Raw genomic sequence first — 288,358 nt, 5'->3', positions numbered from 1 at the left:
TTCATTCTGCTGTCTTCCAGCAGATACTCAGATACTGCACTGTATCCCTTCCACCTATGCATTTCTTATTGTTAAACATGAGCAAGCAAAGGGGAAAAAAAACCACAACAAACAAACCCCCAAACCACCACGCCCTTTGATGGTAAAGGCATTGTTTATATCTGAAAATTTTGAGGAGAATACCCCCTTGCAACTTTAATTCCACCCCCGTGTCCTTGTGCTTGACAGTAACCTTCATGTGAATGAGCCCATGTACCATTTTCCTTCTGGTGGGGATCTCCCATCCCATCCCATTCCCAGGCATGCTGTCCTGCCTGCATGGGAGCCATCCCTGCCGCCGTGCTGGCCTGCAGCTGGCCCCTGCAGCTGGTGGCTGAGAGCAGGCAGCGACCGGCTGTGCCCAGGAGGCACTGAAAGAAAGTGAACAGCAGGAAAAAGCTGCATTTTAGACAGTGGGAAAGCTTTGAGGCTTTTTGATTTGGGGGCTTTGGGGATTTTTTTCTTTTTTTTGTTTTGGGTTTTTTTTTTAATTTTTTTTGGTCCTTAACTCTGCCAAGAAAAACTGAAATAATCATAATTTGGGGGAGAATGCAGTCCTTTCCTCTCACACCCTTCCCTCCCCCCCATTACTGACTGGGAGTGACGCAGAGAAACACGCTTAGTCAGAGGGAATTTCTAGAGATCTTACTAAAGACTCTCTCAAGCTTTGCTGAGCTTAATATGGTCAACAGATGGTGATTTACTACTGCTCCTAATGTGATCCTTTCTGAATGAATGTTCCTAGTGACAGCAAGCAACTGTGGACCTAACAGGAGCTCCTGGCTAGATTCAGATATCTCACAAACCATGATGAAGCTTTTTCTCTTAAAAGAAGTTTCACTTTCTTAAAATAATGAAAAACACAAGGCAAGCTCAAGATTCAACATTTTAGTTTGAGTGAGATCTCAGATGCTCATTAACATTAAACAAGAGTATTAGATTAATCTCAGCCTACAGAATTTCTCATGACCACAGTATACTCTCTAAGGTCTTATATTTAATAATATCCTGCTCATGAAATGCAAATACAAAAAAAAGGAGTGATTTATTCTGTTCACTCTTTTTTCCAATAGCAAATATTTCCTTATTCTGTCACCTTATTTATGGAACTACTTGTTCTTAAGCATTTTTCCAACCTCCGATATAGTTTAAAAAAACCTTATTGTTAATCTTAATACACCTAGCTATTTGTGCTTCATTATTCCTTTATGCGCTTCAAGTACCATCCCTTACATTCCTTTGATTTTTCTTTTTAGATGTAACAATACTGTAGTTTTATGCTCCCTGTAATTTTTAGAGCTCCATTTTTACTTGCAATTAACTTAAGCAACTTGTCACTCAGACTTATTAGTTTTGAAATTCTGTGCTTAATTTTGCATAATGGTACACGCTCCCCCTGAGCCACCTTCATCACGTCTTTAAAATTTAGCCAAATTTTAACAACTTATCAGCATATCACTAATAAGCGTTGCCAGTTTATTTGACTCATAATTCTCAGATTACACAGTTTATTTTATTCATATTTCTAGCTGAATTCCCTCCAAGAACTGTATTAGATGGCAAATTCTGATCCTCAATCACTCCCTAACTCAGTTCATCTCTGCTGTGTGAAACAGTTTTAAAACTCTCTTTTGCTTTCTGTTGTCTGCAGCTCAGACTGCTGTGAAAGCAGAGCTTCTGCAGGACTTGAAGAAGTGCTCCTCATGCGATGTTTGAATACTCTGTTCTTCTGAGGTAAATTTAAATTATCTAGGTGCATTATTTCTAACCTCACAACAGTCACTCGTGCAGCACTTGCCGCTGAGACTACTTCCTTCGTACAGCAGTTTCTGCAGAAATGGGGGGTGAACCGCAACGGCGTAAGAATCTGCTCTGAAGGTGGTTACAACAGCCAAAACCAGCTGCAGATATGCCCAAGGGTTTGTCTAGAGTTCAGCTCACTGGCCTGAAATGGGGCTGGTGCTCCCCCACTCTCTTGTGGTGATTTCCAAAATAAGTTTAGTTTATGTTAAACGTGATAGATTAGGGGGTTTTCTTTGCCAGCTAGGGACTAAGCAGAATCAGCTCGGACTTTGTTTCGCATGTCCTCTTCTTTAGTTTGAAGACTATTCCTCCTCCTCCAAATTGCTGCCTAAAAAGATATATTCAGGGACTAATCATATTCCCTCTCAGTTTCTTTTCTGCAGAGCTAACTAAGCCAAACTCTCTTTAGCCTCCTCTTGCAAGGTAAGCGTTCCAGTTCCTCTGCTTTCTGTAGCATCATTCTCCTGTTTATTTCCTTCTCATATGTGAGTAACCATATGTTACACGCAGCATTGCAGATGAGATGTATGTATGTCAGATGTCTCGTTCAACACACTGTTAAATCACATTTGCCTCTTTCAGGCTGCTTGATCCATGATGGCTCACTGTCATCTCTGAATCAATCTTGGTATTACACCCCACTCTTCTCTTGTGTTGGTTCCAAACAATAAACTTCTACTTTTGGGTTCTGAAGTTTATCGCCTTACATTCATGTTCCTGCATTTCAGCCTGTTCCTGAACACTCTAGTTTTTCCTGAATGATACTTCAATCACATCAGTATTGGTGAGAATCAAGGCTCGGTCTTTTCAGCAGATTTCATCCTCCTGTGCCTATTTTTTGTGCCAAAATTATTATAAAAAATGTTGGCGTCAAGATTAAGTCTGAAGGAATTCTATTAGACCTTCTGCAGCTTGCAGTAAGGCTTTCATAGTACCCACTTTAACTGTCTTTCCCCACATCATAATTCTGTATCAATCTGCATGTTGTGGTTTTACCACACAGCCACTCGCTCACTCCCCGCTGGTGGGATGGGGGAGAGAATAGGAAGAGTCAAAGAGAGAAAACTCGTGGGTTGAGGTAAAGGCAGTTTATAAGTCAAGCAAAAGCCTCATGCACAAACAAAGCACAATAAGGAATTCAGTCACTACTCCCCGTTGGCAGGCAGATGTTCAGTCATCTCCAGGAAAGCAGGGCTCCGTCATGTGTAACAGTTACTTGGGAAGACAACCTCCATAAAACCAAATGCCCTCCCACTTCCTCCTTCTTCCCCCAGCTTTATATGCTGAGCATGACGTCACATGGCATGGAATATCCCTTTGGTCAGTTGGGGTCAGCTGTCCCGGCTGTGTCCCCTCATAACTTCTTGTGCACCCCCAGCCTACTCACTGGTGGGGTGAGGAGCAGAAAAGGCCTTGACTGTGTGTAAGCACTGCTCAGCAGTAAGGAAAACATCCCTGTATTATCAACACTGTTCCCAGCAGAAATCCAAAACATAGACCTATATTAGCTACTATGAAGACAATTAACTCTATCCCACACACTCCATTTTAACAACTTCCTCTTGTCTCGCATCACCAAATGCTTTATTAAAATCTAAATAAATAAGATCTACTCTGTTTTATTTTTTCAGAAAATTATCTACCCTCTGAAAGAATATGATATTCTGACACTACCTGCCTTTGATAAATGATAATGTTATCAAATTCCCTTTTTGTCTATGTCTTTAATTGTATTTCATCATGGAATCATAGAACGGTTTGGGTTGGAAGGGACCTTTAAAGATCACCAAGTTCCAACCCCCCTGCCATGGGCAGGGACACCTCCCACTAGACCAGGTTGCTCAAAGCCCCATCCAGCCTGGCCTTAAACAGTTCCAGGGAGGGGACCTCCACAACTTCCCTGGGCAACCTGTTCCAGTGCCTCACCACCCTCATAGTGAAAAATTTCTTCCTGATAACTAATCTGAATCTCCCCTCTTTCAGTTTAAAACCATTACCCCTCGTCCTATCACTACAGTCCCTGATTTTATGTTGGTTTTAATGATTTTTATACTACTGGGAACAAACTAATATAATCTTAGGCCTTAAATTTAGTTTGTAGCTACCTCACTCACATCTTTTTTAAATGCAGATGCTATGTTTGTTGTTCCCCAGTGATGTAGTATCATCTCTTTGTATAGAGGGAATTCTAGAGGGAATCCCTATAGAAAGAATTCATTGTATTAAAAATTTATTCTACTGGATTTGCAATTTCTTATGCCAGTTGTTTTAGTGTTCTGGGATGGAGATTCCCCAGTTGCTACTTAGCAAATTGCAGCACGCACACTTAGGTTTCTTTTAATCTTAAATGTGGTGTTTTCTGTTCTTTTCATTTCTATACACAATAGTGATTTTCAGTTCAGACCTGCATTGAATTTAAGCTTGTAGCATTTCTTTGAAATCATGCAGATTATCTGCCTTACCTATTTTAAACAGCTGCAGGCATTATCTCCTAATGGCAAAAGTTAATGCTATAGGTAATGGTCATCAGCCTGACTGATAATGACAGCAAAACTATCTCTATTAGTCCTCATGTAATATTTCCCATGAAGTGTGACAGTAATTGTGAACTATTCTTTTTGTTGGATTGATACTGGTGAGGAACTGATGGACTCTTCATAGTGTTACTTTTGCCTATGAGCATATTCAGGTGTTGGCACTAATTCACTGTTGTACATATAAGCATTAACGTGTGATTACTTTGATGTATTTATAGGTGAGGAAATGAAAACCTTGCAGGAAGAAATTGGACTCCCATGTATTTGGGAAGTAGCAAGTATTGTTCCTTATTCATTTGCCATCTGAGAACAATTGTGTTTAGGCCTTTTTCTGGTGAATCCTTTGTCTTTTCATTATTGGTCAAGAATTATGCATTTCCAGTAATATATAGCTGACACACATGGGTCTGGATCAAACAGTGATTCCTTTGGCCAGATTCTGTGAAGGTCTTTGAATGTCACCACTCTGACTTTGATGGGATTAAGTATTCAATGACAGCATAAAGATGAAGTGTTCAGTGTTATCTGTATTGCTGAACAGGCTGTCACCTCTTATGCCAGATGGAGGGTTTTTCAGGATGTGTGTTTTCACTTCCAGATATGAATTACAGTAATCAACTTAGCTGTGCTCTGCAAAGCTTTCCCTTTTGTTGCATAATTTTAACTTTCACCACAGCTGTTAAGACCCTCTGTGATAATAAATATATATAGCTCTATTATAATGGAGGAATTACTACTTTCAGTGAGCTGCCTTTTGCAAATTAGTTGCTTCTTCTAATTTAATGTGCTTCTTTTGCTGTGATAGTTCAGGACTCTGAGACCCAGCAAGTTCCGTGTTAAGTGTGGCTATTGGTGAGTGCCATTCTCACTTGCAACATCAGTGTTAGAGCCAAGAATGCACGTAAGTTATATTTGGATATAACTGTTCTTGCTGACTTCTCAACTTCTCAACTCAACATGGGACCCCCTGGAATTTCTATAAAGGCCTCTCTTTAATACTAATTACCATCATGTAAATGAGATTTATGACTCAGTTTCTGTGGTATTTTTTCAAAAATACATAAATACCTCTGTAATGCACTGAAGACTGCAGATCAAACCAGCTTTATTTAACATTTAGGGACTGAAATGTGTTTTACTGTCACTTTCTTTTTGCCTAATGCAGTTATTGTTCAATGAAGTAATTTTTAAAATATGCAATGACCACATTTGAGTCAAATACCAATCTTGCTGGACTTCAAATCCCTAACGAAGGGAAGAAACATCTGCTCTGTGGATGGGAAGCTAGTACCTAAAGTAGTTCTTTCGGGAGTTCAAGGAAGTAGGCAAGATGAATACGCTTAATTTTCAAAGCGTTCTGATACGGGAATTTCTCAGGAGGATTACTTCTGCGAGGAGACTACTGTTTGACTTGCTACAAGTACAAAGTCCTTTATTTCCTTATTTTTTCCTGCACCTTTCTATAAACAGCTTGAGAAATGATAGGATTTACTTCTGTGCTGTCTGTCTAGTGATAAGTATTTCTCTCCTGTACAGAAATTTCATTCATGTGTTGAAAATAATCTCCTGTTGTTTGGGAGATCCACTTGGGAAGTAGGCTCAAAGCCACGTGACTGTTTGCCATTGTCCAAGAGCTTGTAACTAAGGAGAGGGGTGTTCAAAATCATCTAAGAGTTACACAGTGTGTGTGTGTGAACATAATTTTGAGTCATTGGGGCATAACTGAACCAGACTTTCAGATTTATTTTTTTTTCTCTACAACTACTAGAAAAAGAAATTACTGTTTTCTTAAATGACTGTTCAGATCCTTATACAATCACCTGACTCACCTGACTCTGAGAGCTGGGGCTTGAAGATAAATATAAAGTGGTTATAACAGCTGTGATAAAAATGCAGCAGTGTGTGCCAGTAGATTGAGAGAAGGATATTAAAGAAGGTTATTTAAAACTTACTTCTAATACAAAATTAAAGGCAGACATACAGATTACTGTCCCCAGCAAGGGAAAAGTGTATTCCAATTGTAGTTCTTTTTGATCTTTATCTCATTTTAATCTGTTTTGGCTTTTAACTTTATTTTCAGTGGCCAGCAGTGAAAGCTACACCTTCTGTTGTAAATCCGACTACTTTCATCAAAATGAAGGATGCTGTACATATTTATGTAAAATAAAGAAGTGGTTCTAGATAGTATATTTTGTAGTTAGGTAATAGGAAATGAACCTGAATCCACAAGGCAACAACATGCAGGATTTATCATGGCAGTAAGCATTTTTGAAAACTTTTAAATGAGATTTTAAAATTTTCCATTCCTTCTGAGGTTTGGAGAAAGCAAACAGGTATTTTTCTATTTTTTTCTACTATTGCAAATTTAGCAACATTCATAATACTGATGTCACTTCACAGAGGTGCATCATTTCATTATTTAAACTTCTTGAAACAATTTAGAAACAAGTCTTTAAACAAAAGAACATGGCATTTTTGTGGATGTCCTATTACAAAATCTTGAACTATTTAAAAGAAATATTTGTAATATGCTGCACAACTGTTGTGGATCATTACCACTCTGTTTTAAATTCTTCAACTTTTCAAAGACAGATGTTTACCTAACTAGTCCACGTTTTGAGTTATATATGATGTAGGGATAGATTCCATTGTCCAGAAATTGTGATAAATTCAAGAAGGCTTTCTATTCTCTTGCATTTGTTCTCTGCAATGCTTTTTACTGTGAAAGTAAAGGGAGAGAATTTCAGGTAACAGTACTCCTTAAAATGTGGGTTACATAAATTATTATACTTTCCAAGCATGGTTGCATCTCTGACCACAGATACTGGTAGCCAAACTTCCTTTGGCTTTTGAAGCATGTGTAGATTGTTGGTGGATGCAATTACTTTGACTTTGTAATGTCCTAAAAGGTCTAGCCTGATATTTCTGTGCAACAGAAAAATATTGATGAAGACAAGTGACTTTCCTGTCATGTTGCAGTACAGTTTATAAACCTTTCATGAGGTCTGTTTTATCCTCTTCCTGAATCTTGACTTTGCCAAAAGTCTAACATAAGAATATAAACTTCAGCTTAAAGGGTTTTTTTTTTTTGTTGTTTTTGTTTTGTGGTTGGGGTTTTTTTTTGTGTGCTTTTTCTCAATCCATCCTTCAGTCTGTAGAATGAAACTGTAAAGCTGACTATTTACGTAAAAGGCTTGTTAGGAAGCTTTACTTCCACTTCTGCTTCAGTACAGCTAAGCCAGAATCCAAAGAATTTAATCCCTCCATTTAGACAAATGGGTTTGAAAAACCATACCCCAAATTAAGTGTGAGTTTTAAGTGTTACTGAAATGGGGAGGTTGGATAAGGATGTCCAAGCTGCATCTGGAGAACAAAATGAGGAAGATGGCTGATATCAAGAGGAAAAACAAAACCTTGTGGGTTCTACTTGTGTATGTACTTTAAAATGTCAAAATTGTCAGCGATTCTGTGTTAAAGCAGGAAAAGATACCTATTTCTTAAATTGGGGATGGGAGGTTTTCCTTCAGCCTTTCATACATTGATTTCATTCTCTTTCCTTCAAAGATTCACTTTTGTGAAATGAGCCTACTTTCTTCAAAGTTCTTGTCCTGAGACAACTTGAAAACAGGGGTCAAATGCTGAACTCAGCTTTCACTGGAAGGGAGGAGGGGAAGGAGATTGGGTAAAATGATCAGGACTAACAAAGAATTTCCTTTTTATTTCTAATTCTAAAGACAGACTTAAATGCTCTGCTCTGAAGGTTTGAAAGTTCGTATTTTCTATTTGCTAAGAGTACTGTGAGCAAATTACTGGAGGATGTTCTGGGGGAGGGATGATGTACTGTCCCCTGTAGAAGTTGTCTTAGTTTGAGAGAGGAGGTTTGAAATGCATAGATCCCAGCTCCCAGGTGTGAGTGCTGTAATATGGCCATTTTCTCAGATGCATTTAATTTTTTTAGAATAGCTCTAGCAGGAAACATTGTAGAAATTTTCATGGATGGTCAATGGCTGAAGACTTGGACGTTTTTCTTAAAGAGAAAATAAATGTATTCAAATCACTTTGGACAGTAAAGAGAATTTAAATGGGGTACTGAGATTGGAATGTGATGTGTATGTGTGAGTGCTCTGACTAGTCTTGGACCAGTTTTATATTGGATAAAGAGACAGGTGATGACTTCTCAGAAATTGTGAGTCTAGCCCTTGCTTGTCCACCTTCACTCTTCTAATTGTCCAAAACAAATTACACTCTGTGTGTGAGCAGCATATTCTTTGTTTCAATAAAAGGAGGAAAGACTGGAAATGTCAAGGAGGGTTTATTTTACTGAAAACTTCCTTGTCTTCCTTCACCTCTCTCTCTTACAAAAAAAAATCAATAAATTTCAAAATTGGTTTAATCCAAGCACAACACATTTTTTTTTCTATTATTCAACAGCTGAACTGAGGAAAAAACCCCAAACCTCACACAGCTTTACTCATCATTTGTTTAATATAATGAGCACAGGATTTTTTTCCCCAATATTAAGTTTTAATTGTAATAACATAAAAAAAGCCCAACCAGCCAAGTGAAATGACTGGAGGTGACTGTTGACCTAAACTACAGGAAGAAACCAGAGATTGCCCTTTTCAGCACATAAGAACTACCTTGCTTGTCCACGAAAAGGCTCCTCTTTTAAAAACTTTAGATGCTCTCTTAGAATGGCAATGTGATACATTTATTTGCAATGCCAATGGTAGAAGATAGGTTTGCTGAGCCTTTAGAATTTAGATATGTCAGGTTTTTCATAGCAGGCTTAAAATTGTATAAAGTCACTACAAAAACAGGGGTATGTCAATATCTGTGTAGCTTTTAATATGTGAAGTCATTTAAAGTTTTTTGAACTTTTTAATAGTGTTATATGTAAATATAGATCATTAATTTTAAGTGAAATTGTAGAATCAGGAAAACTAATTTTCCTCAGAGTTAACTCAGACCATATTTCTTTTCCAGCTTCTTAAAAGTTAGCTTAGAGAAAACCATAACAGATTAGCCATGTTCTTTCATGAATTTTGTGGAAATTATGTTTTTTACATGTTACATTTTTATGCATGTAGTGTTTTACAGAGAAGTATAAAGGCATTTCTCTTTTCACGAGTAACTTGCAGTCCAAGGTCCTGACCCTGCGGAGATACTTGTGTGTCATTCACAGAATCATCCAGGACGTAAGGCCAGAAGGGACATTAGATTGCCTTTGCGGGATTTGTTTTGTAATACAGGCGGTTTCACGTTACCCATCTCAACTGTCTTGTACCGAGAAACATTTGTTTGGCTAAGCAGGTCTTCCAAAGAAGCGTTCAGACATGATTCAAGGGTCTCAAGGGGTGGAGAGTCTGCCGCTTCTCTTGGTAGTTCATTTCAGTGATTAATCATCTCTTCTGTTTAGAGTTTGCACCCTATTTTCAACTTGCATCTGGCTTCGGCTTTCAGGCTCAGAGCTTGTTCTCTGCTGCCCGAGCTGTCCCGCTTTAACTCAGAGCATTATGAAACATCTCAGTGATTCTGGTATAACGTCTCCTGCTCCTGAATACGTGCAAAACTCTTGGTGGGGTGTGTTCATGCCTGTGCGTGCTTTGGGACAGAGCAATTGTTGCTGTCCTTTAAAGCAGGGACTAAAATTGCATGTTCCTTGCAGTAGGTTAGGAGAAGGGACTGCATTTTTTTTCTGTTTCCTACCTGCTGTATATCTGTGCAAAGACCAGCTGTGACCTAGCTTTGAATGGTTTTATTATGGAAAGATACTTTAATAGGCTTTTCTTTAATCTGTGATAATTAAAAGCAACATTTGCCTTTTATTTCTAGAAAGATAGTTAAGGGGAAATGATTTTTCTGCTTTTACTGTGAAGTGTTTCTTACATACTTGGTGTAATAAGAATCTGACCCAAATGTGTCTTAATGGTATTGCTTGTGTATCTTACAAAACCTTTAAGGCATGGCCTTAGCTGGCCTGTACTGCATGTATAATTTTTTGTACTTGATGTCTGCACTGACTCATCTGAAGATTCATTCTTTGTTTGCTTTCCTGATGCACGTGAAGACTTAACAGATAGCATGATGCAAATATAAAATGTAATTGATTGTAGTCCTGTATTTCTTAAATATGTTAGGTGTCAGGAAGGCATTTCCAGCATCAGTTGGTTTGCTTCCACACATCCTGCAGCATAATATTGTTTAAAATGAAAATGTGAGGGGCTTTTGACTCTTGAATTACAATTTAGGTTTTTTTAAAAAAGTTCTCTTGTAGCCTAGTAATTTATTTTCAGGTGGAGGATATTAATCTGCCACGGACAGAGCCACCTCTGATCTATGTCGAAGGGAGGCAGGGCTGCACCTACATCAGACAACGTGAGGTATGCACTCTACATACACTTCTGCTGCACAAATCGGCTTAAACCTCCTGGGAAATCTGCACTTGTCTATACTTTCTTTGTAAGAGAGGGTAAAACTGTTTTCTTGCTAACACCTAATGGCACATGTGGTTCATAATGTACAGCCCAAGTAAAATAGACACTTTGAACGCTGGATAAGTCATCAGTGACACTTCTCTATTGTATTAAGGTATTACTGAATTTATATTCTTGTGCATATAATTAGTTTCTTTTAAGAAAACCTGATCATGAGATATATTGCTTAACATCATTTGTGCTATTTATGCATGGATCTGAAGTTTTTAATGGTTGTGAGTTTTATATGAGACATGACACTACAACTGATTAGCAGAGGTGTAGATAGTCATGAAGCAGAGCTTTGTGGGGCAGCTGCTTGCACCCACAGTTTTTGGTGGCCTTGCAGTAGTTGTTCCTCATGAGGCCTATGCTGCCTATATAAAAAAATAGCCTTGGTGTGCCTCCCAAGCCAAGGTATGCCTGAGCCTGGTCTGAGACAGCATCAAGTGAGAGAGGTCAGAAGAATGCCATTCAGCAGGAGAAGTTGCCCACAAGAGTCTTTGGGGATAGAAGTCCCTAGAAGTACCGTGGTTGTCTCCTATGACAACTTGTTTCCTCTCCATCTTCTGGCCTCATTATTAGAAGGAGCCAGAAGAGGCATGTGGTGAAGTGGAGCTTCTGGCTGCCCTAAGTATAGATGCCATCCCAGGAGCAGATGTTTTAGTAGTCCCTTGCTGGTTTAATTTCTCCTGCAGCTAAGCTGCCAAAGATGGGGAATGACAGTGGGTTCCTTTTAACTCCGTCATGCATCCCACTACAGTTTGCATGTACTAGGAATTAAGGATTAGCTGTTGTTATGTGCTTTAAATACTGATTATGAACGATGTGTAGAAAATAGGATTGCTGTACAAGAGAAAGGATCTGGTCTTAAATCTTGATGTTCATAATTTGCATGAAGCTGTAACGCTGCACATGATGTACACCGTTCTGGTGTGGGAGCATAAAGCATTGTCAAATTCCTGATCAGTCTGTGGCCTGACAGGATCAGACAGGAACAGGGAGTCCAGAATTCCTTCTGTCAATGTCTAACTGGCATGTCATTTTCCAAGTCACCCAAGTTTATGTTTACTGAAGTGTTTGCACTGATTTTGCATACCTGATGTTTAAGACTGTGATGCTCAGGCAAGCTGGAGTTTTCAGGTAGGTGGGCAGATTTTGTTCTGAGATGAGGATCATAAACTGAGACCCCAAATCCAAGGTACGCAGAACAATTATTATTAAAATACTACATTCATATGATGTTCTGGTATCTGAACTCCAGTTCAAGGTTCAATCCTTTTGTGCTATGAATTGCACAGAACATAATCCAAATGTCAGTTTGGATTTCAAAGAGTGTACACTGAGGCACTTAATAACAGTTTGCTCTTAACTCCGTTGTGATGATGGCCTGCATGTAAAGAGAGCTGTTATTAATCAATAATTTGTAACAAAATCATGGATGTAGGCCGTGCCACATTAAATATTCTCCAGCAAGGGTAGGCATGTTTAAGATAACTCACTAAGTGCAGAAAGTCTTAAAGAAAGTTCTTAGCAAAAGACAAAGAGCTTCATGTAAAATGAAAGGAGAGAGCTTGTCGATGTGTTTAACATACTGCTTACAGGTGGCATTTCAGATTAGTTGAAACACTGAGAAGTATGGTACACATCAAGGCAGTTTGTGTGTAAAATGAATATTTTAATAAATATTTGGTTTTGTTCTTTCTGAAAGACAGTCTTATAGGTTTGCTTGTTTTGTTGTTGTTTTTTTTTAAAAAAACTTCTCCACCTTCTCCCCTAGTCATTAGCTGCTGAAAGCAAGTAATGATCAAATGTCCTCTGTTTTCGGTATTATGTGATTAGTATCCAAACAAACACATCACAGCAATGTAATTCTCTCTGTAATAGTCTCCTGGCTTGCATTTTAGAAGCATTTACTTTTGTGTTATAAAGAAAACTTGTCTACCCTGCCTGTATGTCCCTGTTCGGGCTTGGCAGTGAATAAGGAGGGTGGAGTTGACCTTTCAACGCAGTTGCCTACAGTGTGGCAAAACGGAGTCCTGAAGTTGGAACTCGAAGGTTGTTGCTTCTCTTTGCTTCTGTGCATTTTAACTAGAGGAATGTTACTGCTCTCTGATGGTGTTTCTCCTCCTAAGAGTAATTCAGGATTTTAACATGGTTAGTGCATGAGAGGATACATAGTCAGTGGCACGGGTACTCCCTTAAAATCAAATCTATTGTCTTTCAATGGCTCTTCTGTTTTAATCTGCAAGCTTCAGGCAAAAGCCTTGTATACCTTTCCTCGAGTTTTACTTTCAGTATCACACCCTTGCCTGTTATTAGCTGAAACATCATTTAAGTTCCCCTAACTATGAGGCGCCTTGAGAGTTCAGGTCCACCATAAACCAGCATGTAACAGTAACGGCAGGACCCAGTGCAAAGCAAAGGCAAGTGACAGCCACCTAGTTTCTTGCTGGAGAGATAATCATGGCTGGGTCTGTAGCTGAGATGTGGGGTAGCAGGAGGAGCAGGAGAACTGCAGAAACTGGATGTGGATTCTAAACCTGTCTCCTAATTATGCACCTGGGTGAAATGTCTATGGAATGGCAGTGTGGATCCCTCCCAGTGCAGCAAATAAATTGTCTCCTGTTGGCTTCTTGCTCCTCAGTTCCATGGAAAGCTGAACTTGGGTATTATTGGAATAGCGTTGGGACTTCATCCTAGTGGCCTGCTTCCTATCGGTTCTGCCCTTGAAGAATCTAAGCTGCAGCACTCAGGGAGGCTAAAGGGACTGTGTGCACAGCCTACTAATGATCTGACTGATTAGTGACTACTAAAGGGATGACCAGTCCTTGTCAGGGCCACATCCTGCTGTCATTTTGAACATTAATAGGTATGAGATGACACCTCTGCAGATCAGGATACCTATGATACTTGAAAGACAGTGAAGCTGTTTTTAAAAAGAGTTCTCTCTGATGAAGAACAGGATGGGTGGAGAAATTACTATGGGTTACAGAAATTACTATTTTCTGCCCATGGAGAAATTTCTCATCCAGCCTTGCTGGATAGCACTCTTGTCTGTTAGGGAAATAGTTTCTGAAAGCAGGAAGCTTAAACTGGAGGTGAAGTAAGAGGGAGATCGATGCCAAAGAAAACAACCGAAGAAGGCGTTCCTGTTTGAGGTACAGGCCAGAAGGTCATATGGATTATCTGAGACATGCCAGTACACTGTCTTGGGAGTGATTACGTATTTCAGAGAACACGTTCCTGCTCTTCCGTTCACAGAGGCACACAAGAATGATTATACGGCCCATTTGTTTTGCCTTACTGGAACTGAGATGACAAGAATCTAGTAGAATTGTTTTTTTCTTCAGAGGCAACTGAACCACAGTTTGGACACATGACAATAAGTAAGTTTTGCCTGAATTTGAGAAGATTAGCAATCGTATTGAACCAGTTCAGCTCATCTTTGATGCTGCTATTGTTATTCCAGTTATTATCTTTAAGATAGAAGGAGAAAGCGGACCTGCTGTGTCAGTTTGTTTTACAATAACTTCACTGTAAAGACAATTGCAGTTTTCCTGTTGTTGTTCACTTACCAGACCTGTATCTCATGCAGTGTCAGTTCATGTCACTCATGTTCTCCTGTTCTGTAGGCTTCATTGTGGGAGCTGTCTTGTCACTTGCCGCTAGCCATTTGATCCAGATTTTGAATGGTTCATATAGCACTGTAAGTTAAATGAATGCTTTGAAACCCACCTATCCAGGTCAATCCCGCTTACCTGAGAAATTGAGGGCTGAACCTCACTTTCCAATGTACAAAGACATTTTATTTATTTGGAGGGGGGAAAAAAAAAAAGTGTTTGGAAAGAAAATTAAGTCTCCCACTCCTGCTGTTAATTGACAATTGCCTAGGCAAAGAACATTCTTCTGTGGTAAAAAATGACTCACCACAGGTAAAGAGTCCTGCCATTCTATGGTCAAGCACAGACTTTTCACATAAGGCTATGTTAGCTGCTCCTTTCATTGTCCAGAGCTCCCTTTTCATCTAAGTGGGTTTTGCATGCAAGTGTTGAAGGAAGAACATGTTCCACCTTGAGATACGGGTATTTCGGTTTGTGGCAATCACATGTTCTCAAATCTGGAGATGTTTCCCTTTTCTTTCTCTTGAAAGGGTGGTAGACATTTTGGATGATGTAAATCTCAGAGCACCTCTGCTTTTCTGAGTACACAATGGAGTAGCAGTCAATAGTGTCGACGGGGTATGGAAGTGTGGGCTTAGGTTTGCTTTGTGCTGCTGAGCAGCACAGCCTGACCAAATTCACTGCACTAAACTTTGTCAGATTTCTGGGTTTTAAACTGTCAGTAGTAAAGTATGGATTCTAGGAGCTATTATTAGTTAAGAAGGATAAGAAAAAAATCTCAGGTAAGATTGTTTAATTTCCATTTATTCTTAAGATGATTCTGGTTACTGGATCCACATGCTCCCTTGTTGGGATCTGTCTCTTGTGTGTACTTATGTGAGGGTTTAATTATGGTATTCACAATCTTCCTCCAGTCAGTAAGCAGAGTTCACACTTACAAAAATAATACACTGGCCTTCTTTCAAATTATGATGAGAGCACAGAGATGGCTTCATTTGACAGTGATGAGGACAGAGTCTTTGAAGCAGATGTTGTTTCTAATCTGTTTTCCTATATTTGCAGGTTGATAAGAAGGAGGAGAATATGAATTTGTACCACTGCAATAGAAACTAAACCATGAGAATGGTTTTGTCAGAACTGGGAATAAGTGATGTTTGAAAATAATGAAACAGTTTTAAGGTTTGAATTTGTAAAGGAATGTGCATTGTGAGCAGACTAAACAAGGAAGAGCCTTCTGAAAACCAGATGCATTCAAGGCAGGCTTTCCATCCCATTGGTAACTTAAATTAGAGGTACTTTACAAGAAAGGAGTTGGTATTACCACTTGAAAGAGGTTTGACTGTGCCTCCACTGGATGTCAGTAAAAGTCAAGGAACAGAAAACAAAATGAGGTATTGCAAATATGTTGATCTCATTAACAGAAATGTCAATCACATGTTATCCACAAATCTGCAGGCAGCTGAATGACATTGGACCAGGTACTTAAATTATGGGGTACTGAACACTTTGCCCTTGTCCTTTCAATGATAGACAGATGCTTTTCTTAGAAAAAGTCTCAAGGTTTTTTCAGACTGTAGCCAAAATTGAACCATAAAAGTCGTGCAACCGTGGTGTTCTTCACCTTAAAGGGTCAGAGTTTGTTTAAAGCTGAAATACAAGAATTCTTCCAAAGAAACCAGAGGAAATAGCTAACCTGCTATTTTTTGTTGCACTGGTTTGTACTTCAGCAAGATTCTTTGCCCAGAGATGCTAAGAAATCTCAACACTGGCTTTTCTGCAAAGACATCATCAGATATATCATAATTTACATAACTAATAAAGTAAGTTAAAAACAGGACATCTACACTGTCGATGCTATTATTTCAGTCTGAAGAAGGATCAGGAAATGCACTGCTCACACTTTGGGGGATCTGAGATGTTAATGTTTTAGGGTTTGAAGATCTGTCATCCCAAGAACTTTGAACTGTGGGCTTTGTGTCATTGATGTCAGGAATCATTTAATTTGCCAAAAGAGCAGATTGTGACCTACAGAGCTTTAGTTTTAAAAAGATGCTCCTGTTATGTGCCCCACGCATTCATGCTAAGTAATTTTATTTTAAAAAATAACTCTTGGTCTAAACATGTTAACAGTGCTTTCCAGCAGAGCTCTAGGGTAGATAAAATAAATCCGGCACAGGATTTTGCACCTGCCTCTTGCTTTGTATGAGGTCTACCACTGCTGTTCACATAAAGGCTTTCAAAAACGTCTGTCAAGATTGCTGCATTTGGGCAAAAGGAGCTCTCACCTGATGATGCTCCATTTTAGAGTATTAATGATTTCCTAAAGCTCTCCCATCTGAAGAAAATGTGCTACTGCTTCTTCTGGAGACCTAGGGGTTACATTGGTAGGAGCTCATTTAGCCTCTAATATGAATATTAGCTTTCTGGATTCTTGGCTGAATCTCTGGTAGTCTAAAGTGTGGTGTGGGTGGCAGAATCAGTAGGTGCAGCAGTTCATAAATGGAGTGAGAGAACTTTTTGAAGGTCTTAAATTCAACTCTTGATGAGGATGACAAACTCCCAGAAGCTGATTAAATTATCAGTGATTCATAGGATGACTTATGGCTCTTTGTGTTTTACTGAAACTTTGCTAAGGAAATTCAGTGTCATAAAATTTCCTTTTTTTTTTTTTTTTTTTTTTTTAATATTTTTAGTTTGAAAAAGATTCTAAACTCTTAACAAACTCACCCCATTGGAGATTAATACAAAGTCCATTTTTAACAAGGCTAATGTTATCACACTTTATATCTGTCTTTCAGTTTCTCCACTTATCTTCAGATATCTTATCTTTTCTGTTTGTTTTAACCCGTTTTCGACAGATACTGTTGGATGGCTAGCAGGAACAGAGATGATAATTTCCTGAAAAAGAAAGAAAGAAAAAAAGAAGGCTCGATGTAGAAAGGAGAGTCAAGATAATGCCTCCATTGCAAAAGAGGTTATAAACCTGCACTTTTTGTCTTCCCAGCAGTAATAGTGATCTGGTCAGCAGAGGTGCACACAGGTAGCTCCAGAATGGTTGAAGCATGCAATGTCACTTGGCTGGCCCAGCATGGAGTGGTGGGGCAAACACGTGGAGAAGGAAAGCCACTTGGCACACAGATCGTTGATTGAGCAGGAAAGTGTTAGGAGTTGTAGGACAGAAATCTGTGGGAAATATGCTGCATTAATTCTATTTGTAAAGCTGTTTCTTGGCGTCATAGGTTCGTAGAAGGATTGGGTAGGAGGTGCTGGAGTCCATCAGGTCCATCTCTTTGAAGGCAGGAGATCACCAAGAACAATTAATCCTGATGGAGGTTTGCTTTCAATGCCTCCTGTGACAAATACCTGACGACTGCCACAGGCAATCTGCTCTAGAGTTTCACTGCCCTCAGCTTTGGAGTTTTTCCTAATATGAAGACCAAATCTTGCTAAAGTTTAAGCTTATTACTGCTTAGCCTGCCCATTGGGAATATGATGAAGTCTTTTCAAGTGTGTAGAAAGCTGTCTTGTCTTCAGAAATAATCTGTGTTTACTTAAGCAGGAACTGGATCAAGTTCTGACTTAATTTCTGAAGAGTTTCTAGTAAAATTACAATATAGTAGTTGTAGTAGGCAATAGCACCCATTGTACCACATAAAAAGCATTCACGATACCATATGAAAAGTTTTAAAACAATTTATATCATAGCACATGGGCTGTATTCTTTCTAACTTTCTTATAGAAAGGTGGCTTTTCTGTTGGAATTTTTGAGTAAAATCCTTTAATAAATTATAATTTGGCAAGAATGAAAATGTGACTTGTATAGAGAAGTTAAATCTTAGTGGCTGATACAGTAGCACATTCACTGGAAATGTGAATTAAAGAACAGATTAAAATATAAAAGTACAGCTAATATATTAAATGATGTGTTGAACTATGATAGGGAGGAAGGCTGCATTAACTTAGAATTTTTCTTCTAGTCCAGAAGATGTCTGAAGTTTTAATACTTGAAACATATAGGATATACCATATGGCCAAAAAGTTGCTTCTGAGTTCACCTGAAAGATGGAATTTCAGAAGGAGATTTTAGACACTTCATGCTGCTTTGACATTTTTTCCATGTAATGACAATAACACAGTCTATAAACAAGTAAGTGTATTTTTGCTAGTGCATTTTTGAACAATGCACCCACCCTCAATATGAGCTGTGTGTGCCCCTCTGCTAGGGAGGGAAATTTAAAGTCCTGTCTGGAAAACTCTCCATAATCCTTTCCTCAAGGCTTGCTTTTTATCCAAAGCACAGACTGAAAAACAGAATAAATTAATGCTTAACTACTGGGTGCTAACCACAAGGACTTCCTAACACAGATCAGCTTCATGAGCCATGTGTCAGCTGGTTCAGCGCTGGAGTTTTCACTTGACTTCTGTGTTCCCAAACATATTAGCTGTGTGAACTAGCAAATGATTCATGATGTGGTCTTTGCAGCATCTCTGTGATGCCATTTTGGCTGCCTACAGAGATACTGACAGTGTCACGGAAGACTGTGGTTAATGGGTGTTGGACTCGGAGGTCTGATAAACATGCTTATAATCAACACTTTCTATAATTTGTTTTTGTGTTGTTGATGTTGATATGATGTCAAAGGGCTTTATTAGAAGTAGAAATGCAAAACAAGTAAAGGGAGAATCCTGACTGTGAAGGGCTTTAACTTAAGATGCAGACAGTAGGAAGAGGAAAGAAGCGAAATGAAGTTTGATACGGGAGAATGAATCATGAAGCATGCTGTGGTTTTTGGAGGCTGCATATATTTCTTTATGGTTTTAATGTACCCAGTCCTAGTTGACATGCATGACTGTACAGTCTGGAATGTGTTAAACATTTTTGAAGGTATTTAGGAAAGGGCAAGTTGAGTTTAGTTGTCAGTGCAGTGTTACCTGTATGGGTGAGTTATTGCATAATCTTGCTCATGTTCAGCATGTTATAGAAGGGGATTGGTTATTTTAAATTCATACAAAAATGTTTTCATGCTCACACTTGACCACTTCAAACATTTATTGCGTATATCAAATTTTTAATTGTAATCAAAGTATTGCAAGATACTAGTGGAGATTTTTGGCACAAACAGTTATTAGACTTTTTAATTGAATATTCTAGTTAGTTTGCTATAACTCAACTATCCATCCCTTAATTAAAAAAACTCTGAATCTTAAAATTGCTAATTATGATAACTAATCCTTGATTGCTGATAGTTTGTTGGACCTGCTGCTTTTCTTAAGAGGCAAGTGTTCTCTGTGGTCTCCATTTGTTTTGGAGTAATGTGATTCAGAGAGGGCTAAATGCAGGTGCAGTTCTTATTTTCTGCAATGGAAATGTCATCCTCCTAACACTGAATTTGATTTTGTCTGATGATGACTGCATTCTGGCAGCACCTTGCGGGTGTGTCAGGCGCTTCTGTGTTATGTACAGTGTACGCATGTAACAAAAAAGATGCTCCTTATTCTTCTTGCTTAGGATTTAAGTTTCAAGGAACTTGAAAAACACGATTCTCTTGATTAGCTATGAGTGGTGTTTTTTCTCTTCCCACCACCACCGCCATAAACCCTGAAAGCATGTCAGCAGTGTAATCTTTGAATTCAATAGGAAGAGAACATAATAGAGATATTATTGTAAAGGATGAATACCCTGGTAATTGATTTGAGATGGCATTCATATCTGGAGAGTCTTTTGTTTGGATGCTGTTTTGGAATGCTGAGATTTTGAACTTATAATGGAAATAAGATGGATAAAGTATGAGCTATGATGGACAGAGAATGAAGAGCATCATTATGAAAAGAGCGGGAAGAAAGGAGACTTTTGAGGCTTTTGTTTGTTGTGGGAACCTTAATGAGAGAACATGGTTAACAGATGCAAGGCCTCAAAGTCTACAGTTGCAGGCACCAGTACAAAACCCTGCAATAAATAATTCTTGCTGAGTAGAGCAGAGAAGTAGGAACTTGGAAAGCTTAGAAGATGGGCAGTACTGGTTGGCAGCAGGCATTTGCCGCGTGCATCAGCAGCAATAGGGGAGGTGGAAAAGAAGCTGTGGCATAAAGGGAGCAGGCTCATTGCAGAAGGAAACTGTGATTTTTTTTTTCTCTCTTTCTTTTGCTTTGGGGTGTGGGAATTTCACAACACAGAGTTTTCAGGAACTAAGAGCAACTGCTTTCAGTCCGCACCCAAAATAAGTGAAGAATAGCAATGAAATGGGTGACTCAGAGAGATGACTGACTCTAAATCCAGCAACTGATTGGATGGAATGCTTTCTTGAGTCCTAGACATCTGTATCAGACTCCTGAGCCTGTTTTGGTGCTTGCTCTTCCAAATATCTGGTAGCTGAATATTTTCCAATCCATATTTGGAAATAGTTGATTCATTCATAAGGATAATATTCGTGCTGTTCAGGAAATGCAGTAGTTTGCTCACACAGATGTAATTCAAATGGTGGTGTAAAACTAGCCATTATTTTAATTTCTAAAATAGTATCAAATAATTTTCTGAGGACTCTATGTGAAAGCACAAGTGATATGGGCTACGTATGAGTAACTCAGGTGAAGCAGAGGAAATGGTGTTCTTTTATTTTAAAACATTGATATTTAGTTAGCTATTCCTTGTCTTGAAATTTAAAATATTGTGAAGTGATATTTCCTTTTAACGATAAGATGGGGTCTCACACATCACATGAGTTGGAATTCTTCCCAGACAAACCTCTGAACAAGAAATTGGCCACCATGTAGTCTGCTCTTTGATTACTTTACAAACTTGCTGTTGTGTTTCCTGTGGGGTTAGGAAGGACGCTGTGTGTGCAGGTGGAATCAGGCTGTAGTTCGGCAGTGCTGTCAAAGGAGTATCAGCTTTGAGCAATTGGAATGGGAATCTTATATGTGGTCTTGTAGTTCTCATATAATTTGTGTTGGGCTGCAGGTCAGAGCTATGGAATAGGCTTGAAGAAAGCCGGATCATTGCTTTTCAGGGTACTGCAGACTGGATGTGCACTCTTGACTCGGGTATCTTCATGGCTACACAGCTGGGGGAGAATTTTCTCTGCCAGGTGATGATGAAATACTGCAACAACCTGCCTGCGAACCCTGTACTTTTTAAAAGCGTTAAACTCACTTTTGTTTCTTAACTCTTTTTTAAGAAGTTATCCATGACCTCTTCCTGGGATTAAAAAAAAAAAAAAAACCAAACCAGCAACAAAACAGCCTCTAAAAAAAAATTTTAAGGTAAGGTCCACAGAGCTGGAGAGGGATAGACTTTCTGAAGCACAAATGATAGGGGGAGACTTGGTTCCCATCCAAGGTCACCGAGGAAGCTTATGGCGGAGCTGAGGAGAGACTACAGATACATCTGCCACAGCCAAGGCACATTCTCCCGGTGTTAGTTTGGGATTTGGGGGGGTTGTCTTCCTTTCCTGTTGCATTTTTGTTATTTTTCTCCTAATAGCTTCATGGGTTCTGCAAGCCACAAAAATAGTCAAGAAAAACAGCTTTTATTTCTGTTTTCTTGATGACCTTTTAAAAAGTTTATAAACAGTAAAAATTGAGCTTGTTGCCATAATAATCAACTATCGAATCAATAAAGTTAAGCTGGTTGCTAAGGGAAGGCCATGTATAGTTGTGATGTAACCCTGACTGCAGCAGCCCGTCTTGTAACGAGAGGCATTGGGGGGAGGATGATTCTTCTGCAGGGAGGGCTGCTTAAATCTGAATTCAGCTTTGCGGTGTTGATTTGAAGTACCTTTCTTTGTTATGGCAACAGAAAGGAACTATCCCGTGTCTTTTGAAATATCTAATCTTGCTTCCATCATTGACCTTGCTCTTGATGAACAGGATTAAATATCCTTGTAGGAAATTTGCTTTAGCGAGCGTGCTAGAAGTATGTGAAGATGTGTATAGCTGCAGAAGTGAAGAGTAGCAAATTACTTGTAATACAGACTGAAGTAGCCCCTCGCATTTTTCCCCTCAAAGTTCACCATTTCAAAGTAATCACCCCATGTCGCGAGAGGTGAGTCCTCCAGCTGTTTTGGAGGCTTACCTCAACATATTAAAATTCTTCATGGTTGTAAAGCTTTAAATCAGCAGCAGCTGCTGTACTGTGGCTGAAGTCACGATGACTTCCCCTCAGCCCTGCCATCGCCAGTTGATGTTTTGACCTTTTGGAGCTGTTGGCATCTGGTCTGTCTGAGAAGGACTAGATAACTGGCCTTGCTAGCTGGGCGGTGGCATGACGATGGCCAGAGAATAAGTTTTGGGTGCCTGCACTTTTCGTCGGCTTTGCGGTGTGCTTCTTGGCTGCAGCTGGGACATCAGACCATTGTGTGGTGAACAATTGCTGAACAAAATGGGATTTAAAAAAAACACAATATGGGTTGTCAGCTCAAGGTTACTGCACAATCAGAGTGAATAGCTAACTCATAATGTAAATATTTTTACTTGAGGTGTTTATAAAAGTAATATAGAGAACAGGATATCTCAGAGGTGTTTAAGAGAGAATGTGAAATGGTTCCCTTGAAGGCCTCCAGATTGGTTCTCTCTTCAGGTAGCAGCTCCAGCAAACTATGAATATTGAGCAGAGGAAAGAAATTATTTAGTTGATTTCTGGCTCTCATCACAAAATAAAAATCACAGAAAAGTGCTAGCTACCATTCTTCCTAGAGACACCAACAGTTACATTGCCATAGAGATTTATCCTCCTTACCTGCTGTTTTCCTGAGTCAGGGTTAACACTCTAGGGCTGGGCTGCCTGAACTGCCAGTGCTTGTATCTACCTTCCCTTTGCAAAGAGCTTTGACTCCGGAAAGGTTGATCTGCCAATCTGGAGGTCAAACAAAGCCTGGAGAACAAATATCACTTGCAGTTTGTTCCATTAATGGTAACAGATGGGTATTAGTGCTACAGTCTTCATCATGCTTAGTCCCAACCTGAGAAACATAAATGTAGGCAAGGAGAAACACAGTGTATTTCATGGACAGATGACCTCAGAAAACAAATTTGTGTAAAACAGGGTTATGAAATTGCTTGCATAAGCAAGACCTGATTAGTTGTCGGGTTTTGTTGGTTTGCTTTTTTTTTTACTGTTGGGATTTTAATTTTTTTCATTAGATTGCTGTGAGTCACTGCTGGTGAGATTGCAGGAAAGGGTGTGTTTTGAAGAAGGGAATGTAAAGGACGAGAGATAAGCTGCATGCTTTTCAGGTTCAGGGAGTATATTTTGGAAGGTTTTGGCTCTATAAATGACAAACAGAAAATAGAATTATAATATTTTGATATTACAAACCAATGGAGTTTTACTCTTTTGTGTCTACTATCAACCAGAAGTCCTCAAAGAAATTACTTTTAAAGGTTTCATGCAGACTTACTATTTTGCTTTTTTTACAGTTCTGGTTTTTGTTTTCAGATTTTCTTCAGGGGACTTTGTCAGTACATTGTCCATAAAAGATCTTGCTGTGGGCTGACTGGCAGCATGGGGCACAGCTGGAAAAGGCATGCCTTGCAAGCTATTTCATTGCCTTAAATATTCTCTGCAGGTAGAAAGCAGATAGCTTCCTGCACCTTTTGGATGACTCCTCCATCCTCCACACAGGTGCCCAGCCGGCAGCCATGCTGACGTGCTGGGGCAAAAGGGAGGCTCCTCCTTCTCCTCTCCCTACTTTTCCTTCTTAAAGATCCCTGGGGAGGAGTCGTGGCTTCTAGTGCATGTGCTACACCCATGACCTCGCATCTGAGTAGCTCTGCTTCATCCGTACGCGTGTACGTAAGGCTTGTTTCTCCCGCCTGCTCGTTGCCCTATTGATGATAACAATCTAGCCTTTAGAGTGTTTTCCACTTGGCAAAATCGCCCACAACCAACCATTGTTTAGATTAATGCTGACCTTGTAGCTTGTGATGAACCCAAGACCTACGCAAACAGAAAGTGAATAGCCACAGTTGAAAAGTATCTTATCAGATATTTGAAAGAATAATAAACAAGAGGAAGTGGATAGAAGAATGCCTTTCAGTGAGACCGTATTAAAATAGAGCTTCATGGCCCAGCTTCTGTGATGATAGATAGGTCCAGGCAGAGCTTACAGTGAAGCAATGCTGTTGTATCTTCTTTGAGGTAGTCACAGTAATCCCCTCTGTTGCCTGGGCTATATAGATACAAGGATGTCCACATCATTGTCCTAGAGTTATTGCCTAGCATCACTTCAGGGCCTATATTGGGCAATCTGTATGCTGCAGTTGCACTTTTATTCCTACATGTTTGTCAAATACGTTAACATAATTGTACCTCAACGTACAGCGTATTAGCTGAGAATTTCTGGGCTTTGCAGTGCTTGGGTTCTCCCTGTAATTTCAAGGAGGATGCCTAAGGGAAAAAGGCTTTCAGAGTCAGATTGTCTCTCATTGTATAAGTCCCTTACTGCTTTTCAGTCCAGGAGCCGTGTTCAAGCAATTTGGCAGTAAGATCTTCCTGAAGGTTCTGCAGGACTCAGCAGCAGGTAGCGAACCTGTAATATCCAGCTGTGGGGGATGCAGGGAGGGCTCAGCCCTCACTTCTGCTGGGGCTTCCTTGCCAGCCAGCCAGAGCTGGCCAAAAGTGTGTTTGGGAACCTGGAGATTGTTATGCATTTGGCTCTGAACCTGTCATGACCTGTACTGGTCAGTGTACCTCATGTCTGGTCAGTGGGCCCCAGGCAGGTTAGAGACATGGCAGGGAGTGTTGTGAGAGGATGTGTAGGGGATGGGAAAGGACATAAGGAGCCAGTGTAAGAGCTCAGAGAGCCAGAGATGACTGTGAACATAGCTTGGGGGTATAGAGGAGCACTGCAGTAGAAAGGCTTGTTGAGGTGAATGGTGGGAACATAGTCTGTGTGTTCCCAAATATGGTATTTGTGCTCAGTGCAGAGTGATCTAGGGTTGTGGTGTGGGGTTTTGTTTACTTTTAAAAAATACATATATTCCTTGCAGATGGACATACGTCATATACATATCAGTAACTCTTCTGTTCTGCTTTACCATTTTGTGCTGAAGTATCAGGCGACAGCCAAGGTGGGTAGTGACTAGTGAATCTCTGTGTGCTACAGGTGCTGTAGCTGAACACGGAGGCAGAGAGATGGACAGAGGAAGAACCCTGGGGCAAAACAGCCTTTCTACTGACAAGCACACTCTCTTCTTTTAGGGTCCTGGACTCTTTTGGGAAGGACCTGCAAGGACGAGGTCAGGTTCTCTGTGAAAAATTGTATAAAATATTGCCCCTTTTTTTGCCTCTCTACTCCACTCTGGTGAGACCCCACCTGGAGTACTGCATCCAGCTCTGGAGCCCTCAGCTCAGGAAAGACATGGACCCATTGGAGTGGGTCCAGAGGAGGGCTACAAAAATGACAAGAGGGATGGAGCACCTCTCCTATGAGGACAGGCTGAGAGAGTTGGGGTTGTTCAGCCTGAAGAAAAGAAGACTCTGGGGAGACCTTAATAGCCTTCCAGCGCTTAAAGGGGGCCTACAGGACAGATAGGGAGGGATTCTTTATCAGGGAGTGTAGTGATAGAACAAGGGATAATGTTTTTAAACTAAAAGAGGGGAGATTTAGGCTAGATATAAAGAAGAAATTTTTTACAATGGGTGTGGTGAAACACTGGAACAGGTTACCCAGAGAGGTGGGAGATGCCCTATCCCTGGAGACATTCAAGGTCAGATTGGACAAGGCTCTGAGAAACTTGATCTAGTTGAAGATGTCCCTGCTCATTGCAGGGGGGGTTGGACTAAATGACCTTTAAATGTCCCTTCCAACCCAAACTATTCTATGATTCATATGATTCTATGACAACCCATTGGCAGTGAGCTAGTTGTTTAAAGGATTACAGTAGTTGTCCTGAGGATTGTGAGCGACAAGCAAGAATAAATGTCAGTGAGAGCTCAATACAAATGAAGGGAGGATGGCAAAACCTGCTTTTCAAAACAGATCTGTTCAAAACAAACCCTCCACTGCTAAATCTCAAGGAGCAAATGTTCCCTTTTATGTAGTGTAAGTTAGGAGTTGAACGTCACCTAACAGTTTCTCCTGGATTTGATCGATTGCTTAAGTATATTGATGCCAGTGGGACTGCTGAAATTGAACACCCGATTTGTGCAGGACTGTGATTCACATGCTGGATATATTACGGCATCTTTACCCCAAAGATTAGGTCACCGGTCATCAGGGGCAGGGATGTCTTTTTGGTTGTTGTTTATTTATTTATATGTTTTTTAAAAATCTCTTGGGTTTCCTTGGGGGAAGATGGCTGGTTTCTACAGAAGCTGTTGTACCAGTGGGAAGTTACTGCATTGGCAGCAGCGAGGGCCTCCCCTGCCTTGCAGTCCTGCACAACTTCTTACTGCCCTGGGGCTTCTCCCAGCAGCCTGTGTAGAGCTGGAACCTCTGAGACTGTTCCAAGTTGTGCTCGGTCACCAAACGCTTTCAGTTTGCTTTGAAATTAATGGTTAGGGGTGTTTGCAGAACGTGGACTGAAGATGCGGGGTAGGGATTGTTTTGTCTGATTTTTGCCTTGGGGGAAGGGCTTTTGGGGGGATGTACAGAAAGCCTTAGCTGTTGTTGGTGCTCCTGAACTGCCACAAACAGCATTGCATGGTGAATAAAGTGGTGGCAGCTCTGCTGTCCTCCCCTGTGCTCACTCTGTGGCCTCCTCTGGGCTGCTTCTTGTTTTAAATGGCTGAAACTGCAAAAGCAATCCGAGGCCTACAATTGATCTAAATGGTTTAAACGCATCTAAAGCCTTAAGGCCAAATCAAGCTGTAACTATTCATGTGAGTAGTTCTGTTGACGTCAGTGGGTTTTCTCGCTTAAGCATATGAGATTTGACAGCTAGGTTAGAGGTTATCAAGATTTTAAACCATTTTAGAGGGGGGGAAAAAAAGCAACCAAACAGAAGTTCTTAATGTCCCTTAAACTGAAGCAGTGCTTTTGGAGGGGACAGCAAAAAGCATCTGGAAATACTTGTTTTTGCTCTCTCAACTTTTATTTAAGTGGAATAACTCAAGAAGTGCACAGGGACACCAAAGTGTGGAAGTACACACGTGCCCTGGAGCCACCCAGGCTTGTGGCTGCTTTTTCTCAACTAGGATTTGTCAGGGTTTCAGATGCTCGGGTTGCCACTTGCAACTTGGGAAATGATCAAGCAAACAAAAGGTCTAGTAAATGCAATGAAGGGGAAAAAATTACCCGAGATTACACTAATATACAAACTGAAGCTAAAAAAAAAATCTGTTTTAACTTTCAAATTCCCCTGGTGCAGCCTTTGACTTCCTAAAAATCCGAAAGAGGCCTCAGGTGCCCAGATGCTTTTCTCCTTTTTCCAGCTTTGTCAGTTGACCTGGAAAAGTCTTGCTTCTTCCTCCAACCTTTGCCCTGCTACACTGTTACGCCGTTAGGCTATAATACTGTTTCTGCTTTAAACTCGCAGTCACTTGTCACAGGGAAATGGATGTATGGAGGACAGCGGACAGAGAGACTTGTGTTGTACAGTCACACCTGGGAGGTGCTGTCAGGACTGGGCACAAGGGAGAGAGAAGAGGCTGGATGTCCAGCCTTGCCTTCCCCCCTGCCTGCCATTTTGGTGCTTCACTGGGCAAACCTCTTGGAGGAGGGATGGCTTTTTCATTGAAGAAACACTGGTTGTGATATACTGTGCACTTTGAAGGGAACATTTTGAAGTTAATCTCTCTGGCAGTTCTCTGCTGTGTGAGGTTGAGTTTTATAAAGCCAGGATTGCGGCGCTGCGAAGCAGAGCAACCTTGGGTTGGTGCAGTACCTAAGTAATCCCAAGAGCACTTTGCAAAGTGGCAAAGTACATGTGAATACAGCATGTGCGTAGGCAGGAGATAACGAGGCGCTGAGGAGAAGAATGGTTTAGCTGGGGAGGAGATGGAATAAAGTGGGAGTGGGGCTCCCGGCCCCAACACCGAGCCTGTGCAGCATCCTCAGCTGCTGTGTGTCCGGCTGGGAGAGCGGGACAGGGTGCCGAGGTGGCAGCCCCTGCAGGATGGACAGAGGCAGGGGGAGGGGGGTGCTGCGAGCAGGACAGGCTTGTGTTTGACAGTGCAAGCCTGGTTTTGTGCTGGGCTCTGGGTATTTTCTTTCCCGTCGTGTCTCTGCCGTACCAGTTCGCAAGACATGACTGGCAGCTTTGCCTTGTAATTTATTTGATCATAGTAATTTTTTTGACAGGCTTCCGTGTGATTTTTTAATATATCAAATAGAGTTTAATAATAGCCTGCTATTAAGTCCTTTTATTTCTCTCTTGGGATTTACTTATGACTGTTGCCTCTCTTACCCTTTTGAAGCTCTGAATCTATTTTCCAACTATGAAGAACTTAGCAGCGTGAGTGCATGCATAATATGTAAAAACATGCAACAGAATTGTTGTTATGCTTGGGAATTAATAAAAGTCAGCATTGAGGGTAATGGAAGGATAAGCCAGGCTTGCTTAATTGCCAGGGGTATTCCTATCAAATTCAATGGGACAGGCTGTCAGCAGGATGCTCTCCAGAAGATTTTTTTTTTTTTTTTAAATTCTGATTTTACTTCCACTCCTCTTTTGAATACGAATTTTGTCGTTGGCTTCAGGATCAAGTGACCTCTGAAGAGAATAACCTCAGTGAGAGCAAAATTGAACAAAATAAAGTAAATTCTGCAGTATAGCTAATAGCTTTGAAATATCAAAGACAATAAAAGGAAGAGGCTATGTGCATTTAATCAAAGTAGGGTAAGTGCATCTAAATGGCATCTAATGGTAGACAATTATGTTCTGTAATGGGGGGAGCCAAAATTCTCGTTTTCCTTATTCCCTTGAGACTGTTGGTGCTATATCTTTCACTGCCTGTTTTCTATCTCCACACATGCTAGGCCCACCTATTTTTTTCTGCTCCTTGCTTTCACTGGTATTTTCCAAGAAATTCAAAAGAGGACTTGTCTTCCACTCATTCCCTTCATATGTGATGTTGAAATGAGGTTTGCATAAAGCCTGATCTAACCAGTGCACTAAGGGTGACTCACACCTTCCCTTATCTCTTCTCATCTGCTTGCTACCACTCCAGTTGTTTAGCCCCAGTGTGATCATTCAGATTTCTCCTCCTTCTCCTCTCCAACTCCGATTTTTCTGTGTGTCCTTGCCAGAAAAGAAACCCGCCAGATATGGGACAAGCTACATTTTTCTGAATTCAGAGTTCACAGGCAAATAGTGGCTTGTGCTAAGCCCTGATAGTGTTTGCAGCAGTGTGAGGATAATGCAGCAGTCTGTTAAACTGTGCCTGCCGGCAGCAGACCCAGGCTTGCAGTTGTGGTACAATTCTGGGAGAAGGGTGTTCCTACAGTAATAGGATGGTAGGAGCTGTACCAATTCAACCCTCTGCCTGTGTGTCAGGTGGATAAGGGAGAAGACACTTAAGTGCACCCACCCACATCAACAATGAAGGTCATATAATGTTTAATTGCTTTGCTAAAGAAGAGCTGGCAGCGATTTGCACAGCGATTGCTCCTCCCTTTGTAGAAAGCTGAGATGTGTGGAAGTCTTCAGGTTCCAGTAACTGCCCCCAGAGCCAGTTGATTCAGAAGGAGATGGTGTCGTGGGTTTGATCTTACTTATTTTTATTAAATGGGGAATATTTTCCAGGATATTAGGCAGCCAAGGATAATTCCTTTGTCTGCAATGAGAAGTTCCTTTAGTCTTTTTACATTTTTATCTTTCCTCTCTCCTTTTCCTCCTTCTTTGCAATGGCATTTGTTGTGACCATTGGGAGGAAACGTTCTGCTTACTAATATTTTCGTTCCTCTTGGGTAGTTAGAGGACTTCAGGGGAAGACTGTGTTGAGGTCACACATTGCAGCTGCATGGTGGTGAAGGCTAGACTAGAGTTTCCATGGCCACAGAATAGCATGGCTCAGGAGATCGACTCTCAGTGAAGGAGACAACTTCTTATGTTTCATAAAGACAGGCAAAAAATCTTTCAAGAAAGAGGGTTACATCAAGAACTAGTATTTCTGCTATATTAAACAAACTTAAAAAAACATAATTTTAATGTTATGTGTAAATCTAATTCTGAACACCTGTATAGGGACAGTGTCATAACTGAGGTTCAAAATGTGGCAGTATTTGACAAATCATGTAGAAATGATTTTAGTGTGTGCTAAGAAAGCACTCATTTGGAGGATCCCAGCAGTCCACCGCTTTCTTCAAGTTCCAAAAATATTGGTGCACTTTGATCTTATCCCTTTTCCCAAGAAACAGTTATTCAGGTAAAATGTAAATAATATTCTAAGCCAGAAAGCATCTTAGACTTCCCTGAATTTCCTCAAAGGCCTTCTGAAATAAATAAAACCTGCAGAAAGCTCCAAAGATACTCAAATCCAAGTTAATTTTGAACTAGAAAGCTATGAACTTTTCAGAGCCCTCAGGCCATTTCAGGGAATGCTGCCCTAGCTGTAGCTATACAGCATTTTCCCGGAGCATTGATGAAGTGATTGATGATGTAAAAGCAGGGAAGTTAATAGAGACGGACACGTGTATTTTGTAACTAATAGAAATACGAAGTAAAGCAAGAAAGCGGAGCTGCTTTAGTGAAAGGATACTGTCAGAAACTTCAGTCCCCTCCTACACATTGTGTCCCATTCTGTTCCACGATGCAATGAAGACGAGGAGGAGAGGGATCAGAATTTATTTATAATTTTGGCTCCAAGGCTAAAAATAAATGGTTGGAAGTCTGTGGAAGATCTTTGCAAGTTTCTGTATTTCTGAATATGAGTAAATGGAGAAGCTGTTATGCACTCTTTCTTTCCACTAGTTTATCATTGCCTCTGGATTTTTGTGTCTGAAGTGCCTGCTTGTTGCAGGAACCAGGGGACTGAATCATTACAGGCAGCCCACAGGTCTGGTGACTTCATTTCCTGGGTTATATAAAATCCAAACTTCCTAAGAAATTGTCTGCAGGAAGTGTTTACCACATTGCTATAGAACAATTAGAGTGCACAGAAACCTGACCAGGTTGAGAAAACAATTACGTGAAGCATTGACGTTAATTTATAAAGACCTTTAAACACGACAGTGGGGTTGCCAGCCAACGAGCAACCAACCTACTACCTACCTAAGTTCCTGGGCAGAAATATTCAGTTAGATGTCAAGGCTAGATTTGTTGTGAAGGGTGGAAACCTGTGTGGAAAAAAATGCAATTAAGGCATTATGTCTGGTTTGTTATGTTTGTTATGTTCTCTCTAATAAATTGTTTACCCGTGTAAAGCAAGAGATCCCTTATTCACATTTGTTACCCTAAATCTTTAGTAAGTCTGCTGAGGTGCAGAGTTAGTCTTGATTTAAATAGTCCAATTACAACTGAATTTGTTGTTTTGTCTGGGGAAATGGCCCCACTACTGCAGAAACTTCGTCCTGTTCTGAGCCACGTGGAGCTCATGAAGATGGAGGGCTCCCTGCACTGGTATGGTGATGCTGCAGGAAATAAGTTTAGCAGAAACAAGAACAACCCGTTAATCTCTCACTGCATAGAGTTACAAGTAAAACAGTATTTCCCCATGCTATGTAGTCCACAGTCACTTGTCATCTTCTTTTGCCCCAAAAGGGCAGCTTTTCCCTGGCTAATCATTCTTTATAATACAAAACAGCAACAGAAGAAAAAGGAGCAGAAAACTTTTGACAACTACATAAAAGATGCCGCTTTCAAATTAACCATTTTATTTTCTACAGACCCCAACCAAAACAAATAACTTCTTATGGAGCTGATATTGAAGCCATGTTTGTGAGTCTTGACTTTCTGACCAAGTTCTGTTAGTTACTTTTATGGTTTGTAAATTTTCATCAGGATGGCAGGATGCTATTCATTTAATATTGCAATTTATACTTGTCAAAAGCATTTTTATCAACATCCATAAACAGAACCTTGGCTTAGAGTTCGAAAAGAAGAAAGATACAGCTTCTGTGGTGTGATGCCCAGCCCTGCCTTTATGCAGAAGATGAAACAGGAGGGAAACTGGGAAAAGTACATCTTCACATTCAACTGGAAGTGTAGAAAGGAGAAAGCAAATCAGGAATCTACTTAAATGTACTGGTATTTAGCTGTTTCAGTGTAGCTTTAACTGAGATCTGAAACAGATATTGCTTTGACTGCTGTTTTATATGCAGCAATGGAAAATTGTTCTCCGAATCATGACTACCTTGGGGGTTCTTGTTTGAAGGTGGAGGATGCCCACTTCTAGGGAAATCCCAGTGCCATAGTTTATCCTTAGATTCTTCAGTCAGAGTCCTTGGTGGTGCACAGGACTTACTAACATTCAGCCGCTTAGGGGATTGGTGGTAGACACCAGTACTGTCAAATGATTAAAATTCCCAAATGATCTGTGTAAGTGGTGCACCGCCTCTTGGTCTACAAGTTTCCTGTTGGGGTAATTCCCCGTTAAGACTGTTTGTCAGAAGGTTAATTGTTTAATGTTTGCTATTTCACTTTTAGATGATAATGATCAGATCTTTTGCTATGAAATTGTAGCTTGTTTTAGTCTTCTAAGCAAGCCTTGCTTTTAAGTATTTGTCTGGTTTCTTGCTGAACTTCAGTGACATGTTTGTCTATTGAAGGGTCTCCAATGTGTTGCCTTTGTAGAAGCTTGTAATACTGCAATCTTTGCACGTTTCCCAAACCATCTTCACTGAATAAGATGTCTTTCTCAGTTAATTTTTCCCATCTATGAAAGGATTGTTGTACTTCATTACTGTTGCAAAGTATTGAGACCTCTGGCCAGTAGCACTTGTTATGACTGTTAAATATCATGCTACACTTAATTCTGTGCTTGGACTCCCAAATAAAAATAGTATGATTTTCATAGGTGGTGAGCAAGTGCAACTGAAAGAGAAGCCTAAAAAGAGAATACCTAAAAAATCAAGCTGCTTATATTTAAGTGACTAACTATGTTGACTATAGAAATCTGGATCTTGGGAAAGAGTATGAATTATTATTGTGTGCTGGAACTGTCAGTATTTAAACTTGAATGTGCCCAAATATAGAACTAGGTGCCTAAGCTATTACATCTGAATTTGGAGAGAGCTTGACATTTAGAAAATGCTGAACTCTTATCTTCTGCAACTTTGGCATATCCAAAGCATCTCAGAGGGGGCATCTAAAATTACTAAATACTTGGAAGCTTTTGGCCTTAGAATTTAGACTATACATTTTCTCTTTATTGGGATGCAGCCATTTAGAGCGCCGGCTGAAAGATACAAATAGAGATATCTTCTTCAAGGAATTTCTTGTCAGAATTCATGTTGATATCTAAATCAACGTACTCAGAATTTTTGCTGAAATTTGTAAAGAGAGCATGCTCTTAACATATGTTTCATGTTAGAGAATGAAACAGCCTTTTTGCAGTCTGACTCAGCCTTATTTGCATTGCAGGCTTTGACTACGCATGAGGACATACATGTAGACCAAGCTCTTGATGTAACAGTAAAAATTATATGCATTTGATGCACCATTTCTTACGTGAAACAACATTTAGTGCTATTAAACTGCTTCTGTGGAATTTTTTAAAGAGCTTGAGCCCTATGACATTTCATTCTCTCTGTTCCCCAAGCCAGCCTGTTTTCATTTTAAAACAAACAAATAACTTCCCTACCCCTCTCACCCCCCATCAATCCTGAAGAACAAACTGTCAGCTTTAGAAATGCTGTAAACATGAGGACAGTAAATGGCATTTTTGTTATAATCTTGTCTTTTGGATGGAAGATCTGAATGAAGAGGTGATAATCAGAAGCATCTGAAAAATACATCTGTAAAGAAATTAATGGAAAATAGAGCACTTATACTTCTATTAAAATAACAAAACAAAAAAAATATCTCAGAGTGTCTGTGTAGGAATATAATGGAAGCAAAGCTGATTGTTTACAATATGGTAATAATCCCAGGAAGAGTGTTTCAGCGCTGCTTGCTCTGCTCCATGGCTGTTGAGCCATGTTGTCGGAGCATATGTGAGAAATTACTGTCATTATAGTGAATCTGGAAAAGGTGGATGTGGTTCTTTGAGCTCGCTGCGCTTCACATGATCAGGGAGCTGGGTAGTCCTTAGGTCTCTGTAAATCTGTAGCCAGAGTCAGAGCTGTTTTGGCTTTCAGTTCATAGGAGATCTGTCACTGAGCTGCTCTGACTGGTCCCTTGCAGTGATTTCTCCAATGTGTTATTCTGGCCTTGCTTTTCCTGTCCTGGAAAGGCTTGAGGCACTGATGCAGAGCAAGCTCATCTTGTTCTCACCTCATCTTGCCCAGGCATCCCCCATAAGCTGAGAGAGGATTTCCACACACAGATCAAGTAGTTCTGTGTTGCTTCATATGGACTGTGTAGGGTCCATTGGGTTTGAAGTGAATCACCATCTATCTGTTTGCATGTGCATGCGTTTTTATTTTGCAGGTAGCTGCTGGAAGGGCTCCTTGCTGTGAGGTTCCTGGTTACTCGACAGCTTTCTTACAAGTGGCTGCTCCTAGGATCAGATGGAAAGACCTGGCTATTTGGAACTGAGAAGTTCTAGCTAAAATGCAGTGATGTAGGGTGGATAAGAAATAATGGTGTGTGGGGCAAAATGAATGCCATCAGTATTCTGTAAGTACAGAGTCCATCTTCGTTGTCTCTACTCAACTGCAGAAGGCACAGCAACCAGCATCAGTGAAAAAGTCCTGCAGAGTAAAGGCCATCATCTTTTGGCAGCTCTGTAGTACAGTGGTGCTTTCGTTAGCTGTGTCTCAGGGAGCAGTGGAAAGGTCCCGTCTGGCTCTGAACATCTACTGAATCAGCAGGGCATTGCATCTCAGTGCTGCTGGGAGGGAAATCTGGCCTCCAGGTAGTACTCTGTAAAATGTAAGCAGGTTCTCCTTCTAGTCCCTTTTAGTGGCCCAGATTGAATACTATTTTGATCCAATCACACCCAATTAATCTGTTTCTACTTGTACCTGCTAAACCCATCTTAATTGCAAAATAATTTGCTTATTAAATTACTGGTAAATATATATAAGTCTTCCTCATGCTATGAGGTAGCAATTTTGCCTGTCCTTTGAAGAACCCATATAGATTAGGGCTTCAGGAAGAGTAAAATTCCCCTTCACATCAGTGGCTCAAGAAGGTTTTGGCGGAGGAATGCCAGACAGCATGGATTACCTTGTTTCTTGTTCTATAGCTTTCTCGTTCTATAGCTACTAACTTAAATGCTGTATGCTTCAGCTTGTGCCTCTTTGGGCATGTTTTACCAAAATTAAGCTGGTATGAAGAAATAAAAAATGTGGGAAAAGATGTAGTAGAGCAGAATAATTTTCCCTGTACACCTAAAGTATTTAATCCAAAAATCATAAAACCTCTTATTCCTGAGTCTGAAAACAAGGGCACTAACTGAGTCATGGTACAAAATCTCCTGTTAAAAATCTCTCAAAAATGGCAAATATCAGTTTGTATTCTGAGAGACACATCTCTCTTTAGCAGACGTGTACAAGCTGGCAAGTGGGATGTGGTTCCTGTAGGCTTGTTTGCATTTACCCATGTACATGACCCGTTCACCTCTTTGGTGTCATGTATAGGTTCTGAAGGAGTTAGGACTTCTCTGTTCTGTTAATTTTTTTGTGTGACATAAGGGAAGTCACTTAACTTCTGCTTTATATTTCTGCCCAGTTAGTATAAAACACAGAGACAGATGTGCCTGGATGCTACAGGGACCAGCCCCAGGTAAATTCTCCAGCGGGTTCTGTGGACTACCCAACTAGCTCCTCAGTGCTTTTGGAAAGAAGCAGACCTGCTTTTGACAGGATATTTTTGTGTGTGATGATGATGATTTAGATAAGTAAAAGACAAACACTTTTGGTTTGCCAATGCTGCTCAACTTTGCAAAAATAATATAACTAAATTTGGGTTTGGATGAAAGTAAACTATTTAAAATGAAGATAACCTTTTTTTGATAGTCTAATTTTGTAAGTGAAAATAACTGTGGGCAGATGCTGGGAAGTGCAGAGAAGCAGGCAGTGAAGGGCACACTGTGGGAAAAGGTGTCTCTGCTTACCAAAGACTCATCCTCTGGAAATACGGGCTGTCTTCCCAAGGTCTGCAGCTCTCTGGCATTTGCAGAGCAGTGACTGCCTGTGAGAGGAACATCCCAGGACTACCCTCCACGGCGCAGTGAAGCTGTCATTTTTTTATCAGTTTCACTGCTGCTTCCTGTTTATGGGAAATTCATGGTGGGAATGGGATTGTTTGGGGTTACAGTTCAAATAAAGTTGAAGGAAAAGTCCTGAGAGCCAGGACCTTGGCTGTTTTGGCCACTTCAACAATCCAGTCCTGTTGCTGTAACTCAGCTTTTCTGCCTTTCCTCTTGTGCCTTCTCCTGCCAGGAGCTGGATTTCTGTCCTGTCAAACAGTGGGAGGCTTGGTAGGGGCAAATTGTGAATGTCACGCTACTGACCTTGTTGAATTTTTCTGGTCAGTGAGTCACAGCCGATGTCGGTATTTTTACTTTGGTTGTGTAAAATCAGCCTGAGTGGTTTCTCTCAGCCAAGGAGGCTGAGCAGCCTGGTTAGTCCACGCAGGAGGACTCACTTGGCCTGGGGTCTTTCCTCGGTGCTTTCCTGCACGCCTCTTGTCCTTACCTGGAGGGCGTGCACAGTCTTCCTGTCTCCATCTGTTAGTGCTGGCGTTCATTTTGCTCAAAGAAAGCTTCGTCTTCCTTTGACCCTTATTGCTTTTGGTCCTGTTGAGCTGTTTCATGTCAGCAGTGGTATAAATGAGTTCCTGCTCCTGGTGGTCTGTCCCCTTAGTATTGGGTGACAGAGGTCTCTCTCCTCTTTCCAGTTACTAGTTTAAAGGGTGAGGAGTCACTGACCAAAATGCTCATTGTGGAGAGAAAAATAGGTCATCTGCTAAAGGGTTGCATCTGCCGTTGAAGAATGGCACATGGCTAGCAAAGATCTTCTCTTCATCACCTAAAATGTCCACGTCTCTTCTCTCTTTGCATTTTAGGCACAGGAACCAGGAGTGGTATTAAGGGATAAAATATCCCCCTCATTATCATTAAGTGCATTGCTTCATGGCCTCTTTTATAAATTGGTAACAGAGGGTAATGGAGCAGAAGGTTCTCTCTGAGATCTTAATTAATCCAAGCAGAGATATGTGTCTGTGATGTGAGTTAGGATTAAAAATCAGCTCTAAAACCAAAACAGCCTATGCAAAATTGATGCATGCTGGCCTATAAAACAATTCAGTGAATGAGTTCCCGTTTGTAATGTGGCATTCCTTGAAATCATTGGCCAACACAGTCTTCGTCAGAGGAGGTAGTAAAGACTGAATGAAGAATTTTATCACTCAAAGTAATTTTATGATGGTGTGAAGAGGCTGACCAGCCTGCTTGTTCCCTGAGCCAGAGCCTAGCACATTACTGTGGCCTTATAAAAGGTGCTCTTTTTACTTTTTGAGTACACCTTGAGTGTAGAGGCCTGTGATCGAGATGGGAGGCTCAGTCAAGCTCTGAAGGAGGGAAGGCATCCAGGAAAAAGTATAAGAGTGTCTATGTGGGCATCAGAGAAGAGAGAGAGGTTGGAGGAATGACAGGCTTCCATGTCAGAAAGTGAACTTCTTCCCTACGCATGCCTGTGGGAGTGGGCGTACAGGGGAGGCTGACTGCCTGACTTGCTTCTGGAAATCTTCCATGTTTTCAGCGGAGTGAAAAGAACATTATTTTTATTACTATTCAAAAGTGCTTCTGCACTTAGAGTGTCTGCAAGTGAGTATTAGAGTGCTGCTCAGTGGAAGGTTAGCTGAAAGTCAGAGGATATGTTTAGTCTGATGCCTTGGGAGGCCTCAATCTGCATTTCACCTGTGTGATCTCAAAACTGAGTACAAGGGATTAGGAGGTTCCCGCGGTCGGTAATGGGATACAGGAAGCCTTCATGCAGGGCAGGGGGGCTCTTTGGTGAGCTGTGGAAGGGGAAAGTGAAGGCTGTGAGGATTACAAGCAAGGAAGGAATCAAGAAAAAGCATGTAAAAGGACAAAGAATGGTCCTGGGGAAAGCAAGGCAATTAATGAGCATTTCCAAAGACTCCAAGTATATGGAGTGTCCTTCCTTGGGGCAAGGCATTAGCCTGTTCTGAAAGGGTGTGTGTGTGTGAATGGCACAGAGACTGAAGGATAATGGTGGTGACAGAAAGAGGGTGGCTCCTGCGTATGCCCAAGTCCCTCAGCAGACTTCCTAAGCGACATAAAATTTTGCAAGGGATGAATGCTGCCAAAAGAATGGTTTCATAAAGTGGGTTTGGTTTTTTTTTTTTTTGTTTTGTTTTTCATTTTTTCACCTACTGCTTGGGACATAACATGAGGCTACCACATCCCCTGATGTTATGTGGGCAAGATATCTCATTTCATAGAATCATAGAATGGTTAGAGTTGGAAGGGACCTTAAAGATCATCTAGTTCCAACCCCGCTGCCATGGGCAGGGACACCTCCACTAGAGCAGGTTGCTTAAAGCCCCATCCAGCCTGGCCTTCAACACTTCCAGGGATGGGGCATCCACAACTTCTCTGGGCAACTTGTTCCAGTGCCTCACCACCCTTACAGTAAAGAATTTCCTCCTAATATCTAATCTAAATCTCCCCTCTTCCAATTTACCCCTTGTCCTGTCACTACATCTCCTGACAAAGAGTCCCTCTCCGGCTCTCCTGTAGGCTCCCTTCAGATATTGGAAGGCTGCTATGAGGTCTCCCCGGAGCCTTCTCTTCTCCAGGCTGAACAACCCCAGCTCTCTCAGCCTGTCTTCATAGGAGAGGTGCTCCATCCCTCTGATCATCTTCGTGGCCCTCCGCTGGACCCGTTCCAACGGGTCCATGTCCTTCCTGTGTTGAGGACTCCAAAGCTGGACACAGTATTCCAGGTGGGGTCTCACGAGCGCAGAGTAGAGGGGTAGAATCACCTACCGCGACCTGCTGGCCACACCTCTTGATGCAGCCCAGGATGCGGTTGGCTTTCTGGGCTGCCAGCACGTACTGCCGACTCATGTTGAACTTCTCATCCATGAGCACTCCCAAGTCCTTCTCCTCAGGGCTGCTCTCTAGCCATTCTCCACCCAACCTGTATTTGTGCCTGGGATTGCCACATCCCAGGTGCAGGACCCTGCACTTGGCCTGGTTGAACTTCATCCAAAAGGATGCAGGAAGATGAGAATGATAAGGTCTTCAGTGGTCAGCTGCCCTTGTGAGCACCAAAAACAAGGATGTTTGTCAGGAAGCTGCCAGGAAGATGCCTTGGATGGGCACAGGTGCTGTGATACACTTGCTCTGTCCGTCCTGGATGTCCCCCTGCTAGCAGGGGAAGGCAGCCTGGATCTCCTTACTCTTCCTGATGGCAGAAGCAGGTTTGATGAGCCTGCTATGGTCTGAGGAACAGGTCTGGTGTGTTGTCCTGCCCCAACTGCAGAAACCGAGGGCAAGGCTGCCCAACACATACCCCTGGGCAGCCCTGACCACCTGATCTGCATACCTAGTTATACCTTCTCCCTTCTCTTCACTCTCCTTCCTCCACTCCTGTACCTCCCTCTTAGCAACTGGTTCATGAAAAGTGGGACTAAGCAGTTTGCTTAGATGCCTTCCTGAGCTGTCTGCTTCATAGGGCTGGAGTGTCTGGAAGTCACTATTCTGGCCATGGCTTTGTTTTTTTTATAGTTATATTAGGGAGAGGTAGCTTTCTGACAGGCTTTCTGTGTACCCCTCTCATCAGTGTTACCATCCCTGGTGGCATCAGCCAAAGCAGTGTGTGCAAAGCATGTCACAGAAAAATGATCATTGCTGACCAATGTTTTCCTTGCCAGCAACACGGAGGCAGAAGGGTATTCCCAGCATCCCTGTATGCTGCAAATAGTCTTTGTCATCAGCAATATAGGATTGGATATGATTTTAAAGAAATACATTAGCATCTGTTACAGAAGAACTTAACCCTTCCAAATCAAGTCTGTATTTGGCACAAAACGTGCTTGAAGTCCTGCAGCTAATAAAATGCAGAGATCAAGAAAGCAAGTATAAGAAACGTCTTCTTCTGCATCAAAGGAGAAAATTAAGGAGAGGTGTGACCATGCCTCTAGTAGCACTGTGTTACTGGGAGGGGACAGGGAGAAATCACAAATGCCCGGCAGGGAGATTTTTGACTTCCCATGGGGACTTCCTTATCTAGCAGGTCAGGTGCATGCTCATTCACTTTTCTTCACATTCTCACCCCTTATGTCTGTTTTAGGGGTCAGAAACCCAACTCTGCTAGGAAATAGAGTGGTTTCCTCTGAAGCGTGGGATGGTGCTCCCCACTTCATCCTCAGTCTTCTCTCTTTTTAGCTCATTTGGGAACCTTTGCCAATTATGTCTCCCAAGAACCAGCTAGACAGGAGTAAGTCTGTAGTGAAAGTATCAGTTTGATTGCATGTGTCATTTATACTGCTTGCGAGTAAATGATTGCGGGTTTTGGGTAGTTCATAAATTTGTCTAATTCTTCACGTAATCCTCACCAAAAAAAAAGAAATACACAAGAGACCAGTCAAGGGCACCATTCCTCAGCAGGAATAAAAAGAATGTGAAATTTTTAGACCAAGTTATTTTGGAGAGCTGACAAATCCAACAAGTATTTAATAACACTTTTGAAAATGGAATCCAGTCCTCTCTTCTTTTTTTTTTTTTATTCCTTTCAACCTTTTCCTGTTTTTTGTGGGTTTTTTGTTTTGTTTTTTTTTTAACCCAGTCTGATAATTGCACGATCAAGACTCAGGGGGATGAGTTAAACTGTGGGAAGGATTAGCTTCAGCTTTATTGAGAAATTACTCTTCCTCAGTGATGTCAATGTCCAAAAAGAGGAAAAATGAGAGGACCGTTTGGAGACCTGTACCCATTGCCAGCCTGGTTAATTACTATTAGGTAATTTTGACACTTTGATACTGGCTATAACTGAATGTTATGAGCACAACAGAGCATAAGGCTGAAAGAAGCAGCAAAGTTTACTAGAATGGAGTAGGGTGGTAGAGTCCTGCGCCTCCTGTGCACATGTGGTCCAGGTGCAGGGTGTAGGGCAGAGCTGGTGTCCCTGACATCCTTCCATCAGAGAAATGTGTCGCCTAGACCAGGTGCATGAAGGACAGCTGGTTTGATGCCAAGGAAAATGTATCTACCCTTCTGTAAGGTTTGGAAGTGAACAGATGTCCTGGCCTGCCTCTGCCAGTGATGTGGCAAGTGACATGAAGGAAGGGTTGTGGAGATGTCCCTTGTGATCCCTGTGCTCTTACCCCATTAGCTGCTTTGGAGGAATGGGGAGAGGATGGAGAAGCTATATGATATTCGTGTTATTACATCAAAGGGTAGGCATCCTGCTCCCCCTGCCCTTCCATCTTCCTCCTCCAAGGTCTTGCAGCATATTTCTGGTGTAGCGCACATCATTCCTGCGTCATAGCTGTCCTCTTCCCTTATTATTTTTCTACCCTAATTCATCTTGTTCCACAGTGTCAGGCAGGCCTAGCAGTAAAATAAAGTAATGGTTTATTAATCAAAGCCCATAAAATACAGCAATGGTTTATTAATCAAAGCCCAAGACAAAGATACTAGTGTTTAGAGGAGTGATGACTATAAGCAGAGAAAACTGGATGTTGGTTATAGCCTTCGTTTAAAGCAAGGTGCTTCCCAAGCTGTCTCAGTACATCTCACTCAAAGGCCATGTAGCACACACTGACTTGAGGTGGATGACCTGGTCTCTTCTCACATCACATAAATACTTCAAGTTCTTGAGGAATTCAATTTCCCTCTTTTTTTTTTTTTTTCTGGTCTTATTTTTAATAAGAATAACAGGTCAGTAGTAAAGCACTTTGCCAAGACCTGCTGATCATAGAATCATAGAATGGTTATGGTTGGAAGGGACCTTAAAGATCATCTAGTTCCAACCCCCCTGCCATGGGCAGGGACGCCTCCCACTAGAGCAGGTTGCTCAAAGCCCCATCCAGCCTGGCCTTCAACACTTCCAGGGATGGGGCATCCACAACTTCCCTGGGCAACTTGTTCCAGTGCCTCACCACCCTTACAGTAAAGAATTTCCTCCTAATATCTAATCTAAATCTCCCCTCTTCCAATTTAAAACCATTACCCCTTGTCCTGTCACTACATCTCTTGACAAAGAGTCCCTCTCCGGCTCTCCTGTAGGCTCCCTTCAGATATTGGAAGGCTGCTATGAGGTCTCCCCGGAGCCTTCTCTTCTCCAGGCTGAACAACCCCAGCTCTCTCAGCCTGTCTTCATAGGAGAGGTGCTCCATCCCTCTGATCATCTTCGTGGCCCTCCGCTGGACCCGTTCCAACAGGTCCATGTCCTTCCTGTGTTGAGGACTCCAAAGCTGGACACAGTATTCCAGGTGGGGTCTCACGAGTGCAGAGTAGAGGGGTAGAATCACCTACCACGACCTGCTGGCCACACTTCTCTTGATGCAGCCCAGGATGCGGTTGGCTTTCTGGGCTGCCAGCACGTACTGCCAGCTCATGTCGAGCTTCTCATCCACGAGCACTCCCAAATCCTTCTCCTCAGGGCTGCTCTCTAGCCATTCTCCACCCAACCTGTATTTGTGCCTGGGATTGCCACATCCCAGGTGCAGGACCCTGCACTTGGCCTGGTTGAACTTCCTGTGATTTGCACGAGCCCATCTCTCAAGCCTGTCCAGGTCCCTCTGGATGGCATCCCTTCCCTCCAGCATGTCGACCGCGCCACTGAGCTTGGTGTCGGCGGCAAACTTGCTGAGGGTGCGCTTTATCCCACTGTCCATGTCTCTGACAAAGATGTTGAACAGCACTGGTCCCAGTACCAACCCCTGAGGAACACCACTTATCACTGGCCGCCACTTGGACATTGAGCCATTGACCACAACCCTTTGAGTGCGGCCACCCAGCCAGTTCCTTATCCACCGAGTGGTCCATCCATCGAACACATGACTTTCCAATTTTGAGACCAGGATGTCGTGCGGGACAGTGTCAAACAGTTTGTGTAAGTCCAGGTAGATAACGTCTGTTGTTCTGCCCTTGTCCACCAAGTGTGTGGCAGTATTGTAAAAGGCCACCAAATTTGTCAGGCACGATTTGCCCTTGGTGAAGCCATGCTGGCTATCTCAAATCACCTTCTTATTTTCCATGTGCCTTAGCAAAGATTCCAGGAGGATCTGCTCCATGATCTTGCCAGGCACAGAGGTGAGGCTGACTGGCCTATAGTTCCCTGAGTCTTCTTTTTTTCCTTTTTTGAATATTGGGATTATGTTCCCCTTTTTCCAGTCAGCGGGAACTTCACCAGATTGCCATGATTTCTCAAATATGATGGAAAGCGGCTTAGCAACTTCATCCGCCAGCTCCCTCAGGACCCATGGATGGATTTCGTCAAGTCCCATGGACTTATGCATCTGGTCTTCTCCTACAGTCAGTCTCTGGGTCACCCTCTCCCCAGCATGAGGGAAGGTTTTGGGAGAGAGCATTGTTAGCTCCATGTTGTACTCCTGCATGCACCTGTGCATGTGTTGACTCCAGTGCACTTCTGGGGGCAAACAACATAATTTCCACATGGTCTGTGTGGGGTGAGAGGCAGGATGGGCAGGGAGGGTCTCCTGAGAGTTATGATTGTAGCAGTGGTGGTGGCTGCACACTGATGGTGGGTAACTCCTTTGAGAAAGGAGCAGTCCTTGTCTTCCTTGCATCTGACTCACCCCACAGCCATGGCAAACTTACCTTCCCTACTCCGTGCTAGTGAGGGGGTACCCACATTCCCTTCCCTCCCACTTGGAAGGGCTGAACAACAGGGTGAGACAAAGGCTGATCATTTCTCTGTCTCAGGTGGCCACCATGAGCAGGGTTGGGACCCATCCACCCACTGTACCCTGTCAAAGCTTGTGTTTCCTCCTGCTGCCAGCCGCATTACTATTGCCATAGTCTGTAGAACTGTAGGCTGCCGTGCAGAACCTGTGTGTGATGTGTGCAATATGAGTGGAAGAGTAAAGTTTTCTGGATGTGGTGGGAGAAGAGCATGCAACAGGTGCTTGTTTCAGAAGTGGATGAGTATTCTAGTTCCATGTGTTGACAAAGGAGGTGAGAAATGTTAAGATCAGTAGTATGGCCTCCCATGACCGTCAGTAGTGACATGCTCGAATCTGGCTAGAAACTGTTTTCAGAAGAGCATGATCGAAGCCTTGGGTTGCTCAACAAAAGCCAGAGCTCCAAGTATATATCAGTAGCTGCTTGGTACAGGGAGAGGAAAGCTGACTTCTATAAATATGATTTTAACTTATCTGTGTCTCTTCAACAGAGACAGTAGTATCTAAGGAGGAAGATGTAAAAGGCTCTTGAAAACCTGAAGTTCAATATATTGCCAGGACTAAAAGGTATCAGTATACATCTAAGGCTTTTGCAATAAATAGTGTGGAATCACAAAAATAATGAATTGTGGGCTTCACCCCAGTCCTGGTGAAGTCCAGAGGAGCCTCAGCATGCTGGACAACATGTATTATTACAAGTGTGTAATAAATAGAGTTGTTGGTTCTTTAAAGGACCAGACAGCTTTATGAATAAGTTTTGTATTTTAGCAAGTTATGACTAGCTGTTCGTGGTGAGAGAAGTTGTTGTTGTAGTGCCTGTTATTGACTGCTTGCTCAGGCACTTCAAAGTGTAATTAGGGAGAGGAAAGGCCAGTGTAGGGTCCTGGAGAACCAGTTCCTGGCCAAGTGCCTCAATTTTTTAAGATCTTTTTGCTGTAGTCCTTTGTAATACACTTTAAAAGCAAATACAAAGGTATTGGGCAAAGAGCATTTGTCCTGAATTGATGAGGTAAGATTTGGAAGTGTAGGAATCTGCTATGCCAAACAAGGGGCATGCTCTGAAGCTACAGAATGAACAAATGATGTCTGGTGGCAACTCGGAGCAGAGCAAAGTTACGAGGGGACTTGTACTTAGGAAAAGTTGGTACTTGAATGAAGACCATTGTAGGGGTTGGAAGGATTTAGAGGAGGGAGTGGGAACTGGCCTGAGGCCCTGTGAAATCAGTGGGAAGACTGCCCTTGGGCTTCAGGTCAAAACATGAGTGTAGAGGATGAAAAGCACCTGAAGGTTTGTGAACACCAGTGCAGATGGGAAGAGAAGGAGGAGGAGGGTGAAGGGCACTGAAAGTACAGAGGGAAGTAGGAAAGATTTCATAATAGCTGAAAACCCCACAGAGGTCCAGAGGTTCCATGAATTCTCATGGGCTTCCTCCTTCCAAACGCCCGCGGCTTCTGGCGGCTAACCTGGTGGGGAAACCACAATAACCACTGAAGTTGCTTGGATACTTGGTTGTATTAAAGAGGGGATTAAAATTCAACTAGAAGGTATAAATCTATATGGCATAGAATTGAGGGTGGGCTGGAATATCATGTGAAAGGTTGCCATCTCCTTCAGTGGCAGCAGTTGAGAAAGATGTGATAAAAGTGGTCACAGGAGGAGGCAGGATCAGTAAAGAAGAGATTATAAAGAGGAAAGGTTACAGGAGACAGGCCTGAGGCTTTCTGAACTGTGAAGGAGATCGCTATCTAAAAATATTTAAAAAAAAAACTGCAAAGGGAATAGTGAAACATGTTCATTTCCTCCTGTTTTTCCTGTTGAATGAAGCCAAAAAAAAAAAAAAAAAAAAAAAGACACTCCATACTGTAAAGTTGGTATAGTGTATGTAGACCTAATCAAAGGATATACTTCCTTTCCCAACACCTCATCAGCTGCTGCAGCCTGCAGTCACAAGAGGTGGAGGTGCATGAAATAAACGCTGTGGATTTATTGTTGACAGACTGGCAATTTTGCAGCAGAATGCAACATTTGTATTGTAGCACCTGAAGAAATAAGCGGTGGTATTGCTCACAAGCAGGTAGGGGGAGGTAGCTCCTGTACAACCCATGTACAGCCCTACGCAATTAGCTGGCTACTTGCCTCTTCCCTTTTGTCACTCTCAGTCACACGCATCGTTTCTCTCGCACTTTTAGAGATAGCCATGGTAGTGCTGGCACGGCAGCCCCAGTGGGCCACTCATCTAATCTGCTGTGGCAGTTCCTCTTCTATGTAGGCCACTGCAGAGCAAATTAAATTTTTGGTGTCTTCAGCCTCTTCTGCAAATGGCTTCTTTCTTTGGCCCTGCTTGAATTTATATTAGCATCCACTTTTTTTAACCACTTGGGTCTGCCCCTCATCTTGGGCCTTGCAGTGAGTCCAGTGTCTGTTTTCCTGCAAATGGCAAGTGTATTTTCAAGGCCTAGGTTTTAAATTGCTGTTCTGAATAAAAATAAAATAAAATAAAATAAAAAAAAGTATAATATTCCTCTCACGCCCTTGACATGAAAATAACAATGAGAACAATGGGAGCTGGCCGGAGCCAGCCTGACGCTGGAGCGCACCGTGTGGAAGGAGGTTGAAGAGAAAAAAAAAAAAGGAAAAAAAACCCCACACGCCGTCGAGGGAGGATGTTCGGCAGACTATTTGCATCAGAGTTAGAGAACCCACACAATAAAAATGAAAGTGCAGAGCGCGGGCCAGCTGCCTGCGATAAGATCACATTGTTGGAAAGGGGAGAAACATACTGTCTCCATGCTAGCTGGGCAGGCAGCAAAAGTACGAAACAAATGGTGAGATCGCACATGCGGCCCTTCTTCCTTGGGCACTGATGTATTGAGCAATTTTGATTGATTTTTGTATGTCACGGTATGCCAAAGCCAACCTGAGAGAATTACAGCAGATGGCATAGCGTGCAGGGGAATTGCGTGGAGCGTGGATATGGAGGGGAGCTAAAATCAATCATTTTTAACAAGTAAATGCAACTTTGTGCAGTTCCCCAGCAGTGGTAGGGCCGTAACTGATGTGATGGCTTTATTGCAGCTGTTTGTGGGTGCGTTTGGCCTCGAACAGGGAGGAAAGAAGGCTCCCCTGTGGCTCGAACAGAGCTCTTGTTTGTTCTCTGCACAGCTCCAGGATTCGGTTCCTCGCATCTGTGGCAAATCATCTTATTTACCACCTCCAGTGACCAATTCAGATGTCTGCAGAAATGGCAGTTAAAAAAATTCAGATATGCTATTAGAGATAATGGGCTAGCTGGATTTTTTTTATCATATATTTAACATATGCTCTGATAAGACCGCAGTGTTGAATTCAAACTCTCTCACCTAATTTTTTTCTCGTTTCTTTTAATGAAATTTGCTGAAAATAAAATTTGAAAAACCCTCTACATTACCTTAAAAGTTCCTGCGTGCCTTCCTCGAGCATTACATAAAGTTGCGGGGCTGAACTCTGTTTGCATTTATTCTGGTCTGAGCTCCTAGGTGGTTGCGACACCAAAATAAATGAGTGCATGTCATCATTTTAAGATGATCTTCATTTTAGCCAAGTACACCAACAACATCCCTTTGCCAGAAAATTGGGCCTGGTTCCTTAGTCTGTGTCATTCTTAATCTCAGACCGAGTGACTCGCATTTATTAAAGAAGCTTGTCCATAGGAATCAATACTAAATTTTAATGCTATTTTCTCAGATTTGTTGTGTATCAAGAGGGCTAGTAGATGCAGGTGTTCCAAATTTCTTTTCTTCAGTCAGTGATACATCTCCTAAGAAATGCAGGTGATCTTAAAAAGGTACATCCTTTACCTCTGCCTTTGTTCTGTATGTTCATACTGAAATAACTTTATTCTCTTGGTTCAGTACAAAATACCTACTAAACCAAGGCCTCCTTTGCTCATGTTGATGAGAAATGAGGCCAGCATCTTGTGCTGCTGGCTAGTGTTGTTGGTTTAATGCTCTACAGATGACTTTCTGGGCTTTCTACACTACTTTTACACTCAGTGATAAAAAACGATGCCTGTGTTATTGCCAAGGAGATGTGGAGGGTTTATTGCAGTGCCTGCTGGCCGTTTCTCTCCACCCTTGTGCGTGCAGGTGCTAGCAGGTAACAGTGCCTTCACCTCCGGTGCTCACACCTGCTTTGTCCTCCAGGGCTCCTTCTCTCTTCTCTCACAGCTTCTTAAAACCTTTAGGAAGAGATTTTAGGATGAAGTGCCCAAATACCATGACACCAGCTTTATGTCTCCTCTGATGTAAAGCGTAAACAACAGCTTCTCTTTATTGCTTTCTCCGCCCTTGCCCTTGGCATGAAGAATACCTGATGTAGCCTAAACTGAGGAACTTTATCACGGAGTGTGGCACCATGTTATTGCTTCCTCCCACCAAAAGGTTGTTAAGCTAGCCCACAAGCGAGGGATTCTCCTGCATCCTTTGCAACCGCTGTGATGGATGTGCTAGGAGAGAATACCTTGCCCTGTAACAGGACACAAGGCTGTGACCTGTGTCTGTTGTGGACCGTGGCCTGCCAGACTAAAAGTGCCTGTCTAGAGATAAATGCCATACACTCCAGCATGGCTTCATCAAGCAAACTGGCTCATACCTTTTGCACCAAAGTGTGAAGACATTATTCCAGTGTTCTTTCTTGTGTTGCTACCCTATGAAATATAAAGGTCCCATTTTCACAGCTTTTTTTTTCCTGCTGTCAAAGGCATTGACAGGACTGCCAACAGCATCCTGGCCTGTATCAGGAATAGTGTGGCCAGCAGGAGTAGGGAAGTGATCATGCCTCTGTACTCGGCACTGGTGAGGCCTCACCTCGAGTACTGTGTTCAGTTTTGGGCCCCTCACTACAGGAAGGACATTGAGCTGCTGGAGCGTGTCCAGAGGAGAGCCACCAAGCTGGTGAGGGGTGTAGAGAACAAGTCATATGAGGAAAGGCTGAGGGAACTGGGCATGTTTAGTTTGGAGAAGAGGAGGCTGAGGGGGGACCTCATTGCCCTCTACAACTACCTGAAAGGAGGTTGTAGAGAGGTGGGTGTTGGCCTCTTCTCCCAAGGGAATAATGACAGGACCAGAGGAAATGGTCTGAAGTCGGGGCAGGGGAGGTTTAGATTAGATCTTAGGAAGAATTACTTTACTGAGAGAGTGGTCAGGCACTGGAACAGCCTGCCCAGGGAGGTGATGGAGTCGCCACCCCTGGAGGTATTTAAGAAACGTGTAGACATGGTGGCACTTCAGGGCATGCTCTAGTGCCCGAGATTGTTGGTTTGTGTCTGTTTGTGGGTGGGTGTGATGTGTGGTTGTGGGTGTTTGTTTTGGTTTGATTTTGGTGTTTGGTGTTGGGTTTTTTTGTTTGGTTGATTGTGTTTTGGTGGCTTTTTTGTTTTTTTTTTTGTTGGTTGGACTCGATGATCTCAAAGGTCCCTTCCAACCAAGAAGATTCTGTGATTCTGTGACTGGCCTTACGGTTTAGCACCACAGGTGGTGGTGGTGTCTGCATGGAGTTGTAAAGGTTTGTGAATGCATTGGGTCAGGATTATTACAGGAACCTTTCGTGTAGATTAGGCCTCTTTAGCAGAACTGTTTAAAAATTACTTTCCTGTGCTCGGCATTAAATGCAAGCTGCGTTTCTCTGAGTGGAGATGTGGAGAGGCTGGTCCTGTGCTCATGTTTGGTTTGATTTATTTAATTTTTTTTTTATGAGCTGTTGAGTGTGTGCTTATTGATGCACACACACAAGTGAATATATATCTGTGAGAGCCCACCTGGCTTACTGAATAAACCCACAAGTCTGGTGGGTAGAAGAGACACCAGCAAGTCAAGCTTCAGATTGCTTCTCATTCAGTGTAAAAATGTGAGGAAATTATTTAACTTTTCAGTGTCTTTATAATTCTTCCTCTTTAAAACAGGCATTACAGAATTTGGTTCTGGAAGGATCTTTTTCTTGTTGGATAAAGGTGTTATAGAAGGAAAGAGCACCTCTTCAGATTCTTGTGAACCCAGCTCTGCCAGGTCAGCCTTTGCTCAGTCAGATGAATGCTCTTTGTCAATTATATCAATATTAAGGAGAAACAGAGCCCTAACTAACTAGTCTGTGGGTAACTGGTGGGGATTGTGGCCTGCGGATTAATTAGGATGTTTGTTCCCTCTGTTTACTGACACTTGCATTTAAATAGGTACATCCTGTAGAAAAGCATTACTGAAACTGTTTCCTGGTGTTTTAGGAAACATAACCTTCCACACTCAGCTACATCTCTAGAAAGCTGACTAGGTTTGGTTTTTAAATCTAGCTGTGTTTTTTAAAAAGTGGGCTTTCATTGAAGGTGAACTTTTACACAAAAATATACCTCTATAGATTTTTCAAAGCTATGCGCAGTAGTAGGGAACAGAGTCCCCACTTTTCTGTCGGATAATCTTAAAGAAAAATAGTAGAAACAGGCATCCCAAACTATAAAATGTTGTAAGTTCTCAGTAAAGTCTGTTCAACTCTTTTTCTCCCTCCTAAAGAGATACTTTTCTATAATCCTTTTCCATATATACATGGATTTATTTTTCATTATTATTTTTATTAAAAGTATTGTGTTTTAAGAACTGCTCAATCCACAGGGCTTAAACAAAGAATTAATGTCTGAATTGTCATCATAATGTAATTTTTAGGCTGAAAATCCTTCTGGTATGGGATGCTTGTAGCCTAAAAGCTTTCTGCTATATAAGGAAATGGATTTTATTTAACTTTCTCAACCACAGTCTATGTGCACAAGAGAGGAGCATCCAAATTCAGACTAAGAATAGAAACTTTCTAACTACATTAATGAGTTTCTGCCACAGCTCTCTAACTAGTAGTCAATAGTACAGTCTTTGTGATTACTCATTTCTGCTTTCACAAAAGCTAGAGGTCACAGGTGTGTTTCCTTAGTCATTTTAGTATATTAGAGTCTTTTTGTTTCAAAATCCATGGTTGCAACTATTTGGATGTGGGCTTTGCTCTGTCTTCCCCTTGGTTGTTCCTCCCACTGTGTTGACTCACTGAACTTGTGCGGTGAAGGCAACGGTGAAGCCTTAGGGTGCTATCAGTCCCAGGACTCCTGAAATCCCAGTCCTTGCCTGTGTATCCCATGTTTTCCAAAGTGGACGGCAGGTCTAGTTACTGAAGACCAAGCTGCCAGGTAACACACGCAGCTCAAATTCCCAATCTTTCGTGCGTTCCCTTTCATCACAGTGGGCTGTGCTGGGGTCTGTGCCCGGTTGTACCAAAACCAGCTCTTGAGCTCCCTGGTGCAAGCAATTACACCGAGTGGTGGGATCCAGCCTCTTGAGATCAATTCCTCTGGCACCAAGGGGGCAGCTGGTGGCTCCTCAGCTGTCTCTGAGTAGGTGGGATGCAAGGTGCAATGGGGTGGGAGCAGTCAGGCTGAGTTTGGCCCTCTGGCTTTGGCAGCTCTCTAACTCTGAAACCAGCCAGTTTTCTGGGGTAAGAGTGGCCCTTTAGGCACCTTCCCTTAGGGCTGCATCTACAGAAGGGGTAATACTGCTATGGGGTGGATGCTATGGATACAGTATTTAACTATTAGCATTTCACTGCTGCTTCAGGGAAATCAAACCAGTTGTGCCCCATATTGGCCCACACGTTATACCTTCCCGGTCTAGGGAAGTGAGGTGTAACTCCACTTTCCCTGCAGCCCATGGCCCATGGTCCCTCCCCGCTGACTGGCAAGCCCTGAGACAGTGTGTGAAATGCTTTGGTGGCCCAAGGCAGAGTACGAAGGTGCGGTACTGTGCTGAGCTGCGTGTGAGACGACCCCTGCCTGTGGGAGCCCACCAAACCTCTTCTCGCTTGGTAATGAAGCACAACAGGCTGCTTCACACATCCGCTGAGATGCATTTCTTGTGCTCCCAGTGCTTCACGTTGATTCCTCTTTCTAAGATCTGATTTTACTTTTCACTGTAAATTGTCAGTGAGTCCCTTGGTATTGGGGAATTTAAGTGGTTTCAAACAGGAGACTGGGACCTACAAATCCGTGGCTCAGGTGAATGTGATTCATAGATTCATAGATTGGTCCAGGCCGGAAGGGACCTCCAAAGGTCATCTAGTCTGACCATCTTGCAGTCAGCAGGGACACCCCCAACTAGACGAGGTTGCCCAGGGCCTCGTCGAGCTTCACCTTGAATATCTCAAGGGAAGGGGCCTCAACCACCTCCCTGGGCAACTGTTCCAGTGCTCCACCACCCTCATATTAAAGAACTTTTTCCTAATATCCAATCTAAATCTGCTCTTCTCCAACTTCAAACCATTGCCCCTCGTCCTGTCACTGCAGGCCTTTGTAAACAGACCCTCCCCAGCCTTCCTGTAGGCCCCCCCTCAGGTACTGGAAGGCCGCTATTAGGTCTCCCCAGAGCCTCCTCTTCTCCAGGCTGAACAACCCCAGCTCCCTCAGCCTGTCCTTATAGCAGAGGTGCTCCAACCCCCTGATCGTTTTAGTGACCCTCCCCTGGACCCACTCCATCAGGTCCATGTCCTTTCTATATTGAGGGCTCCAGACCCGCACACAGTACTCCAGGTGAGGTCTCACCAGAGCAGAGTAAAGTGGCAGAATCACCTCTCTGGATCTGCTGGCAACACTTCTTTTGATGCAGCCCAGGATGTGATTGGCCTTTTGGGCTGCGAGAGCACATTGCCTGCTCATGTCCAGCTTCTCATCCATCAGCACCCCCAGGTTGGGTCCACGTGCAGTTCTCTACAGCAGATATTACTGCTATGCATAAAGGATACTTAAAAGCAAAAAAAAAACCTACAAATGCTATGAACAACTTTTGCTTCACCTTCTCCCCCAACAATGTCTGTTTCTGCCTGTCTGTAGGCCACTGGCCAGAGAGATTTGGGGAGGAAGTTACAGGAAATGAACAAGTAGGATCCAAATGGGCACCCCATGCTGCTGTTGGCTTTGTTCTCATTTTCCCCTGAGAGAGCGCCCTTCACTGCAGCTGCCACAGGGCCATTTGGGGTGAGTATTGGGATGATGGTGGTGGCATGCCATAGTGTGGTGTGGTGTGCCCCTCATGATGATGGCAGGGAGCTGCAGATCCTCCCTGGCCTCTCCCCGCAGTCTTCCCTGGGCTGTTGCACACTGGCAATGGGGCTGCCATGGCTTTGGGCAGGAAGGAGGAGGCATCTAATCCAGCTGTGCAAATCCCCCCCTGCGTTGCTGGCACAGGGTAGCCCAGAAACTCTCCTCACCATTTCTCTTCTCATACTGTAAAATGCACAGCTTTCGAACTGCTGTGGGAAACTAGAAATGCATCAGCTGGAAATATTTCCAGAAAAGTCTTTTTTTTTCTTTTCTCTTTATTAAATTTGGCTCATCGTGGTGACGTATTCAGACTATAGTTGCATGTTCTCCCAATACATACCACATCTTCCTCCTCCATGCAAAAAGCGCAAAAGCTCCCCATCAGTTGGACCCCCACACAACACACTCACAGCATCTCAAGTTATAAGGTGTTACCTATAAATAGAAGAGTTTAAATGGAGCCACAGGTGAAGCTTGGCATTGTGGACAGGGTATGTGTAATAGGACTGGAAATGGGTTCCTGCCATTTTTCTCTGGAGTAGCACAGCTCCATGACAGCAGTATTATTGAAGCTCAAGGACAAACAAGGTGACCCGTAAGTTTAACCTGCTTTGGCTCACAGGAAGTGCTCGTGGAAGTTTGTTGTGCTAGTGGCTCTTGGCACTGTATATGTAATACATACTTATCAGGGAAGTGCAATACAGCAATGACTGTATTTAAAACTCAGGCTCCTCTGCTAAAAAGGTAATTTTCCTGGAAACAAATTTAATTCCCATTTATTCAGTTCCTTAAATTTATTACCAGAGGTGGTAGGAGCTTGTTCATATAGGGAAATCTTGCCAGTTTTACTCGTATAATTATAGCAGGATGGTTAGAAACATCATTCCTTGCATAGATGCTTTTATTCCAGTGTAGTAGTAACTTTTTGACAGAGCTTATATGTCTTCAAATGACAAAAATAAAATAAGAAGTGTCTTTTTACTCCAGGAGACATACTGGAATATCTCTACCTAACTTAGCTCTCTGTTTTATGCTGCTATAACTTTTCTGGGTGGCATAGGTAAAGATTCCCATTAATAGTCTCCTTGATAATATGATACTACTGAGAAGGGCAGCATACAACCATTGGTCTGAAATTTGGGAGTTTCCCTACCTCAGCCACAGATTCTTCTCTTGCTTGTGAAAGGATCATCATTTAATCCACCTGTGTGTGTTCATTCACCCTTTTCTAAAAGCTAGGAAAACCTATTTTGTTCAAGTCTCCTAAGGTGCTGCCAGGTTTGAGTCATTAAACTTCAGATCTGTGAATGGAAGGCACTATTAGCTTTACTGCTTGATTGTATTATATTATTATTTTTATTACTGTGGTGGTTCTTTAACAAACACAATGCTTTATAATCTCTATCCTAAAGAAATCCCATTACACAGAGAAAGAACCATATGCTGTAGTTACAAGCAGGGTTGCTATTAAAGACCAGGCTGTCGCTAATTTTCTGCTGGCATCCAGGATCTCAGAGGCATCCCCTAATTTTGCTGCCTGTGACTGGGAGCAATAGTGAATTGTGACTGCAACAGGAAGAACAGTGTCTCTGAGTGGGCTCCTATACCATCCCCTTTAAAAGGACACATGGACCCACGGCAGAAGCCCTTGCTGTAATGAAGACTGCTTCCCTGTGTATTTCTGTATTTGAGGAAGGTCAGGCATGGTCTGCACCTTGTGGGTTCTCGGATGTCTAATAAGTGGTATACTGGGAGGGTGTGTTTGCTCTCAGGAGAGGCACTAATAGGGTGGTAGCCCAGCTTTCCTCTTGCTTCATTGTGCAGAGGCCTCCTGGATCATGGCTGGAATAGAGTGTTAATAAAGCCAAGTTTTCTCCAACCCTGTGGAGAAAAGCCCTTTTCATTTCAGCATGAATGTAATTTGGAGAATCTGGAGTCATCTAAGGCTACTTTAAATTCTCTTTCACTAATATTGGTGTAGCTTTGTAGCCTTCTGTGGAGTCCCTCATCATTTTTGCTGATATAAAGGAGATATGAATCGGTCCCTATGTGCTTTGCTGACTGGGAGGAGACAAAATTAAACACGTTAGTGTTGCCTCTTCCTTCCTATCCCCATTTCCCTGTGGTTATCCTATTAAGCAATTCGGAGTTGCTCATTTTCTTTGACTCTCTTCTCTCACCTATCTTACAGTCTTTGCATTACCTCCTTCTAATAGTGATGATACTGTTGTGAAGGGCCTATTAGAAACACAGAAGTTTGATAGCTGTATCATTTGAACTTATCTGGCCTTCTATTTAATCTCTGCTCGTGGTATGTCATGATGAAGAATAATGCAGGAGAAGATGACGCGTCTCTTATTCAGTAGCATCAATCTCTTCCTTCATTCTTCTCCCTATTGTGGAATGAAACAAGGATAACAAAGTTTAGATCTTGTCTCTTTCGATTGCTTAATTCATTTTATAGCTGTGTATTTGTAACGTGACTTTGACAGGTATATCTCTGGGAGAAACTCTGACCCAGTTCTTGTCCGCATGGGCAGAATATTGAATATTCTTACGGATGCACTTCCTTTATCATGGGAATTTTTTGTTCTTGCAATTCATTTTATTGTCTGTTAAGTTCTTTGTGAGCAAGGTGACGTTAATAGGATCACAGTCAGCAGGTACAATAGAGAATTGGGAATACGGTGCAATGCGGTTCATTGTAAAGCAGTAGGCAGGTTTCAGAGATGTTCTGTCTTAAGGCCACATGTTTGTTCCTCAAGTACCTGTAATCACATCATAGAGGAAAATGATTTTAGTACATGCGTTAAAACAAGGACTTTTGTTTCTAAGCACATTAGGAGTTATATATCTGCCTTTGGGTTTTTTTTAATGTGAAACCTATATTTCAGACATCCAGGGTTGCTCCCAACATTAACAAATCACCGATGTAATGGCTATGAAACATTTTCAATTTATTGTTGTCTTCATATTGCTAATGTTACCAAATAATATAATTTGCCTTCTTGGACTCAAACGGTTGAGCAAAATTTCAAGGCAAGGCAAGCTGTACTAATGAGGACAAGCAAATGATGGTGTGAGTTGTGTGTCTGTGCCACTGCCCTGCATCTCAGCAACAAATATGCAAAATCCTGTATTGCTGCACTGGTGGTGTGTGTGCGTTGCGGGGGATGAGGGGGGGAAGGTGGTGGAGGGAAATGGAGGGAATGGGACAGAACCCCAGATAGATGCTATTTACTTGGAAAACAAAATACTCCCTGCAGGAGCAGGGTCTGTGAGTCCAGTGCTTAGTCATGCTGTGCTCCCTTTGCTTGTCTGCCTCTGTGGGGGGTTGCTTTGGCTTATTTGTTTTTTTTTCTCTCAGTTTTTTTGTTCATACATCCTCCTGTTACAGGATAGTAGTCACTGAAAGACCTTTTTTCCTTCACATGTATAGCATGCGTCTGTGTTCGTGGTGTGATCTGTGCCCGTGTTTGAAGAGAAGGCTGCCTTTGTTTCTGATACCTTCTTCCAGAAACAAAGCTAATTATGTTGGGTTTTTAATGCTTTTTCTACGTGCTGGATTGCTGTTAGACTCATCACATTTCAAAGAGGTTTAATACAATCCATTACAGCATCAAGTAATTACTCATCTATTGTTGCATTAAGTAAACTGATCATAGTGATGCTTAAAGAGCATCTGTTGATAACGTAGGAGCTATTCAGAAATACCGCTCTACGCTGCTTTTCTCACTATTTTTGATGGGTGGCGTAGTTTCTGTCCTCGTTTGTAGCCTCCATTGATCTCTGCTTATTTTTGCATTAATGTCACTTCCTTGCTGGATGTTTCTCTATGATTGTGTGCCTATATGATGGTTATTTGCATTGTTTGCTGGTGCCCTCTGTACATACTACCGCTTGGTTTTCCTACCGTCTCTAGTTAGTCATGCCGAGGGGTCTTTTGGGTTATGTGTGATAAGGCTATCACTGAAGAATTCATTTCATGCTTTCCCTGTATACACGCTATGCGGTTGCTGTTGGAAACATTTGAAATAGCTTAATCTTTATTGTATATTTCATTGTGTTTATTAGACACAGTCTCTGTTCAGAGAAAAGAAGGATCAAGACAACTAAATTTGAACTAAGTGTTTGGGGTTCAGAAAGCAGAACAAAATGTCCCCAAAATTATAGCACACTTTTTTCTCCCCCTGCTGCTGTGCAGAAAAGCGTTAAATGGCTCTTCTGCCCTGTGCAATGGATGTTTGCCTCTTTAATCCCAAACATGGGCTTTTCTATTTGGTGTCTGCCTTGAACCAGACACTAACCAGATGTGGACTATCACTGTTTCAGCAGGCTGTAAAACAAAAGGAAAGAAAAAGAATTCAGTGGAAGTGGGAAAGTTTTGCCAGTCATATTAAACTCAGAATCAGCACTTAACAATACCATACTATAGCTCTGGATATAACTTCCTCTCCAGTCTGTTTGGATGAGCTTTAAAAAAAAGTGCTTTTGGGGTGATTTTGTCCCCCTGTTGCAGCGGTGATCACTGAAACGTAGAAAACTGCCTGGTCCAAAAAATGACTGGTCCAAAATCAGTGTTGGGAACAGAGCACAACATGGTTTGACTTTACAAATATTACAGTTTCTAAAGGATAGTTTCCCTAAGCTGAGGATGCTTCTTTTGTTGTTGATGCATGTGTTGCCATTTTGCTTGCTTTATCTAAGATCAATATTTTTAACACTGTAACAAGCATAAGGTACGGTGGGGGTTAAAACCTGATCATGCTGCCACAAATGAGATATTTGTCATTGACTTTTGACAGGGGCTGAAATTTCACTGTTGAATTCCATATATGCTTTAATGCTGTTCAAGGCAGGTTGAAGATAATTTATTGTTCAAAGAAACTGTGTGGCTATCTCACAAGTTTTATTTTTCACGGCAGTGATCCTAACCAGACCTGCGGTCTCAGTACTGACACTGTGCAGGAGGAAACCTAGTAGTACAGTTCTTGGCAATTCGCAAAGTAATTTGGCGTATTTGTTTAACACTGCAGTCAGCATGTTTGTAGAATTACTGTATTTTTTTTTCCCCTATTTATTTTCTTTGTTTTTATTGTCTTGGTGATGGGTTTTGGGCTGTGTAGGTTTGCCAGAGTATTTCCTCTGCTGTTTACACCTGTTACGTAAATCCTTGGCATTAAGCTATTTTTCTCAGCTGTGGAGTCATGTTGGTTTGGACTTCACTAGCAGCAAGTGTCATGGCAGTAATGGGACTTTGTCCATGTTTATCACCATTTATCCAAGGGCATCCCAATGTCCAAGACATTGAGAGACTGGGGCTCACAGCCATGGTGTTCACCACCACTGATCTATCTATATTTCTAAAGCTGTTGCAAAATAAAAACATTAAATGTTTGTTAATTTTTTTAATTATTTAAGTAAGACTTGAGGTTAAATCTGAGATTGGGAGTCTATAAAACAGGGAGAGATGCATGGGTCCATGTTCTGCCTCTAAGGATTTTTTTTTTAGTCTAAATATTCTGTGGTGCTGTTGTAAACCTTTGAGTGGTCGGTCTGAAAATAGAAAGCAGAAGTTATTCTGGATTGAAGTTCTTTAGTGTTTCCCCTATGGATTGGCGTGCCATATCAAACAATTCTTTTGTTTTGATGACTTGGATTTTAATTTCCTTTTTTTCCTTTATTCCTGTTATTATTAATAACATTCGCTATTGGCCTCAGACAGTATCCTGTAGTAGATGGGAACTATCCTACATCTCCTACGTTAGAGAGGTATCAGGGGATGGAGAGAGGCAGGACATTTGGGGCCAAGTTTCTGTTTGGTCATCAGTGGCACCTTGGTGGCAGCAATGCAATTCATGCCAGCTTTATTTACAGTTTGGACTGATGGTTGTCTGGAAATAAAGGACAGGAGATATTCTGGGAGAAAGTTTCAATGCCTGTTCTGCCATCTTGGCTGGTTTTGTCGGCATGTAAATCATGTCATACACATGATTTAAATAACTCAATAAACTTATTTAAAGGTCTCTAAACAAGCCCAGAGCCAGAAACCTAGTCCTGCTGAACATGTAGAGGTCCCTGAGGACAGCAGTGGACATCAGCTGATAAGATGTAGACAGTAAAGATCCCAGATTTGGCCCTGAGACTGCCGTGTATTCTGACCTGAAGCTACCCTCTGGTGTCTGGGCTGCAGCTGGTGTTTGGGGATGCTTAATCAGAATTGGTCTTAATGTGATGGAGAATTAGGAAAGGTCTGTACCTAAGGTGGGGAACAACACAAGGTTTTTGATTTGTGCGACGTATTTAAATAAGTTCTGGCGTGGCGGTTGGGAGGACCTGAAATGCTCAGGCTTGTAACAGTGTTCATTCTGAGTGATGAGATATGGCCCATCCCAGAGACGTTTGTTCACTGTTTTGTGACCCAATTAGCTTAAAACATGTAGGTAAGATGGAGGGTGTTAGTTATCCTCCAATAAGAAGGTAATCGAGAGTACAGCCAACATCTTGTCTTCAGATGTCCTTGCTGGTGTTACCAGCTTCCTGACTGCCGGAGGGCTGTGGCTGGGCGTGCAGTACTCCCTGCCCTGGGATTTTGCAGAGGAACAAAACTCCTCCTTCAAGCTTACAAGTCAGACAGTGCACCAACCAAAAGCCATTTCATTCCTGGTACTGTCAGAGGTTGCAGAGGTCAGGCCAAAGTCACTTAAGGTTATGTCTGTCATTTCAGTGCCAAAGACTTTTGGAATTGCTGCAGTGACAATATGATGAATGCTTCTATCACAGGGTGGTGGCAAGCGATTTACAGTGTTTATCCAGTGTCTGGAGGTGGATTTGGCAGGGCTGATCTTTCCAGATCTGAGAAGTATTTCAGAAATGTAGCCAGAAATGGGTCCAGAGCTAGGACCAGAACAGGTCCCCCAGTTCAGTTCTGGCTAGTCGTTCTGATTGGACTATTTCCAAAAAGGTTTAGACATGTCTGAACAGCACTATAGTTGGAGAGCAAAGCCCAAATCAAGTACAGGTAGAGCATTCACAATCCCACTGTCCAGCCACCACCATGCGTTCTCTCAAGGAGCCATTATTTATTTTGTTTGTTGATTTGATTCCACTTGAAAAGGGTACAATACAGTGTTCCTCAAGACAGGTTTATTTGGGCTGGCACACCTACCAGTCAGGCTGCATGGATGTTGGCCATTAGCTCTGTTAAGAGAGCATATCTGAAGCCCACCATGTTTAGATGTTCAGCAAAATTATATCTGATGACATCAGCTGCTGTTTCATCCAAGCAAGCTTCTTGCCATGCATTATAAATACTTTAAAGAAACGGTTACAATGGGGAAGCTTAGGATGGACTGAAGCAGCCGGTGGTTACTGAGCAATTGAACATCTGTACCATTGCCCTCCTGAGTCACCTCCTCTGCTGGTTTGACCTGTGAGAGCTCTGGGCTGACTCCTTTGTCAGAAGATACATGCTAAAAAAAAAAAGTGTTTGTCCACAACTGGCATTATACTGTATTTTCAGACAGCCCAGGACATACCTATGTGCTTTGTCATGATCTTTTGGCGTGAAGTTCTAAGGCAAGAATGTCGCTGAAAACTGCACTCCCTCTACCTTGTTTTCCTTTGCTATTTCAGCTGACCAAGGTCTTCTTCGCTTCCTGCCGTGTTGTGTGTCTAGCCATTGCTCAATACAGATCAGATATCCACCAACAGGGATGATCCCTGAGTGTATGAAGCTGAGAGATAGAATAAATGATGTATAGATATTATTGTTCTTCTGTGTATGTACTGTTATAACCACTGCTTGAATTTCCATGATGCGCTGCCCTTGTGTATAATTGCCCTTGACTAATTGGCTGTGACAGGCAAGATGAAATCTAGGAAAACACTATAGTTTTAAAACGAATGTACTTATCTTGAAATTGGACGTAACTGAATGATATGGATCCCAATTGTTCTTGTACTATAGAGAACTTCATGAGATTTTTTTTTTAAATGGAGGTTGATTTTTCTTTTTTCAGTTTATCTTCTGGTCTTTGAAACTGAAGGATTTAACTATTATACATTTTTAAGTAAATCCCTGATGATCAAAAACCAATATAGCTTTTATTTAAATTTATATAAATGAAAAATGAGTGCTAAGCTGTTTCTTTCAGACCAGAACTGAGTGAATTTGTCCAAAAGTCTAAATATCATGAGACTCCAGTTGCAATAAAATGAGAATGAGAGAAGTAGGGGAATTTAGCAATACCCTAGATATTGTTTAATTCAAAGCCACACTGAAATAAAGCAAGCCATTCCAGACTTCACAGGGAATTTGATCTGACCTATGTCTAGGTAACATAAATTATATTAAAATCATTTCTTATACTGAAAAATGAACCCATCATGTTATAAAATCATCTAATGCTTTAACATTATGTTATTTCATGTGCAAATTAACACTGTCTAATTAATATCCACTTACAAATAAAAAGAATGATCTTGAGTTCAAGTAAATTTTAGTGATTTAGTCTTGAGAACATATTATGCAGAAATTGGTAAGGAGCACACACAATTTGAGAAGAGACTATAATTCCTGCCTCTGCTTTTGTTTTGCTGTGTTTTGTTTTGAAAGGGTAAGCATGTTTGATGAGTTCAGACATCAGAACAAAAGGCTTTCTGCTAATCTTTAGTTAGGAGAAATCACCAGTCTTGGTTTTGATTCTGTTTTTAATAAACACAAATGGTGATGACAGCTTTGTTTGGTTTTTAAGATTGTCAGTCTGTTTCCGATGCTTTTCCTGCTTGGGCTGAAGGCGGGGGAGCATTGCTGGGGTGGGTTCCGAGGCCCCCCCACCAGGGCCAGAGGTGTCTGGAACACCCAGTTTCCAGTCCTGCCTGCAGCGCGGTGAACTGGGGAGCTCCTGCAGTCTCTTCAGGAACAGCCTACGTAACTGTGGTCATGCCAGCAATATGCTGCGCTGTGAAATGGTCTCTTGCCTGCTTGCTAGCTTTTTCTTTTTTTTTTTTTTTTTCTCTTTTTACTTCTTTTTCTTTTTTTTTCCTTTCCTTCTCTCTCTCGGAGGGATTGCATCATCTGCCTGTATTTCACAGCTTGGGCAGCAGGGGAAAGGAATGGAATAAATCAACATGTTGCTTTTGTCAAGTAAACCTCTGTGATGTGGCCTGGTCAGAAGAAATTTATATTCTTTCTATCTAAGCCGTCTTTAAAGAATGTTTCACCCTCCTTTTCCTTTCAAGGATGTTTTTTTAAGGCTTTCCAAATTGCTTTATCAGAATGTGTGATAAGTTAAAAGGCTGTGTTTTCAACAGTTTGCAAGACTGCAAAACCCTTTTCTCAGAACTGAGAGCATCTAACAGCTAAAATGAAGTAATTTGGAAATCTCCTTGCTCTAAAGTTGTGGTGGGACAGATACCCGTTTCCTCCATGAGAGGTAAACATCCAGCACCCTTCCACTGGTTTACCACTGAGTTACCATGGACTTGCAGAGAGGGAAGGGAGGAGAGGACCTGTCTCAGCGCTACTCAAGGCTAGAGGGAGTGAGATGGGTGTGAGGAAACGATCAGCTATTAGTGGGAGCAATGGCAACTGCATCAGAGAACACGTGGGGCTGTGATGTCAGGTTTTAGCACACAAAAATATTTTCAGCTCTTCAAATGTCTTAAAGTGTAGAACAATGGCTACAGTCACAATTTCAGTTGTTGCCAAGGATTACTTTGTTCCACTTGTTTGTTATTGCTTGTTTTCATGTTTTCCTGTATTTCTTTAAATTTTTGTTTGATTTTTTTTTTCTTCAAAGGGGGAAAAGAGTCCCGTAAAAAGGAAAGCTCTGCTTGGTTTCCAGGATCATCCTGAGTGGTGTTGTAGCACATGCTCTATATTAAATACAGTTGGATCCTTTTTATCACTTTATATTGAAATATCTCATTGGCTTTCAAGATGACAAGATTAGGGATAAGATTTGGGGGGTGAGGAGGGTGTCTCCTTAGGCAGATTGATATATATATTAGCTGAAGATCTTAAATCAAAAAAGCAAAAACCTTCCTGTCAATCCTTTAAGCTTGAAAATACATCCTTATATTTGAGGATGCATAGGTATAGAATTATTTAATCTCTCAGAGCTTCTTGTGGATGAAGCAATGCTTTGTACAGTCCTTACAAGAACTTTATTTTAGAATAAATTTGCTCTACTGCTTTTACCTTCCGCCAAGCCACGGCTGAAGCTCAGTGGGGGCCAGGGGTGGATCTATAGAAAGCCATAGGTATGGCAGAGAGGATTGAAGCCACTATCTTCTGACAGATAGATCCCTGTTGTTGCTACTAAAGGCTAGATGTGTCTGTCTGCTGTGTTTCTGGGCTTTAATGGAAAGAGACTGGCTGTGCAAATAATCAGCATTATTTTTTTTTTTGTTATAGCCCAGGAGCACTGAAAGAGTGGTGAAAATGGAAGTACCCACATGACAGAAAAGAAAGAGGACTAAAAGTAGCATCTTTGGGGGAATAGCTTTCTTTGAATAGTTCTAGGTGTTGAAGGCATCAGCTCTGATGTATTTATATTCTTCTTCAGGTACCCCCAGGTTTGATAAACTGTTGTCATCTGCAGGCCAGGACCTGGACATGTCTGTTTTGGTTTTGAGTTATTTTTACTAAGGAAATTGCAATGCATTCCGCTTGGAATCTCATGTTTGAAGTGTTTCTCAAGAACACATTTCCACTTCGGGATATTTATATGTCATTTAAAAGTCCTTACCTGTGTTATGAAAAATGTTTTAGAGGATTACAACAAATGGTTTAACACAATGAATTTACCTTGTCATTTTTATGGGTTTATTAATTTTGCTTTTTCACTTCTCAGCCTGCAATTCAACAGTAGATATGTTTTTCTTTTGCTGGTAAGCAATTTCATGTTCCTTGTTTGGGACACAAATTATGTGCCTTGAAAGTCAAATTTACGTATTTTTTTTAAAGAACTAATATTTTTATTTTACTCTAGCTTATTGCAAGCTGTGTTCTAGGAGCCAATTTAGCTTTTCAGTGTTATTTTAGATGTAGACTTCGTTAAATATCTACAAGCAAATTAAAATCATTCATGTAAGTGAGATTTTCTCAAGAATTTGGCTTTCAACACCAGAAATACAGGCAAAGAGTGCCAGGGGCTTTACTGTGTTGGAAGGAGAACACTTAAGTGCCAGTGAAGTATAAGATACCTTTATATAAAATAAACATGCTAGAAGAAAACTTTCAGCAGTATCCTTTGCGTTTGGTTCACTTCACTGAGAAAGGAAGTGTTTACTTGAGAGAGCATCTGGATTTTATTGTTTTTTAATTCATTGTGGACAGCCTGATGGAGTCTGGAACCACTTAGAATGTCACAACCTTTCATTGTCACATGCAATGTGGAAATGAAATAAAAAGCAATCCAAATCTCAGACTATGTAGCCTGAGTTGTTAAATTTGCTGTGGTCTTCCTTCTATAAGACAGCCCTCTTGAATAAATACAAATTTGTAGTGACAGTCCTTAAAACGCTTCTTCGTTCATCTGAATACTCCTCAGTGAGCCTCAGTGAGGTTTCTCAGAACTAGGGAAACATGAGCGAACCTGGGTAAAAGAAAAAATGAGCAGACTCCAATGTAGCCAGTGTTTCTTTTCTCATGAAGGCAAACGAGAAGAGGTAACATCAATGGTGGTGCATCTGAGATTGGGTTCACTTTTTTATTTTATTTTATTTTATTTTATTTTATTTATTTATTTATTTTTGGTTTTTTCTCCCATGCAGTTCTGGTCACTTCTGTCTACTGCAATAAGTGACATCCCAGGAAAGTTAACTCATCTGCAAGATCAGCCCAGTTTTGCACAGAAGTCTGAATTATTTAAATTAAACTGTAGAATCATGCCTGATTTTTTTTGGAATTCCACAAAACAAACCTTCCTGTTTCCAGTGACTCATTTATAAGAAGATGAGATTAATGTAGACAAGCTGATCTCGAGTGAGCTGCATCCAATAATTATTTTTTTAAAAAATTTCTAATTTATAGTTTTAAAGGTAACCTGCCCACCTACATGAGTATGGTGAACAGATGATACATTTCAAGAGCAGATACTTTCATTCTCACTCCTCCTCTGAAGCCTATGAAGTTACACCAGAAAATAATTTGGACAAGTACATCTGAGCAATCCTTTTGTTTAATAAATATCTGCAAAAGAATTTGGTATTCCCTTTCTCCTCATGTTCCCATTCTTTCTTCTCTTTGTTTGTGTTTTAAATAACACTTCTTTGTATCTATCTGTTGCTAGAACCGGTGTTCCCGTCTTCAGTAACGCTTTCTGATGGCAAACCATCTGCAGCATTAATGCACAAAAATCTTTGTTGTGAAACAGCTATGTTGTATGTTTGTGTGTATATAGCAACCCTGATGGCCCTAAGCCACAAAAGCGTAAAAATCAAAAGCTGATGTACATGCAGCACTGCTGACACAAAACCAAAGAAAAGGAAAAATCTGGAAAATGAAGGCAGTGCATACCTTCCACCCACATGTCCATCCCTTACCGTTACTGCAAACTCCGCGCACTTAATTAGCGGAGAGAAAGCTTGCCCTTCTGCACTCTCTTCACTAGCTCCTTCTCCTTCCCTGCAGAAAAGGCAGGCAGTGGTGGATATTTGCTACAGCACTGAGTTATAGCAGAAAAGAATGGCGTGCAGGAGCAATAGGTAATTGGAGTGGGGGAAGGCTGATGCTGCTGTGGAGCAGAACGGAGACTAGGATTCATGGTCTGTGATTCATGATGCTTGTGTTCATAGTAAAATACCCTCTTGTAGGTGGAGGATTAGCAAGTGTGTATTGTTTAGGTGGTTGTGTTAGCAATGCTGAAGGCACGGTGATTGTTGTTTCACAGCGCATGATAATTTCCTGGGTTTATTGGAAGGCAAGTCAGCGAGGAGGGTTCCATTGGGCAAAGATTTTCCACTAGCAAGAGCTGAGGTGGGAGGAGAGCTCCATCTCCCTAGTTAGCACAGGCTCTTGGAGTGAGACCTTAACGTGATGCAATGCTAAATGGCACGGTCAGTTCCCTCCCTTCCCACGTGGTCTCTGCTAAGGCTGTGCACGATCAGTCCTGGGTCAAGTTAGGGAGTGGGGGTAAAGTAGAGTTACTAACAAAAATGTAGCTTCCCATGAATCTTCCTTTACTAGGAGATAAAACTGGACCCCCCAAAAGAACATATGTGAATTACGACTAAAAATTGTCTGTAATTCCAACTGTTTTTAGAAGTAGTTGTTGTAGGGAGTCTGCTCTGTCGGGATCTATGGGGTTTCTGTCTTTCTATGAGGTTCTTCCTGAAGCAGGATGGGAGACAGACTATAATTTTTCTTTTTATTTTTATTGTTGGGGCAGGAGAGGCTAATGACAAACAAAGTGTGGGTTTCCAAAGGAAGATCAGCATGTAGAGACCCAATGAGAAGGCCTCATATAAAAAAAATATGAATATACAAAAGGGAGTTGCTAAATTCAGCAGGCTAGTGATATCTTAATATAAAATATGTGTGCTGAATCCATGTATGGAAAGCATATGTATTTTTGCAGTTGTATGATGCATGGAAAGTGGATATGTGAAAGCTCATTACAATATTATGACTCCACGGCCTAAGTCAGTGTGGCTGTCAGGCAAAAGTCCACCTTTCAGTGCGTATGTTATTACTGTTGACTTTATGGGTCCTTCTGTGCATATAGGGTGAACATGACCTTGGCTGCACTGTGGGGTATTAGTCCAGTTCATTGTACAAAGTGCACATCATGCTTCCCTGTGGCTAAAATACAGTAACATCCTATCACATATGGGTGATTCATAGCTGATGAAGGCCAAAAGACTTCTGTGCTTGTCTAATTTGGCTTCCTACAGAGGAGACTGAACCACGTTTTCAAACCGTGATGCAGCTTTTAAACTCTAAACCTATACCAAAAGTCTACAGTGTAAGTGAAAGGTTTTGGTTCTGTCTATGGAGGAAGGACTGAGCAACGTGGCTGTATATGTGGTGTCTGCAGAATTGCGTGCAGCTGCAGATTATTGGCATTGTATTTCTGTGTATTTTCTTATGAAAAAGCAGTTCCTGCACAGTGAGCAATTGGCCTTTTTAATTGTAAACTCCTGTTTACTGTTGCCGTGGGTGTTTTTCCTATTTGAACCACAGCTTAATGGTTCAGGAATCTCTCTCGCGCAGGTTAAGATCTGCTTTCTTTCTATCGAATTAAAGAGTCTTGAGCCCGGCTGTTGCCCTCTGGTACGACACTACTGCAGCCTCTGTCAGTGAGCTCCGCTCACCCATGTGACGGTCTGGTGATCTCGGGGCTGATTTGTATTTTGTTTCATCAGTGGGAAAAAGTAACCGCACATTTAACTGTCTTCATAAGTAATAGGCTTCTTTCTCACAGAATTCTTTTGTTTGTAAGGTTTTTATCTGAATTTTAACATGTATTGGGGAAGTAACTTAGTACACAAACAGAATAACATTTTGTGAGCAAGCCTTGTCATTGGTTTTGTTCTGAACAATTTTTCTGGGAAAATATTCTCTTTTATGAGGATATGAAAGCAATTAGCATGCTGCCCCTATGGTAGCCTAACTCATCGGCAGAATTATTAACTAGAGCTCACCAGTAATTTTCATACTAGGTAGTAAATAAGTATGAAATAGACTTGATTATGGTAATGGGCAAGCACTAAAAGAAGTTCAGTGTCATCCCACTCTTCTAATTTCTTAAATGACATAGCTCCTTGGTATTTAAGTTTTGTGTCCTTTTTTAAAGAAATGACCTTTCCTTCCTGACATGCAGACTCAGTGTTGTTTGGAGCAGAAGCAATGAAAAGCATTCTGGAAAATTAAGAGTAAAAGTAGGAAGTGAATTTAATATGATCTTCACTGAACTGAAAGTGAGAGAGAGTTTTCGGACTCTTCCATGCATCCCTGTTCCCATAGTGATGGCATGATACCAACCGATGCTGTATTTGACTAGCCCAACCCTGGGTTAGGTGTTGGCTATTGCTCTCTCTTGCAGGGATGCTTTACTGAAGGACTGGGGTCTATTGATATTTGTGGATGTGGATAGGAAGCTCCTACCCAAATATCAGGAGCAACACGGAGACACTTGTTTATAAATGTAAGTCACAAGTCATGCACACTGTCATCTCAAGTCACCTGGGCATCCTGAAGATGGGAAGCAGAAGCGGTAGGGAAGATGTATAAAAATTTGTTGAGGGGATTTGATTGCTTCCCCCATCTTCAAATGAGGACAGTGTTTCACTCCCTGCTTCATAGAATGTTGCACTGGTTTTGCCTGGGATAGAATTAATTTTTTTCATAGTTGACGAGTATCTGTATTTTGGGTACTGTAGCAGTAATAATGCTGCATTTCTCCATGCTGGCTAAAACTCCCAGTGACAAATACCGTGCTACCAGAACTGCAGTGATTGTTTGTCCCCCCGTGGGCTGTGCAGCACTGTACCCCCTGAGCACTCCCCCAACCATCAGTGGGAGCAGAGGGTGCAGCATTTGGACGGAGGTCCCTGAGCAGGCTGTCTCAAAGGGAGCTCAGCTGCCTCTGCAGGAGTTGCTGGCACATGTATGGGATGTAGTGTGGAAACCCTTTCCTCTTCTCCAAAGACACCCATCGGCAGGTAGGGATCTCCAGAAGCTTGAACTTCTTCAGATTCATATCGTAACATGACAGTGGGGTTTTTTTAAGAAAAAAAAAAGGAGAAAATAAGTTTCTTCTAATTTTTTGATTCTTCTGTCATCTGATCCACATACATTGAAGGCACTGATTTCATGAAACTTCATAAAATCCCCTCTAAAAGCATTTTATTCTTTCCCTTGGAGCTCACATGTAAAAAAAACACTGTACTGAAGTCTCTTTTGGGGGTAGATAAGGCTCACTTAGCTTTCAAAGGAAGTCTCAGAGAATCCAATCAATTGATGAGACTTATTTTCTTCATTCCTCTTCATAGTTATAATTTTGACTTTTAGTAAAGTTCTTTGTTTCAGAAAGTGTTCACCTTGAACTGCCCTGATTGGGAGTGCAATAGGCAGGTCAAACTCACCTCTGATTGTCAGGAATTGGGTTGTGAGGGCCATCACAAACCGCTTTCTGTTCGGTTTTATTTGCTGTCTTTGGGGGTTTGGTTTGGAGTTTTTCTTAAGTTGGAGGAAATTACTGTCTTTAATGCTCCTGCTTTTCCAAATCCTCAACAAAAGATCAGAATATGCTTAAAAATGTTTCTGCACATTCAGTCACTACAAGTTCAATAAATGTATTGGACCAGCCACTATTTAAATTTCTTCTTGTTTAACTGGAAGTCTAAGACTCAAAACTCTTCTAAAGTTCAGTGTTGTCCTTTTTTTTCCTCTGTACAATGGCCCTATGAGGTAGTGAGTCACCCTAAATAAAAATTCTCACTTTTATTGAGCTGTTTAGAAAATGCAGCAGTGCATTACCCGAAATACTTACTTGTCTCAAGAAACAAAACTAACCAGCCTCCCCGAACTAGCTATTCCGCTGAGCCAGACAATAAGCAGAAGAAAGGAGTTGCCCATGAAAGGACGCTTGCAGAGTGGAAGGATGCACTGGCTCCTTGCACGCTGCTGGTGCCTCAGGGAGGGGGGTAGAACAGGCTGGCGCCGCAGGGACCCGGGAGATGGCACTCTGCGGGCTCCATCCATCGTGTGTCAGGAAGCAGGAAAATGATGAGTACTGGGGTGCACAGCCCCGTTACCCCACAGCCTTCACGATCCTCTCAGCATAGGAGATGTGGATTCATCATTTGTCAGTATAATGGGGTACACTGCTGGGACTGCAGTCCAAGTGTTGCCAGCCGAGGGGAAATAACATTAAAGATTAAAAGTGCAGAAAATTGACAGGTCACTTGCAATTTCATTTGTTACAGAAAGGGAGAACAAAGTCCTGAAATTTCCAGACTGGACTGGAAGGGGTTTTTTGTTATGGACAAGTTCAGATTTCTGAGGCTGTTGAGTTTTTTTTCATTCCCTGATGCAATATTTGCCACTGGTGTTTAATTTTGATACTTTTATGACCACTAAACTGAATGAAACCTGTTTAGACTCTGTATATTGAAAGTATGGGAATCCAGAATCAATCGTTTAGGATTCAGAGCTTATGCAAAGGGATTTTGGGTTTTGTTTTGCCTTTTTTAATATCATACCTGTAAAGAGATAAGAGTATGTACTGTACTGCCAGTTGTCTCTCATTACGGAAATTGCTGAAGCTTCCCATCATCATCAAATATGAGTATCTCCAGCACTAGAGGCTTAGTCCTGACATCATCCTCACAAGGTTGAGAAGTACCACTAGTCTTGTTGTAAAGAGTGTCAAAAGAGGCATTATATCATACTGGAAGTCTCCTGCAGAGCCATGAACTGGATCTAGTTTGAGGCCTAGGTGTCAAACCTGTCTTTGCCTCAGTGCTCTGCCTTCTAAGCCACTTTCACCTGAATTGCTTCTGGAAGACTTAAACACTTGCTGCCTTTAACAACATGTTCTCTCCACCTGATGAAGTTGGTGACATCACCTAATGATGATACAGAGGAAATGGAAGCACTAACCAAATAAATACATGTGGGAATAAACCTGGCAGATGTTCTTCCTCCCCCAGGCTTTGAGCTGGCAATCAGAAGAAGGTCATATGTATGTGCTGCTCCTGTCTGCACCATTTCTGGGCTGCAGAGCTCCTAAAAGTCTGCAGTATAAAACTATCCTTGTTACTGCCCATGCCTGTGTTGCCAGAGTACAGGAAGCTATTACTGTGGGCTTTCTTTCACCATTGAGTTACTATGTGCTGATGGACACAAGATAACTCTTTGTGCCTTTAAAAACATATTGCCTTTACCTAAACTTCTGCTGTTTGACTTGTTAGCCTGTGTGATTTATAACCCTAGGTCAACCAGTGGGTAGTATCTTCCCCTACCACTGTAATGATACAATATGCATGAGTCCTAACAAGACTTCAGGGAACCTAAAGAACCTTTCACGTGTCTCACCGGGAATACCATCTTTGAATGTGCTTGTCTGCTACAGGCTGAACTGGAACGTACATCCTTTAATTCATTTCACTGCAACAAAAATATTCAGAGGAACTGAAAATATAGAACACAGTCTCCCCACAGCTCTTTATTAAACACAGGGGTCTCAAGTGATTTGTTTTAATTTGTTTAATAGTTTTGAGATAATTCTGGGATCTTCTACTGATTGCACATGCAAATACCTTAGGGATTCTTTGCGGAAGTTGCTTTTGAATGGTGTTGGTTTAGTAATGTGTGGAGATTTAACTACCTTCTAGTTTGAGACTATCGCTTATAACTTTCTCGCTCTTTTCAGAGCAGTGATTACAAAGACTTAAGAAAAGACAGTTCCAGTTTAGCTAGGGCCTAACATGTAGTTGTTGAGTTTAATTTAGAACGTTAGTTTACAAAACTAGTCTGAAGCAAACTATTGTCAAGTCTTCATTTTTCAGGGAATGGGGAAGGGCTGAAAATCAGGTTTAAAAACTTTTTAATGTTCCCTTTAATCTTGCTAAGCCAAACACAGGAGCCCTGTGCTGACGCCTCGTAGCCAGGGCGTAAAATGAGCCATCAACAGAAAGTCAAATTGTCCGCAGCATCTCTGAAAGAAAGGTTGCAGAAACTCTGTGATGTGAAATATCCCAGTGGCCAGGCTGGGCTGGGTGGTAGAACTGAACAAAAGTAACTAAGTCCACAAGGAAGGCTTTTTGTCTGTGTTTTGCATCTTCTTGGTGCACACCATATTGTCTTCCAGGTTTTGTATAAAAGCTTGCTGCCATTTGGCCAGGGATGTCAGCTTCAACTATTCACAGCTTGGTGTAAAATAACACTGTTTTGTGGGGTTTGGGTTGAGTTGTTGGGGTATTTTTGGTAGAGTTTCATTCAGTTTATATCCCAATATCCCTGCCTTATACTCTGGACAACTTCCTTTGTATCACCAAGTTTAACATGATTTTAAAACTCAACTGATTAGTTTTAGGCTGCAGCTCAAGCACTATTACCATGACTTTAAAACAATAAAACATTCTAAGAGGAATTTTTCTGTCTGTGTTTGTGGTCAAAAGGAAAAAAGAAGAATGCATAAGCATATAGCAACCACTGTCAGGTGCCTGAAGTGAGGAAGCTGAACAATTAATGATTTTTTTGAGAAATTATTTCATTCTGAGATGCTGTACTCGGTGCAAAAGTTTCAAGTGGACACATGTGAAAAGCTGAAATAGCCCTTGCCTTGTTCAGATATTTCATATGCCTCCATTTTGATATCAGGCAACTACAGCACAATGTGACTGGGTGCTACTTCTGTTTTACTCTTTTAAATACTTGGGTTTATAAAGTGTACTCTCTTTATTGCAAACAAGGCTTCTTTAATGCTGTTCTGCCCTGAACAGAGAACTGGAGGCAGAACCTGCTAGAATCATCAGATCAGGGATTGACTGGCGGAGGGAAGTGAAAAGATGGGTGAGCACAGGGAATTACAGGAGCGGAGACGAGTATCTCTGACAAAGGCAGTGAGACCACGTGAATTTTTTTTCACATTAAAAGGAGCTAGAAACATGCAAGGGATTTGAGGAGGAAATTCTGCCGCTGCAGTAGTAGGAATGATGCTAGATACAGCACTCAGCATGACCTTGAGAGAAGTGAGCGCATCTCTGAAATCTGCTGATGGTGTGTGCTGATTGTTCCCATTGGCCAAATCACGACCGCTTTCCCGGCACAAACCCAGACACTTGCTGTGTGACTTGAGATAAATAGTTGAGCATTTCGGAGTTCCGGTTCTCTGTGTGCAACACCCGCCTTTGGGAAGTGCTGGGAGAGCCTTGCCTGGAGAGAACAGTGCAAGGGACAGTGAAGCGCTTGTATTTGATGTAAACGATCAGCGAATGATGAAGACAGAGCCCTGTCGGTGCTCTGCTCCTCACCAGCTCCGGGGCAGGGTACAAACCCTCCAGATTTAGATCTCTGCCTCCTTGCTCCCATTCTTTAAATAGAAAGCTTTCCCAATAGTGATAATCAATGGGCTTTTTAACATGCCGGCTACAGAATCAGGCTCATTTCTTAAAATTGCTGTTAATGAATGAAGTGGATTATTCAGCAATCCAGTCCACATGGAACCTGATTAAAAAGCAAAAATCCCTGAATATCTGTTAGGTCGGATCTGTTGGTTCCTCGCCTGAATCAAGACCAACAGCTAATGCATAAAAATGAATTTGACCTGATTTACACTTCATAATTCTGTATTGACTCACTAATTAAATTTCACAATTCCAAGTGCACCCCCTGGCTACTCATAAATATCTCAAAGGGTTTAAAAAAAAATGTAGGTGTTAGTCTCTTAGGAAGATAATGTCAGCCTATCTTCTAGAATCTTTATTTGCTAAATGCTGGAACTATGGTGTCTGTTTCCAAATACTTGGAAAATACTTCTACAAATAGTGAATGAGTCAGGTTTTTCATCTTTCATCTCTAGGTAACTCACACTGATATAGTGCTTCATCTCCCTCTATCCCTAAAATATGCTTACTTACCCCTTGGTCAGGACCTCTTTTCTGCTCCTTGCGCTTGTTAGTTCACCTGAAAATGTTATCAGCATTGTTAATATTTATTTCCTCACATATGGAATTAGCTGGTTCAGTCCTACATGCTTTCAAATGAATGCTTGCTTTGTTATCTCTCAATGAGCCTAGTTTGCTCTCTCATTTTTCAGGTTTTTGTTATGTTTATTTCTCATGCTACTATTATCTCAGTGGGCTTAGTCTACCTTGTTTTAACTTCTTTGTTCAAAATTCCTTCTGCTGCTGCCTTTAGAAGGTTGGATGGTGCTAGAAGAAGAGATTGGGAGTTTATAATATGATTTTATCTCTGAGTGTGATCTTCAAAAATGCCTACCCTGTAAGTTTCCCATGTAGTGTCCTGGAGTCACAAGGTGGCTGATTTACTTGGAATTGAGACAGGGCTGTATTTTTGTATTTCATCTTTCCATCCTGTTGTCCTCCCCCATTTCCTCTCTGGAAGGCATCCTGGTGTTAAAATAAAGAAAGTCTTATGCTCCAGGGCTTCATCTGGCTGCCCACAGGGGTTAGGAAGGATATTTCCCTCTGATGCATGGTTAGCAAGATGCGTTCTGGGGGGGGGGTGGGGTTTCTTTTGACTCCTCAAAGACAGGCCACAGTTGAGATGAGAGACCAGAAAGGGTAAATAGGAGAGGGAGTTCTCATTTTAAGATACCTGTCTAGTGTCTCACAGTCTTATATCTCATGTGAAACTGCTGATCAGATTTGGATCAGCCAGGGGAAAAAATTATTCTTCTGGTCACTCAGCTGAGACCTGGGAAGCATCTTGATTTTTCTCTCAAGATAGGTATGTAGATCACCTACAAGGAATGTGTGGTCGTACCACACCTGTGGTTGCAGGTATTTGAGCTCCTTCTTCCCTTCCTGCTTGTAGTCTTGCAGCATGCAGATAGCTTGGCTGACCAATGAATGAATTGCTTTATTATAACCAAAATCGTTACTCTCAATAGAAAGGGCAGTGGTGAAATTTAACAGCCAGTGATAAGCAAGAGGTCACAGTAGATCAACGTGTGGTCTCTTCTCGCTTTAAACACTATGAAGGCTCCCTCCAAAACTGATGCCATTATTACTCCATAGGTTAGCTGGCAAGGAGAGGATTTCAAGGCAAGCATCCAGCACCCACCCACAGATTGTGTTGGCTCTGAGCCTGGCAGCTTGAGTCCCTTCCAAAATGTATCCAGGATCTTCTAGTTAGGAATGCAGCATATTGCTGGTTGTGACACAGATACAGCTGAGTTTACTCCGCGTCTTATCAGTAACCTTTTAACGTTTTCACATGGCTTACTCATTTGCAGAAGCTTTTGTAAACCTGAAAACAGAAAACAGCATGGGCTTTATGTAGCTACTGCTGTTTTCCTTGATTTAAGATGTTCCCGGTCTTGCCTCTGGGTATCCTTCATGTTACTTTCAAACCTCCATGGGTCTGCAGTTGTTGCTTTCTGGCCCGCACCCTTCATTTTTCTGGGCAAACCTCCCTCTAGCCTGTTGATGTCGTTCCTAATTGCCCAAAGGAATCATTGCTGAGCAATGTGAGGCATTTCCTTTCCTCTTATTAAAAAGCACCAAAATAAAACTCAGTCTTTCATAGCAGTGGCTAAACCCACCACGTCTTTAAATTGTGTTATGGCTACAGCATTTTGGACTGTTACTGTGAAGCAATAAGGTGTTTTAAATCAGGTTTTCATTAATCTCTCCTGCTCCCTGACATTCACGCACACTGTATACACATGCATGGAGGCTCAGTGAAGTCTTCTCTACCTCAGTATTCCCCTGGCAAAAAAATTTCTTGTGCCAAAGTCTTGTGACTATGGCAATGTAGACACTGGGAGGAGACCATAGTGCTACTGTTTGCATCCCAGGGACAGGGGTTGCTCCTAAACTGCAGTGAAGAAAGGTCAATTGAGAATGGTGCTTCTAAGGTACTTACTCTGTGTCCCCTGTACTGACCACTTGCTATTTTTTTTTCCAGAATTGCCTGGGAGTAACCCAGAACAGAGATCTGTCGTGCTAGTTTGTCATACTGCTTGAACTCAGAACAGTAGACTGTCCTTGCTTCAAAGCCCTGACAAGCAAACTGGTAAATACATAATCTAAATGAAGTATAAAAACCCCATACAAAGCTAGGTTCAGGCAACTGCTACTTCATAGCTATACAACTCAAGGCTCTTCTCAGTGAAAGAGAAAAAAAAAAAAATGCAGTAAAATTCTGTTGACTTTTTAAGGAAATGTATGGTGGTTGCTGAACACAGTTTGCTCTCATCACTCTGTCAAACTCCAGGACTGTCCCTGGTGTTCTGCTGGCCTAGCAGAGTTAAAAACTGAGGAATGGATTGTTGGGCTATTACTACAGATTTCTCTAGTAGTGTTAAAAACGCGCATGAGGCTTTACAAGTCCTTGAAAATTAGCTTTCGTAGGTGTTAGCACTTTCCTGCAGTCAGATGCTTTGATTAATTACACCCTCTCATAAAACTTCTCCATGCAAAAAAAATCCTGTTCTTGACAACCAGTTAATAACTGAAGGGCAATAAACTTGAAAGAAAAGTCTTGGGATTCTTTTCAGGGTAATGGTTAGTAATAATCAATCTCCCAAAAGTTAAAGTTACTTTTCAGATGGGAGGTTGGGATTGCTCTTTGTAATAGAAGTTCTGGCCCATGAAAATGCCACCAAGACGCTGAAGTCATCCCAGCTGTGGAAACTCCAGCTGCTCCTCACCAATACCTTTGAGACAGGGGGGTCTGGACTGAGATTTAGGCACAGAAGCAGTGTCACGGTCCTATTTGCTTCCGCTCTGGCTTGAAGGACTCTTAAAAATGAATGAAGAGAGTTAAGTCTGCAGGCCAATTCAGCCTCAAGTTTCTTCCACTGAAACTACTGAAGCTTGTTAATAATTTTTCATTCTAGAGATGTATTTTCGAAGTATGGTTTCCTTCCCTTTTATAGAAATAAATTGTAACCATTAATGCCCTACAGGCAACCAGAAAGCCATCAGAGCACAGAGAAAGGTTTGAGCTGTACTTGACAGAAACATCTCCCTGCAAATGAAATGACACCCCTTTTCTTAAGGGGTGAGGAGTGCTGTATTGCGAATTATGACATTAATAACTGAGTTATTAGTCTTGTTAGCCTCAGGTGAAATGTTGTTACTAATACCAGTCTCCTGACGTACCCATTCCCCTCTACTTTTGTACCATTGTCTTGATTTTGATGCTTTACCCTGCAAAGGAAGTTGCTTTGGTATCTTTTTACTCTGACTTTGTTTTTAGTGAAGATACTAATTCACTGATGTGCTGCAAACACATGCTGCTTTTTGTGTTTGATGCTAGACTACTATGTTGATGCAACCCATTATGCATTAATTGTATGGTTTCAAATTGCCATCAGGGACCGCTCAAGGAATAAGCAGAAGAATGAATTGTGCCTCTCTCACAGCACTCTTGGTTCCTTCTCCCTTCACAGCAAGTCAGGAGCCATCCTCACCTCTTGTTCTTATCCCTGGCCTCTGTGCCTTCCCTGCCTGCTTGCCTAGAGCGTAATTGTCCCCACTGAGAACATCCTCAGAGGGTTTGGGTGACAGACTCACTGGAGTAGAGGATTGCACTGCAGTCCGCACATGGGCCCTCCTGAGTGCTACCATTATACACATAATTGAGTGACCTATGCATCTTTACTTTCTTCTGTAGGTTAGGAGGGAAAAAATAGTCTTCACAGCCCATTTTTGGTATATACACATTATCTCCAGTTCAAGTTGGAGAAGGCGGGACAGACAGATGTGGTTACTTGCCTGCAAAACTTGAACAGCACGGTGTCTGTTGCTCCTGAGTTAGCAGTGAAATTCAGTGGCTGGTGTTTGTGGGACAGGAATGCCAGAACTGGCATGGTGATATGGAGAGCAAGGAAAATGCAAAACACCAGTTGTTGTCGAAGAAGGGGTTATCAGAATTTACCTCAGGAAATCAGTCCTTGACACAAGCTAAATCTCTAGTTATAATTTCTCAACTCATCCTTTCTGGCTGGAGTTTACTAAGACAGCTGAGATGTAGTATCTCCAGCAGTGTCTGGAGTTAGTAGGATGTTTTGATTCTGTTCAGCTCAATCCTGAGCTGATGTTCTTTCATCAACATGCACGGCACTTTTCGATCGAGGTAAAAATGCCCTGAAAAGCTTCCAGCCCAAGTTAAAAGGAGAACAACCAGGAGGGAAGGGCAACAGGGAGGGGGTGAGAGGGAAGAGGGGAGAAAGGGAATGAAGGCGAGACCAGCATGATTATTGGAAAAATTAATTCAGGTGACTGGTGCCAGTGAGTTTTCCAGATTAATATGAATAAGTTTAAAGGCATTTTTTTGAATGTGGCTGAGGCCACTGTTTAAGTCTCATTGAAGTTAATTTTGTGAAGGGGTATAAGGTGGGAGGAAGAGAGAGCGAATGCGTGCCAGATGGGGTTTAAGAAGAGAAATCCAGGCAGAGAGACAGTGTGAAAAGAGCTTGCAAGCAGGCATGTGAGGGGAACACGAAGGGGCTTGAGGGAGGGGGTGAATGGAGACGGGGGAGGCTTGGGTTGAACAGATGGAGACACCGAGAGGAGGAGGATGGGCAGGGGAGGAAGGGGATTCTCTTGTAAAGAGACCCTGGAAGGTGAAAGTGAGGAGTTTGGCTTTGGCTAAGAGGTGGGGGAAGGGAGAGCACAGGGAGTCCCTGGGTGCTGAAGGCAGGTGGTGGTGCAGAGCTCGGCACCCCATGTGAGTTTGGGTGGGTCTGGAGGGGAGTGAATCCTCTTTGTGGGGCAGAGCCCACTTGGCACCCCCAGAGACCAAGGCCTCGCTCCAGAGTTGCAGTGGGTGCATGGACAGAAAGGACGAAGATGTTTGGAGGTACGGGGAGAGGGATTTATCGAAGCCCTTTCCAGGGAGTCTTTTCATTGTGCTGCTCAGCATTGCAGCCATGATTCACGCACGGTCATAAAGATGTTAAAATGAAACAAGGCACCAGCTCCTGGAAACTCAAACATGCAAAAATTGTCAAGGTGAGAAAGAGAAGAAGATAAAGCTCCATGTACGAAGACATGAAAGACAAGGAGATAAAAATGAGCTCAGTAATGCTCACACCTACAGAAATGGAGAGCAGACATGCCTAAAAGGTTTTCAACATAAAAAGTAAGGTGTAGGGAACTTCCATTGCCTGTTGCTGAGGAGTAACTCTTGCATCCCGGTAGAGGTGACATCTGCCTGGCTGCATTAAGAATCGGGGGTAGGCGGCACAAATTGAGAACAGCGTCATAACTTGGGTCATCAATTTTGCCTCATCATTGCCACCCCTTATTAAACAGGGAGGGGGAACTGCTGACAGTTTGGGTGACTAGCTAAAATTTAATGGTCCTCCTGCCAGCAGAGAGCAGGAGGAGAGAGCAGGGTACCGACAGGATGCCCTCTGAGGGACTGAATGAGGAGGGTGGCGCTGTCTCCCAGCAAGAATATGAAATGCAGGTTCTGGAACATGAAGATGAGGTCATGAAAAGCTAAAATTTCAGGAGATTTTGGGGGGTCTCTGTGTGTCCATATCCATGTGTCCCTTTCAGTTTCCTGTTTACATTTTATTATTCCTTTAAAATAACTTTTGTTGTTGTTGTTGTTAATGTATTCATTTGGAGGAAAAAAATTGAGGGGGGAAAACAGCTGAACTTTCTAAAAGGTGGAGTATTTTTCCCAGCTGAGCTCAGCTGGCCTTGGTGGCCAAAACTGTCTGGTGGTAACACGCAGCTCCTTGTGCCTCAGCCATGTATATGTTGTTTGCAATCACCACATCAAGCAAATTGTTGCTTGGGGAATTACCTTTTGGATGAGTGTTGGGGTGATTCAGAGTGCGTTCAGTTTTGTGATTCATGGAGCTGCAAAGGAAAACTGATGACTGGGGGCGGGGGAAGGAGCGAGACAGTGAGGCAGAAAATCGATGTCCAGAAGGCATTTGTGAACAGGCACGTTTCAAAGTTTCTAACAATATGGGACAGTTTCTAACAATTTGGCAACCACTACATTTATACTGCATGCTTTAATCTCTACTTTCTGACAATATTTTAATGTTTTGCAAAAACACTATTGCTAACATATGAACACTAATATTTTTAGATCACTTCCTACTCCTAGGTACTGTTATATCACACAGAACAAGTTAAACCAACTGTTCCAGCCAGGTACTGTTTGGGAATGCAGTCTGTTCATTGGGCTATATTCTAAAGTCCTTATTCATCTTCTGTTCTGCCAAATTTCTGTTTCATGTGAAGTGCTCCATTGCCCTGGTTAAACCATGCATTCCCCTTTCCCCAGCAGTTTTGTTTTGGTTTTTTTCCAAAGTTAGGTTTGCTAGAAACATAGAAGAAGCCATTGCAGATAAGCCTGTCTAGTGGTCTTGCCCTACTTTGAGAGGGTCCGCTCTTAGAAACTTTGGAAGAATCTGCAAGAAATCTCAGTGAAGGCACCTGTGGAATGAACTGCTCGTGGGAGAGGATTTTTCCTAGCCTCATTCATTGAATTGCCAGCCTAAACTCTCAAACTTAGGTGAACTTAGTTTCTAATTTCAAGCTTAACCTTGTTAGCTGTCTATAAACACTTCATTTTTAAAATAGCAGTGATTCCAACAGCGTGGTTACATGTTGCATATTTTAAGTATTTTTAATGAGTTATACAGTTTTAGCATTTCTGGAAAAGAAGCAAAAGCTTTCAGTTATTAACAACACTGCACTAGCCTGACTCCTCAAGTTTCTGAAAACAACAGATACCATCACCATTCGCAAGTGCTTAGGTAAACCTCAGTATTTAGTGTTAATTATTTAGTTAGTTCTGTGTGCGTAGCCATTTGTATAAACACAGTGTTCACAGAGTCCTTAAACACACAAGAACAAAATGTTCCAAGGATTAAACGTGGGCTGAAATGACCTGTCAGCCGAGGATGGTCAATGTTTGTGCTTGGAATATGCAAACCTCTAAAAAAGCTGTGACCATAATGTGTACCGGTGGAGTCAAAAAGCCAATTCCACCGGGCTCCTCTGGGAAGTACAATACAAAATATTATGCCAAAAGTAAAGAAATTCAGAAAACCTTTTTTCAAGTAAAAAAAGCCTTCCCCAAGCAGCAGGATATAATGGTTTTGAAGATATCTGCCAAGTCAGAATTATCCCCATCCTAACTTATGGTGAGTTACCTAATCAGTCAGTGACATCAGGGAGTAATGTCACTTACACAATTTCTTTGGTGTAAAGGACATTAAAAAAATCCCTTTCATTCAACAGTTAATGCAGGGCTGGAAAAATTTACCTTACATCTAAATAGCCAGTGCAGACTGAGTCTATGAGTGTGGGTAGTTTGTTTTGGTCTCATACCTGAAAAGCCCAGTTGTAATTCTGCTTTGCTTGGCTTTCTGAGGATTTTGTTTTGTTTCGTTTTGTTTCATTTTGATTTGTTTTGTTTTCAAACATGCTTGGAAGGCACATGTTGATGAATCAGCAAAATATGACAGTCTTGTTAGCTTTTAAAGTAATTTTCCATCTGGTAGATTCATCTAAATGGAGTGGGGGGCTTGAAGTTGTTCACTGCTGCTCAGTTCACACAATTTGAAGTGTTACCTGCATGGGGATTCCTAAACTTCTCTCCGCTTCCAGTGCTTATTGAGAAATGGATCTGCTCCTTCTCCCATGTAACTGCAGCAAGTACTCACCGGCAGCATAAGGCTTAGATAACTTCTACCATTTTTTTACCCTAGAAAGAGAGAGAACCTCATCTCAGCCACATCACTGTGAGACGCAGTTGGAGAAGCTTTGAAATTGAAGAAAAAAAAAAAAAAGTATTACAAAGAGTGAGAAAGACAGGCAGGTAAGGGAACGGCTGAAAGGAAAGGCCAAAACCATGAGATCTGGCTCTTCTCTGTGTGTGGTAGAAATAACCGAATCCATTCAAGTTCTTGTTCATGGCTTTATGCTGGTACAAAGCAGAAGAGGATCAGGCACAGGTAAATGAATGGGTAAACCCGTGAGTTATCATTGTTCAGCTTTAACTTCTCATCAAGAAGACTGTTTTATGGTTTGGGGAGTAAGAACATGAAGAGTCCATTAGACAAGCATATTTCTTATGGCCTGAATCTACTGCAAGGGTGTGCTAAGATTTACAATAACTGCTAGCTAAACAGCTAAAAAAAATGTCCTGCTTTTTCAATAAAGATGATGCATCCTTTCCCAGGGTTCCTCCAGAGCTCCAAGATGGTGACTCGGTGTACTTTTCCGTTAGCTTTCTCTGTTTCCCTTCTTTCCAAATTTTAACCTGTCATTTGATAACACAGTTGGTTTTCCTTTCTTTTTTGTATACTTGCGTACGTCAGATTTCTGGATCTTGCCCGTTCCTTCCTACATTTATTCTTGCATTTCCTTAAAGTGTTATAGAGAGTTGAGGAAGTAGTATGGGCTTTACATTGAGATATCTTTGATGAAATACAGCTCTGCTGATTGTCATGGAAGAGTAGTAGTATAAATTAACTTTGTTGTTGTTACGCGAAACGAGCCATTTCAAAATGTCTTTTGAAAAACCTAATCTGACACACAGCACACACAGAAGTAGCAGCTGTAATAAATCCTGCTGTGGTCGGGTCATTTGTGTCCCAAAAAGGAGTGCAGGTCAGTGGAACTGCAGCAGCTGCTGCTGTGTCAGTTATGTTCATATTGCTGCCTGAAACCCAAGTATTGGAAAAATCTAAGAAAAACTTCAGAAGCATCTCAAACTGTGTACCAGGCTTCAACATGGGTCACATAGATCAAATATTTTCATTTAGCAGCATAATGCAGCAATCTCATGAAAGCTGTAATATTGACAATGCACTAATCACTAGGTGGGAATCTTCCTTCTACACCCAGGCCAGGCCGGGTATCTTATTACAGAGAACACGTTCTCCCTTATAAGAAGGCATGTGCAACTGGGGAAGTGGGGGCTTTTTTACATCTCACTGTGAACAAACAAACAAACCGAGAGTTTTTGTATCAAGTAACAGATCAGTTACTGCTGCTAAATTTCTTCTCAGATTAAGTCAAGTCATTTAATTACATTGCAATTTAATGTTCGGTAGAGTGGGCTTGCATAGAGGGCTGGTGGTTCCCAGCCGAGGAAGGATGGTTTCGTCTCAGCACTGAGAGTGGTTTTGAAAAATTAGACTTCTGTTGAATGTGAGGGTTTGTTTTAAAAACTGTTTAGTGTCACGTATAACAAAGAAAAATGGCCATGGGAAGAGGGAAAACAAAAGAGAGCAGAAATTTGTTTTCTTTAAAAAAGCAGAACAACAGGCACTAAGGACAAGCCATGCATTGTGATCATACCCTCCGTGGCTGAGACAGCAGGAGGCTTTTTAGGCAGGGCTGGAGCTGTGCTCTCTGGGTGGCTACCCTGCTGGAAGAGCTCGTCTGCTTGCCTTCCTGGAAGGGCAGAGCAGGCAGCCAGGTGCCCTCTGGCAGTCTGCGGCTTTCGGGATCTGCTTACTTTGCCTCTGCCTGAAGCCAGCTCCAGCCTGGACTCCTTCCTCATACGTGCGATGGATGAGAAAACAGAGGGTGATACTGCAGGCAGAGGAATGGAGGGGGGACCAGGATACTTTTGTGTAATTCTTTCAACGATCTTTTAGAACTCTTTTTTTAAACTTTCTGCATAACTTTAGGGAAAATATTGAACTTCTGTGTTTCTTCCTCAGTAAGGCTGCATTCATGAATAATACTTCCCTGTTTTTGCAGAGCTGTCAGGCAACGGCTTGAGTATTTGTGAAGTCTGCAGAAACACTGGGTGCTGAAGAATGTACCTGAGAATGAAGTGCTTATAGCTAAAGGGAAGACAATTGCCCCACTGGAAGGTTATGAGTTGAATTTAGCAAGAATTTATTTGGGGACTGAACTGGTTTCATATTTTCTTTCTTGCGTGCAAGTAAGGGTGTGTTAGCAGAGTTTATAGATTATAAAATATGAGAGGCCATTGTCTGAACTGGGGCAGATTTGGGGATGATTCAGAGAGAGGTCTGAAGTCTGTATTACCAGAAGTGGGATGAAATGTAGCAGTACAAAGGGCAAAATCGTTCATGTGGGGACAAATATGAATTTTGCCTTTGAGCTCATCAATTGGAAACAATCAAGAGGAGAGAAAGTCCTCATGGCTGTGTTCATCACAAAATAACTTGGGTAACAATGGCCCCTTCTATCCCCCCCCAGTATTGCGACCATGCTATATCACGCAGAATTTCTCCAATAACTGGACAGATGTTTAAGCCATCTGTAAAACCTTAGCAAGAGGGTGTCTGCAACTGAGGAAATATGAATTTCAAGTGGAAGAGGTGTAGAGAAGGGCTTGTAAGGTGATCCATCAGGAGACTGGAGTGACTGTTATATGAAAGAACTAAAAGAAAGATTGTGCCTCAATTAGTCAAGGAAAATGAAGTCTGAGAAAGATACTACTGCTCCTTTTAAATATCAAAGGTCAAGAAGTCAGAAGAGATATTTAAAGCTAGAAGAAAAAGCTGGTCCAAAAGAAATGGCCATACATTTATTTTGGCTGGAAATTAGGAGGAGGAAGAGTGAGATTCTGAATGACCTTTTTTACTGAGGCACTGGAAGCAATGTAACTGATTTTTGGATGTGTGACCAGTTTACGATAGTAGGGACTGACGTCAGGGATCAGGGGATCCCTCGCAGGCCTCTGCTTCAGAGCTCCACTGACCTGGAAGATAGTGACGGGCTCCACGTGGCAGCGCCTGCAGCCAGAGCACGGCTTCAGGGCAAAGGGGTTGGGGGGTGGGTTCCCTTCCTGTGGCACACAGCATTTCCCAAGCTTTTCCTCACGCCAAATCTCTGCCCAATTGTCTCATTTTCATTTTCTTGCCCCTTTAATGGTTCCTGTGGATCCCTTTCCCTCTTATTTAAAGCCTTGTCCCATGGATCAATTAAAGCTGTGTTAACAGTAGCCTATTATTTTGGAGCTCCAAGGGGCTAAAATAATTAGAAATTAGACTCTGATAGTTTTGTAGGTGAGAAAAATGGTCTGTATTGTGATAATCCATGTGCAGGACAAAGGCTGACAGCAACAAAAGATATTAGCAGCAAAATTTCTGCTTTTCTAATAAAATCATTTAGATTTTATTTAGTGAAGCCATGTCCAGTCAAACCACAACTTTGGTTAGAGTAACCACGGGTGAAAAACCCCACATAGAGCTTTAGGTTAAATAGGAGGTTTGTGGTCTCACAAAGGAACCCTTTCTCCAGAAATAAACTCAAGAGTTCCTCCTGCATTAGTGGCTTGTTTAGTCTGGATGTCAATCTGTACTTAAAAAAAAAAGTAATGATAGATAATTATATCTGAGTGTGCATGAGCCAGATCAGATGTAGAGATGGTCTGAATTAACTTGGGTGTTGGGACTCCTGTACGATTTACTTTTTCTGCTCTCGGAAACAACAAAGTAGAGGGCTTGCCAGAAGCTTTCTCAGTGTAGGGATTCTGAGTTATGGGATTTGGTGAGAGGCACATTACTGCGTTCTCTTGAAAACAGTCAGAGCCACAGGTGCAGCATTTACATCCTGCAGACTGTATCCAGCAAGGGAAAGCTGAACTGAGGATATTGTAGAGATTGTTTCAAGTTGGTTACGCCGTGCTTTCTCTTCTGCTTTTGTCCTAAATGTGCAGGAGATTTGTAGAAAAAAAAAAAAAAAAAAAAAGAAAAAATGATAGTGCAAATAAACTGTTTGTAAAAATGTGCTAGATGCTCAGGTCTGTTCTTTCTTTACTGATTACAGGGTTGTGCAGTATACTGCTCTGTATTTATTTTCTATATAATAAGGCATTCAATATCTTTTAAAATCCCCATCCTGTCTGGTTAGCATGAATACAAAGCTTCCTAGCCTGAACAGCTCCTATCAGTTATACCTATGGAACCTAAATTTACTTTCTTTTTAAGGAAAACTCATGAAGAAATTGTTTGCGCTTATTTTATTTCTGGGCTGTTTTGGAGCAGCTGCTGATCCTGTATTATCATGGGGGTAGGATGTGTCCTGTTTATTCTGCTTGAACTCCGTGGTCTGTACTCAGTCTCTCAGTCATTCATTCAGGGAACCTATATCAAGCAGGAGAGACGAGCAACTCCCTGTCTCTGTAGCCAGGCTGGTGAGATAACGCCGCTTCATTCCTACCATCCTAAAGCCTCATCCATAGGCAGCCCCAGGCTTCTGGTGAAGCACAAGTAGTCTCTGTCCTTTCTTTTCTGCTGCTTTACTAGCTGCCCTTTATTTAGACCCAAGATTTAAGAAGAATCCCCCTCCCCTAGTGAGGATCAGGGTTGACCAAGGGACCTGGCCAGCAGAGAGGCAGGAGGAGGTGCTTCTGCTGCGGAAAGACTTTGGAAGCTGTGAAGGGAAAGCAGTTGAAGAGCTTATTGCAGCTGAGACAGCAGGGATGCTGCCAGCTTGAAGTATGTTTGCTGAGATGTGGCAGATGTAGTAGCGTGGGGAGAAATGGTGACCTGAAGAGAAGGATGGATGGATCATGCATGAGGGAGAGAGAGCTGTCGGAGTAACAGGGGCTGATGGCTGATGGCAAAGGAGATAATGGGGAATAAGTAGACAGGCAGATAAAGAATGGATATAAGTACATGGCAGTGGTGTCTTGTTTCTGAAGGAGAAGAATTGTATTTAATCAAATAAGCTTGTCTGCAATGGTCTAGGGTTGTGTATGCGAGACAGTGTTTGTTCAGGGATGATGGCAGTGATACCCCAGCCTTCTACACAGTGTTTTTCACATGTTGATATTATTTTCCAAAGGCAATCCGTACCGTTATGTTGATTCTGCAGCTAGACAAATACTGGCTCTGTGTATGGGTGTGAGAGAGAGGGAGAGAAAGAAAAACAGGAAAAAAAAGAGAGGGAGAACTATGAAAAACAGGGAATAAAAAGATAGCAAGTATGTCCTAGGGTGGGATATAAAGACAGCAGGTACATGTTCATCATGTGTACTGCTGTAGGGCAGATAAGGGAGATAAGTTGGGTTGAGTTTGTTGGTGTCTAAAGTGAGGTTGGGACAGAGAAAAGCTACTTAGATAATAAACTTTTATCAATTTTACTAGCTTGACTGTGGTGTTGAATGAATGCATGTTACAATAGCATCAGTTGGAGAGTCCACAGGAGAGCTGTGGGCTGCACAACAAACTTGAAAAGTTCAACCTTTCATTTCAAAGTCAAGTGTTCTCGTTTTCAGGATTGCAAAGAAATATTTCCACACAGAAACAGAGCATGGAATGAAACCAAACTGTTTTAGAAAACATGTTAAATAGCCTGTGGTTGCCAGAGGTATGCATTTCTTTGCACTTTTTGCCTCATCAAGGTGTTAACTCTGAAGACTAATGACTGCATTTCACTATCAACAGCCCCAGTTTCAGGATTGACTTTTTAACAGATGGGGTGGTAGTAGAAGTCCTGTTCTTCCCAGGGGGAAACTTGGTAGTTACTGCAACTGAGAGAAGTGGGATTTGTCAGAAAGTGTAAAACAAATGAGGAATTAAAGTGAAAAGGATGAAGCATTGTTTAAAAAGAAACTTGTTTCCCTCTGAGAGATGCTCAGAAGTCACAACATGATGCTTGAATTCAACATGAATTTGGTTTCTTTGTAGATAATTCTAAAGGCTGGACTCAGTCTCTTCATTTATTTTTGCACCTGCTGTTAATACCAAAGAGGAATCATCTGTAGGCTTAGGCTAGAACAAAGCCCTACCCTTCAACTCAGAACTGAGATTGCAACTTCCATCAAAGAATTTGGCAGTGATGGGGCAGTAGGATTTCTCATGAACTGTGCAAACCGTGTTGGGGAAAAGTCTGCTTGTTTTTAGTGGCTGGAAAATTTGGGAAAGTGAAGAAGGGGGTTGCAAGGGAGAGTTAGGGGGGGAAAGCTGGCATCCCTGTTGTGACAGTAGCAGTGCATGGGCTGTGCTATGTGCTAGCAAGATGCATAACTCATGGTGAAGGAGTAAAAGATAAGTCAGTATTAAGTTTTTCTTTTGGATTTTTCTTAAATGTGTTACATATAAAGCAATGTATAAAGTAACGTTCATGTAAAGGTTAGAATTTCTATGTTCCAACTGAGCACAATAGAAATAACTTAATTATTTGTCTATAGCAGATAGCAAATTATAACAATGTTCTTCTGTCATAAATTAACTCAGGATTTCATTATGAAAACAGAAAGATAAAATTACAAAAATCCTGATAACCCTATTTATTTTTGTTGCAATAAAAATGGCTATTCCAATAGTATTAGGTAACACCAGTGCTGTTGCCTGCCATGCCAACTGTTACGTCGTTTGCTGTTTGTGTTTCATTACTACCTAAGAGGCCCTGGTCCCAAGCCAGGATTCTGTTGTGCTGGACATGATTCAAAAGATGGTCTTTGTATCAAAGAGCTTACAGTGTTTATGGTGCTTTTGGTTTATAACATAGCATCTCAATAAAGACAGCTTCTCCTGGTGTTTTAATTTATTTACAGGACAGTCTTTTCGGGTGGGAGGGGAGGGAGTTCTTTGCTTCAACAGAAGTAACTTAAGTCCAAACAACTCTTTCCTTTTCTGACCACACTTTAAAAAACCAACCAAACAAACAAACAATAAATATCTGATATTTGTGCTGCCCAGGACAGCACAAAATGGTAGATGGCATCATAAGGTTTCCTTTAGCTACTTGCATAGTCCTTTGTAGGAAATAAACCCAAGTACATTGGTAGGGAAGTGAAATATAAATAGTTCCCTTTAAATGCATTGTCATTCCTTTTAAATATAAAGCTATTTTGCTTTTTCTTACAAGGTAATACGTAGCATTATGTCTACCTGAAATTTTTCAGATTAAAAAGTCCCACCCTTGCACATGAGGTATCTTCTTTCCATAAAAAATTGCCATTTTCCCCTGAAAAATAACTTGGCATAGTTCTGTGTTTTCTAAAAGGAAAAAATTGCCAGGAAAAGACATGGTCTTTACAGCTTTATTAAATGTACCAACCATCATGCATCACATAATATAGCATTTCTAGAGAAATTTTTATTATTTATAGTTCTAGCCACATAACCTTTCAGCTGTCACCTTGCAGAGCAGGAAGTGATGTGATATACCTGTAGCTGAACAAACTACTGAAAGCAAACAATATACTTATTTACTTTTTTCTTTTTCTGTATGTCAGTTATCTCTGAACAGACCTGGACTTCTTAAAAAAAAAAAAAAAAAAAAAAAAAGGGTTGTTTTGATTTGCTGAACAAATTGCAGTTCATTTTGGATCACACAGTATTTCTTCGGCATCTGGACTAGGTAATTTCTGAAAACACTTTCAAGATGGCTGCTAGCACACGTTTGCATGTTATCAGCACTCGCAGTTAATATTCTTGTGGAAAAGAGGTAGCTTGTATAAGTGTTTGTGGGAATCAAAGAAAATGGCTGATACATACCCTTTAAGCAAATTTAATCTTTGCACGCGTACGATGTTTGGGAATAATCCTTTGTAAAAAGAATCTCTTAGGAAATAGGGTTCTCTATAAATTACTCTAAAGGTTTATAGAATAAGGCTTTAGGAAACAATGTCTTTTCTGTAGGTTTCTAATTTGTGATAGCAATTCAGTAGCTGGATAATAATTACTGTATTCTGTAAGATCATTTAGCAGAAAATCCCTAAAAAAAAATATCAATTATTTTTATTAATTTGCACAGGACTTTTCCATAAGGGATTTAATTTGGGGCTGTATTTACTTAGCTCTAGAGCTTGGGTTTTACCTGCATTTATCCTTTTGCTCCCACCTTTGCACCTTTCCAGCAGGTTGCCTTCTCTGTGTTTCATTGTGGCTGCTCTTGCCTCACCCACATTCAGATGGTTGCTTCAGTCAGCTCCTCTATTGCTGTCATCCAACATTTTTCTAAACTCCCTTTCCCCGTAATCTGTCTCATTCCTAATGTTTTTCAAGGAATTGGTCATACATCATAGAGGGGAATCTTAGGATATAAGGATGATGAGTGAGATAAGAGGATTTACCAGGCAAAAGAGTGGGACCAGATAAAAGATGAGTCGCTATCATTCTTAAAATGTAACAAACAGAATTGGGAAAGAACAGGTGTTTGGTTTTAAACTGTATTTAATACCAAACAACTGTTGTTATAACTTGATTTTAATTTTCCCCCACAATGTTTTCCTTCAAGTATTTTGATTAATATTGCCAAATTATTGCCAAATTGACTTATTTGCTGCTTTCAAACCAGGCCTGTTCCTGTAAGTAAGATACACGCTAGACCTCCTGATGGCTTCAGTGGGAACTCTGACTCCTGAACTCCTGTGAAATCTCACTTACCCATGCACATACAACCAAAGAATTCTGCCCACTGTTGCACCGGTGCGGTGCACTCATACCAGAGCCCTTGCACCTGATGCAAGTGGATGAACCAGGGTGTTTTAATTTGCATTCAGAGTTTTAAAAATCCTTTTTTGGAATGATACAGCAAACCTCACTGTTTCACATCAAATATTCCTATTGGAGTGGGTGAAGCTTTTCCAGTAAATATCATGGGTGTATGGTTAGTCCCACAGTGACATCATCGCTCTGTGGCAGTGGAGACTGTCATGCTGACTGAGCAATGAAAACCCAGATACATTGAGGAACGAGCAAAAGTGATTCATCACTAATTTATGACTGGGTACTGGGATGGCCACCAAGGATATTTGACTTGTCCACAAATCTGTATATTTTACAAATCTATTATGTACGGAGCTTAAAAATGAATTTTCACTGTCTTCTAACTTTTCTTTTGTAATTGCTTTTGCTTGCCCATCCAAGAAGCAGGTGACCAATCAGGTATGAATTGCCAATGGCTAATGAATAATAGTCAAATGAATAGTTTGTAAATAACCCTTAACCTGAAAGCTGCTTGTCTAGAATATCTGATGATTTCTTACAAATCGAAATGTATTTTGCCTGCTTTGTTGAATATACACATAGATATTTATACATGCACAATTCACATTCCTTGTATAAATACACAGATATTCAGTTTCAGGCAGTTGTATTTGAACAACTGTAGTTTGGCTGAACAGCAATTGAGGAATTTAGTGTAGATTAGCATAGTCAAACAAGATTTCTACAATTATAAATTGACAATGTAAAGTTTCAGTAATTTACTCTTGATATTGACAGAACAATTTGGGACTAGTGTGTCTAAGAGAGCAACTTTCATTTTTTCAGGTGAATAACTCCTGCTTTTTGTCAGTCATTTCAGTCTGATTATCTCTTTCAATTTAAACATTTTAGTATAAGAGATTTTCTAATAAGAAGCTGTTAATTGCTAAACAAATAGGCTGCAGCAACAAAACACAATTCACTAAAGTTTCGTTTCTATTAGCTAAGCTTTCTCTCAGAGAATTTAAATACTTGCTGGAACTCCAGTCATCCTGCAGCATTTAGGAGAGAAAAGCTCTGTATGTATCGTAGCTAGTGCTTGGACTTAAGGAAATAAAAGCATCTTGCACAAATAGATATATGAAATACAAGTTAATAAACTGTTTTCATAAAGTCAAATACACTAAGAGAAAATGGATCACAAAAGCAGATGCAGTTTTCTGTATTTTAGTTCAGGATTTTTAGGCAACAGCAGGTTTTAAGAACCATGCAGATGAAAACACTTTAGTAAAACCTGCTCTGAGTTTTTTGTTTTGTTTCATGGGGTTTTTGTTTGTTTAAGGAGAGTCTTTAATCTGTTTTGGCATTTTTTGCAAAGTCTTGGGATTGTTTCTCACTGTTACAGAACGTTCAACTGGCTGAAAACGCACTTTAATTTAAAAACGTTCTTATTTTCAGAGGAACATTTTATTTCGCAGCCTGCCAGATTAAGTTGGTACATAAAGACTGTAACTTTGACAGGGGTTAGTATGTATTCTACCATTAAAAGAAGTCCTGAAATGATCTATATAAAACACTTGAACGATTTAAAATAAAAACCAAAAGCGTAGGTTTATATTGTTTTCAAAGCAGGAGTCGAAATTCGAAAGAAAAGAGCCTAATTTCGAACGGGAATAGGAAGATTGCGGTAGTTGGAGGAGGATTGCGGCAGACCCCTAGGACGGCGGACCCGCTAAGGCAGCACCTGCAGCCACACCGGAGGGCGCGGAGGTTCCATCTCCGGGACGGCAGAGGAGGAAAACAGAATTTCCCTCGTTTCGGGTGCCCCGCCGGCTACAGCAAAAGAAACATCTTTTCCGCGAATATCTGCAACGGTTCCCACCGTGCCCGCTCCCAGCCCCCCTGCGCAGGACAGCGCCGGCGCCCGGCAGCCCCTGCCCCAACAAAATCGACGGCCGGGGGGCACCGCCGCGGCAGCCGCTTCTCCACCCGCTGGCGGGCGGGAGCGCCCGCGGGGAACCGTCCCCGACTACCTGAGGAGCGCGGTTCCCTCCGCCCCGTCCAGGTATTTGGGGAAGCCTCGGCCGGGACGTCCTGCCGAGGTGGGGCTGCACTGCCTCGCAGCCGAGCCTCGGAGCTTCCCCCCCCGGCGCTGGCGGATGGCGCCGGGGCTGCCCCGAGGGAGCCCGGCGCTACCAGCCCGGTGCTCGGGCAGGGGGCTCCGCGCCTCAACCCCCCTTCCGAGGGTGAGGAGAGCCCCGCTGCCCGGCAGCCGCCCGCCGGGCGAGGGGAGGCGAGGGCAGGACGACGCCCGCCCGCGCCAGCGCGGCCGCCTCGGGGCGAGGGTAGGGTCGGCGAGGGCTCTTCAAGCCGCCTGGGTCACGAACGGTCCTCGCCGGCTAACGGCGCTGACCGGGCTGCGGGGCGAGCGGAGCTGCTGCCCCGGGAGGGGAGGGAGGGCGGCACCCGGCTGCCCCAGGGTTCCGTTAAACTGACGGGCGGCGCGGGGCAACGGCTCCCCAACCGCCGCGTCCCGGCCGGCCCGGCCCGAAGGAAGCGCCTCGGCCGGGCTGAGGGGGAGCCCCGCGGCCGGTTGGAGATGCTGAGGCCCCTCCCCACTTTCCGAGGTAAACTCCGGTGGACTTCGAGCTCTCCGTCCGCCTCTCGGCGGCGGCTGGCGCCCAGGGCAGAGCGAGTTCGGGGCGAAAACGAAATAGGTGGGGCGGGGGCTTCCAGCGCAGCCCTCGGCCCCGCTCCGTTCCGAGCCCGCCCTTGGGCTTCCTTTGGCCGGCCGTTCTCCCGGCGGCCGCCCCGCTGAGGGACGCCGTAGTGCGGCCCGCTGAGGCGCCGTGCCGCCGGGACGGGCGGCTGCGGCCGGGCTGACAGGGCGGGGTGGCGAGGCGTCGGCCGAGGGCCCGGCGGCGGTGGCGGGACGCTCCTCGGAGGGGAGCGCGGTCGCTGGGGGGCTGCAGGGCGGGACCCTACCTGCCCAGGGACCCCGCCGCGGAGTCGGGCTGGCGGCCGGCCGGCGCGACAGCCTGCGCTGAGCGAGCGACGCCGCCTGCGCCTGTGGAGCAAGGCCGGTGACGGCCCTGGAGCCACGCCGCACCTGAGGCCAGGGTGTGAGGTAGCCCCCTCGGGGAGCCGGAGGGCTTGGAGGGCTGGGACTGAGAGGTGGGTGGCTGCAGGTTTGCCAAGTAGAGACTTCTGGGGAGGGGTATAGGGGTGCTGAAGCAAACAGGTGTGATGCGGAGCATCGGGGAGGGAGTGTGCGTCTCTGTATAGGAACGGGGGTTTGGTGCCCCACAGCAACGGAGGGGCAGCTCTCTGGCATCTTCATCCCAGGCGCCGCAGGGCGTCTTCCTTTTCATCTCGGTGGCTGGAAATATCTGTTTAAAATAATGAGGCCGCATAGGGAGGATCTTTTTTCTCGTGTCTCTCTCCCTGCGTTCCCTTTAGGTAACCGCTGTGCTGTAGCTCCTGTGTGCGCGCCTGGTAATGAGAGGCAGGGAGGCAGCCTGGGAAGCGCTGGCTCCGCCAGTGGGCGTTTTCTGGCGGCCGGGGCTGGTACTGGAAGCGGCACTGCAGTGATTTTATCTGCTTCTTTGCAGACGCGCACGCACATACGGGGCAATATTTGCCTCGCTCGAAGAAAATACAGGTTGTTGCCGTTTTCTTGCTTTGAATGCGAAGTGGGAGCATGAGGAAAAGCGGACTTTAAAAGGGGATCGGAACCGCTTGGCGGTCAGTAGAGCCCTGTCCCCTCTGGCCTAAAGGGGGAACGGAAATGTGAGGATTTTATGAGGGCGGGGAGCTGGGGTGCAGAGGAAATACTGCCCGGGGGTTGCTGGAGGGAACGAAGGACCGAACCGCGGTTGCCCCTCGTTTGGCTCCGTCCTTTTTCGGCTTCCCCTTTCGCTTTACTCTAGTATCTCTCCTAGACGTCCTGCCTTAAACTACCGCGAAAGGGAGGGAAGAGCGGAAGCATGTCCAACCCGGAGAAGCGGATCTTATCCCGCCCCTCGGCCCCCCTGGCTGCAGCACCCGGGGAAAAGCCCGGCTCCGGCAGCCGCCCGCTCCATTCCCATGGCCAGAGCGGCGGAGGTGGAGGCAGCGGCGGGTCTCCTCCTCCTCCCCCCGCTCCTGGAGGCGGCTCGGCTGCCTGCAGCTCCCTCTCTCTCCTCTTAACAACCACCACCAGCAGCAGGAGCCGCGCTGCAGGGACAGCCTCCTCCGCCGCCTCCGCCAGCATCGTCCCCAGAGCGGCAGCGGCTCCTTTCCTCGCTCCAATCCCCTCCTTTTCCTCCGCTTCTCCATCTTCTTTTTACTTCTTGCCGCCGCCTCCTCGTTTCCCCTCCTCGTCTTCCTTTAACCTCACAAGTCTCCAAGGGAGGGAAGGAGGAGGAGAGGCAGCGAGAGCGGCAGGAGGAGGAGGAAGAGATGTTGGCGGAGCAGCAGCTCACTTGATCGCCCATCCAGGCGGCAGCGGCAGGAGGAGACTCTTCTGTTCTTCCTCCATCCAGGGCTTGCTGCTCCGTTCCGCAGCCGGCGGCCCCCGGCAGCACCACTCCCGGCTCCTCCTCTCCCCAGCCGCCTCTCGCCCGTGGTCCTGCAATTCCCTCGGTGCTGCAGCAGCAGCAGCCCGCGGCGACGGGATCCGAGGAGGCGACGGCCCCGGCGGGAGCAGGACTCCTAGGCGGCAGCAGCGGCAGAGAGGCGCCTTCTTCTCCTTCTCGTCTCCCCTGCTCCTAGGGCCAGACATGGAAGATGGATCTAATTCTGCAAGCTGCTTTAGGAGGTTTACGGACTGTTTCTTTAACACAAGTAGGTACCGGAGCGCTGTGCCCGGCGGCGGGTCGCGCGTGTTTCGGGGGGAGGCGAAGGGCTGTGTCCGAGGCTGGGTGCATGCCTTGAGGAATGGGCATTTCTTTGTGAGTGGGGGGGAGGCGAAGACACAAAGGGGCCGTGTACGTGGGGCGTGCGTGGACGCATGGAGGAGCGGCCGGGTGTGTATTGAGGATGCACGGACAAAGGGGATGCTCGATGCAACTGAGTGCTCTTTGTGGGAGCTGGCTGTTAACGCCTCGGAGATTTCAGCATCATTCCGGGATCAGACAACTCTACCTGTATGTGTGTCAGCCTTTTATTTACTGAATGTTTAATTTGCTAAGGAATGATACGTAGAGAAATGGAGACTTTCCCCCCCTACTTATTTGAAGTAGCGATAAGGAAGCATTATGGTATCGGAAAGGCGGCGGAGGACCGAAGAGAGTGAAACGTATCGCTTCTTTCTGCATCCCCTGTCCACCACAGGCGGGCCAATTCCGTGCCTTTGATCCCTCTTTGATAGCGGGTACCTCCTTCCTTTCCCTCGCCGTGGCTCATTGCAAGGCGGGCGAGAAGCCGGAGAGGAAACATGTGCTCCTTGCTGTGGGGGGCTGGCGGGGAGGGCGGAATAGAGAGGGCACTGAAGCGCTCCGCAGCGAGCCTCCGCCGCTGCCGGCGAAACCTTGGCCGGCTCCCCCCGAGCCCAAACGCGGGGGGAGGGCGCGGGGCCGCGCTCGCCCCGTGTCGGGAGGCGGGAGTGGGGCGAGAGCAGCCGCTCGGCCTCCCGGTGCGGGGCTCGGTCGGTGCCCTCCCCCGCCCGGCGGCAGCGAGGGCCGCCGGCCGGCCCCAGCCGCTGAGGAGGCTCGTGAGAAGAGGGTTTCGCGTGGCAGAAACTCCCCGTTCGTAGGGACGCGGCCCGGCTCCCCCTCCGGTGTCTCGCCCCGAGCATGCCGCCGCCTTCCCCTCGCCGAGGCGTTTCACCGATAGACCGCGCCCCGCCGGGTGGGCGCCCCTGCGGCTGCGGCGTGCGCGGAGCGGCCGGGGCTTCGGGCTGAAGCCTCCCGGGTTCGGGTTGCCCCTGCCGTCCCGCCAGCCCTCAGCTCCAGCGCCCCGCCGGGAGATGTGCTGGGGTTCAGTTTGGGCATGGGACTAATGCATTTCCAAGTGGAGCATGTGTCAGGGCTGAAATAAATCTTTGTGGTTTTTTTTTTTTTCCAGAAACTTTTTTTTTTTTTTTGTCGCCTAATGTTTTGATGCCGAGGGTGACTGCGATCACCTGTGGTTATTTGTGTTAGGGTGTTTTTTTCTTTTTTTTTTTTCTCCTCTTCTTTTTATGACAATTTCTTGAAGCATAGATTTATGCCTTGAAGTCTCCCTAAACTTGTGCTTTAATCTGTTAGCATACTAACAGAAAAGGTGGCTTTTTGGATACAGGTAAATAGTACATAGTTCACACATGTATGTATTTTGGGGGTATGTGAGAAGAACTATAGAGATGTCAGCTGAAACCTTATCATTTGTCTTATTGTCTTGCAGCTGTCTTTAGCACAATAGTCTGCAAGTGTGGTAGTACTTGTTCTGTTCTACAGTAGAGGTGAATAAAGATCTGCTGCATTGTCTTTTTCAAACTTTATTCAGTAGTTGATTGTATTACAGAGCTACATACTTGTTTAGTTTTGAGGCCTGAAGGGAAGCTCTTCCAGTTTTTATTTTCTCTGTGTTTAAGAGGGGTAGAATATTGCCATACGTGTGGTACAACTCTGACATTTTAAAATAAGTGGTCTTGGGAGCAAGGGACTGAGCCAGGGAATGTGTGTCATGTAGGGCAACTGCACGACACACATGGTCTATACTAGACTAAGAAAAAGATAACACAGAAAACATCTCTCTGTTCAAAACACCATTTAAAAAGCAGCAGTGACTTCAATTTAAGCTATTTTATGACTACTTGAACGCAAGAAACCTGGTCATCTTTGACTGACTGTGACCTCTGACTGAAGATTTTCCTGCTGGCAGGAAAGGAGCAGAGTGGTTCTTTCCCCTGCGAGTTTACTGACGTCTAAGAAGACATGCAGCCTCTTTCTCTGTGGAGACACTTTTCCGTGCTCTGCAGCCTGCTCTCATGAAACTTTCAAGAACTTAAATGTCTGGTATCTCTGCTCCTCTTGAATGTTGTTGAAACTGGCCAATGGGCTCAAAAGGTATTAGTGAGGTCAGTTGGGCAGACATCCACATGCGTATATACATATGCATACACTTCCCTCCCTCACTGAGTGATTGCATAAGTCTGATTTCCTTAGGAAACCAGGCTGAAAAAAGGAGTGGAGGGAAGTCAAACAAGATACTATTCAGTTCCAGTGCAGCTACTGCAAAGAGCACTTGTCCAACTGTTTGGAGTACTGTGCGCAGTCCTGGTTACAGTGTGGCCGGAAGGCTATTATTGTTTTGAAGAGGATGAGGTCATGTAGAATAATGAAGATAATGTGCTGCATCTCATAGCTTTTGTTTCCTGAATTGCATTTTAGATTCTAAATCATACATAGATACATAAATACACTGTTTGACTTTAAAGACAAAAAAGTCTAAATATTTTTACAGGGAAACTGAGAAGTTCTGTAGGGAAGAGAATTGAGATGAGCTTTTTGGAAGGGAGTTTTAAAAGTGACCTAATAGAATCCTCAAGACTGGAAAACAATGAAATCGCCAGAGATGTATTCTTCTTTCTTCTCTGAGCTCTTTCGACTTGCATGGTCTGCGGTCAGGATTTTGTTAGAAGGTTCTTGATATTATGAAAATTTTAAGTTCTGTAATACTGTTTGTGCTGTATCCGGCTATTTTTAAGATTCCTAGTAAAGCACTGAACTGGATTGCAGAAGCTTGTATCGTAGAATGGTTTGGGTTGGAAGGGACCTTAAAAGATCATCTAGTTCCAACCCCCCTGCCATAGGCAGGGACACCTTCCACTAGAGCAGGTTGCTCAAAGCCCCATCCAGCCTGGCCTTAAACACTTCCAGGGATGGGTCATCCACAACTTCTCTGGGCAACCAGTTCCAGTGTCTCATCACCCTCACAGTAAAGAATTTCTTCCTGATATCTAATGTAAATCTGCCGTCTTCCAGTTTGATCCCATTGCCCCATGTTCTATCACTACATTTCCTGATAAAGAGTCCTCGCGTGTCATTCCTGTAGGCCCCCTTTAAGTACTCGAAAGCAGTTATAAGGTCGCCTCGGAGCCTTCTCTTCTCCAGGCAGAAGAACTGCAACTCTGTTGGCCTGTATTCATAGGAGAGGTGCTCCAGCCCTCTGTGTCCTTCTTATGTTGGGGACCTCAGAGCTGGACGCAATACTCCAGGTGAGGTCAGTTTCACCCTCTCCAGGGGTGAGAGCAGAGCGGGAGCATCACCTCCCTCAACCTGCTGGCCTTGCTTCTTTTGATGCAGCCCAGGTTATAGTTGGCTTTCTGCGCATGTTGTCAGCTCATGTTGAGCTTCTCATCAACCAACACCCCCAAGTCCTTCTTGGCAGGGCTGCTCTCAGTCCCCTCGTCTGCCCAGCTGGTATTTGTGCTTGGTATTGCCCTGACCCACTGGGCCTTGTTCAACTTCATTAGCTTTGCCTGGACTCACCTCTCAAGCCTGTCCAGGTCCCTCTGGATGGCATCCCTTCCCTCCAGTGTGTTAATCGCATCACGCATCTTGGTGGTGTTAGCAAACTTGCTGAGGGTGTACTTAATCTCACTGTCCATGTCGCTGACAAAGATATTAAACAGCGCTGGTCCCAGTACCAACTGCTGAGGAACTCTACTCGTTGCTGGTTTCTACTTGGACATTGAGCCATTGACCACAACTCTTTGAGTGCGACATCCAGCCAATTCCTTATCCACTGAGTGGTCCATGCATCAAATCCATGTCTCCAATTTAGAGACGAGGATGTCATACGGGACAGTGTCAAATGCTTTGCATGGGTCCAAGTAGATGATGTCAGTTGCTCTTCCATTATCTGCTAAGTCTCTAACCTCATTGTAGAAGACCACCAAATTGTCAGGCACAATTTGCCTTTAGTGAAGCCATGCTGGCTGTCACTGATCACCTCCTGATTTTCCATGTTCCTCAGCATAGTTTCCGGGGGGCTTCATGGTCTTGTTGGGCACAGAAGTGAGACCTGTAGTTCCCCAGGTCTTCCTTTTTCCCCTTTTTGAAAACGGGCATTATGTTCCCCTTTTCCAGTTGGTGGGAACTTCACTGTACTGCCACAACTTCCCAAATATGATGGATAGTGGCTTAGCAACTTCATCTGCCTGTTCCCTCAGGACCTGCGGATGCATCTCATCAGATCCCATGGATTTGTACACCTTCAGGTTCCTTAGATGGTCTCGAACCTGATCTGAACTTTGTCTGGTGTGTGCTGTTTTTCTTAACTGTTTGAAATCTGTAACTTGGTGCATAACATAGTGTTTTGAGAAACTTTTAGTATCTAACATCCTGGATCAATTCTCCAGGGGAGTTCTACCATATTTAGGATAATGCAAGCTGCCAGGTGTTCCAGGCTTCTGTGAAATGCCTTACTTCCAGGCGACCATCCAGTGTTCCTTCTACACTCAAGGTCTCTCAAGCTGCACACGTGTAGCACATTTAACGTGTCCCATGAGTCTACTCACAGGTATGAGTATTTTACAGTATAGGGGCTTTCTGCTTGTCTGAGATTTATCGGTATATTGGTATTTTATATAGTTACCTTTTATCTGCCTTTCTTTTCTTTTTTTTGGTGGTGCAGCAAGTTTATCCTGCACCTTCATGTGATGGATGCTAAGACTTTCCAGTTGAATAGTACTCTGAGAAAGAATAGATGTAGTGAGATGTGTAGTTGTGGAAAAAAAAATAGCAATTAAGGTTTCAATAAAGTTAAAAGTATTCCTGTTACCTGCACTAATGGGAAAGTTAATCTTGGCTTGACTCTCTTTTTTTTCCTGATCTGTGTATTCATTAGTTGCAATCAGGATTTTGTAAACCAAATGCTGATCTTCAGCAATTAATCCCATGTGTAAAGGTGGACACAGTTTGGTTTTCCAATTAAGTCATCCTTAAAATTTAGATGCTGATGTAGAAAACGGAATTGCCTCTGGTTTTCACTCCTGGGATTCTGGTTCTGCATTAACTGAAAGCAAAATTGTCACTAAAGCAGTATAAGTGTATATAAGTATAAGGTAAGTGATGTCGTTCAGCGACTCCCATCAAGACTGGTGTTTCACAATACTGCATTTTGTATTAACATATAGAACACCATGTATCCTGGTTTGAAGCACTGCCATTCTCTTTAGAGGGATAATGGACCAATGCATAGGGCAGACAGCAAGGAATCGCATGGAAAGGGAATGAAAACTGTGTGGGTACAAGCAGTTAGGAGTTGAAGGAGGGATTGTTTGTCCAAGTCAGATATTTTAACAAATATTTGTCTATAAAGCATGCAGTTTACATTGGAAATAACTAAACCTCTGTCCCTTTGACTCCTCAGCTCTGCTGCCCGTGTTTGACTGATGGCTTGGGGGTACCTAACTCTCATAGGCCTTGAGAAAGGAGGTGACGCTTTCACTGTTAACTCAGTAAGCTTGCTCCTCTCTAACATGGACTGTGGAAGGTGTGGTTATGCACGGTGGCATAGTGTAGGTGAGTTGGGACAGGGTGTCTTTTTTGTCACCTCTGCTAGGAGAATGGCAGCTCATTCAAGATTCTAACTCAAGGCTGGCGGCTCCAGTGACCCGTTCATGTGCTTCTTTTGCTCGTGTCTAAGCCATATTCATCAGCTAGATGTGGTGAAAACCTGAAAGCATAAAGATGAGTTTTTATTTTGGCATATATATGACTTAGTGACTTGATTTTGAAGCAGTCGTATAAGCGCGCATTTCCACTAATGATCTAGGGCATATACTTGGTTTACTTGCTTTTAAATCTTCTGTTGTACAGATCACTACCACAGTACCTTTTGTTCAGTTTTAAGATTTTGTGCTGTATTGTAATACAAATAGATTATACCTAACAATCTCTCAGTATTCTCAAATCATGAACTTAGTTTTATATTTGGAAAATAAGAATGAGGGTCTCTGTGTGTGTATTTGTAACTTGGAAATGGCTTATGCAGTTTGTTGATCGATGTTAACTTTGTCTGTGATTAAAATCATATTTCAGTTTGGTGAGGCTAATATGAGCTAAATTTTTCAATGCTACTTAAAAATACTTTAGTTTCAAGTCATGTTTAGTACTTTACAATTCAATGTTTTTTACAATATTCTAGTTTTTGTACTTCTGGCAATACTATCATATTCTAAAAGAAAGCTAAGATCATAAGTAAATAAAAATATATATGAAAAGAAAAAGGGCTATTTGGGGTTTTTTGTTTTGTTTTTATACTCCCTCTGCTGGCTGTTTCAATTACAAGTACCTGTACTCAAACTTTGTTACTAAATCTGCTTTTCCTTTCCTGTTTTATCAAAGGAGCCGTAATGTGTATTGATTTCAATCTGTGTTTAAAATTCCAAAAAAAAAAAGTCTATAATTGTTAAATGAAGAAACACTATTTGCAGGAATGGAAAATGTGACGTGTGTCTTATGGAGCAATGTTTTCATTTTTGTTATACCTTGTATTGATTTGAACTCTAAAAACAATTGAATCTTTTGGTGCATGTATCTCACTTTCACCAGTAAATATCACAGAAATAACAATTCATATTTTTTTCCAAAAGACTTAGTTATATATTCAATTTATTGCAATAAATTTACTGCCCAGGTTTGAAGAACAGGTGTGGCAAAACATAAATCATTACGCTATGTTTTGTTACATTAAAAAATAATATTTTTATCATTCACAAATTTGACTTGCATCTATATGATTATCTGCAAGGCTGCACTCAAAATATTCTGCAGATGTAATGGATAATTTCTTAAATACTGGTTTTAGTACACTAGTATACAGTAGGGTTCATCCAAAATATTTATAGCACTCAAAAATTATAATTTTTAGGAATTTAAGAGATTACATACAAGGATTGCTGTATATAGTATTGAAATGAAGCCATTGCATTCCCCATGGGTGTCAGTTAGGGTTAAAATTGTTCAGTATTTCTTGTTGGTATTTCTGCTAAAGATCCAGACTTTGCTATGTAATGTGTCCTCACTTGTGCCGGTATTTGACTCCTCACTGTCAGAGTTTGAAGAGTGCCACCTACTGATTGACAGCTCCTTGCAGTACTTCGGTCCTTTGCCATCTGAAGGTTCTCACAGCTCAGCCTCGCTTACCTTGTGGGATGTGACTTGATGTGCTTGAACGTGGCAACTGTGTTCAATCGGCTTTGACGTCTTCTATTAAGTGATGATACTTTTTCTTTGTAATTTGTTTCAAGGTGAGGAAACAGGATTTTCTTCCTGGGAAGTGGGCTTCCCCCCACTGCCCCCTGTACCCTTTTTAAAAGCTTGTGGGAAAGCAGTGTATTTCTGTGGTTTCATCATCACTCTTGTCAAGTTGTCATAATTAGTGTGGGAGGAACTAGCCTGCCTGATGTTTATAGAAGACTTCAGCTTCTGCTATGCCAGACAACGTACTAATGTGTTGCACACTCGAATGAGACAGTTCAAAAGGCAGGTAACAGACTTGCAATCGTGACTTTATTAAATGAACATTCCAAAATACTCGTAATGTGTTTATTTTTGCAGGGGAGAAGGACAGTCTGGTTGACAAGTAACAAACTTTTATGGTAAATTGATGAATTCATTTTTACTGTTAATGCACATCAAGAATGCTTTATTTCAACTTAAAAGTATGCTAATTATGTTCTTAGGGGAAAAAAAAAACTTGGCAAGAGTATGAATTAGTTCAAAAAAGTGTATCATTTGCATATTTACAAGGAACTTCTTTATTTTGGAGTTATTTTTATATATCTTCCCAGTGATTTATCGCCACAGGAAGCTTGCTTAATTCTGAGCTTCTAAGCACCTTATCATAGGTGGTGTTAAGAATTAAAAATACTGTGTTTCCAAATTTCATATTAATTTGAAAAATACATTGATAGCAAGTTTTAGTCTGGGTGAGTGAGATTTTTAACAATAAAATGTTACATCGCTAAGAGATGCCAAATCTTATGGCTGGATAGGACTAGAATTGGGGTCTCTGTATAATTTAAAGTCTTTCTGAAGTAGTTCTGGCTCAAGAATACCGAAAGAGAAGGCTTTTAGATGTTACTCAGTGCCTTTAGAGAGCTCATGCTCATTTCAGGGCTTTCTAATTAAAATTATAATAAAAAAAGTCAACATAGAAGCAGCAGTAGTAATCTTACCTTCTTTGATGTTGGGACCCAAAGAAGAGATTGTCAGGGTCTGAGACCAGTTAATCTACCTTCCATTAGCACTTATTGATCTGATTCTTTGTTTCTGCATTATCAACCAACTCCTGTGCAGCTGCGCTGTACTTCTCTTCACAAAGTTTATTCAGCTGTTAATAATTCCAGTATTGTTCCTTCCTCTTATCTTTCCACTTGCAGCAAAAGAAATCCCCTAATATCAAGCCACAAGTAGTTCCTAAAGGAAAGAAAACTTCTGCATCCGAAGTTCTAACAACTTTGTACAGAAACCTTGCATCTCTAATCCTTCTGATCCATATGTACCCAAAGTAGCAGGTATTTCTAACTGCTGACAAGCATTGCCATATTCGCCTTACTAATACTGTTTATTTTGCTTCATCTTATGGGAAATTTCCTATTTGGCAGGGAAGATGCCACTTTCTTTGCCGTAGTTTGTTTTTTTTTTTTTTTTTTTTTTAGTAGCATCTCTGCAACGTTGAGGTGTTGTGGTGGTTCACAGAATAAGATGCTTAGCCTGAATTATGGTGCCTAAAAAAAGTTTAAAAAACAGTTATGTGCCTTAGTATTTCACTAATGATTTTTTTCCTTTACACAAAGCAGTTAAGTTTATGATAACTCATTCTTTTACTTACACTGTTTTTTTTTTGTGTTTATATTTTGATTTTCTTTCATGCATATACAGATACCTTGGCAGCTTTTCCAGAGTGAATTCTTTTTTGGAACGTAGCTCTGTCGGCTGTGCTTTGTTTGCATGGCTTTCTCTTTTTTTCAGTTGTACCTGTATTTTTGGCTTAATATTATTTCCTCCTTGCCCACCCGTCAGCTTATTTTCGCTGATGTTTCCCTCTTGATTGTTGAATTGTGTTGATTTTGTTCCTTCCTGCAGTGGCCCTGTGTCTTACCCTGTCCTTTTTACAATGTTCTTATTTTCCCCGACTCCTTTGGTTGTGTGAAGGCACTATGCTGCTGTTACTCTTCTTCTGGTGTCGTTCACTTCAGCTATATTGTCTATTTTTTATCTTTTTTTAAGATTAGATTTTGCATGGCAGTTTGAAAACTCTTGCTATGTGTTCTGTATTTGCAGTGACTCATTGTATTTCCTAATCTGCCACTGTCTGCCCAGCCCTAAGTGTGATGTCAGTAGAGATATTTTTTTTCTTGCCTTTTTTTAAGCAAACGTAGGACTGATGAAATTTACTGTTTGATGTAACAGGAAGCTGAACCAATCTGTTTTCAGAACAGGCACTGCCTTAGCTAGTATGCTCAGCTTTCATCATGCCAGGGCCTTGTGTCTCATGCTTGTGAGCAAATCGCTTTTGTGTGGATGTTTCTCACTGTTCCTGTTTTTTCAGACTTAAGTTTTCACCAGTAAAGACTCCTGAGACAGCTACCCTTGAGAAGCTGCTTTTTCATCAATCTTGAGTCTTAAACGTAGTTCTGTGGCCTTAAGTTCATGATTATGAATGCAAGAGGGTTTTGGGATTAGAAGTATCTTTTTGAGAAGTGCTTTCAAGAGGTCAGAGAGTATGGGCGACCTGCAGTCTTCAATGTTTATAGAGCAGTGCATTCCCCTTAAAACTTCTGGCTTAGCTCGTGTGGTGGCAGAGAGAATAGGATCATCTGGCATGTTGTAGGAACTTTCATTGGCTGTTTGTGGGTAGGAATGTGCTTGTAGATAGCCTATTTCTTTCAAGCCTTTTTTTGACTTTCATTGGAGCTACATGCAGTGCTTGTACTTTTGAACTAAGCACAGAGAGGATGTGGGCTTGAGCTCTAGTCCTTTCCATTCTGCTTAAGTTTTCGTGTGCTCCTTGGTTCAGTTTAGACTGATGCCTAACTGCCTGCATGTGTGTGGGGAGAGAGCAGAGAAGGGGCTGTTCCCAAAAAGCAGCGGGAATGGTACTTGTCTCTTCTGACCTTGTGCAAGGAGAAGAGTTTAGCTTTGGGGACACAAGCTGTGTCATGCCCCTTTACTTTGTGGCTAGAGAAAAGGCTCGAGGCTGTTTTATTTACTTGTATAGGGACATAGCCGTATGGACCAGCAGAGGAATCTTTATACTGTTCATGGCACTAGGGCAGACCCTGTTTCTACAGACTAAGTTCTCCTAGTGAATGAACCACAGGTTCTACAAAGTCCTGAATGAAAGATGTGTCCAGTGAATAACAGACCATTGCTGGAAGACATGGCTTGCTGCCTCACTCAGTGCAATTATTTAGCTTGTCTGTCTTTATTTCCTCAATTTGCTGCTTTTGGAAGGCTTCTTAAAAGTTGTGGCTAAAATGTGTAAATGAATGTTCATAGCGGAATGAGAAGACGCAAAGTTTGTCAGTTGACAAGGATGAATGAAGTGTGTGTGGTGATATCACATATCTTACATTAATGAAAAATGATGGAGACTTATCCATCTATGGCAGTAGTACTGAAGGGGTAGAGATCAGAAATAGAAAAAGGAGAAGACTGGAATGGTAGGAGAAGTTTAACATTTTTATTGCTCAAAGGAATGTGATTACAGCAGAAGAAAATGTTCATCCTCATAGGGAGAGCTATTTATAAACTCTGAGAGGTTTCCTTTGTGGTAGATGAAAGGCTTGATATGTAAATATCTCCCAGCAAATCATCAAATTTTGAAGAAATCTTCTCACTAAAGTATAACATTTCACTGAAGTGTAAGATTACAGGTTTTTTAAGTGTGGGGATTATTTTTCTTTTTAACATCACAAATGCTTTCTTTCTGCTTAACTTCAAATATTTTTCCTCTTTTTAGTAATAACATAATGGTGCCCAGTGAATCATATATACTTTATGAATGTACTTACAGATAAACTTTTAATTTATTTCTTCACTTTTTGTAGCTTAATGTTATCTTCACTGATCGGCAAACTGCTACTTGACAGTCTCCTGTGTATGCCAGCTGGCCATGTCTTTTACCACGATTTACTAGGTCACTCTGAAAAGTTTTACTGTTCTACCATGTGTGGGTTTTCTTCCTCTTTTTTTTTTTTTTTTTTTTTTTGGAAAGCTTTATTTGTAATTTAATAACTTATCTACCTTGTTCCAGTTTTTTTTCTAACAGTTTATTAAAGCATAAATCTGGCTACATGTAGGCGCATGCCCCTTCTCTGTCTCTTAACGTGAATCGCCTTGGATAGCTCTAGCCACGGATATGTTGTGAGTATAGCTAACAGCGCCGTGGCTGGTTACTTTCCTGATGGTGACCTCTCGCTTGTCTGTGACAAGCCTTCGTTCTTGTTTACAAGACATTGTTGCAGTTGTTAACCTTCCGATTTGACTGCAAGGCTAATTTTTTTGTTTGTTTTTGTTCGTTCAGCTGTGTGTACCTTTTTAAATATGTTGAACTACTCTCTTAGCACTTTGCAACATCTTGTTTTAACAACTTGTGTTTGAATCAAAGCAACTAGCCCTTCTTCTGTGCCAAGAAACACTTTTTTCCAAGTACTTTTAAGAGGAGGTTTTTATTTTTCTTGTTTGACAACAATTCTTTTGGTGTTTATGGAGCTGGAGGGAGGAATGGTAAGGCAGCTGAAATCTGCTATATATATCAAAATTGAAAAGAGAACATGAGAACAGCTACACAGTTATGTTGAGCAATATCGGAGTATTGAAATTCTTTTGCTAAAACATAAATTGGTAAGACTTAAGTTTTGTTTAGATGTAGAAATGTCCTGTGCTGAATGAACTTCACTTGGGACTTAAGACTGAGTTGTCAAACTGTTTTGAAAGCCTGGATAAAGACTTTTATATTGGCTTAAACTAGCATAATTTTGGTAGGTTTTTGACCTGTCAGAGATGAGCTCTGGCAGCTGAGATGCCTGACCAATGCTGCTCTGCTCAAAGTCACTACCAGCTCAGCGGAGGCAGCAGAAGAGAGGCTCAAGCACATTTTCTGGCCTTCCTAACCTGTGATACATGCAGAGGTGAATGTCTGCTAATATATTGAGCTGTAGGCTGCTGTGATTGATGAAGAACTGCAAAAGTGACCTTGGGTCCTACTCATGTGCTGGTAGCCTCTAGAAGCAGGTTACAAGAAGCTGTTAGGAGCAATGAAGACATAAACTGTTACACCTACTTGCTTCATTCCCCTTTCTGTCTGTTAATGCTGGAACGTGTTTGACCCCGAAGCAAGCTGCTTCAGGGAGCTTACATGGTAGGTGCCTGTTGACGCTCTCTGGTGTAGGGTAAGTTCCTACTTACCCTGGTTAACTGGTTAACTTCCTAAGTTCACTGTGGAGTCAGAGGATCACTAGCGCTGATGGGAAAACAAGCTACATCAGCTGAGAGCTTTTCATCAGCAACTCATCTTAGATCAGCTTGGCTGTGCTTGGCACAGTTACATCATAGTTTCACAGTCACTTGAAGTTCACATAAACTAACCCTCCTGTTTAAAAAAATGGCCTAATTCTTCCTCCTTAAGGCTGCTCTTTCCTATACGTGTGTACTCCTCCCTCGTGCAGGCACGTTTGTGTGGCCTTATGATGATCTAGATTGAGAAGCTGCTTTCAATTAAAACAGACCAGGATTACTAAGGGAGAAGATGCATGCCTTAAAGTGTTCATAAACTTCTGAAGTGCGTGTTTAAAATGTGTTAAGGTAGAAGTGTCTTTCAGAGATGGGGAAATAGAATGACTTATGTAATGTAGATTTCTGCCATTCTGGAAGTCAACTTTATGAAGGTCTCTACTTGCACGCTTAGTGCTTTTTTGTTTTGGTGTTTGTTTTTTTCCACATGGACTTTGCTTCGCTTGCCCAGTACTTTATTCAGCCCAGAATGTACATGATGTTGATGATAGCAACTGTTACTTGGTATCTTCTTTTTTCTTAGCGAACCCTGAATCCTTCTAATCCTATAGTGAAGACCTTCCAAGAGTGTGGAATTTCTAGTTGTCTTATGAGCTTTTCTACTGGTAGTAGTACTAGAAAAGTTATGTGGGCATGCAATAATTTTTTTTGTACTATGGGGCAGTAAGTAGACTCTTGTCACTTGCATATTACTGCAGAATGGAAAGGGGGTTACACAGAAATACAATATTCACTAGTTCTGTGTATATCATTGATTGGAAATAATGTGAAATAATGATATCTACCACCCCTACTTCCCCCTCCCCTCTAAGTGCTGGGTGAGCACAGACTAGTTCTCACAACAAACCTGGAAGAAAACTTACACAATACGGACACTTCTCTCATCTTGCCAAGCAGCTGAAGAAACCATTTCAAATTATTGATTCAAAGTAGGAAAAAGGCAGTGCCACAATGAGACTTCATGACCTGGCTTCTAATCCTCTGCCAGACAACATTGCTTTAATAATCCAAGGAGAATGTTGCTTTAGCTTCCTGTGACTTAATTTGTTGTTATGTTTATCTTTTTCTGTAAACAGCTCCCAGACACTGGGGATCTAGGAGCTTTGAATGAAAAACATAATGGTGCATCATTCTCTTCAAGGCCAACAGTTAAACCAGTTTAAATGTGCTTGTATTAAAACTGTGAAGTGAGGTAATAATTAGTTTTGATTAGACCTACTTCTGCTGCTGCCACTTTTCTAAGATACATTTTCATTGAGGGAAGAGTTGATGTTTTAGCACATAGCATTATATTAGTTGAGAAACGGTAAGAACAATAAAGACAACAAGTTTACCTCACCAGTGTCAATGAGGTTGGGGGGAGAAAAAAGGTGAAGACAGAAGAGAAGATATCCTTCAGGTGCTTCCAGAGTGTATTTGCAATTCACAGTTTTCTGGGCACTTAGTTTTCTCCCTCACTTATTGATCTTGAACATTAGAATTTGCAGCTGTTTTACCTCAGATTTTAATATGAATTTGCTCTGAGTTTCAGAACATAGTTTCTTCATCCTATGTATTTACTGTTATGGTCTGGCCATGGCTAATTGTGCTGCAGTCAGTGCTGTTGCTTCAAGAATGCAGTATTAAGCCGTGCTGAGGGAGAAATGCAGTTTGGTAATTGATATTTTTTGTAGATGTTTTCATAACTCAAACCTGTATCTTTGCATCAGTTGGGAAATCTTTGTGAAACTATATCAGAGCTCTTGAACTTCAAAATAATAATTTTTTTGGAGGTGGAGTATCAGTAAAGGGTGAAAATAAGAAGAAATAGATTAGCATGTTTAAAGTTGTACAGTGACTGTAATGTAATGTATCTTAAGTCTAGATGGTTAGTGATACCTTCCTGTGTTGCTGTTCAGCATGCATGCTGTCATTTATATGCAGGAGCATGGACAATGGGTGACTTCAGCTCTTTTGCTGCGGGAGGTTTTATGTGGTCCTTTACTTACTGGCGTCTTCTATATTGTTTGGCTGTCAAAATCTGCATGTAAAGGTTTAGTCCTTCAGTTTTATCAACTGATCAGCTGATGCACAGATCAGTAAACCTTTTGAATTCAGGCTTGAGATTATTCAGTTTTTAGCAGTTTATTTTTATCCCACACTTGTTTGGTGGTAATGCTGTTCTGAAAAAAAACCATAGCTATGTATTTATGAATTGTTTTGGTAAAACACAGTAATGTGAATACTGTCATCTTACTGCCATAATGCTTTCTTTTTTTTTTGGAGCTATGCATAATTTGGGTACCACCCAAAGTGCTGCTCTCCTGTTTCATATGTCTTCGTATTTTCAGCTACTTTGCTTGCACGGCTTTTCTGCTGAAACACTGGGAATCTGCTCAACTCTGCACCTGTGACAGAGCAATTCAAATTAAGTAAGACAAAGACCAATAACCTCTAAACCCTGTGCAATTCAGTGGGGGTTGGAACTGAAGTCTGGATGTTCCTGCTACTTTTTCTTCTCTCTTTGCTTCTTCCACCCATTTCTTTCTGCCTAGCTTTCGTGCTGCTTGGAACCTCTGCTATCTCCTAAGGTGGGCAGAACTTCTATTTTCTTTTAGAGGCCACTCATTCATGTCTCTGTGGTCTTTCTAGCTTCTGGTTTTCATGAACTCATCTGATACATATATTGTTTGGTCAAATTTGGTTGCAATTAGTCACAAGGTCAAAATGTATTTATAGGGGCAAATTTTGTAGCTGAAAAGCCAGTAAAGCAATTTCATGTTTTGTTTCTTTTGACCTTCTAAAGATTTGTTGGATTTCTGTTGTTCTTGCATCTTAATTTGTTCTCTCAATAGCATTGAGGTTCTGTTAATGATGGCTCTAATTTCTTTGGATTCCTAAAATTTTTTAATGTTTTATGCGCAAGGCAGAGATACATAGCTTCTGGGGGAGAAGTCAATGATGTTTTCAGTAGCTTCTTCCTTCTCAAGTGTAATTTACCAAGGGACTCTGCAATCGAGTCATCGTGATGGGAAGTGCATCTCGACTGATGTAATGCATTTGTGTTTCCTGGAAACAGAACAAAATCGCAGCTCCGCTCCATTTAATGCAAGATTTGTCATTGATTTCAGTTGCCATCATATTCACTCCTGTCACTTGATCTTTTTGTTGTAACAGGTTGTTCGTGCTTTATGAATCCAATTTCATAACCTCAGTACCTCAAAGCAGTTTTGAAAGTTTTTATTCATGAAGAGTATTTTTACAAAATATTTTGAAATATGGCGCAGCCAAATCTGAGTTCAACAAAACTTCTAGACTCTTCCTCTGCAGACTATGCTAAAACAGGGAATCAACATAATTGATACAGCAAGAGGGCCTAAATGCATAAAGCTGGATGGACTTGATAGATAAATTCTTCAAATAGATTAAATATTTATCTAATGCGTATTACTCCTGTCGAGAATATGTTTTCTGATGAAGATGCATTGTTTCCCCTCTGTCTGTCTGGGAAACTAAAATGCATTAAGTTGAAACAATATCACCTTGATTCCGCCTGCTGCAACAGTATATCTTTAAGCCAAATGACTTTGCTGTATTATACAACATTTTAACTGTCTAAAAACTCATTTAGCCTGAAGTAGAAACAGGTTTCATTTCATCACTTGCAGAAATGCTGTGCGTTTTTTCAAAGATTCAAAACAGAAATGTTCAGTGACTACTTCTGAATATAATTTTTTTGCCTCTCGAAAATGATGAGTGTCTTGCTAATTTTTTGACATGGCTTCCTTTGTGTTGACTTCAGAAAAAGTAAGTTATGGCAATATATGGAAGAACATGAGCCCCATGTTATACAAGTGGTTCATCTGAATGCTTGAGGTGTCCAAATGTTTTTATATGGTCACAGTTGTTCGAATACAACACACAGAAGTTTACCTTAGTGATAATTTGTAGAGTGAATAATAATGTGTAATGAATTTGTGACCAGAAAAATCTTCAAGAACACTCCAAAGGAAATAGCGGTCCCTTAGTTATTCTTGTTTATCCTTAATTTCAGTGAGGATTGTAGCACTGGAGTAGAGAACAGGTTTGGTGCTTAGTAACTTCAGCTGTGTTTTGCTGTACTTACAGCAACGGTAATACAGGGGATGGGAAAGCATACAACTAATAATAAAAAAAAAAGTAAATTGAAAAGCAAAAAAGCCCCTCCTGTGTACAGACACTTTGATCACAGAGATGTTTTCAGGATTCAGCCAATTTCGGAATTTGGCCAGGCCTGTGTGATGTTATTGTGAAGTTGTTCTGTAGAATTTTTTTAGACGCTTTAGCAGTTATATATGCAGATATGGGAGCAAAAATGACTACTTGCAAACATTCCCCTCTCTCTTGGTCGTAATGGTGCTCCGATGGCTATATATTATTAAAAATAATGGTAATTATTTGTGTTATGGCTAATTCCTTCTGCTCTTTTGTAGCCACTGATCTTAAGGAAGTTTGTAAGCCACTGGCTGAACCTTAGGGAATGGTAATGAGACTGACAGTTATTCTTTCTGTATGCTGTAGGGCAGAAGACCCAATGGTTAGGTTTTTATATGTTTAACTCCGCATAAATCTTGCTGAAGAAAACTTCTACAAATGGTTTAAAAACAGTAGGATAAAATGATTTTGTAAGAGTTTTAAGATATTTATTCTGTTTATGGTCATTTTGTGGCTGTTCATTTTTCCAGGCCAAAGATGTATTTGCAACTCAAATCCCAATAAAGCTCTCTAAACAAAGAGTTGGAGTCACAGATGAAAATGGTACATAGATTATTTTTTTTCAGATAGACTTTTTTTCTTTTAAGCAGAGTGATGTCTCTCTAAATGCATTTGTGAATTAAATGAAGACTGGCAGCTTCAGGTTTCAGGAAAAATGACTTGAAAGGACACTATCAGGTAGTCTGAATTAATAAGGTATGTTAAACTGGTGAAAGTTTTCTTTTTTTGGATGTTGGTGCGCTCAGTTCCTACTTCATAGCATTCGCATCTGAAACAACTGTCATCCTCTTATTTCACTTTTTTGGTCATTTAAATCATATTGAACCACTAAGTTTTTCACATGGCCTTTCTCTAAAATCATACATTGGCACAAGCTCAAGGGCATGAACTGCATAAAGAAAATGGAAATAAATGGAAAGGAGGGAATTGCCAGCAGTGGTGGGTTTTTCTAACGAAACTTCTACACAGAAGTTCTGCTGCTGTTCTACACAGTTCTGCTGCTGCTTTCTTCTTACGTGCGTGTACAACAAAAAATGGAGAACACCTTTCCTTCACTACCTCCCCTATGATAATAAAGAGGGCCCTTTTTCCTGCTGGTCTGCAGCTTGGGGAGGTGGGTACGGTGACTCATGTTTTGCTTATGAAAGGATTGTGATGTTTTTATGGAAGTTTTTAAGGAAAGGGGAAAAAAAATTAAATAGCTGTTGTACAAAGGGGCAGCAATCATAAAATTTAGAGGTGTATTTCTGAATCATAAGTTGCATTTTGTACTTGAAACAGACTTTTTATTCCCCCATTGTTTCTGGCAAGTGTTAAAAATGAGTTAAGGACAATGGTGATCCTGTAGCAGTTGGAATATTAGAGCATAAATATGGTTCTTCTGATCAGATGCTGCAGACGGGCAACTCCCTGCTTCTCCTTCAGCCAGTTGTGCAATGTTCAGAGCTGTAAGTCTGTCAACAGTTTTGGATTTTTTTTGGGACACTTGTGGAAGCACACCACCAAAGCTCCCTAACAAACACGCTAAAGAGCTAGGATAATGAATTTGGATAAGGATAATTCATTTAATTAACTTCATATCAGGTTTTGAAGTGAACACAGTGGAACTACCCAAACCAGAATATTTGACATCTGAGTATGTTTTAGTTCATTATATTTAACTGAGCTTTTCTCTCTTGAAAGTGAAAAGCAAGAACCTGCTGTATTTCAGGAAATGAATATCTGGTTTACAGCATATTTAAGACCCTTTACCCTTCCAGCTTAGGTCACAGTAATAGTACATACTCAGGCACTTGCTACATTTGACTTGAATTCAGCTTAATTTTCCTGACTCTTTTCTAAAAGTTACAGAGACTTTCCTTTCTTTGACTCAACAGATGGGCTTTTGACATCTTTGAAAATCTGCAGGCTTTGTGAAAAGAAATGGTAGTTGCTGTTTCTGAGGCTGTAGTGAGGAAACAGTGCTGCTGGTTATGGTTGAGAGACACGAGTCCAAACAGGATTGTAAACTAGTTTACCATTCTACAGCTTTTCTTTTGGCATTCACATAATTGTATGTAGACAACAGTTGTTTTTCTGCACTGTGGCATTTTGAAGTGGAGTACTGTGCTGGGTTGATGAAGTAACCCTTCATCTGACTGATTTAATGGTCAAAAGGAAGAAGGGAAATAACTGCTTTTAAATGGTGTTGTTAAACTGTGAACTGCTAGAGCTGTTGTAGTTTCACTTAGTCACGTGCTCCCTTTCCTTGCTGATTTTAAGTTATGCATGGTTAATATTTAGATTTATGGTAAATATATTATTTTTCTTTATTAATTTATTGTACCTTTGTCAAATTCGCATGTATCATTCATGTAGAAGGTGGGCGGCTGGTAGAAGCTAGGGAAGGAAATAGAATACTACCAAGTGCTGGTAACAGTAATTTTAGCAACATGGGAGGATATGAACAGATCCGTTTAAAAGACAGAAGTGGGATTCCTGGTGGGACAAGATGACAGCTTTGCCTCCCCTGTTAAGGATATCTGCTGAAAGAATGAGAGAGCGCTTTGAGTGGCCTTTCCTCCCTCCAAAACTTCTCGATAATGTTTTGTTAATTGATTCCTACCACAGCCTCTTAGTACTTGCAGTATCTTCAGGAAGAGAGTTTTCTTGGTCTGTTTTTTATCCCATCACAACTCCTTTTCAGAAGAGACTTTTCTCTGAAAGAGCAAACACCTGCCCCCGTGTTGACAGCTTTAGCAAGGGAGAGCAGCTGTTAAATGAATGGGATTGGTAGTTTTATAGATACCCATAATCTTTTGGACAAATATCAGAAATGGATATCTAGCAGTTACAATTCTGTGATTGCTTTAAGTAGCTATTTATTGTCTTCAGTAACGCTGGCAGCGTAAAGGGCTGCTTGATTCTACTGCGAAGTGTACTTTGAAAGATTAACGTGCGCAGGATGTGTTAATAGGAGGAAAACGGAAGAGAGCAAGAAAACATATAAAAGAAACAAGATAGAATTTCATAGTTTCCTTGCCAATCAGAAAATAAACATAGCTGGAAAGACAATTGGGACATCAAAAAATGGAAGGGGCAATAAGGAATTTTCTGGCAGAAGAGGAAGATTTAAAAAATCCCAACAAAACAAAAATAGATTATGACACATCAGTTCATATTTTTCCATTGAGGAGAGATAGTCCCACCTACTCAAGTTTCTGAAAGAAATTCTGCCAGTCTGAGGAGCTGAAATATCAAACTTCGGTCATATTTCTTGTGATACATTCTTTTTCTCTGTATGTTCGGAGGATATAGGGACTTCGGTGGTTTTTTATCGTGTAAATAAAGCACGTTCTTTATTGCAAATAGCAGCTAGTTTTCTGGTAGATGCCTTTTATGGCACGCTTAGGTTTTAATGCTTCCTTAATCATTTCCTTTGTTGCAGCTTAAAAAGGCAAAGACTGGGTTGCCACTAAGTTTCTAGGCAGCTGAGCTGACCCTGTGAGAGAGGTTTCTTTGCTGGATTTCCAGTGTGAAAGGAGGATGATGGTGTTCCTTGGTCATTTAGGAGCTATTAACCTCTTTGGGCCTTGGATCTATTTTTCAGAGCTATTCAGAGTATAGATTCCTTGTATATATGTTTTATTACTAAAGAAAGTGAGTTCAACTGCAAGTTGAGTGTGGAAAGAGAAAAGAGCTTCACAGACGCCTGAGTATCAGAGCACAAAGTGTTTCATACCAGTAGTGTTCTTCAGGCTTTAGGTTTATATAGAATTGGATCTAAATACTAGTAGTGGCATGGAAATGTCTGAGGCTTTACTAAAAAGCAGACAAGGGATTTTGCTTTCTTCCTGTTTCCACTCTTTCAGTGTTGCTGAATTCATTCAACTGTGATTTTTATTTTACTTTTTAATTATTATTTTTAAAATTTTTTTCCCCTCCGCCAAGCCCTAGGGAAACACAGCTGTCTGCCCTGTATCTTGGACTGTCATCATTAGTACTCTGTTATCTCACACGGGTGTGCGAGGACTTTAATCTTCTATATAATTGGTGGTGGTGATTACTGCTAAAGCTGTAAAGGATAAGCATCCGTTCACCTTCATGTGAAACTGGATGATTGATGAACTCATGAATGTTTCCTTTCTCGGCTCTGAACCGAGTAAGTAAGGCAGAGTACCTCAGGCAGTCTAATTTCCTGGCTTGATAATAGACTGGGAAAAGAGCCATTTGTTGTCTCTGGGGTTGTCCATATATGGACAAATCTTTTGCCGGGCTGAGGAAAAACAGTCATCTTTCAGGAAAGAATAGAATGTTACAGGATTTTGGAAAGTGAAGGTTTTATAGGCTTCAGTGCACTTCGAAACAGCACAGGCTCAGGTTTGTATCCTGGAAGTGTGTTAGAGAATTGCAGCTATAGATGTTAAGTGTGTAAGTGTGTTTACGCTGACCCTAATTGTTTGGCAGCTTTTGCTTTGTGCAGGACCAACACTGATGCTGCTGCAGACTAGACCTGTAGGCTTTCACTGCCTTTTTGTTTAGTTTTGGATTAAAGACTAGGAAGAACATTTAAGGTAAAGTTAAATAGAAGAAAGATTACTTCAGTCTTTGACCATCTGTGGCTCAGTAGTATGCTTGTTTATCGTTGTATGAAGACCTTTAATAGTATTCCTTGATTATTTGGGAGGATCAAGCTGAGCACACAGGAGATCCAAGAATAGTTGGACAAATCTTTAGTCGATTGCAGGATTGTGGTGTTACTTTCTAGTCACTCAAGAAATTTGGGGTTTGTGTGGGATACCCCCATTTTTACTCAAGGGGACTATGAAACACAGAAGGTGTGTGTGTGTGGAAGCAGTGAAACAGTTTTCTCTCAGATGGGTCATAAACCGCCACAAAACGAGCTGCTTTTAGCAGTTGTTGGAATGTCGTTATCTCTGCGTTTCATCAGATGACAGACTTGAGGACAGGAAGCGGGGGCGGAATAAGTCAAACTCATGGTTGTAGGATTATGTTGTATCTACTACTTTAGTTTCAGCTGGTTACAATACTTTATTTTTAATATCTTTGTACCAGGTGTAGTAGAAGAGACCTTGATTTCTGATGAATAGGGACCATAGAAAAAGTCCTTGATTTCTGATAAGGGACTGTGTGTAGGACTTGTCCCAGTGCTTGTGTTGTCAAGCCTACAAGCACCCTGGGTAGGACATTGGTTTACTTCTGATTTAGGGGAGATAATGCAGTATGCTGAATAGGAAAAATCCTCCCTAAAACTGTTACATTGCTCTGGAGGTTCACTTGGAGTTCTCGTGTTGACAGTCTTGAAGATGATGGCTTTTTTGGCACATTAAAGCCCAGAGCAGCTTTTTTTTTTTTTTTTTCTCCTACCTGTTGTACTTGGAAGGAGAAGGTATATAAGAGAAAGTAGGCAAAATTCTTTTTTTTTTTTTTTTTAAGGGTAGTGGGAAACGGAGCAGCTGATTTGCTTTAGGCATAACTGAAAATTCTAGCTGAATTTCTTACACAGAAGTAAAATATTGTACAGCAGATTGCTTAGATTTGACAGATCATCGAGTTTCAAGCATCTCTCTTTTTGACGGTAGGAGTCTTCCCAAAAGTAGGGAAATCCCCTTAAATATTTTTTGCTGTCTTAGAGGTTGGGCCAAAAGAAGTTATAAAAAATATCTTTGGCTACTGAAGGTATTGAAGTTTCAAGAGGGGGAGGAAGGAATGGATCTAGGGGAAGAAAGCAGCGTGCATCCTGTCTTTGAGACCAGGGTGTTTAAGTGTTATAAAGGAACAGTGCCCAGAATGACTGCGTTACTGGGCAGGACATCAAATAATGCAGTTGCCGTAGTCTGTCTGTAAATGTGTGGGATTCTGTAAGCTTAACTCCATTCAATAAACAGGAGATTGATGTGGGTTGAACTCATCATTTCTGGCCTCAATTTTTAACCTTGATTTTTTTCGATACTGTGGGGAAAGTGCTTTCCTTCTTTAAGGATTTTATATGTGTATTCTGAGCAACAATGACTTTTGATTTGTTTTGTGACAATTTTTTTTTAATTGAAAATAAATGATTTCTTTCTGTTTTGCCTTTTAAATTTAGCAGGGAGTGTTTCAGTTTCCTGGTCATCTTACAGTGCTTTGCTCTTACAGGGCTGACTTAGAACCCTTGCACATATCTTCAGCTGTGAAAACTATAGTTGCATTTTCTTGTATTTCTTATTAAATTGAGCTAGTTTAAGCCTCTTCCTGTTTTTACTATTACAGTTTTTACTGAAAGCAAAAGACAGTGCTGCAAAATAGTTTCTTATTAGTATCACCTACTTTCAGACATACCTAATTGCCTATTGAAAAGAAAATCTGTGTCTGCTCGTAGCTCCATAGCAAACATTGGGCCACTTTTTCAGTAGGTGAAAAGTTTGGGTTAGGTTAGGTTCAGCTACCAAAACCCCACTGAGCCAGATAAAATTAAATATTTTTTCTTTTCTCCTTCTTTATACAAATCTGTTCTTTTGGAGGTGAAGTTTACAGTGGTAGTTTCATTTTTCAGGGAGAATGAATATGGAAACATACATGAATAAAAAGGTGTATGCTTGAATTAAATATTAGGTGTACATTTTATTTATACATTTCACTGATTTTTTTTTTTTAAATGTATACATTATGCTTTTCCTCATACGTTGCATTAAGTAGATCAATTAAATGGCAGATTAGCCAATACTGAGCAATAGTTTGGCTGCATTCGACCTCCAGCTACAGTTTGCAATAAGTTTATTTAGAATTAAATTGAAGATTTTGTGACATATTAGTGAGAAGCACTTTGTTAAAGAGTCACAATGTGGTATTTCAGATTTTTCTAATGAAAAATTAGCCATATGAATTATCTGCATCTGTCCTATATGTATTTCCTCACTTTTTCTTATGTTTCTGCATTGCATTTAGTATTTTTCAAGATCTGTTTTCATTCTGTCCCAGGCAACTTTATTCTCTGGAGTCAATTTCCTTCTCCCCTCGTATCTTCTTAGGTCACTTTTTGAACATCTTCCTTCTGATGATCTCCCGACTCAAGTGTAATACCATTCCCTGACTGTCAAACTCATGCAAGGCTTTCATTATCCAGATAGCTTGAGACCTGTTTCCTTTCCAGGGTGCCACAGGCTGACTCTACTCTTCCTTGTCTGTTCTTTCAGCATCATTGCTGTATTCAGGGCTGTGTGTGCATGTCTGCTGGAGCCTCGGTTTTGGTTTGAAAGAATAGGAATTAAATGAATGTGGTAGGAGGCCTGGAGGAGAGATCACCCTGAATGTCTCTTGACTTACAGCCAGTTAAAGGAGAAAGGGAACAAGGTGGATGGGGAGGTTGCTGAGGAAAAGTGTTTCAGGTCATGGGCTGAGTGAGAAAGGGTAAGGATTGGGCCATGGAGGAAGCGGGTTCAGCCTAGGTCTAAGGACGGCTATGATCAAGCGGAGTGAAGGGCAGGGATTTGGAGCAGATTTATATGATCAGGTTATGAAGAACTTTTGTCCTGTTAGAGACTCAGTTCTGCCTGTTTTATGGTGACAGCATGCTTCAGCCCATTGCTGAAGCCTCCTTCTACTGGATTGTTCTTCCTTGGCTGACATCAAGGTTTAACAGTAAGTGGAGAAAAGTGTGATTGGGAGCATATCTACATTAGTGTGTTCAGGTCAGAAGTGTGCTTTTGAAATGACTGTTCTAATTGTTCTCATTAGTTCCTGGTTCACATCAGAAAATGGTCCCACAGAGCATCCATCCATTAACTGGATTCTTTCCAGACAAAACAAAAGTAGGATGTGAGCTACAACATTCTACCTAATGAGGCAGGTTTGGTGCATAGAGCAGATTAGATCTGATCTGAAATAAAACCCACCAAACCATTAAAAGTATGAATGCTGGGTCCTTGTAATCACCTGCTTTGATCTGGAAATCCACTCCTGGCGGGCTGGGCTATGTGCTAATGTAGGCACAGATCTGATTTGCAGCTCACTCCGCTTTAAACATTCAGCAGTGCCACAGGAATCCTTTATGGTGGTGGCAGAAGGGGAGACTCAAGGTGTATGTCATGCATTGACTGATGTTTTGCTTACACCTGCATGTCTGAAAAATTACTTTGAAGACCAGGGTCTGCTGAAGAGTTTTGGCAAAGCATGGTAGAAATAGTGTAGAATATTGCTTTAAGAATATTTCATCAACCATTGAAAAGAAATCAGATGGATGTGGATGAAGGATCACTTTACCATGGGCCTATTCAATCTGTTCATGATTAATGTGTTTGTAAAACATAGCTAAGGATTATATATTACACTGTTTTGAGATGTTATCTTGGGCTTTGGTGATTTATTAATGTAGTAAATTTGATCCTGCTGAACTGAGCCTACTTGCAAAGAAAATCAGAATTTTTATTTCGCCAAGAACAGCATTATGCAGTATGTCAGATATAGTTACGGAAAGTTTGAATAGGTGTGGTTATGAAATGCCATGACTCTGACATAGGAAGTAAAAAAAAAAAATAATCCAATATACTTTCAAAACACAAATGAGCAGAGAGGAATATTACATTCTTCCCCATGCTTAAATAATGGTGTCAAAGTTCTTTCTGGTTTATAACTGATTTTGTAGACTGAACTACTAATCCTTTGTTGTGCGATCTTTTTGTATTTATATCAGTATTGAATCTGATATGAGTCCTAATTTAAACCATATAATGAGTTTTCTTGACAAAATTTGTGAACGTTGGTTTTTGTTTGTTTGTTTGTTTTTCTTGTTCTCCTGTATCTAGCCAAGTGCAGTTTTTCCTAGCCTCGTAATAGCTAATGGACAAACTTAGGCCCCCTTTTCTGACTGACTAATGTAGTTAAAAATAAAATAACCTTAATCAGGTTAAAAAAAGGTCTGAAGAACACACATGTTTGTGAACTCTGCGATCCCAATTCTGAGCTGCTACTTCTGACGTACAGAATAATTCCAGTGGGCTTGTTCTCAGTTTCCAGTGGTGTGGTTTAATTTTGGATAGATCTTTTTTGTTAATCTTCAGACTGTCTTTGTCTGTATAAATAAGGTTCACTTTGCATTCTCTTATCTTTATTTTAATGTCGTTTCTGGCTAGGTAAGCTAAATGAGAATCATCCAAGCTTGCCTGGTTCTTAAAGCTGCAGTTGGGAGAGAGCCAGTGTGGTGTTTGAGGTGGTGTGTAGCTGGATCACATACCAGGAGCTACTGCTTTTGTGTTCCCAAGCAGAAAAGCAAAACGCCAATTTCGAGCTTCAAACTTGACTTCCCATTTGGCAGTGCACAGTGTCACTGGCAGCCCTTAGGAACATCCACGTTTGCAAAAATAAATAAAACTGAGCATCGTATCATCTGCTTAGGGCTATGCTGATACCATTTTAATTAGATTCCTATTTGGGTTAAGACCAGTCTGATTTGATATCTTACGCCATTGATCAGTGTAACATTTTAACAGGAATTTTTATTTTCTGTCAAGAAAGTGCATGTTTCAGCAATGAAGCACAGAACCAATGTTATAAGCATGAGCTGTACCTTACTCTTGCTGAAGTTAAGTGAAGCTTTCTCTGACTCCAGGAGCTGGGATGAATCCCTTGATGGCTACTTCCAGGTCTGATGCACTGGGGCCCTTCGTGCTATTGTGCGTGGCATGGTCAGATGTTCATAGGGTGGTGCTATCTGTCTTGCTGGGATTTGATAATTTGTGTTTTGATGAGAAGCCTTTTTGTTACACTTGCTGGAATGCCAAATAAGAAAAAAAAAATAAATCATGCATGCATTGTAATTGATTCTACTCCTAAATACTGTTTTTTCTCTTTTTCTGTTCTCAGAAAATCACTGGTTTTACCTTGAGCAGGTGCAGCATGTTCTCCTACTGCTGATGTTTTATGTAACCATGGTCACAGTTACTTGCAAGGGTTTTATTGACTGATAACAAATCGCTATTCGGTCTTGCAATTTTATGTATTTCATTACTAACACTATAATCATCTCTAGTGCAAGCACTACACTAACAGAAACATATTAAAGTTTGGTGTTATCTCACTTTTTCTTGGAGTAATTAAGTAGAGCATTCGGGAAGTATCATGTATGCTGACATATTTATATTAAGTGTTTGGCGCTCATAACATTAGGGAGCGAGTGTGTATCTGTGTTGGTGGTGGGGATTTTGTTCTTGTTTTTTAGGTTTTGGTTTTTTTTGGTGTGTGGTTTTTTTTTTTTTTTTTTTTTTAAGCCAAGAATTGTCAATGCTGCCGTGACAACATTAGTGGTTTATTAGTTGTTTTATACTACTTGTTTCTTATATCCAGAGATTCTGATGTGAAGTTGCTTTAGGAAGTAAACTGTACAAACTCTTGTGTGGTAAATGCTGTACCTGTACTGGTCTCAGCCAAGTTATCCAAGGCTGCCTTTGACTCCAACCATAGAAACTGACTGGCTAGACATTTTTGAATTTTAATAGCGCTGTGTAGCTCTGTAGTGTCATGTAGCAGAGAACACTGGCAGCAATGTTTTAACCACAAATAAGGTGATTTTATTAATTGCTGTTTTGTGTAATATTACTTACATTGGTACTGTGTTGGCACTTTTTATTATAGTTCCATTTTTGTTGTTTGCACACATTGACAGCACGTTAAAACACAGATATGGCATTTGTCACGGATGTGCTTTGTTGCACAAGGTTCCAGGCTGTCAGCTGGAAAAATAGCAGAGTGGAGTTCCTGAGTGTGCTTGTGTGAAGCAATGAACGTGATGAACACTGTAAGTCAACATACTTGTGCACTTGACAGATGTAAACCACACATCTGAGTTTGTGACTGACTTCATATGCCCTCTTGAGATGAACTGAAACATCAACATGCCTGTTTCTGTTATCTTTACAGTCACATGTAAGATTTGTGCACTAAAGATGTTGAATATGTTGAATCCTACCTCCAAGCTGTGGATTTTGTGTTTTGCAAAAAACAGCACTGTAAGAATCTGTTTTTGAGAATGGTGTTCCCAGTTGTAGTATTTGCAAGAGTTATTGTGAATTGCCTTTTTTTTTTTTTTTTTTTTTTCTTTTCCTGAAAAGTTATGGTAGAGCCTGAATAGGATTTGAACTACATTGAAATGACTGGTGTTGGTGAAGGAGTCTGGCTGGGCATGCATTCTTTAATTTTCTAATTCAGGATTGTCAGTGTTATATTTTGTACACACCAACATATATATAATATATGTCTGATCTTGTTTAATGTCCATTTCTCTAGAGCTCATGTTTTATTTGGTATTTTTAAGCCATTCCCAAGGCAAAGCAGTTCTTGCTGTCAACTGCAGAAGATAGAGCTGCTAGACTGTACTCGACCATTATCATGAAAATAAATGTAAGCACAAAATAAATGTTCTCTCTCTGAGCTGTTACAAAAGGAATAGTCACCAAAACAGTAGGTTATTATCATCTTCCCACCATAATACTGTTTTTAACTGGGGGGCTAGGTGGGGTTTGGGAAAGGTGGCAGGAGGGAAGTTAGGTTACCTGAAGATGAGAGATACTTAATTCATTCTGACTTCAGGTCTCGTCTCTTTTTCACATGCTGATTTTGAAGCAGATGGAGTATTTTAAGGCGTTTGCAGGAATGATGCTGCAGTAAATACTTACATAAATCATTATAGTATAATGATATTTAATTTGTAATGTAGTTTTGGTGATTCATATCTTTTAAGGATTTATATACTTTGTGTACTTTCTAATTCTGCAAGGTTGCCCGCCCTCCTAACAAGATCTAAAAGCTCCACCTGGGATGGCATGCTTGCTTTTAGATGATGTTTCTTACAGTAGAAAGTTATAGCATACAGCTATAAACCTTTTAGACAGAAGGAGGACTGCTCTGTTTAACATAATGTATATAACATCAATATTACGTGTTAAGAAAATAATTTAAAAAGGACAGTGGAATATGCGGGAACTGAGATTAATAAGCGTGCACAGTTGTCTCTTTCCACAAGAAATATATGCTTTGTGTGCTCACTAAGACAATCCTTAGGATACCGTAGCATACGCTCTTGTAATTAATGATGATAATGATACCACGTAGGCAAATGGACTTAGGTTTGAATGATAAGCCTGAAGTTGGTGTATTCCAACTTTTGAATTCTGGCATTGCAGGAGTAAGAAATGATGACACAAAATAGTGGTTTTGTCTTAAATTTCCCTTTAAAAAAAATAAAAATAGAAAACTGAAGAATCGGCAAAATTTAATTATATTTCCATTGTAACAAATACTCAGATATCCAACTTGTGAAATGGGGCCTCTTAAATTAGCAGCATGTGGCATTGTTTGTTAACAAAGGTTGTGAAGTGAAGCCTCAACCCAAGCAGGTGTGAGGGGAAGCTAAACGGAACATTATAAAGTGAGGATTTCAAAGATAACACGTTCTGCCACGCTGTGAGGCTAAATAACATGCTTATAAAATGCAGAGCTACCAATTTTACTGTGATTTCTGTGGAGCTGGATGTTTTCCCTGAGACTAACCACACCTTGGGAACATATTTAATGCAGGTGGAACATCAAGAAGTTTCTAGGATGAGTGTTGAAGTTGTGAGCATAGTCAATTAGGAATATCCGTTGGTTACTGTTTAATCATATTTGGTGAAGTCTTTATGCATAGCAATGTATCATTCTGACTTCTGTTGTGATCCCTGTTCCTATTTTTAACCACACCAGACACTAGAACTAATTAGGCAAATGTGCAAATCAGTGGAGTTTACTGAATGTGGGCAAATCTGTACATTTTCTATCGCTGTTTTCTGAAGTAATTCTTTGCTGGTTTTGGTTTTGTCTTCAGTGTAAGTTCCACTGAATTAAGACCCATCACAGAAAACTTTTATTTAAAATCTGTGATTTATGAAGTGGTTATTTTAAAGAATAGTATTGGGTAGTTGTAACTATAAAGACAGACACTGTTATCCCAGTCATCCATTTTGGAAAATTTATTAACTGTAGATTTTATTTTTACTTTGATAAATTGCCTAATAATTTAACAATAGTTATAGCAATAATAATTAGGTGTGATGCCTGCTTGTGTTCATTAAGCTCTTTGAAGACAAATATAAAATTTCTTCAAATATTGAAGACAAATAAGAAAAGAAAAAAGCTAGACCAGTTAGACCACTGAAACCTTGTGCTTTGATGTTTTAGGGTGGTTTGACAAATTCTTCAAGCCAGTATATGCCAACACTGCTGTTAAAAGAGTCGGTGCTGGTGTTTCTGAGATCTTCTGCTTGCCAGCTCAAGAGAGGGCAAGGCAAAACATTTCCTTAAAGAGGGAGTGTGTTGATGTCCCTAAGAACCGCAGGGAAGACTTTGTGGGCAGAGGAGTGAATAGTTGAGAGAAAAGGAAGGGGTGCTCTAGAGCTGCTGGCATGTGCCAGATCACGTTATCTATTGAGTTGTTAGGGTTGGTCGGCTCCTGAGTGAGAGAACAAGTGATTAAGTAGCCCCATGAGACTCAGCAGTGGGACTAATAAAGCTTTTTTCCTCTGGTTTTGTCTGGTGGCTGGTCCCCCTCTGTAGATGCCCTGGTATGTTGTAAGGGTGATGCTGCAGCCTTTTTCTCAGTGGAGGCATAGATACACTCTCTTTTCTACCGGGCTGATAGTACAAGTATTCTATGGTGATCTCAAACGGATTAAATCCCTGAAAAAGATGAATATTTTGAGTTGCAAATGAACAGAACTTAATATTTTCTCACATACATGTGTGTGTTTGCACGTATGTTGATTATCTAATTTGCTGATTCCTTTTGGAAATCATGCAAAATTAAAGTTGCTTGACGTGGAGGTGATAACGCATTCTGAACTTAGTATCTCTAGGGGTACCTCTTCCCCACTGTAACCCTTTTGGCCTGTGTCCCCAAATACGCTTCCTCCCATGTCCCCTTATGGCCACATGAAGAAGGTGTAGCATGTGACCTGACGGTGTGGGTTGATTCCCTGGCCAGGCAAGAGAAAATCTGAAGCTTTTTTAACCATGGGCAGACCAGTTTATCCTTAGGCTACAAAACACTTCACGAAGGCTTGGCCTGTTGGGGGAAAAGATGATGGAAAATGAGATCTGAGGGAGAAAAAGCTTTCACATGTCAAAATTGGGGGTTGCTTTTTGCTTTATATGCATTTATTGCCTTAGTGGAGAGGTGTAACTGTATTTGAAATTCTTTCAGCAGGTTGGTTGGTTTGTTGGCATTAAAATTAACATGTCTGCTGCTTATGAGGAGAGGCTACAAAAGCCTAATAACTGAAATCAATGCATGCTGGCTGTCTGCATTTTTCTTTCCAGAAGCTGCTCTATATCCTAAGTTACCTCTGTGAATTTAAAAGAAATGTTTTTACTCGTCTCATGTAAAGTCATCTTTTTTTTAAAAAAAAAAAAGTAATATTTTTTTTAAAAGTTCTGAAGTTTGGTAGCTGTGAGGAAGCCAAAGATTGGTGTCAGTGGTGGTTAGGCCTCAGCAGCAGCAGGTGGACACATCCCAAACTATAAGCACTGCAACCGATGACAGGTTTTGGCAGGTATTTGCAGACCACCAGAAGATACAAAGGAAAAAGCAGGGCCAAGTGAGGTGCGATGGGGAGAAAGCTAGTGAAAGGGAAAGAAAAAACATAGAGCCAGCCAGATGTTGGTGGATGGAAAGGTCAGAGGAGAAAAGAGCTGTTGCTGAGTAACTCCATTCATGGCCTCGGCTTCTCCTAGAGAGTTAGCTAGCTTAATGGGGAGAGGGAAGGTGTTAGCTCCTTTGGGGGAGAAAGGTAGAGCTGGTCAGCTGAATGGGATGAATTATCCGCTTTTCTAGGATTTAAAAATTTTGGCAGTGCTTGTAGACTGTGGGACTTAAAGTGAGAAACCATTGCTAATAAGCATGCCTCACTGATTCATTTGTGACTGACAGATTTTTTTGCCTGAAGAAGGTTCAGCTCTTGTTTGCAGGAGGCAATTCAACGGCTTTGGAATTTATACGTTTTTCTCTTTCAGTTTCTACAAGGTTAGTGAAAGGTATACTTCAAAATTTGTTGTTCAAAGTTTGCTTGTTCATGTTTTTCCACTTCAAAAAATGTGGAAGGCAAATAAACTTACCAAAAGGGAAAACCTTCAAACTGTCTCACTCCGAAAGAGATTTTCTGTCCCTGCACCCTTTTCTTCCCTTGCCTCTGCCCCAGACATGGCTTGCCTGCTCGCTTGACTGACCTCTCACTTCCATCGCTGATAATTGTCTACTTTTGTGTGAGATTAATGAATAATTTGTTATTTCTTCTGTCAAATCTGAAAATCTTGGAGATGCAAAGGAGAGTATCAGCTTGTAGTCATGCAGCTTTTGAACATGGGAAGCCTGGTATTGCTGAAGAGAAAAGGTCTCCTACTAAACTGGTTGGGACTGGTTTGGCCAGTGTGTGGCTTGTCTTCCCCTGTGTCTGTAAGGGAGCAGGAGCTTAGCACAATATTAAAGGCTAGTGTGCTGCTGAATATTGAAATCACTAAAATGAAAACCAAGGGCTCAGTCCATTAGTAAGAAAATATTCATATGACTTTGCATGTAAGTGCAGTAGTTTTCTGACCAATTTGCTTGTACTCCGCTAAACTCTGTTCCGTATGCCTCATCTGTGGGAGCAGCTCTTCCTCAGTCCTCTGTAGGAAATGGGATCTGGTTTTTGGGTGGTCTGTAGCCTGTACTATGTACAATGGATGCATACGTATCTCGAGCCATAAGAAAAATACCTATTTATACTGTCTCTGTCGTTAAAACACTTCAGTGAGTTTGAACAAGCTGTGTTGACTTCTCCAATTATATAGTTGCTCATTAGCAAGTGCTTCTACTTTTCAGGAGAGTTTACTGTGCTGTACAATGCAGAAATGGTAGAAAAATGCTAGGAGAGTGGTATGCTGGAATTAAAGCCAGAATAACAGGAAAGAAAATATGGAGGAGGAAGGACAAGCAGTAGAGGGCCATGGAGCTCAGGGAACAGGATAACTTGATCATGTTTTTGGAGAGAAACTTGTTGAAAGGAAAGGAAGAAATTAGGATGTGTGATGTTGGTAATCCAAACAGAAGCAGTTAATAAGAGTTGGAGGAATGGAAAGTTAGTTGTTTTTTTTTGGCGAGGATTCCCATCTGAATCTAATATATGAGAGTAAAACCAACAATAAATATTAGCGAAATGTTAAATAGTCGTTTCCCATAACTTTTGGGGCTCTGTTGAAGGTACTTCATGTGACAGCATTTGTTAAAGAAAAATAATTCCAGTTTGGGATGTTTAAATCGGGCAGCTCTGTGGCTGTTTGCCCCTCAAAATGCGGCATTTTCTAATGTTTATGGTTATACCTGTTACATGCCGCAGGCAAATACATAGTATAGAAACTTATGGGTCTCAATTGTTTCAAGTAAAGGTATTTGAAGCAAATAGTACTTTCTTGTTTTTGAGCTTTTGGCGCTGACAGAATGATAAATGGGAGCAGTGACTTTGGTGGATGAGAAGCTCGACATGAGCTGGCAATGTGTGCTGGCAGCCCAGAAAGCCAACCGCATCCTGGGCTGCATCAAGAGAAGCATGGGCAGCAGTCGAGGGAGGTGATTCTACCCCTCTACTCTGCTCTGGTGAGAACCCACCTGGAATCCTGTGTCCAGCTTTGGAGTGCCCGACAGAGGAAGGAAATGGACCTGTTGGAACGAGTCCGGTGGAGGGCCATGAAAATGATCAGAGGGATGGAGCACCTCTCCTATGAAGACAGGCTGAGAGAGCTGGGATTGTTCAGCCTGGAGAAGAGAAGGCTCCGGGGACACCTCATAGCAGCCTTCCAATATCTGAAGGGGGTCCACAGGAGAGATGGGGAGGGACTCCTTAATCAGGGAGTGTAGCGATAGGACGAGCGGTAAAGGTTTTAAATTGGAAGAGGGGAGATTTAGATTAGATACTAGAAAGAAATTCTTTCCTGTGAGGGTGGTGAGACACTGGAACAGGTTGCCCAGGGAAGTTGTGGATGTCCTGTCCCTGGAAGTATTTAAGGCCAGACTGGATGGGGCTTTGAGCAACCTGCTCTAGTGGAGGTGTCCCTGTCCATGGCAGGGGAGTTGGAACTAGATGATCCCTTCTAAGGGATCTAAGGTCCTAAGGGACCCTAGAAGGGACTAAGGTCCCTTCTAACTCTAACCATTCTATCATTCTGTGATATCTTCAGTTATAATTCATGATCTCTTTTTGCAAAAACTAATTAGTGTAGAGTATCCACAAAAAGTAGGCCTTGCCAGATTGTACACTCATTTGGTGAGAAACATGGATAACTTTTCAAAGGCTGAATGAGAAATATTTTTCTGAAGATCAGGGGAGAAAAAAAAAAAGCTTTTAATTTGTATGTCTCAAATCTCAGGCAGGCCTGACCCTGCCTTTTGGCCCAAGAAGTGTGATCAGGGCAGGACCAGATGAGTAATGTTTGTGGTGGATCAAGTCTCTGGTGACCCATTCTGAGCAGCTGCAGTTCCTAGTTATTGGAAAACTCAGGTTTTGACTAAGACAACAGCTGGGGTCTGGCAGGTTAGTAATAATAAAACAAATTAGCATTATCAGCTTGACAATGGCAACAGCTTTAAATGTTGATGAAGAACTTCTAAATTCCTTATTCCAGTTTTGCTTCTCGGCTGAAGGCAGAAAAAATTGGCAGTAAAATAAATCCTTTGAATAGAATTCACTGTTTATTGTGTGGTGTTCAGGAGTAGCACAGTAGAATTAATTGGTACTTTTTATATTAGAGTGAGGAAGCAACTTTTTTTTTTTTCTTCTTTTTCCCTTTTCCCCTAGGTTTGTCCAATACACAGAGTTTTGTTCCTTTTAAAAGTCTTGCTCCCGGAGTAACTTTATATAGATGCCTCTTGGTGGGGAGTCTACTCCACTCCCGAGGTAGATGATAGACTATAAGGCAAACCCAGCTGTGAAAATAAGCCTCCTAATTTATTGTTTTAAAACTGATCTAATCCAAAACATCTGATAATCGAGGGGATCATGTAGCATTCTTTTTCACCAATTTATTGATTGCAAATACTTTTGTGGTTAAAAATGAACACGAGAAAGCAAATGATGGATGCAGGAAACTATGTAGACAAGGTGGTATTTCACAGGCCGGATGAAAAATAAATGTCAATACTTTTGGATGTTATGCTTGAGATTTTGTAACACTTTCATTTGCTTACCTTCTGCATGTATACATGCAAAAGCAGAAGGGAAAGTTTATTTAAAAAAAAAAAAAAGACAAAAAACACCAGCAGCAAAAAAACCCTCCAAGCCAGAAAATAATATTTTTAAAGACTGTACTAAAAAAGTAAAATTTAACTCCAGCCTGCAGTGTAGATATAATTCTATTTGTCACTGGGATACTAGAAGGACTGCAAGGATTGGACACAAGTTTGAGACTAGATGTCCCATTTCTATGCTTCACCTACTGCTAAAAACTGTGGTGACTGTTGGGCTGGAAGGCTGAGCAGGAGATCATGTCTAATCTTAAAGCCTTCTGCTTTTGAGAATACTCTGTTTATCTTCTGTGTTTTGTGTTATTTTTACAGCCCTGGTCATATTTTCCTTTTTGTTGAGCTATCAGAAGTGATCTGACTCTATGAGCAGTGTAATGACTCTACTACTACTGCTACAGCAACAGTGATCCTAATGGCTTCTAAAAGGATAGTGGGCGTCACGTAGCTGCGAGAGGAAAAAATGACCTAGTGTGTGTTGACAAACCAGCACTAAGAAGAAAATAGCCTGCACCACTTTAAAGTACAAGGTAGAAGATAGACGAGGATGTAGAGGATAGATTCCCTTCATACATGTTTTTCATTTTTCTGGTTATACTGCAATAAATGTATAAATTGTTCTAGATGTTGCCACTAAGATTACACATCAAATTATGTGCTCAGTGGCAGTTTGCCACTGCCGGGGGCAGTACTGCATATCTAATCTGATGCAAGGTTACAGGTAGTGCTTTTTTTCACTAACAGATGCATCTGTATAAATTCTTGAAATTATACATTCTGCGGTTTCTAACAAAAAAAATAGTAGTGCTATTAGATAGAAACAGATTGTCAAACAATGTTTTCCTGAGCCTTACTGACAAGAGTATTAATACCTGATCTTTATAAGCTTGTTTTACTTGGAGTACATTTAGTGCTGTTTAATCTACAAATGGAAAGAAATAACTATTTGTAATGGAGCTCCTTTGGTTATCCGGAGTTACTGCACTAGATACACATATGAAAATACCTCCTTGTTTTCTTTTCTCTTTTGGGTTGGTTGGTTGTGATTCTGTCTTTTTGGGATGTTTTGGAGAGAATCTTAACCACTTTCCACAGAGAACTACTTTAAAGCTTAAATAATGTGCATGTCTGTGAAAACTAAATTGGTACACTAAATTCAGTGCTTGTTAGAGAGGAGGACTAGTCTACTAGCTAGAGCCCCAGCTGCTTCTCTATAGCTACAGCTCGTCTAGAATTTCTCGGGATTCCCAACTTGGTTTGTCAGTGTGTTCCAGAACTGTCTTGAAACAGTCTTTAGAGATCCCATGACACTTTCCGTGGGTGCTCATAATTGCACAGTAACACCCGTGTGACTGTGTATTATGGTATTTAATTTTCCTTCATGTTTTCAGCCTCTGTTCAGTGATACTTCCATGCAAACAGTTCATTGAGGGACTGATGCCACAATTCACTCCCCCAGCATTGCATCATGAAATTAATTACAGATGACCACAGAGAAAATCCTGTCCAAAATTGACCATAATCTAATAGCAGCCCCACAGAAGCAGACCCTGCATCTCCAGAGAGCCAAAATTAACTCTGAATCCATATGTGGATCATTCATAGGCAGCTCATTGCAAGATCAGTTATAAATTGTGACTGTGTGACACTTTCAGTTTACTTACAACTTTTGAGCAAAGGGTAGGGAAAGAACAAGGAATTTTGTTTACCTACTGAAGCTGAGATAGGTGTAGATGTTTCATATAGAGCCTGCTGTATATATTGCTATTTTATGGTATGTATGTAAATACCATTAGCAATATATACTGCTAAGGATAATATTAAAGAAAATAGAAATGACGGAATAGAATAGTTTCTGTTGTTGGAGCAATATTGGTTAGGCCAAAGAAGTTTAAGTAAAATATAAATCAGTTGATTATCAGTTCACAGTTAAATGTTAATCCAAAGAGTTTTTAACAGATGTATCATAATTAGACAAATGTTGCTTCTTTTCAGTCACCAAGTGTACAAACTAGCAGATTAGTAATGGGCTTTGGTATTCGTGTGTTTAAAAAAATGAAAAAAAAAAAAAGCAAAGCTAATAGCCAGGCAATTACAGCTGCTCAAAATAAAAATGATACCAATGTTATGAATTCTGTAAGCCTTGTAAGTAGTGATGAGGGAAAACACTTTCCATATTTTTAAAAATGTTTTTATAGTAAGTTTTCTTAAATAACCTAACATTTGAGGAATTTGGGCAGTTCTGATTTTTGTCTTTCATTATTATTATCCATATCTATTAAATGTTTTGGTCCAGTTAGCTTTTAAAAAGTATATGAGAAGATAACCTTAAATAAGGTAATAATATATATTTTAAAAGTTTTCATTTATTATCTAAGGAGTCTAATCAAGCATGCAGCTTTTTTGACAGATTTAATCAGTGCTGTAACACAGTAGGGGTTGATTGTTGCTTACTTATCAAAATGTTCTAGGTTTAAAAGGCTAATGTTTATTTAAATAAAAAAAAAAAAAGGCAAAAAAAAAAGCAGCAGTGAATTCCTGGCAATAAAATAATTCAACTAACTTTAACCTTCTAAGTATGATAGGGATTTTTGCATCCTGATTCAGTAACGGCTTATTTGATCATTCTGAGTGAAAAGACAAGAGTCAGTCTGTTTGCTTTCATAATCTTGCTTGCTTGATTGACTAATGGAATTTATTCACCATAGATTAATCACGGTATTCAAGAGCCACTCCTCCATGTGAAAGAATTCCAAGAAAAAATTCTAAAAATAAGTGAATGGCAGTAAAGATCATAACCGTCTCTTGGTTTGTTATACACAGGTTTTTCTGGTCAAGCTCATTACTGTAGTCTTTTAGCACAAAGGCCTCTTTACGGGTGGGAAATTGAGACATTTAGACCCATATTGTGAAAGGTAGCCACAAATCTTACATCTCTGGGCTCGAATGACTCTCTTGAAAATTCTGGGCTTTTTAAAATCACTTTCATAACACAGGGTGAACCTAGATAGAAAACAAACTAGCCCTTCTGACAATCAGGCTGAAGAAGTCTCTGGTGGGTACCAGAACAAGACATCTGGAATTGCTGGTTCCTACTGAGTGGTTTGACCTTTAGAACTTCCTCAATATCTCATGGGAAAATGATGTCAGAAGTGGAAACAGAATTTTGTTCTCTAGAGCAAATCTATTTTTATTAACAAAAATGTTATAATTAAGGCTTCATCATGGTTTCCACTCAAAGTTCCTGGTTTAAATGCTCTAAAACTTAATGCTCTTTAGGTAGCAATTCCCAGGCTTTTTTTCTTCTCCCTGAGAATGGTTATTTTGGGAATTTGCATTAGTACAGTTTTCTGAGGGAGAGGAGAGACAAGGAATGATGACAGTGACTTCTTTTTTTTTCTTTCTTTTTTTTTTTTTTTTTTTAATTAAAGCAAAACTTTGAGTTGAATGTTGGAGCTTGTACTTACTAAGGAGATACATGTTGAAGTGTTTCAGGTTTTGATTTGACTACCACACAAACTTTGAAAGCTAATGTATGTGCCGGATTCACTTTGAAGTGCTATTAAGTGTATAAAGTGAGTTGCTAGAGAGCGTCTCCTGCTTACATATTTCAATAACCTTGTGTTTTACAAATGTGTATTTTCATGTTTCACATCTCAAGATCAGGCATTGAAAAAGGATAACATTATGCTAGTATGGTCTAAAATTCTGTTACGTTTTTGATGAGTTAGTTAAGGACTTACTAATGGAAAAAATATAGTAGTTTTACATATTCTGATTTTTTTTTTTTTAAAACCTTCCAACTTGACCGACTGCAAAATAGATTTTTCACCAATGGAAGTATGTCTTGAACCTAAAATTCAATTGTGAATCCTTCAGTTGAGTATTTGACAGACTGTTAAGTTTGACAGTATTGGTGGTTTGGGGTTTTTTTGGTTGGTCTTTTTTGTTGTTGTTTGTTGGTTTTTTTTTTTGCCCAAAATGGCAAGTATACTTTATTTTACCATTTCTGAAACAAATTGACCTATTTATCTGTAAGTCTGATCTTCACTGACTGCAAATGTTTTGATAAACTTGTCTTGAACAGTGAAAATTACAATTAACTGAAAAAGGCTTTTCTTACACAAGTAATCTTAAGAATTGTCAGTTTGTTATCTAGTTTCAAGTTAATGAGTTGAAAATAATTTCAGCCCTCCCAGAAGAGTTTGAAAATACTGGATCTTCCTGCTGACTGTGAGGTTTATATCTCATTGTGTTTAAAATGATTCTGCCTTCTCTTTACGCTGTGAGAAAGATGCATATGAACTGAGGCTGCTGACTACTTCAAGGAGAGGACTTTTAACAAACCATAGCCGGAGCAGAGCCAAATAGCCACATTATTTTAATTAAATAATGCTGCAGCTTTTAATTTTAAATTTTAATTGAAAGGCTTTTTCCTCACATGAGCAAAGCCCGAAGGGTTACTCTTTTTCTCTTAACAGCTGCTGACATCACTCACACCTAAATTATGGGGAATTGCATTCCTCCTGCTGATTTAGGTTCTACTGATGCTGCCAATTACAGCAGAGGAAACAATGGAGCCCAGAGACCTGAATGCAAACATTGACAATATGTGATAGCAGAAATTACTTTAATGTTGTTTTTAATGCATTTCTTTGTAGTATAGCCTCTATTTTTGCATTAATAAATGGATACTTCAATTGAGGTCATGTTTTATGTTTTAAATAATAATTTAAAGAGCATTCATGCTCAATTTCTTGTGATGTATTGGCAATTCTTTCCAAGCATCATGGGCTAGTCGTGTTTCTGTATAGGATGGTGGATTTAATCATAACAATATAAATCTATGGATCAGAGCAGAAAGTGTATTTAGGATTTAAAATGTATGGTTTCCCAGATTTTCTCTGCAGTTGTTCTGCGCTACTGATGTATGTGTGGAGGCTTTAGTACTTCTCTGCTGACATTCCTGTGTTTTGTAGAGAAACTGCCAGAATTTTTCTAAAGAACTTTTTAATGCTTCTTCCTTCTAATCCATAGTGCCGTACAGTACATGCATGCTATACTCTACATGCACGCTGTATGTTCTTTGAAAAATGGATGAAATTTGCTATTATGAGTATTATTAATCTTAATTTTTCTGTACATAATAGGAACTTTAATACTGTATTCGAAAAATGAGCACTACTGTAAAGTCATCTTGTATGAAAAATTTGGTAGGTGTTGTGCTGTTTATTTCTCTAAGACTGTACAATATTCATGCCTTTCAGTAGCAGGACAGTCATTGCTGGATTCGGGGACTGAACATTGTGGTGAAGGTAAAAATGTGATAAAACTACGTTGAGAATATGCGAGTTAGAGGTCATAATTATTATATTAAAAAAATGAGCAAAAGAAGTCTTGTCCGTATTAAGAATATGGGTTCCGTGGTCATCTTGCTGCACTGTAATTTTTTTCAGACACTTGAACAGCACCGCTGTCAAGGTGGTCTCCAACTTTATATTTGGTAAAGCTGTTTAATTATCCTGTTAAAGACTTAACTCCTGAAACGCACATTCACAAAATAGTAGTACTCAGAAATGATTTTTTAAAACTGTTTTATGCTGTTGATCATTTTAATTTCCCAAAACTATTCTTATTCTTTTTGTGAAAGCATTGTCAGTAATGTTTCACAGAACTGATTAATCTGAGACTTAAGAATGCAAGCTGAAGCGGAATTGGTATCAAGTATAGATGAGGTCAAAGTATAACTTCATATACGTTTTTAATGTTGAAAGAGTCTCTTCTTAATAATTAAAATGCATAAAACCGAACATAGTTTTATTTAGGAATAATCTTTGTCTCTTAACATGCTGTAGGTGATAATATTTTGTATGCAAGTGGGAATGTTTGTGTAGGAGAAGGTTGATTAGAAGGAGCCTAAAAGCGTCTGAGTGCAGTTAAAGCACATATGCTTAATACTTATTAAATTTATATGTTTAACAAGAAGTTTCGATCCTTGCTTGAGGCTGGGGTCAGCCTAGACTTGGAATTGAAAGTTATTGCTTACATTACAGAAGCTCAAACTGAGCTATTTTGAATAAAGGACAGCATTTGCAGTTCATGAGTTGTGTTAACATTTTGGGCTTGGGAAAGCAAGGAGTATACAACTTGGCTGAAGTTAAAAGTTATCTGTACATCACTTTTTTTCCTGTCTCTAAGAACCTGGCCTTTGCTTGTACTCTATCAGTTAATTCTAGTTGCCTCTTAAAACTCTTGTATTTGCTGTGTTCTCTGTTGTATTGATGTAATTGCCAAGGCAGGATCCAGAGATGACTTCTTAAATCATGTGGTAATGATGGCGATCAGCTAAGATAAATCTCAAACAAGTATGTCATTTTGTCATCTTTAGAGTTTTTAGAATTGCACAGAAAATACACTTTATAGTACATGATTGTGTTGTATTTATGAACAGTTATCTTTGGTATGTTTCATTTGATGCCCCTTTAGCCTAATGAGGCATCAGATACTACGCACATGGGTGTGGTTACTGCAGAAATATTGGATGTCTCTTATAGTTCCTTAGTGTTCCAGATGTTGGAATCCACTCCAGACCGTGGTTAGCCTCACCTGAGGCAACTCAGTTGTATGTTTGCTTTGTCCCCATTACCAGGTTCCTCTGTTGTCAGAGTTTTTCACATTTCCCAAGTATCCAAGCTGTGTTTGCCCTGTATAATAGGCAATAATAGATGTCTGTCTGTTAAGGAGGGAGGGGAAAATGGGGGTAACAAAAAGAACATGTAAGGTGAAGGAAAGAGAAAACATAGAATCTAGTGTAAGAGTAAGCAATGGGCATAATCTCTAAAGGACAAAACAGTACCAAACATGCAATTAACTAGAGTTTCAGGGTCTGAAGAGTTAAAAATCCAACTCTTGTATAACAGAGCATTTATCAGTTTATGGAATTGCTTTGCTCTCTTTTAAAGACATGTTAACTTGAATCAAATGTAGGTCCTATAATTCCTTTTATTGTTTGTCTTACATTCAAAAAGGAATAACCTGAAAATTAAAACTTGTCTCCTGTGTAAAATCCTGGATGTTTTGAAGTTGAATTCTGTTGTCATTTTGTACATGTACTTTCCACTGATTTATATGAAATTGCTGAGCGTTTCTGTTGCAGTACTTGGCCCGAATTCAACTCAACTGCCTCCTCATTGTTCACGTGAAAATATTGATAGCTTTGATATTAAAAAATCCTGTTAAGGTGCAAGGCTAACTTCTTTTTTTTCATGTGGTATACCTGTATCAGCCTAGTATTTCTTAGCACAGTATATTTTCTGCTGTGTAAAGAGCTGTGGCTTTAAAATGGATGACTGAGATGGCATTTGAAATCAAGGGTGTGACCAGCATCCATTGAAGCATCCATTGAAAGTGTACGTGAACCTTTGGGGACTCCTTGGGTCTTGCCACTTGTATGACTGTTCTTACAGAGAGGCCCAAGCAATTATTGGCGTCTGTCTCCCAGAACGGTTCTCTGTGTGTTTGTCCTTACCAGACCTGCAATTTGAGTCATTACATGCTACTTTCTCAAGGTTGTCAACACATTTGAAAGGCTCATCTGGACACTCCTCAAATGTTTGTTCCCAGCTACAAACACTTGTGGCTTGCCTCGGAATCCTTTTGGATAAACCACAGACACTTGAGCCTGTCCTAACTACTTGAAACGCACATGACAAATGTGTTGATTACTTCTACCTAATTGTCACTCAGCTTAAGAAAACAACCCACAAATCAAAGAGAAACCATCAGAATTTGCAGATCTGAAAGGCTAAGGGTTAGTTTGTTTTATTGAGGCTGGAAGCCTCACCTTTCAAAGCCTCTTGCAGACAAGGCCTTATTGTCTAACTGGAGAGGTAGAGAGGTAGTACTGCAAGGGGAGGCATACCTTTCAGAGAAAAATCTCTACAGCCGTTGCTTGGCCCAGTTTTGGATTATCTGTCTCTGCTTTATTTGGGAGGAAGGGCCAACCTTATAAAAAGCAAAGCCAGGTTGAATCCCAAGTGTCGCTCTCCTCTAAAGAGCAAGGCTGCTTTAAAAACAAACAAGCCCTAAGTGCAGAGCTACAACATTACAGTTCTGTGGCTAGATTTCACTAGGTAAAGTTCTTACATTTTCTACTTTAAAATACTTTTAAAAGCTTGCAAGATTTCTTATTTTAAAACTCGACAATGAAAAGTCATCTTTGTACAATTTTGATCCCTTTCACAATTTCAGTGCTGCTGTAGACATTTGTGTGTGGGAGTCACTTAAAATTTCTTAGATATGTGAATATGCCTGCTGAAATCAGTAATACTTAAAATTGGACACATGCTGACATGTTTGCAGGTTTTGAGATCTAGACTTCAACACAGAAAACATTTTCTGAGCAAAAATTTTATCCTCTAAGCATCGTCTCATGTGCCTCTCCACTCAAAAGTTGGAGTCTGAAAAAAGCTGTTAGATTTTGCCAGCAAATCTACTGACAGGTTTATGAACAAACCCAAACCTTTTTCTAGTGTACTAGCACTGGGAATGTTCATGCACCTGTATCAGTAAAATGCTTTTTCCTGTGATGAACAGGCAGTGCAGTCTCCTTGCAGAAATAAGTGTTCTGGGTAAATATTAAACTCTCAGTGCAGAGATCACTGTGACTAGTACAATCCCTGTGTGTATTTCAGAAAGGTAAATGAGTAAATTTTAACTTTGCACTTTGTCCCTGAAGTGAGCAGCTCAGTGTCATTTTGAACTATGATGGTATTATCACTGTGGGCATCCAGTAAGGTACTGGATGATGCCCTGTAGTTAGCCTGGAGTTTCTGGTCAAAAGCCTGTGGGGAAAAAAAAAAAAAAAAAAAAAAAAAAAGCAGAAAAATAGTACCAGATCAGCACTAAGAACTCTTAAGAATGAGGTAGACATTCTTCCAGCAGAATTGAACTTTAATTGATACAGTTAACCAAAGGCAATTAATAGAGTTGCATTACTAATGCCAAAAAGTTTGTTATTCTCCCTCTGCATAGGCAATGTTTATGTATAGAGAGTTTTCTTTGAGATTTTATGGTTTTCTGTATGTTATTGTGTTTTCTATATCAAGGGAAAAAGAACTGAAAAAGTAACAGGTTGAAATAGAGCTTTGTGGAGTTTGACTGCAAATGGCTACAGTTCGCTGAGAGGATATAAGCGTGTTCTGCAGTGGTGCTGCATCAGCTTTGTCTGTCCTGGGAAAGTTTTCCCTGAAGGGGAACGTTAGCTGGCAGTGCGTGGGATGAAAGAGTGCCCACAAACAAGGCCAGATCTCTTCAGCTGAGCTGACCTAATGTTGTGAAGACTACCCAAGCAAAGGCAGCCGGCTGGGAATGTTCTGCTGGAGTACTTTGGTTGCTCACAGGAGTCTAGTTGATTTATTTTATTTTTTTTTTTGCCAAACTTTCTAGGGTGCAAAGGGTCTAAATTTCCAGAAAAGTGTGATTTGGTCATACAATATAGAGGCAAGTAATACAATATGTAGGTCTGGAACCTTATCTGTTACTTGGCAGTGGTGAAGTAAAGACAGAATTGTTTGTTTTAGAAGACATTTTGTTAAGGTGGAAAAAATTAGTTATCAGAACACTTAACAGCTAGTGTTTTTTGTATGAGTGCTCTTTCAGTCCTTTTAAAATTGTCTTGAAACAAGATATTTAGTTTGGGCTTTTAACCTTATTAACTCTATTTCTCTGTGAGAAAATAGGAAGGAATGAATATCAAGATAATCTGAAATTTTATATTACTTAGAACTAAAAACAGTGGTCGTAATTGTGAACATCTATGGTGTTTTCTTGAAAGTAACCCATCTAGGTAGCTTTACTGAATTTTGTGGAGGAATAAGCATTTTGCCTAAATAGTAATAGAGGATTCACTGTATCTATATATACCTTATAATATGCCTAGTTTCCCATACTAGTGTCTTGTGGGGCTGTCTTACTAGTTCAATGAAGATAAAATCATAGGATTATACAGATACTACTGAGTCTGCATAGAAGACTTTCTTTTTTATGTTGCTTTGTTTATTTTTCTGCAGACCTTCATGCTGTCAGACGTGTTAAAGTAATAGCACAGTAGACTCTCTTCTGCCACTTCTGTAGTATTTTCCATGATGGAATGCAAGAATAGCAAAATATTCAGTAATTCCGTATCTTTGGTATTTTTTCATAATTGATATTTAAAAACAAGTACAACTTGGTCATAATAGACTCAAAATTCCTTCTATACACGAAGAATTTTGTTATTTCTTTCTACATCCCTATAGTTGTTTGTCTTGCCAAAGCTCACCAAGATCTCTGTGGGTGAAAAATGAATACTTAAAAACAAAAATAACCCCCCCAAACCTACATTAGTTTTAAAGAGAGCACTTGTTTATACTTCGATTTCTTACATTGTTCTCTTAATGTAGTTTGAGCATATTCTAGGGGAGATAGTGTTTGTCCAAGTGCATACCTTTCGTGCTATGATCTTTTGAGGGATTTCATGCTAAGGAGTAATTTAAGAAATTTGATATGATGAAGGAAACAAATTTTTCCTTCAGTCCATGCTAAATAATTCTTCTAGCTGTGAACATGTCTTATCTTTGGATAAGATAACGATTCGTATTATATGGGGTTGTTAACTTTCTCATGGCACTTCATTAACTGGGGTATGTTAATCCTTTGTTTTGACCATTTTAGCTCACATAGTTCTTTTCCTTCTGACTTAGATTCTTTGTGCAATTTTGGTTTCCTAATGCTTTCCTATTTACATACATAAAGCTGTTGGACTGAATTATATCAGAATGTCAAAAAAACAGTGTTGCCTTAAGGTCTGAGGGAGTTCCTTTAATGAGATAGGAAAGTTTGGGTATCACATCATCCATCTCACATGGGTGTTGGCAGCCTTAATTTCAGCCACTGTTTGCCTAGCAGTTTGAAGGCTGGAGAAAACAGTCGTGGAAAGTACAGGAATCAATAATAGTGCTTATAAAAGAATGATCAATGGCAAGTTTTTGTTTGGTGTGTTTTTTGTTGTTTGGTTTTTTGTTTTTTTTTTTTTTTTTTAATGAGAGTATTTTTAGCAGGCACGGTCAAGATCAAAGCCACACTGTGCTACATAGGATGTTCAACCTATGCAAAGTACAAACAGATGCCCTTCTTTTTGCTGACCACAAATGTGATTATCTTTAAACATGTTAATAGATCCTATTGACTTAATTATACTAAATACCTAGTAGAAATAGTGTGTAAGTATTGGGATATTACCCTAAAAGTAGAAGTAAAGTTTGAATGAAAAGAATTATGTCCATTTTACAGGTACAAAAATAAGGTGTATAGAGTGAAGCAGTGTTCTGTGGTCAGACACAAGAATTAGGAGATTAAACTTTTTTATTGTTTCTCAGGTTATTGGTTACCAAAGAACTGTTCCTCTTTTTCAGCTTGAAATTTGACTTGGCTGCATAAAATGTTCAGTAGTTGGGTAAATAACATGCTCTCCACTCCCCGCCTCCTTATGTAGTTTGTCACCTAAATGGAAGAATGAATACTCTAGCAACTGATCTATATTTTTTTTCTGTTCCAGTAATGGAGAATATAAAATAATCTCTGTTAATTTTTCATCTGTTTAAAATTTCAGACAAATTAATATAACCTCTTTTCAGGTTCTATATTAAAATCAGAAATGAAGCAATTTTTATTCCTTAAGAAAAGTATCCTTCCTCTACCAGCTTGGTTGTTACTTTTTGACAAGTATTTTGAAACTGTTTAATTTTAAAATCAACGATTTTAATCCAGAACTGCTACCTCTTTGTGAAGTTTGGCAATCCTTCTTCAAAGATTGCAGGTACAAGTAGTTATGTTGAAAGATTGACCATGTTTGAACAAGCTTCCTAGCTGTACTGTGCCTCGCCAGTAATCTCGTCTGTGGGATTCTGGCAGGTCACACTCTGAACCAGAGCGCTGGATTTTTTTATTCTTTGTGGTGTTTAGGCCAATGTGTCATCAGAATTTCTGCCTCTAGGAGATAGGGTTGTGGTTGGCAGAAGTACATTTCTTCCACTGATCAGGAATCTAGCCACAGTAAGAAACGTCTGATGTGCCCTCCTGTGGGATTGCCTCCGTGGTGGATTCAGAGTTCCAGTCCCAAACTGAGCTCTCCAGAAAAAATATTATACCTGCTCTTGTTTCGTATTCTGGGGTGGAAGTGGGGGGGAACTACTTGATGAAGTCAAGTCATATGAAAAGCATGAACAGTAACTCCTTCCCTGTAAATAAATTGAGTTCTAGTTTTCTATTATTTTCTAGGAAAAAAAAAAATATCCCTTTTCTTCTTCCTTCATCTCCCTCCTTACTTTTGTTTCTCTTTTTAATCCCTGCAAAAGCCAAAACATCCCCTAAAAATCTGAACACAAACCTAAAATAAACCTCAAAACAACAATTCCTAAACTAGTTTGTGTCTGACAGCAAGTTAGAATCTGAAGCTGAAAAAGAAATTGAGGTCCTTCTCTCTAAGATATTACAATACAAACAATGGAAGCTTGTTGGGTGAGAATGTGCTAGTTATGGCATCTAATCTTTGGTAGACATGATAATGTTTTCGTTAATTAGAATTTAAATACAGTTTAAATAAAAAAAAATTGAACAAGAGTATGCAAGGAGTGTCATCCGGTTCATTTTTCAAGGCCTATGTTGTTTCCGCGGGACTTGAGGGGCCAGGGGAAATGTTAGCCAAACATGAATTTGGTCATTGATTTAATTGGATGTAGCTTTGAATTTTCTTTATTATAAAAACAAATCAGCTTTCATATTTGAAGAAAGCCACATGTGAATAGTACATAACATATATTCTCACTGTGTAGAGCCTGTGGTCTGATTAAATTATGTAAAAAATTAATTGTGTTAACAACAGCTGGCAAAGCATTGGTATATGATTTAACTTTAGCACTTAAATCAACTTATATAAAATGACTTGGTATTGTATTTTTGCACTGAGATCTTGGTGACTGTCTTGTTCCAAAAAAACAAGAAGAGGGGGAGTTGCAAAATGCAGATACGAGGTAGGCCCTTTTTGTACCTGAGCAGCCACATAATGTGACAGATATGGGCTTCAAAGATGATGCACTTTCCTTTTTTCATATGTGTCTGTTTTTCTTGGCTAATGAAGCATCTCATCCAGTGTTTTTGTATGTGTGTCATAGGTCTGTAACTACACTTTCTACTTCAATTAGAAGACACAATTGAGAAATGAATTGTAAGAGTACTGTTTCTTGAGAAATCACGCTAAGAAACTTACCTTCTCTAAGTCACGTGTCACATGGAGACACATGATCCCGCATGGCGTGATCTTTGATCACTGCCAATAACTTCTGTATTTGTCATTTAACTCAATGGGAAACAGCATGCACTGGAAGCCACCAATTCTGTATCCCAGTCTGTATGTACAAGCCTTTGAGATGAGTGTGGCAGTGACTTCATCCAAGCGCAGAAATCCATTGGTAAAGGTTAGACTGGGGATTAGTGTCTAAATGTGATGTTTCTCTTCAGGTTTCTGGTTCTATTTTTCTCTCTCTCTGTCTCCTAAACCTGATAAAGCAACAACCTTTTTGACCAAAAGAAAGTAACAAATAAGAAAACAGAAAAATAAATCAGAATCGTAAAAATCAGATTGTAGTAACTTCATAGATATTCATAGCAAACCAGTATTTATGTGGTAGTTCACTCTATAGACAGTGTTTTAAATGTCAGGGTTCTCGATCATAAATTTTTATTCTGTATTTTATGTAAGAATACATTATTGGTATTTTCCTAATAAATAGGTCATATTTGGAGAAGAAAGTGTACTACTTGCACTGGAAAATTCCCTAAAATACACTAAACTCACAGTGCATATTTTATTCTCCTACTGGCAATGTTGACAAAGGCTTAGGGTGTGTTTTCATTTAATTTTTCATTTCTGCTAGTGCATTTTGACCATAAAAGCGTATCAACTCTTCAGATGAATGATTGTACCACAGACTACAGAGTATTATTGTGGTTCAGAAAGTTGACATAATGCAAGGAATGGAACTTGAAGCAACAAGATGATTGTATGCAGCAAAACATAACAACTTTTGATGATACAGTTTATGAAAACAATATTTTGAAGAAACATAACTAGAATCTTTATTAGAGTGAACAGAAGTCCATGACAGGCTGCCCAGTCCTGGTACTCAGCAAGTGCTTCTTGGAGCTCTGCTGAATCCTTAGCGAACAAGGTTTCTGTGCAAGTGTTGAGCAGTTCTCTTTTGTTCTGTACTGATGTTAATCTGGCTCACTGCAGTATAAAATGAAAAGTTTTTGTTGGGAAATACCTGGAAATAATTATAAGGGTTGGTCAGGGGTACAAACCCACTAATTTCCACAGATACTTTAACAGCTTCTTATTTTTTCTTGTAATTTATACCTTGTGATGCAGCTTTAGAGGTAGAATAGTGCTTAATTTAAGGAAATTAATCTGAAGGAGGTGACTTTTTCTTTTGCTGTCTGATTCATACACATTGTGTAGGAAGGGTAGGGTAAGACAAATCATATTTTTCTGAGCAATTATATTAATTTTTCAGTTGGAATAAAACTTGGAAAGCAGATGTTTTACTTGATGATTGCCTTCCTGGGTGAATGTTTTTCTTAGTACTAAATACAAAGGTTCATTTGTGCAATCAAGTTTTAAGCTTGGAGTTGTACTGTATCATAAGACTTGTTTGTGCCTGAAAATAATTTGCTATAATAAATCTTGCTGAAGCTGTGCATTTGAAGAAATAATCTGGGCTGTTTAAATCTTGTTTGTAATAAGAAACTGCACTGGTTCAGAGGTTTCCTGGAAGATGCCCTTACTTTGATAAGCTTTTTCATGAGTGTATCATATTCCTCATTTCTCTGTCAACCCCTTCTATCAGCTGTGTGTGAAAGGGAGCATTGTCCCCCAACACGCACATTGTTCTGCCTTCTCTCAAACCAAATGAGAAGTAGTTCCTCTCTCCTATGAGTGTATGGGGAAAGCGGGAGAAAACTCCGTTAGGATTTTCTGCAACCATACGCAGCGCAGTCGGCTAAAGTATAATCTGGGCTCTGTTCTGCAGTCCAACCTGGCTCACAAGTCCCCTTTGACCTCCTCCCTCCCAGTTATACACACCTTCCTTCCTTCCCCCCCTTTTTTTTTTTCCCTTTTCTTTTCACACTGTAGTGGTTGAAGTGCCAGACCCTGCAAACTGATAAGATAAGAACCACATGGTGCATTGCCATAAGCCAGGGGTCCCTACTGGGTCCACTGACGCACGCAGTCCTCCCCTGATGTCAAACAGCTGATAAGTAGCACCTTGGCTCTGGTCCCAAACCTCTGTGCCAAGAGGGGAAAAAAAGGCTCTTTGTCTGCAAAAGGCAGCTCTGTTGAGATATTTTTTTAACATCTTGCTGCTTGTCTTGAATTCAGGCCAGAGTTCTGTCTGTTTAAACTATTTAGTATTATTTCTGAATTGTTTGGCAAGAATAGATGTCCGCTCAAAAAAGTGTGTTTAATTCATCATGCATGATGTATATTTGACTGTACTTGCAGCATCAGACACACAATACAGCGTGTAGTGTTTGTAAAGCATGATAGCCAAGCCCAAGTTACCATGCTGTTTAAAGCTATGTGAAGCTTCTCAAGAACCTAGTATCTTACTGTGAAGCAGAACAAAAAAAAAAAAAAAAAAAAAAAAATCATAAATTTAAGCCTAAATCTATGATTAAAGAAATGAGTTAGCTGCTCTCTGAAGTCTTTCACCTTTTTTACTTTTTCTCTTCATCTTTATAGTCCTTATTGTTTGACCATCTGTATTAAATTGTAGTTCCAGTACTTCAGATTTTGAAAGATGTGTTTGTGCTTGGAAAGTGTTATATTTTCTCCTGTTAATTTTTCTTAACAAAATAATTATTTGCTGAATATTGCTGAATGTTGAAACCTTTAGAAGATGGTGGTCATTATTTTAAATGACTTCAAAGCTTGCAGTATTTTTGAGAGAGGAAATTGAACGTGTTTCATAATCATGCTTATATTTGTATATTTATATAAGCCTTTTGTTTGAAAATGATACATTCATCTTTTTATAAATGTTTCAAAATTTGCATTAAGTAATTTGCAATTTTTATGTATATATTTTTTTTTTACACTTGTGTACTTGTAGATGTATTCATAGGAATATACAGTAATAATTTATTTTACACTGCTGTAAAGCCAAATCCAAATCAGATGTGCCAGGATGACCTAATTAATCAGCAGCATCAAAGGCTTGGGTAGCCACTGCAGTGGCTACTGTTGTTGAAGCCCCTCTAAGGCTGCTAGAGGTAGCCTTGAAGTGTTGCTGCCACACATAGTGAAGCAGTGGCAGAATAACACTAACAAGGTTAGCGTGAGCTAACGATTCAAATCCTTATCCAAAGCTTTTTGGACTAAGGGGATGCTGCAAACAACTGTTGGGTCTCTACTTTTAGTGATACCTTAACTGAAGACGGTGTGTCTGTGTTCTCAAGTGTGGGGTTGATGCTAACTTTAGCGTGTCTTTTTCAGTGAGAACATCAGTGTATGTGGTATATATGCCATCTTACAGGTGTTATACAGAAGTTAGTAAAATATTTGGACTAATTTTCGGCTTCTTTGTGTATAAAGCCGTATATCTTACTTGTCATCCATTTGTAGAACTTCATCCATTTATCATAGACCATAAAAATTGCCTCAGAAGTGCATGTGTGTCTGTCTGTCTGCGTATGTTTAAAATGCCAAATGTGAAAGTCTGCTGCAAAACAGCTTTTCACAATTGGAGAATGATGCTAGCTCTCAGTGCTGCTCGAAGTACTGTTTGGGTATCTGAAAATATAACTTCTCTTGGGGCTGGTACACCCCTGGCTATGTAGGTGATACTTGCAAAATTCAGCTGAATTTCTGATCAGGAAGAGCTTGCAAGATTAGTGCCTCAGTGGCTCTGAGTTGGATTGGAAGCACAGCATTAAACATACTTCATTTCTGTAAGGATTGGATACACAGGTGTGTCAGAAACTTTGGGACTTCATATTATTAGTAGTTTATGCAGTCTAATTTTAAGATGAGAATACAGTATTATTTGTTGTGAAAGACTATGTTCCTTCTCAAGTATGTAGTTGTTTTAAGAGATATCTAACTTAACCTGAAGGGAAATTGGGCATCAAGTGGTCCATTATGGATTTTTTTTCTGGCTGCACAAGAAGTCAGAATGGAGTGGTTTATATTATGTGCAACTCTGACTTTTCAGGAAATTATTATTTAGAAATAAATTATGTAGTGACTTTTGTCAATATACAGTGTTTTTCTCCCATCTCGCCTGCTCTCTCCCCTATTATAGTGGGCATTATTTTGTGATTAATAGGGGAAGGTGTCTCTTAGCTCTCTTCCCCTTCTCAGTTTGGTTGTTGCATACTTACTTGTTTGTCAAGAAAAGGCTATGAAAAGTGTTTTGCGGATCCTCTTTATGGAAAAGAAGGGAGAGGCATTCTCTTAGTCCTCTGCTGCTTGTGGCTTCTAGAGACTGTATTTTCTGTAGAAGCCTATTAAAGAGACTGTATTATGAAGCATGACTTAAAAGGCTGGTTTTGAGTTAACTATTGACAAGAAAAATAATATAAAATGAGAGATCCAAATATTGTACACATACCAGTATATTTCCAGTTTTCATATTTAGAGAACCTTTCTCTGACAAATATTTTCTTCTGCTTAAAATTTGCAAGAGGAAATACAGGTAGACACTAATTAATAGACACCAAATCTCACCATCCAACTTCAGCAGGATGATGTTTCACCCTAGGGATTCAAGGATGATTATCCTCAGATAATTTTGGAAAGAATTGCAATTATTATTTTGAAGTCAAAAACATTTCACAAGTCCTCAGTGGGAAGCTGTCATACATAGTATTAATTTCCTATGTAATGTGACTCTAAGTACTTTATACTCGTAAAATGTTAATGTTTATAAAATACAAAATAACTTAAATTCTCAGTTTATCAGTTAGCATCATTTTAATAATGGCATGAAAAGATAATTATGTTTTAATGTGAGTAATTATATAATTTTGGTCCTTTAGCAATTTGGAGGCTGGAATGGATTTCATTATAGTCAGCAGCATGATCTCATTGTCTTTAAGGGAAGCACCAGGCTCCGTACTCTTCTTTTGCTTTTGCTATAATGATTTTTGTTACTTATATTACTTAAAATTCATGAAATAATTTTCTTTTGAGTAAAAGCAACTTTAAAACAGATACTGAATCTCTCACATCAAACCCTTTTTTGAATAATTCAGTTACTTAAAAGGACAGGTTTTTGTGTGAAGCATGGTTTAGTAATATATTTGTAACATTCTGAATGTTTTATAATCTTAATAGAGGACAAACAGCATGAAGTGAAAGGAGGAGGATGAAAGTTACAATATGCAGAGTAACTGGAAAAATGTATTATGCTTCAAACAAGAAATCAGAAATTGTGAGATCTAAAATGAGTTATAGCTCATGTGAAACAAACCCCAAGATGTTCCTTGGAAAAAGCCTAGCCATTAGAGCCAGAGGGAAGTTATAAATGAATTGAGCACTTAAGGCTGAACTAATGACTGCAGGAAGGTTAACTGTGACCAAACATTTTATACAGCTGTATTAACATTGCGTAATAGGAATATAGCAGGTGAGGAGCTCTTCTCGAAGTTAGATACAGTAGGATTTGATGAAATTCTGGATCTCTTTATTTGAGGCTCTCATTCTGTGGGGGCTGCCCTCTCCAGTCAATATGGGGTTTTGGTTACTGCTGCTGCTGCTTTTTCCCAGAGCAAGCACCGCATGCCTGCGCCTGTGCCGGGCTGTGCTGTATCACTGTCCCGGGCAGCGAGAAGAGCTGCTTCCTGTGAGGAAATGTTTGTGGCACAACAAGACTGTTTGGGAATGGGTCAGACGTTTTCCCTCCATGCCCTGGCGTGCTTCCTCTGTGCCTCCAAGAGGCATTCCCAAATTCTTATCACTCGGGCATGCAGAAGGGAAACTAATAATAGCTGTCCATCATTATTGTGACTTGTATGTGGTAGTGGACTCTGTGATGACAAACTTAACGTTTCTTGTGCCCTTTTTTGCTTTCTCCTTCCTTCTCCTGTACCATTTCAGGCTTTTCTGCTTCTCGGTTTGAGAGCTGCTATGGTGACCTACAGAACTTCATCTCAGCTTTAGTGCTGTTCTGTGCATTATCACAAGTGAAATGGGGAACTCTCACTTAACTTGTTATAATGGGATTACTTTACAAAATGAACAGTGTTACTCAAACAATAATTATTAGTCATTTGCTCTTGGACTTGACAGCACATGCAACCCTTTTCTTGTGCTACATATATTTCGTATCTTTCATGGAGGAGGGTATTTACTTGATCTTGATGTAGAGCAGAGAGAGACTTCAAAGATTTTTTCTTATTGTATGTTTCTGTGCTGTTTACTGTGTAATTGAGTCCTTATTTTGATCACCTCTATTGTATAACTTTGAATCTATAAAAATAAGGATTTAACTCTAGAAGCTTTGTAATAGTAAAAATGAAAATTCTGGCTTTATGTTTTTACTAATTGGAGAAGTCTGGGCAGGAAACAATTTAGTTGTGAATAGAGGTGTATCAAGCAGGCCCGATGTAAGGGATACTGTAGTGCACATTTGGAGTGCATTATTGCTTCTATTCTGATACAAAATGATGGATGTAAATGTAAAACACGAGTTTCAGAGAAAGCAGGTATGTTTTTGCATATGATCTTGGTGAACATAGGCCGCCAGTGCTTATAATGCAGCTGTTCAAAATAGCATTCAGCAATTCAGCAAGGTAGGTGCTGTTTTCGGATGGTTAGTGCTCTATAGAAGGCTTAGGCCAATCATCAGCAGCTGAATGTGCAGTCCCCTGATGGCTGGGGTTTTTTCAGTGGATGGCAAAACATATTCTTTCTGCCTTTACTAAGTTCTGAAGAAAATAACTTAAAACAGAAAGAGGGAGTAATAGGAGGTTTCACTTCACAATAAGGTGAGAGGTTACAATTGCATGCAGGCAAGCTCAAACTTCATGGACTGAAGGAATGCAATGTGCGGATTAGAGGGAAGCAGTGATGGGACAGTTGTTGCCTAGAGCCTCTAGCTGTTGTTTTGCACTGCCTGCACATTAAAAAGAAAAGTTTTGGACACTCATGATTTAAATTAATTTAAACTGACAGTTTTCCTTTTATCACTTGAAAGCCAGGATGTTATTACAGTACTTTATTATAACTTGGTATGAATTATCCAAATACATACAATGCTTTCTGTCCACTAAGCAGTAGGATTTACAAAAGAACCGAAGCAGGTTGCATGGCTGTCACAGAAATAGATGTTTGTTAAGCTTCTACAGGGCTGTACCTCCTTTAAAAAACTTGATAAAGCACCTTCCATCTTTATGTTAGGGTATAATCACTGCAAATTTGGCTTGTTGTCTTTTACTGTTTTCAAGTCACAAATTAAATCCCTGTTATTGTCATAGTATGTGGTGTTTGCTGAAAGCATCGAGGTACTTTCTTGTGAATGTGACATCTGTGGGAACAATTTTGTCTTTCCAGAAGCAGTGAGATTTCCGTTTAGTGTAAGGTTTTTTTATTCGTATTCCTGTCTCATCAAAGAGGATCTTTCATTGAGAACGTATAATCTTCTGCAGGTATAAAATTCAGTATTATTTATAAGTGAATTCACAAATCTAGACATAAACAAGATTTGTTCTATATTTCTATTTAATACAATACAGTTTTAGAAACATTCATAGAATCGTTGCTGTATTTCAGACTGCATTGATTTTACTAATTATATGTCTGCCTTTTGGGGTGAACTGGAAAGCAGGAAAACTTGTCGCTGCTCGCAGAGTTTATAGGTGATCTGAAAAATCACTAGGCTCTGAGTATTTTCATTACATTGTTTTTGGACAAGTTGCACTGAAAACCTGGACTGCACATGGCAACATTACAGTTAACTCCCATTGATTTAAGTGAAAGTTAATGGGAAGGCTTTGAACTTACAAAAATGAGATTTTCAGAAGGATCATAAACATAAGGTCCCTCACACACCATTTAAAACACTATTCCTCTCATGTGTGAGTTATGTATTTTCATGCAACTCTGTGTATTACTGAGGACTGTACTGGGCAAACTGATAGTTTGACTGGTGTGGAGCCCTCAGGATAGATTTTTGTGTGTATAATAATGTGGAAAGTAGAAGAAAAGGATCGAAAGAAATTGTTGTCTTCTGTGAAGTTTTTTTAAAAGTAGCGAGTTAACTAGGGTAAGGGAATTGTTGAAGCCTGGACTCAGTCTCACTGGTATACTTGACAGCAAAGCAAAGTAAGAAAAAAGAATGAAAATTGATCTCTCACCATTACAGGTGCTTTTCACATGGAAGCAAAGGTTTGAATTTTGTTGAGCCTTTTTCTACACTCAAAACCAAAGTTACACAGTAACTTTGTAATCCAGCTGGTCACTGCCTGCAAAAACATTTCTTCCTTCTGCTGTTAGTAACACCATGTTGTTAAATTAATGGAGATGAGTGCTTAGAGCAGCCAGTATTTTAGCTGTACTAACTATTTATTTGGGAATGTGGAAGACAGACAGTACTTGAGGTGATTAAAAGGACGTGACACAAATCGCATTTGAAAATGTTTATGCAGGGTATGTAGAGCAAAGTCATTGCATACACGAGTATAAATACTGTTAGATGTTGTCTTAGGAGTTGTAAATAATATATAAGGTTTCTGGTAAGAGACATTGATGTTGAAATATTCCTCATTTGATATGAGTGTATGGCTATAACATTAAGAATAAAATACTTTCCTGAGTTCATCTTTAAGTGTCACGAATATTATAAGCTTTTAAAGCTGTATGAGTTTATTTCATATAACGAAGTAGTAGTAATTTGAACTCCTCCGAACTTAGAGGAAAACAAAGTGCAGGAATCATTTAACCTCTCTATTTCTTTGATATGATAATAATACTGATATTCTTGAATGTCTGTGGGTTTCATTAATTAATGTTTATAGTACATCAAGGTGATATTTAAATGAAAATAAACTATTTTTAGGCAAACATAGAAAAGCTATATTTCATTTTTAAGAGAGGTCTATGCTTTATTTTGAAATAACAAGGCAGTGACTGTAGGCCCTAAAAATTGAAGTTTACCCAGTGTTTTTTACAGCATGATAGAGTGAAATATAGGAAATGCAGGACAAAACTGTAAGAACTAGTTATTGCTTATGACAAGATTCATGTTGTTTAAAAAGGAGTGACATTAAAGAGTATACAGACCTCTGCAACACCATTTTTTCTGTCTTCAGAGGCAATCTATTTTTTGCAAAGAAAAGCTGAGGATGTTTTGAAGATGCTGCTTCTAATAAATCAGTCATTAAACAGAGAAGACACTTCTCTTAATTTCAGTATCACTGTTCTGAAGTAGAAAACAACTTTCAGCATCAAGGCACCATGACATTGGCTGTATTTTTGTGACTGAATATGGTGCTGCTGTAATTTTTATTTTAATTAACATGTATTTTTCACTATGCTATTTAAAAGAAACTAAGACATATAAAAGCAAGGTGAAATCAGTGCTCTTGCGGACATAAGAGTTGTGTGTATCTTTTGATGCTTTTCCTTTGCTGTTCTATCTGAGCAGAAAGAAGACTTTCACTTTTAATGTTCCAACAAATGTGCCACTATTCTGCCGAGGTTTCTCTGTATTCAAAACAGAGCCAGATTTTAGTATACTGAATTCAACTGTTTAGCTGCTTTCTGATGCTCCCCAAAATGAGCTGTGTGTGTTCCTACTACCTCATCTCAAATCAAAAGTTTTCTGAAATGGGCACTCTCTACAGCTACCAACTTGTTGCTGTGATCCACACAGTAAAAGCTTCTGTTATGCTAATGGGAGTGATCATATTTCTGATTGTTCTTTCACTTGCCATGATTTAATCATCACACCAGCCCACAGTATTTCCATTTCTACCACTTTTTTTTCTTTAAATGACCAGACAAGTACGTCACACATATGTACTACCTTCTAACCATAGCTGTAATGTTTCAGTTAGTATTTTTACTTAATAGTGCAAATGAAATCAGCTTTATGCATCTTTTATAATAGAATAAGCAGACAAATCTATAAAATTATCACATGCTTTATTAGTTTGACAAGCATAACTATGTATCCTTAGTAATAAGGGGAAGTTAATCCTTCGGTAGTTTTCTATCGATTTCATTAAAGCTCCATCAAGGGAATAGTTGTTCTAATGTGTGTGTGGAATGGTTGCACACTAAATGTTTGTACAGTAACTTTCTGAAATAGTGGCCTCCTACAGTGAAAAGTTTGAATTTCTCTTTTTTTAGAGGGTGTGTGTGGAGGGTAGTGCAGGGGAGCACTAGGTCCTGAGAACAAAATAGCAGTATTTTATCTCTGGATTTGCAATGTTTATGACTGTAACTGCAGAACATCCACCCAGCATGGGCATCCACAACAGGACCAGGGGGTGCCCTCCACTGCCAGTGGAGCGCTGCGGTCCCTGTGCTGGAATACTGTGGCTTACTCTGCTCCTGGCTCTGTCAGGTCTCAATGTCTGGAAGGACCGCGACTTGCTTCAAAAACTTACCTCCCTCCTTTGCCTCCAACTAGAGCTCCTCACTGCGTGCTGGTCAAGACAGTCTGCAAGGGTTTAAAAGTTATTGGTTTAAATAGCTTTGGCTACAGAGGATGACGGTGCTACACATCCTACCTTCTCCGCAGGTGTTCCTGCTACTGGGCTGTTATATCAAGAGGTGGTTTTGATTGTTCCTGTTAGCTATGTTAGCAACATACTGACCACATCCATAGTTTCAGATTCTCGTAGATGTTTAGGCATCCCTTTGCAACCCTCTGGTCACAGAAGCAGTGACAGTGTTTCCTGAGATTTTTCATTTTGAGTTTCTTTGATTTAGAGGAAACTAAGATAGGTCAGGAGATGTAGTAGATGGATGCCCTGAGCATGAAGGAATGTAAAGCTCAAGCAGAGCTGCTTTTTCTAGAGAAGAAAATGGTTTTCTCAGGTTGGATAACAGGAGAAAAGCTTGTCCCATTTACATGTATTCCTAGATACACCTCAAGGAATCTCTTTGCAGTTGACCTGTTGGGAAGGATTTTTAATGTTTTTTTAAAAAGCCTGAAGATGGCCACTAAACAGAAACCCAGTAAGTTGCTATGTTGTACTTACAATAACTTGAAATAATATAATATTGGCCATCAGTCTGCTAATTTATCTTTTAAATCCAGAGACATGCCACACCACATCAGGGGGAAGTAGGATATCACACTGATGGCTTAGCTTTAGAACTTTGCTTAGTTAAAACTTGCTGTTTTCTTATGAGGATTAATTACAATTTCAGCTGATTTCCACCCCCCTCCCTCTCCTTGTAGAAAATTTGTGCTATATGTACATTTTTATGAACATCTAGGACATCATTTCTTTGCGATAAAGAAAATGCTAATGAATACAACAGATTTCCAAAGAAGACATTTCAAGTTCATATTATCGTCTAGCATAAAAACCCAATAAAACCAAACCAACCCCCACCTCCAAAATGTTTCATTCTCCTTTCATAGTAATTGTAAGTTTGGGAAATATCCACTACATGTCTTATGGCTGACAAAAAGGTTGATATTCTTTATCAAAATGCTTTAAATTCAAAATGGATTTCACATTAACTGGAGAGATCCAAGGATTAAAATTTGCTAATTTTCTTACAGAATTTTCTTACAGAAAATTACCCTGTGTTTTCCACTTCTATACTTAATTTCAAAAATGAAGCAATGAAGGACTAATTTTGCCTAGCAGCTGTTGGACTATATAGAAAATGAATTTTTTCTTTAAGTTGGTTATTCAAGCTAAGTATTCTTTACATCAATAAAATGCACTAATTCTTCATGTCCCACATGGGTTAATATTCAGGACTTCTTTTGCTGAAGAAAAGCTACAATTGCTAATCCACACATAACTCTGCTCATAAATCTTTGAGTGGACAGGGAAACATGGACTGAGTTTTAATCTTATTTTTAAAGGATAGTTTTTACTAACAGATTTCTTAAAGTTTTAGAAGTTTTCAATGAAATGCGTAAGTGCTCAGCACGGAATAGCTATGCACAAAACAGTTCTTGAATGGCAGTTTTGACTCCAGTGTCTGTGTCTCTTGGGTGGCGTCTTCAGCTTGACTAGGTAGCCTGCTTATGTTGAAAAACACTGCTTGATTTCGGCTTATTTTTTCTTTGACTCTAAGGAAGCTCAGTTGTGTTTTTTTTGTCTTTACGAGACCATGCTGCTTGTAATATCTTTTTCTTTATGGTTTGCCAAGTAAATTGATTAGTAAGATCCAGCTCATTCCTGTGCTTCTAGTAAGGAGAAGTTAAAAAGACAAGCACGAGTCTACAATATTGCATAATAGAGGGATTTTAAATGGCAGGAGACGTGGACTCTCACCGCTCGCTTGTAGGTTATGAAAAATGCAGCTTTGTTGAAATAAAAGTACAAACATGTTAGTTCTATTAGAAAGACTGTGAGTTAATAATTTTGCATTTTTTAGAATTCTAAATAATGTAAGTATTAAGCGATATATGATTTTGATGTGACTGGAGCTATTTGTTGTGTTGTATAAAATGAAAAACAAATAAAAAAGCCCCCAATTTACATTCTTCTGTAAACAACCAAAAGTTGGGGTTTTTTTACTGCTGATTATGAATGAAAAGAAATTTCAGGATGTTGGAATATTTATGTTTCTTGGGAAATTCTACTTTACAACCACTTCTAAGAAGGTAAAGGTTTAGATTTGGATATTTTTAGTAAGTATTTTGTATATACTGAAAAACCTGGTACCAATAACTTTCTTGACAGAGAGGAGAAGAACTTTAGCTATTAGGAGGCAGTGTATCCAGTAGTAAAAGTTCGTATTCAGTACCTCTAAAATTCAGATGCAGTACCTAAGCGGAGTTTAATTTAAGGTACACAAAGATAGGATGCTATCAGATGGGATGTCCTCGCTACTCTCTTTACTCCCAGGGAAGATAGCTACTGAAATCAAACTTCTTTGCTGCATCAGTTTTCAGAAGGATGGATTTTTCACGCGATTCACCTTATAATTGCTCAAAAGCTTGCAAAAGGTATCAGGAATATGCAGTTGGGGGTGGAAGATGAAGGAGCACTGTCCCTTTTGGTGGAAATCTGCTATTAAATGAGTTTTAAGTGATCATAGGAAAAGCTATAAGTTTAGAAATTTATATCAAAGAGAAGCTTCTCTTTGCCTGCAGACCTTCTGAAAAGTAAAACCCAACCTCCCTCTGCCTGAAGATTCCACAGAGTATGGAATTGTCTTTCCAGGGAAGCAGATAGGGAGGTAAAGGGACAATAGCTTTCATCAGTTCCAATTTTAGAATAGCTAGATTGTCCTTGGTAAAACATCATTCTCAAAAGAGATACTAATCATTGACCAAGACTTGTGAGCCTTGCTCTCACACTTGTAAATGACCTTTTTTAATCAGGGGGTTGTAGAGACACTCGCATTGGCTTGTTGTTGTGTTGCAGGTGTCTGGAGAGGTTTTGTTTCCAAGGCTGTTCAGGCAATTCCTTGCACAGTTTCCATCAGTTTTTTAAAATTCATATTTGTTATGTGTATAAAAGAGGGATCATATATTGTATCTTCAAATCAGACTTTCAAGGCTAGGAGACCTCTCCTTTTGTTAAAAATAATTGTTCAAAGGAGCTTCGTAGAGTAGACTACATAGAATAAAATAGCTTGCTGTTATAATTGTTGACATGGAAACAATGTGCAATAGTTATGACAGTGTTGTACAAGGAACAAATGATCAGAGAAACTTTTTTTTTGTTTCTTGCATCATCTTGTTTTTGCAGTTCAGAAAAGCTGAACAGCTCAAGTTTTGTGTGCAGGAGGTACCTAGTAATCTTCGGCATTTTTTGTAATACAATAGATTCATACTCTGTCAAATGAGTTGTGATGTGAGTTACTTGTTTATTGTATCTAAGAAGTGCGTTAGCTGATCTCTTCTGTATGTTTTATACTTACAAGTTGAAGTGTAGCTACGTGGCCTCTCAGTTGGTATGCTTTTTTTCTTCCATGTTTTAGGCTGTGATTTGCAATCATTGTAAACCAGTGGAGATGGACAATGTTTCTGTAAGAAGACATCCTGCCTTCCCTCAATCCTGGCTGCTTATTCCCACCCTCATACTGCCCACTCTTTGCTACAACATAAAGGTTCACACAGGTAGACAGGATAACTTGATTGTGGCAAAACCTGTTACTTTGGGGTTTGGTGGTTTTGTTTTGTGTTGTTTTTTTTTGTTGGGTTTTTTTTTTTTTTTTCTCTCCCTGGTCAATTTTGAGCTTGTTTCCTTGTGGATTCCTTGTGGTGCCTACCCACACAGGAGCTGCATTCCATTACCTCCTGAATACAGTCTTTGTACTCTTTCTGACCTGTGTTCGTCCTCATGCCCCTCAAGTTTGCTTCTATCTTCTATTTGTGCTTTCTCCCAGCTTTACTCTGCCCATTTATCCATGATGAAAGAGTGGTCATGGATAGAGCCCTGTGACCTTTTCCTCCTGATAGTATATCCGGTATTTCTTGAGCCTGCCTATCACAAGAGAAGACAACTGTGCCTAAAAACTTAAGTCAATGCATTTTTCATTAGCCCTTCGCTTGCCTCTTTTTTCATTCCTTTCACTGCTCTCTGCCAATCCCCTGCAATTAAAAATACATACAGATTAAGATTTCCTCCACTGCTGTCATGCTAAGCACATTAAACTTCCTTATGAAAATATTTTATGTTTACTGACCTCAGTAAGCTTGGATATCTTGCAGTGAAGTAACAGTATGTGTGTCACCGTCATTTGAGCATAAGCATTACAGGATTTCTTGTTTACTGGAAAGAAGTGCCAGGGGACTCAGATGAGTTTGACTGCCAGGTATGTTTGTTAGCTTGTGAAGTAACATGAACAAAGCGCCAGCACTGTTAAGTCCCCAAAACTGCTGTTCACAAAATTACTAACCCATTACTCTGTAAAATAATGTGACAGGGATTCTAAAGGAGAAACAGAAATGTACTGTCGTTTATGACTGCTTTTTATCATTGATACAATATCCTTGAGAGACCTCCTAGTGCCATTTTTCTTGCAGTACAACATGGAGTCACTTTTTTTAATGTTGGGTGCACTGGGTTTTTCTCCAGATCTTTCATGTCACTGTCAGTTATATTGAATAGTATTAAAATTTATATTCTCCAGCCTACAGAAGTTGCAGTCTTGGAGGCTTTCCCAGAGTGAATCTGAAGGAGTTTAAAAATGTTGAAAGCTACCTATTTGTTAAATCTTTTTATTTTGTCTGATAAGAAATTTTTGAAGTTCTTTTGTTTACTTCTCCGTTGGATATTTTATGATACATCTTTTAGCTGGCTACTTTTGGCAGTGGATCAGTCTGTTCACGTGCTATCGATGTGATTTTTAGGTATGTTTTCAGAATTCTGCTTTTGTCTTTACATGGTTTTGTAATGGGCCTATTACAGCCTCATGAGAAGTGTTTCAGTTGGTCTGTGCGCTGGACAGAAATCAGAATCTCAGCCCCCAGGACTGTAACACACTAACATGAAAATTTATGACCAGCCCAGTGGAAATGTGCCTTAATTTCTTGTATTAGAGTGTCTGTCTTAAATGGACATCTTTATAGTTTGAAATTGTTTTCTGAATGTAGCCAGTGGTCAAGTTCAAGTAGGCTTTAGATAAAATCAGGTTATTACAAAGCTGAATTATATTGAGAGATGAAGTGATTCTACTAGAACTTCTTTCTCATTGAGTACTTTATAATCCTTGCCTGTGAAAAGTTTATATAAATCATTATAGCAAAGGCACAATGCGGAACATGCATCCTGTGAACGTGGGAATGTAGACCGAAATTTTTTTTTTTAAGGTGTTTCCTGAGTCTTAGACAAACGCAAATTCTCAGTTTCCATCTCTCCCATTTTCCTTTTCACTTCTGCTCTTTCCAACTCTTCTTCTTCTTTCCCTCCACCCCACCTTTTTCTTCTAAGGATGCTTTTTGGAGGTGAACACATGTTAGTGAGTTACACTGTCTCCAAAACAAACAAAAGAGGGTGGGGAGATGATGAGAGGGAGGAGGAGAGGGAAAAGATGCAGCTGCTTATTTTTAATTTTTGAAACTAGCCTTGAATTCTGTGGCATTTGCTTAGGCTTTATAATAAAAACTAGAGGCCTGACTGAAACACTGCATCTTTGTTTTACTGTGCTTGCCAAAATGTTAAAATAGTAACAAATAAATTACTTGAATTCTTGTCTAGCATAGTATCGATGGAAGATGTTTTGCCAGATAAGATTGCTGAGTTGCCACACCAGTGAAAGCTTGTGGAAAAGCAGCCAATCTCATATGTTGTTTTTCATTCTGTTGTGCTAACATCCAAGTCAGTAGAAGGTATTTTCATTTATTTCACCTGCTAGAAAGTAGGAATCCCTATAACATTGGGTCCTGTAATTCCTTTCAGTTGAACCTGTACAAGCAGTGTGCCCTCACAGTGTAGGTGGCCAAAAGCATCCTGGGCTACATTAGGAAGAGCATTGCCAGGAGGTCGAGAGGCATGATCCTGCCCCTCTACCCAGCCCTGGTGACACACATCTGGACTGCTGGGTCCAGTTCTGTGCTCCCCAGTACTAGAGAGACATGGGCATATCAGAGTGAGGCCAGTGAAGGGCCATAAAAATGATTGGGACTGGGACTGTCCAGCCTGGAGAAAAGGAGGCTCAGGTGGATCTTATCCATGTGTACAAATACCTTAAGGGGGGGGAAAGTAAAATAGACAGAGCCAGGCTCTTCTTGGCTGTGTCCAGCAACAGGACAAAAGGCAATGGGCACTAACTGAAACGTGAATTTCCACCTGAACGCTGGAAAACACTTTTTCCACTGTGAGGGTGATTGAACACTGGCACCGGCTTCCTGGAGAGGGTGTGGAGTCTCTTTCCTTGGAGATACTCAAAAGCTGATGGGACAGCATCCTGAGTAACTTGCTGTAGCTGATGCTGCTTGAGCGGGGGGTGGATTAGGCGATCTCTAGGGGTGCCTGCCAGCCTCAGTGAATCTGTGATTCTTGTGTGCCTCTTATTTGGTATTTAACTGAAATATCAGGCAATATCAGATACAAGTTGTATGTTCTCACATATTTTTCTGAATGGCAACATTAATGAAGTAATTTTATTAACACTATTAGGGAAAAACTTGTGGTTGAAGAACAAAGCTTGAAACAATGTGTGGAATGAGACGTGTTTGGGGCTTTGTTGCACAACTCTTCACATGTTAGTGAGCTCTTACCCACGTAAGTAGGCTCATTGACGTCAATGAGACTACTCCTATAAGTGTTCACCAGTGCAAGTAAGGGTTGCACAATGTGTCCTTGTCTGTAACGTAGAAGCGTATGTAACACAGTATTTAATTATCACTTCAAGCCTCTTTTACTTCAGTGGCATAATTCATTTAAATATCTCAAATTATACTGCTTTTCCTAGGCCATATTTTACTGACATGGAGATATCATTACATCCATCACCATAAAATTGAGCAGAGATAGCATCTCTGAAAAATCATCTTCCTTCTGTTCATTTATCCAGCTGAAAAAAGGGGTGGCAGGAAAAGAAAATAATTTTCTTCCTTTATTGTGTTTTAAATAAATTGGAGCTTCTGACTTTTTTCTGACAGTTTGATGGAGTCAGTGCTTTACTTTCAGTTCTTAATTAGTCTGAAGGTAGGCTTTCTTTTCCCCACAAAAGAATTATATAGGTTTTTTTTTTTTTTATTTTAAATGTCAGTCAAAGTTGAATTTTGTATAGAGAGGCATCTTGTATCTATATTTTCTATCTTGTATCTATACGTGTAGACATGGCACTTCAGGGCATGCTCTAGTGCCTGAGATTGGTGGTTTGTGTCTGTTTGTGGGTGGTATAGTGTGTGGTTGGTTGTTTTTGTTTGGTTTTGGTGTTTGGTGTTCTGGGATTTTTTGGGGTTTTTTTTTTTGGTTTTGGGGTGGGTTTTTTTTTGGTTTTTTTGTTGGTTGGACTCGATGATCTCAAAGGTCCCATCCAACCAAAAATAAAAAATAAAATATGCTGTGATTTTGTAGTACTAGCACAGATAAGGTAAAAAAGCAGTTTCCAAGATCAATTGTGTGGTACTAATTTCTTGTATTTCAACTTTATTGCTAAAACATAGCACTTTTGGTGGGTTTGAGGGAGGGTGTTGTACTCAGTAACATTCAAGTGATAAAGCCAGAATATGCATTCAAAAAATTATATTTTTGAGACTTTTGGAACCTTTTATTTTTTAAAACTTCTTTTCTAGTATTGAAGTATTGAAGCAAGTATTGAAATTTGGTTAAGGTGCTTGAGTTAGGTTGCACACTTTTCTGAAACTACTATAAGATAGTGTAAATGAATAGTTGGAGTTAAATCTCTGGAATTTTGAAATGCTGTAAGAATATGGTGTTATGATTTAAAAAAGCCTATTCCACTTTGTAAAGAGGGTAGATGTTACTTATTCAGACTAGTGGTAGCTTTACAAAGAGATGAGAGAGAGATTATTATTTACAAGAGATTCTATTGCTGCAAACTCTTTTAAGCTAATAGTTAAAATATGAAAAAACCTTAATTGCTGGAAGCTGAAATAAGAACAGTTGATACGGGAATTTGAATGTGATTTTTTTTCTTCCTTTTTTTTTTTTTTTTTTTTTTTGGTAGATACACCTATTTAGTACCTGAAGAAATTAACTGGGAAACATGCTAAACTATTCTACAGCTTGAGTCTTTTATTTAAAATCAGACGTCTTTTTTTTTTTTTTTTTTTTTTTTTTACAAAAGATATGCACTAGTTTAGCCTTCAGTTTATTAGGCTTACTGTACAGCTAGCAGGTGACACTCTTTGTCTTAGTAGGTCAGGATCTTGACAGTACTTTCTGTCTGTCCTAAAACAAGTGAACCCATGAACATCATGGCTGCGCTAGATCAGGTAAAAATAGCACCTTGCAGTCTGCCCCTTGCATCCCCTCTGGAGTTTTCCATTCATATACCTGTCAGGCTTGTGCATAGTACAGTTACAGAACCTGCAAAATACATCATTTAAACAAACGAGTATTTTTCTATATGTTTTGTTTTAGCCATGATGTCCAGAAAAATATTGGACTAGCATGGTTTGTTTTTGAAGAGCTTGCTTCCTGTGGACCAGATCAAACCTTTCTGGATGCAGCTGTGTGAGGTTTCTTTTTAATAGAGCTTTTTAGTGAAAGATTTCGCTGGGTTTTGTGCCTTCTCACTTTGTAAAGGATGTTGACTGTATTTTTCTTTAAGCCTCCTAAGAATGCAAGGTTGGAGGGGAATAAAAAAAAAAAGACACATCATTATCTGTGGTGCTGCAGATACAGTCCTAGTACTACCAAAGTGGAGAACACTCAGGTGTCTGATCATGTTCGTAAGTAGCATGTTGTTGGACTATGTGTAGTTGTTATTTAAGATGAGTCCTGTGCCCTAGGAAACTGCCTTAACACGTCTACTAATGTAAGTTTTAAGATGAAGTGGGATGCTCCTTTCAAAAGGAAGAACATTCTCTGTGTCCTATTTAGTAAAGTAACAGAGTGAGACTTGGCACAGGCATATAGTCTCCTTCAAAGGAGATTTCATCATACTGGATTTTGTTTGTGGAATAAGTTAAGTAGCATTTTAGAGAACAGCACTATATGTTTATCGGTAAGTACCTAAAGGATTTACAGAACTTTATTCATGGGAGTTCATTTGAAAAAAAGCAGCAGTAAAACTTTGGTCATAAATGCAATGGGACTATTCTTGAGCCAGAAGAGTTTACTCAAATAGGGAGCTACTCAGGGGTCAGGTGTCACGTGGGAAGAAGACATTATATCAGCCAGAAGGTATTATCAGAGAACTCATAAATCAAGAACTTTGTCCCAACACCTGTATTCAAGGGAAGAGTTAAGGCATTCTTACCTGGTTCAATTGTTAGATTTTTAAGTAGTTTAATTCACAGCTGCATATGATCTTCCCAGGGGTTAGGTATGTGCAAGTCCTAGTGACTTGGCATTTTTCATAATGAGTTGCAAATGAACTGTATTTTGGTACTTGTCACTGTTAAATTGAGTATTACTGGTCAGATATATTTTGGGCAGGAGACACCTTAAATATTTCACTACTTCACTCTAACTAGTGAAGTTGATCACTCCGTCCACGACGCAAGGTACCCAGCTATGTGTCTGCACAAGAGAATAAAAAAGAGCAAATAACTATAAGTCATACTTAGATGGTCCTTATATGTTTACAAATAGGTTTTGCATGCTTTAGTGCAATGCTGATCATTATTTTTATCAGTAACCCTAAGATCATACATATCTTTCTCCTCAAGCAAAGATTTGAAATTAATTTGATTACAATTTGCAACTCCTAAAGCATTTCTATATTCCTTTTGTTAGCTTTTTGCTGAGTGTTAATTAAATCTCAGAATTTGGTCCCATCATGCACCAGGAAGGAGAGTAAAGCTTGTTACAGACCTCTCGGAGTTACTCCAAAGTGCTAATTAGAACTGGAGAGAAGCTACCCTCAAACCAGGAAAGGAACATTCAGAGTTTTAAAAAGCCTCATACGTCAAATAATGGATGGTATTACAGCATAACACTGTACGTGCTGTGCAGGATTATGCCATTCAGACAACTTGAAAACGATTATTCAAATTAGGAACACTCATTCACCACATTAAGCATATGTATATAATTCCTATGGAAATGTTATAGGCTTTTTACCTCTAGCTGATGAAAACTGCTTTCATAAATACTCTTAAGTGGCTTTTTGCTTTTTAGCTTACCAGTGAAGCAGTGCTCAAAGCTGAGAGCACTGTGCAGTTCTTGGGTGCTAGATTTTGGGAGATATAACCAGCTGAGTATCTGTAGATGTCCAGAGCTCAAGCTTGCAAGATGCTGGTAATATCAGAAAAAACACCATCAACGTTGGTAGAAACTAACGGTGCTTATGTCCACATGTTGCTCAGCATCTGGCATGTTCAGATGCAAAGATACATCCATGGCTTTTTCATCAGGAATAAGGGATTTGAGTTACGGGATACAGGATGAGGTGGTTATTGGTATTCTTTCTGTATAAACGCTTTCCAGATCTGTTTAGCCGAGCTGGTCTTTATTTTCTCTAACTTAAGCAGTGCTGCTGGTGTCCTGGCCAAAATGTTGCAGCACGTACTGCTGGCTGCTGTAGCCGCTGCACGAGTGACTGTGCTTGATTACGGGTGAAACTGTGATCTAAACGTATACAGAGCTTGCAGTTTTATATGTTGACTGGAAACTGGCATATTAAGCATTTGTCTTGATATGAAGATTTGAAATGTTTAATGGTAAAAGTTAATATAGGTGAAAAAAGTGTATACCCTTTGTAAATACCAAAATCGATAGTGTAATCTTTTTTGTGGACCACATTGTTGTTTTTCACTACTAATACTGTAGCACCAGAGCTGTGTATAGTTTTCCTTCTAGCAACGCAGGCGGGAGTTGGAGGCAGAGGGACAAAAAAGTGAATGGAGCTGCTCACAGATGAGTTTGTGAATTAATTTTTCAAGAAAAGAAAAATGAAAAAGAGGTTTGACTGTTCTGATTGCTTCTCGTTAGTGATTATACTCTTGGCCAGACCAGTAATGTCAGGTTTCACAGAGTTTGGGCACTTGGTTGCATTACATTCCTGTATACTTAAATGGATTAAGATAAAAAGTCTGACTTGAAAAGGATATTCCAAAACTGACTGTGCCTGTGGTTTTGAATCCTGATGCTTTGAACAAAGAAGGGATTGATTTAATGGGATTAATGCTTAATCCAAATGAAGCAATGTACACACATGCCTTGAATGCTTTTGAGAATAACTACAAATATAATTTATAAGGTTCTGTAGAAAGATACAGCGAGGTGATCTTTGTGTAAGAAAGAGATGGGGCAAGACAGCTTTAAATAAAGGAGAACATAGGCAAAGTTGTGTTCAACTTAGATCATCTGGATTACTTTCAGATATTTTTAAGGCTTCTTTTTTTGTACAAGTATATTTATTTTCAAGTGCTGATTTTGAGGAAGTGTTGCCTCTCTTCATTGTTTTGATATTCCAAATGGGAAGATGCAATTTGATATTATACATGCTTTTTACTTGCATTTGAGGTAAGATTGTATTTTGTTTCAGATAAGATATTCTCTGGAAAGTGTCTACCATCACAATTTTATTATTTTTTTTTTTTTCCTTGGCTTGCAGATTTTCTATGTGGCACAATATATTGTTAGTTGGATAAATTATGCCTTTTCCTATATTTGCTGTGACTACATAGCCTCTCTAATTTCAGGGAGGAATTGTTTATTAAACTGAACAAGCCAAGTTGTGGGACTTTTTGGTTTTGGTTTTTTTTTATTTTATTTTTATTTTTCAAATGTTAACAGATGCAACATTTACAACATTTATAGTTATTTCCTTTCATCTTTATTAATAAGCTTTTTTGAAACATAAAATCTACCCAATTTCTTATATTGACCAATGGATGCCCTCACAGTGTGTTTTCACAACATTGGATCCCGTCTAATGGGACGAAAGGTATGCCCTGTGCATCTAACACTGTTGCAAGGGTTTTAAGGAAAGCAATGACTGCAGTCTTTCAGAGTGTAGCTGTTCTAGAATAAAATGCTGAGCTTCTAAGAATTAGGCTGGCTCATCAATTTTTTTATCCATTCTCCCCTGCCTCCCCACATGCCCCACAGCCTGGGAACCAGAAACTTTAGGTGAACACTAAAATTCTTGTGCAATCATGAGATTTGATTAAGCTAGAGCTTTTAGAAAAAAGGCCAAATATCACAACACTAATGAAAAAATTGCAAGAATTGCTAATGATGTGACTGACTCATGTTGCTAAATGGAGCAGATTTTTAAACATAGCTCTAGGCTTCAATTCTTTCAGCTCATTCACAGTCAGTTTTGCTTTATACTGAGCTCAGTGAAGCTATTCTCAGAGGAGAATGCAGTATGACATGGATTAAGAGTCAGAGACCGGAGCCATTAATCGATTCAGTATTACACAGGTTATCTAATATCTAAGAAGTGTTTTAAATATTTTAGGCAGGGGAGAAAGCTGAAAGCAAAAGTATGATTTTTCAAGTGAATTTTGCCCTTTTTTTTTTTTTTTTTTTTTTAAAGAAAGGCTGTTGGAGGCTGGCTCAAAGGCAAGGAGTAATTACTGGTAATTGATGTTTGAAGGAAGTCTTGTTTCTTAGTTTATTTTTGAATCCAGCTATGCTATATCTGGGGTAATAAACAAACAGTGCAAAGAAGCATTTTTATGTGCTGGATTTTTTTTGGCTCTATACTGCTAAATTGTTAGAATGGTTCTTGGCAATGCATTGGGCAAAGCCAGGGAGTGATGTCCCAGGCAAGTCCCAGGCGTTGCTCTGGAGTAAGGTCAGGCCAGGGATAGTTCCCCGCAGGCAATCAGCATGTATTCCAGTTCCAGTTTTCCCTCATCTTCATTGTCAGAGGTCAAGAGAGCTTAATACTAAGGATGGAGGAAGTTATAAGCCACTTGGTTTTAGGTCAGTGAACAGCCCTCGACATACTGTTACTGTTGTAGACAAACCTACAATGTTGCCTTAACAGTACCATTACAATTTAAACCAGTAAAGTGAGTTTCTAAGATGCCAAGTTTGATATACTTTGTCAGATCTGCTCAAAGCAGTTTCTTCCTTACGATATAAGTAGATACAGTGTTTTATACTTCTTTTTGTTTAAAAAAGTGTTTATATTTGGTTACTTTCCAAAGAGTATTTTGCTGGCACCTTAAGGCAGCATATGACTGACAGTGTGTACAGTTTGTCTCTCCTAAACCCTAACATAGACATTATGAGGATTGTGGTAGCCAACAGGGTGAATATGAACACATTTAAAATTACATGAATCTTGTTATTCTAGAAGTTCTGTCCACTCTTGGGCTTTATTCTTTATTGGTCATTCAAACACACATTTCATTTTGCAACTGTCTTCACTTACCTGAGACTTCTTGAAAAATATTTGTGCCAGTAAAATGATCTGCTTACATAGCATGCCCAGCTGCAACAAAAGTTCCCTAATTTTCTCTCATCTTAATTAGTATTTTTTTAGTGCTACAGATTTTCTTTCTGACTTAGGGATCTCTTGGTTTACTTACACTGGACAGTGGGAGATTGCTCTGTGTATTCACTTGATCTCTTTTAGGGTTCTACCTGATGCTATCAGTAAGGAAATGTTGGAATTGTTGAAATGAAAGCTTTACCTGTAGATGAAAGGGGTAATCCAGACTTGAGCAGGTCAGGCAATCACTAAGTCAAGCAGCCTACAATACTCGCACTGGCTTTGTAGGAAACAAAAATACAGATATATTGGAAGGAGGTGACGCTGGTGGTGCTGAACTTGTTTTCATTTGGCTTTTAGTGTAAGTACTAACAAAAATAGTTGAAGTCCTAGTTATGCTTTTGAAACCTGAATGATCTAGTCTTGGTACACTGTTGAAATGAAAAAAAAGATAGTTTCTTGTGGTGGTTTAGAATCTACTTGAATAGCTATTCCTCTTTAAATAGCTCTACTAAACTACTGAATTAGTTACAGGTAAAGGCTTCTTTATTAGTTTCCCTTAGTGAAATGAAGCCTGTTTTTTAAGTATTAATCATGGGACCACTGAAAAGATAGTTATTTGTTTAAGCAGGCTGTCACAAAAATTTGGCTTTCTACTTTATGTTGAAATTACTGGACTGTGATATTCGGTAGCAGTATTTGTATTTTCTATAGTTAGCTTACTAGTCTTCAACTATATATATTTCTGCTATTAATTTATGTGAAAAAGAAACTACTTCTCATAGTTTGTGAAGGAAAAAAACCCACCCCCAAACCACTCTTACACATACTCCATTGAAAGCCAAGGATTTACTTAATAAACATCACCACCAAAACAACCAAACCCCAACCACAAAACACAAAACCAAAATTTTGATAGACTGGTATGAGCTGTGCCAAATTAGATGAACAGCTCAAGCCTCAGGCATATGCAAAGTGGAAAAACAGGGCTATTGTTTATTTGGTAGAGTGCCACCAATACATCAGTTTATAGAAATACTGTAAGTAAATACAATTGTTTCTTTTCTATCATTTGATTCACCCTTCTCACTCCTAATGTCCCAGAATGAGTGTCCTGCCAGAAAGATCATTAACTCTGGCAGGAAAAAGGCCTTTTGCTGATCAAGAAGTTGCCTCTTGGGTGGTGTTGGGGGGACAGGCTGTCTTCTGTCCTTTGCTTTGTATGGAGCTTTGCCAATTTTATATCATTCTACCCTGTAATAAATAAGATGCAAAAAAACCCAACAACCTTACATAAAACCTAGCATTTATTGAAAAGCTGTATTTCCACTTACTGTTCAGACAGGAGTAGCCAAGAAATGGAAAAAATGAAACCAAACCAACCTTGATTAATGTTTTCCGTGTGTATGAATGAACTTTAAAAAGCAGAATGCATGGCCAAAGAGAACATTTCAAATCGAGATCTACAAAGAGAACCTAAATGGGTGTGCTGGTCAGGAAGTGAGGAGCTGCTGAGCTAGCACAAGCAGTGGGCAGCTTGAGCTGTTTCTTTGCCTACAGTTTGTTTAGAGGGAAATGAAAAAAGGAAGAGCTTATCTCATATGCATGTATCCTTTTGCGTGATATTTTTATTATCATTTTCATTATTTAATCACAAATCCAGAATGAGTAGTTAATGTGTGCATAAAACAGCAATAGCAAGTTGTGCCAGGAAGAGATCAGCACTGAAATGTGGATTTATCACTTTAAAATAAGGTTACAAGGGAGAAGGGTGGTTTGGGGCATGTGTGTGTTTAATTAAACAGGATATATGTATGAATCGGGAAGGCAAACTCCAATGCAAAAATGGAATGAATGGACATTCAACCCAAATTCCAGATTCCTCCTTTAATTCCCAGCAGAATCAGGGTTGTTCCAGTCTTTCTGTGCTTTCTGGCCTGCTGCGTGCTAGGCTGTTGGCCAGAGTTCAGCCCTCCTCAGTGATGGTCCCTCTTGATAACTGCCACAGCTCTGTTGGAGAACAGACAGGTTCCAGGTAAAAGAGCAAAGCTTTCTGGGGATACATGAACAGAAGCGAGGGGAGGTTTTCTTTGGGCTACTTGAGAAAAAGCATATAGATCAACACAGTTCTGAATGTGTGCACTACTACCTTTTGCTTTGTTAGACATTGCTGATGTATATACTTTAATCTCCATGCAAGAACTGATGAACGAGAATGAGGGAAGTCCTGGCATTGCTGGAGGTGATGGGAAGCTCCCTGTTGTAGAGAGAGTGCTGTGGAAATAGTAGACATGGACTACTCTCTTTACTGGTCTACAGGTCCAATAGTAGTAAGAGGAGAAGAAAGGAGTAGTGGAGAAATATCTCTAATGTGAATGGCCTTAAAAATAATTGTTTATGCACAGCTGTAAAATGCTCTTACGTTCAAGCTTTTTACAATACTCTTTTGCCTTAATGTATATAAAACACAAAAAATTTAAGCTTCTTTTAAGAGGCTATTTTCTATTAATGTTACGTTTTCTTAACGTTACCTTTGTGTTCATGCTGGTTTTCTTTGTGGTTTTTGTGTGTATGGCTGAAGCATGTATTTTTTGGCAAAGTAGGCTAACAATTAGGAGAACCAATGTCTGCTTTAATCCATGTAGAAAATAGATTTAAGTTACTCCTTTTTAACTCTGCAAATGTATTTGTAAATCCTGTTCTACTTGCTCCTCTCTACAAATCTGACATTGAAAAAACATATCTGCACAGATACATTTAGTGAAATAAAGGAGGTAATTTAAAGGTTGTTGTAGCATTTCTTAGATCAGGTCCATGAATCATTTTTCCGTATGAGGTTAAAGCAGAGTTTTCACCCTAAGGTTGCTGAAATTGCAGGATATCAAGAATATATATTAAACTCATGACGTGTAGGCTGAAGTCTTATTTAAAATTGACATTTTGTTGAATTTTGATGTATATATTACAAAAAAAATACATCCCATAAAGGTTGAATCAAGGAAGCATTTCCACTGAAGTCAAGGAATGCAGACTGCATGTATAAGAAAGTTAAGGTTATTTTCACTTAAAATACAAATAAAAACGTGGAATTTCTGTTGCTAATTTTACAAATTTTTCAGTTCCTAGTTTCTTACTAAAAGCAAAAAGTGTGTGTTTGTTTGCAGTCTAAAGACTACCTAGAAGTTGGAAGCTTTTTGTGACAAACCTGTATCAGTAATTTTTCATCCAGGATGTAAAAAGCAGTTAAATTTTGATGATTTTTCTGATGGTTAACTCTGGTAAATCTTCAAAGTGCTATAGTCTTTCTGAATGATTCTCCAAATATGTTTTCTTTTCAGATTTTATTACTGTGAAATTAGAAAGATTTACTCTTTCAAGGCATTATATTTTTCTTAGTTGAACAAAGGTAGCGGGTTTTTGTTTGTTTTCTATCCACTTGCCGATCATCTCCTGCTCTTACCGATTTAGGAAGAACCTTGTCGTCTTTGCTTGTGAAAATCAGGATGATCACTTAGCTCTCTTAATTCAAATGATCCAGATCTGGAGATTCTTGCCTGTAAGTGAGAATGTTGTTATTTGAGATTATGATATCCACGAGGAGCTGCCACCTATATTGATTAAGAGAAAGGGTATTTTAAACCAGGTTTGGACAGGTGCAGACTGTTGGGTGCTGACGTGGCGGGAATGAGATGGTGTAGTCAGTGTGGGGAATGGGGAGAGTGGTGTCTGCGGTTGGTGCTCTGCAGGTGGGAGTTGTTGGTTTGTGTTTTGGTATTGCTTCCTGAAGGCTTTCATGGTAAACATTTGTAAGACATCTTAAAGGTTACAGTCATTGACTAGCATTTAAATTACAGTGTAGCTGTTTTCAGCATATTCTGATACAGTGGGAAGCATAAAATGGGAAAAAATGATCTTACTTTATAGCATGAATATTCCTCAAAAGAGGTCGATGTTGGGAGAGGAGTTTCTCTTCTGCTGAGCCTAGTCTGCTTTCTGTGGTGAATTTACAATTACATTTATGGACACAACAGGAGAGGTGAAGGCGTGTTTAGAGCCATTATGGTGGTTGTTACTTTTCTTCCCCTCAGATCTCATTAAGGCTTCTGTCCCCGGGGTGCCCGCACCCTTTGTGGCAGCCCTGGTGCTCTGGCCCTCAGGATGGGTGTGCTTCTTCTCTGCCCTCCCCTGGAAAGCCTCGGCACTCTTGGGTTCACATCCCTGGGGCCAGTGGTTTCATTCAGAAGATTTGCGAAGAGTGTGATCAGATTGCAATTTTAGGAATTTAGGAATTTATTTGTGTTTGTTTCAGGTATCTGAGATTCTGAATTTTGCTTCTTTTTTCTGAAATCTGTATTGGAGTTTTCTTTTTGTTGCAGATATTGCAAAGGCCTTTTGTCTACACTTTTATTTTGGTAACCGAATTACTAAGGCATTGGAAGCATGCATGTGAAAGCAGTTTATATTTCTAAAGTTACTTAAGTAACTCCAGTATTTAAACACTGCTCTTGATTTTGATGTTGTATAGTAGTTTTTGTTGCTTTTGCTGCCACTTGCAATGAGAGTACTGAATTTGATGCTCTATGAGAAATACCAGTTCACTTTCTTCTATATCCTTCCACCCAGTTTCTTTATCTACATATCGTCTTGCATATCTTGGAAACAAGTAATTTTAGAGTCGTAGTCATAATCATATATTCCTTCCTGGCCATTTCTCCCTGGGAATGTTTATGTTTACTCCTGTAGGGGATTTTATGTACACAGTATCTTGCATGGATGTGCTTTGCTCCTACTATTTTCCATATGATAGCTCATTTTTTTATTGGTTATTATACTGTCTGGGAGGAGGCAATCTAAATAGTCATGTATTCAATCAGCGTGTTAAACAAAAGGATAGTGATTGTTGCTGGCGTCTAGGTATTGCTTCATATGAGGAATTTCATACCAATAGTGTAATCAATTAATATTCTCTTTTTCAGGTTTAACGGATGAAAAAGTGAAGGCCTATCTTTCTCTTCACCCCCAGGTACTGGATGAGTTTGTGTCAGAAAATGTAAGTGCGGAAACTGTGGAAAAATGGCTGAAAAGGAAAAATAACAGACAGGAAGGTAAGTCCTTTTTATTTGCCATTAGTACTTAGTTTTGAACAGCTCAGTTCTGATTTTTAGGTTTTAAAAGGAAACAGTTTTGGTAAAACTTGACTCTTAAAATTTTTATGTCTAGGTTCCACCATTTTTTTGAAAGGCAAAAGAGGTTAACAAATTTTTAAAACATTTTCAGCCTTTCGGCATTTATATTTTGGAATATACTGGTATTCATTTTGGAGGTTTGGTTTACCCATTTTGAGTTGCAAATGCTATTCCACCAGCCAGTAATATCTGTTACATTAGTGTATGTCTGGAGAACATAATTTGATCTTCTTGGCTCTTAAAATTGGTAAGTTTTTAATTAAAATTCTGCAGAATGTACAGGATGTAAGTCTGAGTAGAATACTGGATGTACCATCTCAAAAGTTCCTACTTGCAACATGTATTAAGTCAATTTTAGATATGAACATTGACACTGAGGTTATAAAACATTGTATTGTATTCTGGAAGTATTTCTATTGGGTTGCTTTAGGTGTAATCCCTCACTTACTAGACCCAGAAAACTGTACCTTATGAGTCAGCCTGGGTTGGCAATGATTGTAAATTTTGTAATGATCTTAAATTTTGTGAGATTGTGTCCAAATGTAAGATTCCTGCAATTTTAACAATGATTTGGAATGTACTAGGTAAAATGCAAAAGAGGGCGCTACCAAGAGGGTGAGGAAAGAAAACCACTGATTTTACTCTGTGTGTGTTGTGGTGTGTCTGACTTCTAAGGTGTTTGGGATTTAAGTTCTGGTGATAATTTTCATTTTAAATAGAGGGGCTATTGCCACTTCCTAGAAGATAAACTGAGTGTTTTCTGCAGAATTATAAAAAAAGAAAATGGTGGGCAAGGGACAGCAAAGGCTGTATCAAGTCAGATTGCTGGTGTTTATAACTATATATCTGATACGAAGGTGGTAGTACATTTTTCTTGCTATAAAGAGCTTACCTAATGGAAGACTAAAAGTATGTAGCAATAGACCACCTGTTTACTACTTTCTTTGTGGTTTGCAAATTGCAGCACTGCAGGATGGCTGTCATTATAATCCACAAATGAAATCAGTAAAACAGTGTTATGAATCAAGTGACTAAGTCATGATGATGGTTTTTATAGACAGAAGAGAAAAAATACTTTGATGTTACTAGAAACAAGTACTACTTATTTTAAAAATCTGTGTTCCTATCAAAATGATTATTTTTCTTTAAGGTGCTTGAAATCACTATAAGAAATCATTGCTTGTTTGAAATACAGTTTATAGCTTGGGCCAAGGATCTTGATGCTAAAACTGAATGAATGCTTTGGATAGCATTTCAGCTTCAAGAATTTTATATTCTAAAGTGAACTTACCACCAGTTTCTCAAAGTTTCCTTTTTTTGTTTGGATGATCTGAAAATACATTTTTATGAAAGTGCTCATAAAATTTTTTGAGCCAACTACAGAAGCAAAGTAACTGCTGATAATTGTTGTAGTGAAGTCTTAACATGAATAGCTGCAATTGTGTAATTTGTCCATTGTTTTCTTAAACTTTAAAACTTCATGTTTTGTGCCTAACTCTCCCCAAACTGTTGAATTAAAAGTGTCAAATAGTTATGCTGTCATTATCATAGCTTTATATCACCTGTAAAAAATATTACTATATTTACTATATAAAGCTATATAGCTTTATATAGTAGCTATTTACTATTTATAGCTATTTACTATATAAAACTATATATACTATATATATTTACTGTATAGCTTTATATCAGCTATCATCAAGCGGATCTTTCTGCCTTCCCTGATACTTTCTTTTGATGGCAGTAATCGTTAAGGTGTCCATTTTTCTTACACTAAAAGGCGGCTATGCAGATGTGGCTTTCTTAGTGTTAGATTTTTAGATGAAAATAAGCAGAACGATTTAAAACTACAGTTGCCGAGTCAAAAAGAATAATTTGAATACATTTTAATTATAGAATGAAACAGATGCCGATTAGCCTTATCTGGGATTTTCTTCTAGAGAGATAAAGGCTATAGCCAGATAAAAAATGTCTCTGATAAGAAAACATCTTAATTTGTCAGAACGCAACATTTTTAGGAAAGAAACTTGCTAGATGATTTACTCACTTCATGTTACGTATGTACAAATCCTACTGCCTGAGTAATGGTGGCAGTGAGAGATGAGAAGAAGATGGAATGGATTCTTTTGGTGTCAGCATGGATCTGCGCTGACTTAAAGTGAATATGTAGCGTAAGTCACTTTACATCAATAGGGGTATAATTTTCCCTCTATCCATCTTGCTTTAGTGTAGTCTGCTTTACAAATGTTCATATCATGTAATGTGATACAGACAGAAAAATAAGTTTTGTTTTTATTAGAAAGTTGGCAGGCAGGCAAAATGCTGTTTTGAGATCTCTGGCTTACTGTCTGCGCTCTTATATGTTGGTGATGCAGAGCAGTCATTAACCTATATGCAGAAGTTGTGTCCTGCCTGATTTACAGGCATCCAGCTGTGTGTACTCTTCAGCTAAAAGTCAGTGGGCCTGCAGCCAGAGTACTTTATCTGAATTTCATTAGCATGAACATAAACTGAAATGTCTGATTTGGACTTAAATGAACCAAAATTTGTCTGTGACTGAGATTCACTGAATTAGTTACTTTAGATGGACTTTAAAAAAAAAAAAAAACAACCCCAAAGTATTAAAAAGGGAGGTGATCAGTAAATACTACAGTGTTTGAGGTATAACTGTATCCCAAAATAGGGTGAGTTGTGTCATCAGTGTGTACCAGATAAATCTTGTATCTAACACAGTAAATGTTAGATAGAAAGTTGCTCATGGGAGGTTGATGGTGATCTACCAGGGATTATAAGAGTTAATTATTTTTTTTTAATTATTTTTTTTAATTTTATTTTAATATATTGGAGAAAACCTGCAAAGGTAGCACTGGGAAGGAATGCTGCTCATGCTGATCATAGAATCATAGAATGGTTTGGGTTGGACGGGACCTTAAAGATAATCTCGTTCCAACTCCCCTGCCATGGGCAGGGACACCTCCCACTGGACCAGGTTGCTCAAAGCCCCATCCAGCCTGGCCTTAAACACTTCCAGGGATGGGGCATCCCCAACTTCTCTGGGCAACCTGTTCCAGTGTCTCACCACCCTCACAGTAAATAATTTCTTCCTAATATCCAATCTAAATCTTCCTTCTTTCAATTTAAAACCATTACCCCTCGTCCTATCGCTACAACTTATATTGGGGTATTTGCTGTGACTTTTTGAACCCTATTATCTATTAATAAAATACATGCTCAAAAGACAGCCAGGCCTTGTGCTGTTGTACACAGCATTTCTAAGCAACTCTATTTGTAATAAACTCACACTTGAATTTTAAATTTTTCACATCCAGAGCATGGCTGAGTTAGGCAGTACTCTGAATGAAATTGGAGCACAAGCTGGACTGCTTCTCATGCAAAGTATTTTTGATTGGTTTTTGCAAGCAAAATTTAACCATTTAAGAGGGTGTCGTGATTAAAGAAACTGATTAGATGTTTTATGGTTCAATTTAATTCTTCTTCAAAGTTGTTTACATATTACCTATGGAAGAAACTTGTTTACAGCTTAAGCCTACCACTTGTAGTCTGAGGTCTGGTCTATACTTGATGCATTATGGCCTCATGGGATGTTTTATAAAGTGTGTAGATCAGAAAAATGTCTGCATATAGACATAGTAAAAAGTGTTTTTTCTTGTATATCTAATCTTACTTGAGGTGCTGGTGTAAGCTATATCAATAAGATACATAATCTTGCTTTAAAGATTCATTAAAGGTGCATCTTGACGGAGATTTTTTTCAGTGTGCCTTAAGAATTAATCTGCTGGAAGGAGATCTTTCCTTTTCCAGATGCCTAGATATAATACTCTCAGAACTCACAAGACTTATTCCGTTTATCCTTTTCCATATCATTCAAGCAAAAGTAACAGATGATTGTAGTAAGAGCTATAAGATTATGGAAGTTTTAGGCTCTGCTGGATAGATTCTCATCTCCCAACTATTTCTCAGAGAAATAGTTATGGACTCTTAGTTAAATTATTCAAACCTTCGCTGCTACAACAATAAGAAGAGGCTAAGCGCCTTAAGCCAGATGTGTATCTTTTACATTGCTGATACTGAGTTTCAGAGGTCTTTCCTCATTTTGAAATGGCATTTTGTATAGGAAGAAAGGACAGACTGGACTGAGACATAATTTCTGTGTGCCATATCACCCCTTGCTCTGTGGGAGCAAAGTTATCACTTCCCTAAGGGATTGGCCCTCATACTTTTAGGCAGTGGGGATCAGGCACAGAAGGAAAAAAGTCATACTGATACCTGCATGATACAGCTGAAGGGACACAGCTTCAGTCCCATCTTCCTTCTTCTCAATGAATACAAAGAGTATTGAACATCTCTGGAAAAATCACAACATTTAGAATTGGTTTCTTGGATGTGTTCTACATACAGAGCATATTTCAGATTTGTTGGGTTTACAATTAAATTTGGTATTCCCTTGGCAGGTATAGCAAACATTTCAAAACAATGAGTAGCAGTTTGGATTCAGGTGTTCTTAGTTAGAAAAATCATAAAATCCCCCACCTTTTTGATTTTGAATGATCTATACATATTTTTTTAGCCAAAGATTTAATTGTTTTGAAAAACTGAACATGCAATTTTTATGCTTTTTATAAGGGTAGGGAAGACAGAGGGAGAATTTTATTTGAAAGAAAATTATTGCCCTTCTTCCAAATTAGTAGTTCAGAAGTGACTAGCAACATTATCATTGTCAAATATGTGTAAAATAATGCAAGAAATGATTTTTAAGTCAGGTGTGAAGACAATTGCAAATATTTGCTTACAGTGGTAGAATAATAAACTAAAGAACTCATTTGACCCAGCCCATTCTATGTTATTCTGGCCAAACTTGATCAGGGATTGTAGCCAACAGATTTTCTACTGAAGACATTGTAAATGTCAGCTGAATGTAAACCACAAAATTTCATTAATGATCATATTTATTAATAAATTAATCACTCTTAATTTTCAAAAATTATTGGTAAACCCTGCAATTTGTATGAGCATAGTAAAGTATTTCCACTATGCAGGGAGAGTGGATTACATTTGCTTGTCTTTCTGCTATGTCACTTAATTTTACGTTTCTAGTCTTTTAGATGAGCAATACGTATTCTAAGAAAAACATAACAATCTCCAGAATTGCTTCATTTGATAGGGCATTAAACTCTCATGCAGACATAGTTTCCCTTATAATTTAATTTGGCTTCTAAAATTATTGCATTGCACAAGAATCTGCATCCCCAGATCTGTCTCATTCTCAGATACTCCTAAAGCATCACAGGGTTCTCCTTGAATCTAAATGGAGACATCCCGCAACACTGTATCTTCTGGCTGAATGGCCTGACCTGTACTGGGAAGAGTCAGATTGTGGAAGACAAAAAACCAAAACCATGGGAAGCAGTCTCTTTGAAATGACGTTCTCATTGCTACTTTTCTTACAGTCATGTGTCTCTCTCCATTCCTTGCTATCCATCCTTCTTTTTTTTTTTTTTTTTCCTCTTCCTCCACCCCTCATATTTCTGTGCAGCAACCTCCACAGAGTTTTGGCTTATCAGTTCTGGACCATTCTTTCCGATCCACGCGTTTGTTTTCGTGGCCATTTCTCCCTTTCTCTATGCCAGAGCCTAATTCATCAAAGTACAGGATCATGTGCTTAATTATTGTTGAATCTGGACATGCTAATGATGTTAACAAATACATTATTTTCTTGTAGCAATACTTGCCAACTCCATGTAAAGCTACGTATAGTGGGAACTTAAGGTGCTTTTTTACCATACTGTTGTTAGGTAATTCCTAAATACAATTTTAAAAAATTTTTAAAATGGATAATTGTATTTAAAAAAAAGTACATTCAGTACAGAGTATGACACTGATTATACACAGTCATACGTTACTGTCTGTTAAGTGCAGTGGACTTCCTGCATTTACAGGAAGTCAAAATTTCATAATTAACCTGTTAAAAAAAAGATAAGAAATTAGAAAATTAATTGCTTGATAGAATGTTAGTGTGATATTGCTGTGATGTTTATTCGGGCTGTATAGTCATCAAGAAATTATCACATAATTTTTCCTGGGCTTTGAAAAACAATAGGATTGATTGTGTTAGGGTAAGTCCAAGGTATTACCATGCTAATACCAGTATTTCCATTTCGGGCTTCATAATGTAAAACTATTCTGTAATCTACTGTACATTCAAGCAAGAAGGGAATGTGTTATGTAATGTGACCAAAATATTGCTGCTTTAGAAACCCTAGCTTTAGCATTTGCTGATATTTCCTTACATGAGTTGTTTAAACAAAAATGTGGAATTACCTTTTAAGTAATTTTACATATATTCTTTGATGGACTGTTGATTTTTCCTTGTTATCTTTGCTTTCCTGAATCGGTTAATTTACTGTCAGTGTTAAATAAGCGCTATTCAATAGCTATGTTGTTGCTAGTATGATGCAAATGATTAAATGAATGTATTTGGTTGTTTTAGTTAAAGGACGTTTGTGAACATTCAAAGTACTTTTTCTTCTTTTTTATTTATCATTATGCAATAAATCAGAGTGTATTCATTGCTACTTTTATATAATTACAGTCTGGCTGACAGCAGTATAAAATGTAATTCTTCATTAGTCATTTAAATGCATGATTTTCTCATGACGTATCTCATTCTTGCGGTGTTTCTTGTGAAGCAAATACGACAACTTTGTGTGGTTCCAGGATTCAAATTAAGCCCTGATTCTGTCCTTTTTTAGCTCAGCCATTTTGCTTTTCACCCTTTTCCCTTTCTACTATGTGCCTTAGAAGTGAGCAAAGATGGCAATCAGATTTGGTGCATGGGATGGCTTTAAGTTTGGCAGAGGACTGGAAGCAGTCATCTCTGGATACATTCATTCTAATAATTTTGAAAATCACTGTAGTTTCCTTTTGGTAGAAAATTGAGTAGGCTTCCAGCAGAAAGACAACTGTGTGAAAACCCTCAAGCACACGTTCCTTTGGATCTTCCCTATTTATTTGTATTTTTATATATATATATACATATATATATACACACACACATACACTTTAGCAATACCTCTGATAGCTTTCAGTGAGCTAACTGAGCATAGAAAGAATAGAGTTCTGTGCAGGCTAGTTAAACATGTTTCTTTTTCTTACTTTATAGTCTGTACTGAGCTGAAGGTTTTGGTGACTGAAATGGTTCTGGTGCCTGAGCTAGTTTGTTTAAGTCTGATACCTTCTGTGGTCCTTAGACAAAGAAGGCGCTTTTTCTTTATGGTCTTCTTTTCTATACTAGAGAAGGGATTGGAGGAATAGGATCTGGGGTATGACTTCATCACACCCATACTTTGAGATTATATACAGAGAGAGAATTTGTTTACTAGCCCTTTAAGGCTAATATTAAACCAAAAATTATGCTAAGCTGCTTCATTAAAATGTAAAGAAAAAAAAAAAGTTCTGTGATCCAAAATAGATTGAAAATGGTTTCTTTTTTTTCTTTCTTTTCTGGTGCTGCACTTTAAGATAATAAGATATCAGCATAATGACCTTTTAAAGTTTGTTGCAGTCCTGTTAGAGAGAAAGTAGTGAATTTTGGAGAGATGTCAATGTGTGTGGCTCTATTTAGGGAGAAAGTACTTACTTAGGTATTTATTGTTAAGCAGTACCGAAGTACTTATTTCTACAACAAATCATAGTTATTCCTTTATTTGCTCTTTTAAATAGGTAATTCGTTCCTGCTTTTTAAATGTTGCCGTGTAAAGGAATGTTGTTTGCACTTTTGCAAAGGTTGTTAAATAGGTGAAAGGATGGCTAACGTGCATTTCCATAAGCAGGAATAGAATGTATGAAAAGATGAATGTAAGCCAGAGAGTGTATATCTGCTAAATATATGTGAGCTTGCTGCCAGAATTAAAAAGAAGAAAAAAAAAAACGGAGCCTTTGCTTGATATGTTAGTTTTTGAAGACTGTGCATTTCCGCACTAAGCAATCAGAGATAACTGTTCCGTAGCGTAGGGTAGTAGTTGTAGCATAGTAGATGAGGGATACTCAGAAGCTGGAGAGCATCGCTGTTGTGATGCTCCACAGCTTGCTGCTATTCTGACATCTCCCCACCCTAGGCAAGAGGAACTGATATGGCAGCATGTTAATGACCTCCTTGATTTATAATTAGGCTGTCTTAATATTTCATTGATGCTGCAAACATGATGTTTCATTTTGATGCAGCCCTGCTGTGCTTATGTTTGTGACATCCGAGCCGGCAGCAACTACTTGCCAAAAAGCAAGCGTGAATATGGGATGATTTGGGTAATGCATGACTTGCACCATTGACACCATAGTAGTAGCTCTCAGTGCTTTGTATTACTAAACCCCACTATCTATATATTTTGATGCCTTTCTTTGAGTTTTTTTTCTTGAAATAAGACAGAAAGGATGAATCCTCCAGTCCCATTCCCCCAAGTACAAGTGGCATAATTGCTTGCCCTGTTCTTACTCTTCCCTCAGCATCTGCTAATGGCCGGTTGGAAATGAGATGGTGTGCTATGGGCTAGGTGGTCTTGTTCGTCTGAACCAAAGTAACTGTTATGATGCTACTTTTCTAGGATCATATACAGACTGATAAAAGTTGTCTTTATTGTGAATATTTTTCTCACAAAAGTTGCAATAATATCTGGGGCTTGACTGCATAGACCCCATTCCTCTGTGTATTTGATATAGTTCTTATTTGCAAAGAGATAAAACTGATTGGTAGGTAGACTTTTGTAGGGAGTAGTTCATAGGTTGCCATTTTTCACCTGTCTAGAAAGTTTATGTTAGTGTATCAGTATTTCAGAGGCAGATAGATGAAGTGATAGCGCTTCCCAGAGCTGTGGTAAAGCTCTACATGGGAATGCTGTTTTAGTCCAGATGATGAAAATGGCATGCATCTGTCACAGGTACAGAATAATTTTGGAGCTTGTTTTTCGGGAGACAGTTGTATTGTGCCATTGCTTTTAAAAATTGTTTTATTACTGAGTCATTTCCTGAAACAGTCAGTGTAATTGTCCAAGGTGAAATTGTTTCTTTCCTGTGTGTCCAGTTCATCAGGGTTTTTATTGTTTTTCCTGAGTTAATCAGAAGAGAGCCAGTTTAGACATGGATTTGTTTTGGCTGTGAAAATATCGAGGAGGAGTTAGTGAAAAAGTTTCTCCCTGTTAGGTTTTCAGGCTGTTTCTTTGGGCAGAAAACAAGGTTAGATGAAAGGATATATATGTCAGATCAGGAATTGTTCTTAAGTACTGATAGTATAGGAATATTGAGCAGTGGCCTCTTGCTAGGTAATACTGAGGTCTTGAGTGGTGGTGACGTTTTATGTTCAGTATGTGTCTTGATGTTGAAGCAGTTACTGATTCTATTCTTTGTTATTTAGAATCATAGAATTGTTATAGGTTAAAGGAGACCCTTAAGATCTTCGAGTCCAACTGTAAACCTAACACTGCCAAGTCCACCACTAAATCATGTTCCCAAACACCATGTTTGAATGGCGATTGCTAGCAAACTCCAAAAAACTGCAAAAATAAACCTGGTACATTAGTTGAATATATTTCTGTATTGTTATATTCTAATTTGCTGAAGTATGTGAGCATTTATTGTCTGAATTTTTTTTTTTAGTGGATTAGGTCAAGGAGGTGATTTTTCTGTTTCTCTGGAGCTCTCCTGCAGATTTAGAATTGTTTAGATGGTCCGAGATTTGCAGAGGGTAATCCTTTAATGATGAGATATTTGGCCTGAGGAAGTACATGTCACTGCTTGGTCTGAGTTCCCTCTTGAACTAATTATGTTAATTGCATTATATCTAGAGCAATTGTTTTCAACATGTACTTAAACTGATGTTTGTTGTGTCTTTGTGAGGCTTGAATTAAGAGGTTTTAAGTCTGTTTTTTTTGTTGTGGGTTTGTTTTTTTTTTTTACTGTCTACTCAAAAATAATGCCTTTCCTTATTTGTAAGCCTTGCTTTACTGAATCATTTTCTGCCCTTACATGCTAGGTATATTAGAAAGTAAACAGACTGATTTTTGTCATTTTTTAATCTTTCAAGAAAAATGGGGTATGGAGCTTCTTTTAGTATCTCACTGAGAAACAGGTTTCCCAGTTTTCTTATTGTTTCTCGTCAGTTTAAATTTTGAAACTGACGTTCCAGATCGTCAATGCCTTCTATAAAATGTGGGCAGTTTAAGAGGGGTAGTTGCAATAAAGAGTTCATTAGTATTGTATGCAATACAAAACCATTTCCCTCCTATGCAAGACAGTACTGCTTAATGTTGTCTGGCCCTGCTGCTGTTTTCAGAACACAGGATCTTTGGTTTTAGAGTAAAAATCAAGCAAAGAAAAGGGAAAAAAAAGTCTCTCACTAATTGATGGAGGAGCTCCATTCTGATCACGTGTGGAGACTATATACCCACGTAGCCAACATTTTTCAATAATGATTATTTATGGCGACGTAAGCTAACCTGTTTTACCTGCATTAAAATGGAGCAGGAACGTTCCCATGGTCTGTAAGCTGAGAAAGCAATAAATAAGAACAAGGGAATAGTCATTAACTTTTATGGGACAGTAGCTTTTTAATCCAAGAGTAACAGCAATAACTTGGGAAATGTTGGCTAGACAAGGCCTGTAATCAAACATTGACCAATAAGGATAAAAAGACAAAATGCAAAATAACTGTATGTGTTAGCATTGCTTGTTCTGTCCATTAAATGAGACTTGCGTCTTTGGTGAAAGGACAGTACATGATAATGGAGTTTAATAGTCTGTTAAACTACATGTGCACAATGAAAAGATGAGTAGCTTGTTTATTCATGGTTGTTCTGTATACCAGTAGTGAAAAGTCAATTCAGCAAAGATCTTGATCTTATCCATATATAATATATGTGTAAAAATTCTGCCATCTTTCTTATACCCCAGGAAGTACAGGAAGCCCTGAGGATGAATGAAAGTTGATCTTTGACTATGGAGATGCCTAGTTGGATATAAATGATAAAGGCATACTCTGTAAATGGATGATTTTATGTTTCTGTGGGTGGAAGTGAATAATGGTGTTTGTCTTAACCTCATATTGGAGATTTTCAGCAGAAAGTTAACTTCTGAATCTGCTCTGTTGTCTTAAGACTGAATTCAGATTGTAAAGACAGAAAAGTAAAGCACAGGCATCAGTATATCCGTAGTATTAGCTTAATGAAGACTGTCAATTTTCAGTGTGTCATCCTGTAGTGATTTAGCTAATGATGATGGTAGTTCAGTTACTTTATCCTTCAAATTATCTATGATTAGATTAGAGTTTTAGACTAGTTGTCCTGTGCTTGTCTATCAGATTTAGTGTAGCTGATTCAAAGAGTGTACTTTTCATGATGACGAGAGATACCACTGACCACTAGGCCAAATAAAGTGAGTAGGTCAAGTGCTTTGAAGAGGTGGCTTTGTCCAAAAATGACTTCTTCATACTATGCATAGTCAAATAGATCCTGGCAATTAACTTTCACTAATCAAGTTCTTTTTTTTTTTTTTGCATGTTTTATGAATACATATTAAATAACATTCCTGCTTTATTCAGCAAGAGGAAGAGGAAGGCCTAAGCATGACTTCATTCCCATTGTTTTCCTGCTGTACATTCCCTAACTTATTGCTTCAGGTGATGACACTTGTTTAAGTATGTTATAGAACGGGGATGTGTATTGTGCATAAGTGAACACTGCTACCCCTGTTTAGCTGCCATAAACTTTTATTGAAGAAAGACTTATGTCACAAATATTAGTCAAATACTTTGAAGATATTATTAAGCATGTGGATGCAAGTTATTCAGTTCAAAGTGTGTACTCAAGTTTCAGATTTAAAAAAAAAATTACAAAGCTTTGACAGTCAAAGATACAGGTATTAGAGAAAAAGTCCTCCTATAGATAAGGAAGTGATCGTGCCTCTGTACTCGGCACTGGTGAGGCCTCACTCACCTCGAGTACTGTGTTCAGTTCTGGGCCCCTCACTATAAGAAGGACATTGAAGTGCTGGAGCATGTCCAGAGGAGAGCCACCAAGCTGGTGAGGGGTCTAGAGAACAAGTCATATGAGGAGAGGCTGAGGGAACTGGGCATGTTTAGTTTGGAGAAGAGGAGGCTGAGGGGGGACCTCATTGCCCTCTACAACTACCTGAAAGGAGGTTGTAGAGAGGTGGGTGTTGGCCTCTTCTCCCAAGGGAATAATGACAGGACCAGAGGAAATGGTCTGAAGTCGGGGCAGGGGAGGTTTAGATTAGATCTTAGGAAGAATTACTTTACTGAGAGAGTGGTCAGGCACTGGAACAGCCTGCCCAGGGAGGCGGTGGAGTCGCCATCCCTGGAGGTATTCAAGAAACGTGTAGATGTGCACTTCAGGGCATGCTCTAGTGCCCGTGATTGTAGGGGGTTTTTGTGTGTGTATGGTTGGACTTGGTGATCTCAGAGGTCCTTTCCAACCATGACAATTCTGTGATTCTACTAAGTTGATAAAAACTAGGAAGTAAACTATAGAAAGCCCTAGACAATTTTCACTACAGGGGTAACCAGTAGTCTGAGAAGGTATTTTTATAGACTCTGGAAAAATGGTTGCGTACGAGGATGATAAAGTTTCAGGCATACTGGAAATTAAACCCAGACATATAGAAACTTAAGAGATTCTTATAAAGCTGAGTAATTGAAGAATAAAATAGCAGATAAAAACAAATTCTGATTGATCTTTGCCTCTGAGTCAAGTTGTTTTGCAGAAGTCACATGTACACAGCTAAACTACTTTTCCCTCCCTCCCAAATAGGATGTTGCATCCAAACTGCCTCCTGGAATGGTGCTGTGCAGGTGTTAGTCCTCTCAACTGAGCCCAAATATTGTTTTGGGAAAGTGCAAATTGTCAAAGTCCAAGCCACGCTGTGGGTGCAAACAGTGAATCAAGTACTAGTGATGTGCAAGGCCAGTCTTCAGCCTTATTTCCTCTGTTTATTGGAGGCCTAGCCTGAATTAGCTAATGCAGCTCAAGGAGAAGTGCTAGGAATATAGTGGAAAAATCAGCCATTAGAGTTTAGCAGCAAATAGATAGTTCAGCCAAATGCAACCAAACAGGAAACATCGTTAAGTCATTGGGGAAATTTGTGATTAATTTTAAGTTCAGGTGCTCTATAGAGGTCATCTTCTCAAGATACGTAGAAGAACAAAGGTGACCAGATGTGTAGAAGTCTATAGTCTGTATTACTGAAAGTCAGAAGTAAAAGCGAAAAAGGAAGCTTTTTCTTTTTTTTTGAACTTAGATCTTTTTGTTGATCCAATATGCGACAAGCTAACAGTTCTATCAGCACACCCGAGGGGGGCAATGAAATGTGAGGATCATAGGAACCACTTAACCTGACATTGCCTATGGAGAATGTACTTGGATAACAGCACACTGAGTCTAATTATGTTTAATTATTTTAATCATTTAGACAATTTGAATGAAACGAGTGAGTATCGATTATGGAACAGGGAGGAGATTGTAGATTGTAATCTTCTCTGGATCTGAGAGGCATGGATTTTTTTATTATTTTTTTTCCTGTGGAACACTTAAAACTCAGGCGAAAGGAGGTCTTGGGGGAAATTAAATGGGTTCTAAAACCAGTGTCAACTGCTGTTGACTCAATAACAGGTATAAAGTTTATGTGAGAAACTTGTCTTTAAGTATCAAGACTGGAAAGCTGAAAAAGAATTAGTTGTTTGAAGAATAATCTTTTCTCATCAATAATGTTGAGTTTCTGTTCTTAAATTCTGTGAAGACATTTAGGTCTATTGAACTAAATAGATGACATTTGAGGATGCTTGTTCAGTACCTGTAGATCTCATGCTCTTTTGTAGGGGGCTTTTGGTGGAGGGAGGTTAGCAACATCTGAATTTTTTGCACTAGTGCAGTTTTTGGCTAGTGCATCTAGTTCAATTCAGCTACGAAAGGACCCCCTACTTCTGATAACACTATTAGCTCTTTATAAAGCCTACCTTGCTTGTTATCTTTACACTGTTAGGACTTTCATGATGCTGCTACCAAACAAAGGGATATTTTCATTCTGCAAAAGACTTTAACTGTAGCAGAAGTTTATAATTATGACTGTCATGATGAAGACAGTCGACAGATTTACTTTTTTCATGCCAGAAGAACTGAAGGGCACCCCACGAAATGAATTGGATACAGATTTGAAACAACAGGACGTCCCTTTTCACACAACCCATGCCTAAATTGTGAACTGATTAGCATAAGATATTTTAGATGTTAAAAATGTAAATGGGTTCAAAAAGTGATTAGACACATTCCAAGGAAGGAATACTTCATCAAGAGCTGTTACATACTATGATCCTGATGCAACCTCCAGCTGAGAAAATTCATAAGCATCTGATTGCTCTGAGGACGTACTGGAGTAAGTATACTGTGTGCATCTATAGTCTGTGCTGTCTCTTATTTTCATATACCATAGTTTCTTCATACTTTTTCCATAATGACTATCCATTGTCATAGACAATGAACTCGAGTAGATGGACTTCTAGTTTATAGAGTAGGGCCATTCTTCTCTATGATTACACTACTGCCTCTGTAGGACTTGTCTACCATTCATTGTTAGAATTGAGTCAAGTTGTCTTAGTAACACATTTGAATATACTGGAAAAAAAATGGTGTTTTTATATTATAACACATTGTTTATGGATCTTTTTAGATAAGCTACAAGAGGTCTTTTCAGTTGTAACACTAAGGCATCCTTTAAACCCTTTGGAGACAGCACTTTATCCAGACTCATGTTGCTTAGCTGCAGTACTGAGCTAAATTATTTTATTCTCTCTTCCAACCTGCATTGTGCAGAGATACCCATAAGTGACGATTGTGAGTCTTCTTTGGCTTGCAGAAAAAGTGAAGTTTTATCTTTATCCAGTTGAAATTTCTGAGTAACACTGAACAACAAAATAACTTTATTTTTTTTTTTAATGCAAAGGTAGAATGTTTTGTGTTTGGTTCATTTGGTTTCATTTCAAATGTTTTCATTTGGTTCTTCGGCTAAGAGAAGGGAGCTCTTTTACAAGGCGCTTGGTCCTCACCCTGAAGTGCTACAGTGTCATTTCATTTGTTATTTAATAAGTATGGGGGGGTGAAAAGGAAAGAGATGACTGCGTTGATGAGGGACAAGAGATAGAAAATTAATAAGACACAACTCAATAATAGATGTAGGAGGAGGTATGTGTGTTAGGTTTTGAAGGATTTATACTAATTGGGTGTAACAGTGGCATTAGGTTTGGGTGATTGGGGTGGGGAAGTGACAACAGACTTATTACAATTACACTAATTCAATTCAAGTGGGTTCATTGTAAACACTCAGAAATATCTTCATGCAGTGCGTCAGGTACTTGTATAGCAATGGGGAGAAATTTATTTCTGGGGTCCTGCTGGGCAGTGATTTTAGATTTACTGTAGAACACTTGCGAAGGTGGTCTACAAAACAAATTTTGAAGCTAGTAACTACAGAGTGACCCATTTTTTTCAAATCAGAGTTATCATGACCCACACAGTGAATGCTTGTTTAGGACAGGAGAAGGTTATTTCGTTTGAATTTTTTAAATTACTAGAATATGCTTTTTGCATGCCTAGGAAGCCATGTCATTGTGGCACCTACTGGCTTATCATCATATATGTTTCATGGTATATCATATAAATTTGCTTTAGAAATAATCTGAACTTTCCCTATTGCCTGTTACTTTTCTTAAGCAAAATTTTAGTTCTACAAATGACAGTGTGTTTTTACAGGCATGCACTATTACCAGATTGTCTTTTCCAACTGTTCTCTGGCCAGAAACATTCGTTATCCTCCCCTTTGCCAATATGCTTGTATTCCTCAAAGAGCTTTGCTTATGAGTAGTCATCAGTGACAGTTATCTCTGATAAATTTGAATGTTTGGGGTACATACTGTAGCAGCCAACGTATACACTGAGTACAGTGAAAATGGCATCATGTAATATAGGAAAAGAGCATTACAAGCCTTTTCTCAAGTGCTGGGTTTTTTTCCATCAAAAACTCTTGGTTGCATTGATTAATAATGACTATCAGATCATGAAACAGCATGGTTTGAGCAGGTCTGGCAAAACAATTTAAACTCTTAAAAATGTTTGGTGTTTCCATTCACAGGAGGTGGCATGGAGCAGTATTGGAGAGTCACAGAAACATATGAAATCTCAGAAATACTGTTGTCTGACATGGTGTAGTCCAGCATCTTTTATTGATCGTTTTCAGAGCTGAATACTGCTGAATGGACCACTGCCCCATGATGGCAGTTTTGTGTTTCAAAAATAAGTCTTTATCATATTAGAATGCATAAACTCTTATTTTGGAATACATAGTGCAACTGAATATATTCTCACAGACAGGTTGATTTAATGTTGCAAGATTGACCCATTCATATAGGGACATAAATAAGATGCTTTTAAATACTTGGAAGAAACTCACCAAACCTGTGCTTTTTTTCTGGATAGTGTAGGTTGTTTGAACTTTTTCTTTGCAGTGTGATAGCGGAGATGATGTTCCTGTTCACAGATGTGGATGATTTGTCATCATTCTGGACTTGTAATTTTTTTAGTTTAAGTAGCTGTCCCTCAGCTAATTATCTGGATGTGCTTCTGGAGCACTTCTAGGAATACAGAAGAACAATATAGAAGTGCTGCTGGGATCAGCTGAAACAAATTCATTGGGCAGATTTCTGATTTTTTTTTTTTTTTTTTTTTTTTAGCAGAGCAAAAATAGGAACAATGAAAGAAGCAAAACTATATACACAGAATCCTCAGGAATAAATGTCAGGTTAAAATTTCAACTTTTTTCTTTACTAGTTTGTTTTTCATATTGCAAACCTGTAGTTAAAGGGAGAGAAGAGATTTGATTTAGCCTTTCTTCATTCTTAATAGATGTGCATAAGAACTTGGATAAATGTATCGTAGTACTTGATTTGTTTACTAGTTTTTCTTTACTTTTGTAGTGCATCTTAAAATACACAAAAACAGCTTATCACAAATAATACAATATTTTCTTTCGAAGTTTTCTCAACTCCAGAATTTTTTAGTTGAGTTTTTAAAGACCTCTCTTTTCTACAGACTGTTGAAGAATGAATGGGTTTTTCTGAGTGATAGCCTGTATGTACACCTTCTCTTTAGGAATTCAAATCAAAAACTGCTGAGGTCAGCATCAGCTTGCTTGGATTTTTACCTTATTTGCCTTTTGATAAATGGGCAGAATAAAGCCTGATGTTCCTTAATTTCCTCTACCTCCCTAGGCTTGTCATTTTTTTTTATTATTTATATTAATATGTTTGTGTAGTTACAAGATTATTGGGAGATACACAATTTATAGTAGGTTTTCATTTCAAGGTCTTCCATTTCTTTTTATGTGTCACATTGATGAAATTATTTACTTTGGTTTCAAGATTCTTCTTCTCTTGATATGTCCAAATCCCTCAGACATGGTTGTCTTTCTTTCAGTGCTCTTTCTGAAAATGAATTTTCTAAAAGAGTGCAGAAATAGAGACACTTGTCTGAAGCCTTTTTTTTGTACAACAGTTAGATGAGATTTGTCTCGGAGCCAGGCAGTCAGGGGCTTTCTGACTGATAGCAAGCTTCACTTAATAAAGCTTTGGTGAGTTCTGACTCTGCTTTTGCCTCTTAGGAAAAAATCTGAATAAGAGCTACTGTTGTTACTATTTTCATATCCTTGAGGCTTCATCTGTACTTCACAAAAGGCTAAGGAAAACCATTGCTGTGGTAAGTGACAAGGACGCACATTTCCATAAGAATCAAGTAAAAGGAGGGCAGGCATTTCTTCATCCTTACCAGGGCCCCACAAAACTGTATGTTTCTCTTCTGGGATTTTTTGCATCAGCTATCACTTTGGGTTTTGAAAATGTTTTTAGAACATGTCCGTGATCCTAACCTGGTGGAGGAATCAGTGAAAACTGGCTTGGTAACTCTTGTGTTTCCTTGAGAAAACAGATTAGAAATCTAGAGAACAGTATTGAATATCTGTTCTGACCTTCCAGTAATCCTGTTATCATCTCAGTCTGACCAATGCTTTGAAAATACCTCTGATTAGTTGCAAGAGAGATCATATTTAGTTAAATGTTTTTTTCATTTGACATCTTCAGTCTTCACAAGTTTTCCTTTTAGTGGTTGCACAAAGGATATGTTGAGTTCAAAATACTGGCATCCATATAGACAGGAAAAAAAAAATCACAAAGCACCAGTTCATTTATTGAATTCTTCTAGAAAAGTCTAGGTTCATATGGAAGCAGAATGTATTTTTTTTTTTTTTTCAGAGAAAAGATATCTAGAATTCTGTATATCCAATTGAAATGCTGCAGGAGAATACATGCTGAACAACGATGCTTTTCTTTGAGTTGATGATACAGAGGTCATCTTGTTTTGATTCTAAAACACATCTAAAGATGAAGTCTCTCTGACTTTGGCCAAAAAGATACTTTATGTGAAGAATAGTTGTGTACCTAAGCATTTACTCCTGCCTTTCATACTTAATTCGGATCTGAAGAACCCTCCTAGCTTGTTTATAAATCCTCAGCTTATTGAGTCCTTCTGCAAATTCAGAATGTTATAAATTTTCCACTACTAGGTTTAGCATTTACTAGAAAAATTACTGCTCTGAACATCAGTGTTTCAAAGACGTTGTGGCACAATACACAACAAACTGAGCTGCCCTGCCAGCAGAGGAGCTTAGAAAACAGCTTACCTGCTTATCCCGCTTGTGCTTTTTGTAAACATCCTTGGCTAAGTTCCCAGTAAAGATAGGAATATGGAATGGTTTTGTCTAGTGGCTTCTTTAAGGATTCCCTTATGTACTGAAACTGGAGCCCTTTGGGTTAACATAGGACAGGTAAGAAATGGACGAAATCAGGGTAGAAAAAAGAGGACTTATCTAATGTATTGCTGATGGTGGGCTGAGAGACTCATTCCTTTCAACTAATTAAGACCACATACATTCCAACAAATACGGAATTTTTATTGGTTTCATTTTCTTGCTGATTTTCATTTCCAGCTATTAGTAGATTGATCAAGTAGGACGTGACAGAGCCTTGATTTCTTTAGGCTTAAAGAAAACATAATTTCCAGAAAACAACAAGTTGCAATAAGTACTATTTATATTAAGGCTAGCTGTTAACTTAGACAACGTAGAGTTTCTAAATGAATGCCTGCAGTTATATACTTGTTTTATATGTCAAATTAAAGGACATTATTGTTGAATGATATATGGAATGAGAAATAAGTATAGTGACTGATAATATTTTAAAACCAAACTGAAGCTTTTAATCAGGATTTTTTGCTTGTTTTGATAATTAAAAAAAATATTTTTAGTAGAAGAACACAGGATTCTGTCATTAATTTTTTTTTTTTCTGAGTATTTGTTGTGCTGTATTTTCTTTGGATTAAATTATGTACAATAAGGTTATGACTAGCATTGACCAGGTGATAGATTAAATTGAAAGATTATTCTTCTTAATCTTTAGACTCTAAACAACCTCCCAATATGTTGCCAGCGTGAACGTGTCTTTGGGGACATCACCCAGTCTGCACTACATGGCTGACTGCCAAGTCTTTCCACTGGAAAGCCAGCTATTATTTTCTACTTTCTACTGCACAGTAGGGTGCATCCACCCCTTTATAGCATTCAGCCATAGCTTTTTATTTTACGGTAATCTTTTGTATTAGATATTCATGGGAATAAATTTTCTCTAGCCATGTAGGTCATATTTCTCCCAAGCCAAAGCTGAAACATAATAGACTCATTTAATTCCTAAAGTGTCTTTGTAAAAATTGTAGTCTCTAGCCAGGATTTTTCTTGGAAATGGACGTGTTTTTACCCTGTCAATGACATTGTAGACATACCTGCTGCAATTTCATTGCCATGCTACAGTAGGCAAGCAAAAAAAAAAAAGTAAATGTGGGAGTAGTTTTGCATTCCTTCAGTATGCCTGGAATTGTAATGGAAAAAGGAAGCAGTAAAGGTAATAATACAGCGTAAATCGCTAATTGGAATCACAAACATCTTTCAGAATGAAGTTAGGGAATCTGCCATTGTGCTGTCAAAATGAGTTTCTCTCCATGCTTGTTTTCTTGAGATTTGACTAAATAATTCAGAACCACCAGGAAGCTAACAGTAATTCTGAATCTCTATTCCCTAGCTCATTTGACTATTCCTAAAATCTTCTCATCTAAAGAGTCGATCCTAAATTAAATAATTTTAGGATGGATCAACAGAAGCTGTATGACATAGCTGTGTTTGTCTTGAATGTTAAAACAGTGTTTCAAGATTTGAAGATCACAGTGTAAATTCTTACATAAGCCTTTTGCTGCATGCTGCACAAATATCTAAAACATATTAGACCTTCTTATTCTTTCCAGTAATGTGCTAGAGGAAACTAATAAATAGAAATGAATGTTGATGTAGATCATCATCCCCTTTAAATGGAAGAATCCTTTAAATCTAGACATCTCTGCAACTGCTACACTTCACTAAAGAGTATGTGTCTGTCTGTGTCTCCTGCCTGCAGGTAGCCATAATTGCATCTTTTTTTTTTTTTTTAAATTAAAAATGAAACTATTACATATGAAGGAACTTGTTATGCTCAAAACCCCCATATATTAACAATCATTTTAGCAAAGACAATTTCAATGCCTCCTTAAGAGTCTTCAGAATTTTAGGCTATTTTAGTAGGCGTCAACTAGTCTTGAATAGCCCAGTCATTAAGAGACTGAGATGCCAATGAGTCCTGTATGCTGAAGCAGTATTCACTCAAGCCAGAACCTCTTGGTTCCCAAGAAATAACTCTGTGGATGATCTAAGCCTCCACTGCCTGCCCTCAGTTTCCATCCCTGGGTGTGTATATCCAGCCTTTCCCTTGCGTTGGTCGTTGTGCTTATGTAATTCTAGATTATATCTACAGTTCACTGAGTTGCTGCAGCTGAAAACTGCCCCAAGGCAGTGGGGAGAGCACAAAGGTGGCAGCTCAGGCTTAAATTGGTTTTTGCTGGTGTGGACCTGCACCCTGCAATTCCCCTCTAGATAGCCTCGGTTTTTTAGGAAGAAACAGTTTCAAATATTCTAATCTGAGATTGCATCACTTGTAGTAGATGAAGTAATAGGCACACATTGGCAAAATATTGGATAAGGTTTGGGTAGTAGATCCATCAAAAGAAAAAAGTACCACCATGCAATTCTTTAAAATCTGGAAAAAATACACATTTTGAAATTATATACATCCCTCTCTGAATCATTTTCTTAGTAGATACCCAAGTGAGGACTTTCCAAGAATGACATGTTAGATTGGATAAAATATGCTCAGAGTGGACAGGGTGCTTAAAGGAGTTAAACCTTAACACAGATTGTAGTAACAAAAAATGCAGAGAGAAGTGGTGTACATCTGAATAAATCAGCACATATGAGAACTGATACATATTAGTTTGGAGTGAAAGCTGAATTTTAGTGTGTTAGCTATCTCTTTTTATAGTGAATCCATTTTGTCACATTTTGAAGGTGACAGGAATTTGCAACTTTTTCAAGTAAATTGGAATGCTAACAGACACCAATTTACCCAAGTCGAGACATTGCTGTGGCTGGAATAAAGACAATAGAATGTAAGACAAGCCATTACAAATCATATGATTCCTAAGTGAATTCTTTGTAGGCTAATAATTCAAGATGGTGAAGAGAACAGCAAATAAAGCATCTCAGGTATCAAATAAGCCAGTCTGGCACAGCTTTTAAAAGCACTGACATGTGTGCTAGATGTATTTGGCTGACTTTTGTTTATTTTCTGGGAACATCACCTCAGAGAATAAGACTGAAATTTCTGGGGGGGTTATTTCTAGAGTAATTACATCGTTACTTATTGTATATCATAGTGTGAATTTTACTTATATGTTTAAAGAAAAATAAATGTAGCAAAACCAACAGGCTTTTTCCCTCTCAGCTGTCTTACAGACTGTTTAACCTGAGACCCTTTGTATAGAATTCAGGCTCAGAATGCATGGAGTATCTTGAAAGTGACCCTGGAAAATAAATTACTGTTTTACAGAGTTTTTCATGCTTTTCTTGTGTGCTTTTGTTTCATTTGGCATTATGTTTTTATATACTAACTCATAAATGTAGGTTTATAACCATTATTTGTACTTTTATGCTATTTTGAATCCTTCAGCTTTATTTGCAATATTACTGTCTTTTTTTGTATAGTTAGTGTTGTCTAATGAACTTATAAATACTTCATTCTACTAGAATTTTAATAATGCCATCTGTTCACTTGATGGAAAATGGCAAAGCACATTGAAGCAACTGCCTTTTTTTTTCTTGACAGCTGTATTTTTAAAGCTTAAGATTGTTTCCAGTTTTTTCTTTAACAGTGACAGTGACCAATATTGCGAACAAAAGGATACACTTTTGTGAAGACCTTACTTTGTGAATTACATGTATGATTTTCTTTAGATACAATTTGTTTTTTTGATCAGTAATAAACTATTATTTTTTTATTTTTAGTAGAACTTGTTTTCTACCATGGCAGAAAGTAATGTAATCCCAGAGAGGTCGGTAAAGTACATCACAGTAGTAGAATCTACGTCTTTGTCCAAGCTTCCTGCTCATCCTGGCGTCTCTGTCCTTCTCTCCCTGTATCTCCTCCTTTTGAAGCTCTGTTTTGAAGCTCTCTTCTTTGGGTCTTCTTCCCACTTTCAGTCTTGCTTTGTTTAATTATGTTAATGTTTGCCTTTTGAATCACCAGCTTATTGTGTAGTTATTAGGCTGTTCCCTTTGGCGTACTGTTTTGTAACTTAATCTCGTTCCTGCCATTAGCTGTCAAAACAAGTGGCCTGATGTTTAGAAATGGTGAAGTCTCTAGTAGCTCCTGAATGAATTAGTGCTGCTGGCCATTTATTGCTTGGGAAAATCAGATGGCCTTCTGTGTATGCCTATGTGGATGTGAGACCCAAACAGTTTAGCGAACACGGCTCTGTTGTTCCTTAACTAGGTAGATGCAGAATATAAAGAGAGTGTCTCAGGAGCAGTTGAGTCATGGAGTTGTTTTTCCAAAGTCCTCTTCCAGGTAGTTGTGTGGCACTTGCTTCTGTAAGAAACTCATGTTGGTTTTGCCAGAATTGTGTGTCGGGTCTGATGAAGGAAGTTGGGAAGAATGATGCTGTAACTGACAAAATATGAGATTCCCCAATCACGACTGTTTCAAAACTGTTTTGAAGGCATAGGGAGAAGGGACTTAGATTATGAATTACCCTTTTCATACTTGAAGGAATAGATTTCTCGCTTGGTTGACTGCTCTCAGTGTGTGATCATTAGTAGTTCTCTTAGATTGACAATTTGGGAGATAGACACAGCTCCTTATCCCAGCAGGTGGCAACTTTAGCCATGCTGAAGAGGTATGGTTGACTCTGATTCCCTTTGTTCCACCGACAGAAGTGGTACTTCCACACTCTCTTACTGCTGTGCTAGATATAGTTTATTAGCTTCCCAGCTGATTTCTTTATATATTTCCTGAGTTCTTATTAGTATTTCAATTAATTTACCATCTGCATTAGATTTTGTTAGTTAAATAAAAAAAACACATGAAAGTAATTTTGTCTTGCATGAACACATCCAGTTCTTCCATTCACTCTAAGTTTGTACATCTGTATTTGTGGTTTTCTTTTGGATGTTTCTACAACTTCTTTTTCCATTGTTCCTTGATATCTATCTGTCAGGTGGGCTGTGAGCAGAGAATTCCTTCTGAAACTGACAGTGTAATCTGTTCTCTGTATGGGTGTGTGTCTGAGGCACGTTTGCCTTGCAACCTCTAAAAATAGGATGCTTTCTGTCACCAAGTCTTTCTCATGTTCCTTATTGGAGAGGGGTACTGTTACTTATCTCCCTTGCTTATGGTTGAATGTTTCTGTCAGCTAGATCCTTACAATGGGACAACCACCTGTGCCTGCTGGTACAGCCAGTCCTCTCTTTGAAGCCTGTGTCAAAGTTTCTGTACTTAAAGTTGGTATGCAGTAGACTTGTTGGTAATGGAACGTGGGGATGTGCTGGTAGGTATGTTCAGAAAAGAGAAAGTCATCAGTCCAGTGAGGACTGTCAATTTTGTGGAATCTCTCAGAGAACCACTGTGGGCAAAAGGACTGAGTAATCTGGATACAGATTTGCCAAGGTGTTTAATGACCATAACTCGTGATGTATGTGGGGTGTTAGGTGCCATGACTTTGCAATGTGTTCTGGTGCTGAAGTGTCTGATGTTGGCTGTCACACTGTGTCCTCGAGGTTTATGCAATTTTACCAATTGGAGGTATATAAACAGAGTTTCACAGGTAACATTCTTGTTTTCAGCCAGGAACAACTGGCAAATAAATGTGTCACATTTTTTATGTTGCTTTTTAGTAAGATTGCTGTCCAATATTATAACCATCAATTATTTCATGCATTACATCAGAGATTCATTGTATAGTGGAGACCCTTAAGATGATGCTATAGGGTCACAGGTGGCTGAGTCCCTGCAACTTAGTGAATTATCGTTCTCAATTGAGCTGTGGTAAATCATCATGTCTACTTACAGCTGGGGTATTTAACCTCCTTTCATTTCAAGGAATTGGGTACATGACTGGTTTAGAGATTTTTGGAAATCCTAATGCGTGTATTGCTGCCTGAAAACTTTTCTTAGTCTGGCCTAGTGGTCTAGTGTCTTTAATACTGTACCTGCTACTAGGGAGAGTTAAGATTTTGCATTTGTTGAAATGCCAGTATAAGAATACTGAGCTCTACAACATGTCATGGATTTTTTTTTTTTTTGTTGTACAGCAGCCAAAAAGAGTTTATTTTTTATTGTATAATTCCTGTGGATTATAATTATCTGTCATTATAAATCTTTTTATAGTAAAACTGTCTAGTTTAGAAATTCAGATGGTACTGTCACTGTCTTTCATAGAGAGCTATCTATAATTTTGAAGTTACATATTCTGTTCCTTAGCACTCACTGAAGTTATAATTATGTTTTTTTTTCTAACAGTCTTCTCCTTGCAAACAAAATGTTTTATTCATGGTGGTGGTACTGATAAGTAGTAAATAGTTGCATCTTCTCTTGGTTTCAATCTGTTTATTATGTTAGTTTAATGTCATTTTTCAAAGACTTCAATGTTCTGAGTTATCTGCACATCGTTATTCTGTAACACTCAACACATGGTCACTGAGAAGCTTGATTATGATTGCAAAGAAATGAGCTGAAATATTCTAAAAGCAAAAAAACTTCATTTGTAAATTTTATTCTGTCACTTTTTCTTCTTCAGTATTCCGATTAATTTGAACATGTTCTCAGTTTTCGATCTCTGGGGTAAAATAAATAAAATACAACACCTAATACAAATGTACGTATGTTGTAGTTACAGTAGGGTTTCTTCAGAGGGATTGAAATGATTCCCCTGACGTAAATATGTTTCACACCGGATCACTACACCCTCCCATGTGGTAACCTATCATCTCAAGCTCTAATGATCCCTTACCCTGTTGACGTTAGCAAACTTTTCCTCTGGGGCATTTTCTTTTGTTTCCTTTGTCAGCTGGTCTAAAGAGAAGAAAACTGCTCAGTCTTGATTTTTCTGCAGATGTTGAGGATTTTACAGCAAAGTTCAGTAACATGACATTTGTTTTCAGTGTAGTCAGAGACACAGAAACAAGAAAATCAGGCAGGCTGCAAAGCTTCTTGTTCTACTTTAGATTCTCTATCAGATAAACACTGGCATCGGAAAATTTTAAACAATTTCATAAGTATGGTCACTTACAATTTTATTACATGGATATGTTTTTCCCTAAAAAAAGAGCTATTCTAAACAAAAAGAGGTGAGAATCTAGTAAACAAACAAACAAAAAAAACAACAGGCATGAGAACAAAGTGGAAAGAATTAAAGGGAAAACGTGTAGTAAAAATGTTGGTATCTGATGCTCTTTTTCCCCAAGGTAAGTATAAGATTACATTTTTCCCAACAAGTATAAGGCTATTATATTCTCTTATTGTCACTGAGCCATATGCAGTATTTCCTGCTCTAGAAGCTGAGAACATGCTGAAATTTCTTGACCTGTTTGGGCCAACAAAGCTTTGAAGCCTCACTCCATGCCAGGGATGGGAACTTCATGGCACCAACCTTTGTGTTCTCTGTGATCCCGTCCCTTGCCTCGTAGGGCTGAGAGTGGGGGATGGACTGATAGAGATGTTGGGGAAGGAGGAGGAAGTGCCGTTCCTTAAAATCTTCCACACAGCTTATCAATCAGGAAGAGGTATTCATGGACTAGGAATGAACAAGGCAAACCAAACCCAAGAAGCCCAGCAGGGTCCAAAGAGTATGCATAATCATATACGCTTTTGAAATCCTCAAATGTCTCCCAATGGGCAAGATCCAATGTGGCTTTCTTGAGTTGTTGTAGCTTTGTAGGACCTGCTTGGAGCAGTGTTCTCTTATAATGGTCTTCTTCAGCCCTGAGTCACTATATGTAACAGGAATACCATGACATTTAATACATAAAAGCATTTCTGGTTTCCAGTACATGCTGTAGCAGTTCTATTGATTTCAATGGTATTGCTTAAGGTATATGTCCGAGTAGCATTTGAGCTAACAGTAATGTAATTTTTTCCTTCTCATTTAAAACACCTGCTGAACACAATGAAACTTCGGCCTTTGTGCAGTATATTTGAAACACATTCAAAAGTGAAGGAACAGCTCTGTTCAGTAGTGAGAGAACAGCTTAGTAGTGTTAATGCTGTTTCTGAAATACATCAATTGTAATAAACTTTAAGGATACCTTATACTCAGCAACCAGCGGGATTCTGGGACCAAAAATAGGAGAAAATAAAGTTTGATTTAACAAGAGCAATACTGAAATTGTACTGGATGAGAGACTTCCTTCACCAAACATGCTTGCAAGACCTGTAATCAGTTTTAAAGAAAGCTGCCTACAGCAGCTAGTGCAGTGAATGCCAAACAGAATTGAGTGTCAAGCAAGAAAAGTGGTAGATACAGGCAAAAAGGTGTAGCCGTAAACTTGTAAAGATGAAAAATTTATAAGTTGTTATACATGCTCTGCAGCCAGTTGTCTAGTGACTGTATTCTGGTAATAAGCGATGATGATTGCAGCTCGTTGACTGATAAGATAGATGAGCTAACCGATGTAACACTCTCTTCATTCAACAGTCATGTTGAATAGGATATGAAGTCATAGGCTAATTACCATAAAACACAACTGTAGACTTTCTTGGTGAGAAAACTATTAAGTTTCTTCTTGGTGGTCAGAGACCAGGTTCCAACATGATTTTTGCTGAGGTGTATTCAACTTGATAGACTTTTACAGAATTATATGAAGCTTTTAGCTGATGTGGGGAAGATATCATTCCACAAGTTCAGAGGCACATCTGTCATCCATCCTGCTGTTTAAACAGAAGTGAGAAGGTAAGTCTATGTTAATTATAAAGCATAATTTTGTGGAAAGCTTAGATTAGCCTAAATTATCACATCAAGTATACAGTTGAGAATTTCTTGTCCATGGATGTGGAAAGTGCAGAGCTACTATCAGTATGCTTTGTACTCCTAAGCAATTTCAGAAATAAGAGCCAAATCTGTCTCTTCCTTATGCCTTACTACTCTCGCAAGGGCTGGTGATACTTTCAGACAGTGCCTTTTGGGAATTTTCTGGGCAGAATAGATTGTCCTGCAAAATTGTTCCAAATATTTCATCAATTTTGTCAAGGCTAAGACCATGGAAAACAATGAGCTTCCATACATTTAGGTGTCTCTAATGAAGTCAAATGCACTGTCTCTTGGCTCCTATCTGAAGTGCCCTGTTTGCCTATATGCAAAGGAGTATATAAAAATTTTAGGACACCTGGCAGACAATATGTTTCTCTGCTTACCATCTGCAATGAAGTCTTGGTTCAGGACTTACTTATTTTCTGGTCAGTGTTAATTTCCTGTTTAAGAGAGGAAGAATTGAGCATCCTTTCTCAGGAACTTTAAAAATGTGGATCTTACTGTTGACATAAATAGCTAGAAATCATGTTTTGTCCTGCTTCAAGGAAAGAAATCTATTGTGCTACTAGGGATCAATACTAATGAATATTCCCTTTCAATGTCTAAGTCTACGTCTAAGCAGTCTAAGTTTGTTTTCTATGAAGTAACATTACAAGTGCTTCTGAATTGTGAAATAAATCCAGGCAGTTGAAGGCAGGAGAGCTGTTCAGGTGGTCTCAGTGAGCTTGTGCATTAAGAAGCAAGAAGATTTTTGAATGACGGCTTCAGCATTTCTGTTATATATGTGTGATAGTTGCCGCTTTAGGCAACTCACCCTCGGCTAAGGTGTCTTTGCAAGATCTTACAAATTCAGTGGAGGCATAAGCTGCCAGATGCAATGTGTCTAAAATAAGGATGCAGAGTGTCTCAAACACGGACGCAAATTGCAATTAAAATAGACTGACCAGCTCATCTGATCGATGCTATTCTACCACAGAAATAAATTAAACCTGGTAAATGTTATTTCATGGCGGTGAGATCAGTCTTTAACCAATCTACACTTATTGATGTGGAATTTCTATTCACATGTGGGTGTGTGACACTTCTCAAGGGGGAAAAAAAAAAAGCAGCAAAGATATTTATGCTGGTCTAATTGCATTCCAAACAACTTGTGTCTTATTAGCTGAAGGAAAAGGAGCCTAAAGCAAATTTTGAAAAGAAAAATTATTAGGTCAATCTGACATCTGCTGTGTGGGAAAACATTCCTTGGGAAAATGTGACTGTACAGCTATCTGGGATCTCATAAACAGAATTAATCCTAAGCATTTGTTTGCCGTCATCAACAACAATGGTGGACCAGCAGTAGTATTTAACTACACAGAACAAAGAACAGCATAAGACCAGAGAGAAAGTGCAATATTGTTTTTCCAGAAGAGTTCCTGTGATAAAACTAGCTAGGCATTAGGATGATTATTTACTTGATAAATGCATCAGAATATCGTATCTGAGATGTTGAAAGCATGCTTGGCATTAAAGTTGTCTTTGTAACTACTCTGGTTTAGCATCTTGCAATTGCTGGAAGATCATTCACCTTTTTTTAAATAAAAATAGAAGCGTGTGTAGACATACAAGTATGAAATGAGATTACTTTTTTAATGTGCAAAACAAAATCTGAATTTTTTCTTATTAAATTAATTATTACACAATTTAACACCCCTTCACACAACCCCCAAAATAGACAACCCCAAACCTAACTAAACTTGGCCTCGGGTATATTGTGCCAAGTACCAAACCTGGCCTTATTTGTACTGTGCCAAATGCCAAACCTGTGAAGGGTTGTTTTGTTTTTTTTTTTTTTTTCTGTCTGTTCCTTTTTTTTGTCTTCTGCTTCTTCTCTTGCTTGTCTTGGTTTAGTGTGGAAGCTTTCCCAGATGGATGTTGTCTTTAATTATCATATCAATTATTATGCATATTTGTAGTGTGCTGTGCAGTTGTTAATTAGAATTGTGCAGGTAGTAAAGCTTGGGGTATTAAAGTCTGTGAAACTGTAATTTTGTTCTAATAACCCAAACCTTATCATGGAACTCCTGTCATTCACCCTGACATCAGCAGCCTCTGAAGAGAGCTTTTTAAATAGTAATGTTTGCAAAGTTGTCAAGACAAAACCAAGTGTAACTTTATTCCTGTGGTCTGGGATAGTTGCCTGGTTTTGAAAGTTTAGGAAGTGAATCGTTTTCTGCACATTTAGCGGGCTGAACCAGCTCAGTGTGGAGTAGAAGAACATTATTGCTGATGCAGGGGTTTTGGTCTGCAAACCTGGTATACAGTGGTGGGGAAGCCCATGAAATTTAGTTCTGTTCCCCACAGTTTCCTGTTTTTCCAGTTGTGGTGTCAGTGCCTGTTTGTGCTCAAATTAACAAGATGTTAACATAACAGAGTTTATAACATGAGCTAAACCAGGGCGTTCTGCTAGATTACTGGTGCTGCTGTCTACCTACCTCATTGTGCATCAAGCCATGTTAAGAATCATGAGCTTACATAAGCATTACATACATAAGCTGTATTAAAAATACAGCTTGCAACAGCCTCGATTGAATAGTACAGCCAAGTTAACGGATGTGGGTACAGTGATGTCTTTTCAAGAGTTCATCACTTTATTTTTTGAAACTGTTAAAACAATGTGGGCATATTCAGAGTTCCAGAACTAAATCCTACACATTTCTTGTATCACTGTGCTAATAATTATGTCAGGTGTCACAAAAACTTAACATGATCCTCCTAAATTCTGTAACTGGCAATTCTGTCAACAAGTAGGATTGAGAGACTGACACTTATTCATGTATTGTGGTTGACTGTATTTGATGTCTAAAGAAAAAATGAACTCCAACTGGAAAGTCTCTAGTGGCTGGAGCATTTGTATGATCTCTTTCACAAATACTCGCTGTCTCCCAGGGTGTTTATTTCCCTCAGTGCAGACACTAATAAGATACTTTCCCCTATCTGGCTGTTTTCCCATGCAATATGCTATAATAAATAGGGATCTTGACATTCAAGGACAGAACTTTTCTGTGAGATTTAACTCTATGGCAAGCTGCTATTTATTGATGTGCTTAATGTCTCTGAATTTATTTTAATGGTTAATCTGTTTCTTTAAAAGCTTCGTATTTTACAGGGATGGAACTTGACTTACAAACGAGATTGGTGTGTTTGTACCTCTTAAACAGACAAAATTCATGGCTTTTAAATAAGCAGGAGTATGCAAATTGAGGGTATTTTTCATCACCTCCCTGTTAGTTTCATATATTAACTAATCCTGTATTTTGGCTATTAAAATAATTTGTGGGAAAAGCTGCTGTTCCAATGATTTTCGCTCTATGTAGCTCACAGAAACAAAGTTGTAAGGCAAATACCGTACTCTGTGCTAAAGATAAAACCACAGCAAAGTGGTGCCAATGCTGAGGTGTACGTGCATCCTATCACTCGGTGTGTACCTTAAAGACTGCATCTCCAGAAAAGCAATTTGGTTCACTCATGTTTCTTCCTTTACTACTTTTTTTTTTTTTTTTGGGGTGGGGAGGGGGGGTGGGGAGGGAGGGGAAGGGCATCTTGTTAGACCTTTGGTTTCTTTTAACATGGAAAATTATTTTCTAGCTGATTGTGTAGTAATTTAACTTGCATCTAGATGTATTAACAGAGTATTTGACACTACTGTTTCCCTTCTCATCTTCGTCTTTTGCTTTCCTCCTTCCCCTAAAAATATTTTCTGTTTTTCCCAGTGGATCATAATCCCTGAATTGCAAGCCTTATCGGTGGAGTTCTAATACACCTTTGTATCTCATGTGATACAAATTAATGCATGGAATTATATATGTGTGGGAAGTTTCATGTTGCGTTGATGGCAAGATGGTTGATGTAGACTTTTATACTGTGTAGTTAGCTTTAGAATTGGTACATTTAATTTATGCTCTATCACTGGAATTTGCAGTAGCAGTTACGCGTCACAATGGTGTGAAAGCCATAGGATTGTGATGGTAGTCAATTTATACAAGACACATTACAAGAAATTCATTTTGTTCCAGTAATGGGAGATAACTAGTATGATTTAACCATGCTTTTCAGCATATGCATACATGATTTGGTTAAGACAGTTGAAGATAATTTGAAAAATGAGGTGGTGGTGGGTTTTTTTAGGGTATGACATTATTCAGGGTGCTAAAAGTACTGTATAACTGAGAGAGAAAACAGCTGACAAAGTTAATACTGATGAATACTGAATGCTTTACATGGGGGAAGATGTTTCTAATTTTACATATACGGTAGTGGGCTCTTAGGTAGTTGTTAGCACTCTGGAGAGGGATATTGGTATTTCAAAATATAAATGTTTGAAAATGTTAGCCCAGTGTGTAGTAACCATCAAGAAACAGGTGAAATGTTAGGAATTATTATTTTCAAATAGAGAGCAGACTCCTCAATCATCCCTGTGTCATTCTGTAAGTGTTTTAACTGAGCTGCAGTTTGCCTGTATTTCTGGACTTCCCATCCTGGAAGGGTGCAGAGGGATAAAGGAAGTAGGAGTGGCGGGAGTGACCAGCGGCGCTGAGTGCCTTACTTGGCACCAGCAGCAAACCGAACCAGAATTCTCAAGCCAGGAAAGGTTTTGATGGGGTTTGAAGCAGAGAAGGGCTTGTTTAAGACATTTTTAGAATCACAGGCTCCATAGATAAGAGGACATTAGATGAAATTCATAATGTGCAGATTCAAAGTAAAATAGAGATAGTTTTCTCATAATATGTATTTATTTAAACCGTGGAGCTCGGAGATTGTTGTGAATGCTGAAGGATGGTGTCTCAAACAAACAGAATCTAACACATCTCCTACCCCCAAAAGTGTGAGGAAGAAAACCCTATCCTAATGTTTTAAACAGAAAAGTATCACCACTAATTCAGGAAATGTTCGATCTGTTGGTTTCTGAAAACTGAGAGTATACTCCAGGGAAAGTGTCATCACTCTGTTATTTTGTAGTTCACATCTTCTGTTGCTCACTTTCAGAAATCAGGTAGTAGGGGAGATGGATTTTGTGTCTAGCTTTGGCTGTTCTTGAAACTGGTATGGAGATTCATCTTGTCAGGGAAGATAACGTCACTGAACGTTGCAGAGTATGCGTTATACGTTGCATTGGAAACCACAAAACTACCTTAAATAGCTCAATTAAGTTTATTTCCGTGTTCTGCTTGTGTAAATTACTGGTATATCATTTGATTGGATGTAAGAGAAGACTAATATTCACTCGTAGTTTTGAAATAGATTATTTTTATTGGTATCACTCATTTTTCAGTTAGCCAACTGTTAGATAGTTTCCTTATCCACTGAGTGGTCCATCCGTCAAATCCATGTCTCTCCAATTTATAGACAAGGATGGATGTCAAACGGGCCAGTGTCAAATGCTTTGCACAGGTCCAGGTAGATGATGTCACTTGCTCTTCTGTTATCTGCCAATAATGTAACCCTGTTGTAGAAGGTCACCAAACTTGTTAGGCACGATTTGCCTTTAATGAAGCCATGTTGGCTGTCACCAGTCACCTCCTTACTTTCCTTGTGCCTCGGCATAGTTTCCAGGAGGACCTGCTTTAATGGTCTTGTCAGGCATAGAGGTGAGACTGACCAGCCTGTAGTTCTCTGGGTCTTCCTTTTTTTCTTTTTTAAAAACGGGTGTTATGTTTCCCCTTTTCCAGTCGGTGGGAACTCACCAGACTGTCACAACTTCTCAAATGTGATGGATAGTGGCATAGCAACTTCATTCGCCTGTTCCCTCAGGACCCATGGATGCATCGCATCAGGTCCCATGGATTTGTGCACCTTCAGGTTCCTCAGACGGTCTCAAGCTTGATTCTATAGTGCACAGTTCTTCATTCTCCCAGTCCCTGCCTTTGCCTTCTGTGACTTGGTTGGTGTGGCTAGAGCCCTTGCGGGTGAAGACTGAGGCAAAAAAAGAGTTCTTTTATTGGAAATTGGGTCTTGAATCTCTTTTCTAGAATTACTTTTTTCTGGCTTTATTGTTTAAAAGTTCGTCTTAAATGACAAGATAGGAAGAGCCTTTGCTGGTGATAACATTGAGATACTTGTAAATGTGCCCTTCTCAAGGGGCATCTTGAGATCCCTCCTTCACCTGGGGAAGACTTTGGAGAAAATGAACTGTATCTGCTGTTAAGCAGCCTAGGTGGTACTGTATCTCTATCTGACAGAGTTAGATAAATCTACCCAATGGAGATGTATCAAAATATGTGTAAATTAACAGCCACAAATATAAACACGTTATCTTTCTCTGTGAGACTGAATCTATTTAGTGACTTATAATTAATTTCCAAAGCATAGTAATTTGATTCCTAGTATAAAATAAAAGGTTACAAATAATTCTCTTCATGTTTTCAGAGACAGCTAACCAACTGGAGGTTTGTAAGGGTATGTTTAAGCTGCTTTTGGTATGTTTGAGCTGGAAGTTGGAAATTCTTCCTGTGACAGATGTGTTCTTGCTGTATAACTGCTTTCCCTTTATTTTCAGAAATACTGATCGATGTTTTATCTAGTGCTCTGGTATTCTACCTGTGTTTATTTTTACATCTTTAAACTAAAAAAAAAAAATTAATGAGAGTTTACTTGCATTTGAAATGACAAAACATAGTGTGTGTGTGCATATATAAAAATACAAAACCTTGTAATCTATATGCTTTTAGCATTTTATGCTAGATCAGATCAATGATATTCTTTTATTCTTATGGTTACAAAGCTTTTTTTTTTTTTTTTTCTATGTTCAAAGAACTCAACAGGAATAACATCTTTGATCTTCAGAACAGAAAGTCTACTCTTTTAACTTGCTCGTATACATAGGACATTGGTGGCATGAATTTGGTAGCAAAGGGCCTTGTTTTTAGACTGTGTAATACTATTGCCTTACTGAACTGGAATATAAATGTAGGCAAATGATAGAGGACTTTTGGTTTAACCGGCCTGTGAATTGACTTATGAAATGCAGGAAATCTTGTATCCTTATTAAGTCAGGACAGAATTCCTCAACACTCTATCCTAATTTGAATTCATTTTTAGATTTAGAAGTTTAATAGATTGTAAATGCATAGTAGTCTGAGGATATTTCAATTACTTTATTGCACCATTTTAGAAAGTTTTGTACAAAGGAGCAAAAATTGTTTGAAGTGCAGTGTCTTGTTCTTCATTCAGTCTAGAAACCTCCCTGAGTGCCTAATTGTTTGTTTTGTTTCCTCTTAGATGAATCGACTCCTAAAGAAGTCAGCAGGGTAAGTGCTGCTCTCTGTCCCCTCTGAAAAGTGTAGTCTCCGAGGCCCAGTGTTAACTTGAGGTGATTTTTGTGCAGCGGATCTCCAGCGAAAAAAAAAAAATTGGTGTACTGACTGCCTAGAGAACAGTAAATAAGGAAAATAAATATTAGGAACACTTGATTGGCTGTAAATAAATTTAAGGGTATTTTGCATTAACAAATTCAGAGTTCTCCCAGTACTATTTTCATGATCCAGTTTTAAAAAGTTACTTCACAGGAACCAGGAAAGTCATGGGACTGTGAGCATAACAGCCTGGCAAGCAGAAGGGAAACAAGGGATGAAATATGCCCTATCTAAAAATTCCCTTTGAGATGTGCTGTGCTACAGATGAGCTAAAATCTTTAATTTGAAATACTTTGCAGTGTACTGTATGAAATGTAATTTAAAATCTTAAGAAACATATTCAGTAATGAATTCCCAACTCTATCTTTACATCTGATTGATACTGCATCCTGCAGAATATCAGTCCATGGTTGAGGACGAGTTAGGGGAATCTGTTAGAAACTTGTGCCTTTCCTGGGAATGACAAAAGATCAGTACAGGACAATCTGTTGCCCTCAAATGCGTCCAGTCAGCCTGAAGCACCCAACTGTTATTTCATATAAGATGAGGGAGCCACTTAACAGCTTTCTGAGGTGGAATTGTAGTCCCGTTTCGCTCTTCTTCTTGAATGTCTTGCATAAACTATTTCATGTTCCCAGGAGAAACACAGTAGTGTCAGACATATTAAAAATAAGGCTGATTGAAAGACTGCAAAAACTGGCTGGGTGGTCTTGCTCTCAGCAAAAGTCTTTTGGAAAATACTGGAGTATGGAAGGAGTGGAAACGGGCTGGTAGTGGAAACCTCAGTTTGGTAACCTGGAGAGCAGAGGGCTGGCATAAGGGGGAACTGAAGTTCACCTCTTACAAGACTACGAAAAAGAGATTAAATGATGTCTAAAATGATTTTTTTCAAGCAGAAATTGTCCATATACCTGATGTGCTATGAATGTGTAAGTGTGTTGAGAATTTAGGTGAAAATTAATATGTTCTAATAATTTATTATAACACTTTTTGGTCACTCCTTAGTATTGAACAGTCATGGCAGTGGAGTAAATACCTATCAGTGCAACAAAGATTATTGTTATTAGTGTATCTCTACATATTCTTTTTAATTTCAAAATAATTAAAGATCTGCCTAAAAATCTCAGAAGCTGTAATTATTTATGTGGAAGAAAGTTCCTTTTAATTGTTAGTAATTTGGTAAATAGATTCACATTTTACCTAAAACTCTGTAAAATGGAGTTACAAAACATATCTAGGTTACTATATTTGAGGTATTTGAGGCAAAAAAAAAAAGCAGCAAGCTCTGGAACCCTGAACCCCCCTGAGTCTGCCCTACCAGTTGCCCCCTCTCTTTCTCAGACACGTTGGTCCCAGCCAACTCAGCCCCTCAAAGTCATAAATAGTGACTTAGAGTGTTCCTGAAGATGGATGGGCTGTCACTTCAATTCCTGGTTCTAAAGTAAATGTTTCCCCCCCTGCCCCCCCCTTTTTTTTTTTTTTTAGCTATCAATCATTGTTCACTTGGTGTGTGTACTGTGTTACACTATTACTATTGTTTTTAAAAGTACAAAACTTCAGGGCACTCAGTAATGCACCATACTACAAATGAACATGTTTGTTAGTTTATAGTATTTTTGAATAATGCTGTATATAATAATGTAAACCTTTGTAATACATCCTCTTTCTTCAGCAGCAGCTCAAACAGATGCCAGTTCAATTAAATCTGAACATAAATTAGAATTTAAATTAGGAAAGTTCTGTACGTGAGTAATATTTTTCAGACAAAAAGATGTGTTCATGCTGACTGAAGAATTATGAGTTCTAAAGTCATTAAGTATTACATTTTTAATTCCTGAAAATGTCTTCAAGAAGAGACATATCACAGGGAAGCAAAAATAAAGGTTAGTGAAAGGAAATTTATTGCAGAATTAAATCACCAACTGGTTTAAAATATTTTATTAGTTAGGAACCAAGGTAGAAATGAAAAAATGTGAAAAAATGTGGTCCTCATTGCTGGATTTTTTTTTTCCATCATTCAATGTTGGGCAGAGTGAAAACATTAAAACATTCATAGTCATATGTTGTGACATCAGTTGCTTCAATAGTCTCCTTTTCTATTGTGCTTACACAGGACAAGAGAATTAAACTGGGGGAGGATATTTTTTGTTTAACCCCTTTCTCCCCCCAAAAAGCCTCAACTTTTTTCTTCATAAACCTACAAGATCATAAACTTGTTCTGAGGCTCTAACTACTGAACTTATAATTCGTTTGCCCTTTTTTCTTTTTATCAGCAAAATGCATTGGGATGAATGGTGTCCAGATTTTTTTGGGGGTGAGGGGGAAAAAAAGCTTATTGAATTATTGGAAGGAAATTTCAGTATTTTCAGGGGTTTGTATTGCAGTTTCACACTTTGAAAATTGAGGAAGTTCTGAAAAATGCTGTTGTATGGGAACTGCATTTTTAGTTTTGCCGCTTTTAGTAGCTCAGTAGAAAAATGAAAGTATAATAGTAATCTTGGCTATCAGCATTACATTGCATGTTTTTGAAACAAAGAAAGAGTAGGAAAAACCTTCCAAATATTTTAAATTTTGAGATTTGTAGACTAGAAAAGAAGCTTTTCAAAATATGTTATTTTTAAATCCAGTCCACTTATAGCAATTTCATCAATATTTTGGTGTTCAGAAGTTACATGTAAACAGATTCTAGTGTAGCCTGACATAGTAGCTGATGGGTGGGGTTTTGGGGGGGAAAGATTTCCCGATTCCTATAGACTGCTTTTGGCATAAGAACAATTCTGGTTATGAAATATCTCATGAGTATCTGTGACCAAACAGTGAACCTGTGAACTTTTTTTCTGCATGCTAGATTCCAGTATTTATGAAATATATGTAACTGGGGACAGAATCTCGTTTTCACGTGATGTAGTGTTGTGAACATCCTTGAAAATGCTGAGTTTCTTCTGCTTACTTACTGTGCAGATGTGTGTTGGCTGATCCCATCCGTCCAAGTTACAGAAGTGGTTTTCTGGAGAGAGGGATTTCAGAAAGGAAACCAACTATTGAACTATTTTGATGAGGAAAACTGAAGCTGAATTTTAATTTGTTTTTGCTGTTTTATCCACAAAATAAATGAAAAAAGAGGAGCGTGAGTTTGAGCACGAAGTGCGTATGTATTTATGTATATCTAGACTGAAGACATACTTCTTTGACAGTACTAGTGAAAACAGTGTGCACTGGAGACATGTTACTCTTTTCAGTTGGCAAAAATAACCCCATTCCTACATGAACTATAGCCAGGATTTTGTTCTACGTGCTGCAAACTTTCCCATGATCACTGTGTGCTCTTTTGTACCTCAGATTCTGAAATTTAAACAAAAATACTTAATGTTCCTGATATGATCACAGTGAAATTAGTTGTTGTTCATTATGCTTAATGACTTTCCATTCCATGTTTACTTGAACAATACTTGCAGTGAAGCTGCCTTTTGGCAAGTACCTTTGCTTTGTAAACTCTGGTGATGCCAACAGCAATTCACTTTGCAGAAGTTTACCATATAAATACCAGAAAATTATTACCTAGCAAGTGACTAGCTCATTTACAGTACTTTATTCTTGGAAACGGGAATAATACTTTAATCTTCTCCTTTCCCCTTTTTGGACTTGGAGCTTTTGGCAGCTGCCTTGGCATCAGCTAGCACCCAGCACGGTATGTCACTGACAGTTACGGAATTAGCAAGTATGTTTTCAGTAAATAGTTGCAGTAATTGCACGTATCTTCACCATGCAACTGATAATAAAAGTTTGGGCTTTTTGTGACACATTGGCAAAGCAAGCTTATTCTCTGTAGTATTTCCTTATTAAAGGTGGGATTTAAATGTTTTTGCACAGTCCCAGAACTGAAGACAGCAACGAATTAATCAAAAAGTTAGGGGAACTAGAACAAACATATATATTCAGCCTTTGGAAGTGATGCAAATGGCATTGCACCCATTGTCACGAGAAGATGCTTGTATAAGCTGATTTCTTTATAAAGAAAATCTTGTGGATACTGTGTAGTGATAAGCAACAGTGGTAGGAAAATGAGGAAGTTTATTTTTAATTTTGTACATGATGTCTTTAGAGTGCTTGCAAGTCAAGTATTAGGAGGGAATGTGATTTTATAAAAAGCTTTTTAAAAAAGAGGAGCAGTATTCAGCCTTGTCAAGTTAAAATGAAGCTCATTATGCTGTTTTATTATATAATCTAGAAAGATGATATAACTGAGATATTCATGCAGTTTTATGAGCCTTACAGTTAATAACAGCTTATATGGTTACTTCTATACAGTCATAATGTTCTTTTTTCATAAGCCAAGCCTTCGCTTTTTATTATATGTTTTTCCTATTACTAGTGAAGCAATTTATTTCAGTGTTACCATTTGATAACGGGGAAGGAACTGATGGAAAGTTTAGAATTGGATGCCAGTGAATGGGGGCTATTGGCAAGAAGCTTCTCCTAGGGAAGGTGCTCACCATCCCTCCCAGGGTTTGGAAATCGGCTACGTGAACAGGCTGGGAAACACGTGCCTTCAAAATTAGTGAACCCTTTCCACGCAGAGTGAGAGCTGGTTTGCATCTTTTGACGTAATAGGGCCCATCCTACCAAATGTCATCTCATATTTTCCCTTTGTTTTTGTCATGAACAGTGTTTGATGTGCAAACAAACAATTCATAAATACCTATGTACGGTGCTGCAATGCTAAACTTTATTTACCGAGCAAGTTCTAACCCATGTCCTCTCCAGTCAAAACAAGAAGAATCGACGTCAGACAAACGCGTGTAGAAGCAGTTTTCTCTGAGGCTATGCACAAGCATTAAAATTAATCACCTCAGCAAAGTCTGCTCTTTATAGCTTCTTGCTTTCCAGTGTCCAAGTTTAAACAAAACTGGTTACTCCAGCCAACGCCAGTTACCTCTTCTGATTTTTTGGAGAGGAGAGATTTTTCTGAGCTTCCTCTCCAAGCTCACTGCTCCTCTGAAAACCAGTGCAGAAGCTCTGCACTCTAATTCACTCACATTCTCTCTACCTTTATTTTACAGTCTGAGGATTTGACATCTATTGGCTCAGCATTTCCACCTTGAAGCAAGCAAGCAGTTTTATTCCTGTTCTCTAGGGTGTTTTTTTGGTGTGTTTTCTTTTTTTTTTTTTTTATTTATTTTGGGGGGGTAGGTAGGTTTTTTTGGAATGAAATCAAGACCCATATTTTTGGTTCTTCACATGTGCGGTTTAGATGTTATCACTGTTATTAGGACTGTTATTTATGCCAAAAAATGAGAAACACCAGTTTCTATGCAAGATGCAAACTAGCCATCAGTGCAGCTAAACAATGCAAAACATCGCAGACAGTGACAGTACCAAGTCTACAGAATGTAGCAATACACGTAAACATACGTATCAAACGTACTCAGTCTAACTTACATACACATAAAATGACCTCAATAAAAGTTTGTGTCCTTTTCCCAGCTTTATTATTGGTTTGATTAAATATTTTGGCTTGCTTTCTACAAGCATTTCTTTCTTTAGACCCATTCATCATTAAAAATGTAGTAACATAACTAAAATACAATAATTTCTTGCATTTAAAGAAGTAGTGACTATTGTGATACAGTTCTGGCCTTTTTTTTATTTCTTAATTAGATGTCTGAATGCTCATTACAGTAAAGCGTAGTGACACATGGAATGAATATTCTAGGTACTTTTAAATAAAACATCTCTTAGAAGGCTGCCTTTGCCTGCAAGGGACTGGATTTGGTTGCCAATATGTTCCTCTCTGTTTATGAATTCCTTTTGGAAAGTGGGGGGGAAGAGGCAAGAATATGCTTCATTTTAAAAACCTGCTTATTATGTGGGCAAATAAAGTAGTGGTCCCAAAATTCTTAAAGGAAATGTAGTACTTCTTTCAAAAAGATACTGTAATTGCGTGTTGATGGTCTTCCCAGAAGATAAATTATGGAGGCAACCAGAAAATTTATAGAGTAAGTCTCTTAAATCAGGGTGGTAACTATGGATCTGGGTTTCTTCATAATTCTACCTGAAAGGAAGGGAAAGCTGATCTATTTCAATAAAAGACATCAAACAGTTTAGTTTGTTGATTTATTTTTGTGACTGCAATGCTTGTTTATAAGAAGTGTTGCTGTTGGGGATTCTTTTTTTATAAAGTGGGTATCAATGGCATTGAGAACTTGCATATGCAAGACCAGTCTTTTTATACTTCTGATACAGTATGAGCATACCTTGCATGAAATAGTTTAGACCGACATCTCAATCAAATGTCAAGCAAGTGTTCAGACCATTAAGACTGCAAAGAAATGGACTTTTTTTTTTTTTTGCAGATTTTTTTTTAGTTCAACTTTAAATACTCTTGTTGCCAGGACTATAGTTTTGTAGGAAAGAAAACTTGTGTTGGATGAAAGTTTATCAGGAGATTTTGGTCATTTTGGGTTTAGCAGCTGCTTATGTTCTGTAGTGTGCTTCATAGAGAAGAAAATAGCTATTGGTTTTAAAGAGAAGACTGAAGAAGTTTGGGTACAGATTGTTGTCATGCTTCAGGTCTCAGGACTTCGGTGTTTGTGGTGAGATTCAGTCCCTGCCTAAGGACATTGTTTTGTATAAAGTGCTGCACAGATCACTTGGATTTACTATCTGCAAGTCTTGATGCTGTCATTGACAGATTAATTTAGGTGGTTTGATAAAGTACTAGCTGGGTATCTGAAATGCTACCTGATGTAACCAAAGACAGAATAGGCATTTTAAACTCCCTTGTCTATATACAATCTCCTCGGCCTATGTACGTCCTTTGCTTTTAGTGATTTAGCACTCTTCAACAACTGAGGCTCCTTACAAGAGCCTCTGTTTGTCCCAACAGATCCTAATCCTGGTCCAGGAATTGCTTCTTACCTGAACAGCTGTTTTTGTCCTTTTTTTTTTTTTTTTTTTTTTTTTAAGAGTGTAACTTTGATCACACAATGCTTTTTTGTCCTTAGTTTTTTGAGGCTGTTTTTTGTTGTTGGTTTTGTTTTTTTCTTTTGCCTGTACTTGTCTCAGATTACATTTATGGCCTCAGATTCAAGTGCCCTAGGACAGAATAGCCTACACTTATCCATGGTGTGGCCCCTCTGCCACCTCTAGAGGTGCCTTGTAAATGGGTAGGGTGGCACTGGACTCAACATGCATAATGTTAGCCTGCTGAGCACTGCTGATGTCCTCATTGCACAGAGCTCTGTCCATCCAGCCCCCACAGTGTTGAGGGTCAGACAGTGGCCCTCGCCTCCCAGCTCCTCACGCTTAGCGACCGAAATAGGGGAAGCCTGGAATGGCATAAGGGGCTGGACCTGAAGCCCTGATTATGAAGATCCACACTGCTTTCCCAGGGCCTCACTACATTTCAAGTGATATGATAGTACTGATAGTACTTGAAAGGGTGGGTAAGGAGCCCTGAAAATTTTTAAGGAAAATGCTTGATGTTTGCTAGAAGAATTGGTCCCTGTTTTCCCAAAAGTCCCAGAGGCATACTGATATGACAGGTCAGCACCTTCTTTTTCCTGGGCAAAACACCTGTGCTGTCCTTCCCCATCCAGCCTGTAAGGAACCAGGAGTATACAGCCACCTCCCAGAAGGCGGTGCTCCTCTGGGCCTCCTAGCCCTGTGGTGGGCTAGAGGCCGCCTGCATCAGTTGGCAGAGAGCTCTGCCACGTGGTTCTCTGTGACATCCTCAGAAACCAGCCTAAGATACCTAAATTACCAATGAAAAGTAAGCAACATCTGGAGAAATCTCTCTGGATGTGGCCACTTTCCCCTGCATTTTGTGGCTTTCACAGTTTGTTTTTTGGTTTTGGTTTCTTTTTTTTCCTCATCCAACAAAGTTCTGCATCCCCAAAGTACATTTGGCCATCCCTCTCCACTTTACATGGAGTTTGAGCTGTTTGTTTATTCTAACTCCTCCTAGCGTGCGATAATGTTATATGCTGTGAGGTCCGTAAAAGGACATGTTTCTGTTGCAGTAGCTCTTGTTGCTGTGGAGAAAGAGCTTTGTAGTAGGGAGGAAGCATCACATCGGAACTTGCTCTTCTCATTGTTATTCAGAAGACATTTTAAGAAGTTACAGAGAAAACCGATCAACTTCTGGATTATCTTGGCACTTACTGACCCTGTGCCGTATTAATGAAAGCTTTTTGTTGCAGCAGAAGGGCTTTTTCTCATCTGCAGGAGCAAAAAATGCCCCTGGCACAGCTACCCTGTAAGCATGAAAGCATGGAAATTAATCTTCAGTTTGTCATACATAGAATTTACTTTAGAGATTAAATTGTGTCCTTGAATTTTTTTTTTTTTTTGTATCTTAATTGTTCAGAACAAATGCTAAAAATTCATCTCACTGATACTTCAGTATCTCCTTTCATGGACTAAAATGCTTGTGATTCTCAGCCTCTTTGTTTAGATCTAAGTTGCAGCGCTATTGTTAAATCAGCTGTCATAGGTTGCTGACTTCTTTTGCACCACAATATTCTAAAGACAAATAACCGTAGAAATATTTTTATATAAATCCTGCAAAAATACCCTTTCATATTTACAAATTTGAATATTTAGAACAGGATTTCCCTGCTTAATTGTTAGTTCTTTTTCAAAGCATCATAATATAAGCAGCTACTAGAAATATGATGCCAGTATGATAGTGGTATAATAGCGCTAAACCAGTTTTTAGACCACTTGAATTATTTTAATATAATGTTACTAAAATTCAGAATTTTAGAATAAATATGCCAAAATACTTGTAGGCACTGAATCTTAAATAGAAGAAAAGCAGCAATGGGAGGAATGAATTAAGTAAAAGGAGTTGAGTAATAAAAATGTTTAAGCTGCCAATTTAACTACCTAACAAATTAAGAAACAGTACTTATCCTTTATCTGATGGCAAATAAATACTTTTTTTCCACCAAGTGTGTTGAATTTTTCTGAGGAATTACTTTCCTAAAGTATGTTTTACACCAAATATGCGCAGGTCTGTCTTAGCAACTGCATTGGAAAGTGCTTGTACCAAGGTTTGCTGATGACTTATTCAGTGTTTAAATATATGGTTTCAAAAAGAATACTGTGGCTTTTCAACCAAACATAATTGTGGTTATCCAATCTAAAATGGCTAGAACCAGATAAATAAACCTCTTTCACTCCACTGTAACAAAAATAAAACCATTTTACAGCATGATGGAATAATTCTTTACTCCTGATTGATCTAAGTCATAGAATTACTTAATTGTGAATCTGGACAAATTCTGTTCATCTGGCCAGTTGTGGATCCACCGATTTTCAGTAATAGAAATCTGCTGTATTACAACTGTATGTATTATGCATCTAACATCTTTTTAGTCACATAAATGCATGCAATGATTTGCCCTGCTCACAAAATGTTTGCGAGCGTATGTTGCAGAGGTGAGGATAAAGGGCACATAGCTTATTATGTAATTACTATGCAGGCGGAACTGCTGCTTGATTATGGGGAAAGTTGTTATTCTGCCCTGGCTGTTACACCAGTGGGCTCATTTTGATGTGTTCTCTTAGTGTATTAGCTTTAACATTTGAAGATTTGGTTTAAATCCTGACTGTGCATCACAGGTGAAGAGATATGTATTCATTCCCGTGTTCTGGCATTTTTCCACACGATAAAGGTTTTATGCGTGTGTGCTGGATTAGCTTTTCTGCTTTAGGATATGTGGCTACACATACTTTTGCAGATATCGGTTAACACATGTGAATAATATAGACTCTCATTCACCATTTTCCTGTTACATGGCTACTTACACTATATCGTAAGTATAAAAATTCTACTTTCACAAAACTATGTTATTGTTTTTTCCCTTTGAAAAATCATACAGTAGTAAATGTGGGACACAACAGAGGACAGTCAATGGAAGCTTGCCAGCTGCCATACGGTTCTAATAATGGTAATGGCATGCTGCATTGTAAACTCATGACTTACAGCAGTTTATGCATGTACGCAGTGTGACCTTACAGTGCTGTCAAAATTTATAATTGTCACATCAATTTATAGAAAGAATTGTTAAGTTTCTTATACCTTGAGAACATTTTGGACACCCTAGGTCTTAAATGTTCTAATATGTCCATCTGGAGCTATAGATTAAGTGAACACCTTGTGGGGTCACGGCGAAGATTGTATGTTCTCAGGAGCTATTTTAAGGTGAAGATTAAGATCTGATTAATATAAAGGAATTGGATATTGATATTGTCCAGAAAGTACTTGGGGGGTTTTGTTGGTGGAGTTTGTTGGGGGTTTTTTTGAGTTGAAGAAGCCAAATGTATCCTAGGTGTATGCTCTTTAGTCATGACATAGTGTGTTGTACGTAAAAATGCATTAAAGTAATAGTGGGAATAAAAGTTATATCATGAAATATATTGTGTAAATTACATGCTTAATCCATCAGTAAGTGTCACATGTACAGGTTTACTCAAAGTTACAGACAGAAGATCTAGAGAGATATGGAGCAGAGTTATATATGTGCGCATAAATGTGGGAGTGATGAGCAGACTGTGGTACTCTGAACTTTCGTGCCATTTTCCATAGTACTGTTTACATTAGTCTGGTCTATATTATATTTGGCTCTAAAGTATGAATGAGCAGGATAAGTTGTCTTAGTCTTTCAAGCAACATTAATTCATCTAAATATCACCAGCTTCATTTTTAGTTTAAGCAACATAATTTACTGCATCACCGAGTTCCATAAGTAATTGACTATATTATTTTCTTCAGTTACCACATTACCAGTTTTAGGCAGGGAAATGAATCTTTGCTTACTGCCAAGTATTGCTTTCTGTGAAATCATTGTTCGTGATGCTGTCATGCTACACACGCACATTTGCTGCCAGTTTTATCAGCCCTTCAGGACTTGGTTTCAGGACTCAGAAGCTGGATAAGCCAAATGTAGCTGGGCCTGTGAAGAGAGGCTGCCTCTCCTTTCCTGTGAGATGTTAGCCATGTCATGCTGTTCCATCTTACCAGCACCCCATTGCTCCCATCTAAGTATCCTAACTGATTTGTAATCTCTTTCTGGCTTTGTCTTCCGTCTTCAGACGAAACAAATGCCTATTAGGCCACAGTGACTAGCATGATTTTGACTCATGCGATTTCTGTCCTTCAGTCTATTGGTGTTAATTGCTACTGTATTTGAAAGGCTGGGTTCCTTGAGCTACTGCATCAAAGCTCCGGTGCTTGGCACGGTTCTGTCATTTGGTTCATGAATTTGAGGTGGAAGATGCTGGCAAAGGCAGCTGTTTGCCTTCTTTTTGTGGTGGAGTAGGAGCTTATAAGGAAGGAGTTGAAGGTTACTTACCTTGTAATTGTTGCATCTCAGCTTCTTCTTGAGACATTGTCATGAGACCTTGGCCAAGTTTAGGCAATTACTAACTCAGTGGTGTACTCAGTACACCTTGAACAAATGTCTAATGGAGCATAGAGAGGAGTGCTGCGCCTCTTGCTTGGCAGTGACCCAGTTCTTCAGGCAGCTGGATTAGGACAGTTGCGATTGGCTCGGTATTGAAATCTCAACACATTATTTTTAATGAATGTATGTGTTTAAAACCTGCAAAATAAATCTGAGTTATTCTAAAATTTTCTTCTTGTCTTTGCTTCCATAGTACCAGGATACGAATATGCAAGGTGTAGTGTATGAATTGAACAGCTACATAGAACAGCGCCTGGATACAGGAGGAGATAACCAACTACTTCTGTATGAACTGAGTAGCATCATTAAAATAGGTAAGAAAAAGAATCGGGTGTCTCTGAGCTGTTACTTAGCATCAGTGCACAGCACTTCTCTTAACGTGGTTTAATTAATAAAGACAGATATTGAGAGATAACAGTGTTTTCTTTGGATATTATCTCAGTATGAACTTAGTTTGCCTTCTGTTCCTCAGTGAATCCCTGACTGCACTTAAGTGAATTTCATCTTTGGAGAGAGTTGTGTATCCAATTGCAAAATTGGAGTTCCCTGTTAAGTAAACCAAGGAATAGACTATTCTGGTTATGATAGTGTTGCAATGTCAATGTTGAAAGTAAAAAAAAAAAAAAAAAAAAAAAAATCTATCAGTAATATCACTGCATACTTGGACTCCTTTTGAAACAAAACCACGAAGTTACTGAAAGAGGGCATATTTTTCACATGATCTCAAAGTACATTCAATTGTTTAACCATTTTTTTTTTCCTATATGATGTGCTTTTTGTGGTAAGAAAATACTATACATGATCAGAAGTTAAAAAATAAAAAAAAAAATCCCCATAATAATGTAAGTGTAATTCAGCTTCTTTTTAGCGAGAGTGGATATACTCAGACTTCAATAGGAAGTATCAGTAGCTTTGTTCAGTATAGCTTTCATTCAACTCTTTAGAAAGGTTTTACCCTTCCTGCTACTTTGTCATTTTGTAATGGTAAGTAATGGTTCTGGTTTATATACATGATGTTTTAAAAGGACCACTTCTGTTTACTGATTTTGCTTAAGTGGTTATTTGAATATTGATGTCAAGCTCACAGCAATTCAGACTGGATTTTGTTAATACACAGCAAGTGAGAAGCTATAGGAGACAGCGTCTGCTTACCTTTTACAATTTTTTCTTTTGTAAAGCGGATGAGATCTTTTATATATATATATATATCTATCTCCTTTACAGGGCTCATTTGCCTTGTAACTCAATGTGCTTACATACTACAGCTGAAGGATTTAAAATCTGAATGCAAATTAGCGTGCTCTGAACTCTCACTGCTGTTACAGTGAGCAATAAACAGTTGGCAATAAACAAGTAACTATACAGTGGGATTTTTTTCCTTTTGTCAAAGAAATGCAGAAAGACAATTGATTTCATCACACATGAGTATAATCACTCCCCTCAAATGTACTGAATGGATTCTCGTCTTCATTCATAAAACCCGGGTGTCAGATATGTACATTTACTGGTTAGAATGTTTATTAACTGTTGAAAAGACAGACAGACGTACACTCAAAGTACCAAAGTCTGTTCTGTAAAGGGGGTAAAAAAACATTAACTGCTGTATCCTCTTCTGATTTTGAGAGTTTTCATTTTAGCAGTGTTAGAATGGTTGGTTTCCTTCAACTCAAAAGTTTAAGATCACTGGACTTTACCCTGTTTCATACAACAGTTTGAATTGTCAGAAATCTGACAAGTGCAAATTTTCTGGTGTATGTCAGTGTTTTTAATATGGAGCAGGTGCAGAAAATAGAAACAGTTTGTTTTTAAACATGTTTTTATGGCAATATTTACAACATTTTATTTTCCCATAATTTTCTATCTTAAGGTAAGGACAAATACAGCTTACCATCTATGAATGGTAGTTATTTTACTCATGGAAATTATAATATTATCTGGCTGATTATATTGTAAATATGTGTTCTTATGTTACTTCTATACTGTCTGTGAATTAATTTGAATTTGCAAACATTAGGCATTGGAATAAGATGTATAAAGGGATTGTTTCTAATTATCTTTTAGAATGTAGTAAATGACAATGGGGAAAACAAGAATTATTTTGTACCTCTAACTTTGTAGAGTCTGGCAAGTTTCAAGGGACACAGCAATAGACCTTCACCATTAGAATTTTATATGTTTGTCCTAAGTGGAATTGAATCTGTGGGTTCACCTCAGAGATCTTGTGTAAGTTCGATTTCCTGCTGTGAGTATAATTATTTTTTTTTTATTATTGTTTTGGCAGCTACAAAAGCTGATGGATTTGCACTATATTTCCTGGGAGAATGCAATAATGTAAGTATACTGGATTAAGATGCTGCTTTTCTCTACAGTTACAAGTGCATTTTTCAATTTGACAATGATATTTTGATTTTATTTTGCACATCATTTAGCAGGAAATGTTACCCGATTGCTGAATATTAACTTTATGTTATCTTTATTTCTGTAAAACAGAAGTTTATTGAACATAGTGGTAATGAAAAAATGTTTCCTGCATTTAGATCCTCGGCCTTTTATTTTTTTAAAAAAAGATTTGGCAGTAGTGCTGTTTTTTCTCTGATATTAGCAACTTAACTTGCAATTCAGCCCCATTATTAATTATCTTTAACAAACAGAAAAATTAAGTTGACTTTACTCTCTGCATAGCATATTCTTTTCATCTAGTTATCTCTCTGATTTTTTTTTTTTTTTAAATGTTATCGGGTCTTCTGTTAACTGCCAGCTGCAACTTCATAGTGAGATAATGTAAATTTCAGATGTAGATTTTAACTAGCATAAAATATATTGTACATTTTAAATGTATAACTGAAATTGGTTTCTGATGTAATAATTTGAATAAGAGTGAGACAAATATTTACTGGGTTATTTGGCCTTTAGAACGCATTACCTTTTTTTTCTATCCGGATTAATTTGTGCAGTTACTGTTATGCAAGATTTTGTAGTTACTTCAAATGGCTACAGAGAAGGAAATGCAGTTCATACTTCAGTCAGTTCCATCAACTCAGTCAAAATTTGTCAGAAGTTTTATGTCTTTCATTGGTTCAAGAAACAAATTAAACTTTTCTTACTGAAAAACGACTACAGAGGAAAATATTTTTCTCATTGTTTTTGTTTCCTTACTCTACACAGCCACTTTTAATAGTTTATTTTTGTATAGTCCGTTAGACAATTTCCTTTGCTTTTTGTGAAATAATTGAATTCAGAAAAAGAGAAAGAATGACATTTTCAAAATAATGGAAAGAGGATTGAAGATGTACAAACCTGCAGGTGACTTGAGCCTTGAGTGTGATTTTTTTTTTTTTTTTTTTTTTTTACATATTCAGAAAAAGATAGTGTCTAATTTGAAGGATGTGGAAGAAGACCCATACAGAAATTTCTGAAAAGAAATGGAAATGGGGTTTGAATGGGGTTTGCATTTTTTTTTTCATTTAATGATTATTTCGTATAATAAAAGTAACCCGTATTATTATTCAGAAATTGGATCTGCTCTGAATGAGTTCTGTAAGTATGTAAATAGCATATATTTTTCATAACCCTTTCACTAAGGGGTGTAATTTAAGTAACATGTTCATCCTTTGTGAATGCAATCTTTGGTTCTCATTAGTAGGTGACAGCGACCATTGTCGTGGGTTGGGGGTGATGCAAACAGTCACCAAAGAGCTTTCTCCTGCTGCCAAAGGCAGAACTTGCAGGAAGTGCAGCCATCCGTTCTGAATGCACAGCGCTGGCCAGCTTCAGTGGCTGTAACTGTACGCCAGCTGAGCATTTCAGCTCTAAATGCTTTGTAAAAGATTACATTAAAATTAACTGTACAGCTTGAGACCTAGGAAAAACCTCACCATAGTAAGAATTCTCTATTAGATTAGTGTGGCATAATATGGGATTCTTCCCAGTCTTCTGATACCTTGAGGGCCTGGGTGCTTTATGACCTTAAGCTTTTTTTTTTTTCCTTTTTTTTTTTCCTTTTTTTTTTAATAGCCTATTGGGCAGTTGAATCTATTTGCTTCCCAATGTAACTCTTTCCTGAAAAAAAGTTCCAACCACTAAAAACACACATTGATTTTATTAACCACTGCTATGTAGCTGCATCCGTGAAAATGGAATGTTCTGTCAAAACCACGACAATGTAGTTATTAAAGAGTCTGATCCCAAGTTCTTTGAAGTTAGTGTGAGATTTTCCATTCACATTAGTGGGCTTTGGGCCAGACTCATGATAGGAGTCTTGCAACTAAATGGTAATGCATTAGCTTACTTTTTGTAAGAAGTTGCCATTCAAAATTAATTTGGGTGTCTTTGTCTCTTCAATATTTAATTTGAAGGATGTGTCCAAGTGAGATCAGCCATTGTCCAGCAAATACTGGCAATGTATTTTTATTTATTTTTTTAAATGAGAACAAGAAGATTCTGCATAACATAAAGGACAGAAAGGAGCTAATTCTTTAAGCTGAATTTTCAAAAATTGTACAGAACTGCAGCATTAGCCTGGACAGAGTAGTTGCTGAGCACCTTGTGGCCACATGTTGAAGAATGGCTTCTGTTTTTTGGTGACTTAGTTTTTTGGTGCTTGGTTTGTGACTTAGTTTTGCTGCATTTGCAAAACTTTTTTTTTTTTTCCCCAATTTTAGCATTTGGCTTTTTGTTTGTTAGCTTGAGAAATATACATAAATCTGCTTGTATTTATCCAGTCAGCACCCTTGTGTTTCAGAACTAGACCTGATTATTTCCACCATGCTTTCAAAGAAGTATTTTGTGCCTGAATACAGCTTTTCTGGAATGTGTGTATATGTCTTTTTGACAATTAGGTACTGGGAGGGGGTTGTGTAAGATGGAGGAGTCCTGTTATAAGTAGATACCTACTTTCTCCCAAATGATTTTGTAACGTTTAGTGATGTGTGTTCTGACTATATTGTATAAGGGACCTTAAGATCAAAACGGAAACAAAAGCACTAACTCTACTTCATTTCAGCTCCTGCTGTAAATTTGTATAGGTTTCTGTCTGTTTAAAGAAATCCAAATTTGAGAATCTTGACACGTTAATCTCAGCTAACAAACGTTTTTGCAATATGAGATTTCCATAACTACCTTTAGCCTAGATTAAATAGTGAGTTTCTAATTAGGATAGAAGATAACTTCCTTTTACAGAAATCGTAGATATTTACAAAATGAAAACCAGCAAATGATGACTGCATACTATGTGCTTTTATTTTTTAATGCTGAGCGAATTGCCATATCATTGCAATTTTTTTTTTTCCCATGGGTTCCTAAGAATTCATTCTAAATCTTTCTTTGATGCAATTTTTAATATGGGCAGCACTTCCCTTATATATAAACTATATTAGAACTGAAAGCAAACATGCTTAATGTAAAGAAAAGCCATAGATTCTTTCTAGCGAGCATTCTAGACGAGCATTCTGCTCGTCTTCTTTTTGCAAAACATAGACAATACACTGGCCTTTAAAGAGGACCTTGTTTTAGAAAAAATTCCTTTGGAGTTTAACGGTACAAATGTGAGTTCGATAAAATACCTGCCCCTATATAAAGTTTCTTTATGGCCTTATTTTGTTTCTCTCTTTTGAAGTATACTATATCTTGACTTGTATTAGAGTTGGATAACAACATAAGGACAAGGTAGCTTCTGGCTGACAGGTCCGGTTGAATGTCTTCAGGATCTTTACTTGAGTGAATTTGCTTGAAATGGAAGATGCTGCACCATTTGCAGGTTACAGGGCGTTTCTTTATACAAGTATACCCAGAATTGGTGCCAGAACGAGTGTGACTAGTTCAGTTATTTTAGCAACCTTCTGGTTGTTCAAATTGCTTGGGAGTGCTAGCACTCGTCACCCTCCTTGCTAAGGGTGTTCTCATAGTATGATTCTGCTTTTCAAATGATTGCCCCCAAGCAGGTAAGTACCACTCACATGCCCAACTCCTTCCTTCCCCATAAAGTTTCCCTGTGCATCAGAATCTATTTTGCAGATGCTCTACATATGATAGAATGCATTGCAAGATATTCAAGTACTAGAAAAAATATTGCTTCCTTATCAGGGTCAAATGATCTGAACAGACCTGTGCCCATACTGCCTCTGGTTCTTGAGCTTTTTCCAGATCTAAGAAATCGTCTTTCTTCGTGGGTTAGTGGTGTTATGCAAATAAAATTATTTATTCTTAAGGTACTTACAGGAGAGCTGGAGAGGGACTCCTTGTCAGGAGATGTAGTGACAGGACAAGGGGTAATGGTTTTAAATTGGAAGAGGGGAGATTTAGATTAGATATTAGGAGGAAATTCTTTACTGTAAGGGTAGTGAAGCACTGGAACAGGTTGCCCAGGGAAGTTGTGGATGCCCCATCCCTGGAAGCGTTCAAGGCCAGACTGGATGGGGCTTTGAGCAACCTGCTCTAGTGGAGGTGTCCCTGCCCATGGCAGGGGGGTTGGAACTCGATGATCTTTAAGGTCCCTTCCAACTCTAACCATTCTATGATTCTATACTTCTTAAAGTACGTAATGGCCATTTTGCAAATACTGGACATAGGAGACCAGAAACACTAGCAAATCAAACAGTGGTGTTTCACAGCTCTCCAGCCAAGGACTTGACTTTATTTCAGTTTTCTGTTTTATTCCTTATGCAGATGAATACCTAGTTCATAATTCTCATGTTATGACCTTAATTGAATATCATCGTCAAACATGACACTAGAATTTACTGAAATTCTCGTATTGGATGGTCTGTGTGTGTAAATCAATGTGCCTAAGTACCATGCTAGCTGAGCATGGATCTAAGCCCATAAACTGACATCTTTACAAGGCAGCATTTCTGAAATACTTATCTAAACTAAAGAGTTTCTAACATATTATTATATTATCTGATTCTTCAGATGCTTCTTGTTTATAGTCCTTATTTGTGTGAGTAATTCACCTCATGATTACATTGTGATTCCTCCGTAAAGATGTATGACTTCAAATTTCATAGACATCACTTAAAGTAGCTTTTACTAAGTCTTTTGAGTGTTACTTGGTTCTTCCTGAAACTGCACATTGTGTTGACAAACAGATCATCCTTGCTTCAGATAGAAGTTTCCAATAGCTTTATTGTAAGAAAATAATTATGTGAGGCCACAAATATGTGCACATACTCTGTGCTTCAGGGTGTATCTTATTAAGATAGTCTAGAATTTCTGATCATGCAGAAATTGTTGCAGCTTGATGGGCAGTGCCACCTAGTGAATTTGTGGGGTGGATGATTTGAATTACTAAGAACCAAGACAAAAACATTTACTACTTGCTAACTGTCTCAGGTTTTTGTGCCAGGCAAAGGTACATTATTTTGAGTGTATAGACGTCTCTGATTTCAGTCTTTTAAACTTGTTTCCAGGTGAAACCCTTCTAGCTGCAAGTCAATTCAGAAAATTTTGGTCTCTATCCTTGAATCAATTCTAACATCACGTACTCTTTTTTTATATAGAGTGGAAGAAATCTGTTGCTTGTTTATTTGCCAGTGAATAGTGATACTTCACAGAGAGTGAAAGCTGTTGATGAGTTATAGTGTCAGAGTTTAACTTTGAGTCAACAAATTATCAAACTGAAAGAAATTAGATAAATAACTGTTAGGATATATTTTAGTGAAAGATGGGTTCTGTTTCATTTAATATTCATGTAAATGGACTTGTGGACTATGGTCATGTTGAATATACTATAGATAGAATGCAGAACTGGTTAGAAAACTAAACAGACTAGTTGTTTGTGGTTCACTGTTGGAATCGGAGGGTCTCTTGCATAAATCCTCAAGGATTTATCCTGGATCTAGTTTTGCTGAGGATATTTGTTAATGCATGGGTGAAGGAAGAATATTGGCTTATTAGATTTGCATATTATGTGAAATTGGGAAGGACTACAGATGTGTTTGTAGGGGTGGATTAGAATTCAAAATGATCTTGGGAAAATGGCTTGAAGAAACTGGAAAATGATTCAGTGAGGACACTGAGCTCTCTATAGATTGCCTCTCTCTGTGTAGGGCAGTTGATGACTTTAAGAAAGATTCTGGGGTTTGCAGTGAATTTGAAGGTAAACATGACTCAGCAATATTATTGCAGTAAGAAGAAGAAAAGACACTGTTGTATGTAGCAGAAGCAGAAATCTAGCCTTTGTGTAAAGTAATTTTCCCATTCCTCTGTCCACTGCTAAGGTCTCAGGTGGAATAATATGTCTGGTTTAAGCGCATCACTTTTAAGAAAAAATCAGAGGAGCTGAAGTGAGTCCAGGAGAGAGCAGGGAGAATCATCAGGAAACAAAAGAACTGGTATTGCTTAGTCTAAACAACAGAAAGTTGAGGGGTGAAGATAGGCCTCGATAAGGCAGAGAGGAAGGGAATCATCTCCTCACCATACCTATGGAGTGTAGGGCAAGAAGTAGTGGGATTGAATTGGCATTAGGAAAACTTCCCGGTTGTGGCTGTAATGACAAAATACAGTGTGTTGCTTGTGAAAGCTCAGGGACCCTCATCCCTGGAGATGTTTGAGAACTGTCTGGATGAATATCTTTCAGAAAAATGCTTAGCTGCCAATGCCTTAAAATGGAAGGGATGGGAGAGAGGTATGTCAACTTAATTTTCTATGTCAATGAACTGTTATAATGCCTGTGGTGGTTTTCAGTTGTGTAAATCAACGGGAAAGTTTCCAGGAATTAAGTGCAGTTAGAAGTTGAAACCATTCAGAAGGATGAGAACATTAAAAAAACCCAACCCAAGCCAGAACTACTGGTTGTTTTACAGCATATAATTGTGTCGTCTCATTTCACAAGTATCCAACATTTGTACATACTACGTACTTAAGAATGCAAATCTCTTGTCAAGTACACTGTCAGTTATCAAGAAGGAAATTAGAAGTTTGTTATAAACAATAGAGATAGTTGTTGGTTTGCTGGTTTGGGGTTTTTTTTTACTACTTTTATCCCTGTGTGCTTCATGTAGTAGGACTGCTGCGCTTGTGTTTAAACCCAGGACATAATTGCCCATAGCTCTTTAAGATTTTAGCATGGTAGTAAAGGGCTACTTCTTCAGCCAGTTTACAAATTCATGGGTTTTGCCTGTGGATACTTTCCAAATTAATTGTCATTATTGCTTGTTGTGATGAGTTCTATTCCTGAAGAAAGCCCTGGCCTTAGGGCACAGCCTTTATGCCTATCTTCAAATAATTTTATCGTTAGGCTGTGTGATCTTACATATAGGTTGTTAACCCCTTTACCAAGAGTAAAACTCTTCTAATGTTAATAAACAGAAAAGAATGTAAGGAGCCAAAACCGCTAAGCTCACCTAATATCAACTTGCTTAATTCCCATTTCTCTTTTAATGTTTTTTTCTTTTTCCAAACATCAATTCATAGAGCAGTGCTTTAGTATTAAGGCTTTCATTTAATGTCATTTGAATATTAAATGATTTTCCATTAAGAATTTTTAAGGCCAGCTTTATCAGCAAAATTCACTGAGGAAGAAACTAGATCAGGATCCAGTCACCCTTACCACCAAAACAGTTTGTTAATGGAATGTTTGTCATGTGTACTTTAACCCTCATTCTAATCATTAAACCTGATTCTTATCCAGACCTCTTTTCTGCAAAGAAATTTTAGAAAAATTGGTTCATGATTGGTATTTGCTTAGTAAGCAATATATGTTTTCAGTTAAAATCCAACCCTGGCAAACTTTATGTAGTTAGTTCAATGGTTTCTAGCCTCTGTAGGTTGGGATTTGGTGTTGTGCCAGATTCCCATGGGCTGCACACCAACAGCCACTAGAAAAGTAGCATCAATTACGCCTGTAGTTGACCTCTTCATCAAAAGAGCCAAAGTCTGAAAGCACCTGAAAACTGTAGGTACTTTCTTATCACTGTAAGAATATCTGTCAGGAGGTGCTGGTGGTACTGTGTTATGAGACTTGAGCAGCTACTCCTCATCTTTTCTTTTACTGGGGTTTTAGTCTGCTTCCTCTGTCAAGCATTATGTTTTCACTAGAAAAAACAACTGTGAGGCCAAGTTATGACAGCATGACAAGATGAACATCAGTAATTCTTCATGTGCATGCTCTTAGCTGTTACAAACGAACAGTAATGAGGGTTTTTTCAGCCAGAGTAAAGAGGTTCAAGATAAATTACTCCAAAATTTCAACAGACTGTGCATGGCACCAAACAAAGAGCATCAAAAGCCATGGTATTACAGCTTATTGGATATCTACTTATTTCGTTATGTATCCGAAAGCCAAGTTTGCTGTGTTTAGCTGTGAATTGAGAATGCTGTCATGTTAATAACCCTCAAGAACTGATTACAGTGTACATCATTCTGCATTCCTGTAGACTGGAAGACTTGTTAATATATTAGCATTTTAAAAAGACAATAGAAATTACAATGTATTCCCTATACCTAAAGTGCCTATGAAATATGAAAGGGTGAATTTTGTTACATTTGTCTGTATTCGCCAGTGGTTGAACTTTTGTTATGGTTTTCATTTGTTTTGGACTTTCTGTTTTGTTTCAGTTTGTCTTTTTTAACCACCTCTTGCTCTCTGTGGCGACAATTGGGCCTTAAGGGGATTCCAAGCCACACTGTAACATCAGTCAAAATTCAAAGGAATTTTTTTTGTTGGAGACTATAAAAGTGAATTAAGAGATTAAACTAGTGGGGAAGGAATCATTTTGAAGATTTTGGGCCCAGCTGGAACAATCTGTCGTGTCATAGAGCGCAGGAAAGGAAACGCCTCGTGTGCTTTGAGGTTCCAACAAGGTATAGGTTTCTGGTGTCAGACTTCAGTGTTCCTGTGCCTAACTATATTTAAAGAAAGAAGTCCATCACCATATGGAAATTGTTGGAAAAAGATTAGTAGTAGGGCAGTTGTGTTTGTTGTAGGTAAAGAGATGATGTCTATGTCTGGAAGGAGAGGAAACACATCAAAATAGGGAATTGCAGGATCCCTTGGGCTGCTGGGTGCCAGTTTCTAGAGGATTCGCTCTCCAAGCCAACATTTGCTCTTTTGGTAGTTTATGAAACCCAGAGTTACTCTCCCGTCTTGGTTGCCTTCTTCCTCATTGGCAGTAGAGATATGTAATGCTCTGTCTACAATAGATATCTTTTATTGCTTAACTTTTGCCAGGAGAGAGAAAGTGACATTACAATGTCAGTAAAGAGCTATTCATGTTTATCTGCTTCTGATACTGACGATTCTTACTGCAAGGGGTTATAGCAGCAAAAGATACTGTGAGCAGTGCGCAGGCATCCTGCTGTCTCCTCAGCTTTCTTCTTTTACTGCTTTCTGAGTTATCATTATTGTATTTGGAAAATTATGGGACTTTATATTCTCATGTTTCCTTTTTTATTGACTATATATTGTTCAAGTTGTAATTGAAAATCCATTGATTCCTTATTTTGATTATTAATCACAGTTCAGTGTCATTACCAGAAATGCAAACTATTAGTCTGTTTTTCATCATAGAATCATAGAATGGTTAGAGTTGGAAGGGACCTTTAAAGGTCATCCAGCTCCAACCCCCCTGCCATGGACAGGGACACCTCCCGCTACACCAGGTAGCTCAAAGCCACATCCAGCCTGGTCTTGAACACTTCCAGGGATGGGGCATCCACAACTTCTCTGGGCAACCCGTTCCACTGTCTCATCACCCTCACAGTAAAGAATTTATTTCTAGTATCTAATCTATATCTCCCCTCTTCCAATTTAAAACCATTACCCCTTGTCCTATCACTGCACTCCCTGATAAAGAGTCCCTCCCCATCTCTCCTGTAGGCCCCCTTCAGGTACTGGAAGGCTGTTATAAGGTCTCCCCAGAGCCTTCTCTTCTCCAGGCTGAACAACCCCAACTCTCTCAGCCTGTCTTCGTAGGAGAGATGCTCGAGCCATCTGAACATTTTCATGGCCCTCCTCTGGACCCTTTCCAACAGGTCCATGTCCTTCCTGTGTCGAGAACTCCATAAACAAATGCAAGTAATTTGAAAGGGCCAAATCCATCCATTTCTTCATTTACTTGTGAAGCTGTATACAATATATCTGATGTCTGCATGGGAACATTTCTAATTACCCTTTGAGCTGGTGAAAGATGATTTGAGTTTGCATTTGCAAATTAAAAGAATGCTGGAGTGATTCATGGTTAGAAGAGAGTAAGTGACTCCCAAATTTTATTATTGCTACAGTACATTTTATTTTATATGTATTTTCTTAAGCAAAAGGAAAAACAGGAAACGTGAGCTGGATAGGTGAAAACCTGGTTGTTTTGGACAGTGGTAATTAAAGAGATTCTATTAAAGCTGTGTCTGTGGGATGCCTCAGAGATTATTTCAGTAACATGCTGTAGTAGAGCACAGCACAGCTTTTTTGTTCTGACTGCATTTTGTTTGGCTGACCTTGCCATTGATGGCTTGTCAGATTCAAAAGCTTTATTAACAAAACCTCAGCAAACCTTGAGAAAGTTCCACGTCCTTAATTGGCAATAAATGTTTAAGCTCATTCAGATTTAAAATGATCATATGTGGAATGTATCAGGAGTCAGGAAACTTGATTAGGTGTATGTATAAAGTCAACATGGAATGGGAAAGGCTTATGGACTAATTGCATTTTATATGTGGTTATGAGAAAATTTGCCCTTCTTTTTAATAGTGTTGCATGTTAAGGATAAGGTTATCAATTGTTCCATGGCCTTGGAGATCATGGGTTGTTTTTTGAGGTCTAAGTGGAGGTCTGTCCTTGTGCAGTCATACTTCTCTACCTGTACAGAGGAGGAGGGAGAGTGGCAAATTTAGAATCTACTGGGTAGTTTGAAGAGTTTTTTGATCACTGAGCCCTTAGCAGTGGGCAGAATGGGATTACTTCTGCAAAGCTCTCTTTATCACTGGAAGTAAAATAATGTCCATGAGCTTTGTCCAATATAGGGATGGCTATTCACAGCAGTACTTCATGGTGGTAGCAACACAGGGGTTTACCAGTCAAACTGATACACAAGGACACAGGAAAGACTGTGCTGGCAAAAGCAACTCTTACCAGCAACACATCATGGTGTCCACAAAGTTTTTTGGCTGTTGAAGATCCAATTAAGGTCTTTTCTGGAGAAAAATATGTATGTGTGGAAGAAGCGAGTTCTTTGTTTCCTGGTGAAAGTGGCCATTCAGTTGTTTTTTTGTTTTTTTTTTTTTTTCCCCCCCTTGTATTTTGTTTTGAGAGGCTGTTTCTGAGAAGAGAAGGATTTGTGCATTGTTTTATATTTAGTTATGGGCATGACTCAGGACACCAGTGTGGAAAAGCACATTTTATACATGTAATTTAAATAACACAGCTACTTTGTTGAGCGTCACACACTGCTATCTTGGCATGAGGAACCAAATATGTCTTAAGAAAAAGTAAGAAGGATAGTGTGAATAAAAGCGTTAATCTTTAGAGAGATCAGCTTTAGTCTCCAGTGTCCTGTTAATTTAATTTGTCTCATTCCACTACTTAGACTACATAATTCAGACTTTAAACATTGCGTTTCGTCTCCTACATTTTGCAATACTCTGCAATATGAACCACTTTTTCAGTATTGAATACATTATAGTGTTACTGTTCCTACTGTAAAAGAAAATACTTTTTAACTAGTAAATCTTTTTCCTATAAACATATAGCGTAGCCGGTCAAACATTTGTGAAGATAAGTATCTCAGTATTTTTATACACTTTATATCCTAAACCTTTTACTAGCTTCTTTGATTTTTTTTAAAAAATATTTTATATCAGACCACTGATTTAAATAAATAATGAACTGTGGTTTCTTCAGTTTTGCTAGAATAATGTACTTTTTTCAGATCATGGGGTGCTTTTCTTGGGTCAGTTATGTAAAATGTTCTTTTTCATTTTATTTAAATGCATGTAAAAACATGAAACTGAAGCATACGATGGCAAGTAACTATGAAACTATGTTTTCATTTAAGAATTATATGTGTCTTTATTAGGTTATAAGAAAGTAAGAATATGTGGAGCTTTTTATTCTGGTAAACTCAGCATGCTTGTTCTGGCAGATTCAGTGTACTAATTTAATGCTTTTTGTTTGGGTTTTGTGTGTGTGTGTTTGTTGCTTTTTTTTTTTTGGTACCACATTCTTGTAGTTCATATGGAAAGTAAACATTTTGACTTTTCCAGTGTCTTTCACTGCTAAAGGCCACTCTTTAAAGAAGCTGCTAGTGTAAATGGGTTTGAAGAATAAGGTTGAGGTTTGGGATCAGACTAAACAGAAAATTTCAAGACTTCAGGCACTTGTACCGTAATACAAGACATCAAAATGGAGTAAATACCATGCACGTTCAGTAGAGGTACTCCATGGAAGAAGTATCTTTCCTACTAACTGCGTGAGGCCTATAAAATAAATATGCTGAAATGAGTAGTCAGAGCTAAAATAGTATGTGGCAGCTCTTTTAAGGTAGTTTAATTCTAATCTGTATCACAATATTAGCAAATGAATACCTGGATGGAAAACTCTCTGCCTTGTCTGGCTGAACTTTTTGAGATTTTCTGCTTAAGAACAAGGCAAATACTCAATTACTGGTTTTGTCAGAATCTTGAGTGTTTTTCTTTTGAACTCACTAAACACCTTAGCCATTGGACTGCTGTTCTTCTTGGATAGACTTCACTCTTGTTTTGGCAGTGAATTCCATACCTTTCTTTGACCATTTGTTTTCCCCTCAGCATAAAGTCAAACTTTCTCCTTCCAAAATGCTGTTAATCCGTACAGCTGAGGTACCTTCATCCCTGCAGGAGTACCTACATATAGTGCATTTTATTGCATCTCCTTAGTCTCTGAACATTTCAGTGTGTTCTTTTCACAATTGTTCAGTATGTATTATGATGTGCCTCATGTTTGCTGAATAAAGAAATGATAGTTATGAGAGAATACATCTCATATCATCACTTCATTTTCTACAGCTGACAGTAGATGCTGAATTTTCACATGCAGATTGTACCTTTAATATTCTATGCTAGAAAACAGCCCCTGCTTAGTAATTTACCTGATCTCACTGGGCCCAAAGTGGTAACTATTGATCTCTGAAGTCTGTCTCCTTTCTTTCACCCCTGAGTTTTCTTTGTCTTGTGATCTGTTTGGCTTGCTCTAGCTCTAAGACATAGTGCAAGGCATTCTGTAAGGTATGTGGTGAACTGTAAAGTTTGTACCCAAATGGTAATTGGAGCCTCAGCTAAAATAACAACACAAATACAAATTTTTATCGTAGTTTCTATAAAATGAGGACAGTGTCACCACCCAACTTACAGGGGAGTTGTAATAAGGCATAGTTAGAGATTGTGAGGTACTCGGATGCTAGAGTGATACTGACCTCACAGGTCTAGCAGAGTGAAATAAGAGAAATGCCATTGTTTTCAGAGTGCCTGATTTCACGTAATTTCTTTAATGAATCATGCCCATAGATATTTTTTTTTCTAGATTTTCTGTTGTTTTTTTTCCTGCAAGGAATAAGCATACTATTTAAATAATGTCATATTATTTAAATAATAGCAACTCTAGTGCAAAGCTCCCTGCTTACTGCTAAACCTAAACTGAAATCTTATTTGAACAGACTAAAAAAGTTCTTTCTTCAATCTTTCAAGACAAATCTGCATTCTGAACTACCGGAATCTGAAGTACCTGTGCCACCTGCTTTTGTCTGCTATTTCAGAAACCTTTTAGAATTATAAATGTAGGAGACAGATTAGATGTAATTAATATTAATTATTGTAACCCTTGATGCTTTAGAATTCTGGGCAATTGACCCTTGTAACACCTTTAATGAAAGCAAAGTCTGATAGTAAAGTTAATCAATACAAAGGAGTGGTACAACATGTGGCCATTCTTACCAGGAGTGTTAGTAATACATAGTTTGGTGGCACTGCCATCTATCTGTGGTATTATGTATGTAAATTTAAAAAAGAAAAAATATTCCTAGCAAGGGTCATTGCTTAAAATGTTTCATCTTAGTTCATATGCTTTAAGTTGATAATTTAAATTCATATAGCTATTTAGCAGTAGAGTTACTTACTACAGGAACTCTCTCTATATACTCCTGATCTTACAAATTTATCAGTGAAATAAATTGGATTGTTGATTATAGTAAATAAGAAAATACAATTTCCCAGTAGAAGGTAGTGAAGGGAGTAGAAGGTAGTCTGAGGTGGTGCTTTAGTTGTGTTACTATTAAGAATGCTTAAGGTGGGGATGGCTCAAGAGTTTATACATTAAGCTGAAGTCTTGGAAATACAGATTTGATCCCTGCTGTTCTAACTCTTGGTGTAACCTTTGCCATGTCATTTATTCTTCATGTGCCTAAATTCCCTTGTGTTTAAAGAGTAATAGCTCTGCTATGCTGAATAGGGTGTGACAGTGACAAATGCTCTAAAATTTTGAGAGTCTCTGATTCCATAGCATTAGGAGACACATTGATGGATGTAATGAGATGAAGGTAGAAAAATGAAACAGAAGTTGAAACTTTTTGCTTGTGAAATGAACCGATCCTGCCGATTGCATTGTAGACAGGGTTTTTTTTGTTTTGTGGTTTTGTGACTTTAAAATCTGTTGGCACTAACAGACTGCTTCTGTTCAGGTTGTCTGAGGGGAGAAGGAAAGGAAAATTTTAAAGAGACTGTGATAAGGCTGTTGTTTTCCAGTACTCTGCTGTTCCACAAAGTTTATCTTTCACCCAAAAATGAATTAAATTTTAGATTTGAAGAGTGCTTGGCATATAGAAAGGTTGTCAGGTTCGACCTCTTTATATGTGTGTTAAATTTTCTTTTTGTCAAATAATATTTGCAATCCCATTTATTCTGATGGTGTTGACTTATTTAATATTTTTGTTACACAATAATTGTCAGATGTTTCTGGGGGAGTTTCATGATTTCCAAACAGTTAAGCGGAGTTTATCCAATTACTTTTCATTGTCAGAGGTAGAAAAGCTAATTTATTCATTCCTTTGCACTATATAGGTAGCTCAGTAACTCTGTAAAAAAACACACTTTCTGATTGTATCTTTTTTTTTTTTTTTCTTTTTTTCCTTCTAACTAGAGTCTGTGTGTATTTACACCACCAGGAGCTAAAGAAGGACAACCACGGCTCATTCCTGCAGGCCCCATTGCACATGGCACTACAGTATCTGCTTATGTAGCCAGATCCAGAAAAACGTTGCTAGTAGAAGATATTCTGGGGGTAAAAGGCTTTCTCTTTTTAATGAGATGACTACGGCATGTTCTTAGAGTGAATATTTTGATGCTGAAATCTTTATTGAGCTGAACGTATGATGGTAGAGTTTACGTCTGTCTTGCTACCAAGGAAATGTGTTAGCAAGTTTGGATTAGCTTGATGGAGTAATTTCAGAATATCCCATTTATTTTTAAGTGTAAATTTAGGAGATTTTTGTCTTTTAACCTTTGTTGTTGTTGTTGTCAGATAAGGGAAGTAATTGTACTATAGTCACTTGGAGAGGAAAAAACCCTATCAGTCAAAACTTCTGTCTTCCTGGTCTTGAAATACTTAGTGTGCTGATCCCAAACAAGACAACTTCCACATAGGCAATCAAAGTTTGATTTAATTATAAATACATGGCTCATACTGACAAGAATGTCAGTCAGAATTCTGGTTATTAGACAGCATTTTGACTTCTCCTTACGCTAATGTAAAGCTAGAATGCTTATAACATCAGTAGACCTACATCAAAGGCACACTCATGTAAACGATATGAAAATATAGGCCTTTGTCTGTAAAAAGATTCAGAAAATCCTAAGGTGATATTCTGATAATTCTTGGCACTCTGCGTGTCTGTCCTTTTTAATTTTTTTGAAAAACTACATTCTCTAGTCATGTCTATGTGATTGTATCAAACTGGTATTTAACCTGTACTTTATGTGAGAACACTTTATGATCAGCTGGTTATGAGAACACCAAGGAAGTTTAAGTTTTCCTTCCAGTGTTTTCTATTCTTCTGAACTCTGTCCAGAATAACAATCTTTGGATGCTGTGGCCAAAATTGGACATTACTGTTATAAAAAAAAAAAAGTATGACCTTTATTGGGCAAACCCAGGCTATAAACAAAATACTAAATGCCTAATGTGAGTAGACTTAAATAGAACCACAAAAACAAAAGGCAAAAGTCGCTTTCACTGCAGTAACAGCCAGTACTTTCTATACAACCAGGACTAGAAATATGTTTATACATTGTTGGGTTTTTTTCAGAGACCTGTAGGGCTTAAATTGTTACTGGCAATTTCCAATTAATATCATAATATCCCTGTATATGAAGGTTGCATGTTTTGATTTTACATTCATAATAAAATCAGAGGGAGATAGTGGGGAGGAGTTTTGAACTTTTTTGTTGGTTTACCGTATCAGTGGATTATTGACTGAACAGAGAGATTCATTTTGGTGACATGGTTTGCTTTCCGGGGATTTTTGGAGCATCTCAACAGTGAAAGGAAGCACTTGCAGATAGACTTGCCAGCCCTTTTTTGGGGAGGACAGAAATAAAAAGTGAAAACAGGAGGCTCACGTTGCAAAGTGCTTCCCACGCTCTTTTTGTCTGTCATTTGTTCCTAGCCCTTCAGAGTGATTGTCATCTTAGTAATTAAAGTAGAGATTACTTGCTGTTTTCTTTGAGAAAGGAGAGATTTTGATGAGCCTTGAAAGTGTGTCTGTCTTGCCTCACCACAGCCTGCAGGGAACATCTGGTAGGATTCAAGTACTAAAGGACTGAAGGATTGATGTGCGGTAGATGTGGGTCTCTCTCACTTCACGTAGGCTAGTTACTGCCTTACTAACCGTAACATCCGGGTGGTTTCACAGGTCTTTGTGAGTTTTGATACATGGAGAATTGAAGCTATAAAGCCTTGGACATTCCCCATGTAGACTAGAAATTAAGAATTTGGGTCTTCTATAGCAGCTGTTAGATTATTTTAATATTTTTTTCCTGTAACTTTTGCACCAGCTTATTCAGTACACATAAGCAAGGGAGGGAGAAAGATTCTGACTCTCATACATAATTTTTTGAGAACACGTTTTCCTCCTCAGGAGTCTATTGAGGATTATGACTCTGAATATCCTAAAGCCTCATATTTCGATTTTTGTTCTCTTGCAAGCAGTGTTGTCTGCTTGGTAACACTGAAGTCTGAGCAGTCCACTTCATAAGAAATGCTTTGGCTTTTTTTTTTTTTTTTTTAAGGGGGAATGGGGTGGTGGGGTAGTGTTGTTTGTTTGGATTTTTGCTTAATCTGGACTCGCATTATCAATGAAGCGATGGGTTTGGTACCGGTGAGATTAGACAAAATTTATTATAAAAACAAACCCAAAGCTGAGGCTAATATAACAACTAATTCTGACTTTGCATCAATAAGGTTATCTGTATATGTAAATTAATGCTGAGACTTTTTAATTGCATTTTTAGTAGATGTCTTAATACTATGTGTAAATTATGCTGAGAGATATGAGTTTTAGTGAATTTTATCATTTTCCTGCAGATTTAATGAGCCAGAAGAGGGAGGAAAACATCAGTATCTCTTTCATGTTAATGTTACAATATTTACGTTTTATCAGATTATGTTTACATTTTCTAGGATGAGCGATTTCCCAAAGGTACTGGATTCGAATCAGGGACTCGTATCCAATCTGTTCTGTGTTTGCCAATTGTCACTGCAATTGGTGATCTGATTGGTATCCTGGAACTTTACCGTCACTTAGGCAAAGAAGCTTTCCATCTTAGTCACCAAGAGGTGAGTTTACGCCCAGCCTTTGCCCACTTCCCCACAATGGTCAGCCCTTCAGCCACCCCCCCCACCTCACCCCTGAGTTTTTTCTCTCACTCTTCTCATGTTTTTTCTACCTTTTTTGTACTTGATTTTGGTTCTTATCGAATGTTACTTACTGAAAAAAATAGGTAGTGATTTGTATTTGTACAGTGATCCTGTACACAGGAGGGAAAATTTACATATACAAGTACAGGGACATCTCAAGAATTTTACCCTGTGTTCTTTTGTGGAAAAACAGGTTCAAGATTTCTTTATCAATAGAGAATTGTTAAAGAATTTAATGTAGAGCAGGTGAATGAAATATAAGTGTGAATCAAACGTCAAAAAATTAAATCATTTTATATAAAAAGGACACTGCTGAGTTATCCTGAGTCTCAATTTTAACTTTCCAGTAAAACTTTATTTTACAGTATGGAAAGATTTTTTTTATTTTTTATGTAGTTGACTTTTTGGTGTGGCTTCTCAGTGAATTAGCTCTATTTTAGAACATAATGTTGCAACATTGTAGCAACAGCATAGCAAGTCTCAATGCTGGATCTCATAGGAGGAGAAAGTGATTTTATTTTAAAACAAAAATGGAGCAAAAGAGAGCTCATGTATTTGCATTCACATTCTTACATCCACACACTCTCAGGCACCAAGGTGTGTGTGTCCAGGTGGTATTTCCAAAAGCTGCACACAGAGATGTGGATATCCAGGTAGTCTTTCCAGGATGCCTTGCAATGACATGGAGGACAGGGGTGCCAGCTGTTGAGTCCTTATGTCTCCTGGTTCCTTTCCTAGGCTGACAACAATGTGCTGTAGTTTTGGGTCAGCCTTTTTTTTAGCCTTTAGGGTATGACATCTTTTGTCTCTCTAGCCTGTTTCATCTCTGTGAGTCATCAAGATTTACTCACTTTGTCTCCTGACCTAGATGTTCTTAGAAACTGTGTGTATATGTGCTGGTACCTGGATGACTTGCTAATATAGGTGCCATTCGTAAAGCTCTCTTCTACTTTTTTTTTCCCCTTCTGATGCTTCCCCACCTAGATATTCCGATTCATAACCATCTTCCCATTTCCATGACTGTTCTTTACACTGCATGGTTTAGTGTATTTATATAAGGCCTGTGTACTTATGTTGTCCATACATGTCCATTTGTCAATCCAAAGTTATGAGTTGTTAGCCAAGTGCAAACAAATTTGACAATGGAGCAGTTGTCTCAAAGGCTATCACTGTATTAAAGGTGTTAGAAGTGTATCTTAGCTCTCATGTCTGGGTCAGGATCCTTGTTATGTCCCATCTACACATTAAGATGGCTCTCACATTCTTTTCTCTCCGTACCCTTCTCCAGGGAAGAGAACATGAACACAGAGGTTAGGACAAAATGGGGTGAGTTCTAGCCAGGACTGTTGTCTCAATAGTGGTACAAGATGCATCATGGAGCAGTTTAGCTGTAGTGAACAGGAATTATTCTTGTGAAAAGAACAGAAAACGTACAGACAAGAGAGATATTAAAACTAGCCCTCCCAAGGGAGGAAAAAACGAGCAATATTTATCAATTGTATTATTCTGTTTATCAGTAACCTAAGTAGCCTAGCACACGTGTGATGCTCATAGATGTATATTAGTCAGGCAGTCCATGCTGCTTCAGCCTCAGTGTCACACCTGGTATTTTTTTTAACCAATAAGTAGAGGTCATGGTAGAGGACTGGATTAGTATGGTGGTGCCAGTGTCCGGGCTCACAGAACAAAGAACAGGCATTCATACAAAACCGGGCTTCATTAATTCTGCTGCTTACACACCATGTATTTATTTTTTAAAATTATCCTATTACATTAATCAATCTACAGTTCAGATAGGGCTCAGACATGCATTGTTCTGTGCAAATATGAATCTTTTATGTTCTATGAAATACCTTCTATAACTGAAGTTCATGAATGTTCTACTTGGAAAAGACTGGCTGCTAAATAAGAGTATTTTATTAGTAAATTAAAAATATTTTAAGGTCACTTTCTGAGTGTTCTAAAGCATTCTTTTCATTTTCAGGTTTCAGAAAGCCTTTGGATACCATCAGCGGTTTTTATAAAATGTGTACAATGTGTTCTGTTTTTTTAAAAAAAAATCAAATAAAAAAAAGGTATCTTAGGAGGGTATGCAGCAGCAGACCTCTTGTACTTCTGTCCTCTGTGTTCCTATAAAGCTTCTGTGTTTCAAGGCCAGGAGATTATGTATGGTAGCACATTTTAGTTAACTGCAGTTTACGTGACATTTGTTTGAAATGTTGCCTGGAAACTGTCATACACTAGTCTTGAGCTGAGGGATCAGGTCTAGTTCTTCTGCCACCAAAATGGTAGTGAAAGAAACAGTGCCTGTTTACAGCTGGAAATAGCTGTGGCTGAAGAGATACAGCCCCAGAAAGATATTATGGGATATTTTATTTCTATGGCTTATGGGATATTTGTTTTGATGTTGTATTTCTGAGCTGATGGGTTCCCAACGCTGCTTCTGAAGAGCATTAGTAAGCATTTTTTGGATACAAAAAATAAGAATTTTTTTCTCTTGTTGCTGAATGTACCTTACTAAAATTGAAACACTTGCAAGTATACTGAGACGTTCACAAAATAACTGTCTTCCTACAAATTGGTACTGCCTGCCTGTGTAAAACACCTCAGACAATTTACTTAGCAGCTAGATAGAGAAAACGAGTGCGTAACTGATGTGCAGGTTTCTTCAGAGTTACTTTCTTGTCTTTTGTTTCAGGTTGCAACAGCAAATCTTGCATGGGCTTCAGTAGCAATACATCAAGTACAAGTAAGTGTAGCTATTGTCTCATTTTTTCATTGTGTAACCCCTCTGCCAGGACTTGATTAATAGGAACATGGGTTATGATCAAGTTTAAGTGGAGGTCACTACTAAAACATTGATTCAAGCCCCTTTCCTGAACCTGGGAAAAATGTGCTAATATTTTTGGTGTTCATTGAGCTAGTTTTCCTCTCTTGCAACTGAAAAAGAAACATTAACAAAGTACATAAATAATTGTTGAAGCAGAATTATAAAACCTTTGCAGTTTTCTTGTAAGAACGCAACCACTGGGACAACTGGTTACTTTCCCCCTGCTTTGGTATTCAGTTTGAGATTATTAGGTGTTGCTGGCTAAAGCCTACCTTATGCCATTGTTGCTAGCTACTTCATGGTCCTGTAACTACTCCCTCTAAGGATGCTTAATGCTGTCCCTAGTTGGGTGCCTAATGAAGCTGCATGCAGTGCAAGCTGCTCTAGCAAACCCCAGCAGCTTTGCTAATAGGTTTTGTTACTTCAGCTAATAGAAGATGGTAACACTGAAACTAAACATTCCCTCAACTCGCAGATGATGCTAAAATAGGTTCTTCTGTCAGCTCACAGGAGAAAGTTTGTGTCTTTTTTTTTTTTTTCCAAAGAGACTTCCACACATTTGGCAGAAGACTCACGCAAAGCTTCCTGCTTTTCTTTTCTAGGCTGTAATATTTGCCGCCTTGGTGCTGGAGGTCATTGACTTTGTTTAGGATGCTCATTCACCCTGGCACATTTAGGCAGAATTAGCTGATGTAGACCGTTGTACACTAGTAGAATTGCAATTGTGTGCAGTTGTAGCTTCACTTTGTAATGAGTCCCTCTTTAATTGAAATCTTTTTCACACCTAAGAAAACAAAACACAGAAAGCTTACTATAAGCCTGTTCATTGGTCATTTTCATGTCCCTCCATTCTGCTAAGCAGAAGGCTCACCCTTCCCAAGTTTTTGCATGAGAAGAACGCAAAAGTTTTGATCTGGCATTGGGCCATGCCTGCCAGGCTCACAGCTGCGCTTCAGGAAGCAATGTATATCAAGAAGTTGTACCTAGTTACCTAATTACATGTGAGAATAAGGCTTGTGAATGTGGTTTGTCATATTTTACATATTTATTTATATTTGCATTGCATGGATGAAAGGTAGTACTAGTTCTGAGTGATATTTTATCATGTAAAAGGTACAAACAGTAGAGGATTGTTTTCTTTTTTTGACCTAAGTACTTGCTTTAGTAACATACAGGTGCACAATTACACTTTAGATACAGAGTATGCAATTAGGTGAAGTAAAAGTACAGTTCACAGCTTTGCTTCATTTAACATTTTCCTTCTAAAATATAGTATGAGTACTATTTTTTTGTGTTCATATTCATGCTGATTTCTCCCAAAGTTGAGCGTCTATCATCTGCTACTTAGCTTACTTAAACTTCCCTGATGTCAGTCTTCAGTTGTGTCTACATGCTACTTGGTGACCTGGAAAAAAAGTGGTAAAAGTATGGTAAGGAAGAAAGCAAGCAAAATATTTGACGTTCTCAGAAGAGCTGAGAGTCTGGATAAAGAGGTGTCATTAAGTTGATTCCATAAACGCATTCACTGGCAACCTTTGAGGTAGCATGAACAAGTGTAACAACCAACATCTTTCAGACAGCCTTAAGAAAGAAGTTACTTGCATTTGACAGTTTTAACTCAACAGCTAGATAACTTAAGATTGAAGCCCAGCACACAAATCCAGCTGTTAATTTTATACAGTGCTGTAACATATGCATATACTAGTAGTGTGGTATTTTTTTCATACAAATTAAATGGGTAGATTGTGTGACTTCAGTTTCCCTCTGACTTCAGTGTTGTTTTGGAGCAAATGATAATGTGATCTGTGCTTCCAGGTGTGCCGGGGCCTTGCTAAGCAGACTGAACTGAATGACTTCTTGCTTGATGTATCGAAGTAAGTGTGATTTGCACTCAAATCTCATCAATTTATTTTGATGAGCTTTTCTAACATGGCTCTTCCAGTCTACCCGTGTTTTACTCTGTAGCTCACACGCAGGTGCGAAGGCACACCCTGGAGGGTGGGCAAACTTCAGCACAGGGACAAGAACAAATGATGTGGGTGGTAGTGGTGCATACCTGTTAATTTTTTTTTATTTTGTGGTGGTACAGAAGAAAATGTAACATCCAATTATACCTTACAGAATTTATTTATTGTTTTGGTCTTTTGCATGTTTTTTTTTGCCTTTTTTCCCCTCTTCTGTCAGAGTTAAATGTGGCTCTCTTTTGAGAAGTGACAAATAGGCTTGCTATCTCTTTTCATGGCCAATTTTAGAAGGCTTGAAAGGACTTTATGAAACAGTAGTTAGCTTGCTTCAGCTTCTCGCCCGGCTTTTTGACATGTATGTATACACACACACGTATAAGTATACACTCCTCAGGGATATATCCTTAAAGAATCAGGGCTGCCGCATGATTGTTCTTTCCCTGCATTTTCTGGAGGCTCGCTTTTTGTTTTCAGAGACTGTAACTACATGTAGTATGTTTTCTTTTAATTTCTTGAATGTAAGATTAAATTGAAAACACAATGAGAGCATGAAAGCTTGTGCTTAGACTTGCAAAGTCAATTTAGTGTTTTAGGCGATCTGCTCTTCCTATATTCATTTTTCTTTGTTGCTGCTATTAGCAACTTTAAACAGTAGAGATAGTCAATAAATGAAAAGACAAACCAAAGTTGTATTTTTGGTAAATCACAGTCTGCGGTACTTAACAGTATTTTATCAAACTAGTTGGTTGAAGAATTTTTAAGGCCTGATGATACTGCGGAAAAATGAGATGTCTCAGATTTTTGCTGTTACAAACACTTCTCTGGATCTTGATGAACAATTCTCAAACTGATGAGATCAGAGGACATCCAAGATTCCTATGCCATTGCTCAGGAATGCAGGCAGCTGAGTTGACACGCCTGGAATGGGGAACGATACAGCAGGGAGGAGTCTACCCCTTGCAAAGAGGGCAAGCTGGATATATCCAGATGTTTTTCCTAGCTTTTTTCTTCAGGGATGACATTTGTTTAAATTTTAGCTTACGTTCAGAGCCTGTCTCCTAAAGGGCACTCTCATCATTCCCTTGCCAGAGCGACCCACTTGCTGCAGTCTCTTGCACCATTATGTTCCTTTCCTGAGTGCTTTTATTTTGCTAACATCTGAACTGAGGCAGTTTACCAGAGAACTCTGGATTAATCTACCCAACTATATGGGCTGGCAATTTACTCTTGGTACATAATACTGAGATTGTTTTAAAGAACTTTGTAATGATTTTTAAATCTTAAGATAAAAATTTCAATAAATACTGCAAATATTTAATAGGTTGTTTCTATAAGAAAATACCTCTCATACCTAATTGTCAATTGCTAGAATTGTTTAGATTTAACAAAAAAGAAGCCCTATATTTTGAGCCACAAAATTGGGATATCGTTTAATAACAACTTACCTTAACTTCATGTAGGTAAAGACTTGCAAGCAAGAAAATAATTAGTTTCTTCTTAGAAATGGTTTGTACCTTTTTTTACATGGAAAGAGGGTTTCCTATTCAGTGAGGAAATTGTTAGCATGCAATGTCACTGGGACATGTTCTGTAACATTTTAGAAAGGGCATAGTATGCAGTGCTCCACCTCTTCATGTCCCTGACAATGTAAGACTAGCCTATTATATATTTCCTTTCCAGGAGACCCAAACAGAACTGAGCTGTATATATGTTCAAGGCTGTGGGACAATGTCTTTCTGTCTGCTGGGAACATTGTAATCCAAGGGTTATTAAGACTTGGCATGCGGAAGATTTAGACTTCTTTTACTAATAAGTGTGACCTTTATCTTTCAATGTTCTTGACTGTCCTTGGACATTTACCACTTTGCTGTGAAACTGAGATACCTTTTCCCCCCCCCCAAGTTACAAGATCAGTCTTGCTCTGTAACTTGAACATGATACACCTGGGTTGATAGAGAAGATACATTAGGAGTTTTATAAATTTTGTTGCCTTTTAAATAGAGTTAAGATTGGATAATATGACTTGAATTTTGCTACAATACATAGTTTTCATTAGTTCTCAATACATAGTCCTGTATGCATAAACCTAATGAAATATTTTGAAAGCGTGTAGATAATAAGTATCAGCAATGGAAGAAATAATTATTTTTTTTTTATCATCTTCTGGATTGCTTTTCTTTTCTTTTTTTTTTGCTGCTTCTTTTAAAATTTTCAGTGTGTAAAGAGTGCCAAAGCATTCTGATACATTCTTGGTGTTGCTCAGCAGGGGCCTATTTGATCCATGGTAAGCAATGTTTGGTAGTCTTTTGCTTTTCTACAGAGAAAATTCTACATATTATAGAGAATATTCTACAATTCCATCATTACAGAATAATGGCTTAAAGGAACAGAGCTAGGACCATTATTCAATTCTTTGTGCTATAGCAAGCCAGTCAGTGATTTTCAAGGTGCAAAGGTTTGTCCTTACCTTTCGGGCTCCACTGTTAAGCAGTTGTGAAACAAGAGCCCATGACAGCCATTTGAGAAGTGTTTGACTAAATGCCAATATTTACTGACTTCTCTTTCTCTGCAGAACGTATTTTGATAATATAGTTGCAATAGATTCTCTACTTGAACATATAATGGTAAGTTGTTTTTTCACTTCTAAGTTTATTAGTCTTAGTTATTGAAGCCCTTCATTCTCCTTTCCTTGAAGACATTGCTTCATTGAAATATATGAACTGTATGTAATGGACACAATACAAACAGTATTAACATCTCTATATGGAAGAAGGTGGCAAAGGTCAGCTTGATTTTTTTCATTGCTGCAACAACTTCATTTCACAGCTTTCATAAGCAATAAAATGTGACTGTCTCTGAACTAAATAGTTACTATTGTGTTCTAGAGAAGTTTGAAAATTGTAACAGAAAGGCTTCTGTTTTTCTTCTTATTTCAGCTTGTTTTATTGATTCCTTTTTCCAAAATTCAATTTGCCACATGCTGCAAAACACTCCTGAAGAAGTTAGCATCTGTAGGAAGGACTAGAGGTCAAACACTCGTAGAGTATTTGTTCCAGTTGCTGAACGAGGTGTGCCAGTCATGACATCCCTTTTGCCTTGCAAAAGTACTTAAACCCATAAATAGTGTGACAGAGTCAATGTTTTATAAAAACCACTAAAGCCAAGTCCATTGAAATAACTAAGACTTTTTAATCAATGAATTAAAGTACAGTTCTGAAACACATTATAATTTTCTGAATCAATTTTGAATTCAAAATTATTTCCTGAATAGTGTTTACAAATACATATGCACTGGTGGTCTGTAGCACATTTTGAGTGTTTGATATATGAACTATGCTTTTTAGCTTTAGGAACATTCATTGTATCCTGAATGTAAATCATAATCAGGTCTGTGATACTATTGTTTCAATTTGCATATTCAAAAAATTACTCTCCCAACAGTACTCCGATACTTGCTCCTGTCTTCAAAGTGATATTCTTAGCTAGACTATTCAAAGACAACAAACTTAGAATGCAAACAATATTAAAGTGGTTTTATTTAGAAACTTGAATTAGTAATGGAAAATATTCTGCAGTGTTTGTCTTATTCTAGTTAGTACACAGTCAAGAATTCAGCACATAGGACACATTTCTGAACGTTGACTTTTCCAATTTAAATGAACTGCTTAAAAATAGCTTAACGTTTAAAAGAACTGGTGTAATATAACATATGGCATTGAGAACAAATATTGATATTCTTCCCTGTTCTTCCCTATGAATAGAGGTCTGGTGGAAAACACAATTGGCAATAAAATACACTCACTCTTTCATCTTTTCCAACACTTGGCTGCATCATGATTCGGCATTTTAACCTGCATAGATGTTTCATACTCAGCTTCCTTTGTAAGCTGAAGCAGTTGGCTGTTTCTTGGGCCAATGCATTGAATTACGCATTTACACATTTATTGCCATTTTATGGGAGTGTGATTTTATCATTATATGGCTTATTCTGTGTCTCACAGTAAGACAAGAGTGGAACTCAATTTCACCTCACTACTTTACCGTTTGGTGATTGCACTTAAAGTTTGATTTGTTCCTGTAATTATAAAGAAAAAAGAACAGGGATTTTGGCATTTTTTTCATTTTAATTTCCATTAAAATCCCTCAGCAAAGTTAGTGGTATAAGTGTGTTTTTGAATATAGAGGCAAAGAGGAGAACCAAAAGTTCAAGTTGCCTTGCAAATCTTCTTACCAATATGTTTGAGTAGTTACAAGCAACCTACCCAAAAGGTGGTCGCTGGCCTTCCTATTGACAATGCAAAGCATACCTTTTGTATTGATATTCCTCTTCAGCCCCTGGCCTGGATTTGAGCTAGGGCTTTACGAAGTAAGACTTTTTCATCCCATTAACTATTTCTCTCAATTAGTAGTGTTTAAGCAGTTATTTTTGAAAAGTGTGAGTCATGACCAAGGTAAGTTCTTGGGTCATATGCATTAGAACAGAAAAGTTTTAATTGTGTCACTGCTGTTGATAAGGAAATCATTATCATTGATAATGAAATCGGATACAATTTCTGAACGGGTGTAGAGAAGCATTTACTGGACCCCTTGTCCTTTTTGGCACAGTTTATACTCATTCTGTGTTGAGCAAAGGAATAAATGGTGTGAGTGGTTGAGATCTTTAAACTTCTTAATTCTCTGTGTGGGAAATATTTCACAAAAGTTACCTCTTAGCTTGCAGCCTCCCTGACTTTCTACTGCTCTGGTGGAGCAAATGGAGTAGAAAGCAACAGAATCGTTCCAGCCACAGATTCTGTCAGTATGGTAGGGCTCTCCATGTTTTGTACAGTTGGTCTAGGTGGTTTCTGTGCAGTTCCCATTACACAGCTCAAATGACATGAAATTAGAGTCTCCCAACTAATGATTTATTGTCTCATGGGGGTTTTTGTCTGCCAAGGTCTAACATTTGTTTATTTGCATTAATATGAAATGAAATATTTTAGGTTGTTTTTTTTTTATTTTTGAAAGACAAGTGAAGGGGGGAAATCTTAATTCATTCTTATGGAAGTCTTGAGAATTCTTAAGACATGCCACCTGCATGCATTGCATACCAAGATGTACTCAGCCTCTTTCTGTGGCTGAATGACTAGATAGCTATTATGTACAATTTTTAAAAGGTGAGCAAGATCCACTTCAGGTTATGCTCTACCATGCAGTTACTATACTTTATGAGTGGGTAAGAAACATAGGAGACATACCTGAATTGGATAGAGCAGTTTCTTGAACCTGACTATATGGCATCTTTAGTTAACACACTGATCCTTATTCGACTCTGGTTCACTCTTTCCTCTTGTTCTCAGAAAGTCCATGCAGTTGGCTGGCAGTTTGTTTTGCTAAGATCAAGCTACCTGGTTCCAAGTAAGATAGAGACCATGCAAGTCTATTGCTGTATCGTGGTGCTTCCTTATCTATGGGTGGTACCGTGTGGGCTTTGGTTAGTTCATGTAGAACTAGGTCTCAGCTTTTGTGCGAGAACTGTCCCTAGCATCTGGAGGGTGCAGCCATTTCTTATCCTGCTGCATAGGACAGTCATAATGACAGTGATAATTATGACAATTATAATCTACCCTATTTGTTCATTGTTATGTTTTACAGGTACATTTATCTCCTTTAGAAATAAACGGTAGCCTCTCTGTTATGTCTGTCTTTTCCATATATTCAATAGCAATATATTTGCATTAAGGATAAAGACAAAAAGCTAAAAATGTTCTTAAGTCTTGCCTTATCCTATCTATTTAAAATCAAGTAAAGAAGAATAACATCTAAACATAGATGGAAGAAATGTACCATTTTGAAAAGCATTCCTTGTACTTCAAAAGCTGTGTAATAGGAAAGCCTTTTTTCTTTAAGAAAACATTCAAGCCTCTAAAGATATTCCCGCATTTCTCAAAGAGAGGAACACTCTAATTTACAACAAAATATTGAATAAAAGACACTTTCATTTTTAATTATATCCTAAAAGATTGCGGTGAAGGTGGATACTTCTTCAAACAGATTTTCATTATGGATAAGTTCTCAAATGACTTGTGTTTTTATCAGATAAATTATTGAAGATAATTTAACTCATGATCATTAACTCTAGTTTTGTTTCTTGTCTATAGATATATGCAAAAAACCTGGTGAATGCAGATAGGTGTGCACTCTTCCAGGTTGACCACAAAAATAAGGAGCTGTATTCAGACCTTTTTGATATTGGAGAAGAAAATGATGGGAAACCTGTCTTCAAGAAGACCAAAGAAATAAGGTAAGAGTAGCTAGCAGAAGAGTCCAGTTTCATTATAACTACGGATGTGCAGGCATTTTATTACCCAGTCTCTGTGCCTATCTGCAGGTACCCTGACAATACTTGTCATACTGTGATATCATTCCCACCAGGACCCGCCTCCAGAAGGTAGTACTTCTGGGAATGACATTGCAGTGCCATCGAAACAACGTCTCTGAAGCTATAACGTCACTCCTGGAAATGCCGTCTTCCGGAGGCGGTCCTTTTGGAAATCATGTTGGGAAAAAAACAGAGGTGTTCTGAGGTAGGTAAAGGTGCAGGTAAAGATGCACCTAATCCATAGTCTGCCAGTATGGGACTTTTTTTCCCAAGAGGGTTCCCAAGAGGAATTGAAATTTGTGCGATTCAAGCACATCCAAAGCAAGGAAATCACAATTTGTTCTTCTTACAGATGGACTAGGCATATGTAGAATCTAGTGTGGACTGGTCGTTGGTTTTGAAGATTTCAAGTCCAGTAACTTATTTTTACTTTTTCCGAGTGAATTTAGATTATTTTCAAACAAGTAAATAATTGTGATTCTGAAGTATGCTTGAAGTGGTGAATTTGAAAATGTTTGTGTGCTTGTACTGAATACATAGGATTCTCTGCCTAAAGATGTGTATTTCTGCTTCATTTCACAAGTGCATAACTTTTATGCATATACACGTTTTTTTAATGAAAAAGGCAAAACAAAAAAATTATGAATCCTCAATAGATACACATCGAGATTTTCAAAGACATACAGGTTTTAAACCTGCAGCTTCTTAAAAAGAAAGAAATGTATGACTAAATATCCTGCACTAAAATTTTGATAAAATACTCAGCATAGATTTTCTCAGAATTTTTTTCGTTTTGTCCTTATACTTTTAAAGTTCTAGGCTGATATGAGATGTGATTCATGTCTTCACTTAGACTCCTTTAGACAGACTCACTCCCACTTACTACATTGTGTGAGTGAGAAGGGAAGGAGTCAAGATTGGTGCAATTTACATACTGACAAGCAAGGAGGTGGCGTAAATTAAAGAAGGTGGCCTGCTTTAACATACAGTTCCCTACTCCTCCTTGTTAATTGTTTTTCATGCTTATATCTTTCTCTCTTTTCTGTATGAAAATTATTGAATGTTGACTCTGAGCGCAAGGGTGTAAGCCATTTCATGGGTTCTGTATACTGAACAAGAAGTACAGTTTAAATATCTTTAAGAAAGTGACACTGAGTCAGTCAGTCATCAGGAAGGAGCCTTAAGTTGGTGTGATGTACATATAACGAACGGCAGAAGAAAATAACTTAAAATCAGGTGTGCAGGGTGAAATCCTGTCAGATTTGTCACTAACTTCAGTGGGGGCAGGATACTACTTAAGTACATTTCGATCTGAAAGTGTTCCACATGTGATTCTTTCTAATTATTTTTCTCCACAAATTCTTTTGTGCTTGTGTGTCATAACTGTTTTATGTCAAAGAATTGAAAATTATTTCCTCACAAGACAGACCTGTAGGTTTTTCTGATTCAAATCCAGGATTGTGTTCAACTTTCTTGTGGTGATTAAGGGATGCACTTACTACCGTGGCGTTGTTTGCATGTCATGAGACGAAACAAGCTAGTTATTCTGAAGTGTACATGACAAACGCATATTATGTTTAGCTTTGAAATTTCGACCGATCTTTTCCCAATGTTTATTTTACCAAATCCACCTGCCCTACCTAACAGCCCCCCAAAAAAATAAAAATCAAGTTCCGTATCACCTATGATGTGTTTAAAGAATATGTAATGTTCTTAATATGAAGAATATTCATTAATATTCATAATATGAATACGTAAAATTGATGATAAAATCAATAACTTTTTTAAAAGTAAATGCAAGTCTCAGGTTCTGTACAAATGTGTTGTTTATGAAGCATAACTCCCCCAGGGTTATTGAAGACTTTGAATTCTTGTCACTAAAATGGTCATATTATGGTATCTTTTGCATTAAGCTGTGTAGTTATATAAGATGTTTTCAGAAAGTATCTGTTAGTATGTGCTTATCTTATTATTTACTAGTAGTTGCTGTCTTGTTAAGATTTTTCTCCTCAAAGCATCAAAATTGTGCTGGTTGGGAACCAACTATCCATTACCGTGCCCAAGACAGACTCCACTGGAAAAATGTTTTTCCAGGTAGTTCATGTTGCGGCTAATCCACATTTTTATTTTCTGCAGATTTTCTATAGAAAAAGGAATAGCTGGTCAAGTGGCAAGAACAGGAGAAGTCCTTAACATCCCTGATGCCTATGCAGATCCACGCTTTAACAGGTAGGATGTTATTCATGAGAGGTGAAGACAGCTCACCAAATCTTTTACTTAAATTTACTACTTAAATTTCACATTAGCATACATTTATGGAGCTGTGATGCTTTGGTGAGAAGACAACGTATAGATATCTATTTAAATGCTTTAACCATCAGAGATATTTTTAAGATGCAACAAAAAAATATTATTTTTATCAAATATAAATATAATGGAGAAAATTCTAGTTCTTTTTCCTGTTACGGAACTTTTCCCAGGTAGGTAGGCTGTTGCTGATTTTCTTTATTAGCCTCCCTGCAATCTGATTCCTTTCAAGGGAGGAAAAAAACATTTACTAAAAAATAGCATGCCTAAGTACCTGAATGTATTCTTTAATTTTACGAATAAGTTGTCTGTACATTTGAGGAAGTATTAATTCTTTATCTTGCAAATGGATATTAAAGGATTAAAAAGCTCTTTCTAAATATGACACAGTAGATCGAAATATTTGAGGGCTTTGGAGGTGAACTTCTTGCAGGTACTAATTACATCTACTTACTATTTAGTGTATTGTACATCAACATTTCTGAGAATCAAGGAATAGATATTAAATATTCATTAATAATATTAAATCTTTTTTCCTTTTTTTTTTTTCCTTTCTCTTTTCTGGCTTCCCAGAGAAGTAGACCTCTACACGGGCTACACAACCAGAAATATCCTGTGCATGCCTATTGTAAGCCGAGGAAGCGTAATAGGTGTTGTGCAGATGGTGAACAAAATAAGTGGAAGTGCCTTCTCTAAAACTGATGAGAACAACTTTAAAATGTTTGCAGTCTTTTGTGCTTTAGCCTTACACTGTGCTAATGTAAGTTTTATTTACAGTTTTGTCAGCTGTTGGTTATAGTGGGAAGACAGAATCCTACTAAAGGATTTTGATGTTCCAGATAATTTAAGTGATTCATAAGTCTGTTTCATTGAATTAATGAGGAAACAGGAGTCATTGAATTCCTTGCTGAATAATTGTATTTTAAGAGGATGATAGGGATTCATTTGATGCTTTCTGAAATAATTGTACTGGATACATCAATTTGGTGTAGCTAAACTGAGAGCAAGCTCTGAAATGTGTATATCTGTCTGTCGTCTCTTTTCCATTAGAAAGTATGATTCTTATTTACTTTCATAAATGCAGAGTACATGTTTTACAAATTTAACTGGCGGATGGAGAAGTTATGTATTCTCTCGATTCCATATGTTTAATATTCAAAGATATCAGTTTATACGTTTATATGCTGTGCTGTATACTCATAATTATCCATGCTTCTAGATAGGAGTGGGTAGCTATTTTTGTTTTCAAACCCTTTATCATCACAGAAATTACTATTCCTGTAGGAAGCGTAAGCATTTTAATGATCATTACTATGTGAGTATAAAAATGGAGTAAGTGCAATAAAAATGCAATGCAGAAGAAAGGTAAGATACAATGCAATGCCAGTTCAGCGTGGTGATTTGCATTAAGCCATTTTATCAAGTTGATATGCTCCAGCACTAAATTTTATTAACGATTACTTAGACTTGTTCAATATGACTCAAGGCAAGTAGAAATTCCTGCATCTAAATGAAATTTGGGACTGTGCAATCACTCAGTTGTGTGTGAGTTCACTCTTTTTAGATGGTGAATGTTACCATTCAGGGCATATTGCTCCAGAGCATTTTCTTTACTAGTAAAATTATTGTATCCTTGCTTGTTTACAAGCCATGCCATGTCTGCAATAGCTGTCTGAACCTCTCAATAATTAACTGTACTTATTTTTCACAGTTATTGCATAGTAATGTAGGCATGATAAACATCTCATTTACTTTTTACTGTGCATAGGTAGCAGTTATTCATACCAATTAATAGCTGATTTCATGCAGTGGCAGAAAACATTAATTGTGCCCTGCTATCAGTTTTCTTTCTGTTAACATATTGCAAGGGGCTGAGCTCTAACTCCTGAACTTAAATTCTTTTTCTTGGGAGAGCTCAGATGCAGTGAAAAATCAGCCAAGCCTTAGATGTTTACCTGACTGAGTAGATGCAGAATGATGTGATAGAAGGCCCAGTTTTCCAGATGTACTGAATTTCATATAATCTGTCACTTTTCTAATGTGTGAAGTTGAGCAGCCAAAAGCACTAACGTTTTTGCAGATGTTTATTTTAAGAATAAGTGCTTGAATACAGGAAGGAAATGTTTTTTCCTTTATTAAAATTTCACACTCATGAATGACTTCCCTTTTTCAGATGTACCACAGAATTCGCCATTCAGAGTGTATTTACCGTGTAACGATGGAGAAGCTATCCTACCACAGTGTTTGTACAGCAGAAGAGTGGCAAAACCTCATGCACTGTACACTGCCTCCACATATTTATAAAGAAATTGAATTGTAAGTATTTTTCTCATATAGCGACAGTTGCATCTTGTATCAGTTTGTGAAAAAGATGATTTTTTTTTTTTTTTTTTTTTTTTTCCCCTACATGTAGTGGATCATTTTGTAGGAAGCACTTTTATTATTGTACTATCCTAAAATCAAAGGGGTTTATCTCTGGCTTTCTTATACTTAGTTATACTTAATAACCTGTGGACAAATTTTATCTATCAAGGATGTAAAATAATACCTACTCAGAATGGTAGCATTTTCCTTAGGCTACAGTAGTTGCTTTAAGCATTAGTTTATATCTAAGGATTGTAGAGATGAGCTTTCTTTCTGATAGTCCCAGGTAACCAACAGCTCAGAGCCAGAGAGCAGGCTGAGCTGGAACATTAGTAGTTAAGACCAAATACATGATCTCATCCCCTTGCATATGTTTTAGAATGAGAGATTCAGCTCATTCCTGGGATTTTTTGGACTGTGTATTTTTTTGGTTTGGGGGTGGGGTGGGTTGAGGTTTGGATTTGGTTTGTTTGTGGGGTTTTTTTGGTGCATGTGTTTTGTGCATCTGCCTGTGTTTCTTGGAGGAGGGTTAAATGCATACAAATCTCTAAACTTCTTAAGATAATTCAGAGTTATGAATCCCAGGTGCCAGAGTTTAAAGTTGCAGCCTAAATTTGCCTACTAAATTAGCCTAAATGGGACTTCCCATCCAGCCTATCTGAAGGCTTTCTCTGAAAAAAATCAGTTACTTTCAGCTCCCAAGGGGCTGCTGCGTGCTGAAGATGTACCTCTATCTGTATTTTATCAGTCAGTCCCCACTCAACGCTAATGCCAGGACTTCTCTCATTTTTTATCAGTTTCTGGCACGGGACAAAAAATTCTACTGTAGTGACCAGGTGTGTAAAATCAAAACTCTATGGTAATGAGTCACAAAATCTAAGTTGTCTTCGTAAACCTGATCTCCAGAGCTCGTTCACTCCTGTCGGGCGCTGAGCATTGTAACTGTGAGCAAGCAAAGCATGCAAGCGTATGCTCAATAGGGGCTGCTTACAGTTAATGTTCATTACATGCTGAAGTGATTTGCTTGAAAGCCAGAGTATTAGCAGCTTGCAGGATTACACCCTAATAGAAGCTTATTCTTTGCAATACAATTTCTTGTGCTTTGTTAGATGATATTATATAACCCACCTCCTCAGCAAAAAAATTGACTTTTACTTGCAAAGATGACAGGTTTCATTCTAAATTATATTAACATCCTTTAGTTCAAGCAATCTGAATACATTTAACCATTTTCCAAGCAATTCAGCTACCTTCAGCTCTCTTGCACCTGCTGTGCTGCTCAGTGTGCCACGTATGCACAAGCGTTCAGCTAGGTTCAATGGAAAGTAAATAAAAGACTTGCAGCACAGCAGGTGCAGTGAAAGGGGTTAATTAATAATCGAAGGACAAACAGTTCTGCTGAGCGGGTCCCTAATATTAGGCCTAAGTGTTGATATCGGGAGAGGGGAGGAGTCCTCAGCTAATGAAACATAAAAAATGCAGTGTTAAATGTTTGGTTTTTGAAGTTCGGTCTTAATTTCTATTAGCCAGTAAAAGTTGATTTATTCCTCTGTCAAAATTAGAGAGTGTCTCACAGAATTTGTAGCAGAAATTACTGAAATAAAGCAACTAAATATATTATTTGAGACATCATCTTTACAATTCCTGGGAGGAAAGTCTGGAATATTTCAGGAGTGCCTGTAGAGCTCTTGTCATCCCTGAAGAACAATGATTTTTGTACATTACTTAAGCAATTGATTCTTAAATAAAGAAGTTTCTATTAACTAAACAAAGCCAAAGGCTAACCAAAGGTTAATGGTTGGACTTGGTTGATATTAAGGGTTTTTTCCAACCTAAATGGTTCTATGATTCTATGAGCATAGTTCCATTGATCTTAACAGAAATATGTTAGCAAATGCTTACATTGGTAGAAAATACACCCTGTAAAGTCAGTTTTCTGTGTGTATTTGGGAACAAGTGAATGCTGTGGGATATACATTAGCTGTCGTTTCCACTTGCTCTTAGTAAGAATGAAAAGATGTTTGACCTTACTAAGCTGAAACTTTCTTCTTAGATACCACTTTGATATCAGTCCGTATGAGGATGTCTGGCCTGCCATTTTTGTCTACATGGTTCACCAGTCCTGTGGGACAGCCTGGTATGAAATACAAGATTTATAGCTTTAATTCTGTAATTTATGTGTTTATTTATCAGGAATTTTTGAGTTCATTATTTTCCAATTCAAGTTTTTATTTTCTTTGGAGTTTATTTACTATGTTCTGTACAGGGCTGTAATAAGTGGACTGGATTTCTTGTCCCACCTTCTTAGTCTTCAGTTAATAAAATTTGGGAACATCTAGGTAAAAGAACTCAGGATATCATCCAAACAGTTGTCCTTCCAATATATAGAAGTATTGTTTGGTTCAGAGATGAGATTGGCTTTCAGACAGAAGATAGTGACGATGCTAAAAGCACTCTTGCCAAAAAAGAGAGAAGGTCCATGAATACTGATTTTTCAAATATATGGCTGCTGAAATTAATATAGCATATGGTTATAGTAATCTAAGTTTAGATCTGATCTTGTTAAATAAATCAATTATCGACATCATTGTGCATTAATTACGGAAGTGAATGTTTTTCAGATAAAATGTTTCATGTATTGTCACGTATTGACTAAGTCTCTTGGCTAAGTGAATCCCATTGCTGAAAGAAAGGAGCTGGAAAAAAACCTACAGTTGGGCAATTGAAAGGGGAAGTATCTCCCTGCAGAGAGGAGCAGCATTTGGGAAACATTTGCTGGTGACTGTTCAATCTGAGTAACTGGATGAGTCTCTATGCCCTCAAGGCATACAGAAAGACCTGAGCGCCTTTCTCATGTCTTCTTCAATACTGCGAAGTGGGTGACTGTTGTAAATACAGTTCTCTACTGCTCAGTGTAGTTAGCTTGTTTCCGTTCCTGAATGAATGGCTGTGGATGCAGGATTAGGGTTCAAATTCCCAGCTAAGTTCTGTTCTTTTCCCTGTCTGTCTCCCAGTCTCGTTCTTTCAAGGTGTAACTTTGATGGCAAAGAGTTGATATTTTTCAAATGAGTCTCAGCTTTCACATATAAAGCTAAAGAAACGAAAGTGAGGATAATATTTTAAAAGAAGGCTGTTTGGACTGAACTTGTATTTAATTTCTGAAAGAACAAAACTTCTCAACCCTCTGAAACAAGTACAGCTATTTTAAGACTAAAATTTGATTTTTTAATATAATGAGGAGTAAGATTATGCCTTTAAGTATACACCTATGTAATGTATAACTGTCCTGTCCAGGGAGGATTTTGGATAAAAATCCATTGATACTCGCTACATGTTCTTTGCTCTCATGAAGAAATAATCTTTTACTGCTTTAATCAAGTATACAAAATGCAGCAGTGTAGGAAGGAATAGTGTTCTTCATTGAGGTATCATTGGTAATGATTTTCCCTTTGGCTACAATTGTACTGACTCTTAGTAACCACTGAGTTGATATTGGATGTAGATGGAAGTGACTGTTGTGATATTCTGAATTATGATGTACTATTTTAAACAGTAATTCTAACAATTTTCTAGAGCTGTCGGACTTAACTCTCTAGAATTAAGAAAGAAACCCTAAAACTTTTGGGAAAGGCAATATGCCTCCATTTTTACTAACAGCAGATTAAGGTTAAGAAGAACAATTACCTGGCTCAGCACACAACCATAGAAATATGTTTTTCTATCTATCTGGTTCCGTATAGTAGAAACGTTTACATTTTTATATATAGGTCAGAGACACTCAGCCTTGTTTTCTTAGGCCACATATACTGCAATACTGTAACATTAATACCACTTCCCTAAGATACCCAAGAAATTACCAAAATGTGGAATTTAAAAAAACCCGTCAAACCACAGTAATAGGGGAAAAAATAAGAATAAAGGAAAACTGATCTGTTTCTTGAGAGAAAAAGTCCATGACTTGGGACTCTGGCATCTTCAGTTCAGTTCTGGGCTTAAAGTGTAATGTTCCGTTTTCACCCGGGGGAGCTTGGATTAGGTACATCAGAAAATTTTACCTGATATCTAATCTGTGCCTGAATTTCCCATCTGTAAACAAAAAGTATTCAGCTTTCCTTTCAAATAAACAAACATCAATAAACAAAGTCTATTAAAGATTGTGCAGAGCTCTGGTACTACAGAATATGAAGTCTCTCAGAAGTATTTTCGATGAGCATATAAACCAACATAACAATTACTTTATTACTGCTTTCTATTATTACCGTAGTGAAAATAATCTCGATCATAAGATTTTTCTTGTCTATATTAATAGTAAAAATAGAAAAAAAATTCTTTAAGAAATAATCCCATAAATGCTATAGATTTGGGGCATTTTCATGGTGGACAGGAAATTACTTAACAAATATTGTTTCATGAAAAATGAAGAAACAGGGAAATGTGAATTTCTGGAAATTTGGTCAAACTGGAAAAAAAATTTAGAAGTCTTGGTAAAAATAAATTCTTCTTTTCACGATGTCAATATGGAGCATTTCAACTTCTTCTATTCAAAACAATTTATGCCTTTGGCATATGACTGAAATTTTAATTTGAATAGGATTATTTATTCTATCATTTACTTAAAACCTCCTAGTTTTCTATTTTGATCACAAATTATGTTTTCAAATTGTCCATTAGATGCAGAAGTTCACTATTTGGCAGGTTGAATAGATAACAGTTTAAAGAAACCACACTTCAAGATTCTGGGAGGTTATGCAATTGTGTTGCCTGAGGTGGGTAGCTTGACTTGTGTTCCAGAACTTTACAGATTAAATTAAGAGCATTGTCAGGTGTCCACTCTCCTCTGTCCTTGCCAAAACTTGAATGACTCGTGTAATCAATGAGTCATCTGCAATGAGAGTCAATCCTAGCAAGAAGAGTAAATCAAAGAGCATCTTTTATCCTCTGTTGGTTATTTCCCCGTTCTTATTTCTTGTCTCTGACCAAATTAATTTCTTTCTAGCTTTGAACTTGAAAAGCTATGCCGATTTACTATGTCTGTAAAGAAGAATTATCGCCGTGTGCCCTACCACAACTGGAAGCATGCAGTTACTGTTGCACATTGCATGTATGCCATACTTCAGAACAACCAGGGGCTTTTCACTGATCTAGAGGTAGGTGAGATGATTGTATTAGTTACCAGACCTCATCAGAGGTATCAGCCATCATAGAAGTACATTTTCTATGCTAGAGTTTTGCTGTCAGCTTGGGCAGAGTGTATGTAAAGGTCCCTGCAGAGGAACAGGTGTGAGTGGAAAGCCTGAGGAAGGAGAATTATTCAGATTCCTAATCCTAGTGCTTCGTTCCCATTTTTCGGATTTGCCCACTGAAGAAGCAGTAGCAGATTTGCTCTAAATTCATGTCCACATTTTGAGGTTCTCCCTGCCCGCTTACAACCACAGCCTTCATTTTAATTATTTAACTAACTGTCAGATCTGTGCTGAGGGGAGAGAAACACTCTGGTTCTTGAACCCTATGAGGTTTGGGAGATCCTGAATAGGAGTACAAGGGCTTGGTGTTGCAGGGGTGGTTGACATATGTGAGTAATGGGGAAGCGTGGAAAGGATGGAAGGAAAGCAGTTGTCCAAATGTGCTAATTCTTTGATTAGCTTTTATTATACAACAGTTTTCCTTAGCATGTGTGTACATATTTTAAGGATAAATGCATAGTGTTTAAAAAAAAAACAGGAAAAAAATACTTTGAATAGATCACTAACTGGAAAAGTTACAATAATAGAATGGAAGGCTTAGAATGGTTAAATGTTAATATATGCTATGAAGAACTGTCACTTTTTTTTTTCTGAATTATGGTAGGTGCAACTGGGAGTACTGTCTATCATTAGTACTATGTGAAACTGCTGACTGGAAGAACCTGTTTTCAGTTGTGTATAACTTTGCCAAATACTAGCCATTTGGGCTGCAATTTTCCAAGCTCCCTGACTTCCTCAAGCTGATTCATTTGGGAAAACTTCAGCCAAAATTGTTTGGCTCTTCTAAAGAAACATGCTAGTAGAAATCAAGTTTTTGTTCAGTGTATAAGAGTAAAATGAAATTTGGTGATCTTTCATTTGAAAAGGTCTAGTTTATTCTCCTAGGAAGCAGGGACTCGAAAATTGACACTGAAATAGGAAAGTGGCATTTGGCAGGCATGTGCTGAAAGTTGGCAAAGCTATACAAGTTTGAAAAAAATCAGTATTTCTTTAACAACAAAAATCTCTGGATTGCAGCCTCTGGGAATATTTAAAGCTCTGATAACATTCAGTACTAACCAAGTAGTAAGCCCCATCTTTTTGGACATGGAGAGTAAGACAGGGAGAGCAAAAGAGGCAGCTGTTGAGAGATGGAAACAGCCTTTGTTCCCTGCCAAACTACAGCCAGCCTTCACCTGACTGAATGCCTATGTTCCAGCTCTTTCTAGCAGTCCCCTTTCTAGAAACTGGAGATGAGTACGACAACAATACGGGAAACTGCTGAATTAAATTTTGGGGAACTAGGATGGTCTGGTCTCAGGTGAGGGATGATGACATGGGCCTTGATAGACTTAGAGATGAGAAGTATGAAACACTGAAAAGTCTCTAGACTCTGGTCTAGAGACAAATAGATCTAGCAGCTGGCAGTGGTCATAGAATGGGGATCCAAGCAGGGACGATAGGTACAAGGTCAAGAGCACTGGGGTTAGGCATTGTTTAATCCTGAAGGACTGAGAAAAGAACGACTTCCTGGGATGTGGAGAATGGGACAAGCTAGGCAAAGAGAACTATCTGGTACAAGGGACGGACTGATGAGAACTCTTAAGACTAGAAAACACAAAGGTCGTACAGGATGCAACAAGAGAATTAAACTTGGGGGGTAAGGACAGAAAAGCTTATGCCCACTGGATCTAACATGTAGCACAAAGGATTCTGAGACTCATATTTCTTTTGCCATCAGAGACTGTTTTTCAAGTCTATTGATTACATATTTTGCCCCTCCTGATACTAATGAAAAGCAGATAATAGCATCCTACAGCTGTTACTGCATGACTTAAAGTAACATAGGTGTGTGTTATGTTCCTAAGGGTTCCATTTCCACTGAGGATCTGTGTGGACATGTGCTGCTGCATCATCTGTTTTATTAGGTGCTTTTTAAACATGCACTTCACAAGATGCAGTGTTGAAAACATCATTAAAATAAAAATGAAGGGTTTAAAATAAAAGTGAAGGTCTCAAAATCAGAAATACAGTTAGGGTTGCTACAACCTTAATTCTGCACATTGTGTATTTGTGATAAAATCTTTAGTTACATCATTGTTTGCTATTTTTCCACAGAATCATGTGCCTCAGTACAGTATACAGGTTGGATGTTGCTCATTTAATAGGTGGTTAATAGGTATTCTTCTTCTGCTTCATTTTTTAGCCTTATCCTTGTTTACTGAGCATTCATCAGAATCAACTCTAAGACAGAGCTGTTAAGTCTATAATGACATTTTTGTAATACTCCATGCCAACAGTGACTGCTTCACAAACATTAATGAATGTGTTTTCAAAACACACCTGCTGTGTGAAAAACTTTTGCAAGTGTTCATGTATTTTGTGTGTTGAAAGAGAGATTTCTTCAGGATGTTAAGAGTTAATTAAATAAAAAAAAAAAGTAAATCAGTTACTCTCTTACTTTGTTTACCATTGCTGTTGTCCAGCATTTCTCTAGCTCACATTAGTGACTTCCTAGAAAGAGTTTCACCTACGAGGTTTGTTCAAGTGTCTTCAAGGAGCGTTACAGAGCCGGGTATAGCATTGGACTTTGATGCAGTTGCCTTGACCAGGAGTCATAAATGTTATGTATTTCCTCTCCCTCAATAATTGCACTTTTTTTTTTTTTTTTAATAAGCACGGTAAAGATTCAGTGAATGACGAGGCTATCTGTTTAAAACTTGGATTTCTTCCTGAAGAAAAATCCTTCCAATAGGATGTGATTTTGCAACAATGTTTTTTTAAATTCATAATAGATAAAAAGTTTGAATTACAATTGGACCAAGAATTTTAATTTAGCTTGTCCTCACTTTTGTGTTTCTCGCAATTTTAAGGATGTTTCTATACGTGGTTTTTGAAGGCACTGTAAGCATAGTGCAACTCTTACAGTATTTTGCGGAAAGAGTGACATCTAGGGGCAGGAAATACATCTTACTTTTCATGTTTATCTCAATTTTTTTTTTGTAGCGAAAAGGTCTTTTAGTTGCATGCTTGTGTCATGACCTGGATCACAGAGGTTACAGCAACAGCTATCTTCAGAAATTTGATCACCCCTTAGCTGCTCTCTATTCCACATCAACAATGGAACAGCACCACTTCTCGCAGACTGTGTCCATCCTGCAGGTAGGATTATTGAAATTGTATCTTCTGTGCAGTAGAGTCCAGTGGTGGAAATAGGAGTCACATCATTATCCAGTAGATTTTCTGAAGCATGCTTAATTTAATTTCTGGATTGTAGTGCTCATTTAGAAGAGTGGTAGATTTATTACAGCAAGATGGGTTCCACAATTAGCAGACCAAGCATTAAATAATAGTGCAAAACATAGCTTTCTCAAAATCTTGATGTTATAAGAAATATTGTATATTTGAAGGTCTTTTCTTATGGCCTTCCTGTAGAGCTTTTAGCTCCTGGATTAATGAGTTTTTTTCCTATGACCATATGGAATAGGAACTTTGAAGATGAAAAATCAGTTTCTTACTTGCTAGATACTTCCGGCGTAATGTGCTTCAACAAAATCTTCAACCATCCTGAAAGTCTGACTAAAAACTCAAGTGCTAGCAGAAGTTTGCATGAGAAGTTTGAAAACCCGCTGTAATAAATTCTGTGGACACTAAATGTGTGGCATGACAGAGGAAATGTTAATTTTGCACGCATGAAAAGTTTAAACTTGTTTCATTATGTTATCATGTGCTTTTTTGTTATTCAGCAATTTGAAATAATAAAAAAAACTGATTAAGGTATTGTATGAAAGAGAGCTCATGAGATAATGCGTCTGTATGTTTGATGAGTAGAAAACTACAAGAACATGCAGATGCATTTCAGGAAATCCAAGTGTGCTACTGACACACGGATATTTTCTCCTCAGTGAATTGTTTTTTGTGCTCAATTAGAAAAGTGAGAACTCTCACCTGTGAAACTACTGCCAGTCCATAACATACTTGTGCTCACTGGTTTTAGTTTACCATACACACGCTCAATGCACAGCCTTACCATGCTACTGTGCCACTAATTCGTTGTTAACTCTTCTTTCTTTCTGGTCTTTCAGGGGGAAGATAGATATTTTCTTAAATACCTAATCACCTTTTAGGAAAAATACATATTCTGTATTGTATTCAGAAGCACATCTTGTGATTATGGTTTTAGGTATCATATACATTTCATCAGAGAATGGAAACTTTATGTCTGAATGCTCCTCCATGTAGGAGGGTGTAATTGAATCCTTCAGTGGTGGTATGGCATTAGATTTTTAGTATTCATTCTTCGTGTGAGTTTGTGCACAGTGAGCAAGTTCCTCAGTCATTAACACTTCTCTGTCCCGCTATGGCTACGTGAAGCAGACTTCTGTCATTCTTCAAAAACCATTTTGCATTTTTCCTGCAGAAATGTTGTAATTGGTGAAAGTCCCATTTGCCAAGAGGGCAGGAAACCCTTTTGCTTCTCTACTACCTCCTAGCCGTGGCCGTCACTGTGAGTGAGGAGAGAGAGGTGGTCAGGGCTGTTGAGTGGATTCAAACACTGCCTACCTGAGTGCCCATGGGTGGTGATTAGCAGCAAAGGCAGATTAGAGCAGCCTTTTGGACTTGCTGGTTTTTGTTTGGATCAAAAAGCTTTACTAAATTCTTGGGTTGTTGCAAAAAAAAAAAAAAAAAAAACCAAAAAAACCCCAAAAAACCAAAAACAACCAACTCACCAAACCCTTTACGGTTTATCTCAATGAGTTTTAATTTTATGTTAGTAACCTGCAGTACTTTTCACTGTTTGAAACTTTATAGCTGCTTTGCTCATCCATCTGCAGTTCTTGCCTACACCAAATTTATGAATACAGAGGATTCTGTTCACTAGCTTTAGCTCAGCAGGGAAAGAATAAAATCTTAGGAGCTATACTTTGTATGTACTACTCAAAAGCCTAAGTGACATGATCAGAAATGGCAGCTTCTGTCAGTACTTAACAGAATCAGTTCTTTTCTAGTAGTATGAACAGAAGCTGTCACAGTGGACTTTCTGATAGTGCAGCTTCTAAAGCCTAAAGAATAGAATCTAGATTAATTCAAATATCAGAGCAAATAGCCTTTTCTAGTGGATTAGGCAGCAAGGTTGGGGAGGAAAGTGTCCCCAAAACCCTGATTCATGAAAACTAGTAGTAGTCATTTCCTGCTCCCAAAGTGTTGATGATGGGTTAAAATGTTCTGAACTTTGTTTTTTAAACATCATGTTCTATGACTTAGGAGTCTGTCAAAGGAACAATGAGACATAGACGGGTGTATTTTCTATTTATTATTCACAATAAATCTACTTGTCCAAGTAAAGATGTTGGAAAATGACGTTTACGTTCCGGATGATGAGAGAAACCAAGCCTATTTGTACCATGGAGGACTTATTTTGAACAAATTATGTAAATGCTTGACAAAAGTCAGGGAAACTTTTTATGAGCTTCAGCCCAAATGCCAATTAAATGTCAAAATACATCTGCATTTGATATATTTTAATAATATTTTCTATTTGTGAATGTGCACACCTCAACATGACTGGCTTATTCTTTCTTATTTTTCTCTGTTTCCTCTCAACAGTAGGAAGAATTTTGACAAGTTGTTTTCCAAATCTTAGAGATAGCGAATAGTGTTGACTTTTCAAAATGGGATATAGCTTCATGAGCGATCACAGTACATGGATATTGTTAGTTAAATGTGCAATAATACATAGTGGAAATTGAAAAGAGATGACAGTGGCATGTTGCCAGAACCTCCATAGTGGAAACCATTGTCTTTGGTTTATGAGTCAGTCAAATCATGGTTGAACAAAGCAGCTTTTCCCCCTAAATGTTCATATACATTAAAATGCTGTAATTAACTTTATTTCTATACTTTATTTCTATAGAGAAAATTGTATCAATAATTGCAGTAATTTCAGGCACATTTCATTTGTAACACTATGAAAACAGAATTATTTTAGTACTTCAACTTGGATATTTCCTTATCTGTATTATATGTTATGCAGTATCAAGATTATATTTCAGAGTGAATCAGACACTCAGTTTACCAACTTGGCAATGCAGTACTCTGGATTAGGATTGAATCATGAGTTCCCAAACTAATACTGTTTGGGAGTGCTGTGTCTGTAGTGCTTATAAATCACGGAAGAAAAAGATAGCATTTTTCTCTGTTAATGTATTTAGGCTTCAGAAGGAGTAGTCCCAAAACCAAATCAGTGGTTTAGTCATAGGTTTCATGACTGTATTTAAAAAAGAAAGATAAAAATGGGAATTTCAGGCTGTCAACATTTGAGTTTGCAACAAAAATTGTCATTGGGCTGTAAAACCATTGTAATCTGTCTGGTGAAGGAAAGACTGAAATCATCTCAGAATTAGAGCTTGTGCTTTTTATTGGTTTTTTACTTTTTCATAGCTGGAAGGGCACAATGTCTTCTCCAATCTGAGCTCCAGTGAATATGAGCAAGTACTTGAGATCATCCGGAAAGCCATCATCGCTACAGACCTTGCCCTGTATTTTGGAAATAGAAAACAGCTTGAAGAGCTGCATCAGGCGGGAGCATTAAACCTTAAGAACCAAGCACACAGGTAAAGAGGCAAACCGATATTAATTCACTATGGCATTAGTCCTAGAAAGAAAAACCTTAGTTTTGCAAAAAAACTTCTGTGTATACACAGTAATTTTCTTACACATGAGATTTCTAAGACCAGTTGTGTGTAAAATTCCAAGTATGTAACAGTAATTTCCATTGTTTTATATTTACATGCCTTTGGATGTCATTTACACAGTTCAGTGACAGATCATCTGCAGAGGAAAGTTAGTGCACAGGCAGTGAAGTGGTGGAGGAAAAGGATATAGTGCAATAATTGCTTAGTTTTATTTCTACATCAATATTTTTATTACTCTGTCAACATGCCTTTTTGGAAAGAACTCTGGTCAGAGCTCAACCTTTGTGAGTTAAGATAGCATTAAGTTTTAAAAGTATACAAGTGCATATATTCATATTCATAAATACATGACGGTCCATATAAGCAAAACATATTGCACTCTGGATGAGAGATGTGTCTCGGGCTTCATTAAAGTGCTCATGCAGCCCTCCATGAATCCTGTCATTAATCTAGTGTGGTGAAAAATTAGAGAGGTAATATGGGAAAAAATGGAGTCGTGATTCTTATCTCTTTTCAGAGGGAACTTTGGTACTCGGGTCTTCTTTCTGAGGAGTTTTACAGGGTTTTACCAGCAGTTTTGAATAAATTATTTTAACACTGTAGGAAGGGCAGTTTTTAAAAGCTTATTTCCCAGTATGGAACTGAAGCTTGTCAGACTTGAATAAACTTCAACATCTTAAAAAGACAAAGATATAGTAGTTCCTGATAATCTCAGAATGAAATTTACCAGAAATCTTGATTTACCAGAACTCTTGGTTTATAAAATTTAAATAGGATCATAACTATCTAGTGTGCAATTGAATATTCTATTATGTTTGTATTTTTTTATCTTGCCTGCCCTCAGAGCATTTTCAATGCAAACCACGTGCCCGAAGCTAGGACATCAGTTTGTAATGTGGCTAAAGAGTCCAAGACTTGTATTTGGTATCTCTACATGCAATGGAATGCTAAATTTGGTCCTTACATGGCTGATGAATCCTTTTTCTTAACTCAGGGGAATTGCACTTTGCCATTTATCTATTGATTCTATTATGTATTTGTATATTTTCCTTGGTATATTTGTCTGTTGGTACAGTTTTAACGATTGCCATCACATTGGCCTGCAAGTCAGCAAGTTGTGTGCTTTTTCCATGGAATAGGCATTATTAACAAAAATGTAGGTGTCCTTAAGTGTCATCTTAAATTCTCCACTGGGTGGAAAACACATGAAATCATTCATTAATTTGCCAGTTTTCTTTATAAAACTTAGATTCATAAACCATAGGTTTGGGTAGTAGACGAATGCTAGAAAACTGTTTAAGTAAGATATTTTTTGTGTGTGTGCCTTATTCTAATAGTGATTAATATCTTAGTGTTGTTGCTCAGGTATTCTGTGACCAGGTTTGTCAGTGTATAGGACAGGACATGTAGGATTCTTGTTCTGTCAGGGTTAGAATTCATTCCAACAAAGCAGTGACAGAGTATCCTGAGATAGAACTAGTCTTTTCCTCTTTTTGGAGCACGTGTGCCTCTCTCTTTAAAAAACAGAAATGCAGCAGCAGGATATGCCATTTTTCTTTTTATATACAGATGTACTGTATTTTCAGAAATGTAAGGAGGGGCATGTGAGTGTTTTAACAGGCAGGCATTCTTGTGTACTTTTCTATGAATGTGATTGTGTAGAGGATAGTCAATGAACTCTGGTTGCAAACAACACAGGGAATGCTACAGAGAATATAATACCCAATTTGTATGATGTCTTGCCAGTGAATCGTAAACAAGTGAGGAAGAAACAAGCAAGGCAGGAGAAATTTTGTAGTATATATACCCTTTGCTGCTGATTGAACTGAAGAAGGGCAAATAAAAACTTTGTAATGTGATCATTAATTCTTTACCAAACTTACAATTCAATGTAATTTTATTGTAGGGATAGAGTGATTGGTCTGATGATGACGGCTTGTGATTTGTGTTCTGTAACAAAGTTATGGCCAGTTACCAGACTGACAGCCAATGATATATATGCGGAGTTCTGGGCTGAGGTATGTGTGTTTCTTTTTGTTTACTGTATTTTCTTTATAAATGGAAGTATCCAGGAAGAAAAACCAACCAAGATATCCAGTATTGGATATCTTAATGTGCTTGTTTTAAAAAGTGTTCATTGGTGCATGCATGTATTCTGTTGTTTACTCTGAAGATGTTTAAAGAATTAAGTTAGCTTCCTAATTTTCAGGCACCATTTTTTCTCTCTGTTAAAAATGAATTTAGAAAGTGTGTCCTAACATAAAGTGGCCAAGCAACAGAACACAGAAGAAAATCTGTAAAGTTTTTTAAGTCACTAACTGTAGTTTTATGAAGTATCTGTTTGTATTCTAGAAATCCAAAATATGAAACACGCTTACAAAGCTGTAGTATGAGTGCAGGAAATGCTAAAGGAACTATGACAAACCTTAAAATTGTTCTCATCTGACCATTTGAATCTTTTTCTGAGCCAGCTCAACAACTGTGTTGTTGAGAGCGCTGATTTTTTAATATACTGAAAGTTACTCCACAGATAAGATGTACTGAGAATTGAAACAAGGCATCAAGTTGTGCAAGTGTAATCATGTTCATAAATAAAGATTCAATCTCTCGCGTGTCTTACGCTGAGTAAATGTTATAATCATTTAATTTTTAAAGTGGGAGTGGCTACTTTAGGGATAAGGAATGAATTCTGAGGGTGTTGCGTGGAGTTGAATTTATGCAGTTTTAGAAGATACGCTGTATTTTCAGAACTACTATTGAACATGTGTATCATAAAGTGTTCTTTTCTGTTATGTGTCCAATGGAAGTCTGCAGAATTCAGTGGGATTATTTCTGTTTTACACGGGTGTAAAATGGAAGTCAGTCCCACAGAGTTGTAGCATGCATATAGCGTGGAGATTGTTGTCCTGCCTGTTGCATGTTCATTATGAAATTGAAGATGTGCATGGCTTGTGAGTGTTTTTTTATTTACATGTTCTCATTCTCTTAATTATGAACAGCTCAGACTACAATAAAATATGTGAAAAATGCAGACTGTATAAGCTCAAAGATCTAGATCAGTACTCACTTTCTGAAATGTCACCACTGGAAAGTGAATAGTCTTATGGGTGATATAATGGAGGTATGATGTTGATGTGCCTCACCAATTACATACTCAATTTCTTTTGCTTACAAGTACAAAGACTTTTTAATGCAAGTCTTGCAAACTCAGTGCAGAAGGAAGGATCAAACCGATTTTTCCTACTCAACAATAGTTAAGATGGGAATTGTGGACATAATTGAGCCTGCCCAGACTTTAACCCGTTTTGTAATCCATGGATATGTTAATAAAGGTGGATCTTGTTATATTGCTACTACATGGAGCAAATGTAAATTAGAAGTCATTGACAGAAATTGAATTCTCTAATTGGTGTTTTACTGAATCCTCTTTAAGAAGAGGTTAATTGATACGTGGCAGAAGTTGGATATGTTGTGATCCAGTCAGGATGGCTGACAAATCCTGCCACAGGTGTAAACGCTTCTGGAAATCACATATGTGTTTGCACATACTGAGCACAAGAAAACACTCGTGTTTCTAGTGCATGAGTTCCATCTAAATGTAATAGTTCTTTACTGTGAGGGTGGTTTACCAGTGGCTTTGGAGTCTCCATCATTTGAGATACTCAAAACTTGACTGGACACAGTCCTGGATCACCTGCTCTGGCTGATCCTGCTGGGGTAGGTGTGTGGGGTGGATGGGTGATTCAAAGAGGTCCCTTCCAGCACAAACCATTCTGTGATACCTTTTTATTTCAAGGTGAAATGGTAAACATAAATTTGAGCTTTGTTCATGAGCTTTGAATTTGGGCATAATCAGTCAGAGGCTGGACAGCTTCCTCAAAGCTCTGACTTCATGTGTTTCTCAGGCACTTGATATCTTATGTTAATCAAAGAGCTTAAAATCATGTGATGCTAACTGGTTTAGTATTGAGGTTCTTATCACTGAGACTATGGCAGCTGCAGGCAGTCTTGGATCAATCAATTGCAGTACTTCAAGCAAATGGAAAAAAATTTAATATTATTTACTGGGGGTGCATAAAAACAAAATTTGCTTACAGTTCCTAAATAATCCACTGAATATCTATGCTTGGAATTGTTACAGGCATCTTATTTATCAGCTGAGGAAGGAGGCTTTTCCTTTTGTTTCTTTCCACAGTAAAATGAGACTAGATGCAATGATTCTAGCCTCTCTAACTACTTGGAGAAAGAAATAATGTGATGCGAGACGATAGTACAGACATCAATTCAAAAATAACTTCCTGATTACATCTCTTAGTTTTAATTGAGAAGGATCATAGTTAATAGATGTTGTTGAGGCCAAATATGCAAGAGGGAATTAACTTCCAGAAGCCCCAATCTTTTCTACCCTCAAGGTAGTTGCAAGGCAGTCAAACAGAAAGATACTCTGCTCAGGCCAGGATCAATTTATTATATTGCAAACTTCTCTTTAAGTAAAGGTGCCAAAATCCTCCCTTGGAAGGCTCATTGGCATTTGAAACATGGCTTGATAAAATCTTATGAGAAAGGTGTATTCCATTATCTTCTGGAGATGCCTTCACTAACTGTAGCAGAAGCATAGAACACAGATTTAGGGAACGTCCCAAGCTTTCAGATAAACTTCTGTAAGCTGAATCTCACAATAAGGGACACAGATAAGCATTGTATGAGCAGTTATCCTGCATAAACTTTCTCCCTAACTAAGGTGTATTGGGTCTGGCTGGGATGGAGTTAACTTTCCCCATGGCAGCCCTCATAGTGCTGGCACTAGCTCTATCAGACATGGGGGAAGCTTCTGGCATCTTCTTACTTAAATCGCCCCTGTAGCCCCCAGGCTACCAAAACCTCACCACGCAAACCCAGTACATAAGGTTAGTGATCTGAAGATCTCATTGACTTTGGAATCTCAGACCTGAGCAGTAGCCAAAAGCAACCACTGCTATGGCTGTAGTTAGCTTTATAACCTCAAGATTAAAGGTGTTTTGACAGTGCAGTTGAGGCATAAGACTAATGGAAAACATGGATTTTTAACGAGTAATTGTGTTCAGGCCCAGTATAGCGCTCAGAAATGTGTTTTGGCTGCTCTGCTGGTAATGGGTGAAATCTAAGGAGAGAATTTTCTCCAGTACATTACATATATCTGGTCTTTGGATATACTACATCTTTCCCAGTATTCCTCTTATGAGTGTAATGGATAACGTATTTCCAGAAGGATGTTTGACAGACAGCTTCTTCAAAGCAGCATGGTGAAAAAGATTGGGTTGTTGACATTGAAATTAATCTATTTTATTCAGCTTCTCCTTGGATGGGTGAGTTGTGTTCTACTGGTCATTCTATTGTAGTGCTTTAAACAGGTAATGTTTTGAAAGATGAGACTAGCTACGAATAGAAGAGAATAGAATCAACTGATTTCTTTGGTTTTATTCTTCCAGTTGCTTTTTATTATGGAGACACCCTTGGAAGCAAGGAAAATGTGTGTACATGGACTCAAAAACTTCATTTTCAGTATCTGCTATTTACGTTATCATTTAGGTGAATGTGTAATGTAGGCTCATTAGCCCCTCCTTAGGCAGTTTTCTGAGTTTGCCTTAGACCAGTACCAGACATTATTTTAAATTCTGGATTTTTAGATTGACATACAATAGAAGATGGAAGTTAATTCAGACCTCAGTAGTCTTGATTTTTGTTTTCCTAATCTCACACTCTGCTTTTCTCCAGGGTGATGAAATGAAGAAAACGGGTATTCAACCTATTCCTATGATGGACAGAGACAAGAAAGATGAAGTCCCTCAGGGTCAGGTAAGAATTCTCTCAGTTAAATAGTGCGTTAAATAAAACTCCTCCTCTCGAGTGGATGGACCACAAGGTAGGGACTGGGGGAGCAAAGACCCTCCCACTGTCAGCAAAGATCAGATTCCTGACCACCTGAGGAACCTGAAAATTCAGAAGTCTATGGGACCAGAGGAGATGCATCCCAGCACAAGAAGTGAACCTCATGATGTTCCACAAGGCCAAATTTAGGGTCCTGGACCTGGGTTGGGGCAACCACCGGTATCAATACAGGCTGGGGGATGAAGGGATTGAGAGTAGCCCTGCCGAGAAGGACTTGGGGGTACTGGTGGATGAAAAGCTGGACGTGAGCCAGCAATGTGCCAGCTGCCGCCCACAAAGCCAACCATATCCTGGGCTGCATCAAAAGATGTTTCTCTTTAAAACACAATAAGTATTGTTCCAAGGTCTTCATCAGGTTCTTTTTTATTTTGTGCTCTGTTTCATGCTGCTTAATAGTATAACAGTAAAATATTAAGCATGATAGGACATTAAAAGCCAACTTCAGTAGTATATTTGTAGCTGCTGTATCTTACAATGTTACAGCAAAATGTGAGATTTAGGACATGCATAATTCTGTGAAAGTAACCATTCCTGTATTTATGTAGAGACTGAAGAATTTAATAAAGCATTATCATCCATTTCCTTGGGCTGTAACAAAAAGCATTAATGAGTATTTTTATGTGGATTTTAATTAAAGCATTAATACCTTATTTAAATGACAATGATGTTTAGGAAATGAGGATTTGTATAAACATGTAATCTCTGAAAAAAACTATTTCTGCCTCAAGTACTCATCTTTGAGAATAGTTTGTGCTTAGCTCTTCCTCTTGAGCGGCTGGATCAGTTGGTGTCTGTTGAGCTTTACACCCTTTGCAGCACAACTCATGTAAGGTCTCTGGGCTTGGTGTGTTCCTACTGTGGAGCCTGCACTGAGGATTTTTTTCTGACTCAGCAAGGATCCCATCACCCTCTTTTCTGCCCCTACTTTGGAACACATGAAGAAAATAGAAATGACAAAACTATGCGGTGGCCTGAAAGCCCTTTTAATAAGGAAGTCAAGCCAGCTTGAGTAATGAAGGGAGAGAGAAAGAACGGTTTGCGTGCTTCAGCCACTTAGCTTACCCCAGAAATATAGTTTTCAAGATGAAAATAAAAAAGTTTACTCTTATGCAGCAAGGATTAAAATCTTAAAAGTGCTTTATTACTTCAGTCAGAACATTAAGGATCCAGCTCTTAAAGTATGTTTAGGATGCATGGTTGGACAGACGGGAACAATTTATTTCAGAAACAAAAGATACCCTCTAGTTCCTCTTGTTTATGCATCTTTAGGATAGACATACATTGCCTCTCCTGCAGTGACTTCAATAATTTGCTCATACCTGAGTGACCACTAGGCTTTCTCTCTAGCCACAGCAACATAAAAATAAATCCGGAATAATTTATTCAGGTAATCTAAACCTTTTACAAAAGGGATTTGTTTGAGTTTGCTCTGGTCAGAAATGGAAACTCTCATAAAGGAATGTTTTTAATAAGCTTGGCTTTATTCAAAACCTAAATCCATTGAGTCTTTTAGGGTTTTTTTCTCCTTGATTGATGTACATTTTAGCTTAAAAGCTTTCAGGACCTTCAAGGGCACATTTTATTATGAATACTGGGGTTCTAAAGAGAAGATTGTTTGGAATATATTGCAAATTAACTTAGTTTAGTTGAATTCTTTTATGTTTTGCAATGGCAACACATTTCTCATTGAGCGAGAAGGTCTACAGTGTGACTGTACCTAAGTTCCCATTTTAATTTTTAATAGCTATGGGGTAACGTGCTATTTTCCAATGAAATACAATAGTCCCCCTTAAAAGCAAACAAACAGGAAAAAAAAAACCACAAGAAAAAACACATAAGAAGAAAACAGTGCACTCTGCAGAACAGCAAGCATTTTGTTGATGAGCAGACATCCCAGCTGAGTGCAGCAGCCTTGCCTTCTCACCAGCTGCAGTTTCTTTCTGTTGGTTGCATCATGGTTGCTTCAACTCAGACTGTTGGGTTCTCAGGTCAGAAAATGTATCTTATTTTTTTAAAAGTACAGAATGGACTTGGTTATGTAGCACTAGGTGAGGAATCTCGGTGTTAATGGAGGTGAGGACAAGAGTTGCTCTTTGATTTCTGAGTAAGGGCCAATGTTTAGACTCTTAAGAAGATTTATTATCAAATGCTTTGGTCACAGTACAATACATACTATTTCACTAAAAGACATTTAAAACCTCTGCCCAAAGAAAAGGGATCATAGTGTGCTACTGTAATTATTATGAGAGTCTGGAATAAATGAATGATGTTATAATGGATCTGAATTTAACCTGTCATGCTTGCTAATATATAAGTAGCATTTTCTAAAAATTCCCTCATGTCATGACAATTTAGCTGTGACGTGGTAGCTGTCATAGGCCCCTAAGCCCGTATGAATCAGATATCATTAAAAAGGTGCTCATTTGATGTTCTCTAAATAGATTTATATGATAATGGTAAAAATATATCACCGAACCATATACATGAAAAGAAATTGCAAACGAGTTATTGATCACAGTGCACATCTTTTAGAAACTTTCCAAAGGTGCAAAAAGCCCCTAGCAGCTCAAGTGAATTGAGCTGTGGAATACATACTCTGGAGGACATCAGAACAATCCAGAATCTGATCATATTTTGGGCAATGCTGCACAACTATTTTTTTAAAAAAAAATTGATCACAAGAACAATTTTTGCAGAAATGGCTCTGCCATCTGCACCTGCTTCCTGCCACTACTGACACCAAAAAGCCAGATGGATCCTGAGTAAGTCAATTGAATCAATTGGATAAGAAAAAGTCCTGTAGAAAATCCTATCTAAAGCAGCCATATTAGTCGTAAAAGAGAGGCAGGTAAGCAACTTGCAGTTGGCAGAGACTTCACTGTTAGTGCTTCATTTAAAGTATTCAGATATTAGGAGGAGGTGCAGAAGTATGAAGTACTAACTTAAGTAGTAATTAAGTAAGTAGTCAGCAGCTTTGAGCTAGTTGGCTGTTAACTTTCAGCGTTGTAGTTTGGCAGCATTTAACTATTCTTTTTTTTCATTGTTGTTTTTCATAGATTGGGTTCTACAATGCTGTAGCCATCCCATGTTACACCACACTTGCACAGATCTTTCCTCCAACTGGGCCACTACTCCGAGCGTGCAGGTGAGTAAATGCGCAAACTTTTGCACAGCATGTAGCTTGGTTAAAAAGCAAACGTGCTTTGCAAGTTTGTCTGGAAATACAGACCTTTAATTTTAGAATTTACATGCAGATAAACAGGGATATGCATCTCACATTAATCTATGCAGAAACCCAGAGGCAGTAACTACTGGCTGGGACTATCCAATGCAGATCTACAGACACAGCTGATGAAAATGTGTTTGACGCTTAAAGCTCTCGGAAAGAAGCCAGCTCAGTGTTTACATATCCCTATTTAGGCTGGTTCAGTGCAATTTCCCTCTGTGTCCTTTTTACTTCAACATGGTTCTCACAACTAAGATTGGCTAGAATGCTGTTTCATTTAAAAAATGTGGTTTTGGCATGTTTTATTTCATGTCATTAAAAAGCAGGAAAAGAAAGATCCCTGGAATATTCAGTAATTGGGAACATAAGAGTGGTGCCACTGGGATGTGAGAGAGGCAAATGTAACTTTGTCCTATCAAGCAGTTGGGATGTAGCTTGGGATTTTCTGAAGGAGAGGAAAGAGTCCTTAACCAACTGGCTGCTTCTACCCTGGAATGATGGTGGATCTCTTTGTAGGTAGTTCGGTTGAATAATTATATACGGGACCTTAGCAATCTTTTCTGACAAAACTTTTATTGAAACCAGTATGCTTCATGAAAATGTTTCAGTTTCATGTTAATCAGTATTCTCTCAAGAAAAACAGTTGGTTCATACAATGCCAGCAGTCTGTATTCAGGGAAAAGAGGTCTATTATTTTTCTATGCTCTTACTTAGCACCTCTCTCATTTTTATTTTTTTTTTCTCTTGTGGTTCTTAAATTCTAGTTTGCATTGAACTTTTTCTTTGTCCTGTAAGGCAGATCTACCTACTCTGTCACTTCCCTGATCCTGTGGACTAAATGATCTGTGTGAAGTAACAGAAGGGTGCCCACTAGGTACAAAACGCTATGAAATTTTTGCATAGTGGTTAGCAAAAATAATTTCATTTGCACCTAAACACTGTTTCATATAGCTATGAGAAGAATATGTAGGTCTGGACCAGTGGGACAGAAGACTATCTCACGTGAAACTGATTATCGAGGAGCCGTCATTAATAATAGTCAGTTGCCTCTAAGGTCCTGCTGCTGGGTATGGCTGTGCAACCCTTAGATGGATATGGAGGGAATATTAAGTAGGATTAGAGACTAAACCTCTGTAGTTATTACATTAATGGGGCTAGAGCTGGAATCCTGTTTAGCACCTGTGCTTTAAGAAGAGTAGATAAAGACACTAGCAAATAAGATTAAGAAAGAGCTAAAAGAATGTTTTGAGATCTTAGTAGTGAGAGACTAAAAAAATCTGACATAATGTATTTAGTTTATCCAAAAGAATGACTTCATAAAAATCTGTAACTTTCCCATAATATGTTTTTTGATTAGACAAAGCTCATTAATTTAGCAGGTAAAGACTACTTGAAACCCAAAGGTTCAAACAAGTAATATGATGAACATCTTTTTTAGCATTTGGAATAATGTCAGTTGAAGATCTTAAGCCAAGGCTAGGTATACTTTTTAAAAGAGAGGGGTAAAAGGGATAGAGGTCTGAGGCACAGTTACTGTGAGGAAATTGCCAAGGCCTGTCCTCTCCAGGCACTCAGGCTAGGTGATCCTTACAGTTGTGTCTTCCGTCCTTAGAAGCTGTGAAAGTTACAATGTCTGGTAAATAATAGGCAGTAATTTGTTATCCTAAATTGAGTAATGTGGAAGTATTCATAAGCGCATATTTTAGTGGCTCCATCAGTTACAGTATAGCATTAAACTCTTCTCTATTTTCAAAATGCCATGGAGTGTGTTACTATCGTAACAGTATCAAAGTCCAAATCCCGATTTGGAATTTGGAGTTACAGTGCAGGGTAGGAATATGTACTCCTTGAGCCACCTTGACCTAATATGTACGTGTTGATAGTTTGATTATAGATAATTGAATAATGTGTATTCTGACAAATAAGGAAGAGTTGCTTTCAGTGTGAAATTAGAGAACATGAAGTAAACTACAGAACTGCTTGTAATCCTTTCAGTCTTTACAAGGTCGTGAGTCACCCAACTGCTTTACTGAGGGGTAGTCTGAGATCTTGGAAGTTTTCGAACGTCTTCCTCTTTGTAATCCTTGCATGAAGGCATCTAGTTCCAGCTGTATTGATGACTGAAAGCTAAGTGGTCGCTTATTCGATCCATGTAACTGGAGCATAGATTGTGCTTTGCGTAACCATGTTTTCAGTCAGAAAGATTTCTATACTGTTTACCTGGACTAAACAGCATCAACTATAATACCCACCATCAGAAATGCAGTAACGCTTATCATGAGTGTTTCCAGCTACTTGTTTCTGCTCAAGCAGATGCAGAACTGGGGCATAGATGTCTGGATGAGGTTTAAGATCTCCATAAAACTAAAGAGCTTCCTGATAAACCACACCCTGGCACAAAGTCTTCTGAGGAGCCGTTTGATAGTTTTAGCTTAGCCTTGAAATTACCCTCTGCTGTCTGTCTGAGGGGGTTGAGGAGGAGGTGTTGGGAGTTCAGACTTGGAGATGCAGAGTAGGAAATCAAGAACAAAGATCTATCTTCAACTCCCCTGTTACTAAAATGTATGTTATTGCAGGGTTTAGGTTACTCCAGAGTGTTTCAAATAGCTGATTTTGCACTACATTTTGTTTTCCTTTATTTTTCACGGGTAACTTGTATTCAGTGTGATGAGAGGAATACAGCCTCATTACTGTTTGGCATTGCCTCAGCTACTGACTGAACCCATTTTGATATCACCCCTTCACCAGCTTGTTCTTGGAAAGCGGTGTTTAAACTGCTAAGTTGTTTGGAACACAGACACCGGCTGCAAATAATAACAGCAGAAGCACCCAAGACAGCATGTCAGCATCAAGGTTTTACTTTTGAGAGCCTCTGGGCATTTATTCCAGACACTTAGGAGCCAGGGAGGAGCCAGGGCTTGATTGGGAGCACAAAGGCAAATGAAGTGAATTATCTACATTTTAGGAGAAAAAAAAAAAAAAAAGTGTCAGTCACTGATTTCCCTGAGGTAAGGCAGCAGCTAAGAATCTAGAAGGTTTTCTTGTCCCATAATTTGTACCACATTTTTAAATACTGTCTTATCATTCTGTATAGACCAAAATTACCAGCTACCTGTGTTACAGCGTTCAGAATAAGTCCTATGTGTGTTTTGTAGCACACGTACTCAGTAGGCCTACCAAAGTGGCAAATCTATGATAGCACATTTATTTTGAGTTTGAGGTGAAGTGATTTAATTTTTCCTTTATTTCAGACCAAATAATTTTAAACATTTTTCCATGTGCTTTCAAGTCTTTCGATTCTTACTGAAACTGATATAATTTAAAATATTTTGCCTGCAATTCTCCTCATTACTTTCACAATTTCAGGAAAGAGACCTAGAAATAGTGATGGTTCTGTTTTTCTGATCCTTAGTGCGTGATTGTATTAGCTGATATTCAGTGCCATATTAATGCTGCCTTCATGACTTCCAGTTGGCCTGGAGTGCTGGCAGAGCAGGTTTCCATCTGCATGCAGAAAATGGTGTAGGTGTTCCCCTAGAGGGCACCAGCTTTCTTCAGTAAACTCCATCAGATCCTGCCTTCCCCGGTCCCCGGAAAATGCAACATTTTCTCTTCTTACCTGTTCTCCCTGCTTTCAGCTCATTATTTGCTATTTTATCAACTGTTTCAGCAAAGCTGTGACATAAAAATCAGAAGAGCTCTGCCACATAAATTCCGATGTAATACCATAATATGACACATAGCATGTAAGACCTTAGTACTTTTACCTTCCTGTTTGTTTACTGAAGACATCTGAGAACTGTTGTTTTAGTAACTAGGTATCTGATAGTATGAAACTGAAGCACTTGAGCTTAATCTGTTTCTCTCTGTATTTGAAGACTGAATGCTAGATTTGGCTGGAGGTCGCGTGTCTGCTATTGGATACCATCAACAGACTTCCCAGTCACAGACACCCAGTCATTAGTGTACAGCGAGTAAAATTATGGGGCTGTACTCCCTTCAGATCATTAGAACATTGCCAACTTGATTCCTCATCATTTTATGGCTTGTGAACCAAAATTTGGACTTGGGGTATGGCCAGGCTGTGAGGCAGTAAAAATTTCTGTCTCAAGGGATGGGTACTCTTTAAACATAGTATATGAATAGTATGAACACCACATTAGTAACTGAAAGTTGGTAGTCTGATGTTGGCATGCAACGTTTCATACACGGTCAGGCAGCCTGTGTGCAGGAGTTTCAGAAGGCTTAATGCCCTTCTGTGGTTTCCAATGAAGGAAGTTTCCTGGCAAAAGTCCTGGTCTCTGTGGTGGTTTTGAAAAGGGCCAGAGTCTGCTGTGGTGAAATCGCTGAAGTCCAAAGCTGAGGAAGGCCGCTTGTCTCCAGACTTGCTGTTTCAGTCTCTGCAGACATGTCTCTCCTGGGTCACAGCTGGGTTTTCTTTGCAGCCATGAGGGCTAGAAATTTCTAGAGCAGGAATCTTTCGGTCTAGGGCTTGTTCTGGGGAAGGTATGCCATAGGTTTATATGCAGTCAACATATATGTATATGAGCCACACAGAATTACAAAATGGGATAACTGAAGGCGAAGGATGAAATAATGTAGAGATGATAAAAGCTTGGATGATACGCAGGTACTGCATAAAGCTACATCTCAAGTATAGTACAGCAGACAGTATTGTTAGGAAGAAATCCCAATAAACTTATGGACAATGCTTTACCTCTTTGACTTTTTTGCATCTGCAGGGACAATCTCAACCAATGGGAGAAAGTAACAAGAGGTGAGGAAGCCTCTATATGGATTCCCTCCCAGTCCCATGCTCCTGGGACCTCAGATTCACTTCCTGTGAAGATTGATGACTGAACAGCAGTAACAAATTGCTTTAACCTGAAAAGCATCCCTTCTTTTTTGGGGGGTTGTTTTTTTTGTTTTGTTTTGTTTTTTGTTTTGTTTCATTTTTATTTGGAAAAAAAAAAAGGAAAATGAAAAGCTACAAAATGCTAAGAAGCAGATCTGCCTAGGAAGGTAACACCCATGGAGTTACCTCAGCTAAATGACTCTGGCAGCCAATCTCCTGACCTACACCAGTGACACAATGTGAACAGAGGGAAAACGACAACCCAGATGTTTTGGAATCAGCTATCAAAAGAGAACTTAGGACTTGTGAATATAAAAGACTGGCCTTATCTCATGGGCTACATTGCTGAGGCCTTAATTTAAAACTGATGGGGGGTGGGAGGGAGGGAACTTAGGGGGTACTTCTAAATTGTATCTTTCTAGTAAGGGTTTCAATGGTACTTTTATTATACCGTACTGTGGCTGGCTTTAACACCAGTGTCACTTGGGAGTTCTTGGCTATAAATAGAACAATGTACCCATTGCTGTTGTGAATGTTTATGTGTGATCTACTTTTAATCAGTTTGAACTCCAGCAGAATCCTTGGCGACTAATTCATGCTTAGGTTACAGTGAATTCTCTTGCTGCAAACTAAAGGAAAACCAACATTCAGGTTAAAGGTTTAAAGTACTTCATGAAGCATCGTGATACAAGTTGTCTGTCACTCACAAGGCAAACACTGAAAGAACCTAGTGATGGTGCTTTGTTCTTCAGAATGATTTATAAACCTAGACAACTCCTCCCTTAAAACACTGGAAGTACTGGGTATTTATCTCCGATATGACAGAGAGTTTCACGTTGGAGATTTTGTATCCATAGTGACATAAGTATCAGATTAAAATTAAAATTTAAATGTGACAGCAAAGATTTCCTTGCCTAGCTCACAATTAAGTAAAGTCATCATTTTTATTTCTACCTGCTGAGTTGTATTTTAAAAGGTATTAGAAACATACCTGAAGTATGCTATCTGCTGGGAACAAAAGCCTTGTCAGAAAGGTCAGGTCTGATAAGAGGGATTGTGGTGCCATCACAATAAATCAAAAATGTTTTTGTATTCACTAGCTTTTGTGTTGCACAGTAACACTGCATGTCTTCTACTGCTCTTTTTCCCCATCCCAACATAAGTGAAATTAGGAAAATTCTCTGTCTATTTGTTTTTTTCCCCTAGTTTAGCAAAAATTCCAGGCTTAGAACTGCCTTTCTCAGAGAAAGAATAACTGACTGAAGAAAAGTACTCTAAAATATTGTGTTTACAGTTCTGTGCTGACTTAGGCTTCAGCCTTACAAACTTATGCACAGATTTTAAGACCTTACATTCAACGCCACTCTTAAATTTAGTGCAATTGTACAGAGTATGTTTCAACAACACTTAATTTGCCTTCCATCTTTCGCTTAAAAAAAATGAGAAAAAAAAGTCTTCATATTAATCCACACAGTAGGTGAAAATACAGTCTTTGCATACCTTTCACATACAGCCTATACTGCACTATATGCTTTTTCACACATAATAGTGGTTCTGTGATTACATGGCCGTTTGTGTAACTGCAACAAATAATAGTAGTGACTTAAAGACAGAAAACAGGTTCTCTTTTTCCATCTCGCGTCTGTTGAGCTGTGTCACTCTAAGAAGCATGCCATCTTATGGGTTTCATGTAAATGACTTGGACTCTTGAGTTTTGCCTTTTGTTATGGTCGAGCACATATCAGTATCTCTACGTGTGTACAGTATGTGATACATAATCACATAATGTATAAATGCACCTAAGCCTTTGCAGTAGATGGATACCCCAGAGGTTGAGAATTCAATATGAAATTATCTTATTGCTATGATACAAGTTCCTAGCAGCAGCCCCATCATTTTTTTCAGTTTGCTTTAACAATTCTAAGTGCAGAAATTCATGTTTGGCACAGCAAACTATTTTGGAATAAAAAAATGGCAGGAAACAATTACACCAAAGTAGAATCAATAGTATCTCATGCTGTGTCCTCTGCTTTACTCCTTAGCAGTTCTAACTAAATCATGCAGATGCAACCTTTTATCCACTAAGTACTTGAGACACAGTCTACTATTCCTAATTTACATGGTAATTCTCCAAATCTATGGTGACTACAAAAATACTCTGGACAGAATGTTTTTCCTTCATGGGTAAAGTACAATTGCTGATATTCTTCCTCTTTGAATGCTGATTTAACAAACATTGCAAAAATATTCCTTATCACACTGTGTCTGTGTTATGGAAAGCTTTTAATTCATCGCTTATCCATTGACAGTAAAGATAACTTCACTAGTTCTGTTACTTAACATTCAAAATATTAGCAGTACCACATAATATTTTATATTTTGAAGTTTATAAGTACTGATACAGAACATGTTTTCCTAAAAAACTTGTCAAATTGGCAATAAGTTGCTCTATTCATGTCTCAAGTCAGCTAGCTATTGTTTCTGATATAGAATTATCCAAACCACATAAAATATATGTTTCCTATAGTACAGTGTCCGCTAGGAGTAAAAATTTTGGTTCCAGCGGTTGTGGTTTAGTTTGTTTTCTGTTGTGTAAAAGAGAAAGGTCATGACAAAATGTTACTTTTTGTTAGCACGTAGACCACCAAAAATAGCCACAATGGGCTGTCTATTCTAAGCAAATTAAGCATTTAGAGAGTGCAGATTCAGATGTGTAAATTTTTTGTAGAAACAAACATATACCTGCACTTTCAAAGTCAAACCCACCAAAAATTAAAACTGTGAAGCTGAATTTGAATTTCATGGTGGAAGTACGTGTTGAGATTTAATTGTTTCAAATTCTGGACTCAAACTCACAAATGGAGCAGTAAGGCATCTAGATCTGTAAGACATTGGGCTCATCGAGTTAAACTGCCAAATGCCACTCTTCCTTGCATTTTCATCCAGCTAAAACTGATCTTGCCCAAGACCAATAAGAACATGTAAAAACCCTCACAGATCTCTAATTTCCTGGAAGCGTTAGACTTTGTATTCCCTGAACTGCATTATTTTTGTTAATAATTCCAATTGCTTTTCCCTTCTAAGCCCAGTAAAGGTAAAAGGACAATTTGAAGCCATATCTGAGCATTTCTAATGTATTATGAGATGGTGCATGAAAGGTATGGACTAAGTGACATAAATTGGTGACATAACATGATACTCATATGAGATGTTGCATATTTTATTATAGCACTGACAGAAACTCCATTGTTATAATTAATCTGTGGATTTTGTACAGTAGTGCAACATTCTGCTGCAATGGTTCAACTCATGGCAGTATTTTATTTTTTTTTTTTATAAGTGACCGTTAGAAAAATGCAAAAGTGGTTGTTTTTTTTTTTTTTTCAGTTGGAGTATATGATAAAAGATATTTACATTGGAGAGGACATGCAGTGGGGAATTCATCTTTTTACGTGGCACAGACTTCTTCCATGGGTTTAAACTTAGGTTTGCTGTGACTGCATTTAGAGCATTTAGTGTTAAAATTGTAGGGATAGCAAACAGCACTATCCATGTTGAAAAATAGAGATTGTTAGGCACTCAAAACAATTATGACCCTCTTGAAATAATGCATTTGCCTCAAACACTGTGATATAGGAACAACTCTGTGCAGTGGAACAATTAATTTGTTCATTCTAAACACAGGAAAGGCTTTCTGCACGCTACTACGAGGAAGTTCATGTTCAAACTTTAGGTTCTGTATCCCAATCTAGCAAAGGCACATCACAACTCTTGTTTTGCTTTCTGACCAAAAACTGTGCTCGATTGTAATACGGGTGTATACTCTGTCAAAAAAACCTAAAATAACGGACTGCTTTCTAGGGTAGATCAAACTGATTTGTAGAGTAGATTCATATGTATTCAAAATTCAGGTTGGGCTGTTATGTGAAGAAGAATGAACTTCAAGGTAACAACATTCAACTTTACTACATTTAGTGAGCTGAAAAATTTGTTTTATATATATATATATTTACACACACATATATATATATATGATACATATAAACTATCTTTGTAAAAAAAAACAAAAAATATGCAAGTGCAATAATTTAAAGAGGTCTTAACTTTGCATTTATAAATTATAAATACTGTACATGGTGTGTAATTTTTTTCATGTATTCATTTGCAGTCTTTGTATTTAAAAAACAAACCTAAACCTTTACTATTACGTTTGTACAATAGAACAGTAAGCATTTATTATGATATAGTTAAGTTGTAAATAAATTCACAAACCAAACAGCCAGTACATATGCATATATGGGTGTCCTATTGTGAAACCTGTTTTTGCTTTTACTGCTGGCTTTAGCACAGCAACACTACTTCTGTGGATATGTAATTATACATATAAATATATGTATGATACATAAAATATATTTAGAAATGTTCATAATTTTAATGGATATATCTATACATATACTTTGGTGTGAATATTGCTGAATACAGAGTTTTTTTAATATTATTTTTCATGTTTATTTTTGCTATTATTGGGAGTGGAAGCGAGGGATGGAAAGTGTGTGTGAGTGTGTTTGTACCACAAGTAATCTACAGGAGAAACAGAATCAAACCATCATGCATTCCTTTAAAAAGGTAGTGCCTGTTTTGCCCCGTAGTTGCAGTTTACTGCTTGTGGTATGTTTTCCCAACATAAGTTCATTATTTAAAAAAAAATAAAATTATCACCTATTGCAAGTTCACATCGTTGTGGACTGCAAAGGGATCTGCTTTCCCGTTTTCCCTCCTGCTGCCAGAGAGCTTGCCGTGCTGTTGACAGATAATTCCACACAGATCCTTGCTTTGCCACTGTCAAACGGCAGTACAGCTAGTGCGGAATCACTTGCTACCTTTTGGGAATTATGGAGATACTCAGGTGTTGAATTGTAGAAAAATAATCCTGCATCCAAGTTTTTAAGGTTTGCTAGTCCTAAGCGATATAGGGCTTTAGCAGCTACCAATACCCTGAAAATATAAGGTAGGTTAAGGGTACTGAAAAGCAAAGTTCTGAACAACCTGTTACCAATTTTTATAAATATCTGCTAACCAAAAATGGGGGGGGGGGGGGGGAGGGGAAATAATCCTGTGTATTTATCTACCTAATACATTGATTTGCTTCAAAGATCTCTTGCACTGTTCTTGCTTGGTAAACAGGGTATTCATTGTTTACAGACCTGATGGTGGCCTTGTGTCTGTGACTGCGTGACCCTTACGTTCTCAGAGAAAGACGTTGAGCCTGGGATAGGGAGTTCCGCCTGAGCTCTGTCTCCAGTTCTCAGCACGGCCTCCAAGCGTTCTTGGTCTCCCTCCTCGTTGAAGGGCCTCAGCATTGCTAGGATGACTTGGCCAGAAACAGGTTTCCAGGGCAACTGTTTCAATTTCACTGCAGCATGCAGTTGTCAAAACCAAGTTTTACAAAATGTACCCGGCTTTGTGCTGTTGTGACCAACCCTTACGGAAAGCTCTGTTTGCTGCAAGGGGCGAGCTGCTAGGGCTAACTTTTGTCATGAAACAGAAACTGCACTGATATGTAATGCATTTTGGGGGGTCTATTCATTTAAGTTAAAACTTTCCAAATTATTTTGAGGGACAGGCAATACAGGAGGAATGTTTCTGTAACTACTATTAATTTGGTCCTTTCCACCTGTTTCTGTACTGTTGGCAAGGAACTGTAGGCTGAATTAAATTAACAAATTTCTGGTCAAGGTTTTCAAATTGATGGCAGTCAATCACATGCCTTTTCATATTTTTCTGTTTGTCATGCAGACCTAGCTCTTGTAGCACAGCACAGTGCTCTGCACTGAGGGTCACTGCCCAGTCGATATGCTTTCTTTAACATTTTTAGCCCTTTGTTATTGAAAAACATCACCGCAGACTTACAAAAATCAACCCCTCAATGTATTTCCTCGTAGATATTTGAAAATGTAAGTGTAAAAGCACCTTAACTGAAACTCATTGAAGTTTGGGGAGAAAAGGAGTATTTCTGTTGGTTTTGAGGAACTTTGAATTAGGCTTATTTGAAAGTATCCAAGTGCTCTGTAAGATCCTGTGCTTATTTGACTCAATTGTAAAGGACAGAGACTTCAATAGATTTCACCCACTCAACAAGTGTTGGAGGTTACTTTGTTGTACTTATTTTGAAGACAATTACTAAGGAGAAATTCCCCTTCCTCACTCTGTAGTCCCTCTTCCTCAGATTAGGGAGGGTAAGATTTTTTTTCAGTGTGTTTCAGTAACACTCTAGGAAGAGCTACCTGTACCGTGGATGTTGCTTACGAAGATCAGGATCTTTGTCTCTGGTTCAGGAATGAGTTACAGAGAAATGCTTCAGAAGGTGGCTGGTGTGCACATAAGACCTGTTGTTTAGCAGTCTTCTAAAAGAAAGTGGAAACCTGAGACTCAAGAACTTTGAGAAGAATGAATTATACCAGGTAAAGTTTTCCTTTCATGGTTTTTTTTTTTTTTTTTGGTTCATAACATTGCTGGAAGGGCTAAATGATTTTCACCATGTCGTGTGTTAACATTCAGCTGGCATTAATTTTTGTTTTTTACAACAATGTAAACCCTGTGAATATAGGTGAGAATATGATGTTTGTAGAACTACTTTTGCTCCTTGAGCTGTATTTATGCTGCTTATGGAAGCAACGTAAGTTGCTAATAAACGCTATTTAACAAGCATATGTAAATGAGAAAACAGGGCTTGTAAAATACCAAAAAAAAAAAAAAAGCCAAAAAAAGAAACTTTTGGAAGTACCTAAGAGAGTCAGTGTCCGTCAGAAGCCTTTGACAGTTTTACCAATGTTAGTAGCAGTGGTGAATGTGGTGCAGTGGTGAAGTTTGGAATTAGCACTGATGGGCTAGTTGATCATTGAGAAAAGCGGCATGAAATCCCTCCTCCTGTCCCCAACAGAGCATTGCCATCAGAGATAGCTATCTTTTATTGGTGGTATACCAGAAGCAGTAGTGAACAAAGTGCCTGGTCCATCAAGCAAACCTAAAGGACTCCTACATGGTTTGGGACTCGGAGCTAATCCAGGATGTCTGCTAATATAGTTTTGCTTTGTTAATGCACAAGGACAGCAGTCTTCATTGAGTTTGTTCTAAACTTTTGCAACGGAGCCAACAGATAAGAGGGAGCCAACCTAGTGCTTAAAGGTGGTTGTCATTCTTAGCTGGTGAGGAATCAGTTGAAGACTTTTTCTGTCCTTCACCACAAAGCCTGTGAACCCTAAGACCA

The 288,358-nt window shown here is 39.0% G+C and overlaps 1 protein-coding gene across 1 annotated transcript; it reads left to right on the top strand.

Annotated features, from left to right (window-relative positions):
- The first annotated feature begins 94,500 nt into the window (after positions 1 to 94,500).
- PDE10A (phosphodiesterase 10A) lies at positions 94,501 to 281,199 on the top strand. The gene is made up of 22 exons (XM_074168084.1): positions 94,501 to 95,338; positions 172,775 to 172,903; positions 207,862 to 207,890; positions 219,660 to 219,780; positions 221,748 to 221,797; positions 236,565 to 236,705; positions 239,103 to 239,258; positions 242,038 to 242,088; positions 243,985 to 244,043; positions 246,706 to 246,757; positions 250,274 to 250,416; positions 252,631 to 252,723; positions 253,375 to 253,561; positions 254,975 to 255,117; positions 257,219 to 257,302; positions 260,162 to 260,312; positions 263,394 to 263,549; positions 266,829 to 267,001; positions 268,989 to 269,100; positions 272,837 to 272,917; positions 276,067 to 276,155; positions 280,979 to 281,199. Exons 1-22 carry the CDS (start codon positions 94,501 to 94,503, stop codon positions 281,094 to 281,096), a joined length of 3,156 nt encoding a protein of 1,051 aa, XP_074024185.1. The 3' UTR covers positions 281,097 to 281,199.
- Positions 281,200 to 288,358: the final 7,159 nt, after the last annotated feature.

This window comes from Numenius arquata, chromosome 2 (genome assembly GCF_964106895.1).
Source record: "Numenius arquata chromosome 2, bNumArq3.hap1.1, whole genome shotgun sequence".
Taxonomy (NCBI): Eukaryota; Metazoa; Chordata; class Aves; order Charadriiformes; family Scolopacidae; genus Numenius; species Numenius arquata.
This window is presented reverse-complemented; position numbering and strand designations above follow the sequence as displayed.

Coding starts and splice junctions, on each gene's coding strand:
- PDE10A (XM_074168084.1), top strand. CDS start 94,501: ATGTCCAACCCGGAGAAGCGGATCTTATCCCGCCCCTCGGCCCCCCTG. Junction 257,303..260,161: donor CAGTCCTGTGGGACAGCCTG/GTATGAAATACA, acceptor ATTTCTTTCTAG/CTTTGAACTTGAAAAGCTAT. Junction 269,101..272,836: donor ATGCGGAGTTCTGGGCTGAG/GTATGTGTGTTT, acceptor GCTTTTCTCCAG/GGTGATGAAATGAAGAAAAC.